At 38.8% G+C, this 288358-nt stretch overlaps 9 protein-coding genes and 1 pseudogene across 14 annotated transcripts; 5 read left to right on the top strand and 5 right to left on the bottom strand.

The window, feature by feature from the left end:
* Window positions 1–23400: 23400 nt before the first annotated feature.
* On the top strand, window positions 23401–49390 carry HYCC2 (hyccin PI4KA lipid kinase complex subunit 2; the record flags this gene model as incomplete). Of its 2 annotated transcripts, XM_082001639.1 has the most annotated exons (11): window positions 23401–23451; window positions 24517–24618; window positions 30440–30619; window positions 32617–32697; window positions 33351–33466; window positions 34265–34360; window positions 36059–36175; window positions 36852–36939; window positions 42386–42545; window positions 43737–43904; window positions 48786–49390. In XM_082001639.1, 11 exons carry the CDS (start codon window positions 23401–23403, stop codon window positions 49388–49390), a joined length of 1764 nt encoding a protein of 587 aa, XP_081857765.1. The 2 variants fall into 2 exon arrangements, with proteins under 2 accessions (XP_081857765.1, XP_081857766.1); XM_082001640.1 differs by lacking the exon at window positions 43737–43904.
* An 8177-nt stretch (window positions 49391–57567) lies between these two features.
* On the top strand, window positions 57568–73042 carry ORC2 (origin recognition complex subunit 2; the record flags this gene model as incomplete). Its single annotated transcript, XM_082001354.1, has 16 exons — window positions 57568–57658; window positions 58647–58790; window positions 59070–59156; window positions 60422–60511; window positions 61291–61322; window positions 62588–62645; window positions 63547–63728; window positions 64353–64451; window positions 66124–66233; window positions 67767–67899; window positions 68312–68408; window positions 70061–70207; window positions 70831–71002; window positions 71326–71387; window positions 72178–72296; window positions 72956–73042. The coding sequence occupies 16 exons, from the start codon at window positions 57568–57570 to the stop codon at window positions 73040–73042; spliced, it is 1710 nt and encodes a 569-aa protein (XP_081857480.1).
* Window positions 73043–75401: 2359 nt separating this feature from the next.
* NIF3L1 (NGG1 interacting factor 3 like 1) lies at window positions 75402–80582 on the bottom strand (the record flags this gene model as incomplete). Its single annotated transcript, XM_082001413.1, has 6 exons — window positions 75402–75720; window positions 76695–76778; window positions 78160–78298; window positions 78670–78796; window positions 79246–79411; window positions 80147–80582. 6 exons carry the CDS (start codon window positions 80580–80582, stop codon window positions 75536–75538), a joined length of 1137 nt encoding a protein of 378 aa, XP_081857539.1. The 3' UTR covers window positions 75402–75535.
* Window positions 80583–82018: 1436 nt separating this feature from the next.
* On the top strand, window positions 82019–87452 carry PPIL3 (peptidylprolyl isomerase like 3; the record flags this gene model as incomplete). Its single annotated transcript, XM_082001572.1, has 6 exons — window positions 82019–82024; window positions 83380–83454; window positions 84267–84360; window positions 85035–85102; window positions 85548–85666; window positions 87326–87452. The coding sequence occupies 6 exons, from the start codon at window positions 82019–82021 to the stop codon at window positions 87450–87452; spliced, it is 489 nt and encodes a 162-aa protein (XP_081857698.1).
* Window positions 87453–92706: 5254 nt separating this feature from the next.
* CLK1 (CDC like kinase 1) lies at window positions 92707–98195 on the top strand (the record flags this gene model as incomplete). The annotated part of the gene is made up of 12 exons (XM_082001641.1): window positions 92707–92864; window positions 93060–93255; window positions 94354–94444; window positions 94870–94936; window positions 95854–95970; window positions 96106–96272; window positions 96353–96447; window positions 96534–96663; window positions 96798–96880; window positions 97459–97538; window positions 97790–97880; window positions 97983–98195. 12 exons carry the CDS (start codon window positions 92707–92709, stop codon window positions 98193–98195), a joined length of 1488 nt encoding a protein of 495 aa, XP_081857767.1.
* Window positions 98196–99658: 1463 nt separating this feature from the next.
* Window positions 99659–108460, bottom strand: BZW1 (basic leucine zipper and W2 domains 1; the record flags this gene model as incomplete). 4 transcript variants are annotated; one of them, XM_082001788.1, is made up of 11 exons in its annotated part: window positions 99659–99690; window positions 99950–100072; window positions 100977–101115; window positions 101440–101586; window positions 101940–102110; window positions 102229–102338; window positions 102878–103013; window positions 103288–103353; window positions 103611–103705; window positions 106099–106275; window positions 108387–108460. In XM_082001788.1, the coding sequence occupies 11 exons, from the start codon at window positions 108448–108450 to the stop codon at window positions 99659–99661; spliced, it is 1260 nt and encodes a 419-aa protein (XP_081857914.1). The 4 variants fall into 4 exon arrangements, with proteins under 4 accessions (XP_081857914.1, XP_081857913.1, XP_081857911.1 ...); XM_082001787.1 differs by having other exon boundaries at window positions 100977–101028; window positions 101551–101586; window positions 108387–108450; XM_082001785.1 differs by having other exon boundaries at window positions 101079–101115; window positions 108387–108450.
* Window positions 108461–108560: 100 nt separating this feature from the next.
* On the bottom strand, window positions 108561–143969 carry LOC309406409 (aldehyde oxidase 2-like; annotated as a pseudogene). Its single transcript has 24 exons — window positions 143916–143969; window positions 141521–141647; window positions 140460–140521; window positions 139910–139996; window positions 137811–137891; window positions 135340–135484; window positions 133757–133836; window positions 132338–132486; window positions 132030–132167; window positions 127357–127540; window positions 126869–127095; window positions 125359–125527; window positions 124791–124903; window positions 121866–121979; window positions 120556–120689; window positions 119789–119870; window positions 116820–116923; window positions 115786–115903; window positions 114984–115103; window positions 114588–114640; window positions 113915–114029; window positions 112835–112900; window positions 111345–111501; window positions 108561–109754 (listed from the first exon to the last, which is right to left on the bottom strand). The product of its transcript is annotated as an aldehyde oxidase 2-like (transcript).
* Window positions 143970–148191: 4222 nt separating this feature from the next.
* On the bottom strand, window positions 148192–192091 carry LOC309406226 (aldehyde oxidase-like; the record flags this gene model as incomplete). The annotated part of the gene is made up of 35 exons (XM_082001325.1): window positions 191902–192091; window positions 190713–190770; window positions 187545–187641; window positions 186270–186378; window positions 185586–185712; window positions 184612–184673; window positions 183897–183977; window positions 182889–182969; window positions 181643–181787; window positions 181379–181471; window positions 179453–179604; window positions 179119–179212; window positions 176529–176638; window positions 175480–175664; window positions 174173–174335; window positions 173210–173302; window positions 170998–171167; window positions 169559–169685; window positions 168920–169042; window positions 167646–167742; window positions 166623–166747; window positions 165022–165155; window positions 163651–163738; window positions 162538–162624; window positions 160092–160283; window positions 159561–159788; window positions 158427–158522; window positions 157594–157722; window positions 157019–157093; window positions 154770–154822; window positions 152361–152475; window positions 151666–151731; window positions 150898–151086; window positions 149290–149457; window positions 148192–148242 (listed from the first exon to the last, which is right to left on the bottom strand). Exons 1-35 carry the CDS (start codon window positions 191959–191961, stop codon window positions 148192–148194), a joined length of 4023 nt encoding a protein of 1340 aa, XP_081857451.1. The 5' UTR covers window positions 191962–192091.
* Window positions 192092–214010: 21919 nt separating this feature from the next.
* On the top strand, window positions 214011–220334 carry KCTD18 (potassium channel tetramerization domain containing 18; the record flags this gene model as incomplete). Its single annotated transcript, XM_082001789.1, has 6 exons — window positions 214011–214167; window positions 215433–215644; window positions 216562–216755; window positions 217906–218000; window positions 218450–218552; window positions 219803–220334. 6 exons carry the CDS (start codon window positions 214011–214013, stop codon window positions 220332–220334), a joined length of 1293 nt encoding a protein of 430 aa, XP_081857915.1.
* A 7530-nt stretch (window positions 220335–227864) lies between these two features.
* Window positions 227865–272605, bottom strand: SPATS2L (spermatogenesis associated serine rich 2 like; the record flags this gene model as incomplete). The annotated part of the gene is made up of 11 exons (XM_082001819.1): window positions 272270–272605; window positions 260160–260272; window positions 256502–256547; window positions 255319–255559; window positions 250470–250670; window positions 249933–250068; window positions 237627–237685; window positions 234082–234191; window positions 233429–233531; window positions 229438–229658; window positions 227865–228263 (listed from the first exon to the last, which is right to left on the bottom strand). Exons 1-11 carry the CDS (start codon window positions 272306–272308, stop codon window positions 227865–227867), a joined length of 1668 nt encoding a protein of 555 aa, XP_081857945.1. The 5' UTR covers window positions 272309–272605.
* Between the last annotated feature and the right edge of the window lie 15753 nt (window positions 272606–288358).

Here is a 288358-nt window from a genome sequence, read left to right on the forward strand (position 1 = left end):
TTTCACTGTGAGATAAAGTCTGTAAGATTCAGAGCAGTCTCTTCTCTGTGGTGCAGTGTCAGGGGGAGCGGGGACTCAGTTGTTTTTCTGTAATGTATGTGGGGTGGAATTGCAGGAGGGCTCTTTATTTGTGAGATACTCGAATCTCTGTCTTATAGGGAATGAAGTTCTGTCAGATACCTGTGAAGTATTTATTGTTTCTTATTGTGGCTGAAAGTTAATGGGTATGTGTTCAAAGTCCAGCATTGCTGAGGAATGTTGATATCCTCAGAAAAAAATTTTCAGTGAACCGTAGACATGTTAGATACCAGACACCTTGGTTTTATTTGTTGAAGGAAAGTCCTGGTTTTATTTATGTTTTTGTGGGTTGTTTATTTTGTTACATTTTCTTCATGGTGCTTGGAAGTATGACTTGGTTATTTATGCATGAAACCATACTTTATCGGTATTGCCGAGTCTGTCAACATGAATGTTGAGTTCTGATCACAGAATATTGACTTCGCGTAACCTATTGGAGTCGAACAGAATCGTAGCAGAGGAGTGCACTCTGCAAGATTTGTTTTCAAATACACTATCATTTTCAAGTTTAACAAGGTTTTGGGTAGCTGTTTCCCCCCACCCAAGTACACAATTTTTCCTATGAAAAGTTTTTTGTGTGGTTGATACATTCTCTCTACCATAAGGTTGCTTAACGTTTTGCTTCCTAACTTTCCTTTTCTTTCAGCATGGACTGTACTCTTTCTTTTAAAAATAAGACTGCAAATATGAGGGATGTGATGTTTTGGGAATATAGGAAGCTTTTTGAAGCTGTATCTTCAGCAAATAAGTGAGTCTGTATAATTTCAAGGGGGCTTACAGTCTTGCTACAGCCTGTTTTTGAGAAGGATACTTCACTGTAATTACAGTGTCGGTCTGAAGATATGAATTGTATGTACAAGGAACTAACATAAAGAAAAGAGCTTTTCATCTTGTGTAAAAGAAAAAATACTGGATGACCTTAGGAAGGGAAGGTCGTTGGGACTCTGTGTACAAATGATCAGTACTTTTTGTGGTTTATTCAGTTGCGCTTTTTTTTTGTGCTAATCATGGTGGTGATAATTACTGAAAAGATTAAGTGTTCTAGGATAGTTATGTTAGCATGTATACAGCCGTGCTAGCTATGATTTGCTGTGATTCCTGCTTATGTTGCTAGGTTAGAGGAAGGTGGCAGGGTTTTCTTGAGTAGCTTTCAAAAGCCCATGTTTCCAGAAATTTGTCTTGGTATGCATTCTGGATTAACAGATTGTGAGATCTGTTGCAAGTACTGCTCTTCTATGCCTATGCATATAATACTCTCTAGCACTGAACTGTGTTTAGTGGTATGCTCTTCATGATTGTTTTCTGGAGTAGAGAGCTGTGTGACTGACAGTGACTGGAAGTATTTTCAGTTTTGAGATGACAAAAAGGAGTTGTGGGGTTGTTTTGGGTTTGGGGTTTTTTGGCTTGATATCGTAATACATATTTGAACTATTTAAAACTAAATACTGCATCTTTTTTTCCTGAAATTGCATGTTACTTTCTTTGTCTTTGGATTAGTAGTCATTTATAAGTCATTGGAAGCCTTTTGTCATTTGAATAAAATGGTCAATCTGGCTTTAATTACAAATAACGATGGAAAAGATCCTTCTTTAGTCCACATTGGTTTCTTTGGATGTTTTTAAAAGAAGGCTATGAAATGTGACGAAGGAAATTATTTTCTCAGGCAGCATTAGAGAGCTAAATGTTTTATGGATAGTATCACAATCTTGAACCATTGTTTCACCTTTCTATTCGAGAAGTGATGTGCTGTTTGTTTGTGTTGTCAACCCAAAGACCATTCTTTACAGGAATAGCCATACTGGGCTGATCTGCTGTTCTCTCTTGAAGCCTAAAGCTCTTAGGATCATGGTATGTGTCAGGACCATTGTTTCAAGTCCTGCCTGTTTCCCACAGCCAAGCACTATTTGGCAGCAGGTGCTTTATTATGCTCTTGTCTAGGCAAGTGTATAGGGTAACTCCTTAGGTCAGTGCTTCCAGTCGGGATGTTTTGTATGGATTTTTATTCCATGAATATACTTAATTTTTAAAAATTTTTGAGCCCGTGGATGGTTTTTGCATCTGCTGTATTTTCTGGCAATAAGCACCATACTTTGTGTGTTCTGTGAATAAGTGATTTCTCTGTTCTGTTTTGAGCCTGTTATCTGAGAAAATCATGTGATACTCTGTCTTGTGTATGAGGAGGGACAGAACTGTTTGATTCTTTCCCAAGCAGTTTGATATGAGTGTAGAATCTTTAAAGATCAGGGCAATGTGTTCACTCAAGCAGTTGTCTGGGCAGGAAAATAATTTTAGATTCCATTAATTTTCTTTGTGCTTGTTCCCTTGTATTAAGATACGAACTAGTATCAGGAAATGAACCTGGAGGCTTTCCCAGCTGACTCCTGGTGAAGGACATCTGTGCCATAGGAATGATCATTGAAGAAGTCCTGTGACTCTTTTGAGGAGAAATTGTCTGAGCAGAGACAGTCATCAATAGTATATTTTGACTTGCTACTCCAGTCATTTATTTTCATTTCCAAATAGAATAGTTATGAGAAGTAATTCTTGACTTACTTAATGCTGTTTTCCACAGTGTTTCCTTTGCAGTTATTTGCTTGTAGAAGATAAAATTTCATGCAGAGTGGTGTTCAAGGAAGCAGTAACTTCTGAGTTGTGTAAATTGTTCAGACATTTCATGTAAGCTGTAAAGGTAACTATAAAATAGAGATGATGACTGTAAGATTTGCAGGTGTTAGGTATTATATAAATGATCTGTTGTTTTTTCCCTGAACCTTTCTTTTGTTGTTGTCTTTGGCAGAAGTAGAGATTCTTAAAAAATGGAATTGCATGATGGTTGATGTTGAAAGAAACCTCTATTGATCATGTAGTTCAACGCCTTTGAAGCAGGGTGAACTAGAGCAGGTTCCTCAGGACATTGTCCAGTTGGATTTTGAGTATCTCCAAAGACAGAGAGTCCATGACCTCTCTGGGTAACTTGTTCCAATATTTAAACACCATCATGCTAAAGAGGTTTTTTTCTTATATTTAAGTGGAATTTCTTATATTTCAATATGTGTCCAGATAGGTGCAAAGGTTTTTTGAGAGTAAGAAAGAATTCTGAGTTTGTGCTTTAAACACTAACTGTATATAAAATAGCAAGCTGGTTGAATTTTTCTCTCTGCACCTTTGATTGGATAATTCATGCTTCTAATAACAAGACAAATAATTTAAAGTCTCTTTTTGGTGTGTGTGTGGTGTTTTGTGGGGTTTTTTTTTTTTTTTTTACTTTAATCATAGGACAGATTTATAGGAATGACTCAGTTGGTCTCCTTTTTCATATAGAATTCTGATGAAATAAAATAGAGTTATCTAGTAAAACCCTACTGTAGAACAAAATTCTCTATAACCAGAAGGACCATAGAGAAGAAAACATGTAAACCTTGATCAGGGGCTGGGTAAAATAATATGTAGTTTGCAAACTGTTCCAACACATGGTACAGGTTATCAATAATAGTAAAAGGTTTGTATTGTAAGGAAAATTGCTGCACGGCCATTAGTCATTTTTCTGTTAGCATTACATTTCTCTGTCAAATATAATGAATTTGGGCACAGGCTTTTTTATATTCTGTTTTCCTTAGAGCCAAAGAAAATAGAAATGGTGTGCTACAGATGTGTGACATTTATGTTCATTCATAGTGTTTTTAAGAATAATAAAGTATGTGTTCACGAAACATATTTGTCTAACAAATCACGTAGCTACTTTAAAACTAATTTGCATCTTTTAATTTAATGGCACTGTAGGGTAACTTGGATCTCATGTACCCTGATGAAAGATTAGGCTGAACTCCACAACAGTGTAACTCTGTCACCATGAGATATCCTTTTCTTCTGAAATCTTGTGTTTCTCTTACTATGGATCCTATTTGAAAATGTTCATAGGAATAAAAACTACTTACGGTTATCTACTTCAATAGATATTTTATTAGTAATCACAATTCAGGTGATTTGTAAAATGCAGAACAATCATTGGCAAGTCACATTTTCAGTCTTTCCTTGATTGTTTTCTGTTCTTCTGCAGGCAGTCCAGCTTGCCCCTGCTGCCCACTGCCTATGTCACATCTGCCACCTTGACCTTCTTGTGTGATTCTGTAGAGCAATGTGGATTTTATGGTTCAAATTTATTAACTCCCTTTTGTGTGAAAATACAGAGCCAGAGACATTTGGAAGGAGATCCCACTAGGGTAGTGAAATAAAATGTTGGGTGAATAACTATTGCAAAGTGGTAAACTATCTATTTCCTTACCTCTTAGTACTGAATATCATCACTGGGAAAATGCCAAGTTCCCTGGCTGCATGATACTGTTCAGCACTGGGCCTGATGGAGATGGTTGGAGCTCAAACCTGTTAAAACACTCTTCCTGGAATTCACTCTTTTTGCATATTCTGGGGTTTTCTTACAGGACAGAGTACTTAATGACATCTCATTTTATATTGTGTAAGTTACACATGTGTTTGACTAAGAGTGAATTTTGTAGTCCAGAAATACTAAGTCTATGTTTTTGTGTGTAATCTCCATAATTTAGCTAATCTTACTATTTTTTTGACTTTTTTACTGTGATTCTTCAGAAAACTGAACTGGTTGGGTCTTCTGTACTGGTGTCTGCATTGTGTATGGTTCATGAGTTCTTTAAATAGTTATACATTACTGTTCGTCTGAATTATATTTAAGTGAAATGTATGACATGGACTTTTGTGCAGGCTGCATGACTGTACTTTTCTGATTCATACAGGGAGATGTTGATACTTCTGGGTTTGGTTTTTTTTTTTCTATTTCCATTCCCTATGTTTAGTAGTTTATGAACTTTAAAATGTAATTGTATTTAGGGTCTGACTTCCCTCTTCTGCCCTGCCTTGGCCCATATTTGGGCCAGGGGAATTATTCTGGATCTATCTGTAAAGACAGTAACACAGTAAGGTTAGGGCTATACTTTTTTGAAAAAATATTTGATGCTTCTGCATCTCACTGCTGCCTCTCATGCATTATGGTTGGAAACAAATGTGCAATTAAAAATAGTAAGTAAAAAAAGCTCCCTACTTAGAACAGTTGTACTGGCATTTAGTATCTGCACGTAACTTATCAAGTGATTTGACATCTTCCGTTAACTGATTTGATTAGAATACTTGCTATCCAAATTTGCAGGTGAAAATTCTCCATGTTTCTGGCACAGTTGAAGTCAGTGCTAAGATTTGTATTTAGTTCTGCAGAATTAAGGTTAGGGTGTGAATTTCCAGGCTTCTGTTGTAATCATGTTGCTTTGCTAAAATATGTAAAACTGAACTTCAGTAGACAAAACTAATGCATGTGTTTGTAGTTAGAACCCAGTCTTGATAGTACAAGTCTTTCTTTGTACAACAGTCATAGTATAAGAGTAAGAGGGGGTGTTAATGTCTTTTCAAACTCTTAATATTTTAATAACAGCAGTGGGATAGACACATGACTGGTTAAAGTCCATTTGCTTTAGTGAAATTACACAAGAAGTGATTGAGGAGCTTGTTAAGTAATAATAATGTGCCCCTTTTACATAGAAATGTAAGGCATGTTGATGAAGGGTTTATCCTAGCAAAAGCTCATATTTCTCTGTGGGTAACAGTGGAGAACTTTCCATTGCTGCCTTTTTTTTTTTTTTTAATATTCAGTTGAGCCGGAACAGCATAGATACATGAGCTAAATATGGACACAGAGGAGAGCGAGAGGGGGGTTAGATGTGGAATGGAAAAATGACTAGTTCCTTATGTGCATGGATTTTTTTTTTTCTTTAAGCTGCTTGTTTCTTGTTCTTAGCATAGAACAGGCCTTAGGCAAAATTACTAAGCTTCCAAAGCTACTTCTAGATTGTTAATTGTGTGTCCATTCTATTTGATAATTATGTAATTGACAAACCGTGATACTTGATGGTCTCTCTTCCATGTTGCATCTGTGCAATAATTTCAAATAGTAACACCTTTAAGTTTGTGGAAGTTATTAAAGCGTATTTGTGGTAATTTTGGGGGAAGATCGCAGAATCAGGTGCTCTTTTTGTCAGGCTGCATGTGAGCCATTCTAATAGCTTAATTCATGTTAATGAACTGCAGCAAAATCTTGCCATGCTCAGAGTAGAAAGAGCTTCATGAAAATCTCTTCAACCATTAAGTGTTACCCATGGAAATACAAATAGAGATGGGAATCCTGGGCTGGAGGCTAAGTTGAATGAAAGTAGAAATGAAATACTAAAATACTGAACTAATTTAAGCTAAGCATTCATAAACTGTATTTCTGTGCTGTTTATTTTTATAGACATTCAGTGACAGCACCGCTTCCTTTAAATCATAGCTGTCACATGCATTTCATGATTCTCCAGTGAACAGGATGGCTAGTAGCAAGCTACAGTACCTTTTCTGTTTGCTTAGGTCTGTGTGCCTGCCAATGCTTGTTTATGTGCTCTTCAACTTTGTCTTCACCCAGGTTACTGTAAACACCTGGTGAGTTCGAGAAGCCTCTTTATCTGTGGAATAAGAAAACTTCCTAGCTTTCTTTTTGTTTTGGGGGAGAAGGAGAGAACAAGATTTTCTTTCTCCTCACCATAATCAGTACTAGAACTTGAGACAGTAAATAAAAAATTTAAAATAATTTACCCTGAATATTTGCCTAGTCTTTTCAGCTGATTGCTGGAATGTGAACAGTTTAGGCACAGCTGCTTGTTCTGTGAGCCTCCAAAAGGACCAATTGCAAAAATAACTGAGATACCCTTTTGCTTGTGCAGGCGTTGAGTGGACTTGGAATATGTAGTAGTCCTTTAAGATGCATAGTGAGAAATGGTGAAAATACGTATGCAGTCATTCTTTGTACATACAGAAATTAAAATTTGTAGGATTGTTACAGTCACTTCAGCCATGGAAAAGAGAAAATGTTTCTGAGGCATCTGGGTGTTTAAGTCATTCAAATGGCAGCTGCGTTATACATACATATCTTGTGTTCCAGGAGTCACTGCACTAAACTATTTGAGAGGGTGCATGCTTTGCTCTTTTCTTCTCTGCATAGGTTAAATTCTTTCAGTTAGCTACAGGTCTACTATGGTTTTTAGCAGTTAATTTTTACAGTTTACATGGCAAAACTGAAACTACTGTAATAATTTCACTTTTTCATTGAAATTAAAATGTTAGCATTTTATGTTGAGTTTTTAATTTGCCAAGTTAGCCCAAACTTAAACTCTGGAATTCTTAGGAAAATAGTTGGTGATGCTCTAATAAAATCCATAATAATGTTTATACATTAACTTTGTTTGTGATTGTGTCCTTTTTTTTTTTCCTAGCTACTTCAGTATGTAAATTGGGTAAAACTCATGGTGCTAAGGCAGAAAAATAAATGTGCAACTGTGGGCTTTCACATTTGTTGTGCAGAAAGTCCTAATCAAGTTAAGGTCTGTGGATGGATTCCAGAATGAGTTAGGGGGTCAGTGGCCAATACTAATTGGCATTGATGCTGCCGAAATTGTGTAATCAAGTATTGTGCTGATTGTCACAGGAAGTTTTGTGTGTCCCATCCCGCCCTCCCCTCCTGTTTACTTTATTTGGCAACGTATAATTAACCAAATGTTCAAAGGTTGGTTTCCTCTCTGTTTTCCTCTATTTCCTCTGTTGTTCTTTTTCTCAGACTAGCAGGTATTGGTCTGTGCTAAAGACAGAACGCTGGACTCGATGTAAGAAAAGTAGAAGGAAGTTCAAGGAGACTTGAGTCAAGATGAGGGTGCCTCTGGATATTAATTCTGTCTAATAAATTAAGATTTGGTGCGTGCTGCAGAAAGCTTTAAAGTGATATGTTGGTCAGTGGGGGTGCTATGGCTTTTTTTTTTTTTTTTTTTGCCAGCTGCTGGGAAAGAGCTTCAGCACTGCTGCTTGTCATTTTACTGAAACATTTTGTAGGATCGTTACCACATTTGGCTGGTGGTGGTGTGCATGGGTGTGATGGTCAACTGCTTTTCTCTACAGATGATACTTCCATGATTGTAACCTACCAGAGACCGTATTGATAGCTTATTTTGATAATAAATTCTTCATCTTGTGAGAGGATGGAACATGTATTAAATGGACATTATCGTGCTAATTGGGCAACCTTAATCGCCATTTAAAGAGTTAATCAGCTTTATCAAGTTTTGAGGTATTTCAAATTCATATTCCAAATGGTAGATTTTGGTAGAGTTTATTTCCTGCATGTACTGGCTTTATGCAAAATTCCAGTAATAGTTTCTTTATTGCTATTTCTATGAACTATTGTAGCATTCTCCTTTAGTAATGTGTGTTGACTTTGAATAGATTGTGATGATTATCTATTTGTCTCTGTGAATGCAGACTATATAGCTTTCTGAAATGTGTAATGTTGCTGTAAGTAAATTCTGCCTGTTTATGCATATGCGTCACATCTATGGAAAATGCAAAAGGTTTTTATTAGCACTTTTTTATTGCAGAAGAATGTTTGAAGTTACAATCTTATTTCTTGGTTTTAATTATTTAAATGAAACAGAACTGAATAGGAAACAAAATTGTTAAAATATGGTTAAAAAAGTCTTTTCAATGTGCCAAGTGGATAGCTGGCAGGTAAGGGAAAAAGCATGAGGGAATTCCCTCCACACACCCCCTGAGTGTGCTGCTCACTGATCAGAAATAATTATTGCATAATCATCTTAACTTGCAAATCTGTGCATAATTGCAAGTACCAGGGTGTTAGGTCTGGATTTGTATTTTGTTCAGAACAGTTTTCTCACCTACTGAAGTAGTCATGTGTGGACTGTCTGGGTTGGTTTTGGTTTGTTGTTTTTTTGTTGTTGCGGTGGATTTGATTGTTTGTTTATTTGATTTTATACCTGATCAACCCTACTTTTCAAGAAGTTACTCAATGCTCTGCAGGTCCACTGTCTGCATTCCAATAACCTCAGTATTCCTAAAGCTTCTAAGCTGCCCCTGAAAGACTGCATGTGTTTTGTGAAGCATGTTGTTGTATGAAGTGTGTTAGATGAGTATATTCCTTACACCAAAGCCATATAATTTTAAGAATTTCAGGTGCCTGATGCTTGAATTTTGGTAAATGCTGCTGATTCCTGTCAGCATAATTGCATAGGGAAGCAGGAGAGTGACGCTCTCAGCAGGCTGTTTAATTGAACCTGGGCTTTGATAAAAAAATTTTAGCAATGTGTTTGAAGAGAATGAACTGAATTTGCTGTATTGCCAATATCATTAATGAAAAAAGATCATAAATGTTACCTAGATGGGCAGTGTGACTTACCTGTGAAAGATTAAGGAAACTATTTATGTTTAGTATAGTTCATGTGGATGCATTTCTGTTTCAAGTAGATGTAATATATAGAAATCGCTGAAGGAGATTAATGTTGCAAAAAGCAGTAGTATAACTCTTGTGACATGCTTGCATATAAAGCCATCTCTAGTCTTTTTCCAAAGGTATATTTACTCAGGAGACTTGGGGGAAGGGAAAACACTCTTCTACCAACTGCTTTTGAAGTTTTTTTTTTAGCAGGAAAACCATTTAGTATTACAAACAAAACCCCAGAGTTTCTCTGTGTATGGATGAGGTTATGTAAAAATGGCTGAAGTTTAGAACATAGAGTCCTTGGTGAACATTTCTGCTGTTGTTGAGTGCAAGGAAAATACGTTTAAAACCTAGAACACTGTAGAATTGACCATGTATAAATAAATTCCATTCCTCCTTCCACACCAAACAAATTGGAGGAAGGGTACCCATGAAGCTAGCTGCATGGATTTGCAGTGCTGCCTGTTAAATCTGTAATTTTCATAATCTTGAAAGACTCCTGCTTTCTGAATGTGTATTAGGGCAGTATTTGACCCCCCCAAAAAAAAAGTCATTCAGGCTATGAGTAGAAAATATGCATGAAAATAGTACTATGCATCTAATATCTCACTCCTGCTCTTGTTTCCACAATGCCTGAGGGGGCGGGGGGGGCGGGGATAGGGCTGTGCATTTCAGTCCTCTAGGCTGTATCTGTGGAAGGCTGCTTTTTAAAAAATGTTTTACACTGATCTATAGCTTAGGTAAATGAAGAGTACTATGGAAAGTTTTGCCTAACAGGGTGCATAAGAGATCTGGTTCATTTAAGTTACTTGTGCTGGGTTTATATTACATTCCTAAAGAAACTGTATGCAAAGTTTTGTCCCAGAAAAAGAGACTTTAAATTTCAGACTAAAAAAAAAGAAAACACAAAAAACAACCTCCCTCCCCAAGAAAAACCCCCACATGTGTTAGTAACTCAGTGTTCTTCACTATTTAAAAAATATATAAAAAATTAACCACTTCACACTAAAATATTAACTAGTCCTTCCTTACAACTGGTTGGTCTCTATTCTGTTCTATTAGTTTAACAGTAGAAGAATAACGAATGTGTAAACAATATGCATTGTGTTTAACTATTCAACAGTGAAGATTAATTATTAAACTCATACAAAGACAAAAGGGGGAGCTGGTGTAGTTGTTGCACTAGTTTACATTTACTAATGTTTTAATTCTCAAACAGTTATTTAGCGGAGAAGTAGCCTATACTTCCATGGGATAGGCCACAGAATGCCAATTGCAGTAAGCCGAGTTTCAGAACTTCATGAGAGCTTCTAATAAGGTGATTAAAGAGAGTTGCACTTTCTTTAGAGGCACTGTTTCTTTGCCTGTTTTCTGTGCAGGAGTCCAACAAAGGCCATGTAATTTCTTGCTCCAGAGGAATCCTAGTAAAGTTAGTAGGGTGGGTCATGAGCATCAACTTTATAGCACAGTCACCTTAATGAATTGGGTCAACTATGTGCATAGTTGATGTTAAGGTAGCTCTTAATGGATTGTGTTGTACAGAATTAAGATGATCAGGAACATGTGCTACTTATGTGTGGAAATTCTGACTTGCATGGTTTGTCTAATTTCAGTGTAAAATAACTTTTTCTTCTCATTTTGTGAGATTCTTCTTTGCAGTTCTTGAAACTCCTTTCTAACTTTCAGAAAACAAGTGTGAGGTTGAAAATGATTGACACTGAAATAACGCTGTGATGTGTGACATGGAGAAGACAATTCGTTTCTTGTAAAGTAACAGTTGGAAGTAGTAAAGCTTGGTCTGAGCTATGGTCTGAGCAGCTTTGACTCTGAAAGTTGAAGCAGATCTTGTTTCTGGATTCTTGATGCTGCTCTGCTTTACCTGTGAATAGCAAGCAGCCTCTGTGTGTGCAGCCCTCTTCATGTTTTCTGTGCAGAGCTCAACTGCCTCATATATTCTGTTAGGTCAAGCAGAAGAGATCTGTACTGTTCAGAAGTTGTGTCGTCTTGATGAGTAGTGGTGAGATCAGTGATGTTTCATGAAACTGTATTTGTTGTTCAGTTTGCTTTTTAAAGTCTGGGAACTTGTATTGGAAAAGCAAGACCAGAATATCAATCAGAACTAATTTTATCCTTGAAAACCCCACATCTTAAATGTGAATGATGCATCTGAGAAATTTATGACGTCATGCAATAAAGGAATATATTCTAATGCTCATGGACCCTTAACTCTGGAATTTTGAAAGGTTATGTTGGAACCTTGTATTCTTACTGTATCATTTAAAAAAAACAGTAATATGACATATTGTAGCTAAAATTGAAGTAAAGTCAAATAAATTTGAAGATTCCACTCATTTAAGAATTTGTTGATGTGTAAATAAGTGTATGGAGGGAGGTGGAATCTGTCACCTCAGCTTCATTTACTTACACTGCTTCCTGGAGCTTTACAATCTGCAAGTTGGAAAGATTGGAATGAGGGATTTCATTACTTGCAGCAGAGGATCCTTTAGGTTAGATCTCTTTGGGAATACTTAGGATAGAAGAAAGGAGATTAGGTAAATTAATTAATGAATATGTAACCTAAATTCCAGTTCCTGTGAATTACAGTTGGTAGCAGACACTGCAGCGAGAAATATGTATTCATATTTTATTGGTCTGGAGTTGATAGAGGGCTTAATTTTTTTATGGCTATTTTCATAATATAACAGACATTTATTTGTATCAAGCGAGGATGTTACAGCCTAAAAATGGGAAGCTCCTTAGAATCTACAGTTCGTATTTCTAGAACTGTTTCTGCATGCATTTGTTTCCTTTGCAGGCAAGGTCATGATCTTTCTCAGCATAATGTTTGCAGTCCTATTCAAAAGTGTGTGTTTAGGGTCTTTGGTTGTGTGTGTTTTTGTTGATTGTTGTTGTTTTTGAATTTTGTTTTGGTTTTATTCCCATGGATATTCTGTTCCAAGATTTCTCCTAGCTCGTGCCTGTTCATTTTTACTACTTAGCTCTTAAGTGTCCCTTAGCTGTGGTTTTGCAAGTGTTGGTTTGCTATTAGAGAGAGAGAGAGATGTATTCAGGCTCCATTTTTACTATGCATTTTCTATCCTTAGTTAAGTCTTCTTAGAGTTAATTTGCTTCATGAACCAAGAAGGTGTTCGGGAGAGGTAGGGTTACACGGAAAGTAATTTGCATGGAAATGTTTTTGTAAGTGAAGAAATTAATGAGTTGCAGACAAATGAGCATAGGAAGAGTTATTGCATATGAACTGATGCAAAGGGAGGATGAGCCTGTATTATTTAGCGTAGGATGGGTTATCACACAGGATCCTGTCAAGAGAATGTTTTAGGTTAAGTGTAGGATGACTACATGAAGTTGTTTCTAAGGAAACTGGTGCTGAGAGAATAAGGTAACATTTCTACGGGTAACCTATGTTTGTCTGTGTGTGTGTGTGTATATATATATATTTCTAAATGTGTTGAGTTTTTATAATAGAATAATTAACATGTGTTTTGCTGTATTTAAGGCTGCAGGATAATTTCTTTATTATATTGCTGTTTCCCAATCCTGTAAGTAAAGTAGAGGAGTGCTTTCTTCATATACGGAAGATAAATGTCTCCTTCCACTTTCTTGATCATCTTAGTTGCATGAACTCTGAAGAGAGGCATTTAGCTACAAGTGTACGATTGTGTTTTATTCGGGTTCTTAGACTCTGTGAGGCAACTTTTTTTCTTGTCACCTGACTGACATAGCTTTCTACAACTACTCTGTGCAATACAATGAAAACATTAGCTTTAAAATAATTTTTAAAACTCTGTTGTAAAATGTTCTATAAATTTTTTACAGGGTAAACACTGTAAATTTTCAGTGTTGTATTTTCATTCACACTGCCCTAATTGCTTGTCTTCAGCAATTTTGTATCTGCAAAGCACAGTTTCACTGTAGTAATCGTAGAAAGATAGAAGGTTTGGCAGCTGAGCTTTCTGGTGCTTGAAAAGGCACAAAAGATAACTTAGGGCTTAAAATGACTTAGTGGAGCCTTTCTGGAACAGATGGGCTGTGCCTTTTCATTACCCTTTTTTGGCAGCAGCTGAAATTGATGCGACCTTTTTGATAAGAAATGGAGCTCACTGTGTGAGTATGGTACCATGAAAATTCACAGGAGTCTTGTCAATAGTCTTTGACTTCACTGTGGTAAGGCTTTCTCCTGTCATTTTCACATAACTAACTTTGTTGCTGGTATCCAAAAAGATTTTTAGCCTGGTTTTTCTAGTGAGTCAGAGTCGGCAGGGAAGAGGTGTCTTATCCAAGTTGTTCTGCATGACTAAGGCTTGTCTAATAAGGCTGGCAACCTAAATCCCACATATAGAATACGTCAGCATTCATATTTTAAATTTGGAATGCATGTCTATCTCCTTAAGCTTGCAATTAAATTACCTAAGAACTGGACTTGGAAGAGGGCTCTTTTTCTATTAAAGAGAGTGTTTGAGCTGATGATCTAAATTAATAACTGTCCAGAGAATGTTTTGTTTATTTCTGCCTTTGTCAGTGTTGTACCCTGTAGAAGTTTCTGTTCCTCTATGCTGTGGAGCTGTATGGCCAAGAGAGTTCTGGCAGAATGCTTGTACCTGCTTCTAATGACACATTGCAGTTGTTCTGATTTGTTGAGGACAACAATTTTTTTAAGTTTATTTTTTTATTTCCTTACCGAAATGGCAGCTTATATATATATATATGCATGTATATTTATAAAATATTATTGTGATAGAATAATATATCTATGTAGATGGGTCGAAGGGAATCACAATGGTATTTGTGATATGTTTAGTCTAAGAAACTTATAATATATGTACTTTTAAAGCAGTACAAGAAGTATTCTACCAAAATTGAACATTCCTAAGGCTGGTCTTATTTTCTCTTGGTATCAGATTAGCCTAAGAGTCAATCCCTTTTCCAGTGTGGAAATCAGACCATATCACGGCTGTTTAATGTAGTCTAGCATGTAACTTGACAGTAGCCAGATAAAGCTGTATACAACTATATAGTGAGCAATTAAGGAAGGATGTGCTCCTAGGATAAGGTTTTTGTAACGCATATCAATTAAGTGCTAGCTTACACCATTAAGTTTTCTCCTTTACTCTTTGTGTTCTACAAAAGAAGTAATTATGTAAAACAGGTGTTATAATATTTATCTAAAATATCTTCGTATTACCTTCATGGTATTTTATGAGAATGAGTCCTATACTGACAGTATGAGAAACAGTGTACTGTTAGGAGTCTAACATTTCTACCTTCTTACATGTTAATGTTTTATTTTGTATCACTCTGTTATAAAAAATCCATTCTACCTTCTCTACCACTTAATCCCATGTGCTTCTAAGACATTTTTCTTTGAATTTTTAAAATTATTCCCATATCCAGGTTAGAAGTTGTTTTTGACTATCTTTGTCATTAACTGTGTCTTAACCACTTTTCTGCCTTACACATACTTCTTTATAGGTTGCTTGAATCAAATTGTAGGCCAGTATTTCAAATAAGAGCATATTATCAATTTTGTATGCTCTACTTACATGTTTTCAGATTTACTTTGTACCACTTCTGTGTGGCCAAACATCTTGATTTCTTTTCTGGCTGCCGATACATTCCTGAGCAGATGTTTTCATTAGGTTCCTGAATGTATTACCCAGTCTTTTTCCATTTCATCTTTTAAACTTATGCATTCAGGGTTAACTTATCATTAGAAATTCAAATTGGTTTTTTGTTACTGCATTTGTCAGCATGTTGCCCAGTTTCTTCTATCCAGAGTTCACCAGTCTTCTAAAGTGTGTGTGTGTGTGGTGGGGAAGCATGTTTCCTGTGTAGTTCTGACCACCTTATTTCATGTTGTCTTTTATCTATTCGGCTTCCCAGAATATTAATTACATTAAATGAAGATGCTCTTGTTGCAGAGCTATGAGCATTCTGGATCAAACGAATTGGATGTAGATTTAGTTCCGAGTAAGGATGCATTCTTGATGATTTCCTTGCTACTTTTTTACAGAAGCAGCATGGAGAAATCTTTCTTTAAGTACACTTCTTTCCATGTTCAGTAATAAATTACAGGTATGAGAGGAGTGTATATGTAGCTTGGAAGAACAAGCTATATTGGTAATTGAGTTTTCTGTTCTTCTAGACATACTGTCAGCCAGTTAACATTCTCTTGCATGAGACTGTTATGAGTGCATGAGTAGCACTGGAGAGAGATCATGCAGCTTGAGGCTTGTTCGTTTTGTTGAGACAGTCCAGGTTTTAATTGCAAAATACCCTTGCCATAGTCTTTGAGGTAAAAATATAGGATATTGTTCTTCATCATGCAGCTAGGACACAATTACATTATATACATTGTGACATCTAGTATATAATGGCAAAAAAATTGATTAATTCTTGAAGTTCGTGTTCCTTTTATGTAAACTTCCCCATGTATTTTGAAGCCAGTATAAAATCCTGGCTTCTTTCAAACAAACAAACAAAAACCCCAAATAAAATACAAACCAACAACAAAAAAACCTCTGCATACTTGAATAGTCCTATTGTCTTAATTGTCAACAGTTATTAATACCTAATTGGGAACACTTTTTTTTCTTTTTAATCCTCACTGTAATAGTTGGTATATCTGTATAGCGAGTGGTGTTGGCTCTGATTATTTGGGTAATCATTTTGCTGTTGGAAATTGATCTTGGTTAGTGTTTTAAATGCAGAGTGGTTAATAATGTATTTAGTCAGGATGTTTTTACTCCAAATGTGAAAAACATACTCTCTGATGAGAGAAGTTGATTAACCCCTTTTTCATGTCTAGTAGTGTAGAAGTCAAAAGTTCTTGGGCAGTTATCAGAGTTTTGATACTGTATTACTGTAATAAGTTTTATTTCAAACTTTGATATTTTCAAAGACAATAACATAGAGAATGGTGAATTATATGAAAGATCCCTTTAAAATGGGAATCTATTTATGTTTAAATTATAAATTTAAATTAATCTCATGGTATTTCAGTCTGGTAACTTCATTTTGATTGTCTCTTGGTTTATACATATTTTATAACTAGTCTAATCCTCCCCAAACTGTCCTCATAAGTGCACCTGTAAAGTCAAACTTGTGAAGTGCTATCTCATATACCCCAATGAAAGTTAAATTCTTAAATGTTTAGGCAGCTCATGTGTTAACATCAGGAGTTAATCCATGGTTTTGTACTTTGTGTGCATACCATGAGCTAGAAGAGTGCTTTTGCTTGGTAAAATTCTGTTTAGATATCAACTGTAATTGGCAGATGCACAATGCAAGACAGACTTCTTTTGAGAACAGAATATTACAGCTTTAATATTAAGCATAAAGATTCCAGGTCTAATGATTTAACTGCCTTATGTCTCATATTCTGCCACTTTATGCCAAATGAATAAGTTTAGGAGAAAACTTTCTTCATTATTATTTCAAGTGTTTTTTCTTGGGAAGCTTTTCAGTAATTGATTTTTGTATTTGATTTTAACATTGAGTGACTGTGTTTTTAACTATAACTTTTCTGTTCCATGCTTCAGTGTGAATTTAAACTTCCTTGCTTCTTTGGTATTTAAGGAATCTTAATGATTAGTCCATATGTAAAAGTATTTCAGTATATTTAACTATTACTGTTACTGATGACTAAATTTCTGCTTAGTTATCTTTCCTGCATATTATAAGAACCTTGTAGCCATAGTAGGGGGGAAAAAAAATCTAGCCTTTTTAAAACAAACAGGAGAAATCTCTTGTATTCCCTGTACTTTGTTTGCTTTGGTAGACATATGAACACTCTTGAAATTCAATACTCTTAGTTCAGGCTGCTTCAACTTTGAATAATTATGCACAGGTTTTAATGCAGTTGAACCAGTTTATTTTAGAGACACGCCCACATGGTGCTGGATAATTTTTTTTTTTCCCCCCAAAGGTACAACAAACCAGGGAATGAACGTAAGCATGAGGTGTGTTTAACAGATGCTCATGTGAAAATCCCAGAGCATGGTCTGCATGTCAGGCTGAGGCAGCCACACAGCTGTTGTGCTTGTGTTCCTCTCTCGCAAAAGTGGCGAAGCGCGTCAGGCGCAGCCTGGCTGGTGCGGCGCAGCCTGGGGCAGCGGCAGTGCTCCCTGCTCCGGCGGGGCAGCTTGGCGGGTGGGCACTGCGCTAAGCAGCTCGCTGTGCTCTTGTTAAGTGTTTGTGTAGGGAGTCGGTACGGAGTTAGTGTACTGTAAATCCATGACCTTGTCTGTTTGTACAAGTTCTTAAAAATGTTTTTAATATCCAGGCAGATAATTTGAAAGGGAGAGATGATTTGTCATAAAACCAGACTAGCAGAGTAATCCTAGCTGGAATAGGTGTGGGCTACTTCTGTGTTGATATAGCAGAGCTGTATGTCTAACATCCTTTTTAAGCCACATGAACAATGCAAGCTTTAATGCCTGAAGAAGTCTTGCAGGAAGGATGCAAATGTAGCATTGGAGAAATGAATAGTTTGTGTTTATATTTTTCCATAAATGTGGTTCAAGACTGACATAGATTAGGTGCTTTTCCTCCTGGGGTATAATTCATGTCATTGGTCTTTACTGTACCACCCTGTCAAAAACATTCTGAAAGTATCAGAACAACTAGCTGTATTTATATAAAGAACCACACAAAGCTGCATGTGGAATTTTCATTAAGTGAAAATGGATGGATTGTACAGTAGAGGTGTCACAAAAAGATCTATTGTGTAAAGCTCTCTTCCCCCCATTCTCCTAACAAATACACAAAAAGCACTATACAGTGTCCTTTTCAGGGATGAATAAGCACAAGATTCCTGTGAAAGATGCTCCATTTTCTAATCCTTTGCATACTTTGGAGATTATCACATACAACCTTAAAAAAAATTCTTCTGCTTTTTCAAAGTAGAACTGTTAAAATCTTTCTGTATCACATGTAAGAAAGTACTGTGCACTGGATTTTGTTTCTGGCATTGTTCTTAAAGGGCATAGCATAAGCTTTGTGCTTCAGCAGTTGTTCTCAAGATAGCTGCTTTGCTAGGCAGCAGGTATGGCTTTGGTTCTCAAGCTGACTTACACTGGAAGGACTTCCTTGAAGGTCACTGTATGGCACAAGCATTGGGGGAGAAGTATGTGGGATGCTGGAGGGGACTTTCCCATTTTCATAGCAGCTAGCTGCTAGATGGGCTTAAATATAATATCAAACTGCACATAAATTTTGACACCAGCACAAGTTCAGTTTTTAATTTTATGTGAGTTGACTTACTTGACAAATAGCTATGTGTAGACTTTCTGTAAAGCTCAATAGACTTCTATAAGAGGAGTTAATTTCTTGGGTAATTTGGGTATTACACCATTATGATACTTGAGATTTTTGATTTACTGTAGTAGGAATCTGGGGATCTCGGTAGCGTTCACAGTAAGGCATTTGAATCATTCTTGCCACTCTTGGTGTTTTTGTAATTTCTTTAGATATGCCACATCCTGACACAGGAGAATTGCTAATTCTTCAGTTCATTGATCTCACTTATTTGTAGTATTCTTCTTTTACTCCAAACTACTACATTTCTACTGGCCTGATGCATGTGTTTCTTAATAGCCTTGTGTGTTTCCTTATTTCTGCAACAGTTAGCTTGTTAGGCAAAGAACACTTGTTGGCTGCTTAAAACATACAATCTTATTTGGTGCTCAGTGTAGCTTTATTGAATACACATTTTGCTTTCCTGTTGGAGCTGTACTGTAGTTTTATACATATTGCAGTTCACTGGAGTGTAAAGAGAAGGGGGATTTGCGTTTTGGCATGGGCTTTTTTGTTGTTGTTTCTGAGGTTTTTTGTTTGGTTGGTTTTAAGCATAATCTTACTTCTGCTTTGCAAGGTTTCTCCAAGGAAACAGTCAACTTCATACAGAGTCAATGTCAATACAGTGCTGGCGGATAGCAGCTACTTGCCTCCAGGTTTTAATAGGATCTTCCAAGCTGAAGTAATCATGTAGGGGAGAGGGGGATTTCTGGCCATGAGTTACAGATGATGTTTGCTTCTTGTTTAAGGACAGTTATTCAGTGTTTTCTATGTGTAAAACCCAAACCCTACTTGTGATGCTATGTTGTTGTTATTATTATTATCATCATCATCTTCTACTTAAATTTAGTTCTTTTTCTAGAACTGCAGATTTGGCTTGTAAGCAAACTGGCAAGTGAATGAAAAATTTTGAACTGTTACAGCCTGATTCTCTAACCAGGTCTGTGCACATCTGCTTGTGCTTAGTCCTTTTGTGGGGAAAACTACAGAAATAGAAGTTCCCTTGTCTGATTTGCTGGTATGTAACTGTGATTCTTGCTTTGAGGCTGAAATAACTCAAGTTCCTATCCAGGAAAAAATGATGTCTAACTTAATGCAGCTCTGGAAAGACCCGCCTGGTGAAATTCCATGATCTGTATCTTTGGTTTTGACACTAGGGATAGCAGGTTAGGTACAACTGAACCTCTAGGTAGCAAGCATAATGACTTAGAGCTAGTTGGGACCCCATGACATTTGTAGAGAGTAGTGTATATCGGATACCATGTCTGGATGTAAAGGTTGTTTCTAGCATGTTGTAAAACTTGGGGAGCTTCTAGAAGTCCTGAATCAACTCTTATAGATTTGATATTCTGTCTTGAAGATGCGTGCCTAATATTTAACAGCTGTTTCTTGTAATTACATACATACATTTGTCTTTCAGGTCTCCTGTGCATGTTTAAAAATTTCTATGTAATCAGCTACAGAGTGCCTGTAGGGTGGAAATTTTATTTTATCCCCCTCCCCCCCCCCCCCCCCATATCATCAGGGAAAGAAGAAGAGGATTTGAAGTTCATTCATTCAGAAGTCGTCTTATTTAAGATTTCTGCAAGGAATTGCATTTTTTAAAAAAACAGTTGATTTTCAAAATTCTTAGAGGACATTGGTTTGTGTATACCATCTTATAATAAAAGCTTTCACTTGCAGTGTAGCCTGAAGAGGACGGTACCTCCCGTTAGCCTATCTCTAGTTAGTGCAGTGAGGGGAGGACCTTTTAGTAATTCAGTAATTTGGAAAATTAATTAATTGAATGAGCAATACGGAATTGTTCATATACTTCACTTTCCTGTTAGAGGTCTCCAGATACTGAAATCCTCTAATTACTTACTGGGCTCAGTTCTGTGTTGTTTACCTCATACTTGGCATGAAGGGATCTGCAGTGAAAGGTGAACTTTGGTGTAATATATGATTTTTGCAATGACATTGAAATTTTTGGTTCTGTAAGTAGTGTGTATTAAGAACAGTGATAGTAAGGAAGAGTCTTTAATACATTCCACTTAAGAGGTATATGTTCTCCAAAGTCAGGATATTGATTCAGATCACATTTTATAAAAGTATTACTCTTTTCTTTCATCTTGCATCTTTCTTGCACTGTTCTTCATAAAAAATGGTCCTTCGGTTTTCCTTTCTAGTGTAGTACTGTGCACCACTAATGCGTGAGGGTTTTCCACGTAGGTGACAAAGCCTTCTTTTTAGATGAAGGCAGTCCCTCCCTTCTTCCCCCTGCTAAAACGCCGAGGGTTTTTTTGTTGGTGGTGGTTTGGTTTTTTTTAATGGCAAATTGCATCGCCAATTTGTCAGGACCCAGCTATGCATTAGTGGATTTGATAAACTTCAATTTGTGAGATCAAATTATACATACTTTACTGTTTGCTTTGCTTTACTATGTTTCTCCTTATTTTGTGATCATCAGAGTTTCTTTTCACCTTTCAGAAAACAGGGCAGTACTTGAAGGCTTGACAAATGTATCCCAGGTTGAAAAATTGCTGCATTCCTCCTCCTCTTCCTCCTTTAGAAAATTGACTTCTTTAAAGAGGTAACGTTGAATGTTGCACTTTCTGTAGAAAATGGGGTTTTTTTCCAAGCAAAGCGAACTAAATTTCAACTTCTTCTGTAGTGTGTCCTGTGCTGTTTTAAATTAATACCTATCTCCATGTCTCATTCTGATGACTGATACCTGTTCCCCTATCTATTGAAAAGGATGTCTTTGGAAACCTTTGTTTGCAGAGATCTATTTAGTTGTGTTGTGTTATTTTATAGAATTATTTGTCAGCGCTTCTGCTGAAGTAAGTCACTGAAGTGTTACCTGAATTTAAATTTATGTACTATTATTTATAAATCTGATATCTTTCAGAATATTTAAATATGCTTTAGAAATCCGAGGCAGTTCCTTACCCACAGGAGTTTGTGTTCTCTGAATGACTTGCTATAGGTAGCCCTGTTCATACAAAGTTGCTAACATTGAACTTACAGCTTCCCAACACAATTTTTATATCTTATTTCACTTCATTTTCCATTTAACAAATACTGATCTGTTCTTAAATAGAAACCTTCTTTCAGAAATCCAAACAATTATGCTCTGAGACCAGAATACATGGTTCCAGTCATGTAGTCTGGCTATTTAAAGGCCAGTTGTCATAGGACTTCCATGATGTAACTTGTGTATCAAACCTGTAATCTTTGGTTGAGCCTAAATAATTTTCAAAACACATCTGAAAGAAAATTGTAAAAAGTAAATAATTCACTTAATGTTTACCTGCCTTTTCCTTACAAATTTTACAACAAATTTTGCAAATAGCAGCACTTAATATGTTCTTGGCATTACTTGTATGAGGTTGATGAGCGTAACTGCAGTCTTCACCTTGTTATCATTTGGTTGTGGAAGTGTTTATCTTCGTTTCCCCCTGCCCAGTCCCAGGCTAAAAGAATTTCAGAAAAAGTTGACTGTATTGAAGGGCTTTGAAGCTGATAGGTAGTTGTGGACTTCAGGAAAAATGTGGTAAAGATATATGACAGTGTGACAACTTTGTTGCCTGTAATTGTTATATAACAATACCAACTTATTTAAGGGTGGGGGGGAAGACTGACCAAAGTACGTCTTAAAATACAGTGTCCCTTCACAGATTCTGTTTCTTGTTTCTGTTCAGGCAGCTGTTAACCTGCAGGTGCTGTCAAAAAACCACCAAACTTTTGGTGAAACCTTAACTTAAAATCACTGTCTTCATATGTCTAGTATGGCTTCAAACAGCTCATATTTTATTGTCTCCTCAATTTATCCCTTTTCAGGTCACTATTCTTAGGTTTTAGTCTCTAGTATTAGGCTACAGCTTCATTTCACTTCATAAGATTAAAATTTTCTGTGACTTAAGGACTTCTAAGTTTTGCCAACCTGTACTGAGATGACGCAGAAAGAGAAAATAACCCTTGTTGCTTAGACCTATTTAAACATCAAGCAAAGATGTCTAATGATGCCTTGTGTTTTAAGCACTCTTGCTATTGCCTTGAGAATTAAATTTATGAGAATTCAAAAGACTTTAGAATATGACTGTTGTATATAAAATGGAAACAGTTAAACAGTTATCCTTGAAAGGTTTTTTTTTTGTTTCTGAGAATTCCAACACACTCTTAGAAGAGCTAAATCTTGCCACTTGAACAAGAAGCCTCAAAATTCTTTAAGAACAAGCTTTAAGGAGTAAAGTTCTGCTATTAGGATTTACTTTGAGCTGTATCTAGAAGTGTGATTACAATGTCTCACATGATTTGTTCCATGATGCTCTTTACTTTGTTCCACTTGTCTTTTCCTTGTACTATATTTGGTAAGGGAGCAAGAATGGGATGATGTGTCTGTCTTAAATAATGTATATTGTGGCCTGAAGCACTTAATGCTTCTTTTTCCTCCTCCCCCGTTAATAGGCAGTACTTTTGACTAAAAGTCTGAAGAGAACAGTTTAATCATTGTTAGAAAACGGGATCAGTTGTCCAAAACTCAACTTTTCTATTTGATACTATGTCATTCTATTGGAAATATGTTAACATCTTTTCATTGGGGTAGGTTTTTACAAAACTAAGTTTTGCTGCCAGAATTTTTTTTTTTTCGTCTCTAAAGGTAAGAAAGAAGCAAAAGAAATAAGAAAATGCTGGGATCAGAACGGGGTGTTGTGGAAGAATGGCTGTCAGAATTCAAGGTAAGCCAAGAAGATGAATGATAGCTATACCATTGTCTTTATGCCACAGAATGTTGATTATTTTTTTTTCTTAAATATCCAATAATTAACATTTAAAATATCTATTACTTGATCTTTCAACTTCTTATAGTGCATAAAGCATACAACGGTCTATGTACGTGAGTCAGCAGTACATAATATACAATGCATAGTTCTAACAGTATTTTATTTTTATTGTTTATTATTGTAGAGCAGAACACTGCTATAGTAGTGTGGTTTTTAAAGCATGTATTTCTGTGTAGGTCGAGGTGATAGAATTTTAACTAACAGCTGGATAACGCTGCCCAGATATCTAATAGAGCAACCTTTTTATTTTTAAAAAAATTAGTAGACATGTTTGGAGTTTAAAAAAATATTAAAAATATTTTGCTGGTTTTTCTATGGTCTGCATGAAATGAATTGTTTTGTCATGCAGAATCTGAAGTATTTTTAAGCTATTTTACGTGTTGATAACTATGCTGAGTGAAATACAGGATAATGCATAAACAAGAAAACTGGATTTCGTGACCTATATGAAATTAATCTGTTATTTAAAGTAAGAATTAGTAACTCCTCATGTAATTGATGTTACACAGTAAGTCATTACATGCTGTTGTTGGAAATCTGTTGAGGAGCCAAGGTTGCAAAATCTACAGACATGGTTGCTCAATGGGACTCGAGACTGTCCATGTTCATTCTAGATTATCCACACCTCTTAAATAATTCAAGTTGATTTGATAAAAGCTTTAAAAAATGCCTGTTAAATACAGAATATCAAGAAAGACAGTTCTTATATCAAGCTGGAGCAAATGATTTTATGAAAGATAAATCTGAAACTGCTTTTGCATTTAACCCATAATGTTGGTATGTGCCCCCAAATGCTGTTCATATGGAAAAGAACTGGTACTGAATGAACTAGGTTACAAGTCTGCAAATTTACTGAACTTCGGGAATTTTTCTTGATGTTGGGATGAGACTGAATCCTTTTGTGGAGATATTTAATACTTGGAAGCACTGATTTATCAGGGTAACACTTTTTTTCCTTAGGCATTACCTGAAACTCAAATTTCCAGCTATGCAGCCACATTGCACCGAAAAAAAACGCTGGTACCAGCTCTTTATAAGGTCATTCAAGACCCAAATAACGAGGTAGGAGACTTCAAAAAAGATTTTTTTTCACATTTTATATCTTTCACCCTACAACTAAAACTAGAGTAATTGAGAAGTGGAAATAGAGACGAAGCATTCTTTGAGTCTTCGTTCTAATGTAGTCTAACTTGGGTATCATCCCTCTTTTTCCTCTCTTGTTTATGCTGACTGGTAGATTTTACTTGCCACAGCTGACTGTAACACTTGATTTGGCTTGAGAAGCTTTCCCCACGCTCCCATCGCCCCCTGCCCCAAAACCACCTTTCGGTCATCACAGAGACAAAACAGGCCTTACTCAGTGAAAATCAGTAAGACCAATGTGCTTCTCACCTGGTGGCTTACTACAATGGGAGATGGAATCAATTTATTAAAGCCTATTAAAATAACCAGCTCTTTTGCTTATAGTAGTATGATGTTTGTGTAATTTGGTTTACACTGCTGTAAACAAGAGCAGAACCAGGTCCCCAAAATACAAATATACACAATGAAAACATACCTTTTCTGTGTAAATAATTCATTTTGCAAATTATGTTAAACTGAGCTTTCTATTCCATTGGTTTCTGCTATAAGCATTTCTGGGAAAATGTGTGAAATAAAACTTTTGAATAAATTGTGCAAGCATACCATTCTCTGCTATGTAAACTACTTTAGATAAAATGCTTCAAAATATTTGATTTATCATCTGTGATCTCTTGTATATTTAGAAGTTAAATGGCAAGTGTACACAGCAAGGAAGTTCTTTATTTTCCTAAGTACAGCTCAGCTGCTTTTGGAAGCTGAATGCTTGATTTAGCTTAAAGGAGATTGCATAATGCTCATGCAATATAAAAAAAACACTTCGTAGCTGTCAGCTTCATTTCAGTGTTACAGACAGCTTTTATAGTGACCTTTTTCTTTGTACTGTTACTGTTACTTTGTACTGAAGCTACTGTTATTCTTTCTCCAACCTGAAGCCACCACAGCTGCTGTTGTCTTTTAGTATGTATGTATTTGTGTATAATTCTTAAAATGTAAAAGCTTTCCTTTGCTTTGAGAATAAGCATGGGATTGATTTTTTTTTTTTTAATGGTGCAAAGAACCAGATTTGCAAAAAGAGTATGTTCTTAAGGGTGTGATAGTAATCTTACGTTATTGCACACTGATGCTTGTCAAATATTGCTCTTTGGAACTGCTGTTGCTGTTTGGGCCTGATTCTGATACCAGGTATAAGATAAGCAATACCAGAATCAACAAGCAGAACTTGAAGTTAGTCATCTTTAAGGCAGTATGTATTTCCTTGCTGCAGTTATTCCAAACTTATTGAGGAGAATAACCATAGTGAATTCATTACTTTGCATAATTTTGTGGTAGTATTTGGCTCTGAGAGGTTTTTAAAATATGCTTTATAGGGCATTATTTGTTAAAAGGGTAACTGATTGCTTATGAAGATAAAGCTTATGTGGTAGACTGTTATAAAACTGTACTTGCTAGATTCTTAAACTTGATGGACAAGTAATTTTTTTTAGTACAACTTAATCATTAAGTTGACCTATTTTTAAAACTTCCTGAAAGGGGCAAACTGTTTATGGCAAATTTTTCTAGTATCACAAAATTCTATCTTGATAAGACCAGGATTATTAACTTAATGTGGAACCAGCTTGTTCAAGAACCAAAACAACCAACCAAGGCATTTCTTTCTTTTGACAGCTGTCTACCAATTTGAGAGCTATCAAATGAAGGCAAGCACACTGTCAAGTTAAATACAATTATTACTGTTTACCTTTTAGGAAATTCCCTGACTTTTTTAAGATGGAGAAGGTAATGACTGGAACAGGAAGTTACATGAAGAATAGGCAATGCTCTTGCTCATAAACAGCTCATTTAAATTAATAATGTATTGCTTTTTGCATAATACTTGAATTCTGAAGTAAAGTGCTTTCGTAGTACTGGTTTTTTAGATAGTTTTATAATTTTTAGAGTTGATTTATGGTTGTAGACAGAAATGCTCTATGGATTTTAAGTTAATGCAGTACTGAAATTTAAACATTGAATATTAATGTGGGGCTATTTAGGTTTAACTTGGAAAGCTCAGCCTTGAAACCAAATGAGATCGCCTTTGCAATGCCAAGTACTTCCCAGACCCAGTACTCTTCAAATAATAACTAATTTCAACCATTATGTTACAGTTAAGCCTAAAATAAGCACATTATTTTCTACCATGATTGAATTCTTCAAAAAGGCAAGCATTTCCAATCTTTGTCATGCATTTTATAATACATTATATTTAACTTCAAGTTATATAGCTCTTAGGATTTGTCAAACTTGTAAAATGAGCCAAACTAAAACTATTTGTCAGCTTCATTAAAGCATGACTAGGCTCCATCTCTCTGAGCTAATGAAATGAAGCCTGCTAATTGTCACTTACTGTATATTTAAGCCAGTAAAGATTCTATTTGTAATTGTTTGTTATGTTAATTGCAGTTTATGCCAATAGGAAAGCTCTTTTAATACAAGTTTTTAGTTTGTCAGGAGAGAGATACGGTTATAAGAGGCTTTTTACTTTTGGCTGTGCTACTCAGTTTCCTTTGACTTTGGACTGAAGATCTTTGGAATTAAAGTGTGTATCAGTTCATGTATACACACACTACTGGTGACAAAAGGTCCATTTCCTCTGTTTATCAACTGCCTTTTCAGTATTTATATTAAAAGAATTAACTGGAAGAGGCTGGTTCTCTGAAAAGCCAGATAACTAGGATGCAAGGAAAATATTTGTTCTTTCTTACAGTGTCAAGTTTTGTGTTTCCAGGTGGGAGACAATCATACTATACTTTGATAGGAAAAACTTGGATGTTCTTGCCTTTGAAAGTATTTGTGTTATACAGTCTTTGTGATGGCAGCTTTTTCTTGTGGACTTAGAGCTCTGAATATACCAAAAGCACTATAGTAGTTGCTACAAACAACTTGCAGGTTTTCACCCAAGTAATTTGCAGTTATTAAACCTTTTGCACAACTAATACGACAATTGCTAGAAATGAGGAGTATTTACATGCTTGCAGTACCAGTGACTGGATATTGCTTGTATCTTTCTAGGGAGCATGGTTTCACTTAGAAGACTTAATTTTATAAAATTTTCATTTGAAAGATGTAGAATAAACCCAGTAACTGCTCTGGTTGAGTCTCATCTGACTTTAGCTGAAGTCAATTATTCTTTTCCACTGTTTTTAAGGGGACCTGGATTAGACTGGCTAACTTCAAATAGGAAACAGCTTTGGGCTGCTGTCATCTCTAATCTAATAGAAGTACTAATTATAGCAATGCTGCTGTATATATCTGGTTTCTGATAATTTTTTTAGCTTTTCTTGCACCTGTTGTCTCGTTGCAGATATGCTTGTATTTATTATTTCTAGAGATTTCTTCTTTTTCTTCATGCTAGCTTCTTGCTCATACTTTCTTTTAATGAAAACCTACAAATTTATTTAGTGGTCTCTGAATTATTTATTAAGTGCTTTTTTTCATTTGAACATCTGAAATGGGCTAGGCCTTTCCTAAAACAAGGATACAGTTCTGTCTCTGAGGATGTGGACATTTACTGTAACAGACAGTTTTAATAATTAGCGTCACTTTTAGATAGGAGTTTCTACTAAGTAAATATTAATTAAGAAAGAATATAGTTATGCATCTTCTGAACGTAAAGTGCTATATATGTATATATGAAATACTGGAATAAATATACCAGATAAAATAATATATGCTCAACTTGATAAAGTTGACTTGAGAAAGCCCTAGCATTGTTTCATTAAAATGATTGCAATAGAAGCTTCATGGGCTCCTAATTTCATTTAGATCCCAAAACAAAAATTAAATAGTGAAGTATTTTATATATATGACTTGTAAAAATCTGTGTACTCCAAATTGCTGGTCTTCTCTCATTCTGTATTAACATTGTCAGTGTCAGCTTTTTTCCCTCCTTCCCTTATGGAGTCTTTCTTTTGCTTCGGTTATAAAAACAGGCTTTTAGCTTAGAGTAACTAGGCTGTCAATCAGAAGCCTTGTTACACAAGGTACTTATACCAGAGCCTTGTCTAAGAAGAAATCTGTCTGATAGCAAAGTTTTATTTTACATAAATGCCATGTTATGGTTTATGGAATAAGTGGTTTAAAAATTGTATGCTTCATTGACCAAAATACTGTGTGTTAGAAAGGAAACTAATGTGTTCACCCTTTCTTGGGTGATACTCTCTTAAGGCAGTTATCTTGATAGAAAATTCTGTCAAATTTATTTTTCCTATTTGTGATATACTAGAGTTAAAATGTCTAAGTCTGGATATGTGTACGTGAAGTTGTACAGTCACACAGATTTATGTCATTACACATTTATCAAAGATTCATATGAATCACTTGTAGAAATGTCTGTCCCTCTGCTGACAACAAGGGACTTCTTCAAAGTTTTTTAAGAGGATAGATGGTTCACAACAAACCACAGAAGTACATCTTTATACGGCATAGCAAAAGTGACAGTGAATTCTACAGGAGATTCTGGGTACTAAGATTTTGATGAGTAGACAAATTAATGAAAGAGGAATGCATCATAAATGCATCATGCTCTGAAAGGCCTGACCTGCATATCCCTGGGAGTGAGAGTATGTACTGAAATAGGAGTCATGTATCACTTAGGAGATACCCAGTGCAGAACAGAAGATCAGCTATTTATGCCTTTGTCTCACCAGTACAGCTGCTATTGTGTTGGTCAAATATAGGGTTTTTATTGCTTTAGAAAATTATATGTATAATTTAATGTTTAATATTATCATGAGTGTACATGAGAGCTGCATAAAGTGTACATGGTTAGAAAGAAGACTTATTTGACATTCTGGCCTCTATCTTCTGACTCTGTAACTCTTCTATATGAATATAGACACTTCAGGTTGCATGGATGCCTCTTGTCTTTTTGGATGTTGAATCCCATGAGTATTTTCCTTAAGTCAGATCATCCCATTTCTTAGAATGTAATACCAGGTACTGGTCACAGACCTTGTCAGAATTCCTCTTGGAATATTTTTTTTTTGTAGTTTTTGGCTTTGATATTAAAAACTTGACTAGTCATGGGAAGGGAGGAGATGGTTTGATGTGGTCCTTTTTTTTTCTTTTTTTTCTTTTTTTTTTTTTGCCCCCTGTTCTTTAACAGTTCTGTGGATGCATCTTAACTATCGGTTTGTCATTGTAAACTCTAAAAATGTCAGGGTTTTTCTCGTGCTTGCATCACACTGACTTGATAAGGGCCTCTTTTGATTCTTGTACTGAAACCCAAAGGGCACCTCAAGATGGAAAAATCAGTGTGCATTGTAATGAACAAATACATGCTTGTTGGGTTTGAGACTAAAAAGCTGTAGGTAAGAAATAAATTCATATTTCTGTCAATAGACTTGTCATTAGCAGCTAGTCTTTAACCTTTGTACTTTTATAAACCTTACAATCACACCATTAAAGTTTTATGGAGCACATAGTTCAAGCCACGTGTTTGTCACATGCCTTAAATTAGTACCTGTATATAAAATAAATCTCATACTGACAGCCCTAGGGAATAATGTTCTCAAAGCACAAGAGGTAGTGGCTGTAGTAAGGTCACATTTCCTAATAGTGCATACTGGTGCCCCTCAGGTCTGTCCTTACAGATCTTAAAAGGAATGCATGTATCAGTTTGGTTGGTTCACTTACCTGCCATCAGGGAATGTCATTTTCACTGGCTGTAGTGGCTATATGATACAGTGCCTATATTTGCTATTTCATTCTCCCTTATTAGAGAAACCTAACAGTAATTCATTAGCCTTTTTGCTTTCCACAGCTCCTGGAGCCTGTTTGCCACCAGCTCTTTGAACTTTATCGTAGTTCTGAAGTTCGTCTCAAGAGATTCACGCTGCAATTTTTGCCAGAGTTGATCTGGGTATATCTGCGTCTTACTGCCAGCAGGGATAGGCAGAGTAATGGTTGCATTGAAGCATTGCTGCTTGGCATTTACAACTTGGTAAGTGAGATGAGTGGGAATGTCTGAGGAAAGCTTTGGTCTGAGGTTTTGTGTTACTAACCACTAGGAATAAATATTGGAACAATGTATTCAAACTTATAATATGCTTTCATGTAAGCATATTATAGTTTTGAATACGTTGTTCCAATAATTTAATCTAGAGAAAAGCATAATGTAATGAAGGTTTAGTAAGAATGTGTTTGCAAAAATATTTTTTATAGTAATCTTTTTGGGACAAACATTTTAACTAAAAAAGATCATCTCATGGGCTTTCTTGAACTGTTAAATATTTGTGTTTGTAAGGAAATTAAGTAGCCCTCCTTAATGTTGAAAAACACAACTTTCTATGGAGGTGATTGTCAGGCCAGTATGCTTGGTCAATCTTCATGTGTCACTTTCCCACATCACCCTGCTTACTCTGAATATGTCTTTAATGGTAATGTGAAGCTGCAACCACTCTACATGCTAGCACTTAGATACACACATGTACATTTAAGGCAGAGAGCTTTCTTGAGTGGAACTGTGATTCTAAGAATAAGTAAAAGTAACCAGATGATTAAGTTTGGCTGTTGGATGTAAAAGTAGTTTTTTTATATCCTTACCTTAGCCTGGAAATGTTTACTCTTTGTAATGTTATGTGGCTCTTTGATAAATTTAGCAATGCTGCCAAGATAGGCATTCTCTAATAGGAATTTCTGTGTTACAGGACTTTAAAACATATTATACTGAAACATTGCCCTTCTCTCTACTATCGCAGTAAACTCCGCCTTTAAATTGTGTATTATGTTTCTACACATGATGAGACACAAAACAGTCTAACTGTGATTCTTATAACAAGAATTTACTTTTTTTTATGTCTGTAGATCAGCTCTAACAACTGGAAGATTTAGTTATTTTAGATTTATTCTGATAGAAAAAGCATTGGAAACTGCTTGCTGATTTTTGATACTGTTTGCTGGGTTGAACTAGCATGTGTATCTTTGTTGACAGTTTTCTCATAAAGGTCCTTTTGCAGTTCCTTTGAAAGTCATGTTGGTAATTCATATGTAATTCCTTCATTCACAGTAATTCCTTCATTCTCTCCAGATTGAGGAAGAAAGAGGCCTCAAAATGGACAGTGGCTCCCACTATTTTCTTTGCTTAAGTTGATGATATTTTTGCCACATATACTGAGCCTGAAGGAGTGAAGTTATTTTCTCAATGCTTAGAAAGTGAAAGACAAGGATAAACCTTTTGTATTCTGTTGTGATCCTTAAAGCCTACTACAAGTACTGTGCTACCTTGGACTAAGTTTTTGCATAAACTGGAATAACTAGAGCTCATTGTTTGGAAATTTGCTTTACAAAGTGAAAAGGCAGGATTTTAGACTCCTTTTTGGCGTAGTCTTATGTAATTGTTCTTCGTATATTTGCTTTAAAAACTGCTGAGTTTGCTTATGTAGTAGCCTAGCAACTGTAAAATCTGGCCAGTTTGAAAGCCTTTTGAGAACATTCTATGTGTGTATTTCTTACTGATAAAAGGCCTGAAGAAACCTTGCCAGTCCCCCTGATTTCACCTTTTCTCTGTGGTGCATCATGTGGTGCATGTGGTGCTTGCCCATTGTCAGCAAGTGACTCATCAGCCCTTGTGTGTCTATATCTTTTGGGCTTAAAGTTTAGCCTTGCTTCACTATGCAACTCTATTATAAATAAATATTATAATGTAAAGGTGGGCTAGAAAAGATTTTTATTCTTTTTTGGTTTTGATGAAGTCATACTGATCAAGGAGCCAATGCTGATTCTGCAAAACGGTCTATGATGAAGGTCTTTCCCACTTTTTAAATATGTATGTAAATTTACCGATATTCTGCAAAAACAGTGAGACCTTAGGGTGTTAATAGTCTTACCAGTTTAGATCATCTGACTACTTCTTTGTTAAATGCCTTCTAAGAGTTGAAAATTATTCCAATCCCTATCTCCTTACTTCTGTTTGCGTTTTGGTTTTGTTTTTTAATGCAGGAAATCGCTGACAAAGATGGAAACAACAAAGTTTTATCTTTCACCATCCCTTCATTATCTAAGCCCTCAATATATCATGAGGTAAGATAGCTGCTGTGGTAAATTAGAATTAGATCTATTAAAGGAATGAATACTGTATCCATTTGATGCAACAGGCCATTTTAGATGCATCTTGTTGCAGTAAGTTTTCAATATCAGTAGCTTGCAATTAGTGTAATTGAATTCAATAGCATTAGTAGAAGAAAAGGAATGTAAATGTTGAAAAATCTTTGCTGACAGTGCTCATTTTGAACGGAGGTTAGTTGTGTTGTAGTTGCAGCTGTGGGTTTTTGCCTCTTACGTGTTAGTATAAAAGTAGTTTTCCTTCTTCTAACTCCTCCTTAGTACAGTTTCAACTTGGAATCATGTTTTTCTTTCTCTACAGTTGCTGTACAACTGTATTGTCTATGCAATTAAGACAAACTTACTATAAATGGATATATAAGAATCAAAGTTGAAAATTGCTCTCACCTGTTCTCTTGCTTTTAAGTGTGGAAGATGTTTGTAATAATTAAAATTAGGTAATGTTTTTAGATTTACTGTATTCTGGAATAAGCTTCATTATAACAGATCACAAGACAAGTGTGTCTTTTGGCTTGGGTGGTTAGGAGTTTTTTAACGCTTTTGGGGACCTTTTATTTATGGTTTGATTTCTCCCCCCTCCTTCCTTCCTCCTTCCCACCACCTACTTCAAGCCATCTACTATTGGATCCATGGCTTTAACTGAAGGAGCTCTATGTCAGCATGATCTCATCAGGGTAGTTTACAGTGATCTTCATCCTCAAAGAGAAACCTTCACAGCACAGAACCGGTAGGTGGATGTATTCTAACATTAGAGGTGCTTCACTAGGCAGACAACGAGTCCTTAAACATTAAGACCAAATATATTATGTGTTCAGTCCTTTCTCAACATGAAGTGCTTGGAAATAAACCTAGAGGACAGTCTTGGTAATCTTGAGGTATAGTATTTTTGTTGTTTGATCCAACTTTGTATGTTCTTCTACTAGTTAATTTAGAAGAGAGTAACTTCTCTGTCATTTCTGTGTCCATCAGGAATGTCTTTGGGTTTATGTCTGTCAACTCAAGTTTTCCTGGAAGCGTAACAATATTCAGCTTTGTCTGTGAGGCTGTCCTGTTTTTTTCCACAGGAAAAGAGGAATAGAGCTGAGTGGCTAGACAGAACTAGGGATGAGAGAAATTGCCTTGCTATTGTAGTAACTGCCAGCTTTACCTGTGTCTAAAGACAGCTCTGGGGAAACTGATAAAATAATTTTGAATGCATTGCAGACTTTTCAAGTTCTATAACTTTGTCCAAATATTATACCATTTGTTCAAGAGACATCATTGTTCAAGCCAAGAACTTCATAGTTCCTGCATATGCGAGTGGTTTTCAGTAATAATAATTTTAAGTGTTTAATACTGAACCTTTAATATCCTGTTTCAAGTTAGTGAATTATAACGAAAGAGGACTTCAGGATTTGTGTGTTTACTTCTGACACTCTTTCTTGTGGGGTATTTTTCGAGACGGAGTTGTAGAATTCTTGTCTTAAATTCTGGTGAAATATTAAGAATTTAAAGCACGCAAGGTTTTGCTCTTTTCTCTTTTCAGGTTTGAGGTGCTGAGCTTTCTTATGCTGTGCTACAATTCTGCTATTGTCTATATGCCTGCCTCTTCTTACCAATCACTTTGTAGGATGGGTTCCAGGTGAGACACTTGCCTTTGAAATAGTCTTGCAGGGTGCATCTAGACTTCTAAATATTCTACCAGCAAAAAAGGGAATTTACTTATTGTGTTTAGTAACTTAAAATATGTAACTCTTGGTCAGTCCTGCAGTTTCATCGGAAATTTGAAACTGTGCTTGCATACAGATAAAACACATGGATTGTCTTACTAATGCATGGGGTTCTGTTCTAGTTATGTAACTGGATATTTGGAAGGAAAAAAAGGAGTTTTGGGGGGAAATTAGGTGAAGCTACTCACACTGATTTGCATTTTTTAGATTTACATATCTTTCAGACATTTTTCAGTATGGTCAGCTTAAAAATCCTGTGAGGAATACTGTCAGTTTCCTCTACTTCCAAATACTGACGTCTTGCTTCTGAGGATGGTTTATATGAAGTATTTGCACAGTGTTCTGGGTTTTTGTGGTTTGTTTGGGTTTTTATTTGGTTTGTGGTTCTTTTTTCCTTCCTTTATTTTTTCCCTGAATAATAACATCCCACTTTCTGGAGGATTCACTACCGTGGTTTCTCAAAGCCTTATACATACCCTTTATATAACCTTCTACTTGAATAGACTTAGGAGGATCTGGTTGGCAAAGATCCCTGCTTTTTGTTCTGAAAAATCTCAAGTGTATCTGATATTCCCATATGACTGTTTTTACCAACATTTTTGTCTAAAATGAGATATAGCAAACAGAGGAACCTCTTTAAATGTTTTTTGATTTAGCCTATTTGCTTCAGCACAGTATTACCACCAAAGAAAAGCATTATATGTAATTCAGTTAGCTAGTCTGATCCTTCTTTGCTATATTCTAACAACATATATTCTGTAGTAATACATGCATGCAGTTAAGATTATAACCTGTTTTCCCATGATTTCTGATGGGAATGGGTTAATTCTTGGTATGCTTCCATCATCTTCACTTGAGTTGTGGCTATGCTAAATTGGCCAAATCTGTTGAATTTTCCTGCATTTGAAAATTAGATCTGCCCTTTGGGTAGAGAAGAGAGACAACATTTTGTAGGTTAGAGATTTTTTTGTTGTTTTTGAAACAGTGCAGCAGTTGCTATGTATTAGTGGCCATGTGTTGCTTCCATGATGAAGATTCAGATATTAAAGTTGTGAATAAATTACTCTGTTCTTTTATGGAGACTTGATGCTATGTGGTATATGCAGGCCTTTTTCAAGAGTCAGAATTATTTTTTTTGGAAGGCAGCTGAGAGCAATTCTCCAGAATACAGTATCTCTGTTATCCAGCTTTAGGTAAAAGGTGATTGCATGCTGTCATCATATACATTAGATGGGAGATGACCTATTTCTCTTCTATACCACTGAAATATTTCTTTTAAAGAATTTTGCTTTTGGTCACTGAATTTTGAGGACAGTCTCCTACTTGGTGGCTGGCAGTAGAGAACATCTTGCCATCTTCATTCTTTAGAAGCAGGTTATGATTTGAAGAAAACAGATGGAGTTAATGGCTATATGGGAATAACACTGGATTATCAGCAAGCCACATCTCGAGGCACTGTTATAAAACTGCTTTAATGGTTGGAAGAGCCACATAAGAATGTTTTATGTTGTGTGCTTATATTTTGAAAACTAAACTAAAATCTCTGTGATGCAAAGACATTTGTAGTCTTTGTGGGGTTAACATTTTGTTACAGTGCTGTGTTTTTTCAGGCTGTGTGTGAGTGGATTTCCACGGCAGCATGAGAAATGCTGGAAAGAACACTGTGGTAGAGTGGTGTTAGACCCTGACTTCATGGTGCAGCTGCTTACAGGTGTCTATTACGCCATGTAAGTGGATTTTTTTAAATATAAATGTCTGGGTTTACATGAATTAAAATATAAAATCTAGTTGTTTTGTGATTGAAAAAGAAATAAACTCATAACTCAATTAGTCTATTTCCCCTTACTTGCTCACTCAGCCATAATAATTTGAAAATATCTGTCAGCATTAAACTGGGTGATGAAGGGCCAGTGTGCTCATGCTCTCTCCAGCACCAGCAGGGCCAGCAGGAGGTGCTGAAGAGATTTAGGCTTCTGGCTTCATCTTTTCCCAAGTTTCCACTAGCAGATATCTTCTGTTCACAAGCATACTGAGCTTGGATGCCAAGATAACCTGATGAAATGCAGACCTGTTGAATGTCAGTAGCTTCTGAGGTAGCAAAAATCCATTTCTGATGGAAATTCAGTTCTGCTAAGTAGAACCTTTACATCTTGATCCCCCTTTTTTTTTATTTTTTTAATTGTTTAAGTTTGTCCTGATTATGGCATCAACTTTGTCTTGCTTGGAGGTGACAGGGAGCAGCTTTTTTGTTATACCAGTAAGATTAATAACAAAATGCTTTGTCCATACTTCTAAAAGAAGTGAAGGGGTTGGGGTGTACGTGAAGAGCTGGATGTGGGCAGAGAAAAAGACAAGATTGAGTTTGTAAGATACAAAAGATAAATATCTGTCTTTACTTTTTAGATACAATGGTCAGTGGGATCTTGGCCAGGAGGTATTGGATGACATAATTTACAGAGCACAGCTTGAACTCTACTCACAGCCTCTGCTGGTAAGAAACAATCCATTGCAATTTATGGACCTGGTTAAGAGGAGTATGGATGTGTTCTGAAGTGGACTGATAATGAAAGCATTTGTGGAAATCTACTGCACTCCCAAATGCAAGTGGTTATAAACAGCTGGTGTTTTCAACATAGCTATGTATACCATGATTTTCCTGCTTGAATATTAAGCTATCATGTTGGGATCTCCTCATTGGTGATGAAAACTAGGATTTTTTAATATATTACGGTTGGATCAAAATGTTTACGCTGTTTTGGTATAAGCTACCAATGAGTGATTCGAAGAAGCTTAACTGAATGGTTGTATGTCATAAGACATTAGCTGCGAAGAAAGGTGTTTTCTTTGCTTCTAGACCTTCAGCGGGGCTTAGAATATGCTGTGTGGTTTAACTGATAACACAATAGAAAAAGCAACAACAAGATAGAGCTGAAAGTGAAAAGGGTCTCCATCTCCAGAATCAATGTCAGATTTTGATTGATCAAAGTCATGCAGGTCTTAATCTTTACCTTCTTTAGAGGAGTAGCAATAGAATGGAGTTCTGCTTGTTTGGCTTTTTCAGTTTCCACTGTACTTGCTGTTATGATCATAAAAAGAGAGAAATGAAATGGGGAAAGTGGTGAAACTGGGCTGGATGCACGTGATTGGGGAGAATGAGGACGTTGACAGAGAGGAAGGAGGAGTGGAAGGATGTTATTTTTTTGTCAGATATAGGAATGAGGATCAGCATAAGAGGGACAATTAAGAAGAATAAATTGAAGACTGTTCTCTCAGTTTCTGCATCAGAATTATGGCTAGAAGCCTTTAGTGCTCCTCTGAACTAACAGCAGTAAAATTTCACTGCTTTTTACATAACTGAGAAAGGAGTGGATTGGGAAAAATCTTTTAATGTGGTAATCTGAGATCCCTTGCTTCTGCAATAAATTACATAAAATTATTCTCTTGATGAATTAGTATTGTCTGTAAAATTTATCTACAGGCTTTCTGACACTGCTGCATTTTAAATGCTTGGTACCCATTGAATTATTATAATAGTTGGTTCCTTTTGGAAGTGACTCATTGCTCCATCAGATTAAAAGTTTAAAATTAAATATTGAACCTGCTGAATTGGGCCACGCTATCAAACTACTACATTTAAAAAGTGTGTAGGAGGTTCTGGAACTTAATTCAATTGATGATATGACAACTTTCAGTCCTGATTGTTCATTTTTAATGAGTTTGGCCTTAGAGATTACTTTTAATTGTAAGAATCTTCTAGAATGTCTTTGTTTTTTTCCAAAGTTACTTTTGCCTCTCCACTCCATTGTCTGGTGCTAGTGACATCATGACATCACGAATTTTTCCCCCTTCCCCAGTATTCAGGTTTTTAATGCATATGTGCACAGGCACATCTGTGGGGTTTTCTTCTTCATACTCTGGTCACTGCCTTGCTTCCTATCTTGTTTTACCGCAGTTTTTAAAAAGCAGCTTTAAGAAATTGCCAGTTTGTAGAAAGATGACCTGCATGTCCTTGGCCTCATGCTATATATTCAAGCGATTTGACTTTTTCAAAGGTTGGAGTCCTTCCACCTCTAATTTAGCAGCATTATAAAATTTTGTATTTTAAACTTAAAAACTACTGGCACCAAGTAAAATATCATCAAATGTCCCAGAGAAGTTTCAAGCTCAGCCTCTTGAATTCAGTTTCAAGTTAGGATTTCCTAAGAGCAGCAAATTTTTTGAAGTCCCTTTAATATTCAGGCAAGGCCCCCCCCCCCGTATTTTTAGATAGCTGTACTCAAGCTATTTGTATAATTATGGGAATGCCATCAGTCATCATTACAATTGGACACATCATGGTCCCTGTGTGTGGGTATGTCTCTGGGAGAAATATTTTTGACAATATAGTAGATCCATGCTCTTATTTTAATAGGTTTATATTGCCTGTGGACTTTAAAAAAAAAAAAAAAAAAAAAAAAAGGTGGGGGGAGCCGAAAGAGCAGCATCAGAAAGCTATGAAATATCTGTAATGTAGAAGCAGTCATCTTTCGCTGTTACCCAGAGGCTGCACTGGAAAGGACAGGAAGTAATGCAAGGGAAAGGCTTTTTCTGGGAAAAGTATCTCTCTTAACAAACACTGGGTATTGGTTTCATAGTCATGAAAACTGGGAGTTTCTACAGAGGGAAACTAATTGCCAAGACTCAATATTACTACCAAGCTAGCCTGGACCTGGGGAGCAGCTCAGTTCCAGTCAATCAGTCTCTTCCTCTGAACACAAGTTTTGTGCTTGTTTCAGATGGAAATCCGTGTCTTCAGTGCAGAGACGCACAGGCTTTCTTAGCCTGGTACACAGGAAGCATGGATCAGCAAGTCCCTATTGTGACAGCACCTTTATCCAGTGTATTTTATTGATGTACTTACTGCTTCTGTTGGATGTTCTATTCGTTAGAGCTCCTTTCTGATAGGTGAGAGCAGATGTTTGGTCTGAAACCAGCCCTTCTTTGTCTTTGATAGTTGCAGACGTGGGTTGCCAAGTCTGAATTGTGCTGTTTGTTTTCCTGCCTTTCAGTGCTGGGTTAGACATAGTGAGCAAGGGTTTTTTTGCATCCCAAAGGATTACAGTCTTGGGGGTTTTTTCTCTGTCAGAGAAGGACTGTGACTCATTCAAACCGGTTGTTTAGATTGTTTCAAAGTTTTACTGTTGCATTGATTTTTATCTCCATATGGTTCTTCTTAGTCCCCAGAAGTACAATTTGTGCTGTTAGAAAGCGCCAGCTGTTAAAAGGTTCAACAAGCAGAAGTGCTATATCACTTTTTCTGGTCCCGTTGCAGAAACTTTCTGCTACTAATTTTTAGATTTTAATGCTGTATACTTGAGAAGGGTACCTATTCAAAAGAGGGTGGTGCAATTCTAGTGAGTAGATGATGGGAAGGCAAACCGCTATATACTGTTGAACTTGATCTGCTTTGGTTCAGTAAAGCAGAAATGAATTTCTGAAGTCTTTAATGTGATCAAGGATAGGGTGAATGCAGTTTGTGCCATTTTGAGAGAATGGCATGGAAAAAGGCCTATGTGTGAATAGGAGAGCAATTCACAAACAAGTGCTGAGGCTGAGAGAATTGGCTAGCAAACAGCAAATCAGCACTGGACAAGTGGAAGGCAGACTGATAAGGAGCATTTCTGTGATGGTGACAATTATCTTTCGTGCTGGTTAGAAGTCAGACAGAAAGGCAGTGGAGAAGATGTTTAATGAGGAGTTACAAGATCACAACAGCAGCTGAAGATCAGGATCAGCTATACGACAGCCATTCCCACCCCCCCAGGAAGTGAAAAGTCTTTGAATTAGTTAATATCCTCTGATCTGTGGCTTTACTGAAATACTTTGATTTCTTCTCATGGTTGCTGGATGGTTTGCCTGTTATAACTTGTAGGGAAGTCACACTTACTTTTTATAATGTGAATAAACACCTTTGATTCATGGAGCTTTTATGGCCTACCATATGCATTGGTATAGTCTTTTTATCAAATGATATCTGAGATCTTCACAAGACAAATAGTACAAAATTCTGCCAATAAGAGTGTGTTCCAGTGGTTTAGTAGATTTCTCATAGTTTGTGTTTTTGCAAATGCTAACAAAAGATGACTTAATTAGAGCAAATTTGGTATATGTTGGCTTTGGGATTCAAGGAATTTGTTCAATGTCCCTTACATTTCCAAGGCCTCTGGCAACCTCGGAATATCAAGACAACATTGATGAGATTTAGAAGTGCATTAATTCTGTCACTAGGTTGAGGGGAACATGTGAAAAAGTTGCTTACAGCATAAAACTAGGAAAAGCTTGATTGTAGTAATGCACTAAACAGTTCATACTACTCCATCAGCTAGCCACCAGTCTTTATACAGTAAACAAAATGCCTGTTCTTAGAAAAAGAACATGGTCTAAAAGGAAGAAAAATATGTGTGTATGTGTTGTCAGAAAAGTGGAGTATCTCGCAAAGATGTGTATTCTAAAGCAGATATATATTTCATTTGAGTGGAAAGAACAGACAACCTTATAGTTTTATCTGTGTCTTAAAATACAGTTTACATGCCTTTGCCTTGAGCTAACAAGTAGACTACGTGTATTTAAGACATGCAGACCACATGTATTTAAATAAATATGTTTCTCTTGACATATATGAACTCTGTTCCCTCCAGTTGCAAAACAAAATGTTTTCGTGATACAAGAGAAAATCCGTTAGGAGACAAAATTGCTTTTCATAATGCTGCTTGTAAACTGTAGTGGAGAGAATAGCCTGCCCAGATTATGGTGGGAACTGTAGCTAGGTAGGATTTTAGAGAGATTAGCAAGTTACATTTTTTCATAGGTGTTTTATTTTAAGTCTAGATGTCTCTGACCATCTGTTATTTTATCTAGCTTCATTACAGGGGGAGTAAAGAGCATGTAGGAAGTCAGATGTCTGTGAAACATAACAGATCTATGAATGAAGTTGTGATGTTAAGTTCAAAATGTGTCTAATTTTTATCGTTGGTTGGCTGTATACATTCAGTAAGGTTTTGGAAAATCAAGATGTGTTCACTTTGAATTTTTTTTTTAAGTTCTAAATCACATTTTGTGTGCAGCAACTTTTGTTATTGTTGAATTCTGCACATTCCATAGAGACGCAGCTTGCATTTCAAGAGCTGGTATGCAAGTTCACTTTTTTGAACAATTTACTAAACTAGGAAGCATGAACTGAAAGTTGCTTTTCTTAATTTTTTTAAAGTAAACCTCTAATCCCACAAAGGCATTTTATGGGGAATTTAAAGAAACGGTTAAAACATCAAAGCCAAAAGAGGTCACTTGTTTTCCTCAAAGCTCCAAAACAAAACCTCTGACTTTATAATAGGCTAATACAATGAAAATCAGATCTAATAAAGATGAATGCATGTTAATGATTTGGTGCCCATTGCTTAGGCTGCAATTTTTTTTTTTTTTTTTTTTAAATCTTGCAAGTACCTGCAGTATAATCCTCTTGGTTAGGGTTTTTTTTTTGGGGGGGGGGGGGGGGGGGTGGTGGTGGAAACTGGCCCTGTCTCTGCCATGCACAAGGCCATATTCTGTTTGCATTGGTTTGGCCTGTGACTCAACATTTATATTTTATGACAGAATGTCATAAAATTATTTTCCTTGTCATTTTGCAGTCTCTTTTGGATGGAGATCTTACTGTGTAGGTTGTTACCTCTGTCAGTACAGGTGGCAAATGTGGAGCGAAATAAGTTACCTCAAAAAAAATGTAGAAAATTCAGTTATATTTATGGGGTAGGTTTTCAGCGTAGTTACCAATTGTGAATCTGGATGGGATCTGGCATAATTAACAGTTCTTGGTTGTTTCCCTTTCTGTATCTAGCAAGAGATCTAACGTGGCCATTAGTGCAATCAAGGAGTAGTAGTACAGCATTTTACTTTTATCTTAGGTTGCAAATGCCATGAAGAACTCACTGCCCTTTGATGCTCCTGATGCATCACAGGAAGGCCAGAAGGTACTGAAAGTAGAAGTTACTCCGACAGTGCCAAGGATTTCTCGGACTGCTATTACAACAGCTTCTATCCGTCGTCATCGCTGGAGGAGAGAAGGTAAGCTTTCTCTGCCAAGAGCAAACACTGTAGTGTACTGTATTCATCATCATCACTATAATCTGGCTTCTGAGTTTGAATGTTTGCAGAACAGTTGGTTGGGGGTTTTTTTTTTTGTTTGTTTGTTTTTTGAAAAGTGATACTCCATAACAATGTACAGTGTTTTACATCTTCAGAGCACTGCATGGACATGAACATTTGGGATGTTCGTTTTGTTTTTGATTTGGTGATAACCTGTGAGGTAGGTGAGAAAATGGAGAAGCTGGAAAATGTTCAATAAGACATCTTTTTTTTCCTCCATGTAACACAGCATAAAATTGTAGGGGTAGAGTTTGGCTTAGAATTTGAGTTCTTTCTTCAATCCACACTAAAACTCAACTGCCTCCCATCATAAATAGCTGAGGGGATGAATGGTGTTATCCAGACCTTGATAGGGTTCCAGCTACCTAAAGCTACTGAAGGCAGTGGGAGCAGGAAAAGCTGAACATCACACTCCTACCATCACGTGGCCCAATTTAGAGAGGGGCCACATCACAAAATACCTTTGGATAGCTTAGAATTAGTCCTTATTTTTCTTCAGTGAGTACTTAACGTTGTATGCAAGTGCGCTTGACTGTATGAAGGAAAAAAAAAAGTAGTAATATTTACCTTGATATGATGACATCTTCAGTGTAGGTGTAGCAAAAAGCTTACTTTGAAATCACTTTGTCATATTTATAAAGCTTTGTTGCTGCATGTATAAAAACGTTGATTAAAAAAACCTGCATAAATGCCTGGAGGTAGAAAGTAAATAACCTAAAAATAAACTGAGGGAAAAGGAGTCTGAAAACAAGGATTACATATTTTCCAGTGGTACTTTTAATTCTTTTTTCTGTATTGTGTGCAAAAGGATTTGATGCCCTCTGGTCTTCAGCTGAATCAGGATGACCAGGATAACAAGTAGCTGTCTTGTGTTTTCTGGACTCTGGGTCATGTTTGTTTTCACTGTAGTTGCCATTATATTCATTTGCTAGTCTCTGGTCTACGGTATAGCCTACCTGTCCCTTTCTATGGATGTTCTCACAGCTTTTAACTAAGCATGTGTAGTGTTTTGTGTTTGTTCCATGTCCGCATAAATCTATTTTCCCTGCCTGGGTTGGAATGCCAAGAAAGAAATAGAAAAGCACTAAAATGTTATATGTTGAATCCCAGATGGCTTTGACTTCTCAAACGAGGCTGACTCAAGCATACCTGGCTCACCGATCCAACACGGCTCCACAGACCTAGGGATCAAACGTGAGCAAGAGGGGGAGGTGCTGATGCGCAGGACCCCTGAGCATGGCTTCCCGGAGCCCACCTTGGCAGCAGCCACAACAGAGGGTAGGACAGAGATGAGGAGGCAGAAGTCAGTGAGGCAGTTGCTGGAGGAGGATCCTGGCTCCCTATCCCCAAGCAGAACTTCTTTCCATTCTAGTGTGTGTTTCCGCTATCCCAGGGTGTATTAGCTTCTCTTTGCAATACACGCATCCCCTATATACCTAACATCAGGTCAGGTACTACCTTTTGTTATCATGTGGGCTGGCCTGGGGTTTGCATCTGTGTGGTGAAAGACTGCTTGGCATGGCAAAAAAAAAAAAAAAAAAAAAAGACACAGAGGCAATAGCCAAGAGCTTTGGGATTGCTTGGAAACTTTCTATTACTGAGCATGTTTAATCTAATATTCAGAAGGGAGAAAATGCACCAGATGAACATGAAACTAATCCCAAAAAATAGGCAGTATAGAGTATAAATGGATTTGGCTACAACTTAGTTACAACACTGTCTTGTTAGTCTGCAAGTTTTAAATTTCCAAGAACAAAGTTTCCTGTTCCCATCAAAAGTCATGCCTAAGATATACAACTGCTGATGTTTTTGTTTGCCAGTCACCCTTTAATTGAAAATTCATACACATACAACTCATTTACATGAATGAGCTGGCTGATCTAAAGACAAGTACCAAAAAAAGCTTGTGTTTTCAAGAAGAAATCAGGTTGTCATGCTTCTAACGACTTTAGAAATAATTACTGCTTTCTTTCTCAGTTATGCTGTCCACAAAAATGCTGTAGGACTTCATATGTGTGCCCTGCAGCCAAGAATAGCAGATAGAGTAGCTGGTAGAAATTTATTTTGATTAAGTTCATCCGTTAATTTTCTCATCTTTACTCCATAAAAGTTGTGGTTTTGAGTACTGAATTTGAATCATGACTTCTCCTCGGAGATGAGAATTAATTTATTGTAAATTTAGCTAAACGTATTTTCAAGTGTTCTCCTATCTTAAGTCTTCTTTTCTATCTGAACAGTCCTTTATTATTTCCAGCCTCTATAAGCATATCAGTTGATCATAAATGAGATTTATTTGCACATTTGGATATGAGCTACATAGGTTTCAGATTTGTTCTTCTGGAAACAATCTGGAGATTTTGGAGATTTAATATAGTGTTATTGCAGAATCCTTACCCTTGATCAGAGTTGCTATCAAATAATAATTAAGACATCATACTTCTGTAGAAGATAGTTGCATTAAAATGTTTAGAGCAAGTTTATAACCTACTCCTTGGTGCATAGTGAGTTTGAGCATGCTCAGTAAATCAGTCCTGTCTTCTCCTAAATTCACTTGTTCAGTTGGTCTTACTCCATTTTACTAAACTTTGCATGTGCATGATCTAAAGGATATGGAGAAGTCCTCAGCTGCAGAGAACCTTCTGGGAGAGACAGGAAATGGGAAAGAAGTTAATAAAGATGTGGCCTTTTAGACTTAATTATTTTTTTTTAAGACATCTATATAATTTGGCACGTTCTTGGATTAAGATATCATTCCACATGCTTTACTTCAATAGGAGTGGGTTGAATACCATTTCCTTCTGTAACATTAGCAATGTATAATTACATGCTTGGGCAAACTGAATTCTGCCAGTTGATAGCACCTGGGAGAAGGCCAAGGAATGGAGTCTGGCTTGATTATCAGTATAGAATTACGTGTGTGTATATAGTGGTCTGTTATTTTACTGATGCTGATTTCACAAAGTTTTGGCTAGCAAATTCCCTCTTATAATTTTGATAGCGAACAATATAATGAGAAACTGATCAGTTCTAGTGATTTTTCAACCTTCAGGTACGGGAAAGATAAACAGAATAAAAGTCACTTTAAAAAGCTGTATAAAACCCCTTCAGATCAGTGTTTTGACCCAATAAGTAGAAAAAAACCAGAAGATTTCAAGAATGACTCAGTAGTGCCTTACAAGGTATTCCCTTTCCAGGTGGTAGCAGCTGTGGTTATATGCCCTATTTTGGGTCAGTGGAAAATGCTGTATCTACATCTACAGGATTGATTAGGTACAGGCATAATTCTTTGTGGACAGACTTATTCTGGTAAGGAACAGTGAGAGTCCTGAATACACACTGTAGTGCAATTTATGTGGTATCTGTCAGATTGCACTGTCTCTTTCTCTTCTGGCCTTAGAGTAGAAGAGTGCTTCGGAGGAGTAGGTTTTTAGTTTTTGTTTTCTTTGTTAATTGTCTTATTGCTTGGGGGTTGGGGAGAAAACTTTATGACTTCATCCAGTTTTTCCCCCCAAACAGAGTACGTAAGGACACACACACTTTTGATTCTTTTGGAGGGTAGTTTTTAGAGGAAAAATAATATGTATTGGGAAAAGAATGTGTTTGCTGCATTATTTCAGTCCCACTGAGAACTTCTGTAGGCATATGGATCTGACTAGACAGAAATTCTCTTGCACGTTGTCTTCTCTATCTTCTTCTTTTTTTGAGCACTGCTAAGCTGCTTTGGCCTCTGTATAGTTGCAGCATCCAAAAGCTTGCAACAACCCCTCTCAGTCTTGTCTTTAAATTCTGTGGATAAAATGCTACTTTTTCAGGGTGACTCTTGTGCTTCACTGTCCCTGAATAGGAATATCTGTTTTAGCATCCTGTTACTCAGCAGTGTTTTAACATAAACTTTGAAAGACAACTAATGTTTTTGTAATAATAAAAAGCCTAGCAGCATTGTCTGGAGATACCTTCTTGGACATTACACATCTCTTGTTTGAATAAGAAGGGCTTGAGAGGGGACTTCAGCTGCTGCTATTGCTGCTTGTAACCAAACACGCTTTCACCCAGCTTTGCATGATTATATAAAGAACCATAAGTGTTGCTTTATTAAAAAAGTGCTCTTGCTTTCGGTATGTTTCAGTTATGTCATATTTTTATTAGCATCTTTGATTATGTGTGGGAATGTTGGGGCAGGGGTGGGGAATGGAGATGTGGTAGATTGTGAATAAAATTTATCACTGTCTAATGTAAGGAAATACACTTATGTCTCAATGAGAAGATGAAGGCCTAGTTTGACTGAACAGGGGTGGGCAGGAAGGGGGGAAAGTATGTGTGTGTTAAATATGGTTACAGGAAGTTAAAGCAAATAATACATGCTTCATTTTAATAATAGCCCTTGAAACTTAAAAAGCTTCTTTTTCTAAGGTTAAAGGTTTTACCAAGGAAAGAAGACTGCAGTAATGTGAACTATATTACCTTTCTGCTTCTGGGAGGCTAATTAGTCAGAAACTTATAAAACTGCAGAAGAATCTCCGATTTCATTGTGCTTGAGAAAGGCCTGAGAATGGTCTGATTTGGACACGGTTAAACAGCTTTTGTAAGCCGGTACACAGTATTGGTAATTCCAAGGCAAAGTTTCCTGAAAAGAAGTAGTAAGTTTAAAACAGAATAATAAAACCTCCCTGTAAAGTTTTCTTTTTGCTTTACACTTAAGAAATTGGATCAGGCTATGTTCCTGCTACACCCCAGAGGCAGCAACAACACTGAAAACTTTGTGTCTGTTCTGCTTGCCATAATGTAAAATGTTCCTTAGTGCTCTGCTAACAATCAGCGTGAAAGGATGAGCTTCGATTCAAATGTTAGAATCTCTTGAACCTTGCCACCACCTTTTCTCCATTCCACAAAAGAGATTTAAACACATTTGCTTGGTGGCAGGCTGGGCTGAACAAACTGCCACTAGAGCAGTACAGTGGTTTTAGCTGAGACAGATCCACAGGCTTTGCGGATTTCTCGCAAATAATCAGGCTCCATAGCTTTCATAAAGAAAAACAAAATTCTTATAGCCTGAATATCTCCTTTTTTGCTAACATGGTTAAACTTTATGGTTTTTTCCTATTGAAACAAGATACATGGAGCAAAACCTCAAGCTCCATTTTCAGTTTTGAAATTTGAATGCTGTTCAGTTTTCAACTGAAACAGTAACTCTTATTTTGAGTACTTGGAGCTTAGAAAAAGGACTGGAATAAGTTTGGGGTTTTTTTTAATTTATTTATTTTAAAAAAAAAAAAGTCTTTGTGTGGAGCCCTAATCATATTACAGGCCTGAAAACAAGAATTTAAGAAAGAAGTTTGTCAGGCTTTTTTTTCTTTTTGAGTTTCCAGTCAAAAGCACAATCCCTCTTCTAGAACATGAAGTGTTTCAGAGGTTAAATTTCTCTTAATACAAAGGTAGCTGTTTTTCTCTGAAAAATCCAGATGCTGAGATAAAAGCAAATATGGTGGAAGCACCTAGATAAGATTGCTGGAAATGCAGAGAGGATTGAGCTCTGGAGGAGAGAGTACTAGGAATTAGGTTAATCTCCAACAGAAAGTATAGTCACATTGTTTGAAGTGCCAGCTACATACAACAGAAACCTTCTACTTCTGTTGGATCATTGTGATTGCTGGCCTAGGAAGCAGCCTAATTCTGAAGCTTACCAAGCACTCACCAGAACTTACTCTGACTGGAAGAGATCCTGAAGATGCTTAGATCTTGCCTCAAAATAGGATAAAAATAGTCTGAAAGGCTTTTTTGGTTTGGTTGGTTTGGTTTTTTACCACATGTAGGAGGAAGAATGGGCACCAGTATCTGCAGACAGAACTAAAACAAATTAACCAAATGGGGCCTAATTCTTCTTGTTTATAGACAAAGTTTGGGAGATATTCTGACTGATAAGTGATGTAGAGGAAAGACAAATCAAGCCAGGGAGTACTTACCATTAGATTCTCTTATTCTGCTAAATAAGAAAATTACTGTCTGAGAATCAGAAATTTTAAAGCAAGTGGAAGCCAGGCGGATTAGCAAATGAGGTTTGTTTTGACATTCTGTGCACATCTTTGTCTTCATGTAAGTTGAACGCTTATTGTGTGTTCTGATTGGTTTGGGGGTATTTTGGTTGTTCTTTTTTCTTAATAGATGCTGAAGGTGTAAATGGAAGAGAGGAATCTGTGAACCTTAATGATGCTGATGAAGGATTTTCATCAGGAGCTTCCCTCAGCAGCCAGCCAGCTGGGACCAAACCTCTGTCATCTGTATCCCAGAAGGGCAGCTTAAGGAAAACAGCAAGTGGGCGTTCTGCTAAGGATAAAGAAATCTCTTCTGCAGCAAAATCCAATGAGAGCCCTCGAGATTCAGTAGCTCGTAAGCAGTACATGCACCAATCCACTGACCTTGGTGCAGATATAATTGAGATGACACCTACTAAGAAACACCTCAGCCTGCCCGCTGGGCAGGTGGTGCCAAAAGCCAACAGTTTGAGCCTGATCAGGACCGCCAGTGCTTCCTCCAGTAAATCATTTGACTATGTGAATGGCAGTCAAGCAGGCTCCAGTGTTGGAGCTGGTACAGAGAGTGTGACCAATCTAGCAGCTGGCAACACTAATCGGTTTTCAACAATCAGCCTACAGGAGGACCGACTAGGCCAAGCTGGGGAAGGTAAAGATCTCCTGCCGCCAGGAGCTCCCCTAACCAAGCAGTCTCGATCTCCAAGTTTCAATATGCAGCTGATATCCCAGGTGTAACTTTGACTCCCTTAGGAGTCCCTCTTTCCCCCTAATCCCCAGGCAAGTTCATCCTTTGGCAAAACATGAACCATCATCCTGCAGTGTGAAAATACTGACTGTTGTGATCTTGTTTGATTTGGTTTAGCTATCATACTGTATTACTGAAACAGCAATAATTCTTCCCTCACTTTCATCTCCCCTCCCTCCCCCTTGTAAACATGGTTGTGAAGCAGTATATAATGTACTGTATGCCTTTTTCCATGCCTTCCTTTCTCCTTGGGTGATGTGCAATCCATCGTAGGCTGATCAGTCCCATTTCAACACTGTGAGACTGGAGACATCGGCAGAAATGGTGAATGTGATCCCTATGAGATGATGCTTTGGCTTTGTTAAGAAATAGAAACGGGTTTGTTTTCTCGGTCTACAGTACTGCAAAGACTACTGGATCATGACTTTTCTTTCTCAGAACCAGGAGTGCCTCAGAGATTCTAGTGTGACTTTGGACCTCTCTGAGTCTGTGCAATCAATTCTGGGGAGGGGATTGTTGTTGCTGCTCCTGGCTGCCTACAGCACTTTTTTCACTAAAATGAGGGTAGTTTTTCTTGCCTGCCCCTGGTCTCTCATCCCAGAAGCTTTTGATGTTCAGCAACTGAGACATGCATATTAACAAGTTGTTTTCCCTCCGAGAGAGGATTCTATAGTAGATAATGTAGGTTACAATGCACTTCTAATGGCGTTGTAGCCATATGTAATGTTACATGTCTTCCCCTCCAGGACACAGGGTCATTCTGCATACAGGCTAAAATTTAGACAACACCATGCTGTTACAGCAATTTGGTTTGTAAGTGGGAGGGAAACACTACTTTCCCAGGAACTAACGGCTAGCTCTGCTCCATTTTTCTTGTTGTTGTTCTTGTGAGGTGCTGATCATTGAATTGAAAAACGTATTTGGATGAAGAGTCTTTCTCAGGCTGCTTTCTATCATGTCATGGCTATTGGACACCCCCGCCCCTCTCAGCTGCTTTCTCAGTGTCCCTGAATTCAATCATGGAGTCATTTGAAGAATCCTGCAGTCCAGACAGACCATACTCTTAAGGGGCTGTCTCAGGGATAGAGATAATAGTTTGCTAGAAACACTGAAGCTTCAATGTGAAATGCTTTTCTAGAAACTGTTTGCGCAACGGGGTACTGACAGTCCTTTTTTCCCAGAAGGATCACACTTCATTGCCTTGGTATTTATAATCCATTGAGTTTTTTTAGCTCTTATTTTAGTGGATTGGCCCTACTCAAATTCAGAAAATTCAGAACTCATGCCATTGAGCCAAGCCTTGAATGTATATGACTGGTGTATGAGCACTGGCTGGTACTTATACTAGAGAACACTGCTTAGAAGCACACTTCTGGTTACACAGGAGAATGTTTGTCATTCTTTCTCCATCTCTCTCTTTCTCTTTTTGGATTGCTAGAGAGAAAAGGGGAAAGTTTATCCTCTATGCTGAAGTTATGTATGATATCCTGGAAGTTTACAAATTGTAAACCCACAGGAAAGAGTTATGATCTTTATGTGGGCACTTTGGTTTCACTGTCACTGTGAAGGATAAACATAAACAGTTATAAATAGCAAGCTATCTTTGAATGATAGTCTTTGAGAAATTCAGGACAATGACATGGTGTTGTATTGCTCGTAGTTGTTTTGGTTTGTGTTTTTTGCTTTTGAATCTCTCTACTTCAAATAGAACTTTTTTTTACAAATTTACATTAAAATTAATTTAAATATTTGAAGGTTTTTTGTGGTTTGACAAATCACTTTGGTAGTCTAGTCTTCATATCTTACATTCATAAAGTTAATTAAACAGCATCTTGACTGATGCAGAAATTCAGTTAAAGAGTACATAGAGCTATCAGAAAAAAAGAAAACCTTACAGTTTCTACATTGAAGTTGATCTTTAAGGACCACCAGTCACACAGAGATGGAACTAAGGCAAAGTTGAGATTAAGTTATGAGGCATTTTCTGTAAAAATGTCAAAAGCTGTATATGGTTAAACTCTTTGTTATTTTATAAAGTTTTGCTAGTGGAGACAATTGGTAAGTTGTGGCTGAAAGTACAAAGTTTATATTTTGTAGAGTCCATCACAAAGGAAATGTAAAAGAGCCATCACTGTAAATTGAAAAGAACCAAATAATTTGCTTAAACCTTTAGGAAAGAAAAGATCAGGAGTGTCAGCTACATTTTTAAGAATTACTTAATTTTAGTATTTTAAAAAGTAGAGTTGTTCATTAGCAAGGTTCTCTACTTTCTACATTTGCCATTATAAGCATTCCTCCAGAAGTTTTAGGACACTTAAATTGGCATCAGGCCAAATTTTACAACCCTTTTTAAAAAAAAAAAAAAAATTCTTATGTGTTGGGTCCCACACAATTAAACTATTTCAGGAAAGTGAGACAGTTCAGTGACTTCAGATAGAGAAGTCAAATGCACATGCATAAATTCAAATTGGTTAAAACTTCAGTGAAACTACCTTTTAAGATATTTTTACAGTTCTCATTTTGATGATGTGCCTTTTGTTTTCATTTCATCCGTTGTATGTTGGTTTGTTCTTGTGTATATGTACATAACCCATATAAGACTTTTCAAAGAGTTCAAATTTATCCCTGCTAAAAAAAAATGTTTTGCTATATGCTGATGTGGTACATCTATAACTTCTCAAAATTACCCTTTTAGTGCAGTGTTTCAGTTGTGGGAGCTTGTTTTGTCATTTTTCAGACAAGTACTGTTCAACATCTATCTTATAAAATGAGTCATCACCAACATCTACTAAACCAGCTGTAATAACAGGCTTTGTCAGTGGTATGTATCATGTTTATCATTAATGCTTCTAGATGTGTCTCAAACTATGCCAAGGTGCATTAAGATCGTAGTGAAACTATACACTGAAGTTGAGTACACTTCAAAGTACTGTGGCAGAAATAAAATTAGAAGTGTCTGGGATATGGGTTGAGGGAATAATCTGCTGGCTTTCTGATTATATATGCTAAGTACTAAACAAAGTACAAAATGTTCTTAAATTTTCTGACACCTGTGACAAATATTTTGACTTAAATCTCTTTATCCTGAATTCACTCTGCTGTGTCTCATTTTAGAACATTTGGTACTTGACGTGAGGCACTAGATTTAGATTTCTGCAGTATTTCAGTGCAACTGCAGCATTATAAAAGAAGGTCAAAAAGCAGAACACTTTGATTTTTTTCCCTGTGTATGTGCACATGTATGCACACACATGCAATTCTTAGGTGAGGAAATATGGGTACTATATTTTTATGTATAGATACATGTAGGTAGGGATAAATGAATTATTCCTTGATACAACTTTTACCACATCACAGTATGCTGCCATTTTGCAATTCATTTTTGTTGGCCTTTCTAATTTTAAGAAAATTTAAAATGTTGGGATTGCTAACTCCAGCTTGATTATCTTGTCAGGGTTTTATTGTGAGCAGCTTTTTGGTTAAATGATAAGCCATTTTTTCATCCTGCAGGCATCAAAGTGATGAAGTAAAAATACCTATTAAAATGGCTGTTGCAAGATGACAGTTTAAATTGCTATATTATCCTTTTAGTCTTTATTTGGAGACTTTGTATGTCACTGTCCATTTTTAGTGCAGATTCTTTGAACACCCTTTCTGATGTGAATTTGGAAAAGTTTTTTTAACAGCATACTTCATTCTGTAATGCTGGACATCATGTTGCAGCCAGTAAGCATTAGATCTAGTATTTGTAGTTTGCAAGTGTGTTGGTCTTAAATACAAGATTTCCAACGTACTCTTGCTAGCTTTAATGTAATTAAAATTATCTGCTTTAACATCAAAATAGTGGGGGAAAAAATTGTTTTCTGACAAAGTATTTATTTGCACTACTTATGAATACTGGAGTTTACTGGGACAGGGTTTTTTCTCACCATGTGAGGTTTACTTGTGTGTGGGTAGGTACATACATTTGTCACGTGTTGACAATCAATTGCCTCAACTGTGTGTATACTGTATGTAAATATGAACATATTTTTCAAGATTAAGGGGGAAACCTGTATCTTAATGGTGGTAAAGCTACTCTGTAGTAAGGTGACCTCAACTCTAACCCCTTTTTGTCTCCAGATACTATGTGGTTTGTTTTACTTCTTTAATGAAGTTTATTAGTGTTCTTGGAAAATTTTAACTCCAGGAAGATGTCATCAATATTTAATGTATAACATGTTCAGAGAATTAATTATATTTTGAAAAATTAATTTTGGAATAGATAATTCTATGCTATGGCTGTATTTTAACCGAAGAGTTTAAACTTGTCCTATTTAATAGGCCATCTCTTAAGTGTTCAGCATTTTAACTTCGGTCACAAACCAGAAATTTTTCTTTATCTTGGCTTACAAACTTAAATTCAAAGAATAACTTTTTGAGTTAAATCATAAAAATCAAGTAGTACAGGCTAGGTACTGTACTTATAATCCTGGAGGAGGTGTGGAAAATATAATGGAATGTGTTTTGAATGAAATGTATGTACTGCACACAAAACAAAAAGATGTTTCTGATGTTAGTAAATTTAATAATCTCATCCTTAAATTCCGCAATTCTCTCATTGCCAAAGATATTGCTACCTTGGCATGTTTAATGTATCATTAAAGCCATTTGCTAGGTCTCACTTGTAACAACCATTTACATAATAGGAATAGTTTGGTCAGAAGAGTAAATATGCCCCTTTTCTTATTAATTTAAATTTCTTGTTTAGGATAATTGCAGGACTAAAGTTGCAAAATATCACTCCTTTCCAAGCATGGTAAGCAAAGAAGCCAGATCCTCTGTACTTGCATTGTATTCTTGGTTTATATCAAATTGTTCGATATTTTTGTATTTTCTTCAGTATTTTAAATGCTGTGTATTTCTAACATACGAGCCTTAATCTCTCTTGATTTTTTTTTTTTAGTTTATTTTCCCACTGGCACTCAGATAAACTTTGCTGTTGAAAGCTTTTCTGTAGGTGATTCAGGGTAACATATGATGGCATGGGTGTTATGTTAGTGAATACATGTATCAGTCTGTCAAAATTTGCATGTCGTGACCAGCTGAAGAGCCAAAATACTCACCTGCCTCTTACACAGTGGGAAGACAATGGAATGCTGTGAGCAATTTGGTTTGTCAGTAGTTCCTGAAAAAAAGCAGTAAGTGGATTTTGTAAGACTGGTATGTGTGAGGATTTCCACAGTCACTTTGAAATTTTATTTAAAACAAAACAAATCCTGGAACAAGATGTCAAAACATAACAGCTAGCCATTTCAGATAAACTTGCCTAGTAAGTTTGGGAAGTGTCAAAGCCTGTGACATTAAAAGCTCAGAACCAAGCTGTAGAAGTCTAAGGGTACCTTACAGCTTCCAGAAGTGGATTTAATAGAAATCTGTCCTATGTTATTTGCCTGTATTTGAGACTTAATGAAAAAAATTACAATTTTTGCTTCTATTCTTTTATTTATTTTTCTCTAGGCTACCTCCCTTCCCTGATTTTTTTTTTTTTACTATGTTCATCAGATTTTAACAAAGGTAGTATCTGAGGGACCAAGTGAATTTAAAACGGGTCCATAAATTATCCCTGCTATCATAAAGGATTACTAAGCTATTCCTGTGAGGAATTGTTGATGGGAACAGATGTATAGTAAAACTTTGTGTCTGTACAGTAAAACCTTGCCCTACATTTTAGCTTGTGCATGATAAGCAAAGTGATGAGATCAAATTTTATTAATCAGTTACTTCGTCGTGAGCTCCCAGTATTTTACAGTTGATGAGATGAAGCAATTTCGAGTGAAGTATCTTTGCATTCTGATAGAAATCTAAAGCAATTTAAATTTTGACTCTTGAAAAGACTATTAAAATCACTCATTAAAATGTGGCATAGAGTTCACACAGGTTTTTGGTTTTGAAGGGTAAAATGGTCAGGGGAGACTTCTCTTCAGGAGTATTTCCTAGTAAAGTGACTTTATGGAGCATTGTCATGGAAACTTCCTTACAAATTGGTGGTGGATCCTGTGTGTTTGAGTCCTCATCCTCCCCGGAACTGATCACAAAATAGAAAAAAATAGTATGAATGAAGCAACTGTTTACCCTTTGTTCTAAAATAAGGAGGACTTGGGAGTGACAGAAATACTGGCTATTGACACTGTTCTTTCTGTTCAGGCAGTTATTGTTGTGCTAGACTTTCATGTTATTAGTTTATGAAAAATGCAAGTAGTAAAAACTTTGTGGCTTCAAGTATACAGTAGATGTGAGTTAACAATCGCTCAGGATAAACTAACTTGTCAAAGTGTTAATAGATTCCTAGTACTGGGGTGTGTCTGTGTGGTTTTGTGTGCCAGTGTTGAATGATTACTTTGAAACAAGACTTCTTACTATTTTCTTGCAGATAGCGAATACTTTTGGGATGGATATTACTAGCTGGTTATTTATGGGAAAATACCATATGATTAAATAAAATTGAGTCATTTAACATTTTTTTTCATTTCAAAGATTCCAGGGAAAAGCTAATAAAGATTTTTGATAATTAAATCAGATATCATTTTAGATTTAATATGATAGCTTTTATTTGCTATATAAAAAAAATCCCAACAACTAAATTGATGTACCCCATGCTGCATTTTTAAAATTTTTAATTCCTGTACTTAACAACGAATCTTTTGATCTGTTTTCATCCTTGTAAGACTACAGGATATACCGTCAATTTTACTAGCAAAAAGAAATGTTCTGCAAGGGTTGAAGGATTATTTTCTTACTTTTTTCTGTCATACCAGGTTTGTTTCTCTGAACTAAGGTTTCTGAGGATTTTTACTATTTTAGCATTACGTAATCTTATCTCTGTCATAGAAGGAGCATAAGCAGCAAGTAGCCCGCTTCTCGTGGACAAACAGGCTAGTCAAAAGGACATGGATTGGTGGTGTGAGCCCCTCTTCACCAGGATAGCCCTGCGTGCTGGTACGAACCCCAGGCGTTCAAGATTCGGTACTGGTGAAGGACTAAACCGGATGGGTTTTTAATAACCGTGACCTCTGCTGTATGATGTCCTTTAACCTGGGACCAGGGAAAATCTTCATTCTTAGACCTGAAGATGGTGCGTGTTGAAGATCATGTTATTGGTGCATGTAAGCCATTATCTTAACTGTCTTACTGAGCTGGTTAATGCTGTTGACTGTTGTTGAAATGTGAAATGTAGTTATTATTGACTTTGTAAATACCTGCCAGAGATGAAATATAATTATTTTAAATCATTGTAAATAGAGATGTATAAAACTCGACACAATCTGCAATGCAGAAAAAAAACTATATATATATAAATATATAAAGATGTTAAATAAATTGTGCTGTTTCTGAACAGAAATTAATACTTTGTGAATTGCTTTTTTTTTCCTATAACTTTGATTTACGTTGGTGGTGGTGTGCAATGCAGGGCACATCTGCAGGGTGTCGTAGCTCAGACACCCACAGACACGCCGGTGCGTGGGGGTGGCAGGCGGGGAGCAGCTGCCGGGGGCCGCGCGTGAGTGAACTTTGCCTCGGGGGGTTCATCGTGGCTGGTGCGGGCATAGCGGGGCCGGCCTGGCCGGGCGCGGCCGTGAGGAGAGCTCTGCCCCAAGAGCAGGGCGGGGCCCGCCGGTTTCAGCGCGGCGCTCACGGCTGCTTCGCGTCGCCACAGCAACCCCCGGCGCCCGCCCGGCGTGTGCATGCTTCGCTGGCAGCGGAAGTCCTGCCCTCTCGCCGCTCCCGACGGCGGGAGGCGGGACAGAAAAGAAGGTCGCGGATTAGTCAAGGCGTAGGTCAGTCAAGGGGCGAAGAGCGTCGTTCAGTGCCCGCCCCCCTCGCCTTCAGGGAGAGTGGTAGAGCCGTCTGTTCTCTGGCACGGGAACCTGCTTCCGCCTCCTGCTACGGGCGCAGGGGGCGGCCGGGAACCCGCGGCGAGCCGCTGTCGGCGTCGGCGGAGCGGGGAGGGGGCAGGAGCCCGAGGCTCGAGTCTCGGGCTGTCCGGGAGGGCGGTGCGGTGAGGCGGAGGACAGTTCCCGCTGTTGCTGCCGCGTGCCGCCGTGCGCACGTTGTGGCAGCGCCCCCTGGTGGTGGGGCTGGACGGGACCCACGTGGCTGACCCGGGGGTGCTTGCTGGGTGCCCGCCATGAGCCAGCCGGAGGGGAAGGTCAGCGGCGCCCTGGAGGTGAAGTTCGTGCCCGACGAGGACGTCCTGAAGCACATTGCTGACGACGCAGGTACAGCCGGCCCGTGGCAGCGTCTAGCCTAGCGCAGCCCGCTTTCCACAGGGCGCTGGGAGAGGAGTCCGAGCAGCAGCGGCTCCCTCCGGGAAGGTGGCCCTTCTCCAACAGCCGGGGGGCGGCTGAGCGCCTCTGCTGGGCCGCAGGCAGGACGAGGCCTTAAGCGTCATTCTCCTCCGACTGTTCTTCCGTGGTTTATTTCTGTTCCCGCCCCGGCACATGGAAAGGGGGGGCTGCAGCACAGTGGCAAGTGCGCTTAGCTGAAGGTGGTGTGGATAGTATAGTGCTCTTGATACTAGCTTCCCGAAGTGCAACGTGTGTGTAGTGGCCTGGGAGAGGAGGCAGAAATAGCCTGGCTAACTTCCCAGCCCCTGACGTGGTTAAACACACAGAATCAAATGGGAAGGAAGTTCGAGGTGATTGCTACAGGAGTATTTTGCTGTAATTTTGCCTACTTTTAAGGTTTGGAACCTCTGTGGAGATGCTTAAAACTTGCCTGTATTGGACATAGAGCACCCTGATTGGACTTTGCTGTTGGTCAGATAGATGGTTTCCAGAGGTCTCAGCCTAAATTCTCCTATGAGTGTACTGACAGCCTATAGGCCAGGTCTTTTCCACTTGCTCCGTTTTGCTAGGGAAGATAGGGGATGCCAAATACCACCCCCTTCGCATGCAATTTGATACTTCAACGTGTGAGCCACTGTCATTTCTCTTAAACTGTGGAAGCTGGTCTGTGCTGAAATGGGGATCTTGTCCTCACGGATTATAGGGGCCAGCTTTTGTGGTAAAGGAGGGACTAATGGCTGTAGGGTCCACTGACCACCAGGGCACAGATCAGCTATTCTTTTATCAGGACATCTTTTCATTGTTGTATTTGTTTAGCGATTTGCACGACAGGAACTTGGTCTCTAAATGGGGTAGCTGCATACTACTGCAATGGAAATAACAAAATAGCAGGAGGTTAAAGTTTTTATTGCGATCCTAGGTATTAAAGTACGGAAGGACAAGACTCAGCTGACAGTCAGTGTGAAGAGATTTGTGAAGAAGCTTGAGAATATTTCAGATGATGAAGCTCAGGAGATCCTGCAAGAAAAGAACTATGTTGCTGCTCTTGGAATATGTGCCCAAGGTATTAGCACAGCTGTGACTTCAGGAGGTTCTTGCATTGTCAAGGTTGTACAATGTTGATGAAATTGCTTTTGAGGGCTGACCAGCTCTGGCTGTGCTTGTGGTAACATGTAGAGGAGAGGATAATGATTCTAGGATTTTATTTTGAAATTTATTTTGTTAACACATACAATATAAAGAATCCTTTGAGCCAAATAATAAAACATTGCATTTCATCTTCCTTGGGTTGGGAATATACCAGTGCTTTTTAAATAGCTACAAGTAACATTTCTTTTCACAGATTCAATAGGAAATGGCTCAAGTGTAAGTGGTGGTGAAGTTTACTCATTCCAGACTCCCAAACGCTCCACCAAAATGGCAGAGCTGGGTATGTTTTCCTGTTTCTTCTTTCATTCTTGCTCTGGCTATGGTCTTTTTTGGAGTACTCTATTAATGTGATTTGTCATTTCTGTTTACTCAAAAGACGTTGGCAGTGTTTCTATAGCTTTTGACTGGCTCTGAATCAGTCTTTGTCAGAAACAAAAGCATAGGGCTAGGACAAAGCAAAGGCATAGTGAGGATAAGAAATACAGATAATAAATAAACACATAAGAAAAAGTAGAACTTTCTTAATGCTGGGAGAAAGTCTGTGTGTAAGAGCCAAAGGATGGCAGGTGTTTTATTTGTGTAACTTAGAAGGGTATGAGAGTAACTCATTATATAACAGAGTAAAAAAAAGGAAGTATGGCCATTGCTGTTATCAAAATGTTCCCAGGCACAGTAGAGTAAGGTAATCGGCAAAAGCAAAAAGCAGCCACTAATGAGCACTAGATTCTGATATACAATAAGGAAAGCAAGCCCCAGGGCAAGCACAGAAGCCTGCAGATTAATAGCTAAGCAGCAATAACAGCTATAAATTCGATCTAGCACATTCCAGTCAAATTTGTCATTATCTCAACCCTTCGAGTCCCGCAGTGGGCACCAAAAAGAACTGTTGTGGTTTAACCCTGGCTGGCAACTTCTCTGGGCTTCTGCTGTGTCTCGGGAAGTTGTGCGTTTCTTACACCTCCTTCTGCAGAAGGGTAGGTTTCACTGGTGCTCCCTTGTGGAGCCATGACTCAGTTTGAAAACTGAGGCAGGTCATACAATGGAAGTCTTGAGGGACTGTTAGCAGGATATGGGGGCCTTCCATATTCATATCAGTGATTCAACTTCAGCTTGTGCTGCTAAGTAGTACAAAGAGGTAAATGGGATACAAGAACCCACCTCCTTGGGAACTGATGTGTTTGCTATATCCACTGCTCTACTATGTCCAGTTGAGCAGTTTTAAAGGACTAAGTGAGCATGACCAAACATTGCTCTGATTGGAAGACATGTGGTCTCCCAGGTAGCAAAGCGTGCTCTGTAATTGCCTCAGCTATACTTGTAAAATGAACTAACTGAGGAGATCCATCTTTGAAAATCTTTGTTAAGGTTCTACATTTACCATTAGGGTTAGAAAAAACATGGAAGTATCTGGTGCACTTCCTAAAATAGCTAGGAAATCAATACTTAGAGAGTGTTTCAGGTTTATAGTTCCATGGCTGACTAGCCAGAGCTAGGAGTTTTGTACCTGACATGTGAAACTTCTTCCCTTCCCCCTATTTCCTATAGCCTCTGAATTAGCCCAGACACCAGGACAGAGCATTGCAACTGATAATTCTGAGTGCCCTGAGAAGACAGCCAAAACCCCTCAAAGCAGCAGTAAGTCATGTGTTGCTTTGGGGAACTGAAGCTGAGTTATGTTTCTGGGGGTTATGTTTCTATTTGGGTGGTGGAGTGGATGCTTGAATGCCAGCTTCTGTCATGCTTGAGTATTCTAGTCAGCTTAACGTTGTAGACTGAACTGCTTAGTATGCATGGCGTCTGGTTCACCTGGGTGTCAGATCTTTTATTCTGCCCTGCTGGTGTAGAGAAAACAGGAACTTCTCTCTCATCTTTTGCTGTGACACTGAATGATTTCCTCCGTGCTCAACAGAAATGCTTGCACTTGAGAGAGTTATGAGCTGGGCTGATTTGTTGAGCACCAAATGGGTAGGATTGTGTGGGTATTTCTGTGTAAATTCACACTTTATTATATAATATTCAAGCAGCCAGTGCGGTAGGTAGAAATACAGGTGGGGGAAGTCAGTGCAGGTCAACACTGGCAAGAGCATATTACTTTGTGTTCAGAAATCGAGTCTGATGTCCTCAGGGAGAGGACATTAGCTCATTTTTTAGCCTCTTCCTTCCCGCTGATGGCATCCCAAAGCCATGATCAGAATTAAAAGCTGCCTCTGTGGTAAATAACATTGACTGTCTTTGTTCTCTCCTTGCCTACCCGTGAGGAACTAGAGGCTTCCCTCATAGGATTAACCACCCAGAGAGATGATATTTTGGTGCAGTGTACCTTTGAATAGTGGATGCCTGTTTTCTAACGGGCCATCTTGTACCGCTGTTGAAAATATGCAGTACTCTGAACAATGCTGTTTCTTGCTTTGCAGAACGTTCAGGTTCAAACAAAGTGCAGCAGAGGGTGAGTGATGACTCTGCTTTGCTTGGGTTTTTTTGTTTGTTTTGGGGGTATTTTTTCCACTTCTAAAAATTGAACTGGCTAATTACTACAGTTCGGAAAGGAAGGACCTTGAAAAGCCTCATCCACAGTACAGATGTCTCTCTTAATCCAACCAGGCAGGAGTAACTCAAGTGAGAACCAGAGCTACCATCAATCAGGACTGTGGGATTTAGAGTCAGTGGACAAACAGTGGGTTTGACAGCTTCATTAGCATGGGTGGAGACTACTTCCTTGCATCGCACAAATGGGGATGTTAGACAATCCCTTAATATACAGTTAAACTCATAGCTTTCCAGTTTCTCATCAAAGGAAGAAACAGCCTTAATTGTAAGGAGTGCTGTTACAACAGGAATTCAAGAACTGTGGTGCTGTTCAGTTCTGTACTTTAGCATTGGTTTATAAAACATAAATTGTGGCAATGGAGGGAATATAAGTTGATGTCATCTTTTGTGATGCTACAGAGAGGCGCAGGCCAGAACTGCCAGTTGTGATGGTTATAAAGAGAGTGCTGTGACACTGTTGGCTTTCTAAAATGGTATATCATCGTACTAGAAATGTGTGCACAGCTTTTCCAGCATAAGGTTCCAGGATGAGATATGCCTGTAAGAGATGCTGTTTGGGGATGCCACATTCACTCATTGATGATTTCATATCAACTTTGAAAGGATTAACAAAAGGGTTTCCTAAGTACTGCAGTCTTGATCTGATGTCCAAATCAGATGTGTGCCTTACACATTTGTAAGGAAGATGTGTCACTACAACTTGGTGAGTTCAGGCAGCTTGGGTTCCCTTCTTCTGGGCTTAGTATTCTGAGTGGTTGTCTGTCATTCTGTTAGTTGTTTTCATAGTGGACTTCCGAATTACTTTGAGTAGACGGTGTAATGCGGCATGAGGAAGTGGGGACCCAAAGCATTTCCAGTTTGTCATTGCTTCAGTTTGACTCTTCCTGAGGGGTCAAGATTGGCATCTTGGAGATTTCACAGTTTTTTACCCTCCATCAGGACATTAGTTGAAAGAATTAAGTCCCTTTTGGAACCTGATCCTGCTCCCCTCTAGCTCTGAATGGCAAAAGAAGAACTCTCCATACTTACTGCCTCTGCTTTCCCAGTTTCTTGTGGGCTGAAATAGCTTGAAATGTAACCTGATTCTATTCTGCTTGGCAGAGGGATGTTTTGAGGAGGTATATGTTTATTCTCCTAATACATGTTTTTTCTTTGGTGTTACAGAGTAAAAGGAAAGAATTTGTTTCTACCACACCTTACAGACTCAGAAAGAGGCTAGCAGGTAAAGAACAACCTTTGCAGTCATCTTCCATAGTCAGTGGGGTACTGTGTTCAGAGGAGAGTGTTTCTTCTGGTGCGCTTTTGCCTGTAGTAGCAGTCTGACTGAAGCAATCTGATTCATCTTGCGGAGAATGTAGAAATGTCTTTAAGGAAGTCTGTGTAGACCTTTTCCCTACAATAGACTGCTACTTAGGAAGGGGGTGGACGGGTTAGAAGCACCAAGTTGCCGAACTTCAGTAACATGATCAAAAGAGACAAAACTTTCAGTAATTTAACCTCTGCTGACACTTAAGTCTGGCACAATTGCTTGAACCAAGGCATAAAACTTTTTGATGATGGCTGGGGCATTCATGGTAAAGTATTTCTAACAACTGGTTGGCTATATGTGCTCAGAATGAATGCAGAGGCGAGTGTAGTATGTGGTATTTCATGTTCTATTTCTTCTTTTGTGTTGAGAGACCAAGACTGAGCCAGATTCTGTCTGTGCTCTTCAATCAACATTGCTAACAGAGGTCTTTCACAAAATCTTTTTTGCAGAGTGTGACCCAGAAGATAATCAGCTTTCATGATTGGCATTTGGGAAAGCTGATGTAGAGATGCTAAGAGAAATAGGGAATTCCACTGTCCATTTTTAGTCATTTTTTATGGTAGGATTATGTTTCTTAGTTGGTATCTACAAGAAAGCTTTATTAAATGATAATTTGTGAGCCTAGAACTGGGAAAGAAATGGCTATGTGTGTTTGCAGTCCTCTTAAGCATTGATTTTACTTTTCTGTGAAATATATTTAGGAATCCTATGCTTGAAAAACATCTAGGGAATGTATGTGAGAGAGCAAGATGGTGCAGAATGTGTTCTGTGTAAGAAGTTGTTGCTAGCTTTTAACTTTAAATTTATCCTCTAGCTCCAGATCCTTATTTAGAAAGTGAGAGTGAATATTCGGCTTCCTGCTCAGGGGAGGAGGATGAGGAAGACCAGAAAGAAGTCAGCACTGTTTTATCAGGTCAAAAGACCCCAGCAAAAACTAAGGCTGCATCTACACCTCCTCCCAGAAACACTCTAACCAAAAAAATTAAGGACAAGATGGTGAGTGTGTAGAAAATGTACCCCTGAGCTAGTAAGCGTGAAGGGATGTTTAGTGACAATAAGCTGTCAGTGACCATACCTAACTACGGGAAAGAACAGCTAGACTCATTTCAAGTCAAACCAGCTGGGCTGGCTTTTGCTGTACTTCTGAGCAATCCCTGTTGGACAGGCATTATGTGAGCCTGTGGCTAATCCAGTCTGTATCCTCAGCAGCTCCAGAAGGAGAAGTTCTAAAGACATCCATTAAGCAGGAGATGTTTTACTGAGAAAGGATGAAAAAATTGACTGCTATAGCACCAAAAAAAGCTTACTTTCTGGCTTGGTGTTTAGCTTCATTGTCCGATTTCCTTGCAGCACCAGGGATCCCCACAGCCCCTTAGAATTTTTGCTATGTTCTGCTCTCTCAGAATCTCTTTTCTGTTTCTGTCTTCAGGAAAGAACCATCTGACTAGGTTAGCTTTGGAAGAATTATATTGTAGAAGACATTTTTGCAAATATCTTCTGGCTTTCTATTCATTCTCATTCTATCTTATTTGGCCATCTTCAGACATGTTTGTGCATGCAAAGGGAGAGGGGTAACTTGATAGCAGGAGGAGCGTGGCTGATCTTGCTGTCCCTTTTTAGAGCAACCTGGTGGAGGAATACTTTGAAGCTCACAGTAGTTCCAAAGTGCTCACTTCGGACCGAACGCTGCAGAAGTTGCAGAAAAGAAGATTGAATCAGGTACACTTCGTAATGAATCACACAACTCTTGGAGCTGTTGGTTTTTTTGATGAAGATTTCCCCCATCAAAATTTCCTGATATTGCAATTTTTATATCATTTCTGCTGATGACATTCTTCGTGGTAACGCTGATTTAGGTAACATATTAAGCAGTATGTCTCTTACTGCTGCTCGGAGCAGGGACAGTGCCCAGTTGTTTGAACCTGAGACAGTAGGGAAAATGCAGGGAGAAGGCACTATGAGGTGAGCAGGTAGTTGAAAGCTGCAGTTGCCAGAACAGGTGAAAGATTGCTTTTGGGGGAGGAGGAGAGAGAGAAGCAGAGTTATAGAGACCTGCCTTAAAAACTACCACAAAACCAGCATTTTTGTCAATGAAATGCTTAGAGGAATTACAAGCTGTCTTGACTGTTTATGTGTGGAGGAAATGGAGAGAGCCCTTTTCATCTGATCATTACTGGGTCAAGCCACATGCAGGATTGAGACAGCTCTAAATGTTGTTGCCTAATTTGTGAAATGCACTTTGTCCCCTTCCAGTTCCTAGGAGACAGGAATAGTCTAACTATGGTGACTGAATTACTGTATTTTTTCCGTATGCCACTTCTACAAGACAGTGCAAAGCAAGCAGTTGCACCCTACAGAGACAGGTACACAAGGACAGGTACCAGGAAAGCATGTAAAATACTTGGAGCTCTTGTGTCTATGACTGCTTTTTGCACCAATCTATGTTTTAAAAGATGGCATATATGCAGATTGCCTGTTGCCTGCTGTTGTCTGGAATTGCTACCCAAAGAAACATCTGGATTCTTAAACAAGTTCTTTCATGACAGCTCTGGAAGGAGGTCAAGGCTTTCGCTATTAAATCTGCTGCTGGCACCAAATTGAAGGCTTAGCAGTTCTGTCTCTCAATGCTTCATGTTTGTCTAATACATTGCAGCTGTCTTTGTGTTCTTTCCAGAGTAAACTGTCTTCTACTGCAAGGCAGTGGAAAGCAAGGCTGTGAAAATTGAAAAGAGAGGGAGGCCAGTGTAGATTTGATGCCATTTGTCATGCTACTGTGCTTGTTTAAACATCAACATCCCAGCATATATTTAAAGCTGAATTAATCCTTTGATTCTTGATGCTTTTGAAATAACACTTTTTCCACATTTAGCTGTCAGCTGCAAAAGATTTCCTTTCTACTGTATTTCTTTTTTAAAATGATGTTTGTGAGCATTCTCTCGCACTTGTTAGTGACAAACACCAGAACTAAGAAATATTGCGATGCTAAGCATGTTGACTGGAGCCCTTGCTCCTGTGAGCAGGGTTGTGATGTTGATATCTTCTCGGTACAATGCTTGGTCTTGTGTAAGCTCTAAGTGTGTCCATTATTTTGGTCGTGGTTTTCCCACACTCGGCAGGAAGAGATAAAACAGCGTGATATTGGTTGTAGTCCTAATCTGGCAGCCATTTCCCATAATAAGGTTAACTAATCTCTGCTTTGTTTCTCCAGTAGCAAAACTGTTCTTAGAGGGGTCTTCAAGGAAAAAAAACATAATTGAGTGTACCATCAGTGAAAACTATTCTGCTCCCTAGCTAGAGAGCATACTAGAGGGGTATTTGTAAGGACTCCAGATATATGTCTTGGTTTTGCTCAGTTTTGAAGGACTGTTGTCTTACCTCTTTCTCAACACAGCAAACACTGCATGACCTTTTGAAAAAAGCTCCCCTTGCCTATGCTGCTGAAATTAAAGAGCTAAACCAGCAACATGAATCCCTGTTTTCCAAGTGGATGCTGCAATTACAGTAAGTATCCAATGAGAATCACTGAAGAAGCCTAGTAAACCGGCACTGCCAGTAAACTTACCCTCATATCAACAACATCCTGTGGATGAGTTAAGGACCATTTTTTTTTTTCTTTGATTGATTGCTTAAATTTAAAATTAGGTGACATTAATTTAGTACAATGTTTCCTGTAGACCAAATCATATCTGACTAACTCCTTGAACTGAATGGCTGAAGTGAAATGAGGTTGCATTCTGCGTGGCTAGTTTGTCTGTGCCTCTGTAAACCAAGCTAGAGGGCATTCACAAACAAGGAAGATGAATAATGAGAAAACAGGGAACATAAATGATGAGAAAAGTATCCTTTGTGGGCAATCAGTTTTTCTTACAGCAGTGTAGTTGGCAGTAAGTAGCCCACCACAAATTTCTTCAGTATGTGGCTATCCCCAGTGGTGTAGCAGTTAACTTTGAATGCCTATGGTATCTAATGATCTATGCACAAAGAAACCTTAATGCTGTTGGAAATGTTAGCAGTATAAATTTTATCTTGGTTTGTGTGTATCTTCATGGGAAGGAGAAAAGAATGAACATCCAGGAATACAAATGGGGAACTATAGAGAGCTGTGAGGTTCTGAAGTGCCTTAGAGAAGGCAGGCCACGAGCTCTGAAGTTAATATGCTGAGGCAGGAGCGGATGTTGGTGAGGAGAAAGCCCCTTGGAAGCTTTGCAAGGGCGTGGAGTATAAAGAAATTTGTGGTGCGTGGGGAGTGACAGAGCATATGAAAAGCACATTAGCTTTGAAAGGTGGAGAGTTGCAAGGGGAAGAGTTCTCTTTGAGTCAGTGATCTGGGCAGATGGTTAGAGATGTATGTGGCAAGGTAGAAGGAAGAAATCTGTAGATGATACTGAAGTCAATGACAGTTGTTGAACACCTTACCTTTGCCCAATGCTATTTGAGTGACCCAATGCTCTGCTTTCTGGTCAAGATGATGTTTTTTCTGCTTCTCAAAAATAAACAAAGCTTTGTGATTCCCTGCCATGTTCTCTTTATGCATTCTTGCCTCTTCCTCTGTGGAACAATTAGGATAAACAAGAAATACAAGAATAGTTTAATTTTGCTTTGCAGTTGTGCCTGCAGATCAGAGTAGAAAACCACTATGAAGGCTTGCTTTGTTCTTATAATTGCTGTGACCCATGGTAAACATTTAATATAATTACTGGTGACAGGGTGAATGTGAATGATGATGCTCTTCAATATCTGAGATCTAGTCTCATATTCTTGGACAATGCCATTTTCTTCCATAGATGTTTTGCTATATTTGTGGGCATCTCCAAGATGCTAAAATGCTTCTTTTACTAGGATGCACATGCCACATTTCAGATTCATTGCAGCTAACCTTATTTGTCAGCTGTGAGCTGAAGGTAAACCTGGAGCTGATGAAAAATGAAATTTTTAGAGGCAAGATTGCAATGGTTCATTTTTCTCAATGAATGTATGAACCTAAAAGGGGACTTGTACTTTTTTGATTCAGTGTATTCGCTTGCTTTTCTGCAGCTTGGGTTTCAATATTGTGCTTTATGGACTGGGCTCAAAGCGTGATTTGCTAGAGAAGTTTCGTACCTCTGTGCTCCAGGATTCTGTTCACCTTGTGGTTAATGGATACTTCCCCAGCATCACAGTGAGATCTGTAAGTGTGGAAAAAGCTTATGGGTTTATCTAATCATCTTGTGCTACAGAGACCTGTAAAGTCTTTCAATGTAAAATGTTAAGGAAACCTGCTGCATCCTATAGCAGCAGACTCTTGAATGAAAAGCAGTTCCTATCTCCCTGTTAAGAGTTTAAAGAAATTAGCCCATGTGTTTTCCAAGGAATTGCAGTAATGCCCATCATTACTAGATATTCATCAGTCTAAAGCCTTATTTTATGTCACTGTTTTGAAAAGGGGTAGAATTTTTTGGTATATGTTAACTGTTTTGGGGATTTGATGGTAAAAATCAGATTACCTCCCTCATGACAGTCAAGGGCTCAGTTTCAGATTTTCTGCACTAGGTCCTTCAGTGCTGGAGCCCTTCAGAAGGGACTGCTGTTTACTTTTTCAGATTCTCAGCTCCATCACAGAGGAGGTACTGGACCATATAGGGACCTTCCGCAGCCCCCTTGATCAACTTGAATTCATCATTAAAAGGTTTAAAGAAGGTAAAATGACTAACTTTATGTATAAAAACAGAAGAGTTGACTTACTGTTAGGAGAGCCTGGACATTTTCTTTCCTTAGTTTTCATATGTGCAGTTACAGTTTCTTAGTTTATTGTAGGTAGTATACTTTCTTGTTTGTAATTTATGCCACTTATATGAAAACATATGCACCAGGAATATATGTGTACATGATCCCAAGCTGTTACCTCAGTCAGTGTTTCACACACTAAGTTCTCTAGAAAGGGTAGGAGGAAGGCACAAGTGTTCTAACAAGATAGAGGTAAACTGAAATGCTGGTCTCCTTTGCATTTAGCACAGTGCTTTTGTGCTTTATTTACATAGTGTTTCTGTAGCCACGTGTTTCCTGGTGGAAGACACGATAGGTAAACTCCAGCTACATGAGCAAAGATGGTTTTTAGTGGCTGCTTGAGGACCTGATATAAACCTCACTGAAATCAACAGAACAAAGTGCTCGTAAACAGTTTGAAATGACAGTTGCTGATAGATATCAAGTCCTTTGAGCTCCTCTGTAAAATCATGGCCTGAGGGTCTTTCCATAATTTCAGTGTAGGCTGGATTAAGGCTTAAATGTACATGGTTTAGTGGAATGGTCATTTAAATTCAATATATGCAAATACTGACATTAAGATGAACTAGAGGACAGCAGTGTCAAACAAGTGGGTTAGAATTGTGTTCAAAAGCAAAATTAAACAGGTATTGCCACACTGAATGCTTGCTGAATTATTTTTGAATGTTGGTTTTACTGCTTGTGTATACATACACAAATTGCCATGGAATCTTAATTGTGAATGGCATTGGTGTTTAAGTGTTTACATTGTTTTCCATCATCACCTTGTGAGTATTTCTGGTGGGACTAAGTGAAAAAGACTGATTGGCAGTACCCATCTGAATCTACATAAATTAGTCTTGTGTAGTACACTATAGCTGATCTGACTGGGCGTCTGAGGAACCTTTGGTTTCCATTGGCAGCCAAGTATGTATTCATTTGCACAAAAACTGGCTACTGTTCCAGAATTGTTTCTGGACTCAGGAAGTAGCTGTTTCAAGGGATAAGTACAGCAGCAACAAGCTAGCTAGAAATTTTAACATCTACCATTTGCATTATCTAAGTCTTTGTAACTTCCTTTGAGGACTCAGTGGGAAATATTTTCAATTAAGCTAGTATGCTTTGGATCCAACGCTGAATAGAAAATGCATTTTCCTTGTGCAAGGAGGAGCTTAAGGATCCTAGTCATCTAACTCAAAAGCAGCTGAACAAACTGTGCTTAGACTTCCATCCTAAAATACATTTGAATGACCTTGAATTGCAGGACTAAAAGTCATAACTAAAAGGGAAATTCCTGGTAAAGCCATGAGCAAGTGGAAAGTGGATAAGAGAAAAGCTGCAAAAAGAACAGTAGCTGTGATGAGAACTGTGATGCACTGAATTGAGAAAAAAGCCTTTTAGGTGCTCAGAAACACCAAATGTGGGATAGAGATCAAAGTAAGCTGTACAAGGAAAGAGATTTGATATTGGAGTGATGAAAATGGAGCCTGATGGAATAGACTTGTCCTAGGCTGCACTGGGAATGGGAAACCACTTTGTATGCAGTTTCTTTGATTGGTTCTCTGCTGTTTTTTCTGACCTTGCAGATTCATCTTTAGAGCTCTATGTCCTCATTCATAACCTGGACAGCCAGATGTTGAGAGGAGAAAGAAGTCAGCAGATCCTTGCACAGTTATCCTCTCTGCCTAGCATTTACCTCATTGCCTCTATCGACCACATCAATGCTCCTCTCAGTGAGTCCCCTTGGGCCTGATGTAGCAAAGAGAGAAGAATCTGCATTCTACTTTGTGGCTGCTGAGCATGTTTCATAAGCTCATGTATTACTGTTGATACAGTGCAAAATAGACCTGGTGATATATGTATGGCAGTAGCAGCTAGAAGCCCCAGTGGGGACTGTGGCTGTGTTGAACCAAAACTATATAAAGATACTGACAACTACCAGTCACTGATCATAATATACAAAGAGACTCCAAGCTTCTGGCACCCTTTGATTTAGGGACTTACTGAAATGGGGATTGGATGTTATGTCTGCACTGCATCTAAACAATTTTGTGTATCAGCCAGAAATTCTTTGCACGCTGCTGACTCTGGAAGGATTTACAGTATATCCATGAAGCTGGTATGAAAAAGGAATGTGTCCAAATGTTTTATTGCAGAGAATTTGTCTTGCTTGAACTGCAAGTATCTGGGTGTATGTACTGTGAATTTCACAGGCATACATTGTTTCCTCAGATCATGTAGTAGAACTAAGTACATTTTAATATTGCTTATTTAACTAAAATCTAAAATTTTAGATTTTAGATTTAGAAAAGGTAAATGTCCCAATTCTGTCTGCTCCTTCTTTCTCTCTGGCTAGTGTGGGATCAGGCAAAGCTAAGCCTCTACAACTGGCTTTGGTATGAAACAACCACATTTAGTCCTTATGTGGAAGAAACGTCTTATGAGAACTCGCTTTTAGTACAGCAATCCGGATCTTTGGCTTTGAGCTCCCTAACACACGTCCTGCGCAGTCTCACTCTCAATGCCAGGTAAGACTGTTATACTTCATTAGTAGCGCTTGCTGAGGATCCAATCCTTACTAGGTTACTCTGGTCTACACCTAGCAGGAGGCAATCCCTGTTTTCTGACAGTAATGTTCAAGATGAAGATGGTAGGACCTGGGTTCCAAGTGATTGGTTACTTTGAATGAACAGCATTTGGATAGCAAGCCTTGTCCAGTGATGAGATTCATGCAGAAAGTCCTGGTCATAAGGGAAAAATCAGTTAATATTTTCTAGTGGTGGGGTTTTTTGGGAGTTTGGGTTTGTTTTGTTTTTCCCTTTTGATTTTCCCCTCTTTCCCTTTAATTTAGGGGGATATTCAGGCTGCTTGCTCAGTACCAGCTGGAGAACAAGGGCAACCCATCTTATGCAGGTATGTGCACCAAAAGGGGTGTACGTATGTACTCACATGTTTGGGGTGTTGCCATTACCAGCCCAGTCATAGTGGCACTGGCTTTTGGTATGCAGGTTACATCACCAGTAACTGAAGTGCTGTAAGTTGGCTCAGTGAGACTCAATGGCGTAGACTGTCTTTCTAGTGGTACTGTGTCTGACTGACAGGAAGTCAATAGACTGGCTGGTTCTGAAGGACCTCCTCTTACTGTTGTCTGCTTTGATGTTTAGACATGACTGAGACCATCCATGGGAGACTGTGGAGTTAAAAAATTAAAATAAATGAAGTATATGAATTTACATAACTAGCACTTAAAGGACCAGGGAAAGACAGGAGATTCTGTTCCTGTGCTGCTCCTATCTAAGTGACTTCTGATATGTCCCTGCTTTCTAGGATACATGTGGAATATTCTGTCACTGTCTCTAACAGGTGCTGCAGGGTTATGAATAAGATGTTAATGGTAAAGTAAGTTGGAAGTAAGATAGAGGAGTTGGAAATTAAGTGAGATTAACCACATTGGGAAGTGCATTTAAAGTGCTATTAAAATTCTGTTAGGCAAACAGGGTGACTGGAACATTAATTCAGCTGTTTTCCATTAATTTACTGAAATGTCAGCTTGGCTGTGTACTTGAAAGAAGTGATGACTGTAGCCACTGTGGTCTAAGCCAAAGCAAGATTTGTAGGTGGAGGTAGTATGTGTTGTTAGACTTCGAAAAATCTGACCATCTTACCACTTCAATTTCTTGTTCTCGGCTTTTTCTGTTTCCAGGGCTGTCTTTCCAAGACTTCTACCAGCAGTGTCGAGAGGCTTTCCTTGTGAACAGTGACCTGACACTCAGGGCACAGCTGACAGAATTCAGGGACCACAAGCTCATCCGGACCAAGCGGGTGAGTTGGGGGAAGAAGATAATTCTGGGTATTCAGCCACCTTAAAAAAAAAAAATTAAAAATGCTTACTTGCTACTAAGTATCCCTAAGACACCACTTTAGAGCTCACAGTGAGGCTTTATTGTTTGAAGCACCTAGGAACTAGCAAAGGGCTTAAATTCTATAATATCAGCTCTTTCCATGCTTCCAGTTTGTCAATGCCCTTTACATGGATAGGGGGCTGTAAAAATGCAGTGTATTTTGGTTACTCAGGAACCTACAGGTCTCTTCCTGAAGACCTTAAGAAGTAATGGACTCTGGAGCCTGCCAGTCTGCTTCCAGTAGTTACCTGTATTTGCACAATGGAAGAATGCAGGCTAGTCCTAATAATGAGGCAGTATAGCAGTACTAGGTATGGGAACATAAGAGTTGAGGAGCTGTGTAGTGTCAGACTAGCATAGCCCACCAGAAGATTTCTCATATACTGACTTTTCTCAGTATTTGTGCATTTCTAGTGTTGCTCTAGTGAAATATTCCTGGTTTTTAGCAATGTCATCCTTCTGAATGCTGTCCAGCCCTCACCCAGCCTGCAAATAAACGTTAGTGTTGCAGTGCTAGAAGTGGCTTGCATTGCACTGTGCACTGGTGTTAACAGAATGTGTATGCATGTCTGTTCTCAGGGAGCTGATGGTGTGGAATACTTATTAATTCCTGTAGATGACTGTACCTTGACTGACTTCTTAGAGAAAGAGGATGAAGATGTGTAACGTCTCTCTGTTCCCAAGGTGTCTGCAGCCATTGTTCTCACAGGCTGCTGGAGAGGGGCCTATACTCAGCTCGCTCTCCCTCCAACCCCAAGGCTGCTGGACTACTTAGTGAAATGTAAGAATTGCAATGAACAAGGCTTATTGTTCAGCTACTTCAGGTAGTTTGGAATTATGGCTTCTGTAAGCAGGGCATCTCTTGCTCTGTAGTTAGATTTGACTGCTTTGTCTCTTAGCTCAGATGATGCCTTCTTCATATCTATGCAGCCAGCCTTACAGACAGAAAAACAAACTTGGTAAGACTGTGCCTTCTGCTTTCTACCTCACCAGACATGAGGGTTTGATTTGAGCTACTTTGGGAAGTGCAGATCACTAGATGGTCAGAGCTTTAATTTGTACTAGTGGTGCAACTTTTCTCAACTGAGTGCTTTCCAGCACCAGTTAGACAAGACTAGCTTCCAGTGTATGAAGAAGCAAGATTTATAATGCTAAGAGACCTGCCTTGACTGCATGAGGAAAGGAAGTAATACTAGTGGGCTTGGGACACAGTGGGTAACTTATTAAATTCTGGCAATAGAACTGAAGGACTTGCCCCAAACCCAAATCCTTCTAGAAGAAGATTTAAGATAATCAAAACTGTGATGGACTCAAGTCATTGCCTGTTGGTGAAGGTGAGAGGATCCAGCTTCTTTCATCTACTTTCCAAGTTGCAATCCAGGAATATGAAGAGGCTGTGAAGTTTTTTTGTTTATTTTTTTAAATCTTGATTGTATATATGTATTTTTTACATCAGGAGTGTTCACTGATCCTGGAGGAGGCCTTCATTGCTGCTTATAAGCTCTCCCTTTTTTTAAGCCCTTAGAGGTTGGGAGACCGCTGAAGTCTGACAGCTTTTCTTCACTTTTTTTCTCAGGTATGTGGGAGTAAGCCCTTTAGTTCCATCAACAGTAGTCTGCCAGCCAGACTTCAGGGACTCTGTATGTCTAATATTTGGTAGCTGTGTTACAGCTTAATGTTGTAATAATTCAAATCAATCAAATAAATTAATTAATTTTAATTGGCTTGTCTTGTTTTCCACAATCTTTTTATGTTATAGGAAGATACAAGATCCTTCTGGCAATTGTGTGAAAGGCTCATTTTCATTATTCTGTCAAATATCTGTGCAAATCCTCATGCAGTGTGCAGAAGATTTCAAACTAATCAGTAAAATATTTTACATTGCTTCTTATAAGGTATCAAAAATAGTTTGCCTGCCTTTTAATACCAGTATATAGCTTTTGGAGAGAACCAAAACGTCATACGGAGTAATATTGTTACCTGGTCTACCCTTCACTGACAGAAGCAACAGACACAGGTTTACAGTCAGCCTTCTGTTTGGATTGGAAACACGGGATATCTATTTACCCCACTGACAATTTGATTCTTCAAATATAGGACCTAATTAGCTTTGGAGAGTCTGATGGGAAAAACTGGCACATGCCAGCAGCTTCCTCCCCCAGAACATTTTCCAACTAACATTCTCTTTTGGTGGCACTTGCATCTGCATTTTACAGGTTGCAATCCCAAAACTTTGCAAGATGCATCAGATCCTGCCTATCATTATTTAGGCTACCATCAGAACCACTAAAACTGGGATGAAGGCATTGTGTCTTACGCAAGTTTTCTCTAAGTTAGGTGTAGAGTTCAAGAACAAGAACTCTGCCGCTTGAAGAGATGTGTTGTTGGAGAAACTTAAAAAAGTATTGTAGCTAAGCAGCAACCACATCCTATTTTTCAGTCCTTTGACTCTCTCCACAGTTCCTGTGAAACTCAAGATATAATTTATATTCTGAGTACATATGGAAGACACCACCTAATGTGTTTACAGATAGTGATACCATAGTGCATTTTTAGTGCAATTATATCTGATTTTCTAGATGTGAAATTTACTTTAATGAAGTGCTATCATCATCCTGACTTTAGAGTTACCTGCTAACAGTTTTGGTAGAGTACCAAATACCTGAATTGTGTTCTATATTTGTGTATGAGTGGTGTCTTAATAAAACTGCAACTGCAAACAGGTGGTCCACCCCCTTTCATTAACTATTATCAGATTTGTTAGCTAAAATATCAGTGACCTGTACTGACATCATTCAATGTAGAACTGCTGTGTAAGCTTAAAACAAGATTAAGTGGGGTTTCTATATTTTACCCAAACCAATCCTTGAGTATCATGGTCATCAAATATATCTAATAAGTATACGCAGTAATAGTAAATTTATTCAAGTGCAGCCCAGTAATTGAGTACATCAGCCTTCTGTAGCCCAAAACAAGCATTTATTTATCTGACAGATGACAAAGTATATCCCAGACTTTGAGGGAACGAATAATACAATCATTCTGTACTGAACAAATTCAGAGCATCTTCATTAAGCTTGCAGTTTGATAGGTCTGTACAAGATACCATGAAACTCTTGACTGAATTCTCTCACTACTGGTTTGTTTTTTTTTTTTCCCCTATGCCACCTGGAGGGGATCTCTGTCTTTCTCAGACACAATTATGTTGATTTTATTCTGTAGGTGGATAGTTAGCATGTCACACAGCTCTGACAAGAAGCCTCGCTCAGTGTTACTGTGCTCACACAGAATAACACTTATCCCATTGGCAACTGCATCCAGGACATCATGGTGGGACATCTCTCCTGCCATTTTGAGAAAGAAATGCCATGTAGATCATTAACAGTACAGTTCAGGTAACCAGTTCTTTGCAATGTATACAGAATCCTAGCTAGAAGCTGGGAAGACGTAAGGGGGGATATAGCCCGTAAGGGGGAATGCAACACCATCTGCTCCATATAAGAACGTGGCACACTTTTACTCTAGTGTCCCTTGAAGGATTTTCAGACAATATCCCCCATATACAACTGAGAGAAAACCACAGAAATTCCTTGCCCTCTTTCAAGAGAGGTAGATTCTGCCACTTTGGGCAGGAAATAAAGAGTGTGCAGAGTGGTTTTGAAGTGGACCATCTGGATGTCATGTGGGTTGCTGTGATGGAGGACAGCAATTGGGAAGCCTCGCAAAGAACCTGTCTAAGGGTCAGCTCTGTAGGGCTGTATTTAAGGGGGAGATGGGACACGCCTGGCCAAAGAACTTTCTCAAGTTAAGTACGACAGAATGCAAGGCAGTCGTCACATTGTTGAGCAAGCTGTAGATAGTAGCGGTCCCAGTTTCAGAAAAGAGGATAACGGACTAAGTGTCCCTTTGGTCAGACGCACTATGGGGTTCCTTTGGAAGATTCTGTACACTACATTATATTCCATTTTCTATTAGGGAATTCTGTAGGGAACTGAGGAAATACCTGCTATCTTGCCAAAGGAGAAACACATTGAAGGTTGCAATAGAATGCCATCAACACTGATTTTGCGTTGAAATAATGCATGTATAACAATGTTTTAATTCAAATAAGCTTTGCTGGGCCACATAGCCATCTGATCCATGTTATCTCTAAATGTTATTCTTCTATCATTCAAATAACTAACTTACTGTTTCCCAATTATAACAGGTAATTCTTTCTGGCCAAATCCTTCAATAGCCAGTCAACTCTTTTCTTTTTGCCTTTTTTTTCTAGTGACTATTTTTATAAAGATAACGAAACAGCAACATAATGTTTTACCTGTGAGATAGAGGTCAGCTTCCATTCCCTTCAGGATGCTGCTCCCAGAACCAGCACACAGAGCAGCCTTCTTCACTGGCGATTCTGCAGGATACAAGGTGTCACAGTTAAATTCCTTTCCCCCTGTTCAGCCCTCCTGACAGTATTTCTATTAATTGTTTCACAATAACTACTACCTTGATTTTAGGGTCATTGTAAATTTGTTGGAGGAAGAGACACATCTGTCAGTTTGAAAGAGTCATGGGCTCGTAACACCTCTGATGATACAGCAAAATCCTCTGTGTACCAAAGAGATGTATAGATTTTTTTCTTCAAGGGGTAGGAAAGTTTGCAGAAAACTACAGTACAGAGGCTGGCTGCTGGCTAGTTCTCTCCTAGTGAGTGAGGTGTTATTTACTTAGCTTTCCGAACCCTTTAATAGGCTGCTACTCTTTCCAGGACTCTCATGTTCCACCATCATTAGCTTTACAACTAATGATGCCACTAAGGCAGCATTTTGCCTCTGAGATATACTAAATCCTAGCTTTCAGCTCTCAGAATGCCAAATGCAAGCAGAGAGCTGCTCCATGCTGTTAAAAATTTGCCCATTTGCTATGGTTGCTGATTCCAAGCTATTAGATGTGTGACAGTTGACAGGAAATTTAATTCTCCATATATATTACATTCACTAGAGAGAGGGGACACATGACACACAGTTTTCAGATTCTATTAAGGTTTTACAGTATGTTGCCATGTAATTACTGTTGATTTAAGTGGAGTCACACCACTACAATCCCACACCATAATGAGGAGCTTCAAAATAGTTCGGGGTTTTTTTAGTGCAATTAGAAGCAATAAGAGGCTTCTAATATGACTTCCGTCTCATAAGTTACAAAGAGTTCTCAACAAATTTGTTCTCACAAATTCCAACAGTTATGCTCCTTAGAGATTAGGATAGTTAACTGGGATAAGAAAATGCTTGCTCCATGTTTTACTAGTGACGCACTGTTTTGAGCTAGGATAGTTCACCTTCCTTGCCCCTATTTCTCTTTCATCAAAAACATGGATGGTTACATGTTCATCAGGATACCATAAAGTGTCTTACTATTTTAAAGTGCTTTGGAATTTAACATTCAGTCACAAAAGGGACTGTACAATGAAATGATACACAGTTATGTCTGATACCCTGGGGGAAAAAGTCTTAGCCATTATACAAATTATCAAAAAGGAGGTCTCACATTCAACTTGTATTGTCCCTTCTTCACAGTGACAACCAGCATAATATAGAGCTTCCAATTAAAAATATAGATGATATTCTTTTTGCGTGATCATCTCATGTAAATTCTAAAATGTTGTTTCTTGTCTTTAACGGTGCTTCATACTACTTGGAAGTAAACCTATTCAAGTGTACTTCACACACACTCACATTCCTTGTCTTCCTGGAATACTAGTTCTAATGGACAGTCGTACTTGCAGGCCTGTTTACCTAGTGTCTTGCCCATTCCCACAGCTAAGCGGATGTGGGGTAATTTTAGGTGGCTTTTGATACGCTCAATTATGTCCGACAAGGAGACTGGCTCTCTCAGCGTGCACAGACGTCCCATTCCAGTATGGGGAAGAAGAGGCTGAAAAGAAATTAAAATTACTGTGAGAAAGCTGACTCCAGAAGTTCGCATTACTTTCCATACTGTAGAAAAATGAGTATATTGGGCACTCGGAAGGAATGCCTCTGAACTTTATGAAAAAATATGTATGTGATGTTCTTGAATGTAACATACTAACTACGCTAGCTATTGGAACTGATTGAAGAACTGACCACACAGCTGTTTTCATTGTTTTGGAAAATGTGTGTGGCTTCAAATACTCACAGGCCAGTATTTCAGAGCACTGACATAGCACAGGAAACCTGTGATGCTACTGACTACTGGCTCAGTGTTTAAGGCACTGAGCTCACACAATTAATACATGCACAGGAAGTAATACATTATTTTGTTACCTTTTGTAGTAAGAGAATCTCAGTCTTGTGATAAAGAAGGCTGTTCTGGGACAATAATGCCACCACCTCCAACAGTGCTTTCTGAGAGCAGTTCAAACTGACCCGTGTTTGCTCCTCACCTTCAACCCTGAGGAAAGATATGCTGGGTGCTTGCTAGGAAACTAGATAAAATTTCAGCATCATATTGATATAAAACAAAGCTATTCTATGACAGTGGCTATTCTATCACAGAGAAAGGAAAAAAGAAGGCATTGTAATAGCCTAGCCTAATCTAGTCTACTCTCTTGGAAGAAACAGATATGGGAATTTAACTCAACTGTCCTCATAAATTTCCTGTTAATACTCTTCTTTACCACCTCTAATCTATGTGATGCTACATGGAATTGCTGTTACCATTTAGTATAGCATACATTGATCAGAAAGGGATGATTATTCCTTAAGTTTCTCAATCTGTTGCTGCAAAAAATAGCAGCAATGCACAGAGGATCAAAGTGATTACAACAGTAAAATACAATTTCAGCAACTTATTGTTTCAAACAACAGGAAGAACACAACATTAGAGAGCAAAGCAGATACCTGGCAGGGAGAGTAGTGAGACAGGAGATCTCTTGGATGTCTTTGATTTTGGACAGCACCATGTCCAGATGCTTAGTGTTGTCTGTGCAAAATTCTACCCGATGAGTGCCCTCAGCTGGGTAGCTTGGCGCAGTTGATGGATGCAGTGGGATGGAAGTACAGGCACCTGAGAAAACAGTACAAGATTGCTGTTTCATAAAGGTGGATAAGTATCCTAATACCAATTTAGCACATATCCTAAAGAGATGTAACAAAAAGATGCAAACTTTGCACTTCAATCCATTTTCCCTGACCAGAACTGAGGACTCCTTGCCCTGTTACCTCCATAAGGCACAGTCTATTTTAAGTGCAAAGAATTTGATAGATATATATTATTTTGTCATTCTTAATGCTACCTGTTTTATCCTAAGAATTGTACAAAAACAAAATAGTTTCTGGTTTGTAAATCAGGCTGTAAAAGACAGCTGCTTTCATTTATGAGCCGCAATACAGGATAAAAATCTAAAAGAATTTCAGATACCTTAAGTCCTTTGCAAACAATGACATCTTGCACTTCATAAATCAAAGGTGGTGATTTAAAGTCAGTGGTTGAAACTTTGCAACAAAGAGGGACAATAAATATACTGCACCAGTTCTGACTACATCCAATAATACAGTCATGCATCTGAAAGTGTCTTTTAGTGTTTGTATCTGGTGTTCCTCACCAAGATAAATTCCCTAAAATATGTTTAGGATACTTAGTAATATTAGAAGAATATTGTGGGAAAAATAATTTTAAAAAGTACTCAAATAATACCTGTAAAAGCTGGAAGAAAGGAAAATGAGGTAAGGTCCCCACATAAAATAACATATACTGATGAATAATTTTAACCGGTTTTGTTTGTTTTTACCAGAATCTCACCGAGTCCCTTTGTTAGCCAGTTATTGACTCCATGAGGTATAGCATCGTATGCTGTATGGGGAGAGTAAATCCCGATTCTGTGCTCCAGGGCTCGGACCACTAGCCGTTCCTTCCAGGTCTTCCATGTTACTCGCTTGAGTGGTGTGAATATGGGAGGGTGGTAAGAAAGAATAAGGTCTGCTTTCTTCTGCACTGCCTCTTCCATCACCTCCTCAGTGAGATCGTTGGTGAGGAAAAGGGTGTTCACAGTGTGAGGAGGACTTGGTTCCACCAGCAACCCCACATTGTCCCAGCTTTCAGCCAGAGAGAGGGATGCAAAGTCATTCAGGGCAGAAACGAGCTCCCGGAGATTCATGAAGGAGCGTGAAGGAGGGCGGCCCAAAGCACGGATGCAGCGGAGAGGCCGGCGAGCCAGCTGCGTGCGTGGCAGCAGCATGCAGCTATCTGTAGGGAGGGCAAAAAAAGGGCAGGAATAAGCCTGGGTAATTCACTGGCTGAAATCGCAGAGTTGAGAGTGTTCAGGCCGCGAATACCGCGCCACTGACAGGGGAGGGCGGCAGGACACTCCAGCCCACGCCCCCCCCCGCCCCGCGCAGCCGCAGCCGCCGCCGCTGCTGCAACGGAGCGCCGGCCGCGCGTGCACCCTCCCCGCTTCCGGGGCTCTCCCGGTGAAACGTCACGGACGACCCAGTAAAGTCGTGCAAGAAACGTACGGAACTTAAACCCCATCCATCTTCCCGCATTAAAACCGACTCCCGGCATCCAACCGGAGAAGCCTTTGCCTCTCGGGGCGGGGAGCAAGCGGGACCGAGACACGTGGCGTTAGAGCACCGCCCAGGCCGCCGAGGAGGCCTCGCCGCCGCGGGACCCCGCACTCACCTCACGCCGGAGCAGGAGCTGAGACAGGGCCACGGGGCGGAGCCTGCGCTGAGCCCCGCCGCTTCCGCCGCGCTAGCGGGTCTGGGGGCGGCCCAGCCCCTTCCTGCCCGCCTGAGGGGAGTTGCTTCCCAGCGGCGGGTGCTGGGCTTGGGTTTAGCTTCGGCAGGTTTGTGCGAGGCCTCCATGTAATGGGTGAGGGTGAAGGCGCCGGGGCGGCGCGGGGAGGCCGAGCTGGCGGCCGCGGGGCGGCTTCGGCGGGAGCGTGGGTCAGCGGGAACGGCGGGCGCCCCGGGCGGGGCGGTGCCGCCTGACAGCGTCGCTGGCCGGGGGGGAGCCGGGCCGCGCCCCACAGCGATGGGGAGCGGTGGGCGAGCGGAGTCCACGCGTCTTGTGCGTGGGTTTTCGGTGGGAGTATCTCAAGCCGGCAGGAAAGGAGCTGTCGCTGGTCAGATAGGAGCCGCGGGCGGATTGCCGTGAGGCTGGCGGCCCTTGGGGTGCTTAACCGGGGCGTGCGCGGTGCCGGTTGCCGCCCAGGGGAGGCTGCAGCCCGGGGTGACGGGCCAGAACTGGCTGCTGGCGTGTTCCCCGGCCTCTGTGAGAGGCTTCGGCACGCCTGGGGGCTAACCAGGGAGGGCAGCATATAAAGAAGAAATTAGTGTGTAAAACTGTTGATTTCCGCACAACTGCGAATTTATTATCATCGTTCCAAATGCTTTATTTGAAAATATTGCTAAGATAAAAAAGGTTGATCCTGTGCTTGGATGTGGGTACCTGTCTGTGGCAGGCACTGACAGCCGTCAGAAGGTGGCTCCAAATCACACTTCTGTTCAGGTACTAGGTGGTTTTTATCTGTTAACTTCTGTCATTTATAAAACCATAATCTTTGGAAAAGCTGTGATTTCTTAGTATAAACTTCCATCTTAGGAAGGGATGTTTTTTCTAAGCTATTTTGTTCTACTCTTTCTAGTTCTTTATATGCTGTGTAGTTGCATAATGCAAGTAAAACGGTTATCTGCTGAGTCGCTTGAATGGCACTGCAAAACTGTGTGGTGTAAAAGCATATAACCAGACAAATATTTTTTGAATCAAAAATAATTGGGGATTGGTGGAAAAAACCCAACAAATGTCATATATTTTCTTTGCAGGAAATTGCTGCATACAAATCTACCTCAGCTTTTTGATAAGTAGACATGGTGAGAACAATAGCACTTTTTATATATTTTCATTCTTTCTGACGTGGTCATCTCTTGGAAAGTGAAAAGCTGCCCTGCATCTCAAAGGATTACACATTTTACTCTGATGCTGTGAAGAATTTGTAATCAAAAGCTTAGGTTTTCATTTCAGACTTCTAACAAGAGATATTGTGAAAAGGAACAGTCTAAAATATAATTAGACTTTCAGTTCTAAGATCCTAAATTTTAATCCTACTTTGGTTAATATTTAGTAATCTACTTTCTTTTACCACAGAAGCATTATTCAATTTGCAAGAACATAGCCCTGCTTGAGTGTATGTAACCTACACTTGCAGGCTTTTAAAAGTTTAGCAGATCGTGAAATAGAGATAAGACTGTATGTCTTAAACTGTATATACACTTTCTATAGCATCTTCATAGACATTGCAGGCAATTATCTTCTTTTTACTTGTATGCTTCTGGAACAGTGTGCTAGTATCAATGTGATGCTGATTTTTATTACTTTTTCTGTATGCTTATCCCTAGTATAGCCCCACAGTAATTGTTTTTTGCATAGTTCAGCACTTTCTGTGGGAGCACTGTGATATACTGGGCCTATAGAGGTACATTTCCTTAGGTGGCTGGATAACTGCCATTTTAAATTTTATGAAGGTTATTTATAAATTCTTAAGAAAAGCATGTTATTTTGTAGATTTTCTTGTTTATGAAGGCAGATTATATACAGTGCAATTCAGAACTAGCCTTATCACTCAAAAGGCTGCAGGCCTTTTGTTTCTCTGGTTGTAAACCAGTGGTGTATGTGCACCTCACTATGATCTCCTGAAATAGATATAAATTTGGTTCCTCAACTTTGCAGTTGAGTAAATGAGTAGGTCCAGTTTGCAAATGAGTAATCTATCTCTGGAGTGTAACAGCATGAAACGGAGCTTCTGCATTACCATGGCAAACTTGATTTGTCCTGAAATGAAATGAAACCAAGTGCTTTCTGGTGATTTCACTGGAGATCTGTAATGTTTGTGACAGTAGACTTGCCTACGGCCAAATATTGAAACAACATTTATATGTAGTGGGAACTTGCTTATGTTCTTAGTGGGACTAGGAAATAAAACTGAGTCTGCTAGTATTTCATTGCTGATTTATTATTTTCTGCCTCTTTCTCAGGCTGTCACACTGCATACTGATGTAGGAGATATTAAAATTGAGCTATTCTGTGAGCGCACACCAAAGACTTGCGAAGTAAGTCAAGTAAGAGGAGCAGGATTGCCTAGAGTTGAAACAAAGCAGTAGAAACAGTGAAGACTGTAGAGAAGGTGAAGTGGCTGTTGCAATTCATCTTTTCACATAATGGAATATTAACATTTTAAGCTGGTACAGTGCCTATTCCACTCATGGAACTTGTGTAGTGTGTCCTTGTGCATTTTTTCATATTGCCTAGAGCTTTGCTGCCTGTTACTTGCCAGCTAAGGTTTGGCTAAGGACCGCTTCTCTCCCAAGTGCTAGCATCTCACAAAATGTCCTTTGCCCTTAAGGAGAAATATGGCACATGGCTTGGGATTCCCAAATTTCCGTAGGTTTGCTCACACTCGCAAACTTTATTTTAATTTAAAAGAGTGAGAATCACTTCCAGTTTGTCAGAGGCCCCAGGTTTTCCTTTCTGCAATAAACTTAAGCTTAAATTGAAATAATTTGCTTTTTAACTAACAAAGCTGAGGCATGAAGTTATTGATTACAATATTACATTTACAAAATAAAAATGTTGAATGGAAGTGATACTTCAGGGCATGTCTTAGGCTTCTTGTTTGTTCCTCAAGTCAGACAACCTTGTGCTATAAACTTTATTTAAAATCCTTTCTATCTGTGACAGTGTCAAAGGAGCATATTAACTAATTCGTTTATGACTATTCCGTGGTAATACTCTGTGGAATTCACATGGTCACAATGCAGAGCAAAGGCAAAAGGGTTAGTTTTGGTCTTGCCCATGCTGTCATTGTAATAAGAGGATACTATTTCTGAGTTGTTTGTTAATATGGCTTGTTTCATTTCCTTAGAATTTCCTGGCTCTTTGTGCTAGTAACTACTACAATGGCTGTGTATTTCACCGGAATATAAAGGGCTTCATGGTTCAGACAGGCGATCCACAAGGTAAATTCTTCTGTCAGGGTCTCTGTATAGAAGAATGTACATAAAACATAAATATCAGGAAATTCAAATAAATTATATATATCAACATTAAAACAAAAATATTAATAAAGTAAAATAATGTAAGAATTATAGTATTTTTGGTGGGGTTTCTATGATGAAATTGGTGTTCTGTTGTGAAGTTACAGAAGAGCAGCCATTACCCTAGCTCTAAATAATCATGCACTAGTAAAACATTCTATAAACCTTAGTTTTTCCAGCTGTTTCCACTAAATATGATGGTTCTGCCTACTTGCCAGCTTTTGAATAGGTAGCAGTTGCTACTGTGTTTTCCTCTGGTTTCTGCCTGAAAGGCTACACTGCTTCTAAAGCATTCGGGGAAAATGTCCCAGACAGTGTCAACTGTTCGGGAGAAAGTCTGATTCAATTGTGTGTCTGTTTGCACTCATAGTGAATTTCGTTTGAGGATATGTTCAGTGTTTTGTTCTGCTCTTTAATAGGTGTTCCTTTATATCAAGTTATGTCTCTGCTCAGTATGAAGACATGAGAACCCGATCCCTGTCTCAAACAAATTACAGTGTATCTAGGGTCTTTGTCATAGAACGTTATAATGGTACATCTTTTGTGCAGTTTTCAGCCTGAAAATTGAGTAGTCTATTGTGGTGCTTCTTTGTCAGGCACTGGGAAAGGAGGTAACAGCATCTGGGGCAAGAAGTTTGAAGATGAATTCAGTGAATACCTAAAGGTATTTCTGTGCTCTCAATATGCAGTTATGTTTTCATATGAATTTTCTTTACAGGTTGGAGAACAGTCAGCATTGTGTTGTAGTGTATTAAATACTTCTTTTGTAATTGTGAAGCAAAGTATAATCCTGCAATAAAGGGATAGAAAACTTAAAATAGGAACAGGCATTTCTGTACTTGGCAAGTTAGGTTTGGGGGTTTTCATCACGGAGAACAGAAGTAGAAGGAATTTGTAACAACATACGCACTGAAGGCAAAGAAGTAATTTTTCATTGTAAGAGCAATTTTGAAGAGCTAATTATAGACTGTGATGGTATATATTAGCAACCAAGATTTGTTCTTAATAATGGAATTGAGGCAGAGTACCAAGTCACAGAGCACTTTGTACAGGTTAAAGTCCTGCCTTCACAGATGTGTATTCATGTTGAGGTTTTTCCCCTCTTTCAGCACAGTGTCCGTGGGGTAGTTTCAATGGCAAACAATGGTCCGAATACCAATGGGTCGCAGTTCTTCATCACTTACGGCAAGCAACCGCACCTAGACATGAAGTACACTGTGTTTGGAAAGTAAGTGATCCAACTGCATGCCTCCTTATCATAGTGCGTGAAGGACCTGAATACTTCAGGGCAGATGCAATGCAAATTTAGAAGCTTCTGATTGTAAAACTCTTGTTGTAAATGCATGTAAATGTATGCTCTTGCACTGTCACAAGAATTAGTTGCTCAGAAATGCTGCTCCATTTTTCTTAGTAGTAGGGAATTCAGGGGGAATATGCATATTAAAAATTACCTCAAGAATGGAGGTAATTTTCTTTCTCCCCACCCCTCCCCGCTAGTTATTCCAGCTTGCCTATTCATCCATGCCCAAACGGATGCAGCCTGATTTTAAGCAAACTCCAGAACAACTGGGCACATAGTTGTAGGGTTTACTGAGAAGCCAAGTATCTGATTTGGTATTGGATCTGGGGATGGATGTGGTACCAACAAGGTCCTGCTTCTGTTTAGGTGGTGTTGGTCAGACAAAATTCATGGAACTGGCAGTTTATAAAATCAGATGAGGTTGTTTAACATGCATCATTATTTTAAAACATTCTTCTGTTAATAGACACTACTGATGATATATCATCATTAAAGCAAATGTTTAATTTTTTAGTCTTCCAGACTGCTTTTTCTGTCTCAAAATAGTGGTCATGTCTTTTCTTTTGCTTGTTGTTAAAAAGTCTCTAGTGTACAAGTGAATCTGCTGAGGAAAAATTTGCCTTTATTAAATGGAGTTAAATATTCAAAGGAAGTTATTGAAATGTGAAAATACTGTTTTCTACCACTTGCATTGTTTATAGGCATCTAAGTATATGTGTCCTTTCATTTCTGAGTTTGTTTAGAAGTGTGATTGAAAGTAGGTCTTTTTAGACATCTTTCTTAGCAAAGAGCAGAAGCTCTGACAGATGAACTTTGCCAGATTTTCTGTGGCAGTTTAAGACACTCCTGCCCCAGTTGCAGAATCAGCAGAACAGCATATGCAGTCGCTGCTGGCCCAGAATCCAGCCTGCTAGATTCAAAAGAGTTGATGAATGTGACTGAATTGAACTGTGAGTAGCACAACATGTTTTCTGCCAAGTCCATTATTGGGGAATAAACTGCCAAGATTTATCAGAGCGTTATTTAAACAAAAAAGTAAGAAGTTTGTTAGAAAATTTCTCATGCCACTTCTTCAGTCTGAATAGGAAATCTGAAAGCGTAAACTTACTTGTGCCATTAGATTTACACAGTTGTTAATGATTCTGTCCAATCTTGTCTTTGAGTCGAAAGGTTAGAAATTACAATATCACATTTGGAAATTGATTTTCCAGCCATAGGATTTCAGTAATTCCCAGTGAAGTTTGGCCAGTATCTTGCTGCTACTTAAACCTATACTGTGACTGGTCAGTCCTGCCTACCAGGAGGTGCAGCCAGGGTCTTTATACAGCTGTGGTTGGTATAAAATATGATATTGTCAGTTTAGTGGGAATTATTTGAACTTTTTATCAGACACGTTCATGGATGCTTAGTATTTCCTTTCAAAATACATTATACGCCATATATAATGTTTTGGCTGTCTTATTTTACCATTTGCTTGCAAGATCCTTGCCCTATGATACTTGACTGTAAAGTGCTTTGAGATACCAAAATTGTGAAAATTAAATTGTTATTAGAAGGAGATTCCCAGCACTTCTGGTTTTCTTCCAGAGTTATTGATGGCTTGGAGACCCTGGATGAGCTGGAGAAGCTGCCTGTGAATGAGAAAACCTACCGACCTCTTAATGATGTTCGCATTAAAGATATTACAATTCATGCCAACCCTTTTGCTCTCTAGGCACAGAGTGCCTCTACACATTCTTTAGAGACTGGTCAGATCAACTGCTGGATTATAGGGTTTAAAATGTCATTAAAAGGGGTTACTTGATCTGGATCATACCTTTGCTCATTGAATGCAGGATTTTCGGGAGTTGTGACATTGTTTGGGTGTTGTCGCAGAGGTGTCTTGTGCTTTAGAAGCCGGTTTTTTCAGAGTATCTTCCAGGACTTTGATTTTTAAACATTGCTTTTTATACTTGTAAAATAAGAAAGGGCTTCTAAAAAAAAAATACATTTTTTTTTGCAAATCTTTGTTTTCTGCCTTATCTTTCTTAGTGATACTATGTTGAAAAAATGTCCTTTGCTACAATTTCATACTACCAGCTTCCTGAAGCTTTCTCATGTAAATTCTAATCTTCCTTCCTTTACTGTTTTTTTTAGAAAACTGAGTAAAATATGCAATTTTTTCCCCTAAGTGAGAGCAGTGTCACAGATAGATGAAACCTTCCTCTCCTAGAGGATTAAAGGCCGTGTTTAGAGGAGTGCTTGCTCTTGTACTGCTGTGTTGTAATGGTAACCTCTTCAGCTTCCCCAAAAGGTAGATCAGAAACAATCACTTCTGCTTCTGGCACAATGCTTTTGGTATGAAAGAGTAAGTGTTTGTGTCTTTACATAGCTATTGATTGAAACTAGATGATGATGAATTTACTGTAACTTGTTTTTGATCACTTTATTGCACAAACAATAGGGGATAAACACAACAAAGAGTAGTGACAAAAAGACTCTGGTCAGACTTCTAATCAGGAATATCCTGATACGCTCAAAATAATAAAAGATACCAGGGCAAGATGATGAACAAATAAAGAGAGAGCTGTTTGGTCCTATTAGAGCCCAAACGTTGTTGACTCAAATAAGAAAGTCTGCAAGAAGGTACAGAGATATCTGAATATTGACTGGTCAAGAGGAAAAAAAAAAATACATGCATGCATATATATGCGTATATGTGTGTGTGTATATATATTTTGCTGATCCTATGCTCAAGTCACTTAGTGTAGTAAGCGTAAAATAAACTGACTTAAGCAAAATGCAGTTCTCCACCTTGGTTGTACTCGGAAAAGCAGAATGTTCTACTCTTCCTTGTAGACGTAAAAAATATGTTTTGGCATCAGTTTGTTTTCATGAAGCAGGAAAAAATCAACTCATTTGTACAGAGGTTCACTTTCTGACTCTACGTAGAGGTGAGGGGGTATATTTCTAGTTCCAACTGTGCGTGAGAGTCCTGGACAGGAGAGAATATCCACAGTTCCTGCATCCAACTCCTATCATTCTGGACTTAGCAAAGTTCATTCTCATATATATGCCTTGTAATCCTTGTGAGGTCCAGGTCCAGCTGACTTTCAGTCTGCTTCAGACTAGTATTTCCCAATTTGAGACTTTCCTCTTAAAATAAAGAGGAATGCAAAGGTATGCCAGGTGCAGATTACTGAGGTGTTAATGAGCAGAGTTAATCAGTATCTTCTCTCTGGGACAAAGTTTCATTATTCTGTATGGAGTGCTGCTTAAAGCTCCTAGTCCTTGCTCCAGACTTAATACATTTTACCCTAATACTTCAGTCAGACAAGTAGAAGATTTAATTCTTCTAGCGCTCTGCTCTTTTTGTCTCTTCCATATACCCAGTGGTAATAGCAAGTAGACAGAAGCGTGCAGCTGCATGTTTGACTGCCACAGTGCCATTACTGTTGTGCAGAAGGAAGGACATACTGGAAACTTTCCTACAGTGCAAAGAAACAAATAATTTAAAATGCTGACATCCAGCACTGAACTGGAAACAATTTCAGATATTTTGGGTTTTTTTTCTCCACAAAAAGAAGGCTGTTATATAGAATGTGTGAAATACAGGGACAACAAGTAATTTGCTGCCTGGAGGATACATTAAATTTAGATCCTTTCTTTTTTTATCTAAAGCTGTGTATTGAAAGGAGAGTGATCTTACAGGACAGGATTACATCCTAACTTCTTAAAATTGTATTATGTCGGTTTTCCTGTTTGTGGCTCTGAACCTCCCCTAGGCTCTCCCTGAGAACCTGGAATACAACAGGAGAAATAATGGTGGGGTTAGCCCTGTGCACTTGTTGAGGAGAAAGCAAGACAGAGAGCAGGAAGTAGCCCAGCTGTGGAAGTGTGTGATTTTGCAGGTGGTTGCTGAGTATAGCATACGTGCAGTTTATTTCTTGCACACAGTCAGCTGTGGTGTCACCAGCCCTTTGGACTTTTGTGACATATATAATCCTTTAAATAGCAAATATGATGCAGACAGTACTGTTCTTATTGTTCTCAACTTGTGCTTTATAAACTCCTATGTTTACTTCCACCGGTCTGGTCCTTTGTCACAAACACTACAGCCACAAGGTGAGTTCTGTCAAAATAAATCTACCCATCCAGAGAAAAATCTGTACGTTAACACAACAATCTTGTGTTATGACTGTGATGGAGGGTCTCATTGTGAATATTCTAGATTGTCTATGACCTTTGCTGGTATTTTGGTGTTAGAGGTATGTCATGCTGGGAACAGTACTTAGTCTAAGCTGGAGAGCAAGGGACAAAAACATAATGGTGCATTATCTATGGACAGTGACCAACTTCCACATGTAATGTATATCTTGTATGTTGACCACACGGTCAGTTGGGGAAATAAGGAAAAAACAAAAACCAAAGAGTGAGGAGGGTCATTTATCAGGGTTGGAAGTGTTTTGGAAGGTTTAGTGCTTCCCAGAATTAAAAAAGCATTGGGTTTTAGGGAACTGATGCGTATAGGCTGTTGCAGTGTTTCAGGACTGTTTTATCCTTAGATGCTCCTTTTCCACATAAGTTAGACTGCACATGAGATGTGTGACTGCTTATTATGGGGTTTGGAGAACCAAATTTCAGGCATAATGCTTGGTTATCTCAGCTGAGGTGATGGCTGGTAGCTGGCTGGCAGGCTTGAAAGCTCCTTCTGAGAGCGGTGGTGGCTGAAGGGCTGCAGCAAGCTACAGGGCGGCGAGAGGGGTGTCTCAGACTTAACTGCCGTGTGTGCCGTAGTAGTGGGCAGCAGAGGAAGCAAGGGTTAGTTTTGTGAGAGGGTTGGGCTTGTTTTTTTCATTCTGTGGTTATAGAAGACTGATCTGTACACTGACCTGAAAAGTTGCATTTCGTTTTTGTTTTACAGTGGGTAAAAAGTGACGAAAAGCTAGTGAAAGATACAAGACAGCAAAAAAAAAAAAAGTTTTTAATGCCAGTGATTTACAAAGACCTCTTTAATTTGTTAGTCATACATGGTCCTTTAAACCTGTGTTGATTTAAAGCTGACTGGGTACATGCTTTGAGAGCCTCTAACAATTTGTCTGGGGAAGTAGAGAGACAAATAAGTAACAGGCTTTATCGCCAAGGGCGAAAAATTATGATGAGCAATTCCGAGTCTCACAAAAAAAAGTAATCTTCTGGCAGTCATTCTTAAATGAGGCTTAGAAATTTTTTTTTTTATATTGTAGTATTACGTGCCTTGTCTTCCAACGTTCTTGGCAGGAAAATGGCTGAAGGTTTTGCATAGTTGGTTTACTTAAGTAAAACTGCTTTAGCTGAATTACCGGATGCGGCGTACGGGGTAACCACAAAATGTCGTGACGGGGTGAAACGGCCCTGTATGGGTCCGAGCGGCAGAACTGGGGGAGGGAAGGGCTTCCTTGGCAGGCGCTCAGCGAGGGGACCGCGCCGCCCTCGGGGCCGGTACCAGCGGCCGGCGCGCTGTGTGGCAGCAGTGCCCGGCCCCGCTGAGGGCTGATGGCGGTACCGGCGTGGCTTTAAAAGCTCCCGGCAGGCGTCTGGGCCGCCGGACGCTCCCCACCCACTGTGGGGCGCGGGCGGGGGAGCGAGGTGTCGCGGGACGGCCCCGCCCTCCCTGTGACGCCCGAGGGTGTGCCTCAGTGACGCGCCGCCGCACTCCAGAAAGTTCCTGGCAACGCCATTTTGTAGCGGGCGGCGGAGGGGTAGTTGCAGCGTTGAGCCCAGCCGCGGCGGGAGATAGAGACAGCTGCCGCCGGGAGCGGTGGCATCCCTGGGCCGCGGAGGTGGGGACGATAAGACGGGCACCGCCTGCTCGTTGCGGCGGCGGGGGAGGGCGGGACGGCCGCTGTAGGCACAGGGCCGGGCCGCTGGCGAGCGGAAGGCGGGGCGGAGGGACGGGCACCGCTGAGGCGCGGGGGAGGGCGGCTGCCTCCTGCCGTGAGGGAGGGCGGCCGGTGGCTCGGCTCGGCCCCGCCGGGGCGGGCGGGTCGGGTGTCCGGGGTGCCCCTGTGCCCCCGCCTCGCGCGGCCGCCATGTTCTCTGCCCGCGCTTGGTTCCGTGGAGAGAGAAAATGGCTTCAGTGGCTGTAGAGGGGGGGGCCGGAGCCTTTTCCTGTGCCTCTGCTCGAGGTCGAGAACGAAGCCTTTTGCCGAGCGGGCAGTTGGTGGGACGCGGAATCCCTGCCGCCCGGAGAGGGGGGGCCCGACCCAGCGCCCCGTGTCTTCGCGTTGGGGCGCTGGGCGTGCGTGGGCGGCGCCGGGCGCCTCGCTCCCTCCCCGGGGGAGGGAAGCGGCCACGCAGAGCTCTACCGCGGTGTCTCGGCGGCAGCGCCGGTTCTGCAGTGCCCGGACATGTCGGCGTGAGGCGCAGCTCGTGAGCTGGAAATCGGTTTCCGGTTGGAAAGTGAAGTAAAAGACGTGTGTAGTGAGTTACTGATCTCCTCTTCGAGCTAAGTAACGAGGAGATAACTTAAGTTTTATTGTCCGTTTGACTTAGCATTAGGAATGCTCCGGGAATCTATAGAAGGAAGCATGGTAAAAGATGATGACACGAGTTCCTTCAGTCTTTAAAAGCACGCTGGGCAGTATTTGTGTGCCCCTTTTTAAGTACAGGGAAGCTTTCCTTTTTTCTAGCGTATGCACCACTGGGTGCCTGAGGAGCTTTGCAGAAATAACATGCAGAGGATGTGTTCAGTGTCTGATCCACAGTACTACTTTTAAAAAAATCTTTTCTAAGAAGTAGGTTATTGGTGTATGTTCCTCTATCAAAAGTGGTTACATTGAAAAAGCTCTTGAATTAAAAAATAAAGTGGAAGAAAGTAGAGGAAAAATGAAAATTGGGTAGTTGAGGAAAAATACAACCTTTGTTATAGCGTTAATTTGATAATTAATGGCTTTGAAAAAGAACTGTCTGTGGAATGTAATTCAAAGAGCAAAATATCTTTGTTACAGATGCGGCATTCCAGGCGAACTAATTATCCCGACTGGGATAAAAAAGAAAGTCCGGATCACAGAAGATGTGAAAGTGCCAATAAGAGAAAGAGGAGATCATTAAGTGGTGCACAGGAGAACAAACACTGCAAGCATGATCTTTCTAAACTTCCTGACAGGTAAATAACTTTTTGACTTCCGATACCAGAAAGCATATGTCTTAAGATTTTATTATTCTCATCAGGTCATCTGACAATATGTTCATTTTTGAGTTGGAGATTTTTCAAGAGCGTTACCTTACAGCTTAAAACAAGGTGTCTTGATAGAGGTACTAGAATTATTTTAATTGAGTTTATTTGATCCTTTGTTTGTAGTACCTGTTCAGAAACCAAATCTGTAAATGAGAGAGACCATCATGAACGACGCTATGTTGAAGAATACAGAAACGAGTACAATCAAGGATGTGATACTGGGCATCATAGTAGCAAATCATCGGGTCATAGTGGGACGAGTAGTTACAAAAGGAAATACAAGACACATCACACTACCTGTCATCATCATCATTCACAGGTGGTGTGACCAATTTTAATTTAGGATTTTTTATTTTAAGAAGATAGATTCTCAGCTGGGCAGTAGTAGTTGAGTGTGGGGGGTTGGGGAATTCTGCTGATAATATAAATAGTTTATTCCTTTAGCTACTATTAGTGGAGTATTATTTTTGCTAGGATTTTATTTCCTTCAGTGAAAATGCATAGTTTGTAGGTATGCTTGTGATACCACAGAACATAGTCTTGCTATTTGTTCATTGGATATATTTGAGCAGATTAATGAATAAGAGCCATCAATTGGAGTACTTGAAATACAGGCATCACTTTTATGCCTTCAGAATTTTTATCATGACAAGCCCGACTCGAAAATCCAAGAACAAGCTTTTAAACTTGTTTTTGACTAAGTATCACTGAAGTAGCAAGGAGATGTCAGTGTTTTACTTTTTAAAAAAATTTATTTCGTGAGATGTTTTAAGTATCACTGAAAAGTCTGTAGAATCAGATATGTATGATGTCTGCCCACTAGCAGGGTGGTTTTTCCGATCTTTGTTAATATATTTAACTCTTAAAAAAGCTGAAGATAGGATTTATAATTTAGGATCTTTAGCTGAAACAGCCTAAAGTAAATGTATATGCTATCTATGATTAAAAAAAAAAAATCTTGTCAAATATTCAGACCAGTGATTTAATCTTGATTACTTAAGATGGGTATTTTAATTTGGCCACAAGGCTATTTTTTTTTTTATATATATATATATATATATATATGATAGTTATTAAATCCTTTTGCTTTAAAAAAAAAATGCGTGCACTGAAATCCTAAAGTAAAATTCAGTGAACCAATCTTTTAAAAGAAAAACAGTTGTGTTGTAATTCTTTGTTGCCTTGCCACTTTGAGTATCTCATCTGAAAATCTGTTCCTTGCCATGTTTTTCTCCTGTAACATAAACTATGTGCCCTGTGAATTTCCGGGGACTGAATTTGAAATTGCTCCTGCCAACTGTGTGTGGCCTGGCGTGTATCTGAATGCCTGAATATCTCCCTGCTGAATGAATTTCGTATTCTGACCTGAATTCACTCGGGTTTATTGATTGGCTGGACGATCTTGGTGCCGTTCCAGAAGAGTCATCGAAGGAAAAGATCCAGGAGTGTAGAGGATGATGAGGAGGGTCACCTGATCTGTCAGAGTGGAGACGTACTAAGTGCAAGATGTATAGAATATTTTTCAAAATTTATTAACTTTTCAGATAGAATAAGTTCTTTTAGCGTAAGATGTGAGGGGGCTTTGGAAGTCTTTTCTTTCTGTCTTGACTTTTTTTGTTTGGGGGTGGGGATTGTTATTCTTTTTTGTAGAACTTAAATCTATTTCTTATTTCTTTTTCCCCTTTTTTTCTCCCCCCAAAATAGTAAATGAAGTTAATGAACCTACTAGAATGAGATCCCTGTAAATGTGCCTTGATGAGAGTTGTCCAATAACATCTCTCAAACTAGCTATTTACAATTTAAAGAAGCAGAGTCTAGAATAGCTTCAGTGATAGTAGTCTTTTTGTTTGTTTTATTTTTGTTTGTTTGCTTGTTTTTTTTAATAGCTGAGTAACTTCACAACTTCTGTGACTGAGAGTTCTTTTCTTTATAGATGAGATCGTCTCTACTTTGGGTGAAGGTGCTTTTGGAAAAGTAGTGGAATGCATCGATCACAAAGCGTAAGTCTTTTGTTACATACTTGTAATTTTTCTTACCGATACTATCACTGTGTGGTTCGTGAAGGGCTTCCGCATTGTATCAGGTTTTATCTTTACTTCCTCGTATGCTGCCCTGTGTTCTTCTTTCGAGCTGCCACAGTTCCCATACACAGACATAGGTTAGTATGTTGTGCTGAAAACAGCACCTAGACATGAGGGTTGTGCAGGGCTGGTGGATGAGGCGTTGGGCGCACCCCAGCCAGGCAGCGGTTGGGGGCTGATGGCGGGAAGTGGCCTAGACGATGTGGAGTGAAGCTGCACTCCCCCGCAACTGGGCAGTCCTGGGGCCTGGACCACCCCACCTCTGTGTGATGAGCAACCTCTCTGACGACTAGCTTACCTTGAAGTACTGTCTGTGATGATGCAATGCCATTTGGGTTCTAGCAGTGAGCATGTTCTAAATCGAAAACACATTTTGTGTCGGACGGCAGTTTTGCTGCATGCAAAAGGGTATGAAACAAGACTGGTCACTGCGGAAGGCATGTGACACCTCGGTTAGATACATGTTTACTACTTAAACAACTGAAGACAACTTGTCATTTTTGACTGACAGTTGTGTTAGACTGCGAGATTGTGGATGTTTCTAGAATATTAGCCCAGCATACTTAAATACAAAGGTGAGGTAAATGGGGCTTTTAACCCTTAAGAATAATACCGATGTACAAGGTATTGAGTAGGTTTTCAAAATTTGAAGATTAAATTTTAGTTGTGTTTGTGCATAGATGAACCTTGGTTATATTAGGTCTTTATGTACTTAAAAAAGACCTTTCCTGGTAAGGTTCCCATTGTTATAAACAATGTATGTGGTGATAATTACTGAATAGTTGTGGTTAAAACTCCTTGTTGTTCTAATTGCTGTTAAAACCCGTCTTTTTCAGGGAAGACAGACATGTAGCTGTGAAAATAGTAAAAAATGTTGATAGGTACTCCGAAGCAGCTCGTGCAGAAATACAAGTACTGGAACATTTAAATGCATCAGACCCCAGCAGTACATAGTAAGTATACAAAGCCGACTGTGTTTTGCGTTGGCTTCAAGATTTCTGTGATGTTGCGTTCTGTAACATATGACATACGTACCTTAGGGTTATACAGCTCCCTGTTGCAATTCATGTATTCTCCTGCTTTTGCAGTCGCTGTGTCCAGATGTTAGAGTGGTTTGAGTACCATGGACATGTCTGCATTGTTTTTGAGCTCCTGGGGCTCAGCACCTATGACTTTATTAAAGAGAATGGCTTTCTGCCATTTCGGCTGGACCACATTAGACAGATGGCATATCAGATCTGTAAATCTGTGAACTGTAAGTATGTTTCTTTTTTGCTTTATTTGTTACACTTCCTCTGGGGGATTTGCCAACTCTGTTTGTTTGTTACCTTGCAGTTTTGCATTTGAACAAGTTGACACATACAGATCTGAAACCGGAAAATATTTTATTTGTGACCTCTGACTATGTAGAAGAGTATAACCCCAGGCTGGTAAGCTGCTGCCCTCTTCCCCACCTGCCCCATAGCAATCATCTGGGTTTATTTGCCAACTTGCATCTCATTGTGTTTGATTTCAGAAATGCGATGAACGCACGCTAAAAAATCCAGACATCAAAGTTGTGGACTTCGGGAGCGCAACATATGATGATGAGTATCATAGCACTTTGGTGTCTACCAGACATTACAGAGCACCTGAAGTTATCCTAGGTCAGTAGAAGCCAGCAAGGCTGATCTTTTGGTGCGCTATTGAATGGTGCTGCTGGAGTGTGGCAGTTCTTGCTTGGGCTGTTGAACTGTTTGCAGTCTGGTATAAACGTGAACCTTCTGAACTCTGTTCACAGCACTGGGATGGTCACAACCATGCGATGTTTGGAGCATAGGCTGTATTCTCATAGAATACTACCTTGGATTCACAGTATTTCCGGTAGGTGACTATGGACCTCAAAAAGATGCAGCATGTATAATGCTCCTCAATGTGGTGAAAATATGCTACAGAGAGGTGGGGGCCAAGGGGAGGGGTCTGTGCAGGAAATGGGGCTGCAGTTCTCTTGTAATGCCCAGTTGAAGAGAACAGAAGAGGTAGGCACAAAGGAACCTTCACAGCAGATTTCTGCGAGTTGCTTTCATAAACACTGTGGCAGCAGCTTGATAGGAGGGATGCCCCTGTTAACACTGGCATTTTACAAGCCACATTATTAACAGATGTAGCTTCATCTATCCCTAGCAGCAGCTACTACTCATACCTGAATTCTCTCATCTTGACAGTATTGCTGAAACTTGAAATTTATGAACAAAGGGAAAAACAAACAAGGCAGGGTCAAGGGAAAAAACACTCAGTACATTGTAACTTACTTCAGGAAACAGATGAGTGCACCCTCTCCCTTAATCTGAAATTAATTATTGGTTGCAGGGTACAGTCAAAAATGAAGTAAGGTTCCTGTGTGGTTCTTGGTAACTTCCTGTAACAATGAACAAAAATGTCCTATCTTGATTTCCCTCCAGACCCACGACAGCAAAGAACACCTGGCAATGATGGAAAGAATACTGGGGCCTTTGCCAAGTCATATGATAAAGAAAACCAGGTAATTATACTTTCCCATAGCTGGACTGCTACAGAGTAATTTAAGTATTTTCAGATTTGGTTTACTGGCAAGTTTTTAAAATTATTAAACTCAGATTTATCCTTCTGATCTGCTTTAACAAGCTGGCCATTCTTGTGGAATACCCCCAGATCAGTTCCCAAGTTCCCAGTTTGTTCCCAGATGGTGATAAACTTCTAGTGAAGGGACAAAACGGAACCTTTGAATAACAAACTCTGGCCTCTTTGTTTAAGGAAACGCAAGTATTTCCGTCATGACCGGCTGGATTGGGATGAAAACAGTTCTGCTGGTAGATACGTCTCAAGGCGCTGTAAGCCACTGAAGGTAAGAGGGCAGAAAGAAAACACTTTTGGGGAGAGGAGTTGTTTTTTGGTTTTTCTTTTACAAAATAAATAAACCCCATGTTTTGTTGTTTTCTTCATGAAGGAATTCATGACCTGCCACAATTCTGACCACGAGAACCTCTTTGACCTCATTCAAAAGATGCTGGAGTATGACCCAGCCAAGCGCATTACTCTTGAAGAAGCACTGAAACATCCTTTCTTCTTCCCACTGAAACAGGAAGAAAGGGCACTGTCTCCGATAGCTGAGCAGGCTGACACAGATGTCAGTCCACCAAAGAAACATAAAAAATGTTAAATATTTATTGTGTACAGTTATTTTGTAAATGCCCTATTTTGTATTATGACTTTTTGGATACAAGCTTAATCCAGCTGCTGGCATAAAACTTATTTAAGAAAAAGAGACTACTGAACCTGGCTGCGTTTCCTCAGTAAGTAAAAATCTCAGGACTTTAAGCATGTGGAAAACAGCACCCTCTGCTCTCCAAAACAGGCCTCCTAGCTGCAAGAAAGTATTATTATTATTATTAATTATGTTTTATTCAGCTGTTACTGGAATAGCAAAAGTGTCACTGATGCTTCCTTTTTGGATAAAAGAAAGAACAGCAACAGCCCTTGATGTTAAGTGTAAGGACGGCCTTTATTTGTTTAAGGAAAAAGTTAACGAAGTAAGAAAAATTACTGTAGTATTTAGTGCATTGTGATCACCAAATTTTATTTTTCAATTTTAGTAGGTAGACTGTGGTTACCAGTATTTTAGTTAATGCTCATTATTAGCTTACAACAGTCTAGACTTCACCCTTTTTCTTGGTTTATGAGCTGTCCTGAGAATTTCCATTAAGAATTCAAAGTTTCAGGGAGCAGTTGAGCATGTCAACTGCCAGCTTAAAATAATCTCTCAATTTCAAGGGGAGGGAGAGTGTCTGCAGCCATACAGTTACCGAGCAGCACAGGCCTGGGCTCTGGGAGGCTGTTGGGCAGCAGGGGGTGGAACAGCACCGTGTGTACCTCCTGAGAGAGGAAGGGGCTGCAGAGGAGCCTGGCAGCCCCTTGGACACACAGGCCACCCGCTGCAGCAGCCCACAAGGTGCCACTCCATACCCTGCCATGGTGACCAGGCTGTGCTGCCAGAAGAGTTGCTTTCCAGTAGGACACCGAGCTCCCAGGAGCAGGGCAGCTGCTTCACCCAGTGCTTGGGACAGAGGATTGCTTTATGCTGGAAGTTTAGTAAAGAGATGACAAGGTCCTTGGGGAGGGAGACAGGCACCTGTGAAAGGGGTTTATTTGGTGCCACCAGTATGGACTGAAGTGTCACACCGAGTTACCACACAATCCATGGCCTCTTCCCTTTGGAGGCTTCTTACAGTTTAATTTGCAAACAGAACTACCATAAATCTCATTCATCATATCATGTCTACTCAAATAGAGAGAGAAAACCCAAGGGGTAAAATGGATTTCATTGTGGAAGGCCTTAAATTACATTATTACAGTAGAAAATACAGGAGGTAGAGTATAACTGAAAAGGACAAATGCAGGTTAAGAGTCAAATCTACACTAGCTCCTGTAAGCTACTTAAAACATGGTTTTAAAAACTAAACCCAGTATTTCAATAACTATAGAAAACAGTTAAAATAAATTGCCATGAGAGCCCTTATATCATGCTTGATATAGGGAGGTAGGATGTAAGAATTGGAAGGACACATGAGACATGACACTTATCTACAGCTCCTGTTTGCTTTACTGAGGACAGAGTTTCACAGGTCAGTCACCCTCTTCAGCTTCAGACTCCGACTCTGCAACAGAGACACCTTGTCAGCAGGCTGCCAGCAGGTCAGCCCCCCGCAGCCCTGGTCCAGCCCCTGCCCTGCAGTCCGCACAATGGCTGCCGTTAGATCTGCATGGGTTTCACCAGCAAGCATTTCTAGCCAGTATGGGGGGTACACGTATTCTCAGGGGGGCAACCAACAGCCCCACCGCCTCCCACCACAAGGCATGATTGCATTAAGGTTCCCAAACGAACAAGCTAACGTTCTGAGCTAGGCTGATCGTTACCTTCTTCAGCATTCTTGAGCCATTCAACAAACTTTTTCATTTGCTCCAGAAAAACGCTCTTCCCTTTTGCAAGATGCGCATCTTTATACCACTTCAGGATGGGTTCTTCACTCAGAACTTCAGCTGTAAGATGTGCAAGAGCAGTATTAACACAGCAAACCACTGAATATCACTTACTGAGTACCCCTGGCTGGCAGCCTTTACTCCTTCCCTGGGTATGGCTGGACAGCCCAAAGCTAGCGTTCCAAAATTCAGAGCACCACGCATGGGGGTTTGGCTGCTGGGGGTTTCCCAAGCACCCAACTAGGAGCTGTGCTTTCCCTCCCACTATTTCAATATATATTTCAATATATATATGGAAATACTTGAGTATTTCATAGGTATTTGAGATGACATCCTCTAAGTAAAGCTTTAGTCAACTGCTAAGAACAGATGCACATTCTTTAAAGCCTAAAGTACACCACAGGAAGCATTTAATCGGTTTTTTAGATTTTACAAGTGCAATATAATCTTCAGTTTAACAAGTTTCCTTATGTTCCTGTGGTGTTTCCACAGGTGCACAGCATGCTTTTTAGTAAGACCATTTAACAGCCTACCACATCCCAGGACACCTTGATGTCTCCAGCTCTGGCTGTTCAGAGTCAGTGTTCAGAGAGAGAACTAAGAAGAATACAACCATGTATCTTTCCCTAACTTAAAAGGGCCAAAGAAAGAGCCTTAAAATGTAAATTTAGCTTTTGATCTACCACAACTCTTAACATCTAGTAGACAGGCAGCATCCTTGTCTAGAGGAGTACTTCCCCATTTGCCAAGGACAGCCACATTCACCTTGGCATTTTACTGCTCCATCTTCGCAAACAGAAGGTAGAAAATTTTTCAGCTCATTAAATGCAAAGTATCAGTAGCACTGATCTCCCAAAAGGACTTACCAGGAGTGAAGCATTCTGCAAATAATAGGCTTTAAAAAAATCTCACAGCTAACAACCAACCTCACAAACCCCCAAAACTACAAACCCACAGGAGTTACCTTTATAGAAGAGCACCACTATTTTCTGGAAGGCCTTCATGAAGTGAATGTTGTCATAACAATACTCCTGAATCTTCAACAGAAGAGTCAGCTCTGACTGACCTTGGGTAGTAAAGGCAGCGAGTAGAGGGCTGTATTGCTGTAACAGGAACAACCAGTTGGCACACGCAGGGCACGTCACACTTACTGCCCGACTAGACTGGTTTCATGCAGTTTCCATCAGCCACTGCCGAAACATTTCCACTCCCTGCCCCAGCCCAAGTGCTTCTACAGAAGCCATGCTGCTTTTGCCTCAGTAACTGGGACTCTTAACACCACAGTTACAAGGGGAGGAATTCCCCGTCTAATGCTGTCTCAGCATTAGGGGGTTTGTAGGTTTAACTCATTTAAAAGGGAGCTGGAGACAAAGAGAAGCCCAAGCCCTACCCAACAGGTACAGAAGTCCGTACTTAAGTTACAGTACCTTCAAGTGCTTAATGGCTTGCTCGGCTACCAGCTCCTCCTTTTTGTTCCATTCAACTGTGCTCATTACGCTTGACCAGATTATGGCTACCACAGTCTGTTCCGAGATGTTGTTTTTCTTCATCTCCTCCTTCACGTACAGGATTATCTGCCAGTCAGAATAAAAGACTCAGCATACAGGCCACATATGACACTAAGCTAAATTAAAATCTTCCATTCTAAAGACAATCCAGAAGATTTCAGAAGCACAGACAACCCCCTTAATCATACAGCAGGATTCAGGACATGAAAGAAAGACTACAAAGCTAATAACAAAACACGCTGGTCCTAACTTTAATTCTTAGTGAGGGCTAGGTGTTTAAATTCAGTATTTAATTAGGCATATATCTTCGTATTAGTATTAGATGCTATTTTATTTCAGGTAATTTGAGCTAAGTTCCTACAGAAAAAAGAAAGAAAAAACCCAAAGCACCTACACCTTGTCCGCAGACAAATACCTACATCCTTGAACGGATCTCCCCGTGACATCTGCTCCTGAAGTTCTTTCTGCAGCTCCTTCCGAGCTCCTATGGTTTGCTGGTTCCGAACATACTCAGAAAGTTCTTTTAGTCCTGCTTCAGTGAAGTACTTGGAGAAGTGTTCAACACTTTGTTTGTTGGCTGGGAAGAGTTCCTGAAAACAAAGTTTAAAACAACACTTTCACAAAAGAAATGCGTGTTGAGTACTTTGCTGGTAAATGCTATTACAAAACTGGCTTAAGTAGTAAATCAGTAATTTCAGTGGTACTCACCATCAGCCTGTTATCCATGTTTACTTTACGAAGACTGACAGCCACTGCATTAATATCTTTCTCATTTATCCATGATTTGAACAGCTTGACTGCAAAAGCTGCAGAAACACCTGTGCAATAGGAATAGCAATATTATTACTGGAATTCAAAACAAAGGCTCCTAGTTTGTCAGAGACCTGCTCAAAGCAGCAGCAGCTGTGCTCAGAGGCAGCCCCTCTGCCTGCGGACACTGTAGCCTCCGGCACATGGGACTTTTCTCACCGCTCAGCATTGTGAAGGCTTCCCTGTACTAAATTCAACTCTCCTTGCTGTGATTTAAGAAGCCACCTAAAGACACAGCTTCTGCATCCTGAAAGGTCCCCCTCCAAAATACAGTACCGCCTTGCTGGGCAACACTAGTGACAGCAGCCCCCAGTGCCATGCAGGAAGTCCTACGCACAACTTTCCTGAAAAGACTAGTTTTCTAAAGTCTTTAGCAAGACCTTGCAGGTTGTGAGGCAGCATGTTTACCTTTGCTAATCCCATAGTAAATCTATCACCAGATGAAACTATTGACCTACAAGGGTGTACTGGCATCACAATTTCCACCTACTTGTCATGGTTCTGTCCACACCACCCTTCCCTAAAGGAGGAGTTGGGCAACACTTACCTTCTTTAACCAAGTTCTCATTGTAAAGACTGTTGAGAATGGATGCATTAAGTGTGCCATTGGCTAGCAGAATACCCGTCAACATGGCCAGTTTGTTCCGCTCAGATTCTGAGAACCCCTTCAGGAACAGCAGCAACTGCAAGAGGAAGTAAGACGAATTGCTATAAAACTACTATCTCTCACTAAAGTTTGGCTACTGCTTCCATGTTAGGAAACTTTTGTCTCAATCAAGCTCTTCAACTAGCAGAAGCACTAGATCACTGGTAGTCTTCTCCAGTAGTCATACAAGCTAGCTGTTCTTCTATTAACAACTTAAGCTTTCCATTTTAATAATCCATTGTATGATATAACTCCACTGTATAGCAGAATTTGAAGGTTTATTTTCAGCTTGATAAGGACCGACTCCATACCTTTTTGACTTCATCTTCAAAGCCTTTCTCCAGGTACTTGTAACGCCTGATTAGCTTGTTAAAAACCTAAAAAGATACAGTGTGTATTATCTTTTTGCTTTGAACTATCATTTAATTACAAATAAAAAAAAAAAAAATCTAACTCAGTAAAGTTTGTCCGAACTCTTTAGAGCACTTTCAGCTTAAGACAGTGCTACTTTACCTCTCTTCTAGTAAGCTTTTTAAAACCAAGCATTATTTTTACCTAAACTTTCAACTACACAAACATTTCATTTTCAACCACTAAACAGTTTCAGTTAAATTGTACTCATTTCAGAACTAACCTGAGCAAATGCTTGCATGGTTTCTAGGTCCTCCTGTGCTGCAAATACACAGACGTTTGTGCGTGTCATGTCATCTGCCAGGGTACCACCTGGGGCTAAAGAAGAGTTTCAGTATTAGTGGTATTACTCCCCAGTGAGAGTACCTAGTAGTCTCCACCACAAGAATTCCAATACCCATAACACAGAATCATAGAATCATTAAGGTTGGAAAAGACCTTTAGGATCAACATGCAACATATTGTCCTTTCATGATGAACTGAGTGACTGAATCACTGAAGACACTCCTACATTTCTGTCTGCTCCACTGCTGCAGTGCAACTTTTAAAATCAGTAGCTTAGGTATGAACATTGAAATATTCTGACCTCCCACTGCTGAACGGATTGGCAACATGTTTTATTTACATATGGATAAGTTAACATGACCATATGAGCTCCTCTTCCCTTAAAGGAAGCTGCTTAATCCTAGCAAGTATATTTTTAGTGTCTGCTGTGATAGTGCTGCTTTGTAAGTGTCTTTTAAGTAACAGAGTAAGTCACAACAGGAGGCGTATCATGTAGAGACACATGTTCAAAATTCAGTGCCCCAGAGATGAGCTTGAGACTTTAGTCTTGAAAGGCACTTCAGCTTTTTAGCTGCTAATTAGAAGATGCTTCTTCACCATTCCTCTTCAGTTTAATACAGGCGTTTGACTGATAGCCAGGCTGCTTCACTGACTAGGGCGAATTCAAGTCACCAACTCCAGTGCCAGAATACCTCATCACCGATTTCTATACCATCCTACATATAAGGGAAATCCTTTTGTTATATATTAGTCAGAAACATGACTTGAAGATGGAGATAAGCATTAGTGGTAAGAATATTAAAATGTGGTAAGGGAACAAGGTACCACTTTTTATTTTGGCCTTGTCTCACTGAAGAGCAAAGCTAGTCTACCTAGCTACTTGTTACAGAGAGGGAGTTGAGTAAAGGACGCCTATAGCACCATTAATGCAGCAATACATTTTTCCCTTCCCCCTCAGCCTTGTTCCTAGAAGGAACACTTCCTAACACAGTATGCAGTGGTTAAGACTTGCATGTAAACCCACAGATTGTAACAATTTGTACGTTAACCATTTTAAGCAGCAATGCTCCATGTGACAGACAGGTTTACTTACTCATGCTACTAGCTCTTTTAACATCAGCAAAAGACCCTCTTGCCAGAAGGAACATGACAGTAACTTCAGTCATACAAAGACTGTTCCAATACACAGCTTTGAGATAAGTGGGCACACTTCATAAAGTCAAACCATTTTGAAAGCCTTGCCTTTCAGCGTCTGAGCAAGTCACCTGCCATTTCTACAGTATCAGTGTGAAGACCACCTGAACACACAACAGATGCATCCTCCCAAACCAGCCACCCCCACTGCAGAACTGCTGTCCACAGTCTGACTGTGGCCCAGAATCAGCTGTTTCTTGCTCTTCCTACTATGCATTTAGGTCATTTGAATTCTGCTTTTGTTACATGACAGAAAATCTTCTGCAACTGTCAAATTTCTCATTTAAGTTCCCCCCCCCAACTACTGCATAACAAACACTAAAACCTAAGACAGACCTTTTCCAGTCTAGGCAGACAAACACAAAGGGTCCTCTTCACAGCCTGTATTTTAAATGGGTCCCTGCCATCTGAACCCCTTCTCATTAAACAGTATTTAGTCAAGCAGGAAATGTAAAGTCTAAACCTAGAAGTATCACTTTTTTTTTTTTTTAATTACTTTTCAACCTCATTTAGCATCATCTGTTTCTTACGTGGTTGGTGAGCATCTGTTCCAATCTTTGCTCTCTACACACAGTGTGCAGATGAGTTTACAAGACTTTTCGTCATCACACTGCACTTCCTCAGTTCCTTGTGTTTTCCACTGATTCGACCACCCTATCATTTCTCACTCCCTGATATCTGCTAAAACCCATGACCTCACCATTGCCAAGAACAAACAATTTGTAACAGCATTTCCAAGATCAAGCACATCAGATTCTTCTGTAAACAACATTACTTTCCAAAATAACAGGGTGGAGTGCACAAAGCACAGGATCGTATCAGAATCTCCCAGGGCACCTCCATTGGCCTTGCGACCACAGACAACACACCTGAAACAAGCATTCATCCATCTCACATCAGCAGAAGAGAACATGACTACAGAGTCAAGATCCACTCCTAGTCAAAAAATAAAATAATCCAATATATTTTCCTGTAAGTCAAATTTTGTACAGTCTACACTTTGAAGAATGCAAACTGACTCAAGCAAAAGTGCAGCAGGGTACACAGAGTATTTCTACAGAAATTGATTGCTCGGTCACTAAGATGGTCAGATAGTTTACCACAGGTAACTTAAACCCTGTTCTACACACTCAATCGGATCTTTAGCAGAGTTTTTACACTGAAAGAAAACAGTGAGCTTTCATTGAGTCAAGCGAATAAAGGCTGAGAGCAGCCCCATCAAAGGGACTTACCCAGCATTCCACCAGCCACCAGGATGTCAAACAGCGTTTCTGCATAGCGGCGATAGTCAAGTTTTGCGCCAGAAGCATCAAGAAACTTTGCTACTGCCTCCAAGTCAGTGCCAGTTTCAGTTAAACCTTGAATAATACAGTCCTGGAACTGAGTAGGGTCAAACCTCTCTTTTTCATCTGTAAAGACAAAGCATTGAAATAAAGTTGCCACACGCAGCTGTTTGGTTTGTAAAGTCTGACAAGTTATTTAAAAAAACAAAACAAAACAAAACTTGCACCAGCAAGCCTGAAGTTAAACACAACTGAGATCATTCCAGTCTTCCAAGACAACTGGAATTAATTAGCACAAATAGCAATTTAACAGTGTAGCCTAAAATGAATTTCAATGGCCAATATAGCAGTATGAAATTTTACTGCTTTCACTCCCCTATTAAGTCAAGGGCAGGGGAAAGGCTATCGAAAGCTAAAACATTCCTTAGTTACCTCTAACTGAATTCTTACAGTACTTCAACTGCAAAGAACCGTTGTTTGTTATGATAAGTTGGCTCTAATAAAGCTTATCTGAGTTCTTAGTTTGATTCTTATACCCCTGTTCACATGTTAGATCACTCTTTCCCTCCACAAAGAGGCATAGCTACATGCTGGAAGGCAATTCTTAATATGCACCCCTACAGTTTTGCACATTTGACTCCATTACTCATGTTATATTTCAGCCCTCTGGGCCTCTCACCATTTTGGATGAAATATTCTGAATGAAATGCTGCACACCATTGTCATGTTAGGGCCAACTGACAGTACTTGCTTTTTGTCTGTAAAGACCATCTCCTCCTCTTAATATGGAGTTAAATGAGTCTGAAGCAACTGCTTTTCCTCAAGTGCCTGGGGAAAATGTAGAAATCTTAAGTAACTTCTTAGTCTTAAATAAATACTAAATGATGGACTATAATTGAAGATCTATTTAGCATCCTTTGATGTTGTTAAAGCAGAACACGTGCGTCTTCACATCTGAGATACATCAGCTGATCATAGCCTTGTCTTCGCTATAGTTAATACACAACAAATCCACCCCTGTAACTAATAGAAAGCTTTAAGTGGAACAGGTCTTCAGCTTTAGTCATGTCAATTGACCCCCAGATTATGCAAACCATGACAGGGAAAGCTTCCAAAGAAGCAGAACTCAGCTACAAAGCTTATTTTGAGTGCTGTCTACAACAGCTTAGCCAGTTTTCTTAGCATCTGTTAGTAACCCTTCTGCAAGGGGCATGCTAGTGTCTTTACATTCAATGCAAGTATCAACGTGTTGGTAACAGTTGGGTGGAAGCCTGGAAATACTGGATCAGTTATTTTCCAGGACAGATCCATGAAGGTCACTGTTACCACAGAGCTGCCTGGAAGCCAAATGAGACTAAAACCCAGGATACCAGTATTTCATCTGCTGGACAGACTAAATCCAACTCTCTCACTGCAACAATTTCTCAAGGTACTTTTACTTTAACATGAAAATAGGTTCAGTAAGTGAACATGTACTTCTGTACAAGTTTATTACTATTTCTGTATGTACAGCATGCTTAGTGTTGTCAGTTTGAGCTGCAACACTGCTAGCATATTAATAAAACAGTATTAAACAGAAACTCTAAGAGCTGTCCCCACTTCCTCCTTAAGTTTGAGAAAACATCACCAAAATACTAAATTACTCATCACACCTCTTCAGTCATCAACTCTTCTTATGGCAGTAACTATGCAGAGAGAGATATGCACTTCCACATCCCACACTTTGGGGTTTTTTGTTTGGTTGGGGAGGGTAGTGGTGTTTAGGGTTTGTTTTTTTAATTTAAATCAGGTATTCTTATAGCATTACAGGGGCAATGCAACTTTGATCCACCAGCTAACACTGAAATTCCTACTAGGTTAGATGCTCCTTTGATGTATGTATTAACCTGCAACAAGCCTGTGCTAGAGTTCCACTGTAACTCAGGAGTACTAGAGATTTCTGCTTTCAGGCTAAACACATGTACTACAGTTCTAGAGTAACTTTCTCTTCAGCCAAGGTTATCATAGTAAATTCACCTGCAATTCTTACTGCCAAATATTTTTATTACTACAGAGAACATTCTAGCACACAGAGTTAGCCTCAAGACTTTGTATTGCACATGGTCTCATTTAAAAAATTTACAAGAAGAGCATACAGGCATTAGCCTGTTTATTGACAGAAACCGACTTTGCACTGGGGGCCACGCACACAGCACCGACAGCAGGTACCAGCAGCATACGCACTGCGGCTAGCTTACCTCTTTTTCTAGTTTTAAAACGCTGGCCTGATAGCGTCGGCTTCTGCGGCTTTTGATTATTCATAAAAGACACCCTGCAAGGAAGCAGAAACACTCCTCAGGACGCTGACGATGGCGCCTGCCCGCCCCGCCGGCCCCGCCAGCTCCACCGCCGCTCCCAGCCCGGCCTCCCCCTCACGGCGGCCGCTCCCAGCCCGCCCTGCGCCGCGTTGAGGCGGCGCCGCCCGACCCCGCGCCGCGGCCGCACGCGACCGCGCCGCTCCTCCTTCCCTTCCCCGGCCTCCATTTTCCCCGCGGCACAGGGCCGCTAGCGGGGAGGCGCCGGCCCCCGCCCCGGCTACCCGGCACGCACCGGGCCTCCCCAGGCGGAGGCGGCGGCAGGGCGTTGGCGAGACCTGCGCGGAGCCGGGGCCTGCGCGGTGCCCGGTGCGGCGGCGGCGCCCCTCTGCACAGCGCGGAGGGGGCGGCTTTGTTACCGCCGTGCTGCGGGGCCCGTCCGGGGCAAGATGGAGAGCGAGCCTCCCCACCGAGTGTGCCGTGGCCATTACGGCCTGGCCTGGCGGCATCCGGCCACGCCGCCAACCGCCTCCCATCGGCGGCGCACGGCGGCCGCCCCCTGCCCAGGCCCCTCTCCTCACCGACTTTAAGGCAGAGAGAAAACGCCCGAGCGGCCCGGAGCGGAGACGGGCGCGAGCAGCAGCGGGAAACAGCGACGGCGGCGAAAGCTCTCCGAGCGGAACCAACGCGAGAGGAAGAGGGGACGGCCGCTCTCCGCTCCGCCCCGCCCGGGGCAGACCATCCCGCTCCGCCGGAGAGGACGGACGGAGAGAGAACGGCTGGGGAAGCGGGCCGGGCTTCCCCGGGGCCGCCTCCTCTCAGCCGCCCAGCAGCCGACCCTGCGCCGCGGACCCACCGGCGCCTCACGATCCCCTGCCCGAGGCGCTCCCGCCTCCCCGCCAGCGGGGCTGCTCGTCTGATCTCCCTCCCCGGCAGTGAGCGCGTCCTCGTCCCCACGCCCTCGTGATTTACCGTCAGGCGCAAGTAAGACGCCTGGTGCCCCCCCCCCCGCCGGCGGTGTGCGTGGGTCAGTCCATCGGGTGGAGCGCAAAACCGTCGCGCAGCAGGTGGCGGGACCAGCGCCGCGCGGGCGGCGCGCTGCCCGGGGCGGGGGGCGGTGGCGGGCAGCTGCCGGCGCAGTGCGCGCTCCCCATGTCTGCCATCGGAGATGAAGCTGTTCGACAATAAGCTGATTTCCAGTAAAAGGACTGTTTCTTTGCCTGCAAAATGCGCAAAGGCTGATGCTTGCCAGCACTGTGACAGTTGTATTTCATAAATTTGACTGCAGTAACACGCAGTCCATTTCCCAAGCTGCTCAAAAAAATATGTAATTTGTTTTTTCCGAGGTAGTAATTAAATATTCAATGACATATTGATCGGATGTGCAAAAACGGGAAGCCTGTGTGATCAGGCAAACAGCAGTAGGTGGATGAACTAGTAGGATATCAGCATATTAATTACGATGCTAAGGAAGACAACCTCAGAAGTACCCAGGGTGAAAACTGGGCCCCATCAACATCAAAAGGTGTTTTGCTATTAAATTCAATATTTTAAGATTTCATTCCTAATCTTAGAATTATTTGTTCAGCAGAAACATGGCTTTTGAAGAGGAAAAGGCCATAAGAATATGGAGTGGATTTTCTCCTGGAAATCCCTATTCTTTTGCATACTGGTTTTGGCTGGGATGGAGTTACATTTCTTCATAATAGCTAGTATGGGGTTGTTTTTTTTTATTTCTGCTGAAAACAGTGTTGGTAACACAGGGATGTTTTCGTTATTGCTGAGCAGGGCTTGCACAGAGTCAAGGCCTTTTCTGCTCCTGCTCCTCACACCGCCCCACCAGCAACTAGGCTGGGGGTGCACAAGAGGCTGGGAGGGGACACAGCTGGGACAGCTGACCTCAACTGACCAAAGGGATATTCCATACCATATGATGTCATACTCAGCATATAAAGCTGGAGGAAGAAGAAGGAAAGGGGGTACGTTCAAAGTGGTGCCATTTTGTCTTTCCAAGTAACTGTTACGTGTGATGGAACCCTGCTTTTCCTGGAGATGGCTGAACACCTGCCTGCCGATGGCAAGTGGTGAATGAATTCCACCCCTTATTTTGCTTTGCTTGTGCACACGGCTTTTGCTTTACCTATTACACTGTCTTTATCTCAACCTGTGAGTTTTCTTACTTTTACCCTTCCGGTTCTCTCCCCTGTCCCACTGGGGCCCAGTGAGCTGGGGCTGAGCTGCCTACTGGGGTTGAACCGGGACACTCTGTCATACCTGCTTTAGATTTGAGGTTGGAACAGTGGGCAGTCCTGTCTTTTAGTAGCCAGAGGCCTACACGTCACTTTAATTCCCCTTATATTTTTGCTTTTATTTTAAGTCTATGAACAGTGCTTAATTCTAGTAGTGGGTGCCTCTTCAGAAGACGATGTACCCTTAAAACAGAAAGAATGGTGCTCTGCCATGGTTAATGGAAGAACTGGACTCTATTCCCATACCTATCATAGGTTTCCTGTGAGATTCCAGAAGGTAACTTAATCTCTTGTTGCATGACTTTTCTGCCTTTAAAAAGGATCATAGTATTTCCTTGTTCCATCTTTTCTCCTGTCTAGGCAGTTTAACCTCAAGATAGACTCTTTTGCTTTTGATGCATAGCACAACACGTAGGTACAAAAAAGTTCAGTTTTGATTAGTGTTTCTAAGTGCTACTATAATACCAATAAATCATAGGAAGAAAATTAGTCCAAAAAGTTAGAACATCAGTGTTTCACCTTTTAAGTACAATTTGTTCCATAGCTAAAACTGGAATTATTTGTGGGGGGGTAAGTCTACTATGCACTACAGTCACTTTTTTGCAGCAGAATCAGCTGGTGTGCTTGTAAATAGTAAGTTTGGCGTGTTTACCTTGGAAGAATAAATAGCAATTGATTTGCATGAATTTGGCAGTAAATAGACATGGAACTGCTCAGGAATGTCACAGATGGCAGGGACCTCATATGTATCTGGGCCAAGAGTGGTCTGCTCTTCTGAGGAAAAGTAGATGAATGAAGGACCCTTCAATCTAAGCAAAGAAAAAAAAGTAAACTTTTACATATAATTCAGTCATTTTCAAAGATAAAAACATATAGACAATTAGACTTTCTTTCTAAGAGTACACATGAACTGGCATCTTTCCTTCCAAAACTGGAAATTAGCCAACATAGACCAAAATAGGACCAAGCTGTCCTCATCTGACCTGTACAAATATTTTAATTGGCTCAAGTTCTACTCTTCCTTATTCCTCACTAAACTCACTGTAACTAGTACAGTTACCTTTGATTCACTTTGGCAAAATTGAGAGCTGAGTCAAATCCACTGACTTCAAGATTATTGCTCACAGGAACTCCAGTGAGGAGATACTTGTCCAGGTACTATGACATAAATAGCCTGCTCAATCTGATATTTGCTTAAAAACATTTGCAGGTAGCTAAAGAAATTTCTTGTAGAGAAAAACATCTCAGACCCAAATAGCTGATAGGTTATAACAGGCCAGTCTGAAGTAGGAAGGAACAACTGCTGAGTAGATACCTGGGCTATGACAGTGGTGATGTAAACACTGGTGCAAGTGCATAGAACTGAGCTGCTAAGAAAGAATGATTTGACAAATTTGGTAATTCTTGAATGTGCAAAATGAACATAACCTTTTAGGCAAAAGGCAAGTATATGAAGATGAGCCTGTAATAGGATAAATATGCAGGATAAGAAAGGCTCTTAAATTTAGGTCATATTTTAGGAGCATTTCCTTTGACTCTGCTAAGAAATTACAAATATTTTTTACACTATGAGTTAACCACCACTTTCTTATTTACAAACTATTAGTGAGTGACACCACTTTTGTCACTATTCAATTTGTCTGTAGGTATAGGTAGTTGAATTCATAATACAAAGCTGTGGCTATAACAGAACTTTAAAGAAAGGTCTGTTTCATGTCAATAGCTTTTCCAATTACATTTTAATTTCCTATCAGAGCTGAAATCAACAGTGCTCTGCAGCTGGTTAAGATTTAGCCCTCAGTCTTACTGACTAAGTCTAGGGTAGAGTAAATGGATCAGGAAAAAGTCATGAGGAGATTCAGGGTGCTAATCCTGCAAGACATTTCCAAAGTCTGTTGGATCTGCTTTTCTCATCACTCCTCAGAAGATGAACAAGAAGTAGAAAACTTAATCTAGTATCATTTATAGCTGCAGATAAAACCAAATACTAGTACATCTGTCAGTCGAACATCCTTGAGTGTTAATGAATAGTGTTTCATAGACTTTGGTGGCTATTAAGTTGACCAATAACAGCAGTCATTTAGACACACAGAGGAATGTTTGCTAACATCTAATATAAAGAAAAACTATGGAAGTTCATACCTGTCCTATATTTAGAGCTGGATTTATGCTAAAACAGGCATTCATGACAATGTCTGTTCTGATATTCTGTTAAACAATAAAAGGTGTTATAAAGTTATATTTAAAATACACAACAACGAAGAGGTCCTAAACAGTATATAGTCTCACCCATGAAAGATGTGTCATCACAAGTATTATAAATTTATTCTGAAACATGAAAGCTACTCAGGACAGGCTGTGTTGATGGAGAGTTCATCTAGATAGTGCATTTTTGGTGGTTGTCTGAAACTTGGAATATCATGTGCACATCCCATGAGTAACAGGATGATCATTAATTCAAGAATGGCTTTGTTGCTTGTTCTCCTATAGAATCTGAATTGCCTTAAGTGATATTTAGCCACTTCCTATGCTTTGCTGTGATGGCGGAAGCACAGTCACCTGAACAGAAGTTCCTTATGTAGAGGAGGGGACAGGGAAGAATGTCTATTGGGCTGTTCTTATATAAGGTCCAGTGGCTTCTCCTCATAAATCTGAGCCTGGTGTAGTTTGAAGAGGTTCACAGACTCCAGTGATTTTGGAGTCTAGCTCCACATGGGCTACTAGACATGTGGCAGTCACTGCAGCCGAATGTAGCCAGAAGACATGGGACTGGTCTCCATACAATGCTGCTGAGAGCTGTCTCTGCACTAAATCCCCTTTGCAACAGGTCATGTTAAGTGACTGTGGCTTCCTTTGTTTTAAATGTAACTCTATTAAAAAGGGGACTGTAACTAATGATATGGTCTTGTTCAGAAGGTCTAACTGAATTTCAAAGCCATCATATATGGTAGAAACATTAGACCTTTATTTTCTGCTGTTCTCATAGTGTTTCTTATTCTTCTGGTTACCAGAAGACTTCTATCACAAGAACAGGGTGAACAAATTATATTGTGAAGGGCACTATAGCCATTTATTGTTCTGCTGGCGTTTTGTTGAGTACGTCTAACAGACTACGTCTCTCTTCTTAGCCAAAAGAAGCAAAAGAAAAAAAAAAAAAGAAAGTAATGATGGTGGGAAATTCACCCAACTCTACTTCAAGTTCATTGTATTTTTTGACATTACCTTGTGGGCTCCTGTCAAACAGTCGATTTCTACTTCAGAACATGCAACTCCAAACAGAAAATGTGGGAACACATAGCCTTTCTTTGTGTCCCAGTTCATGTTTGTAACATAACCTCTGGAGGAAGAAAGAACATCCATCAGATTAGATTAATTTGGTCAAGATACCCCCCTCCATCTATCCTTGTCCTCACTGTTGAGACTACTACAGGGATCATACAACATGATATATCATAAGCTCTCTAAGCTAACTATTTCCGTAAGATCTCTGTAGTCAAAGACAATCTAGGGTGTAGCACCACTGATAAATATATGTTGTGTGGGATAGTTTGGGAGGATAGGAGAGTTGCAAACTATGATGGCCATGGAACAAAATTCCTTGTAGGCTTCCTGTGTCCTACTGTAGTTGACCTTGGAGAAGACTTTGTGCATCAGCTATCAAACTAGCCAGCCAAGAATATCAAGTGCTTCTGATATCAATATGGGTTGAAGAGAAGAATGCCTCTTGTCTAAACACTGCAGTCTCTGTTCCAGGCAACTTCTTAACGATTTGTGTGCTGCACCTGATATGGCCTTGAGAAGGTTGAATGTGGACATTTTTATCCTTCCTGCAACTTATTGACAAAGTAGCATCTCCGATGTCGAGAAATTAAAAAAGACTAATGGTTTTCCTTACTTGAAATAGCCAGTAGCTGAAAGACTGATTCTTTGCCTGTGAGCCTCTCTGATCTGCAAAATTTCTACTCATTATTACAGAGAGAAAATTAAAAATTGTTTATCTCATATTTAAAGTGAAACTTTAAGAAATAATTTTAAAGAAAAAGGAGCCCTGAGTAAGAGCTTTACATTCCCTTGTGCCCTGGACAAGTCTTTAAGGAGGGACACATTGCAAAATCTCTAAAGTTGGCCAGATTTATCAGTTGCACCACTTGCTTTTACACTGTTTCTTCCCCTTCTCTTCTCCAGTTTACTTCACACAGGGAGGTACCTACCTTTCTTTAGAACAATGGCAGCTTCCACTCTACATTCATGGGTTCATCATAATTTAATAGTAAGAAACAGAGACATTTACCCAGTCTTTCTATTTGCCATTAGGATTGTCCCTCTGTATAGGGCCCAGACGCTTCCAAAAGATCCTAGGAAAGAAGAAGGTTGGGGACCATCGACCAACCCACAAAACTGAATCTATCTGCTGTTTTCAAAGCAATACAAGCTCTTTCTTGGTGAAGTTAGTCTGTTAAATTCATTCTAAGGGCCCTAACTCTGTTCATTTACCTACAGTTTCTTTACTCTGCTAACTGCCAGCTAGAAACCAGCACTTTGCAAAGAGTGGCATTGCCATCTGCTCTAATGTAACTGAAGTCTTCACATACCAGATTATCACTGAAACCATCAACAAAAAGAAGATAAAGGACCTGACTCTCCTCCTGTTTTCGTTTACTAGATAGAAAACCACTGGCTTGAATGATTTATTACAAACTAAATGAAAGCAGAATTGGTCCCAAAGCAGTTAAGTGGATAAGGATGTTTCAATCTGATTATTAAAAAAAGGACCTGAAATATACCTTATGCTAAATTTTCCTTTAAGCTGTGTTTAAATACAGAATAAAGTGAAGATCCATAAATTTATCTAGTGGCAAAAACCACCTCATTTTTAAATCTTACACAGTAAAGCCAAAAAAGTGACCCTTTTAAACAGTGTTCTGTAATTTGCCTTGCTTTAAACTATGCCTATAAAATAAACTAGCAAGAGAGATTTTGAGATAAATGAACTGAAAGCTGCTCAAAACCAAAACAAAATTATGAATCCTCAGAGGGATATTCATTATTCAGCAGAACCACTGACTATGTGAAAAAATGTTAATAAGTCTAACCTGGACTGCTCTTGCATTGATTTCCATTTTGGCTCATCCTGCTGTGTATTTGCCATTAGGAACAGGTCTGCTTGTTTCACAGAAGTGTGTATATAACAGCGGTATCTTCAGTTCATGACTGGCAATCTGTGATAAAAGTAAACAAAAAGATATTCAGTCCCACTTGAAGATGCAATCTCAAGAATTCATCATGCCATTAATCTCTCTTTATATATACACACACACAGATAAATGACCTAATTAAACAGTAATACTATGACTAGGACAAATGCAGAAGTCTTCCTTTAGCAATTATTCTGTAAAACAAATACTTTATAAATAAATAATAGAAGAAAAGATAAAACAATACAATGCAATACTGTATGTTTTGCCTTTAATTAATTGCTCTCTCTTATCAGGTTTTGGTTACATACAGAATACTTTTAATCAACTTTAAAAAACAATGAATCATTCTCCCTTATGGAGTTTCAAATCTTATCTGTATGTTTTATTTTCTGTCTCATTTGAAGTGGCTTTGTAGTTTTTGTTCACACTTTATTGTTTTTCACAGTGTTCTAATATTTAGATGTTCATTCAGCTCATTTTGAAGGAGTGGTCTCATTTTAGCTCCAAAACGACCTATTTGGCACGTAGTTTTGTTTATCACTGTTTACACCAGAAGTGCATAAAAACTAACTGATGTTATCATTGGTGTTGGATATATTACAAAGTTAAATTTTCAGCACTCTAACTCCCTCTGCAAAAAAACATTGGGTCATTTTTGCATGTGCTTTCTGTGCCTTAGCTACCTTGATAACAGTGATGTTACCACAAAGATGTTCATCTCCTTTACAGGTCTTGAAAGATCATTTTGATTATAGCTTATATTTTTCCTAAGTTTTGTCTTCATCAGTAACTCAGAAGCAACAACCCAATATTAAACTTACTTAGTTTTCTTATGTCTATAGAATTTGTCTATTGCACTTCTTAGTGCCATTCATCCTTTTGGCTCAGTTATCTTTCTTGTTGTATTTTGTTTACCCTCAGATGCTAACTCACTCAAGTGTAACATCTTAGTATGAATTCCTTGTTGCAGTTCAATTCCACCATGAGTGACTAGCACAGACCCATCCATATAGTGATGGATGAGAGCTCCAGCCTAAAGAAACGCCACAGAAACTTGGTAATTTTCTTACTGCACTGAACAGTGGTGCGTAAGAAAAAGAACAAGGCAAAGACAGATTTAATTCACAAGAATCAGTGTATTATTAAAAGGGAGTGGAAATTCTCCAGCAGTCTGACAATAACAGACAATAAACAACAATAACAACAATAAACTTCACTGCTCTAAGATAGGCTAGACTCTAAATGAGCTAGTAGTTATTCACAGGAGTTCTTCAGGGATCATGGTAATCAGTTCAAATAACAGAAAAGCATATTTTTCTTCTCTTGAAATTGGGCGAATTAAGAAAGAACATGCTGGCTCTAGTTATAATGTGCATGTAGCCCCAGATACTATTCCCTCCTCATCCACAATAAGAGGAGGACAGAACTGTATTTGAACCTGGAATCAAAGGCATTTTGGGTAGGTGGCAAGGTATCTCCTACTACAAACTTCTACAGAATCTTTCTTTTAGAACAAATAATAGCAGAGTTGTACTCCTGTTTTTCTGAAGATGAGCTATTAGTGCTAGTCCTTTTTGTTTGCATGTATCCATACAGGATAATAACAAACTGATGTTCATGGTATATAATTCTGATGGAGCGATGACACAACTGCTCTTCCATTCTGTCTCATAGGCTGTCAAGAGAATGGCTTAGAATGTGATTCACTTTCTGTTCATATTTTGGAGCAGCCTTGTGTCAATAAATAGCTATCTTAAACAGGGGAAATGCAAGAAGCTGATGGGAATGGAAGTACTGAACTTTCATTCATGGTAAAATCAGGAACAAATAATTTCCCAAGGAATGATGATGAAAGAAATGAATCCCATACAAGCCATCCACTCCTATGAAGGAAGAAGTGAATATGAAAGAGAACTAGAAATTCTGTAAAGAGACATTTTGCTGTAGCCATGCAATCAGCTATCAACATTCAGAGAGCAAACAGTAGAGTCCAAGTGTTGTGAAATACAGTGCCTCTGGGACATCTTTTTATTTGTTATTAATTCTACATTGAGAAATAATGGTAATGTGATCTCTTTGGTGCCAACTTGTGACGTCTGCCATCAGATAACATTTTGCTGATGTCAGAGTCTTAGCTGCCAGATACAAGATTAAACAATAAATCTATTCTGTAAGACTTAGTTCTAGATTTTTGGAAATTCAATGCAATGCCTGAGCTTTATTTTGAAGGTTTTGGTGGAATGTAACTATTATTTATGTCTTTTTTTGACCTTTTGTATCAGAAGAATTGTGATCCCTAGATTCAATGTTTCTTTACCACGAGAAAATTGTTGGGTGAAATATAGTAATGTCTCTCTGAGCTCTTAATCTACAAACTTGTGCAGAAACAGTCAAGAGATGGAATGAACAACTAACATATGAGTCACATGGATTTACTTCTTCATGCATTGTACGCTCATAAACAAATAACAATGTTTGTTCATTTAACCTGAAACTCATTTGAAAGAATTTTTGGTTCAAGGCATGAATTTAAAAAAAAAAAAAAAAAATCAGAACTGGAAAACAGAGTGGGTTTTGCTTAATGTAGTTAAGCAACTCATGCAGTTTTTGCAGTTATTGCATTTAAGTGAAGGGAAGGTTAGAGCTGGGGTTAGATTCAGGATGTGCGAGATCAAGATCAACATTCCTTCTCCTTCAAAATTGTAACCATTTTCCAAATTTTAGGAAAAAAATAGTTAAGTTGTAACTACATCAAAACAAAACAGGAACCATAAGTCTACGGGGGCCTACTGAAAATTCAGAGAAGGATAAAGTCTCCTTTTTTTTTTTTTCTCCAAAAGCATAACCTTAGTCATAATTCATAATCTTTATCCTAGTTTCAGGATAGCTAATTAATGAAGGGCACCAGAATTAATATGATTAATTAATTGTTTCTTCTGCTCTAAATCCATACCTAAATATTTAGCTCTATGTAAGATTGGGCAGCAGGAAAATAAACTCTTTATTGTTTCATTCCTCCAAGCTTAGTCCTACTTCCAACACCATCATAAGACATTCAGATAGCCAATAGCTGAAACCAAAGGAAACATAAACTTTTGCCACTATCAGTAGCTTTAGGACTAATTCAGTGAGAAAACAAAATCTTGACATCTATTTTTACCTTCCCTAGCAGTAGCCATAATCTCAGATATCCCTGATTAAGAGGGATCTCCACTGAAGTGGACCATGAGCCATACGCCCCTTTCAATACCACCCAATAAAGCTTGGGGCCTCTGCAGTATTTTGTAAGAAGTAACACTCCTTATCAGGTCCTTTGAGAATCCCAACCCTCACAATTATAAAAATAGCCTTAAAAACTCTTGAGTAAAAATTGTTTGCTCCAAAATTATACATAAGGCATATATCTCATTCAATATAAATACTTCTTTTAGCTCAGGGGCTCATGAAAGAGCAGTGCTGGCATTGTTTACCCAGTTATTTTTAAGGTAAGGATTTAGAAGTCAAAAGGAAGAGTTTTGCTACCAGCTGAATCTTGCATTACCTTGCAGGGCTGGTTTCGTATCTGAGAAGTGGCTTGTATTCAATTCTGATTTATGTACTTGTCATCCGAGGATGGGGTAGGCCTGATGTTAACAGTATTTCAGACTAAGAAAAGGGATGGATAGCTCTGCTTTTTCTGGATGTTGCATGGACTGTAGGAATAGGATGATAGCTGTTGTTTTGATTCATAGTATTTGTCAGGGTACTCTTAGGACTGGGGCATGGTTGGTGCTGGGTTAGCATTTCAGGAGAGGAGTTTGGTTTCTTGCTGCGTGTTGCTCATCAATGAAATGATGCTGATTTGCCCCAGAAGAAACTGTTACCCAGTAATTGAGCAAAATACCTTCTCCTCTTTTTATTTTCCAAAGAAAGGGTGCCATCCACCAGTGATTAACATATCTGTATTTCTTTCAAGGGCAAAACGGACTGGATGCCCGGTCCTAAAGTGAACATAAAAAAATACACTTTTTTTTTTTACAATCTGCCTATTCATGCAGATTGTAAAGACATTACATGTACATGGCCAAACTCCTAATCGTGGCAATAAATCAGTCCAATTCTATCTTTTAGTTTCTTATTAACCTAACATGCCTGAGTTTAGTCTGATTCAGCAGATTTTTTTTTTTTCCCTACAGAAACAAAGTAGAAGAAATGATCTTTTCAGTGGTTTCCCTTTCGCGTCTCAACAGGGAGATGAAAGTTGCTTGAAGCGCGCACAAGACATGGCAAGGAAGCCAGAGTAAAGGAGAGCTGTGGCACAAAGGCTTCATGTGAACACACCTAAGTATTAAGATAAAAAACACTTTCACTGAAGATCTACAATGAAATTCAAGCCACTGTGCCTGGGAAAGGCTTGAATGGTTGGGATTTATACAGATCAGCCCTGAGAGAAACTACATGGGGCCTTTGTTTTGGCTTTCAGATAGTAAATAAACTCCATTGTCAAAAGCCCAGAGAATTTTCAAGCCTCTATCCAAGATTTACTGCCAAAGAGGTAAGAAAGATGATGTCATTAAGATAACCCCCCAAGTAGAGTTCAGGACTTAGTTCCTTTTTCATTCAGTCTTGTCATCTTTTAATTTGTTTTAGTTAAATCAGTCATTTGATTTAGTTAAACCAACTTAATTGTTGGCTGCCACTGCTACAATTACAGCAAAGAGTGAAGGTTTAGTAACCTTCTTACCGAATGCTTCATCCACACGTTTCACATGGCATATGATTTTATTGGACTGGAGGTTTTAAACAGGAGCCGCTAATTCCTGCAAAGGTGAACATCCAGGATTTTACTGAGATATGTTAACTACCAAAGTACTTAAAAAATGCCTATTTTCCATGTCTAACCATATATTAAAAGCTAACAGGTTTAAGAATCCTGTGCAAAAAACTAGAGTTGCTATAGAAACAACAGCAAAAAAGATTTCAAACAGTAAAGATGCTAATGAAAACACAATCTAGTCCTTAAAGAGTAGTGTAGAAATGTAAAAATAGTTCCATAAACTAGTTTGATTATCTGATGCCAGATATGATAATCTCTATATGGAACTGCAAGTTTCACCTGCAGCCAGAGATAAAGCATCCGCTAAAATACCAAGCTGAATGGAACAGGGCGATTATTTACAGCACACTAGGCAGTGTACCTAAAATACTGACAAACCATTGCATTCTGAAAATATCTCATCTGAGAGTGCTTGCAGAGATGCAAGTAGAGGTTTAACTTGCCAGGCTGACAGAGAAAGCTTAAAAAATGCAAGCCAGTGATGAACTTTAAAAGCTAATCCTAAACATGTAGAAATTAACATATATTCTTTGAAACTGTTGTTTTCTACAGGCCTACAGTCCAGTTCTGAAGTTGTATAGAACCTGTTAACCTTTTTTTCACATAATTTCATATGATTTGTGGGTTGCTATTATTTACATATCCATTTATCATGATTTACACATGATTATAACCCCATCATCATCAATGCAAACTCATACAAGCAATGCAACTTGTCTGGATATTCTTTCTAAAGCTGCAGACACTCATTGCTGCAAAAAAGTGATTGTCCAGGATTGTACTGAGGATTCTCACTGATTTTAGGAGGGTTCGGCCAATATATTTAAGACAGAATTAGTCTTTTCTCAACAAGAAAATTACATCCGTATTATTTATCCAAGGTACCCTTTGTTCATCCCATAGTAATAGTGCTCATTTGTGTCTGCACTGCATTGGATAATACAAATAGCACAAGATCTACTGTTAGATTCAGCTTCATAATTAGTAGTTAGGCCTTTTATTTTCATAAAAAGATTCAAATCAATTAATCTGAATTGGGAACACCACTAGGGAATTTCAAGAGAAGCACAAAAGACTGAAAGCAACTCTTCGCCATGTAGTTCAGCTTTAACGTTATATAGGAAGGTAAGAAACAAGTATCACTAATACTTCATTTTACCTGTACATCTGTTGCATGCTGAGTTGACACATACACATCCATTTCTTTATCCTCCACTCTTGGAAAAACAAGCACAGTATTTGTTTCCGGGTAAAAATATTCCTGTCCTCCCATTCACCTGCTACATATATAATTGTAGGAAAATCTAAGCTGGGTTTCAAATGAACTGCAAGGAAATGTATATTTGTATATATATGTATGTATATATGGCATGGAAAAAGAGTTTTGTCACAGAAGAAAAACAGTTTCATTTATTTTTTATTTCTTTGTATCTCAGGTTTACACCTTCTGGGACCTGTGTTTGTTGAGAAGAAATTATTTAATCACTTAATCCTTGTATAGCTTTTTTTTTTCCTCTCCCCAGGATAAGATCAGTATCAATATCTCATGCTTTTTCTTTAGGAGGTTACATCCCTTCTGCTATAACAGGATTATAATGTCTTCTTCTGAATCATTCTTTGAGGGAAAATACAGTTTTCCTCTTCCTTTCTTACCGTCTTTCCATTACTATGTCCTTCTCCTAGTACACTTTTTCTACACATTTCTACCCAAAACTTTACTTTCATGCTGTTTTCATTACAGAGATGGAAATCTGTCAGCACAGCATAAAAGCTAAGTCTGTAAATTCTCTATGTAACCTTAATTTGGGTCTGACGGTATTTCCCTAGGAGTTATTCCCGAAACACATGTTCATGCAGAAGTAGTAGGAATCATAACTGAGGCCACTAGAGGGTGACATGACATTTTATGGGGAACAGTTGGAAAAAGTTCAAAGGAGAGCAGAAAAAAATCATCAGAGGTCATGAACCCACATGGATAGACTGACAGAATTGAGGGGGCTCAGCCCAAAAAAGTGAAGGAAGATGTGAATCTTGGAATCCATGGGAGGCTGCTGCAAAGAGGAAGAGAATAGTTTGTGCTATGTGCTCACAGTACAGAGAACAAGCAGCACAGTAGTACTTAAATTGCAGCAAACTGTTAGCAATGAGGATAATTGTTCTAATGATAGGAATGGTGAAACACTTGCAAAAATTGCCTGGGGAGACTGCAGAATCTTCATGCTTGGAGGTCTCCAAGAACAACTTAGATAAATCTGATCATTCTTTCAAACATGATACAGATAGAATTGATGTTGGAAAAAGGAAAAAGGGATGATGGTCTGCTACCTTCCCTCTTGTGATTAAGCAGGTGTCAGTTCATGTGCAGGTAGTATTCAGTGAAGAAAAAAACTCAGCTGCAGAAATTTGGGGAGCAATAACAGCAGAAGGTAGGTGTGATAATATATGTTATGAAAGGACAATCAGAAAACCAAGCATGAGTTGTCTAAGAATTTGTAAGGTGCTCACTAATAGATTTCAGAGCTACATTCAAGTGTTAGAAACACAGAATTAGGGCAAGTATTAAAACTGGTGAAGCCAATGTTAAGAGAAATATATCTTGATATCATGTACCTTAATTTTAATAAATCTTTTTACACTGTCCCACAGACTACTCTCATAAGCAAGATGAGAAGTACAATCCAGATAAAATCAGGGATACAACTGATTGAAAACTGCACTCAAAGTAGTTTACAGGGTTGGTTGTCAAGTTGCAAAGATGATGCATGTAGAATCATAGAAGAGTCTCTTCTGAGTCTAATGTTACCCCATGGTTGCTTTAATAACTGATGAGTAAACTACAAATAATACCAAACTGGAAAGGACTGCAAGCCCTTTAACGGACAGGTTTAGATTTGAAAGTGATTTTTCTGTATTGCAGAAATGGCCTAAAATCAATGGCTTGAAGTTCAATGTGGGTAAATGCCAGTACTTTATACAGCACTATTGAACAAGATCTAAGCAGGTATTACAGAGGAGCGTAACTTGACTGTATATCCACAACTGATAACACCACAACCCTAATCTAATTCAGTGATACTAATGTTATATAGAATTTCTGGGAGACTCCACTTGGTATTGGTGAAACCTAATCTGAAATGCTACCATACTTAAGTTGAATGTAGTGAAATTAGAGATAATGGAGAAGGGAGCAGTGGCAATGATAAAGACTAGCAGACATGACTTATGGGGAGAAGATGAGAGGACTCTGTTTAGAGGGTGGACCTTTAAAGTTTGCAGGAAGGGATATTTAGATGAAGTATTAGAAAAAAAGTATGCTACTTATAAAGACAGTTAAACTTTAGAACTAACTGCAATAGGAGTTTGTGGAATATTCTTCATTGATACTTCTTAAACACAGATACTTATGCACAGAGTATGCTCTGAGCACAGGTATGCTCTGGATCATGTTTACTATTTGAAGACAGTAAACGTGGTGACTGTAGGAGTGATATTCCAAACCAGTGTACTCCGATCCCCTTGTTTCTGGGATTAGGCTTAAGTCAAGCAGTCAGTTTAAAATGGGATAAATTAAGTTAGTTAACACCCATAAACAAATCCTTATTTAGCTGTACTGTTTGTCCTAGGATTAGGGTGCTTCATTTTAGTTAGCTGAGTTGTAAAACAAGGAAATGGTAGAGTTTAGTCAACATGAACTAGCAGGTGTTAACTAAGCCAGTGACCATTTCATCTCCATCCCCAGTGAAGGGGAAGAAACCAACAGAGTAATTACTTGTCTCATCTTTGAATATCTCTAATGCTATGGCTATTTCATTCTTTCTCAGAATTCATGACAATCAGTCATTTATCAGCCCTTAAGGAATCATAGCTGGTTCATTTAAACACCAAGTTATTTAAGGGAGCTTTTCCTTCCTCTGTCACTGGGGAGTGGTAATTCTGTTCAGCCCAGCCTGCCTGGCACTGCATTAATAGCTCTTGCATTTATTTTCATTTCCTTGCAATAAGATGATACTTGCAAACTCACTTTCCTTTTTTTTGTAAATAGCTGAAGCAAAAGGTCCAGACACTTCTCCAGAGCAAGAAATACCTTATCTCCTGCATATGCTTGCTTATCCTTGACATTTTCCCCTGGAACATCTCTTGCTGTCAGTACGTCAACCACCTGAAGGCACCCGAAGGGCTTCTGATGCATCAGTTAATCTGGAAAGTAGAGCATGCACATAAATGAGTACAGTACATGGTACAACTATCTCTAGTACAAGTAATTCAGTGAACTTCAGGACAGAAACATAATCCACTTGGTATTCTTACCACAGATCTCTACATAAAGAAGAAAGTGAAAAAGTTTTGATTAGCATATTGAGAAAAAATAAAGGAAAGGCATGATCATCTGTGTGTGCATGGCATAGAACAGCTCTTTAAATTCTAGTTCCAGTACATACAAAATCTAAGAATATATTTTCTTTCTATATTTTTTGTACTAAAATTGGTGAATTCATTAATATGGACTCTTGTGTCTATATCTGACACTATTTAAAGTGCACAGTAAAGAAATTCTTACTTCGGTTGCAATGCATAATATGGCCAAATCAGACAGGAAGAATAGAAAATGCACGTTAACATACTTAACGTGCATACAGATTTTTCTTACCTACATAATCTTTGCATGCGCTTTAATACTGGTGACCACGGCCAGTGAAAGTTCTCCATCCACTGGACAAATGTCATCAGTGTAAATTCCTTCACCAGTAGCATGCTTAATGCCAGACTGGTGCATGATGGGACAGCCCACAGGATCTTGTGGAGACTGTGCTGAGTCAACATCTTGCAGAATAGGAACATGTTATCCTCAAGCCAGAAGAGTAATTATAGAAAGCTTTACTTAAAAACACTTTCTGAGATATTTTGTGATCATAAAATCCATGTGGAAGCCATCTGGACTTTATGACAGTATTTTTGGGACACATTATAAAAGGCTAATTCCATTTTTAGAATTTGTGCTATAACTGGCACTAAGGTGCCCTGGCAGAGGACTGAGAAATATACTACATTAGATACCATTGACATCTCTAGTAAATGTAAGTCTCTTCTGCAGAAAGACTGCACTAAATAAATATTTTTAAAAAAAATCAAGAAAGAGAGAGGTAAAAAGGACAAAATGACACAGTGGAACCACAGCAGAAAAAGGAGAGCTAAAGTCTTCTGGATCTTATAGCTTGTCTGTCTGCTGGGTCCATGCTGCTTCTGATAGCATCCTTGTGCAAGCCACGCTTTTACAGACTTCAGCATCACCACTGCTTCAAACAATCATATTTCACATTGTTTACTTCAGAGAAAACATACCTGAAATCAGAAATGCATTCAGGGATCACTCTTAATTGCTTCTTGCCCAACTTCCTAAAGAGATAGGCAAATTAATATGCTGGTCAGTGTTGAGTAGACTAAAAAATGGTTTCATCCAAGTTTTTGCTAATTAAATTCCCATCAACAATCCCCTCTATAACTTCAAAGACAGCCTGGAATAGAAAGCATTTCTATTAATGAAAAATAGAGCTTTGGTGCTCTCTATTGTTGAATTGCCGATAAGTCACATTAACTTGAAACAGACTATTATCAGGGACAGTGAAAATCTTCTAATATTTGTGTTTTGGTTGGGCTTTTACTCAGTAAAGAGTTCTCTGTAAAACATATCTTCTCAGTCTTTTAAAGGAGAACAAAACAAATTCTTGGCTGATGCTGAAGGCTTTGATGGAAAACTGATAAGCAGCAAAAGTTTGATTTTAAAAGTTTTTCAATTTTGCAACAAAACAAAAATATGAGTGAAAATTCTTGATGAAATTTGAATATTTTTAAAATTGAAATCTTCTACTGAGCAAACTTTTTCACATGTCAACCACCTCTCCCTTTCGTACTGTAGCTTTGCAAATAAATCTTTAAGGTTTGAACAATCAGAGAGATGCTGCAGTAGATTATTCCATTTATTTGTATTGAGGTCCATTGGACAGTGTAACTAAATTCATCTGAGTTCTTGCATAGCTGAAAGCTGTGCCTGTTTCAGCTGTGTTAGGACAGCCTGATGCTGCACACCACCTTGTTACTGCACAATGTATTTTGAAGTAAAGCCTAGCACCTTTACCCTTTCTTCTCACAACCCCAAATCTTTACGAAAGCAGAGTTTTCCTGCAGCCTGTTTGCTGATGTGGGTATGCAATTCTTGTCCAGTCCTTACCATCTGATGTAAACCATGTAACACTTCCAGGTAAAATCTGAAAGGGAAGCTGACAAGCAGAGTTCTTCTGTATTCTACTTTTCTACCCAGAGCTGATGGAGGGAGAAAAATTTCCTCCAGCATCAGTCTGCAAGCTTCGTTCAGCATCTGATCATTCCGTTGCCTGGTAGAAAAATAGACTAACGTGAACACAACACCTCTTCATAAATAACAGGCAGCTAAAGCTATTGTGAAGTATGTGGAAAGTAATAAGTGAATAAATTGGCATAAGTTATATTAAGAAATAACCTATTGTTGGGGAGGACAGGTCAAATACTGACTGTGAGAGGTTGATGATGGGATCTCCACTGGCAGAATCAAGCAGGCCCCATGCATCGTGCCATGACTCCTGCATTTGGCTTAAAAACTTGAAGATATCCAATACTTTCCTATGAGCTTCACACAGCACTTTGTGCACTGAGTGTGACTGAGACAATGCCTGTATATAAAATACTCAGATCTACAATGGTGTCTGCGCCTGGACTGAAAAGGTCTGGCATTCCAGAATATACTATGGACAAAGCATTTTTCTGAGTTTCAGCCTGTCTGAAAGCTGAAATAAAGTCATCCTAATGGGGGAAAAAAAGGAAGGAAAAACTCCATCAATGTCAGAAATTGATTGAAAGAAAACAAATCTATTATTCCTTGTATTTTAGGTGTTACCATTGTCCAAAGAAAACAACATTTCTAAAGAACATATGCTAGAATTACTGTTTCAGTAAACAGTAGTTTCTTGAAGTACTAAGCTAGTCGTAGACAGGCATACTAAGAGGGGACATTACTTGAGGTTATCTGCATGTAAGAAAACATGCCGAATTTTAAATTTTATGAGCAGTTTAATGACTTCAGAGTGCTGGAAAAGCAGCCCTGGTATAAGGCACTTCTGTCGCAAATGGACAATTCAGGCCGCTTAAAGAAGTGCCACCAAAGATACCAGAAAATGAATGATTTTAATACAAATTTGTAGAAAGTGCAACTTTAACAGTGTTTGATGGCAAGGTTCACTCTATTACTTACTCAACATGGAAAGGTATATAGAGAGAAACCAAATAACAGTTAAATTTGAATGATTTACTCGTGTATTGAATCGAGTTGATGTGTATGTTTTTTGAGGAGAGAAAGTAGGGGAGACCCTCCCGTTGAGTCATGAGGTTCAGAGTGGACAGAAATACACCCCTAGTCCCAGACTTGGTCAACAGTTTACGACTAAGGTTAGGTAAGGGAAGTAAAGGAATGCCCTCCCATTGAGTCATGAGGTTCAGAGTGGACCCCCTTGCTTTCTAAACTCCTTCTCAGAGAAGAGTCTAGGTGCGGCTGAATCCACTCCTAGTCCCAGAATTGGTCAACGGTTTATGACTAAAGGGATAGGGTATCAGGGATTCTGGTGTAGTGATATATGTTGTGCTTGGTGTAACTTTAGGACGGCAACAATCTTATACAAAATAACAGTGATCAAATTCACTAATGATATTGAGATAAATCACAGTATCACATCATATAAAACTTAGCAGCATAATCAGCTTAAAATTACTAGAATTCCTTAATCATACACGCATATAGGTGTAGAGACAGATAAAGAGATATAAGGAAAAGAGATAGATATGTACAAAGGCACCTATTAAATATCCCCCTTGAATTTGGTCAAATACTCACATCGAATGCTTTACGTCACTCAACAGGTGTACAGTTGAGCCTCTGAGTTGATTGCGAACTTGAGGGTTCACAGACTCTGAGGGGCGTCCCACTCAGAGGGAGGTGCTGGTTGCAGCCCGCTGTGATCCAGGAGAGCTCGAAGGGTCTCACTTGGCACCACTATTTATAGAACTAGGAGATGATTGACTTTAGGCATCAGTGAGTTTCCACAATCCAGGCAGGTCATTTCTCAAGTTTTTGCGGTAAGGCTGCCAGGATTGTCTGGAGATAATTGATTAGTTCTGTTCTTGTTCTATACCTTGTTTAGGCAATCAGTTCCTGATACACTCAGTGCCATTCTCCTCCTTGGCTACACAAGAGTGCTTGGTACGGTTGAGGGACTCTCAATTGCCAAACCCTTTGTTCAGAGGCCAAGGCTTGTCAGGCAACTTAGAGCGGCCAAGGTACAAGGCGAAGTTAGGGCAGGGAGAGGAGTGCACCACCACAACTTCATATATGGCTGGTATGTTCTTCAAATTGAATTCTAGTTTAGACAATAGTGATTTCTTCTCCAGGACATGGAGGCCCCACTGTGCTAAGGAGCCTGATTTTGTGAAGATTTAACACTCACAGATTCTACATTTTATGCTACAGTAATGGCATTTACAGAGGGATGCACTAGAAACAGCTGGGCTTTCTATTGTCAGAAATATTTTGTTCTGGGGACAAATCCACATACTGTAAAAGAAAACATAATACCAATTTAATTCATGATCAGGCACAGAATCACAGAATCATTAAGGTTGGAAAAGACCTTTAAGATCATCAGGTCCAACCATCAATCCAACACCACCATGCCCACTAAACCATGTCCTGAACTGCCACGTCTACATGTTTTTTGAACGCTTCCAGTGAGGTTGACTCCACCACCTCCCTGGGCAACCTGTTCCAATGCTTGACCACTCTTTCAGTAAAGAAATTTTTCCTAAAATCTAGTCTAAACCTCCCCTGATGCAACTTGAGGCCATTTCTTCTCATCCTATTGCTAGTTACTTGGGAGAAGAGACCAACATCCACCTCACCACAAACCCCTTTCAGGTAGTTGAAGAGAGTGGTAAGGTCTCCCCTCAGCCTCCTCTTCTCCAGACTGAACAACCTCAGTTTCTTCAGCTGCTCCTCATAAGATTTGTGCTCCAGATCCCTCACCAGCTTTGTTGCCCTTCTCTGGACACGCTCCAGCAACTCAGTGTCTTTCTTGTGGGGAGGGGCCCAAAACTGAACACAGTATTTGAGGTGCAGCCTCACTAGTGCTGAGTACAGGGGGGCAATCACTTCCCTATTCCTGCTGGCCACACTATTTCTGATACAGGCCAGGACGCTGTTGGCTGCCTTGGCCACCTGGGCACACTGCCATCTCATATTCAGCCGGCTGTCAACCAGCACCCCCAGGTCCTTTTCCTCCGGGCAGCTCTCCAGCCACTCTTCCCGGAGCCTGTAGTGTTGCATGGGGTTGTTGTGATCCAAGTGGAGGACCCAACACTTGGCCTTATTAAACCTCATACAACTGACCTCAGCCCATCAATCCTGTCTGTCCAGATCCCTCTGCAGAGCCCTTCTACCATCCAGCAGATCAACACTCCCACCCAATGTCCAGTGTAGACAACACCCCAACTTGGTGTCATCTGCAAACTTACTGAGGGATAACTCGATTCCCTCATCCAGATCATCAACAAAGATATTAAACAGAACTGGCCCCAAAACAGAGCCCTGGGGAACACCGCCTGTAACCAGCTGCTAACTGGATTTAACTCCGTTCACCACAACTGTCTGGGCTCAGCCATCCAGCCAGTGCTTTACCCAGCGAAGAGTAAACCTGTCTAAGCCATGAGCCGCCAGTTTCTCCAGGAGAATGCTGTGGGAGATGGTGTCGAAGGCTTTACTAAAGTCCAGGTAGACAACATCCACAGCCTTTCCCTCATCCACTAGGCGGGTCACCTGGTCATAGAAGGAGATCAGATTGGTCAAGGCACAGATGAGTCTTTTGAAGAAAGTGTATCAAGTGCCCTTTCTGTAGCCCTAGAAAGAAACTTCAGACTCAGACAGCCACAGAACAAGGGGAAAACTGACAGCCAGCTTTCCATCTGCACTTTCTGTTGACAAGTCTTGCAAAAAAATGTGTGCATGTGCCTTTCTGTTGTGTCAGCAAAAAGGCAATTCAGCATAAAAGCAAATGGCAGAAGCAGCCTCCTCCAAAAATGGTGTTAATTTCCTGTGGTGTGGCTGCTTAATCTTACATGTTATTCATGTGATGGCTGACAGATAATTTTCCTGCTCTTTGAAGTGACCTTTTGAGTTTGCCAACAGTGCTGTTGTATTCGGTTCATTTTGTTGTCTCCACCTCTGTTATTCTTAGGCGCAACTGTCTCGCTCTGAAAGGCAAGACTCTGAAATACCCTCTGTGATAGTTTTAGTTCTGTGGCACAACTTGTCACGGGACAAAGCAGGTTGGGATTTCTTTTTTCTTTTCCTTTGTGGAGGGAACTAACCCATTCCTCCTTAATTTCCTCTCTCAAGCTGTTTGTCTCTCAAATGACCACTAGGGCTTAAAGTTTCTGGGCAGCAGAAGCACTGTTGCTGCTGCCAACACAGATTATGCTTTTGCAGGCTTTGAGCTCATGGGAGTCTTGTTGTTTTTCATGGGAAACCTGCCATGCCAAACCAGTCTCCTGTGGGTAGAAGCACTCCTCCAGCATGAGGCCACACACGCTTAGCATGCTATATTGCAGTGGGCAGCGACTCTGAGGACTGACCCTCTGATGTCAAGGTTGGCAGAGACTCCTGTGGTCACTCCCTCATTGACTTCAAGCACAACATACTAGCTTGTAGTTGGGTCTTCCTCTACTTGCCCTGTACTTTTCCTCACATCCTCTAGAGGGATATCTAAGAACACAGTAACATTGACACCATTTTCTCTGCCCCATACCCCCTAAATCCACATGCTGCCACGTTTGCTTACTGTAGTTAGGACCTTATTTTATGAGTAGTAACAATGACAGCTCAAGACTGTTCAGTGTAAATCGCTAATTAGTTGGTGAGAAGAAGCCAGAAATGAGCTTTATTGCTGACGACTGTGTGACAATATGGCATTTTTCCTGGAATATTCAGGCAGCCCAAATTTCTCTGTCTGGAAGGGGCACAAATGCACCTTTAAGTGTGGGGAAAAAACAGTAAGAGAGGCCCAAAGAAGTAGAAGATGATGACTAGCTGAGAAGAAGTGGGAGAAGCAATAGAGGGATGCCAGAGCTTTTGTAGCTACTTCCAAAGCAGTAGTAACCTGCATGTTTCAATGTCTACTGAAGATAATGGAAGTATTCCTAAAAACTATACTGGAACCTGAATGAAACCTCTATAACATTGGGGTCTTGCCCTCATAGAGTATGAGATGAGAACAGAAACAAGGACCTCCTTGGGCTTTATGCCTGCATGCTCACAACCAGCAAGAAACTGAGCAGGGATATCAGGATTTTCTCTGATGACAGTTCTCTGGATATTTGCCCCTGCTAACTAGCATAGCATTCCCAGTTATTTCATACAACTTTTGTGATGGTATTAACTACTTAGCCTTATGAGGCATGATCCCAGCCTCACCCAGCTTTTCTCCATGTATTTGTAAGTGACATTCACACAGATATGTCTGTAGTGTTGGCTTTTTACTACTACTGCTGAATACATACCGTCATCCTGATCTGTTCTCCAGCTAGAGTTCTCAAGTGCTGAAAGAGAGCTTGGTAGATTTTTGTTTTCTCCTCTGGAAGTTTTGGGACTGCCTCCGTCAGGATGTCTCTGAGCTGGGCCAAGCAGCAGGCAGCTCCTATTACTAGCCCTGAAATCAAATGAGTTTAAACACTGAAATCATAGCACCACAATATAAATGCAATATATAGCTGATAAGGTCTCTAAAGATTTGCTTTTGTACATAGCTCTTGTCAGAGAAATGATAGTAAGGTGTGTTTTATATTACATGCAATAAGAAGTGCAAGTACTATTTGCTTATTCAGCAATAGTTCCCAGTATACACACACACCTGAAAAATATACATTGCATATTTGCATACACCAATGTACATCCCTTTTTTGTGATGTGTATTCCCAAAAACATGAACAACAGTTGGCTCATTAGGATGAAGGGTGGCCAAACTGCTGGAATCTTCCAAGACCGAGCCACAAAGACTCAATCACACTTCCAGTAGTATCTGAGAAGCCTCTACCATGGACTTCAGTGAACCCTGGAGTAAGCCTGCAAAGAAGTCTTCAAGTGTTGTGTAGCATTTTTTCTGAACAAAGGGGCCATGTTCAAAAGTAATCTTTTATTGATGTATCTGCTTAAAGGCAGAGTTGCACTGATATTAGCATAATAATTTGAAAATATTTATAATACAGTAGCTGCTGTAAATCATGGAGCTAGGAGAACATAAGGAGAGAAAGAAGCAACTGTAACAAAATGTTAATTTCTCTATTTTCCTTAATAGCTTGATTTCCCATGGGGAAGATGCTGCATTTCATTCTTTTGCTACAGGTGTAATGCTTCCACTCATGGAGGTGATGTGTCTACCAGATTGGATTCTTGACTGATGGAATTAGCACAGCCCTTGTAATGTCAGTGCATCTGTGATAATTGCTATTAGCCAAGAATCCAGCCCAGCCCACTCCAAAGAAAATCTTGTGATATTTTGGATTGTAAATTTATATCTGAATATTTAGTCTTGAAAATCTAGCACTATGTTCTGTGGACTTTGTTAGATCAATGGTTGTGATAGAAAGGCTCATGTCTGGTGAAAACATAAAAAAAAATAAGGCTGGCTTAGGGCTTTCCCCTATGTTTACTGTCTGCAGAAATTTGAGATTTGAACAAATATATTTTGGCAGAACAGTTTCATAAGTTGTCTGTCACCATCCATCATCTCCAGACCATAGGTGAGCTGACATATTGGTTAAAAGGCTTAGTGAAACAACTGCTACAGGGAGAAAAAATTCAAAACGTTCCACACCAATGAGAGTCAACAGTTCTTACTGCTTTTGGTGTCAAAATACAAACCCCAAGTTAATTCAGTCACCACTGTTTGTACCATCAGTGGACTTAACTTGGAGACTTACCATCACTTGTGCTACTCACACCACGCATTTCTGGAATCCTAACAGATGGAGAATGATTGGATGATAGGCATCGTGGATTTTTTATGAGCCTTGCAAGGCAAAGCACGATAGTATGATTAGGGATCTGTTTAAAGAATTAACAATATTCCTTGACACGGAGACTGAAAAGTTCAAAACTACTGTAACTAAGTAGTTTCAAAGTCTTATGTTTTTTTGTTGTGCGGTATCTTGAATATCACATTTTACTGCTTTTACCAGGCCCACTTCATCTGCTTCATTCTATACTCCAAAGGCTGATCTGAAGTCCAAAGTCCAATATTCTGTTTCCTGACTCTTGCTCACTGTTCCTCTGGACTGGTTTCTTGTCCTTTCCTGTATCGCATTCAGACTTTACCTCTCAGAGCTATACACAATTCCACTCTTGCTTCGTCCTATTTCTAGCTACTCATTCCATCTTTCTATATGAGCTACATAATTTTTGCACTTCCCTTGTTCTCTTCTTGTGCAATGTCTTTAAAAAAAGCTATTCCCAAACTAGTTTATACATATAGTAAGTAGACCATCTCATGACCTCTCCCTGCTGTAAACCTCAGGCTTTCTATGGTAGTCCTCTTTACTGTGCAGTAGCTGTTTTAGAGCCTGATCCAACGACAACAGAGAGCTTTCCCTTGATGTGAAGGGACTTGAAGATTTTAGACTTGAGTATTTGCCGTTTTGGCACTTTGCCAAGTACCACATCACGGGCATATATTACTAAACAAATGCCATGCCCTTTGCTGGGCAATGTACAGATAACTAGAAGACCCAATGGATTCTCTTTTAATCTGTGCCTTTATTGTCCTGACAGTGAAGGGAAATATTCTTACCAAATTCCTCCTGACTGATTACTCCCTTAAGAAAAAGTATACTGACAATTTATAAAAATAAACAAAACCCCATCCATAATACGCAGAATCTAGCCAGTGCCTGGATATCATGGCATATGGGGTTACTGTGCCTTTTTCATGGGTATTATTTATGTTGTGATGCTCAGGCTAATGTGGGTGTGACATGTTTGGCTCTCATAAGCATGAGTGACTCCTTCCCTATTCCCTATGTCTTTTTTCTGCTGAGGTCTCTTGTGAGGCTATGCATCTTCTAAGCTTTCAGGAGCTTACATGAAAGGAAACTCTGGATATGCCACGTTACTAGCAGTGGTTAGTTTTTTTCTGTTTCACTGATTTATTTTCAGAATCAAAAATCTTAACAGACCAAATAGCAACAGGTCTGAAATATATTGAATAGGAAAAGAGATTGATATATCTTAGTCTGAAGTATTTTATCCTTTTCCCAATTAACTGTCTGAGGTTACTGGGAGAAGTTTGGCAGCACAAATCCCAGGCTCAGGTGATGGTGTTACTAGTCCTAATCTAGTTATTGATATACTACAAAAAAAATCACAGGAAATTACATTGGCCTAAATATTGAAGCACAATCATTGCAGTGAGAGAATGCATTTGGGATCCCAAGAAGATAAAATGCAAGATTATGTGCCTACTGCATAATGTAATCCCTGTGTCAAAAGATCTCTTGTCTTTCCATACCCACACCGGTGTTCCCCACAACGAGGCGTGCCTTTGGATACTTGGCTTTCAGCTCCAGAAGCTCCTTCAGCTGAGTGGGAGAAATCCATGCTGTTCTCTTGCCACAGAAAATCAGAGGGGTTTTTTGCTGCTCTTGAACCATTCTCTGGGGTGGAAATGACAAAGATTTGTTAATTTTTACTAATGTCAATATAAGCAACCATAGTGCTAACTAGGACACTGTGTCATGATAGACAGTGAGATATTAATGTGGCTTTTCATTAGAGGTTCCTGTAGTGCTGTAAAATGCTGAGCTTTTATCATAACTGTATTATTGCTCAAAAAACTGTGACGAGAACCAACTAAATGACTTGGTAAAAGACACATAAATGAGTGGTAGGAGAAGATGTGTTATGTTTTCCTTTATCCTGCTCTGATGATTCTGAAAGACTGTCTTTGTATATGATGTAAACAATAAAGCAATGTGATTGGACTTTGTGGGAAATCAGGATGCCAAAATCTCACTGCATATGTGACAGAAGTGTATTCTCTTAGTCAGGGAGGATCATCGCATCCCCATTTGCTGAGCGTCTTGTATCTACTGTCCAGACCCAGACTAGTTTCTACAATATGTAAAACGTTTTTTAAAATTAAAGTACCTACTTTCCCATTTGTCTGCAAGGACTAATCTTTTCAGAAATATTGTCTCCTTGGGATGGTTGATTAGTATCTACATTTTTGTTTAATCAAAATGTTTTTCAGGCACCTCCTGTGTTACAAGATTAAATATGTCCTTTTTTCCCCTGAGAATACTATATATGTTCTTTTTATATTTGACAAGTGCCATGTGGAATCATGGTGTCAAAATATGCAAAAGCAATCACTGAGAAACACCTGTCTTTGCAGACAATGCAATGAACAGACCAGTGGACAAGCCAGACAACTGTTGCAATTATGGGCTGGCCCTCTAGGTAAAAGACACACCTGAAACATGAAAAAGGAGCTATGGGTCTGTGGAACCAGTCATAATCTTAGTGGTGTCAGCACCCCTCCTGCCACAGAAGAATCTGTCACTAAGTATTACTGCCTTAGATATCTTCCCAGCTGCATTTCACATGCTTTTTCCAGTATCCAGACATTTAAAGCATGTTCACCAAGCAGGTTTAATTTCTAAACATGGCGCTTAATGCCCAACCTGTTTAAATCTGATAGCTTGAAACAGACTTCAATGGGATTTGAATAAGCTCAGCCTAATCAATCAAGGTCATCTTGAAGACCTTGTGTAGCCTGAAGTAGCAGTTCACTCCTTCTGGTAGCTCAATCTGAACACATAGAACAGATGACAGCACCTCATTTCTGGCTCAACAGCTTTTTAAGCCAGCAACAGTTTAGCCAAGATCTTTCATCCAAGTATAAAAGTTGCAAAATGTCCATTTAATATTTGCATTCTTAAAACATGAATCTCTCATGGGCAGGTCAAGTAGCGGAAAGGCAAATCTGCCTTCCACTTCATGATCTCATAAAGGAGCTTATGCCTTACTATGCATGATCTGCACTGAGAGGCAATCATTAAACAAGGAAGTTGTACTCTATGACAAATGTTTACAGATCCAACTGCCTTGCAGCAAATAACATTCTGTAATGCAGTAACAAATCAGAGAACCATGCCATGCTTTCCCAGAACTCAAATGAACATTTGAGCCTCTGAGTTGGTTGTGTAATAGCAGCAAGAAGTGCCCATCAGTATTTGCAAAAGAAGTGCAAACGAGGAATTTCACAACAAGCTGTTGAAACATGAGTGAGGATTAAAACAACAGCCTGGACCTGCCTCCTTGGATTCTACTCAGTCTGGTCTGGGTAAATCCTGCACTATCATTTTCACTGCTCTCTTCTTTTGCCTTTCTCTGCAGATCATGTGGACTTTACACCTCCTCCTTTCAAGTATCCATCTGCCCTTCTGTAACTCTCCAATAACTACTGCAATAAACCCTCTTCTTTCCTGAAGTCCTTTGCCTTTCCTGTGGACCTGAAGCATTTCCCATGTGTAAGTCCAGCCTCAGGTTGCCAGGGTCTATGTACCAGTTGCAAGGAAATAATGGGTCCTGTGGTCACTTGAATCCAACAGAGAATCACAAGACAGAAAAGGATGGAGAAGCTCATTTGGGAGCTTCCCAAGAAAATACTATATTCCACAAAAAATGCCAACTGCTCTGAAATGAAATGGTTCTGAATAAGGAGTTCTTTTGGGAAAAGTCTGGAAACACAGTTTTGGTTCTGGAAAGGCAAACAATTTCTTTTTTGAAAATATGAGCTAATTGTAATAATGACAACATGTAGATTATCTGCACTGAAATGCCTCGTTATGTTGGACTAAAACTGGTCTTTTCTGTTTATGTGAGGACAGATGTTTCAGCTTAACAAAAATATCATGTTTTCAACGTCTGCAGGAACTCAGTCATGCTTGCATGATAACAAAAGTCAATAAGGCATGCCATTAGTTCAGGAGGAAATATAAATTCCTGTGTTGGTTCCACAGGTGGGAATTCTTTTGGATTGCAAAGACTTATATGAATCTGCAAAGAAATTGGGGGAAAAAAAGGAGAATGCATATTTTCAGAGTAAGTTGCAAGTCTTTGTGAACAGATGAGATTCTTTCCTGATGTGACATTGAGTTTTCACACTTTTTAGGTTGAGTTGCATTCAAAAATTCAAGATGCCCAAGTTGATTTTTAATGTTTAGTTCTGTTACACCTATTCACAAAGTACTCTAAAGACAGGAGACTATCTAATCACTCTCAAGCCTTTGCTTGAAATACATCAAGCCTCAAGGAAGATCTTGCACGATTTCCTGAAACTGGTCATAGTAGATGTGTAGCAGGCACATTGGGTGAAATGTCTACTGTGGGCAAGTGCAGTGCTAGATGGTATAGTTATGTTATTTTCATATACTGTGCTGGCTAAGGAGTTTTCTAACAGAGAGAGTTTGAGATGACAATGTATTAGTCCATCTGATCAGACAGACTCCTGCTTATGGAGAGCCTCTCCACCCTTGCATAAACTGCAAGAAGTGAATGCTGACAGCACATCGTAAAAATTAGCTTTTTCTACTTGTTTACAGATGTTTTTTTTCTGCTGAGGTCTCTTGTGAGGCTATGCATCTTCTAAGCTTTCAGGAGCTTACATGAAAGGAAACTCTGGATATGCCACGTTACTAGCAGTGGTTAATTTTTTTCTGTTTCACTGATTCATTTTCAGAATCAAAAATCTTATCAGACCAAATAGCAACAGGTCTCAAATATATTGAATAGGAAAAGAGATTGATATATCTTAGTCTGAAGTATTTTATCCTTTTCCCAAACAGTCATTATCTCTGGGCATTCTGAACAGATCGTGGCCATGGTAACTGTAAGATCTGGCTCTGGATGACCTAGTCTACTGACTGACTCCATTGATGAAATGGCAAAAAATTCTAGCTCTCCCTTGATCTTCATAACAATTAGGCACCAGCTATTGGATGAAAGCAGCTATAAGGAATGCAAATCAGTGAAAGCCAAGTAAGAGAACATCCAAAGTAAGTGCCGTTTTGTTATTAGCAACTGCTACATTGCCAGATTAATGCTTCAAACAACACTGACAGTAGTCGGCCAACAATTTTCAGTTCTTAAACAGGCGGAGACAATAGACACGTGCACAGATGTACACACGCATCCAGTTACACTCCTTGGGGTTCTAACGTTTTTCACTGTCAAAACAAGCTTTCCTCCACTCACCAAAGACATTTTACTTTACAGAAGCACGCTTCAGAGGCTCTGAAGGGCACTATGGCCTCTTCTTGCAGGTGGATGAAGACAACAATTTCTGTGATGCACTCAGGAAATGGAGGACTCTTCTGAAGGCCTTATGTGTACAGGGGTTCCTATGCATACCCTTATACATGATAATTGTAGGACTTTTGCCAAATACATGTAAATGATGTCACATGATCTAGAATGTGCATATGTAGAGTCAGAATAAAGCAATGTGTACTTTGAAGCAGTGCCAATATATCAATTACTATAGAATTCAGAAGAATGAGGCACTTCTTCCCTGAACATCTTGGAGCCACTCCATAGTAGTGCTTATGAAAAGCTTTACAAGCACAAACTGACATTGCACAGGAATAGCTTTGCTTCACCTTCAGAAATACAGAGTTGGTGTCTCAAGCACACAGAAACAAGCCATGCTGACAGCTGCAGAACTTCTGTTAAGGGAGTTCAACTGCACATCAAGACCAGCATTTTTAAGGAAGGTGTCTTCAATCAACAGTTTTCTTCCTCACAAAACGAAGTAGACTTAAATGTATAATATTGAGATCCACATTCTCACTGGAAAATGTCAAAAAAGGTCAAACCTGTCTGCATTCTGACTGCACAGCAATGCAGATATGCTTGTGCTACCTTTCTGCAGCACTGAGAGCACAAAGCATGGAGTTCAGTCTGGGCTAAATGCCCAAGAACAGAAAAGTAGCTGCTGCCATAGTCCAAGATGGACTTTTACTACAAATTTGATAATGCAAACAGAAGATAATGAAAACAAATCTAATGTAACTTACCTGACCTCCTGTAGAAGATGAGCATACAGATTCTTCCTGATCCAGGCAACATTGTCTAGTTCCTCTGAGTTGGCAACATGTTGACTCCTAAAGAAATCATATCCTACTCTATAAAAGCAATGAGGCGGCTTTGTGATTTACTTGTGAATTAATGTTTCGATTCTTCCTGTTTCAAAGCAGATTGTTTCAGTCACTTGAACTTGCTCCAGGAGACCTCTTAAACCTTAGGGCCCCTAGGAGTGAGTTCCATTTGGGTACCCAAGTATCCATAAAGTAAATGGAAAAACTCAAAATTACTTCAGTGGTGCATGGATCAAGTAATTGGAACTGACACAAAGGATTCTTAAGTGCATTGCAAGAGTACATGTTGGTGGCAGATGTAAGCATCCAGCACATTAAAAAACAAAAAGAGCCAGATTTTCCAAAGGCTCAACCAAAAATAATTTCCAAATGAAGCTATATTCCAGGTAGGTACTTCAGGGATTCTCAGCCTTTTCAGATACTACCAACTGTCCCAAGATAAGAAACACATTTGAAAATAATGACCTACCCTAGCAAAAGATGTGTAGCTGTCTATAATTGGTCTGTGTCCTGTGCAATGGAGCAAATTACCTGAAATAAACCACATGATAAATAATTATAAGAAACCAGAATAATGTTTGGGAGCTCCAGCATAAATAGGAATGGTCTGGCATCAAACCTGTAGATATGAAATGTTGAAATTTATGTCTCTACTTTCCAATGGGCAAAATCACATCTATAAAAATATTACTTTAATAATGATCATGATGTATGCTTAAATTATTATTTTAAAGGCCATTTCTAATAATAATATGAATTATTTTTATGAATGCATGTAAAAAATCAAATGATGAAAAGCATCCAAGAGTAAATACTATGATTACTACTACCACTACAGTCCTTGTCTTTTATAATCCAATCAAAAATCTACTGCCACCCATCACTATCATGGTTTTCATGTACTATTAATAGCAGCAGTGAAATCTCTACTGGAATTTCTGGCACTTTCCTCATGTAGTCTAAGTTTTCTGGTGGAAGGGGTCAATTATTTTGGGACCTATAGGAGTGCTAGCAAACTTGGGACTAGAAAGTGAGTTGAAGTTGCTTCACCTATTGTAGTAAATCTTGCTTGAAGAGCAGTCAATGTTTCAATGGGCTAAAATGTCATGTCATTTATTTCCCCTGCAACTGCAGAAACCTATATTAGGCACTTCATATTATTGGTAGGTGAATACTTACACTGTAGACAAAATAGAACCTACTTTTTCACTGTATTCATTGTAACAGTGTACTTATATTGCACTATATTGAGGCTGCTGCTGTAGGAGGGCTATAAAAACAGGCTGTTCTAAATGCAGGGACTTTCAGAAATATTTAGCCAGTGCTAAATGTCACTGTATATCCCATCTGAAGTCTCCAGTGTGAACCTCCTTTTTATGATTTTGAGATGTTCTTATACCACCATGGCTATGACAGAATACCTCTTTGAAACATCATCTACTGCTCTTTGAGTCAAAACATACTTATGACCTTGGCAACCAAACATTTATCCCTTTATTACACTTTTTACAATTACTCTCTGAAACCTACCATCCAGAACAGAAATTATCTGCTCCGTGGAAGGTTCCACATAGTTTCTCAGTAAAGAATATATGGACATCACCATTCCAGCGGTGCAGAAGCCACACCGGGAGCCGTGGCACTTGGCCAGCTTTTTCTAGAACAAAACAGAACAGCACGCCCTGAATCCAGGATATGGCTTCCCTGGCTTTCTGAATAGCCATCCACAGGCTGTAGGCCAGTAGCAGCATTTTGACTGTCCTGCTATGACCATTCATGAGGGAAATGCTCAGAGCAATCACCTAGTTAAAGGATAATACTTGCTCCAGTTTAGACCCCCATGATCCTAATTCCTTGATATGAGAACAGAATAAGGCCCAAGAATTTCGGTTTAGACATCAATCATATGTTAAATATTTCTAACCATGAAGGCCAGAACACAGAACATGTCCTCAACCACAGCTTCAGCACAGACCAGTCCCAGAGTCAAGACCCTTGGAAAAGAGTATTGAGAAAAAAGAGGATGTTTAGAAAACATTCTTAAATCTATGTGGTCAGATTGTGCGTTTCATGGACAAGCCAGAGTGGAGGAAGTGAAGAGCTGACCTAGCCCAAGAGAAATCTCTGGAATACAGGGAAAATGTGTCTAATGTAATATCTATCAAGATAGTTACCCATGTAACTAACACACACAATGCACATACAGCACTGGATTGCTCTGCCAAGAACAAATACAAGGTCAGTTGTGTTATTTCTATTTATTGTTCTGTTTACATCGGTTCACAAAGAAAAGTGAAGCAAATCATCTTAATCCCCAATTGCAGTAATTTAGAGAATTATTTAATGCAAAGGCAAAGCTCAAAAAAAGGATATGCTTCTTTCTTAGATAATACAGCAGCAGTTCTTTGCGATCTGCCTGCCTGTCTATTGCCTACATTATGAAATAAAAAGAGATATTATGGGCTAGAAAGGGATATAATATAATTGTCTCACAAGGATTAACTCTGATGTTGAAATGCAGTGATTGTGGATTAATGTGGTGTGTTTGTTCAGCAACAGGATCCTGTCACTTGTTCACAACCTGCAGATAAATAAACGAATGGGTCAGGCAGTATGGGTTAAATATGTCCTTTTAGAGTAATAGAAATAATAGTTTATTCAGAGAACTGGCAGGGAAAAGAGGCTGAATAGGCACTACATGGACAAGAGTAGAAAGAAAAGTGTCTTTGGACTAGATCCTTTGTTGATTCTTATCAGCATGAATCAGAAATCCCTTCATTTTAAAGCCGTGGACTTGTGTATGTGAAAATTCTGTGTATATTTGCCCCCTTGAAGTTGATATTAACCCTTTCATTTGCAGAGACCCATCAGCATAAAAGCAGAGGAAAATCTTAGTATAAAAAGAGCAGGGAGGATATATAACTAAGTATATTTTCAATGTAATGAAGTTTAATGTGTATGAGTGGGGCTTATGTAGGCCTTGCTTTAGCCTTGTCTCAAAAATGTTGCTGTACTATCGGCATGCTTCAACTTGTTGGAGACAAGATAATACAAACAACTTCAAAAAAAATTTTTAGGACCCATCACTGCAGAATGAAGAGACCGAGCCTCAGGCTTCTCTCAATTCTCCTATACAGCATGCTTCAAATTATCAGGTGTAAGACAACATGAACTAGTTAAGGAATCATCTGGAACTGCAGAGTGAAATAAGGTCTCAGAGTATGCCTTTAAGCACAGTTGGCATGTAATGGTAGATAAAGCATAATAGACAGAAAAAAAATGGAATTACTTTTCCTTAATTCATCTGGTAAAAAAAAAAAGCCAGTACCTTCTCTCTAGAGTATAAAAATGTTGACCAAACTACTGAAAAATATCTTTACAAAAATACATAGCAAGGTTTGTTTGTTTGTTTTTCAACAAAGAAATAAAATTCCTTCATTTCAGCTTGTAATACATTTTGGGTGATGTGTTTGTTAATAAGAATTCTTATTCACTTGACCTGCCAAGTAAGAAAAGGTGACAAAATGTCTGAGAAAATGAAACGTGGGCTTTTGGCATCAAGAACAGAAAAAAATTAACAATTCTTTTCTTTTGATGATTTACTGAAAATATTAGCAAGCAGAATATTCTTTTACTAGTGATGTATATACTCCAACTACATCAACTTTAGGAGTATATTAGTTCAAAGATTTAGTAAACAGCTAACTAATTATAAATCTAAAATTCTGTGTTATGAGGGGTGGTACAAAGTCATTCAGGCTATGTATAAACTGTGGTAAAAAGCAGGATGCTATAAGTAAGATCAAAGTCAAGAGATGATTACCCATGAATAAACTGTTACTCCAGAATAACAGCTTTCCTGAATACCAACAGTAAACATTAAAGCATTCTGTTAAAAAAAAAAAAAAGGCATTAAAAAACTTACCTTCCCACCATTTACAAAAAAGACAAGCTCCTCTGATTGTTGGGGGCAAGCCATGCTGTTGCATTAAAGTCTGAAAAATAAAGCTTTACACATCAAGAGAAAGTAATGAAATGCGATATGCTCCTAAAGGTCAACTGAGTTTGCTTTGTCCTGCAGAATTTATTTTCAGACTAAGCATCAAATTAAGCAGATGGGGAGAAGCCAGTGTAATGTATGCCATTTCTCAGCAATTAATGCATGTTCAGATGCTAATACACCAAACTTTTCTACTCCTTCCCCCCACCCCAACTTTTCTCTGGTGAGCTGAAAGAATTTGAGCCCCTCTAATTCTAACGCTGTAACCTAAGAGACAAGGCACTTAACTGTGAGAGGGCACTTCGGGATTTGAGCTACAACTGCCATGCCTATTTTTTATATTACCCAGCAACTGATGAACTTGGAATATGTATGAATGCCTGAAGCTAGAACCCAAGACATGCAACATTACCCACTTCTGTGGAGTGTCAAATGCTAAGCTGTGGAGCCATGCTTCTCATTTTAGCTTGTCACTGACCTGAACTATCTATATTTTTTTTCTGCAGAGTAACCAAGTTCTAACAAAATCAGGATTACTACCACACACACATTTAAAATTTCCTTCTGGTTATGTCTATGCCATGCCAGCTCTATACCCTGACTGCTGTGGGTGCCAATATAAGATGACCATGCTCTAGCTATACCATGTTCTCAGAGAGAGAAATCCCAAATCCTGGTTTGGGATTCTAGATTCTTACCCATTTCTATGGATGCATGTACAGGAAACAAAGTCATTAATCTTTAAATGTTGTATTATAGCTGGCCTTTTTTTTTTTTTTTTAAAGGGGACTTGTGTGTGTGTCTTTCAGAAGTCTCCATTTGTGTATGTACATGTCTTTGTTTCATTTATCATTTCTACATTTTACAGCAAAGGTCTCTATTGCATTTAGAGTCAGGGTAGGCTTACAAGACAAAGTAGTCAGTCCCACATCTTTTATTACTTCCCATTAGAAGGAAAGAAAATTATTCTCAGCAGAGATATGCTGCTGCTTTTGTGTTTTAGCCCCTAATGTATGCCTGAGAGCTACCACAATACAAGCACTGAAGCAATGTCAGTCACTAGGTCCTGCAGGAAAAAGCCCTAATGGGTCCTGCCAACTGCAGCACTGCTGTAGTTTTCCACATGTGTTATAGGTACAATGATGCTGGTTCAAAGGTCTGAGAAAGGACCAGACTCAATACTAGATTTTGGCAGTCCAATATCTAATTTTCAGAGTACCAGGGCCTCCAAACCAAACCTAGTATTTATGTTAGGTGTTTAAGCTTCCATACACCCCAAATAGAGTGCAAGGGTGGATAGGTATAGAAACACTTCTTTCATGATGAAAACAAATAGAAAGAGTTCTCAACCATCTCCAGTTTGGGTGTTTCTGTACAGTGTACATTAATGTGTCAATAACCATCCAATGCATCAGTGCCTTTGGAGCCCTAACCGTTCTGCTTATCTAGACCCCTGAGTCTGCACATTCTAAACAATGTTAAAAATGTAATAATCCCCACCTGTTTAACACCTGTATAGTCTAAGAAAATTTATTCCATAATATCCCATGTAGTCATAATGTCTTCTGTTAGGATGTTTCATTGCTGATATTTCTATCTTCCATGCAGTTTTTCAAACACCTACAAACCAGGACACAGCTTAATATGTTTAAGACCCTCAAAAAACCCAACAACCCATGTTTGGTACATGTACAGACTTTACTAAGACAACTAGACAACAGTCCCCTTTGTAAAGAGGCAGGGAGGAATCTTTGTTAATAATAACTGAGAAATACTGACAAGCAGACATGTGATCTGCACTGCAGAAAACAAAGTGCAGGTCTAGAACATGATGAATCCCTGGAGTGCAAACACCTCAGCACTGCAGGTGGGGAGACGTCATTGCCTGTAAGAGTTGGGCCATGATTTTTACAACATTTGACTTGTCTGGAACTAACCAGCACCTGAGCTGATGCATAGGCACATAGGAGAACCACAGACACTGCACCTTCCCCCAGTTCAATAGACCTATATGCTCCTTGCTTCAGTATATCCCAGGATTTATCCACATTTGGGGGCTGTTATTGACATGTCAGCTGTCATTAACAGACACATGCAGTGAAACTAAGATGACATTTCAAATCAGAGAAACTAATTATGGAAGCAGCATTAACATTGAATTCAATTTATTTACTTTCTTAAAATATATAAAAGCCAAAGTAATACAAAGAAAGTGAAGAAAAAGAAGTAAAAACCAACTGGGCTTCAGCCGCCTAAATCACACTTCTAGTGCCACTTCTGACAATTGCTATAACCTGCTTGGCCTTCAGTTGCTGTGTCATATCTTCCAGTCCTGTGTTCTCCTATGTTTCTGCTGTCTTATGGCATCTAAAATGGTACTAGACGTCTATGTTTAAGCAGCTGAATTTCACCTACTGATAGCAGTTACAGAGATTCAAACAAACTGATACAAAGATTTCGTATCTTAATAGCCAATGCAAAACCAGTTTAACCTACTAACCTGATTTCTGTCACAGATACAGTATCAACTCATGAAAGGGATGGAAGGCGAGAAGAGAAAATAGTCTGTGGAAAACTGAGGAGCATTGAAATAATAAGAGCCTGCAGGCTGACATGTCAAACAAATTAAAGACATTTATTTTCATTACAAATTAAAGTCTTCATGGCTCTGGGGCAATCTGACCTACGAGAACCATCACCATGCTCAGCAAGGAATAACTGATGTAGAGGTCCACTGAAACTACACATCGAACATACAAACTACCAATTTTCCCAGTTCTACTTTCTTATCAGGGAACCTGCTGCAGTTTTTCAGGTGCTACTTTGGGAAACTTCTGTGGACTCACTAAAAAAGTGAAGTATTTTCTCTGTGTTACGATTTATCACAGATAAAATGCCGAAATCCAAATACCATGGAGCTTTGTGTATTTGTGTGTGACTGTGTGTGTGTGTGCATTCAGAACTGAAATCTCAGCTTTAAGAGGAGGAAAAATTCTCAGTCAGATCAATATTGTGGATTCTGATGCTGATATCTGAATGTTGTGGCTGGAGCTTTCATAATATATTAACTTTTATATATTCTATGTAATTTTTTGGTCTTGTCTTAGGTTACAAATATATACATACTTCAAATTTAATAACAGTAGAATTTCTGTTACCATTTAAATCAGTGCTGCTATATATTTTTTTGTTTTCTCCAGCTGCTGCTATTTCACTGTGGTCTAATCCCACTGCACCCTAGGCAGCATTAGATGACTGATCTTTGCAGATCATCTTTTGATCTCATTGTTTTTTCTATCTTTGTCACCGGAGTGGCCAAGAGTGAGAGAAATCTCTTAACTTTCCTGGCTCAATATAATTACAAGCACAGGATTAAGCACTGCTTAAGAATCCTTTACAGAGACAGGCTCATCCAGTCTTCTAATCAAAGTACACTGAAATCCATGTGAGTTTTCCCATTAAGTTCAGATGATTTTGGCTTCCTCCATGAGAAAAAGAAAGCTTCCAGGGGAAATGCCAACTAAGTGACTCTTCCAACTTTTGGGATAAAATTCATCTCCTATATATGTATGTCAGCCATAGAAATTCGCCTGGCATAGCAAAAGGAAACCATAACTCTTTTTTCTTGCATGTTTTTAACACAAAGATGTCTGTGCCAAAAGAATCTGAAACAACTTTACTACAAATCAGAGCATCATTTCCGATCAAAAAGGGTCTGAATCCAACAAAGGTGGCTCTGATTCTTCAACAAAGATCTCTGCACTCACACTCCACTTCAAGATTCAAATCTAAATTAGAAAATTAGCTAAAGCCATTAAAAAAATAATTTATCATATGAAGTTAAGTGTAATAAGCTGCAGTAATTTATCTAACATAGCTTTATACTTCATCCTAACTTGCTTCTCCTGCAGCATGTGAGCTGTGCTGTTCTGCAGATCTTTCTTGTTGAATATATATGTTTCAAATGCAGGAGATGTATTTCTAGCAATTAAATGCAGTAATTTAAGTGAAGTACTGTAATGGATATACTGGATGGAGAATGAAGATAAGGATAGAAGATGTAATGTGCCTATTTTTGGTAACTGATTCTATTCTGAAAATGAGAAAATATATTTATCTGTGTGTTGATTAGTGTGTATTGGGGCAGTAAATCAGTTTTTCATTCCATTCCATTCAGGTCTTGTGCACGCTGGTTTGTCATTCACACAGATATGGCCCAAGGAGTGGAGGAAGCCGATTCATCATTTGTCATCTAAGAGAACAAACAAGAAATGAAAAGAGTGGCTTGTTAATGTTGTTTGACTGTCAGGCTCCCAATATTGTCCTTATTAGTTGCCTCCAAGTCACTCAGCAGGTGTTCTACAGGAGATACGTACAGAAGATGGCTGGAAGGAAGGTCAGTGATAACTGGGGTCAGGGCCAAACATGGATGGAGAAGCATAGTCTCTGCACTGGTGGACCTCACTTCCCGCAAGCTCCTGCGATGAGAGTAAGCCCATGAACTTAGTGATCTGGGGGCCGATGATGCCCCACCATGGCCACAGAAATACTATGGGAGTAATCTGTGAGAGCTCAAGAGTTTCAATGGCAGAGCCTCAGAGGTTCAGGGATTTTATGGATTTATATGCTGGCAAGGACCTTGCTTCACAGATGTTGTATGCTGAATAAAAACTTAGAAAGAAAAAGAATTGTAATAGCAGTGGGAACATGACTACAGTGAACAGTTGCAGAAAACATGGAATATAAAGGATCAGCATTATAAGAAGTGTATTGCCTCATTTTTTTTCTTCTGTATCCTTTTGTTAGCTCTGAGTCAATTATTTTTCTCCCAAAGAGTACTGAGCATAGCAAGAAGTACCGGAACAAGGTGACAGTGCCAGAGTGCAAGTCACTGGGGGAAAACACCTGGAAGGAGACTGAAGATGCTTGGAGGCTGATCTAGTATTCATTGCATGTTGATAAGAGAGGCTATTTAATCCTCTATGGGATTTGACATACAGAAGAAAGAGAGAGGCTTCAGGGAAAGAGGAGATTGTAAAAATTATGTAAGTAAAAAAAAGATTATACAAACCCAGGGAAATTCCAATGCAATGCTTGAGTGGCATTTGTTGGAATAACTTGTGTGAGTGAGACCCATTACCAGACATTTCAATTACAAGGAGCCATATGATACTGCTGTATACAAAGCATGACCAATTTGAGACATCATTAGGCACTCCACCATTCAAGGATGCCAAAAGCAGTACGCACTTCTACCCAGAGATACTCAAACAGACCCTTCCCCCACCTTCCTATTTACCATCTCAGTAAAGTCATCTGCACAGCCTGCTCGTATTTGTTCAGCAGTCAGAGGACTGTTCAGTGCAAAGGTCTTGTTCATTCCTCTTTCATTCCTCACACTAGTTACTGCATCTCTCAAAGCGAAGAACACAGAGCATCCCAAGAAAAGTCCTGCCTCACCTATCCCCTGAAAAAGAAAAAACCAGTCAAATAGTTGTAGGTTTTGAGCAAATAAGAAGAGTATATGCCATATCAATATCAGCTAGAAAGCTTAAAAATCAGTGATTCAATAGTCCTTCAGTAAGGAAGTTTCTCTTGGATATAATGGAAGCAAGCTTAGATAACACCAAGTCTTCTGATGGTAGCTTCCAGGAAGCTAGAAATGTTGATTTCAAATATTGGCTATTGATTTTAGAATATTTTGGCTCATTGCTAAACTGAAATGTAGAATAACTGGCAGATAAAATTAAAGCAATCCAAACCTAGGTACAGATACAACTAAGAAACAAAGCCTGAATTCATGATAATTCCCTGCAGACAAACACTGAACTCAGTGGGCTTGACATCCTCTCACTGGTTCTGATATAAGATTCACATTTTTTCCTTATCTCAAAGATAGGTCAAATTCACCCTTATTCTGTAGTCCTCTCAGTGCTGTGATATTGAATATTTTAATCTGGATTGGATTGGGACATTGCCACTGAATCTTACTTATGTCCTTGCTAAAATCTGAGAACCAAACGTCTTCCTCAAACATGCTGCATGAAGACAGAATCATGCCTTATTAGAGTGAATTTGAAGGGTAATTATAGGAGATAAGTTCACAGAAAAGGATAAAAGCTCTGTTTGAAGAGAGATATTATCAGCTCTCTAGATCAGCTCAGCTCCAAATTGACTATGTAACTACTTCACCTAGATGATATTTTTTTCAAACAAATACTTTTCTAATTAGGTATCACTGAGAGAGCTTTAAATAGTTTTTAAGGACCTATTTGTTCTTTAATAACTTTTGCCTTAAAATATGCTTTTTCCTCCTGTTGTGCTGTGTTATTTTACTGTATTCTAAAAGCATACCTAATAGTTGAAAAAGCTGAAAATTTGCAGAATTACCTTCATCTTGATTTACCATTTCTACTTATATGCAACTGGCCAGAATATTTGCTGGTGTAAACTGAAGCAATGCTTATACCAGCTGAATACTTGAGTCAATCTCTCATATAAATACACACATACCATCCTATTTCTTACTGCATAACACACATAAGTAAGCTGCACACTCTCATTGCCATTATGATTTCTCCATCAATTTCTTTGTTATTTTTATTCTAACACTTTGGTTTATCACCACATTTTAAAAGCATGGTTTTAAATTCATCTTGCAGCTTCTGTGTATGATCTGTTAACAAAACCATAAAATTACTACTTGCCAGCCATGAAAGATATGCAGCAATATCTCACATTATATCTTTCATATTAGTTTCCCTGATAGCATAAATAAAACAATTTTATGGACACTTGTTTGAAATGCTAAAGAAGGGGAACTGAAAACATATATATATTTTATATCACAGTAATGTCTCTGATTGTCTTGAGATCTAAGAATCAGGCCCTGGGATGGTTTGCTTACCTTGGATGCATAGATGGCATAAGGATTTTGGGAAGATGACAGCAGGGAAACACTAAATCGTTCTGGAATATCACAAACAGCAGGGATCTTATACTGATCTGGACCCCGAGTATAGAGGACTCCTTCTGGAGAGTACTTTAATTCCTCCATTGTGTACAGTCCAATGCCTTGAACAAAGGCACCTTCGATCTTTAAATAAGAAAAGAAATAGCATTTATATTCTCATGTTTGGTAAAATGGGTAAAACTTTGTCAAGTATCACTAGCTGTTAGAAGACTCTTTTCTTTCCAGTTTGCCTAATGGAATTCTTCAACATTTTGGGGCTACCGTGATCGGAAAAACTTGCACACTCCTCTCTGATACCAGGCAGAGACAAATGCTTTCATGATGAAGTGATGCGATCTGTAGACCAGCCTGCAATGAAGAAAGGTGTTTCCCAGCTATCAAGTGGGGAAGGCAGGTCAAGCAACAGGAGACTATAGATCACAAACAGTATTTAAGTCCAGCGGATAGTGGGCATATGTACATACAGGAAGTACTACAGGTTGACACCATGGGTAAAATTCAAGCTTCATTGACATCTACAGGATCTCTGACATTGACTCAGATGGGGCAAGGTTACAACTAAAGGACCTTCTAATATGATCTATGACTTACAACGTTATCTAGTAAGAAATTAATGTTTTCTGAATTAATGAGGTAATCTTCACTTCACATAAGACTATCAATGTAACAGAAATAAGACAGCATGAAATTCTTGGCACATACCTGTCCTATATCCACAGCTGGATTTATGCTGCATCCAATGTCCATAACAATGTCTGTTCTGAGGTTCTGTCAATAAAATTCAAAAGTGTATTACTGAGAGAGATGCATGGAGTGGAGGCATTAGAACATAATGTGGGTTAGAGTTGGTATTCAGTGGAATAACAATGCTAAGATAGAGGCCCTTCCATGAACACAATTTCCAATACTTCATTACAAGCAAAATGGACTTGTCTCAACTTTAACAGAATTTTGGCCAGAGACAGCCCTGCCAGACTTTTTGCCATTGCACAAGGAAATCCTCACACAAATAAGTACAGATAGAGGGCATATGATCAGCAGTCTATGACATTTAGCTGTCTAGATGTTCAAAAGCCTGGAAATAGAATATTTAGCTCTGCTGTAATTTGTTTGCTGGCAAACAGGGAGAGAACAAGCAAAGAGCATGTCAGATGTCTGCCATAAACCAAAGGGTGAATCCATATAACATTAATACAGATGTGCCAAAAGCTGGTTAACACTGTGCAGCTTTCATTATGCTCCACCTGTAATGTGCATTTACATTGTTGATATATTTACTATCATGTCAAGACAGGTGACTTCTTAATGCAAAACCTGAATGGTTGTTGGAGCATCCAGTGATACAAACAAACCTCATTCATATTATTTACAAAACTTCCATGACACTCAGTTATCACCTTGTGATCTCCTGTTAGACAGTTAATTTCAACCTCTGAACAAGCAGCTCCAAAAAGAAAATATGTGAATGGCTGTCCTTCCCCTTTCTCCCAATCCATGTTTTCATTGTAACCTCTGACGGAAGAAACAAAGTCCACAAGAAGAAAATTAATGAATACTTGCATCATAACAAAGCAGATGAACACATGAAATTTTGAAACTACTTTAAGTGAAATCTTAAATAACAGGTCAGAACCCAGCAGTTGAGTTCCATGAAATCCTACAGAGCACTAGCAGTTTAGGTTTGATGGAGCTGGTATTTATATAAAATTTAGCAGAGAAGCAAGCTATTTCAGTTCAGGAGAGTCCATAACCAGGACAATCTTAGAAATATACTAATAAAGACACAGAATACAAATTTAAGGTAATGGTTGCTGAGATAATAGCACATAAGGGAATTCAGAAAAAAGGAGGAAGACTGGTCAGGACCTATGAAAGGGATAAATGAAAGAGTTAAAATTACAGAAATTGGCTACAGAATGACAGGGTTAAAACAGGCATATTGAAATAAAGGTGTAATTACTTAGAAGGGAGTGAGACTGAGGAGGGTAAATTCAACAGACACAAGGGGACAGTGAAATGTGGTATCTCCCAACCATGTAAGCTATGTGACCAAAGCATATTTTCTGACTATATATGACTGAAATATCTTTGTTGAGCATATTTAAACTTATGCGCCATATAACAATTATAGTATAATTCAAAGTATTGAACTGCGCATTGAAAAAAGGATACACAAAATCCACATATTCAACTTCTCACATCCCATCTACCTCAGCTGGCTTTGAGATTCTTGGGTGTGAAGAATATGACTGGATAAGAACTAGATCAATACAGGATTTGAGGCTGAGGGATCTGCAGATGGTTTTGGACACTATTAAATGTCAACAGCAAAGTATGACTGTTGTTCATTGCTTTGGAGCTATCAACATTCCTAAAGGCCTACGTAAGCAGAAAGCGTATTTGAACAGCCCTAACAGCAGGAAGAGACATTTCGTTTGGGCTTTGTGTGTTTTAAATAAGTATAGGTTTGCAAAGTGCCTCTTCAACTTACTCCAGACTGCCTGAATACCTGAAAAGTTGCTATTGATAAGTAGGTAAATACAGGTGGATGGAGAGCACAGCAGGCTAAGAGAGAAGTTTTGCTTTGAATCCCACCTCAGTTATAACATAGGAAATTTTCCTTTCTGGTTCTTTATAAACACTGTGAAAGAATTCAGGCTGCACTGAGAGAAAGCAATAGGAATTGTGTTTAAGATTACCGTGTCCTACAATAGCATGCTGTTATGAACAAATCCATCTAAGAATATATATCTGGTGAGAATTTTCTGAGGCTCCAGAACCAGAGAGGTCAAAATAATGACTCCAAAACTAGGGTCAGGGAGCAACCCCACTTCTCATGTGAGCACTAAGTCCTCCCATAGCTTTCAATTAGTGCTGAATCATGGCATCTGATTCATGAGTTAAGTTTTAAAAGAAAAATTTACCATAAGCTTTCTCTTAAACACTACCAGATGTTTTAAATTCTCCTTCTTCTAAAGATAAATATCCTTAAGGTACAGACCTATACTTAAATGTGCCTAATTTTCCACAAATGCATCTGGTTGCTAATTACACATGTGTGCTGGATAAATATTCTAATGCTGCCACTCATTCTTCCTGTCATGCAACTCGGTGTGATCATGTTTGTGGGTAAAAGTGTAAATAATTTGTAGTCCAACAATATTTATAGCTTATAGCAATACAGCCTCCAGTAAATAAACTATACCCCACTTTGCACACCTGCTGTTATGGGCAGCAGTCGCTTTCTTAGAATCATAAAAACATTAAGGTTGGAAAAGACCTTTAAGATCATCAAGTCCAAACATCAACCCAACACCACCATGCCCATTAAACCATGTCCTGAAGTGCCAGGTCTACACGTTTTCTGAACATATCCAGTGATGGTGACTCCACCGCTTCCCTGGGCAGCCTGTTCCAATGTTTGACCACTCTTTCAGTGAAGAAATTTTTCCTAATATCCAATCTAAACCTCCCCTGGCACAACTTGAGGGCATTTCCTCTCATCCTTCTTGATGCCTCCTGGTTTGCTAATGGCTGAATCATGGAGCAAAGATGGGACAAAATATTATTTTCATACTTTCTAGAGAGTCCACATAGGGCTAGGCATAGACATAACACTTAAACTTTATATTCCAACCCACCATATATCAAACAATTACATAAAACCCCAAACAATTACCATAAAAGCCATAAGCTGAGCCATTAGACAAAACTATTGGACAGGATCTTCTATTCACAGAATTGGTTATGTTCAGAAATCAGTCCTGGTCTAACCTGTGCATTTTTAAGGAACAAAAATATATTACCTAAAGTAGCCAGTAGCTGAAAGACTCACACTCTGTTCAAAAGCTTCTTTAATCTGTAAAATATAGCAGTGTTTGTGGTAAACCAAGGAAGGAGTCAAGAAGGAACACAGCATACATATATTTACTTTATTTACATATATTTACACATATTTAGTTAAAAAACAAACTGTAACAAATTGTAAAGAAAGGAAGACCAGCCGAGTTAAGCATGTTTAGCTGCACATGGTGCCTAATACCACAGAACTAAACCCACTTTGGACAAGCAATCTGAATTGGCAATTCTTGTCTTTTGGCAATAAGGAATAGACCTGTCAACAGTAGCGCTCTTGCAGAATCTTTATTACTGGTAATGTCATAGTCAGAAAGGGCCCTGCTCAATATCCTGCTCAAGTTCAATAGAAATGGGTCCCTCTTTGTCAATTGAGCAGATCTGGTTGATAAGTCACTGAGATAAAAGATTTGTATGCCCTATTGGCACAAAAGTGACAGTTGACAAGAGAAATGCTCTTGACTGTGTTCTTCTGCTAGTAGTAAAAATGACAGTGTGAGGTCCCAAATCTATTCCCTTTCAGTTAGATTTACTCAGTTTACAAGTCTAGAATTTTTTTTTTTAATTTTTAATTAATAGTAAATACAGAATCACAGAATCACTAGGTTGGAAAGGACCTTCAAGGTCATCAAGTCCAACCATTAATCCAGCACCACCATGTCCCCTAAACCATGTCCTGAAGCACCACATCCACACGTTTTTTGAACACTTCCAGAGATGGCGACTCCACCACCTCCCTGGGCAGCCTGTTCCAATGCCTGACCACTCTCTCAGTGAAGAAATTTTTCCTAATATCCAATCTAAACCTCCCCTGGCACAACTTGAGGCCATTTCCTCTTGTCCTATCACTAGTTACTTGGGAGAAGAGACCAACACCCTCGTCACCACAACTCCCTTTCAGGTAGTTGTAGAGAGCGATAAGGTCTCCTCTAAGCCTCCTCTTCTCCAGACTGAACAACCCCAGTTCCCTCAGCCGCTCCTCATAAGACTTGTGCTCCAGACCCCTCACCAGCTTTGTGAGGTATCACCCTCTTGTAGTGAGGGGCCCAAAACTGAACACAGTATTCAAGGTGCGGCCTCACCAGTGCCGAGTACAGGGGCACAATCACTTCCCTACTCTGACTTTGCAAGAATTACTGACTTTGCAAGATGTAAAATTACTTCTTTGCATATATTAACATTCTTTCTTAGGTCAGCCATTTCTGCTAATATTTTGGGTGTGTCTGAATTATCCAAATCAATTTGGCACCTATTAGAGGAGATTATCTTTGCATACATAGCTGTCAGTTATCAAGCTACCACATGTATTCCAATATTATTTGCTATTGCTAGGAATTACTACTGCCAAGAAAGTGTTTACATTTTTGCAGTTATTATAGTATTTAATCACTTGAGAAGAAACACCCTACTGTACTGGATCAGTAAATGTCTCAAGATAGGGATTGTCCTTTTCATTAGGCCATAGATAACAAGTAATACTGGATAAGAAGACATAACAAACAGGTTTTCTTTTAACATCTCAAAACTAAATTCTCAGCCATATCTTCATAAAAATAGTTAATATTATAGCAGAAAGCTCTTAGTTAGGAAAATTCAGTTTCTAGCCCAGTTTCAAGTGGGCACCAGGCAGGGGCCATTTCTATAAATAGCTTTAGCACTACTTCTGTACTACTCTACTGCAAATGTAACTAATATTATAACTAATTGCATATTAGAGCAACGGCAGCAAGGATTCCTGCTACATTTTTGCAGTTCTGTAATACACTGCACCTGGAAGAGAGATGGAAGGAAGAGGTTGAGAAGGCTTCTCTTTATTGATTTGGTAAAAATAAAGAACAGTCATGTAGGAAAACTGACATTGTACACATATACCCTGACAATGTTCTGGCAACAGCTTGTCTGAAGGTAAGCTGGGTGGGTCATGTTATTGCACAAGTGGATACGTTTTGTATATTAAAAACTTCTGTGCCCCCAAATGTGACTTCACAGATAGCTTCCCTCCTTTCCAACTTATGAACTGGGGATTGTTTCCCACATATCTAAACCAAGCACCTACACTCCATCTTTCTGTGAAATAACCTGTTTCTGCAGTTTTTAACTTTAGGATTATTAGGCTGAGAAGACAGATAGAGACTACACTCCATATACCACAGTTTCTGCAAGCACACAAAACACATTTAGTAGGATTCACATGTCTTACCCAATCATTCCAGGTCCCTTTTGGGTTCCTGTTGATGATAGATTGCAGGCGTTTTAGAAGAGTTTGGCAAGCATCCTGGTGAGAAGTCAGGAGAATATAACACAAAATTAACACAGATACATTTGGCACTATTCAAGATATGTTCTAGTTAGTACTTAATTAGTATATGCTTTACTGTCATCTTGGTTTGAAAAAGTATGGTAGGAATTGTCATTCTAATTGCATAGACACAAGCCTTATTAAGGGTTAAGTTACAAGGACTAGAATCTGCATGAATCAGTAGATTTAGAACAGGAACAGGATACAAGATTTATATGGGACTAGTTAGTTTGTTAGATGAAACAGGATTCTGTCAAACATAAGCCTTTTGGGGAGAGCTCAGGTCATATTCTGAAAACTCATAAGCACCATTACTGAGAAACTGTCAACAACTCATATTTCTTCTTGGCAATCTCCAGCGGTATTATTGGTAATCTCAAACTTGATTTCTATGGGATCACCAATGCTTAAAGTTTGGCAGGCATTAAATACCACAAAGAATAGGGTGTTTTATTAAACTAAATACTACTTTTTACCTTCACAGCCATGCCATTGACATCTGTCCCTGCAGATCCTGCTGAGGCACATGCATTAGGAACAGTTGTTGTGCTTGTTTCACAAAAGTGAATACATGACATGGGGATGTTCAATTCCCGACTAGCAACCTGTTTCAGGGAGAACAACATATTCTTCTCTGTCTTAGAAACATTCTAAACACTCCAACAGTTACCTAGTACTTGCTAGAAGTCAGCAATACCAGGAAAGATAAAGTTTTAGCACGTCCTCTTCCAACCTCCAGCTGCAATTATTGTGCCCAGTTTGTCAGCACAAAGAAATAGAAAAGGGCAGCAATGTTTTAGCTGTACTCAAACTCTGGATTGAGACTCTGGAGTCCTACATTCAATTACCAATTTTGCTGCTTATATCCTGTATGACTTAGGGCAATTTATACAGGCCCAGATCCCAAGCGTTCATTGACTTGATAAATATCTTTACAGTTCTGTCTCTCAATTATCTATTAAACCAATATGATCATAATAATACCATCTGGACTGTATACTAATCTGAATACTGACTGTGTTTTTTACCATGGGTTTTATGGGATCAGCCCCCAAAAAATCTTATTTCTAACAAGCCTCTTCACATACCATTGGAAGAATAAAAACCAATCTCTTTTTTCTTCCTACTGTCTCTATAACTCTTAATGAAGGCATCTTTGCTTTCTAACTCATCAATGCAAAGAAGCAGTGGCTATGCTGATAAAGAAACTGTCCTACTACTACACTAACTAACCAAAAGAAAACCTTCATGCTGTTTATCTGCATGACAGATAAAGCACAAGGTAATATTTGTTTGGATCATTTGTTACCTGGATCATTTTTGTATGAATACCCTGCCCCATTTCAATTCCACCATGTGTCAGAAGCACAGACCCATCAGTATAAATATGAACCAGAGCAGCAGCCTAAAAAAGAAAAACAAAATCAAGATTAGACTAGTGAGAAATGTGTTCTATATGGTGATGAATTGATGAATCACTCAGACACGGTTTTGAAGTGTATTTCAATATATCTGTTTAATGCTTTTGAATAGAAGGCAAAATTTAGAATGCTCTTCCTCTACAATGAGCTTCAAAAGAAAAAGATACAAATGCTTGGAGGTCTGCTTTTTCTGTTGCTAGATCCTGAAATAAATCTACACCTGGCAACAGTATCTCAATGGTTCCAAAAGAAGCTGGAGGACCTCCCTCACCAGTGGCTGTACATGCAAATTGCTGCAAGTTCCATTTTCTCTCTCACTGATGTTTGAGAGCCTTTGGACACAGGTTTTTCAACAGCATAAACTGGGCAGGCTGTCAGCATTAGACACAGAAGAAAGGTTCTGAACGACATTTTCCTCCTAGATTCAACTGGAAGTAGCACTGTAAAGTCTTGATCAGAGACAGCCAGTTTGATATGATACAAGTCAGTCAATTTTCAATTGATAAAATGCTGTCTATTCCAGAAGCACTGGACACCTATATTAAACAAAATACAAAGACCCAAAATACTACTGTCCTCTTTTCTTCCATAAACTTAGTCTTTGATAGCATCAAAGGGTTAAGTCTTTAAGAACAGCATCCCAACACACACCCCTGGTCAGAAGGAGTAAGCTCAGAGCTATTCCTAGAATGGATAACTTATCCAATGAACACTTTGCCATTAGTCCTCAAAAACTTTTCATAAAAGTGTTCAACTCATCTATACCAATACCACATCACAAGAGATGGGACTGGCATTTAAGTAGGCAGGGTCCAAGCTGCCTTGGTCCTGAAATGCAAACAACTTTGGTCTCAGTTTAAAGAGAGCTAGAAGCTAATGTAGCCTTTAGGTTATAACCATTAGGAGGACAATAGTTTTGCAGAAGTTGAAAGGTAACGCATTTTTTTTGTATCCTAGGGTAGAGTAACTGGAAAATTCTATGGACAAAAAGCTTAGCTCACCTGTTCTTTAAAGAAACTCACCTGGGAAAGATAACGTGTGCCTAGTCCAAATGGAAACTTCATTGGTACAATGGCAATCCCTTTTTTCTTCCAGTAATTTTGTTTGTTAAATTCATTGATAGCTGTTTTCCTACTGTAATATGCAGATTTCTCCATACATTCATTCCAACACCGTATTAAGTTTCGTGGATCAAACTTTTGTTTGAAGTGTGTCTGGTCATTCTCCTTATACATATTTATTTCCCTAATCTGAAATAATAAAATTAACAGTTATTACACAATCCTGTTAAAGGCAGACTGAGCATTTGGGGGGATTAGTAAACAACAAGAAGATTACCATATGTTTTTTGAACAATTACCAGTTTGGTTCAGTTTGTAAGAGCATGCTATTCATTCAACAACCAGATATTGATTTAAAAAAATAGGAATTTTAGCACAAATTATGTTTGACTTAGAAAAGATTTGCTCAAACAATTGAGCTAATCTAAAAGGTTTTAACTTTCTAACTGCATAGACTTCATTTCAGGAGAGAAGATGCCTTCATTTCGTCACCTTTTCTGGTGATAAACCGGTTTTATCTGCAACTCCTGTTATCCAAGTTTCCGTCACCAGTGCTGACTGGGGAAAGCCAAACCCTCGGAATGCTGTGTTTGATGGCAAGTTTGTTTTGCAGGCATAAGCCCAGCATCTCAAGTTGGGAATCTTGTATGCATTGTCCATTTTTAATATGGCTACTTCTGCTACCTGAGGTAGAGGACAAACATATAGTTAAATGTCAGAACAGTGCTTCTTTCAAATTTACATTTAAATCTTCCTCATCTCATATAAAGGCCTTAACTTGAGACAGTTGGCTTTAAAATTGTGTTTTTGTCAGTCATTGGTAGTAAGAATACTCTTACGCACACATACAGACTTTATTCATATATTTCTCATGCAGCATGTTAGTTTCCAGTTCTTTTTTGATATTCACAGAACACAGCTGATGTTACTAGTAGTTGAGTGCTGGTCAGTAGTTAAGCATGTAACAAATACTTCATTTTACAATTGATTTTGCTCCTGTTTCAATATCAAAAGCCACACAGAACTAAAAATAGGCAGATTAGGTTTAAAGCAATAGGAGCTATGAAAGGAACTGAGGAAAGCATTATGAATTATCATTGTGTGAATGAGTTATCATTCCATCATGTCCTATGGAAATGCACAGTTAAGGTTTAGTTCCACCAGAAAGCATATGTACTGCAGTTTACAGTGTCTTCTGGTTTTTATGTTTTTCTTTTAGAGATTTCACATGACAAACCCAAAAACAGAAAAAAAGGAAAATCTCTTATTAGATACCTCAAATTAGGCTCTAGGAGTCAGTATCAAGACAAATAAATAAACTGTCTCTCTTCAATACTAAGTAGATTTCTCAGAATGGCAAATTTAACCCTGTATTCCTACTGTTCCCGTTGAGCTTTAAACAATAAACTTCAAAACATTTCTGCATAGAAACAGCTGAAGACAGTTTTGCTGTAATAGCTGTGCATATGAATAACGTCATCTAATGCTACCTTTTCACATAGGAAATAGAAGTTGAAATGTTATTTGCATAATGAAAAAAGACAGTCTTTTTTTTCATTATTATTATGACCACAACTTTTATGGACTTCAGAGAAAGTATGTATATGAAGCTGATCAGTCTTAAGAAGGTTATTGATGAATCAGAGTGAATACAATGTATTGTTATAACTCTTAGCTATGCCGAAGTTTCTTCCCAGAAATGTCTGTTCTAATCTTACAAAGTCACAGAAAGTTAAAACATATTATTAATTGTTGACGGAACAATAACTAAGTTAATGGTATTCAACTCCCATGCTGGAAGACCAGTCTGTATTACGATGAGCATCAAGTATCTTGGCTCTCTCTAGGGCTAAGCTCCCATAGAATAAGGTCCTCTCTAAAGAATCAATCCCAAAATACTGTCTTGGGAACACACAGATAAGTCACACTGGTCCAGAAAAAACCCTGGACTGTAAGTTTGGTAAAGCTTATGATTTTATTTCCAATAAGCCTATGTCTCCTTTAAAAGTATTGAATTATTATTACTATACTAATAGAATCAAATGGAATCACACAGCTAGACCACTGGTTATTGATCTAATTAATTAGGGAATGATGTTAGAGAGTTAGGCTGTTATCACCTGTGCTATTCCAGCTGCAGCTGAGTTGGGTGGAAAGGTTACTCGGTTATCACTGCCTCCAATTCTAGGTCCACCAGCTTCATTGTATCATTGTAGAACTTCATCTTAAGATGGTTCTGACATGTGATCTGCATTAATGTACATGTTTTTAATCATGGTTTTTTTTTTATCCCAGGTTATTTTTCAGAACCAGGTTAGGCACCAATAGCATGGGCAGTTACACTGACAGATTTTAGAGTGCAGAAAATACCCATAGGTGGGGCAGTAGATGAGGAGTAGTAACCTCAACGAACAATTCAGTTACAGCTAGAATAGCCCAGGCAAACACAAATGGCTAGTGACTTATACGAAAGCAAGCAACTTTTTATACTTTTCAGACCTGTAAGTGAGGAACTGAGGTAATTCATTTCCTCACTTCCTAGAAATAGTAACAGGACAACTATTACTATGAATTTTCTGAAGTCTAAGAAAGGTCTTCCCAGCCTTGTAGACATAAAACTTTAGACAGGCCACAAATGCAGGTACTATGTATTTTAAAAGGAATACATTGTTAGTTGACATGTTTGTTATGGGAAAATAAACTTGAGAAATCATTCATTAAGCAAATGTGTAAGAAAATATCAAAAAGTAGTATAGTGCTTCACTGAACTGAATATGGAAATGTTAAACTACTAAGTGTAGATTTACCAACAACTCACAGTACCTACATCAAAAGGCTATATGATTAACAATAAATGTGCAAGGGAATTTGGCCTTCATCATTTTCCAGCTAATGATTCCTCCCTGTTATAAGATTTGTCAGCTTATAAAGTCTTTACCAGGACAGATTCATCAGGGGTGCATCCTCCATTAATGTAATATTTGGCATCCACAGCTCTGATCCTACCATCATTCATGAAGCCAACCTAGAAGGATCAACAACAACTTATTTAGATTTTGGCATTCATTCATTTCTTCAGTGCTCGTATATTTTGAAAATTTATATAACCTACACAGTTAGGGTCATATTGCACTATTAATTTCTGGGCAGCATTCACTGAAACTATAGAAGGGCAAGAGAGAAAGAAGTATGCTCCTAAGATATTGGTTTTCCCACCTGGCATCTGTGATCTGTATAGGTACAGCATACAAGCAACATCAGCCTATTGGGAAAGGAAGCAGCAGGGAAGCCCGGTGGCTTCCTGTATATTGCCTGAGATGGCTGATAAGCGCGTCCCCTAGAAATGTTCACTGTAGACAAAGCCAAATCCCACTCCAACTGTAAGAATAGTGTCTGGCAGATGGAGTATGACATTTGTTTTTCTTAATGAATAAATGGTATCTTTATCTCACATCTCTCTTTTCACTTGTTGCGACTAATAGTTCCCGAATTCTCAACTTGAGCTAGATCTCATTTTCAAGTTTAGGGAAACATCTTATAAAACATTTACTTTACCTATGTAGTAGAGATGGAAAAGAAGGCTGAAATTGTCCTAATGAATAGTTATGACTTATGACAGTCCATGAGCAGGGAAAAGATTAATTTCCTCCACAGGGTGAGTTTTCCTGTATGACACTGTTTCTGTGAAAAACTAGCTGCTCCTTTGTGTGAACCTAACCATACGGACAGCTTAAAATAAACCTCTGCAGAAGAATTTTAAGCTAGTTTGGCTTCCTGTTCCCAGAAGGAAAAACAGAAAGAGCTACAAAAGGAAAAGGACACAAAGGGACTAGGAAAAAATCAAAACAAAACCCTGCAGAGACAGAGGCAGAAGCAGAGAAAGGGCTGTACAGCAACTTTATCTCTCAGTTTGCTGGCTAGTAGTTTTGTTTTAAAATTGAATTGATTATACTCCTTTTCATTTCTAGAAGAAATACTAACCAGTAACACTGAAAGACTTATTCACAGAATATGGGGAGGTATTTTTTCACTGAATTCTTGTGGAACTCACTTTATATTTACCAATAAAAGGATGTCGGCCACCAGTGATTAACATATCATCCCCTCGGCTCAGAATAAGACGGACTGCTCTGCTGGTTCTAAATCAACAAAAGAAAATTCAGATTTCAGCCAGAATGTTGTTAACAAGATAGCTATTCATCACATATCCAGATCTAGCCATGCATATAAACATGCATTTAGATTAAACTTAACTTTAATAGGTTTAAATATATGCTTGAAACTATATCCAGAGTTCATTTTTTTTTGCATTTACAATCACGTCTGAATTTTCATGTCTTGAAAGCCAATGAGATAACTCAGTGCAAACTTTTTTTGAAGAAAAAGTTATTTCAGTGTTAAGACTGAACTGTGTTAAGTGAGCTAACAGCAGTTAGCATTCAACCTTAAGCATGAAATAGTTGCCTCTTAGCTATTCAGAATAGTACTGAAATAGGGTGCTTTGGAATAAAACCAAAACATGGATAAAAATAAAAATATGAAAATTAGTCTACAAATGCATATACCATTTAAAATAGTTACTTTTGAAAAAATGGACATAAGATGTAAAATAAGGTCCTAACAAGGAAAAAGATTGTTTAAACTATAAAAAAAGATTATTTTAGCATGGCCTGGTTAATCCAAAACACAGATAAGGTAGCCAAAAATAATCAAGAGCACTTTGTACAACAATGATGGTAGTAACAAGAGAAATGTATTGAGCTAACCACTCAGATTACAAGATCATTTTGGCTAAGACAGGATGTAGCCTGATTTGCATTCCACAGCAAATCAGTTACACTTATAAAAAAGGTTACTATCCCCTGACAGCTAATTGCCAATATTGTCCTGCCAAATTTGGAGGGTGGGGGATAGAGCTTTATGTGTTAAATTTCCTAAACTAATTCAAGCAGTATTAGCAAAAACATAATACCTAATAGATTTAAGCTAATTTTGACTGAAAGATATTGGGGACTGAACTAGAAGTACTTGTTCTTAAAAGCAGTTCCATTCATGAACTCTTCCTTCTGTGTCAGTTCACATCTGGACAGTTAATGTCATGTTTTGAATGTACATACAAAGCATCAGTAGTTAGGGACTGGTCCTTTTGAAATGCTCAATCATTTCAAGAATATTTCTAGCTTATACTAATACCAATTTCTTCAAGTCTCATTAATTTAGTTGAGGCTAGAGCTGCTTATGTTAAGCAGTCTAACAAAACAAAACAAAGAAATGCACTAAACAGTTTTACAAAATGTGAACAGTCAGGATTTTATGACTTTTTGCTATCAACTTTGGGAAAGGAGAAAGCATTTTAGCCAAAATGCAAAACTTGTTCACCTCATTTTCTCTTCATATCCCAATACACACATACTGCACTTACTTGTTTGCTGCCACTGCAGCAACTGATGCCAGTAAGCCAGCTTTCAGGAGTTTCCCACCAAAAGCTCCACCAACTCGTTTAACATGGCACATGATCCTATTGGCTGGAATGCCTAAACTTGCAGCTACCATCTCCTGTATAAAACCAGTTTTAATCTTTTATTCCATCTCAAACTAAGCATAAAGGTTAGGTTCAGAAATAAAAGCCTTTTCTAGAAAACTGTTCCATAGATGTTTCTAGGGTTTTATTTTTTTAATCAGATGAAAATAATTTTTCCTTCAGCCTAGGTTAAATAGCAAGAAAAAGATAAGAACAAACACTCCGCAGTGTTCACATTTAAAATCTCCACCATGGAGGCCATGAAAGGGCCATGGACAGAAGTGAAGAATAATACTCTTGGATTTCATTATCTAAACAGTAAGAAGCTTCAGATATAAGAAAAAGGGATACGAATATTTTTTTATTATTTTTATTACTAAGGTCATAAATTTGATTTTAATTTTTAACTCAAACAAACTCATTCTTTTTTAATAATCTAAGGTCTTGCTAGTATCAGGAATATTCTTGCTTCACTTCATTTTTTTCAAGCACGAAGTTCTTCATGTTTCTTGGCTATTGGCAACGTAATAATACTGGAAATGAAAAAAGGAGCCAAACTGGGCTTTGAACACAAAATGCCAGTGTTCAGTCTGAAATACTATCAATTTCATGCACCATAGCTATTGCTATGCAGACCATATGTTATGTCAGCATTTGCTTTACCATTTACCATCATGAAAATGATCAGAGGGCTGGAACACCTCCTGTGAAGAAAGACTGAGAGAGTTGGTGTTTTTCAGCCTGGAGAAGAGAAGGCCCCAGGGAGACCTTATTGTGGTTTTTCAATATATAAAGGAGGCTTATAAGAAACAGAGAAAGACTCTTACCAGTGCCTGTACTGACAGGACAAAGGGCAATGGTTTTAAATTGAAAGATGGTAGGTTTAGATTGGACATAAGAAAGAAATTTTTTACAATGAGGGTGGCAAGACACTGGAACAGGTTAAGGTTGCCCCATCATTGGAAGTGTTCAAGGTCAGGTTGGACAGGGCTTTGAGAAACTTGATCTGGTGAAAGATAACCCTGTCCATGGCAGGGGGGTTGGATTAGATGACCTTTAAAAGTTCCTTCAAACTCAAACCATTCTATGGTCATGATTTTGGCATGGAGCAGCAGTCTCACCTACAGCTATTAGAGTTGATCAAACCCTCAGCAGACTCTTACTCTGCAGGGTGCTGATTGCTCCTCACCTCAATGGAAAGCTAAGGGGGATGGAGGAGACCCAGCACTCCACAGGGAGTTTTTCACATCTACACTAGTGGGGCATGCAGTACTTTGTTCAAAGGGAAATAAGAGGCTTTTCCTTCCTCCTTATCCTCACAGTCTAGTGGTCAGTGTTTAGAAGGATACAGCAGTACTACAAAGCAGCTGTTGTTGGATAATCCAGATGTGCAATTTCATGTTCCTACTGCTTCTAAACTGTTAAGATAGATTTGTAAACCAAACTTAAAAAGTTCTATTGTCACAGGTTCAAACACTTTCTCTGAGAATGCTCTGTATTACCTGAATAATTGCTGGATGCTGTGTTGACACATACACATCCATTTCTTTATCCTCTCCTTTTGGAACAGCAAGCACACTCTGAGTCTCCATGTAAAAGTGTTCCTGTCCCCCAATGTGAATCTCTCCTAATCCAAAGAGAAAAACACAAGTGTTTCTGAGGGAAAAGGACAGAAGAAACAAACCAGGAAAGAACTAACTGTCCATCATCATATAAATTATGGTAATCAGTATCAAATCTTCCGATGCTTCTTGTATGAAGGAGCAACATCTGAAATAAAAACACAGATGAAATTCCTTGCAGGATTAAATTGGTCTTGTTCCAGTGGCATCAACAGAACTTGATTAACAATAGAACAATATTGCCTACAAGCGGTGACAATATTAAATAAAACATAGATAAATTAAAGCATGAACATACTGGACCAGGTCAAAAAGGCAGCCACCAAGATGGTCAGGACCCCAGGAAGTATGAAGCTGAGAGAACTGGACTTACTCATGCATAAGAAGAAAAGGGTTAAGAGGAGACCTTATTGCTATCTACAACTACCTAATGGGAGGGTGTAGAGAAGAGTGAGCCAGACTGTTCTGAGAGATGCACAGTGGAAAGATAAGAGGCAATGAACACAAGAAATTCCAACTTGATATAAGAAAAAAAAAATTCACCATGAAAGTGGTCAAACATTGGAATAGATGCCTATAGATTTTGTAGAATCTCCATCTTTGGAGATATTAAAAACCTGACTGGATATGGCCCTTAGTAACCTGCTCTAACTGGACCTGCTTTAAGCAGGAGGTTGGACTAGATGACCCCCTTCCAACCTAATTATTCTGTTTCAAGGACAGAGGATGCAGAATGCTTGCATGCAGTAGTTTGACCACAAGACCACTAGGTTTAACCTCCAGGTGACCAAGAGTTTTCTCAGGCCTAGCGGCTATATGGAAAAAAGGTAGAACTGAGACTTGAAGAACAGACAAACCCAAATACTGACAACAACTTCTCACCAAATGTCTTCTGTGGTTTACCTTCAATTATGTTATCAACAGTTTCAAATGCCTGATCAACATTTCCTTGTTCTAATTTTCTTTTTGGCTCAAAGAATGAGTTGTGCTTTATAGCTTCCTGCAGTGGAGAAAAAGAGAAATTTTTTTTTTTTAAATATTTCAAAGGTTCTCAGCTTGTTGTGGCATTTTACTCTCAGGAGAAAAACCATTCTCTTCAGAGAACTGAACCACCAGCTACCAAAGCCAATGAACAACTGTATTTTATCACTTTACTGTCATTGTTCATGAGTTTGTGTATTCTGTTCCAGCAATTCTTTGCTGATGTATCTTGTGTTGTTGACGATAGCCATTTCTGAAGGAAAAGCATTCATTTTATTCAACCTGCTCTTCCCTCTCAGACATCTAGCAAGTGACCAAGATAGCACAGAATAAGAATGCAACCACATCATCTAAGGATTGATGCCATTAAGAGAGGAAGAAATTGCAAGGACTAAGTAAAAGTGGAATCTGTTTAAGTATGATTTGCTTTATTTCTAGTAAGACTTCATTGGAGTTTCAGCTGTAATGAAATATTAGTAGAATTTGCCAGTCTTTAAAAAGAGACTACTTCTATTTTTATACTAGAAAGACTGTTCTGTTACATCCCACATGCATTATGGAAACAAGCTGTAAAGTGACTACCAGAACTAATGCTGGTTCCCTGCAAATGCGTCCTTTGTTCCTTACTGCCACTCATCTCATTAACCCAGCGTAAGTCCATTTCCCCTATGACTCCCACCTCACATTCCTAAAACGTTCTATATCACTAATATCTTTCCCCTCGCATTCCCCCAAAACTTCCTATGTCTCTAGCTTAACTTTGGTGGCTTGTTAGCTGGACAACAGGTACAAAATGCTACAGATAATCAGGAGCTGGTCATTCAGCCAATATACATGTGCTGATTGCCCCGCTGGTAGCTACCAAAAGAATTATAAACAACCAGCGTGTTCATTTAATGTTCCCAGTGAGGAAAAGGCAAAGAGATCTTCTTTTGTACTCTTATGTCTATTATTATGAAACTTGCAGGACCTTAATACCTTTGAGACTGTTGCCTATCTATCACATGTGGTCAAAATTATTCAAAAAGTTTAAAATTTTTTTACAGGGAGACTCAGACTGGTTAATTGCATATTCATGTTCACCTTGTTTCCTTAGAAAATCATGTTTAAAAAGCAAGTGAATAGTGTGAACTGCTGATTCTATTAACTAAATAGATAAAATAATAAAAAAGCAACAGAAAATAAATGATTAGTACCTCAATTGTTAAGATCACTGGTTCCAGCACTTCATACTCTATCTTCACTTTTGCAGCTGCTTGTTTGGCATGAACATCTGAATCCGCAACCACAGCACAGACAATCTGACCCACACAAATTACCTGTAAAATACACATCACTTAATAGAACAGTGGATTGAAATTATTTCCATACGTGCTGCTGATATTCTTCTTTCATGTAACTACTATTCATGTTTCCTTTTTAGAATTTTGTTTTGAGTTAGGACTTTTTTTTTTAGATCACCCATGAAGCTAACAAATTATTAGAAATACCAGTATAACTGGGGAATCAAGGAAAATACAGTATTCAAAAATGGATAAGTGATTTGGGAGGCTAACTTTCAATGAAATATACTCACCCAACAACTCACATGGTTTTGTGAGGTTTAATCTGTATTCTTCTAATTGATATATTTCTCTAGGCAGAATATAATGCATATCAGCTATTTTGAAGTTGAAAAGGGAACAGGAAAATAATTTACTGTAGTACACCTAAAGTGGTTCCCTGACGTAAGCCCAATACAGAAATTCAAGAGTTGGCAAGTAAAATTTCATTACAAAAGGCTGAAGAAAAGCAGTGAAAATGAAGAAAATCTGTTAAAAAGATTGTAGTTATACCTTGTTTCTTGCAAATATAATCTCTGGATCATCAGAGTAGTAAAACTCATTTGTAGCTGGTACATCATGAGCTGTTATGATATCAAACACACCTGGTCCTTTTAGAGCCTCTGAGGTATCTATAGATCTGATGGGTTATGGGAAGAGAGAAGTGTAATTCATTAGTTTTACAAAGCATTGCACAGAGGAAGGGAACACAATACAGAGGTATGTTTCTTGTACTGCCAGGATCTGCTCATAGGTTCAGAGATGTCTTTTCCTTCTATCTCTGGCATGCAAAGAACTGCAAGTCAAAAGCAATTTAAAATTCTAGTAACCTGCTTCGTTTCTAGGAAATACTCTAGATGCAAGAGGGAAATCATTGGCCCATTAGACTGCCTGAACTGCATTGATTTAATAAAAATCACTGCACAATTATGATGCTACAACTGCAACTTGCTAAGACCGCACAGCCTACACAGATATCAAACTGATACAAATAAGTATCTACAAACAGAGTTTATGTAGAGAATTATAATAGAAATGGCACAAACAGTATAAATGAAGAACGTACAGAAATGTATGGGTGTTGAAGTATCAGAAAGAACGGCAGAAGGTCTATAAGAACGGCATGTTTTGATAGCACCTAGTTTAGCAGCTTATCAAGATCCCAGCACATCTACATGCATCTTCTCTGGACACCCAAATCAGAAGACAAAGGAGAGTGAATAAATCCTACTAACAGAGGTGGGGGGATGTCAGCTCCTTGATGGTACCAAAAAGAGCACATCCAAACCCAGCATACTATCACCAACCTAAAAATAAATCAGGAAATATGACAAGGACTCTATAGCTAGCAGCCCCACTCCACTCTGTCATCACAAGGAATCCTAACCAGACCACTTGGATACATGTCTTGGTGCCTGAATGCTGGGCAGACAACTTGGATGTGTGCATTTTGGTGCCTGAATCTTGAACAAACTGCTAGAATAGGCGTACCTTGGCAGTACAAAAACGTAAGTGAAAACAGTTTTCCTTCAAAATAAAATCCTCTTCCCATCATTCCCCCCTATAAGGCTTCATATGAGCTTTGCTACTTTGTTGCTGCAACATTGTAACACTATTTCTTACATTTTGAACAATTTTCTCATAATAGTTAAAATTTCAAAGCTATGTTGGTAAAGGTGAGTTTCGGTGCCTGCTTGCACTGCACAGCTCAGCACTTTGTCTCGTACCTAGGCTAGCTCTAGGATGGCTCATGGACCAGAAACAGTTCAACCTTATTAGTACAGTAATATGGAGTGAGATGTAAATCCAAACAGAGCCTTCTAGTAGAGTGATAATATTGCTTCCAGCACCCGAGCCAGCACGGGCATCAGGCATACTGTTCTGCATACACACAAGTCCTTAGACAGCAATTTCATAATAGCACTTTCTTCAGATACAGTTTGAACACTTACACAATCTTAGCATGAGCTCTGGAACTAGTGACAACAGCCAGGAAGAGCTCCCCATCCACAGAAGGAAGGTCATCAATGTAAACTGCTTCACCAGTGGCATGCTTAATTCCAGACTGGTGCATAATGGGCCGTCCTACAGGATCCTGGGGAGACTGACTCGGCTCTATGTCCTGTACAGTCAAAAATACACATACACACAACCCCAAACAGTTAAAAAAAATAGTCATGTTATAGCAACCAGGAAATCAGATGAAGGAACAACTGTTCATATTATTAACTTCCGGTTCAATATTGAAAATGGATGTGGATGCAGGATGTGACTGCTGCTCCTGAGGATTTCTTAAATTTCGTCTCTTAAGGAGCCTTCCAAGAGCCTTGCATAGGTTTGTCTACTTGGATTTTTTTCCTTAATCCTTAATTTTTTTCCTTCACTTTACATCAAAGTGATACAAACAGCACTTCTTTATGAGGACAGTTTCCTCCCTTACTGTTTGATGTCATGAAGCTCTAATACTTCTGAACTATTCTCAGAAGATTCTGCTCTGTATTTTACCAGCGTCTGGTGTTGTATTTTAAGCTATTTGCAGTGATTTCTAGGATTTGTCTTCCTTGCTGGAAGATTGCAACTGATCAATGTAAATCAGTGAGAAAATATTGTTTAAATGTTTCCTTCCCAATTTTACTTCCTTGCACCTGTTTATGAATTTAGTGCCTTATTAACCTTATTTTCCTAAGTCTCTCCTGAAAGTTAATTCAGTGTTGCCAGTTAATTCTGCCACACCAACTAATTGTTGCCAACTTCCAGAACACTTTTCCAATGTCTGGGTCAGTGTTCACACTAACTTTTTCCTCTTCTACATTTAGAACTAGGTAATTGCTCACATCTCAAAACCTTTTTTCTTCTATAGCTTCCAGTACACAAGTGTTCTGACTACACACTTCTACCTTCTGCACTTTCTGGCACACTGCCTGCTATTAGCCCAAGGCCAAGAACAGACATTTTTCACTTGACTGCCTGAAGTTCCTCAAATGGCTGTCTCAGCCAAATTATCTCAACTTTTTTTACTAACAGAATGACCAGGTATTTATCTTTCAGGATATGCATTCTTTTTTTCCCCCTTAATTTTAAAAACTTAATAATGTTCAGATTAAGAACTCCAGACAAAAGATAGAGACTTTAGTGGGCATGGTGGTTGGGTTGATGGTTGGACTTGATGATCTTAAAGGTCTTTTCCAACCTTAACGATCCTGTGATTCTATGACTTGCAAAAGTTAGATAGAAATTTAAAGTGAAAGAACAGATTTTCTGGGTTTCTAAATTATTTCTGTTGGTCAATTCCAGATGATTGAATAACATAGTTTCAATTTCTGTTGTTTAGTTACTTTCTTGCATGAAATTGCTGAAAGTCATAAAAAACCTAGTCCCTTTTATAAGTTTGTACTGTCTTTTTTTAATGATAACTCTGAAAGAAGCTGAAGATAACTACTTCAAACAAATTTTAAGTATTTAAAGCTAAAATTCTAAAGAATATTTGAAAAAGAAAAAAATGTTTCCCTAGATTTCTTTTGAATTTTCTTTAGGTTTTCAAAAACTTGAGATTTTTACTTGTGTATTGATGGTATAAAAATATGAAAAATCCTTGCAGGAGTTCCCACCATCATCTAGTCACAAGGGAGATCTCAAAAAAATCCAAAAGTTCTTTGCTGCCCTCTACTGCTGACTTCTCCTTGAATACTCTTGTTAATTTGATCAGATAGCCATCACAAACTCCATCTCGACTTTTAAGTCTACAATAAGACCTAAGAGACCTCTGAGATCTTAAGAAAAGTCTATCTTGAGACCAGAATACTATAGTGATAGCTATAGACTTGGACTTCTCAATCTTTTTTATTTCTTCTATTTTTTTCCAGTTGGTTTGCATACTGCAATATACCAAATTTAAGCAGTGTGACAATGGAGTTTGTTCAGCATATTTGTCTTTTGAGAACTGTTTAGAAGAAGTGAAAGAATAAACTCATACACCCATATAAGTCTATTTTCACAGACAAGGTTTTTCTAATTGAGATACAGTTAAAACCAACCATTAAGAGCCTGTTGCCTTCAATCCTTTGGAAAATTTGTACCTGAGCTTCAAAGCAAGCGTCATGCTTGAACAGTGACTTCTTACCAAGTCTTAAAAGCACAGAACAATCTTAGAATAAAATCACTTGCCTGATATATTTGGATACTCTGGGGCATTTTGGTTTGGAAATCTTGTAGGACATTCCTATATTCCATAGGTATGCCAGGATAGTGGCAAGGATCCTGAAAAGGAAGTGAATTAGTACTAAAAACCGTATTTTGAACATTCCAATTAAAAAAGTTAACAACCAAAATCACCAAATACAAACTTTTTATACAGGAAATTCCTTCAAGACTCTCACAAACTAGAAAGGCTCTAAAATAAGAATTTGAAAACACTGTAAGAGTTTTGAGATTTCACTAAATAATATTTAAAAATACATTGGATTCAACAAATACACTTGTTTAAAGTAAGCAACATAGAGCAGGCATACTCAGAAGAGCTTTGTTCTGAGGTCTGATCAAAACTGGCACAGAATTACTCCTGGTAATAGGGAATTACCTAGCGATGGTAATTCAGAGGAAAGAGCTCAAGGTAAGACAGAAGAAAAAGGCAAAAGGAATATTTTTCCTCATAAGAACAGATTTAAGGCAAAAATAAGTAAGTTACACCTAGAATGTATTGGGAAGTGAAATTTTAGACTCCTCTTTTCCCAGTCAACAACTCATACAAGAAGGAGGGTTGATTTAACAGCTACAGTTGCTTTCCAAAGCCCTTATTTCTATTCTGTCTATTTATGTTTTGAACTACAGACAGATTGAGTAAGATCTCATGTATGTTTTCTTTGGGCCTGGGAGCTCAACATTCACATATTGTTGCATTAACATTGTGCAAGTTTTTTAAAAGCGTAATGTCTAAGGTAAAGGTATCGGTGCACCTAAAGTTAAATGGCCATCTCTCCATCAGTCTCTTTGGGAGTTAAGCACTTATGTTCTTCTGTAGATCTGAACCCCAAAGACAATATTTAACACATTTTACAAAGTGCAAGGGTCAACAGATAGAAAAAAACTTTCATTTGCTTGCACAAAAGCAGACATGGAGAACTAATTTACCATGGCGTTCAATGACTGCAATACTTCCAGGAAAAATCTGTAGAAGAAACTGACTATCAAAGTTTTCTTATAGTCTACTTTTTCACCACTGGCTGAGCCTGGAAGAGCAATTTCTTTAAGAACTAGTCTGTAAGCTTCATCCAACATCTGTTCATTCCAGTGTCTGTCAGGAAGAATAATAGATACAATCAGACCAGGACTTGAAAAAGTAAATACAAATTACAGTAATACCTTTGTATCATGGACCACAGGTCCTGCTCACAGTGAAGTCAAAATACTGATTCTAATGATGGTCTGCAGTTTTGAAAACAGTGTAGGTCAATGTTGCTCACAGAAGTGAGGTCTCTTAAGTCAATGGAATTGAGTGCTATGCCAGCCTTTTAAAAATAAATAAATAAAAACTATTACAGCTTTAAAGCTGATTTAACAGTCTTACAGATTATCACTATTCTGCAAGTACTGTCCTATACTTAAAGAAAAGTGATTAACAATATTGACACAAACTGTAGACGCTTTCATGGGATCTGATCAGTGCTGAACAGTTGTTACATTTTCTAAAAAGGCTGTCTCCTTGAAGTAGCTCAACACAGTTAACTGTCCGTAGTATACACAACCCTAGATATCAAAATACAAATATGTTAGAACAAATTTAATTATGTAAAGCAGGAAAAAATAATGAGTACTTCAAGTAGTGAAACAGTTGCATATTAAATGGTAGAACAGTCCAGTGGGACTCCATTTAGATAAATGGTTTTATACTGCTTGAATTACTTGTAAATTTTTTCCTCCAAACCTTGGAAAGATGCTGCAAAGTAGGGAAGAAGTGTCAGGGATTAATTTCAGAGATTATTAGGATCTTGTAGATGAAGAGATATTGAAAAAGTTAAGGCTTGACTTGAGCTCCTAAATTTATTGGGCACATCTGAAATTCTCGCTCCTTGTATCTATTAGAGCCGAACTGAAGGACTCAAGAACACTGATATTATGGGATTATCAAACCTATGGGGTACAGCATCATTTACTAATGCTTGGGTTCAGGTGCACAACTGACTATGTATACCTCATCCACCTAACTCACAGATCATATCTCTCTGCACACTTTACACCGGAGTTGCACCCATGTGCAGAATCCAAGATGTAAGAATCCTGAAAAGTCATCATTAAGGCTTGATCACATCATTCATTTGAACATATGTGGCATCAGCTGGGCAAGTGAAATCTTGCTGTACTCTCATGCTCCAAGCAAGTACACCTAATCTCTCAAAGACCCTTTATTAGGAGATGTAGAGAAGGCAGAGAAATTGTACCTCCCGTTAAGTGTCCAACAGGCTTGTTTTGCACAGATTGTAGTCGAGACAGCACCTCCATAGAAAATGCTTAAATCCTTTATTATGTCTGTACCTTCTTCAAAAAGGACTCTCATCCCAGCATTGGTTATTGGGAGAGCATTTTCCCGTCGTGGTGCTTGTCGAAATGCAGAGACGTACTCCCCCTGAGGAAAATCAGACAGAAATCGGTAACCTGCAGACATGTAAGTATCTGGAAGCAGAACTTGTTATTTCACTACATAAAGCAAGAGAATAAAAAACGAAGAGCACAAATTCAACTTCGTGAGCATTCAAGATCATACACTTTCTTTTCTTGACCTTTCAGTAGCTTTAGCTTCTTTGATTTTCTAGCAGCCCGTACCCAACCCTCCATCATCTATGCAGTTCAGATGACCTAGATTTATTCAGGGTAGATAGCTGGAAGACAAGGATCTTGTGGAGTGGAGGAGGATAATAGGGTGGCATTTATAACATGACCAAAAACTTAGAGTGTTCAAAGTATTGCCAAACTTCAGTACTCAGATAACATGACCCATAATTCTCTTGCAAGTTCCCATATCCAGTATTGCAAAACACAGTATCACTTAAAGACTATTATTCAGTTCAGCAGCATTTATGGAAGCACCATGCACATGTCCAATCTTATTTCATTTTAAGAAAAATACTCAAGAGATGACAATGCTTTACCTACTTGATGCCAACCATGTAACAGGTGAGCAGCCTGCTTTGGTGAAGACTATGGCAGCTTGTCCAAGATCCCTTTCTGTATGGGCAATTGCTATTGCCCTAATCATTTTAGCATAAACTTTTGTCTGGATATCAGTCTTTATATATTACCGACTACCTGTTGAGTTGTGGTTTTGGCTGAAACTGAGAGATAGTAAGGCACTGAAAGGATGAAATGTAAGGAATTCAGAAAGTGAGCACTAATAGTGTTAATTCGAACATAGGAATTATGCCCCCTCCTGCTCTTTATTTAATAGCCTTTAACGCTGCATAAAGCAAATCTAAACAAACTGGTAACTTACCTTCCTGGAATGGGGAACATGGACAGAGACTAAGATCTCTTCTGGCATAATGGTATTGTTACCAACTCCATCTGCAAAAATATCACTCAAAGGAATCTGTCGCTTTCTTCCTAAAAAAACAACCCAAATCCAGAAACTTCTGTACAATTGTGCAATTAACATACATCAATCATATTTTAATTAGCAAGAAATATCTGCAGTCTTAAATAATAAGTGCAGAGTTTACATAACAAATTATTAGTGGTATACAAATGACTGCTCCATCTTCCATAGTATCATAACACCAGAGTCCTAAGAAAGTGCCCAGAGATCAATCCGCATTCTGTAATCCTCCCTTCTGATATTGCCACAATGATCCTATCCCCACTCCTGTCAATCTGTTCCAAATCTCTGCAGCTGCTGTCATCACTATCTTTCCTTCTAAAACATAAAGAATGGGGAAGAAAACTAAATGGGAGAGAACTGATGCAAAAGTAAAAAAAAATTATGATTGTTTTGGTTTTGTATTGTTTTGTTTCATTCTGAAATTCTGAACACTTCTAGGAGTCTAGAAGGGAATAAATGCTATGGCTTTTTCCTTTTTTTTTTTTGGTAGATTATTCTAAAAGTGACTATGTTTATCATTCTATGATCTATTAAAGATGGAATTTTCAAAAGGGAAGAGGACAAAATTCTGCAAGGAACCTAAATCTGTAACAGCCCTTTCAACACCTGAACTTCATCTATGTTACATGGGGTTTGCCAAAGTCACTACACAGTTAAGCTAGCAAGCCTTCTGGAAATGCAACATTATAACACATATAATTGATTCTCTTGATTAAACAAGCTCCATTGGTTCAAGGAGTTTTGCTGGTAGGACTGCAACTGTACCAGTAACACAACTGTCAAGTAGCATTGTGGTTCTGCAAGAACACAGAGGCATAAATACTGTACAGATGGAAATCCCTAGTGATTCACCAGTGTGGAACTTAACCATGTGTATTTGACAGATGAAGTCAAAGTGTATGTTTTAATAGTCTTCTGTGTCCTTTGTACTTTGCCCATGGGGCAAAGGGGTCTGATGAATTTTTAAATAAATGATTTCTTATTAGTAGACAATATTTATCTTGCAGTAGCCCTAACCTATCCCAAGACTTTCTATAACCAGATAATCTTCTGTGCCATTTTTAAAAGGTTCATATATTAAAATACTCCCCTCACATTCAAAGAACATTATACTTCAAGACTGGCGGCTTTACAGCAAGATTATTTTCTTCATGTTACAAGTGATGATGACACTGTAACCTGCTGTTCATCCTAGAATATCACTTAGCATTAAAATTGCATTCCTCAAATATAACTAGTGTGACAGCAGAACTTTAGTAAATTAATTTTATTTTGCTGAAGTGTGAATCTGAAGAATAACACTGTTAAGAATAGCAGCACTGCTATTTCTGGATTTTTGCCTTTGCAATTCCATCCAGAATACACTTGGTTTACATATATATATATTGTCCAGTCCCACCTGTGAGTCTGCCAGGACCTAATAAGGTGCGTTTTCTCTTACACCATGATCTAAGATAAATACTAAAAACTAATAGTGTTTCTGCAACCTCCTTTGCTTGAACAATCCACTTTTCCTATGTTTTACTGACCACTGTTTGGTAAAGAAATATGTTAAAAACCTGTGAAAATGCCTAAAACCCTTTCCCAGCAGTAAAGTTCTGCTAGGCTAACAGAAAGAGGTATCAAACAGTGATCCTGTTCATCACGCAAATAAGCAGGCACATCATTAGAATTGTTGAGTAAGAAGCTGCAAATGTTTGTACTTTCACTTATCAGTGAAAGTATTTATCCTCGCAATGACAAACTATGCAGGAAGAAGTCACAGAAACCACACAGCATAAGTTTTTGTGTATCTGTTTTAAGTAATCCTGGCTCAGAAACAATCCCTTAAAGAACATGTATTTCAGGGTGTTGAATGGAGTATTACATGGTTGGAAATGGCAACATGCACTCACTCTGAATCAAGGGCAAAAAGGACATAAGCCAGCTAGAAGATAAAACATGCAATTCCAGGCCACCAGACAGCTCATGTTTACCAATAATTTCATCAACCTTCCAATGGTAAGGTAATGCACAAGAAAAGCAGCAGGTAGAGGGGAGTATATATACAGTGATGGAAGGAAACTACGGAAACAGGTATGGAAAAAGGTGCTGGACTAGTGGCTCCTCTATCAGAAGTAAGTATGTGTGAGGAGTGAGAAACCAGAGTTCTTGTCAGGGCCAGAGGGTGATTATAAAACCAGGGCAAAGCATCAATAAAAGAAAAAACTACCAGAAGTCAGGGAGGTAGTACACAGCTACTCAAATTGTGAGGTTTTATGAGCACTTATAGTAATTTTCTTCCCACAGAAGTACACATGATCTGGTTGGTCTAAATGCTTACATGTTCTTCATTTGCAAATTGCTTCTCTTGCAGATGTGGTCTTGTATGAGAGTGGGAAAAGGGTTCCTTAACAAATGCTCACCTGTTGTTATTTCCCCTCTCCCCATAAAACAGGATTCTGTACCTCTGGCACTACTACAGAGGCAGGCTGTCTCTTCTTACCTTTTGAAGCCAGATTGAGCATACAGTTGCTGGCTGCCAGAATAGGATTCAAGTCTGAGGTTGATTTTCTACTCATGATGTTACCACCTAATGACTTGAAAAAAAGAAATTTATGTCACCTTTTGCCACCATCTTCACATTTTTATGTTAAGTGACAATATAACATGCAGACTATACATAAATTTATACATATCGAAAGCTCAAAAAAGATGTATTGACGGAAAATTCATGGCTAAAAACAGAACTTAAAATGCAAGTTTTACATGTGGTCCGGAGCAATTTCACATTTGTTACACTTTGTTACAATTGTTATTGCAAGCAACACACAACATACAGCAACGTTTCTTATCTGTTCTCCACCAAGAGTTCTTAGCTGCTGCAAGACAGCACGGAACACCTTTGTCTTCTCTTCAGGGAACTCTGAGATTAGATTTGTCAAGATGTCTTTCACTAGAGAGAGGCTGCAGGCAGCTCCCAGGGTTAATCCTGTAACCAAAGGACAATGAAACTGTAATGTGTGCATTGCTTTATTGCCTGGTTTTTAAACTATATTCAGACTGTAGAGGTAGGACTGCTCATACGGAACAACAGGCAGATATAAGGAGATGGGCCTTTGCATATTAAAGGGACCATGACCTTTCATTTCAGGAAACTGAGGGTAAAATTTCATGAAATGTTGAAATTGAGCTAATAGCTCACCACTTCTACTAAAAGGTAAATCCCTTCTCTGCTTCCAGCTGCCCATTCCAACTGTTGCACTTGCACGAACTTTGACGGAGCAAATATTTAGGTGATGTTTCACCCAAAGGTAAGTCAGCTTCAAAATGCTTTCAACAGGCTCCTCCTATATTTAAACATGATTTTCATCATAATTTGATCTTGGTTTGCATACGTACATTCTAGTTATTCTTCTAGGGAGGGACAGATGGTATTTGCAAAAAAACCTAAACAGTCCTGACACTGAATATGGTATCCTTTTTCCCACTAGAAAGACAACCTATAAGCACATGCATTTATTTGAGTTGTTATACATTTCAAATTTTTTAAGAGATTATATTTTTTTAAAATGTCAATATTATAAAATGGTAAATAGTGTCTTTCTATTCAAAAGTATTAATAGACTTTATTTATGTAATGGATGAATGTTTTTAAAGAATAATAAAAATATACATCAATATATATAATTTTTAAATTATTTTTATTAATCAAGTAAAGCACTACTAAATTTTGTGGTTTTTAAAAAAAAATAAAACATGTTTTGCATTTAAATCTGTTTAAAGAGAGGAAATACTACTTCTGGATGGCAAGCTAAACTGCATATCTCTTGTTTTAGAACTAGTAAGTCTCACCTTCTCATAACTAGACTTTATTTATAGACTAAAAGAAGCAATAAACATTTTCCCTGCTTCTTTTCAATTCCCAACCACTTTTCAGCTAAGAACAAACTAGTCATTGACCAGAACTGAATGACTGATCTCCAATGAAAAAGATACTCTAAATGCAATGACAGAACTGTCAAATACAGTTTATCACTTCAAAGAAGAGTCTTCAGGCATACAGCAAATAACTTTCACCAGATATAGGGTTTGACTTTTCTTAAAACTTTGGCAGTAAACTTGCACAACATAATTTATATTTAATTAATTTAGGTTATTATAGTAAGTTTAAATCTGTTTCTAGTTGTTATTTCTAATTTCAATAGAACTTAGTTAAAAACTAAAACCTAGTCCAACTTTAACAAAAAAAAAAATCTCCAGGCTTATCTTAAATATATAAATTGAGATACAAAATTTTTAATCTACAATAATTTATGCTGACATGATTGAGAACAAGATTACTTAATGCATATTAGCTATGCCAGCACAATCACAGCCTTTTTTCTAATATAGACAAGCATGCAATGTTGCTAAGTCTCTCTGTGGTTCTGTATGGGTCTCTGCTATACAGCATAGCATGGTACAGAGATCACAAAGCAAATATTGCACGACTTAACACCAGTACTACCAGAATAATTACCCTTGCACTATTATGACTAGTGGGGCCCAGGATAATATCGCTGGTCAGCACTGCACTGTGTCATGAAGACAAAACTCGGTATCATGCATTGGGACAATAGCCACAGCCGCCTTCACCTGGGAAAGAACCAAGCATGCTTAGGAATGAGCTGCACAGCACTTCACACCTTCAACACTATGGAAAGGCGCAGCATCCCTTATTGCAGAGGAATTCCCTATGTCTAAACAAAGTAAAGTCTACTGACCATCATCCGTGCATTTCACCACATTCAGCTCCGGGATCCTTGCAGGAGCAATAACAATTGGATGGAACACGCCTTTAAATTTCATCTCAGGTCCTACCAGATAGGAATAGACTTAGACAAAAGATATCTTCCGTAATGACAACTCCAACATAGTGGAGAGTAAGCTTAGGGATGAAAATGCAAAAAGAATGATAAACATAGCCCCACTCCTCCCCATGCACACTGGAACGATGGCAACAGGAGCCATTCTGATTGTATACATACCCACAGCAGTGTTCCCAACCACAAGAGGTGCTTTAGGGTGGGCAGCTTTCAGATCCAGTAATTCATCTAAGCGTACAGGAGAAATCCATGTCATTCGCTCCCCATGAAAAACCAGAGTTCTTTTTGGTTGATTTTCAGCCATTCTCTGATGGGGAAATATGGCAGATTTAAATATTACAGACAGGTGGAAGGTCTAACAGACACCAGACAAAGTCAAAAGAAGTTCTTCAACAACGGCAGTTCCTTCAAAATTGGACAGAAATGGGACTGTTATGCTGTCTCTTTGCACAGTGGTGGATTTCTAGACTGTATGGGTGAAACATCTTTGATTAATTCCAATGGGCTAATAAACAAGATTGATAATAAATAGCCTCTAAGAAAAATGTAGCAATAGATTGATAAAATTATTAGAAAAGTTATAAAAAATATTTAGGGAGGTGTTTGCACACTTATCATGCTTGGAGGTCACTAATGACACCGGCAGCAGTATCCCTTCCTAGATCAAGCATGCATGTGGATGTCTCTGGCTCTTCTATCACCGTTCACTGATCACTTGGAAATAGCTTGTGAACTAGTGGTAGTACAAACACACGGACAAGAACCTTTGTCCCACAGTTATCAACCTTTCTCCGTAAGCAGACAGCTAGTTATAGAGAATTTGACTTTGAATTTATATTGACAATAATATAAAGCAAACAGCTTTCAGTTTTTCTAGGGCAAATACTGCTGTCAATAATCAAGGATGCCTGACACTTTCCATTCCAGTGCCCTTATCTCAGCTGCTTATATCTTTGTCATGCTTTAAATCACTGGGGCTAAACACTCTCCAGTCTGGGTGGCTATCTGAGGCTGACATTTTAACAGAAGAGACCAACAAAACTATTGAGGCACAAAATGGGGAAAAAGCATTGTTTTGCCAATGTTAAAAAGCATTTGCCATTGAGTTTGCTGACAAGCGTTTGTATCTTCAGGTGCTGCACTGAAAACCCAGTTCAAGTTACTTCTTTGTTTTCTCACCTAATACGTAACTCTGCAACTTCATTTTCCCAATATGATTATTTTTGATATGTAAATATTCCATAAGCTCACTGGGAAAAAGAAGGAATATAATTTTGGATTTATATTATAATGTTATGACATTTGTCTGACGAATTACTGATAAAGAGAACACCAAAATGAGTTAAGAACTATGGACTACTAAGGCAAGGACAGAGCTAAATAATAGTCTATAAACAGCAAAAATTACCATTAGTTCTGGAGGAAATATAAGCTCCTGAGTGGAATCCAAGGGCTGGAATTCATCTGTTGAAAATAGTCTGGTGGAAACCTTAAAAAGAAAGAAGATAAGCAAAGACCAAGAATTTTCTCTCATCATTAATTCCATTTAAACAAAAAAGGCAAACCCAAAAACAAACCATGAGGGTCCCTGAAGTCCCACTGAAGTCAGCAGAAAATTAGCAATTCCATTATCATTTGGATTTCATATATATTACCATGCATCATTTGCAGCTGCTGAGGTGAAGGAAGTGTTCATAACAGTTTCTCAAAGTTCACTGCTAGCAGAGATGACAGTGTAGAACTGAAAGCAACTGAAAGACTAACTACAGGCTTCCTGTAGTCCTGCTACAAGAAAGTTGCTGGTTTCATGTCAACCTACAGTACTCAAAAAGCAAAGTAGTAAATCAGATATTGTTGAAAGAAAATTGAGAACAAAGTCAAATATTCATATGGATAAGAAGTTTCATATAAAATTACAATCATAACTCTGATTTTTAAGAGTGTATCAGTTCTTCAGACTCAAGCCAGCAGTTAGATTCCTAAGAGATCAGTGATTACATTCAGATCATCACTGATCATTGATTTAAGATAGTTCCATATATGCCTTGATTTCTTGCACAATATGACTATCACTGTACGAATAGAGCTGAGACTATTAATATTCCTGAACTTGAAGAACTGCTCAAATCTCAGTTCTGGAAAGCCAAACTGCCTTATACAAACTATCTGCCACATCATCACCTCCTCATACAAACATATACAAAGAACCCTTAATTTTTAGAAATACCTCCAAATTTCTTGTGAAGAATAATAAAATAACTTATTTTACAAATAAGATTATGTAAAGTGAATAAGGTGGAGCATAAAAATGGCTGAGTATACTGCATTTACTTTCATTACAAAAAAAAAAGCCATGCAATATTCTTTCTGTAAATTTTATATCTAAATAGGACAGGTAAAATACTTAAAACCCTACCTTCTCTTCCTTGTCAAACAAATCATCTTCCTCATCCAAGCAACACTTTCCACTGGCTTTCCTTTGACAACAATTGGATTCCTAAAGCAGGAATATCCCATTAGTGAAATATTGCCCAGAATGGTGATGCGGTAAAGCCTGCTTAAGCCAAGAAGAGTATCTCTTTATATGTCAATTAAATTCTAGATTAAGATTAATAATAAACTAAATTGGAAGGATTATGTATTAAAGAAGTGATGTTAGAAAACAGCTTAAAATCATCGGATGTTGAAGTCCTTAATATAAAATAATTCATACTATGTGAAATTCAGCTGACCTTGTGAGACCACACATAGATGGTCTGCATTATTTCTTTTACCCACTGTTCACTCTCCCATTTCTTTCACTGTAGGTTTCTGACATGTTGCATTACATGATTAATTACTGAGAACATCGATCCAAATTCTGCTTTTATTTATGCCAGTACTGACCCACAGTGAGACAGATGGGAGTTACTTCAGATTACTCTTCATAATCCAGGCTAGACCCCAAGTTAGTTTGTGTTAACCAATTTTTGTAATGGGTTAGGCCATTAAACACCTTACTCGGACCTACATCTCTTAACAGAGGAAAAGTATGATCTTAATGAAAATCTTGATTGTTTGTGTGTGTGTGTGCATGTGTATATAAAAACCAATAAGCACAATCTAGTATTCCTATCATCACTACTTCTTACCTTACAGAAGGTTTTACAGGCATCTAGGATCGGCCTATATCCAGTACAGCGGCACAAATTTCCTGAAAAAAGGATATCAGTGAGAAAAAGCTTTGTTCTAAAGCATGTGGCTTTAAAATGTCATGTCTTTATATGAAGTTTGCATTTTTGATGCTTAAGAAGTGTTAGCTCTCCAAAAGACAAAAAAGATAAGTATCACAAGACTTAGGACCCTGCAGCTCCTGAGAAAAAAGGCTATCGTTTCAAGGGGAGTATGAAATACTTGGGAGCTGCACTAGAGGGAACGCTGACCACAGTTTAGTATGCATGAGAATAAGAGATTGTACAATATTCTTCACCCATTCAAAATGTTTTTCTCCTTCCCTCTGACTTATTTCTAATAGTGAAGGAGGTTAACATTACACCTCCAAGTCCACCTCACAGTAACAGGAAATGACTTTGCCTCCACTATGACTCTAGGGCACAACAGATGATAGAAGGCTATTTCACCTGCAATAAATGCTCACACTTTCCCTTAGTGAAGATGGTCTGCATCTCTCTACCTTATTTGACTGTTTTATTCCTATGACAAATGTGAGGCTTGTGAGATTCTCAACTCCAGATGTAATGGGATCCCAGAGACCTTCAGATGCAGCTACTTCTCCAGTATGACATAATTTTTGCACATCTGGTTTAAAGCACTTCAAAAGACACCTATGGGGATAATTTGAACACCTGTCCCTGAAACAATCCACAGCTCCATGCTTAATTTTTCAGGAGAAAAGAATGACAGGGAATACAAGGTCTGTATTGGGTAGCAACTCTGCTGGGAAGCACAATTTGTATAGAGTACATACATACATGCATTCATGTGTACTCACACAGACGTGTACTCACATAGACGTGCACTCACACAGACGTGCACTCACATACACAAAGCATCTGAAGCAAAGGGTTCAAGGACACACCTACAAATTAAAAAGTGGTAATATTACCAGCCAGAGCTGCAATCATCTGCTCTGAAGATGGTTCTGGGTGGTTTCTTAGCAAAGTGTATATGGACATCACCATTCCAGGGGTGCAGAAACCACACTGGGAGCCATGGCACTTGGCAAGCCTTTCCTGAAATGAAACACCACAAATAGCACTCCTGCCAGTGTACATCACCATTCTAATGAACTCTCTCTTAAATGGGAAATGCCATACTTAATGTTATCTTCATAGCAAATCAGACCTTTTAAGTAAAATAATTTAAGCAATCTCAAATAAGAATCATTATCTTGGGTGTGATGCCCAGGCACACCTTACTAAGGAAGCTAATTAACCCTCAGCGGACTTCTGTCTTTTTTGCATTCATACTAAAACATCAGTTAAAAGGGCATTGTCCAGGATGCACTGTTAGCCAAATAGAGCACAAGCCTGATCTACTCCAACAGTTCTTACACAGCAACTATTTGATTAGGCCATCAGTATTGACAAGATGCAAGATCCATCATGAGCCATATCTCATCAGCCTTGATCAACCAACCATCAGAAACTTGTGTTGTCTTCTGTTATCATTTAGCAAGGAGAATAATCATCATGGCAAATTCCCATGCCCTGAAAGCACTGCCACTGAAGCCAGCCCATACAAAGGAAGAAATCGGTAATCCTCTTACACAGTGATACTGTACTCTCACCTGAACTGGATGAACCCTGGTTTTTGTACTTCCAACACCTTCCACCGTGGTGACAGCCACACCATACAAGGAGCAAATGGGAAGCAAACATGCATTTGCTGAATAATGTCTTTGGAACATAAAGGAGAATAAAAACCATGAATATTATTTTATTGTGATAAAGGTACATGAGTATTATTTTGCGGTCAATCAAGACATAGTTTATACTCACAAAGCAGTCATTATCATCATTTGGAATGAGAAGAGAATAAGCTTTATATAAGGGATCACTTACTAGCTGTATCTTTTGTCCCCAGTATAAAAACTGCATATATGAGGACAGTTCTGTAGAATTTATATCTTCCTTAACATTTCAGTCTTTTCTAATTGCCTTCTTGTGTCTCTTGCCCCCAAGCAACCTGTCAAGTGTGTTTTGGAGAAGGAAGATGGGGAATGTAGTAGTTTGCAGGAAGTAAAGTATTACTGCTGAAAATGTGCAATCAAATTTCTGACCCAAAGGAAATTCTGATGTAAAATAAAAATCCTTCTAAATAGGAACAACATACCAAAATGAAAATTCTTTAAAGCTTTTCATCATTAGCAATAAAATGTTTTGTTTTACTATAGTTGAAACGTTTCTTTTCAAGTGACATTCTGACTGCTGTAATTTCAACTCTTATAATAACTTTTAAAGATTTTAATTTGCATTGCATTCCAATGTCATGCAATTGTCAATGGAATATTTTTACTTTTTGCCCACCTAAAAAATACTCAATTGACAATGACATGTCATTGGTTAGCAATTTGTCTGGAGTTTTCTCCGTTTAAAAGTAGTTTATTCCAGTTTTTAGCTTAATGGAATTCTGGTCTTGAGTTTCAAAGTCCTTCTTTTTGTGGGTGGGGTATAGGGACGGAGTTCCATATTAAAGGGCTGCTAAGACTCAGACTTCTGCCTGCCCTATCTTCCCATCAGTCATATGACAGAGCTGCAGGTAGGAGCCACATTCCAGTGGTCAATACAAAGGGTGTTAAATATATGAGAAAACTCCTTGCAGGAGCTGTCAGCATATATGAGCAAATTAAGCATCTGAGCATGATATTTCAGCAAATTTACAACATCGCTGAATGAACAGTACTTTTTACAGCAGTCTGTTTTGGATTAAAGTGAGACTTGTTTTGGATTCTTTTACTATTAAGTACAGACTTTATGACTTTGTTTTTACAGTTTCATATCTGGACATGGTATCTACAGTTATATAATTCTGTGTGGTTTTCAAAATTTTCTGTAAAGGTTACCGTATCTTCTTTGAAGCTGGCTCGTAAGTTGATATCATCACCGTGCAGGCACCACAGCCACCTCCTCCACAGCCATACTTAGTTCCTGTAAGACGAACTGAAAAGCTATCATTAGGGAAAAAAAATTATCAGGTTTTATTTGGTCTTTATTCTACTCAAAAGTTTGAGGCCACCTTTTTTCCTGAACTGCTACAGAACATAGAATTGGTTTGGTATGATAGCACACGTATCAGACTCCTTTCTATGTTGGATTAAAATTTTCCATGAAAAGAAGATTGAAGCTAAGGAATGACATGACCAAAATCCTGTTCCCAAGAAAACAGAAAACTTGGCTCTGACTTCTTTTGGAAGAGGAGTAAGTTGGGACAGAAAGAGGAAATGAAAAACAGTTTTCCAAGTGAAAGAATGAAAGGAAAAAATGTGTAATGGGCAAAATAGTTATATATCTGAAGTTCCAGTGGAACACTAAAACCAAAATCCCAGTTTTCCCAGAAGGCCTATTTATAGTCAGGATATTGACCTCGCATCTCATCTGAAAGATCACACTTATAAAAGAAGTGCTTGTTTCTATGAATCGGGAATAGTGGCCAATCTGAAGCTGTGAATCGACAAACAGCTAATTTAATGTTCTAATGCCACCAAAAGGAAGAAGTCTTACTCCCCATTTCTTTCTCCTCTTCTGTCCTTCCCCTTCCCAACAACTACCTGCTCCAAAACCCAAGAGCTCTTGTACCAAGTCTCTTCCTCACCAGTCTCTTCCATGAACTGATTAATGACAAGCTGACTAATTAGCGACCAAGTCCCTAATCCAGCTGAAAGCCTCTGTTTTTCCTGGGTTAGTTTCCTGCTGGCCTAATGAGTCAAATTAGTACACAGAGAGGTCTGAGGAATTTGTGACAGCTGGCACAAGGTGCAGGAAGAGAACTGTCTACCAGGAGCCAGGAATGATGGAGGGGAAACAGGCATTCTTTTCACATCACATTGTCAAAAGAAAAAAATGTTTGTCAATGTGAGCGTTAGCATTCTTCACCTGCAGTAAAGCTTTGAGATGCATGTATTGCTTTAAGGTCTTATCTAATTAAGCTCTACTACTTTTTCCACTGTGAAAAAACAGCTTTCTTTTCCACAGAAAGCATTTTACTGAGCCCTTTCGCAGATATCCCGACCTGTTAGATAAAGCAAACCCATGTTAAGATACAGTTTCTTCCCTTCTTGCACTTCTACTTACTTGTTAATTTACAATGGGCCTTCCAGATGCTAAAGTTCCTCACGCTCACTCAGACAATCATTTCACATTATAATGAATTTGGCAACATCAGCATAAGATATTCCTGTCCTGTATTTTTGTTCCCTGGCATTAATTTTTGTCTCTTTACCAAAGTCAGATGTCCCCTTAGCTATGTTAACTGAAGTTTATGTGGAGGCTTGCTGTGAAAAGGATAAGTTCCTCTATCTGGCTAACAAAGTGGTCTCTCCTGCTGGACAGGGGCATCTCAGGGAGTGGCACACCATCATACAGACCTAAGCAACAGAGGGCAGGAATACTACAAGTTGACATCTAAACTGTATGGTGAAACAAACTAGCTCCTCAAAACAAGTTAATATTATCCTCATTTTATAAGCCAAGTGCAATGATACAGAAAGGTTAAATGATTTTTCAAGTTGTCAAAGCAAGTCAGTGCAGAATTACATTATCTCACACACCAATGCACTTTAACCAATGAAGTACAACTCTTGTGATAGGGCTAGTACTGAGCTACTTGGTGGGTGTCAGTCTCTTCTCCCAGGTAACAAGCCATAGGACAAGAAGAAATGGCCCCAAGTTTTGCCAGGGGACATTTAGATTGGATATTAGGAAAAAATTCTTCACTGAAAGGGTTATCAAGCAGTGGAACAGGCTGCCCAGGGAAGTGGTTGAGTCACCATCCCTGTAGGTATTTAAAAGATGTGCAGACATGGCACTTAGCGACATGGCTTAGTGGTAGACGTGGCAGTGTTAGGTTAATAGTTGGATTTGATGATCTTAAGGGTCTTTTCCAGCCTAAATGATTCTATGATTCTACTTTTTATAGTCCGATGGAGTCTGAAGCTGTTCAAATTACTGAAGAATAATTTCATAAGCACCATAACTACAGCAACCTATTCTGCTCCAGACTCCTTATGACTGACCAGTAACAAACATATTTTGACTTAAGTTTTTCTTTTAAGACAAATATAAAAATTCTCTCCTGTGTGAATTCTGTAGTATACAGTACATCACTTGCCCTGTGGGGGTATGTTTCATGAGACAGTCTAGGAAGCTGCAAAAAGGAGAGATTCTGCTCTTTTCCACATTTACTCCCTGCTCCTGGCTCTAAGTCCCTGCACATGTGTTCAGACTATTACACAACAGCGTCATGAACACTGGGAATAAACTTGTGGTGCAGCAGATTTTGGAAAACTCCTAAGAATAGTTGAGAGCAGATGCACTGTCAGGCCTCTGAAATGGTGAAAAGAAAAAGAGGAAAAGATCAGAGAAAGTGCTGCATAATTTGTAGCAACCCAGAAAGCCACTGAGTTGTGGACTGAAACCAAGACATGAGGAAAGAACCTTGTCTGCAAAGACAAAACTGGCAAGGTGAGATCTCTAGCTCTCCCAACTTCTGTCTAACTAATTTTTTTTCTGTTTTAAAAACATACTTGTTCATATTTTCTTACTATTAAACCTGGTTTTTGAGTTTAGAAATCTGTTTGGAGTTCTTAGAAGAAGAAAAAATAGATTACCCCAAATTCCAGCAGACTCAGGGTGTCACCACAAGATCTCCCCTTTTCTAGCAGAGAGACTTTTACAAAACTTGGAGACCCCTAGTCTGTCAAGCTTTACCTATACTGGCCAAAAGGTTCTTAGGTTTCTTTTATGGGGAGAGAAGGGAGGAACATGGATACACACATACACATCACGCCTGATGGTGTAACTCTGCTTGTTTAGGAAACTAGGATAAAAATACAGCAGCTCACTGAAGAGTATTTGGCTTAAGAAAGACACATCATTTAATATGGTGGTTTTATCTTAAGGGAGTCACAACTTCCTTAACCTGGTAAATCGCCTTTTAATTCTTGTTTATGAGAATTTTGCTCAAATAAGGCTTTCAAATGAGTGACTTAAGGGAACAGACAAGAAAAGGATACGTCTCTTTCGCAGGTAAGACAACAGCATTTGTTCAGGATCAGCATTTTTCTCTATTATCTGCAGGAAGAAATGAAAAACAAGGTTTAACTAAGGAACCAATGTTTTTCAAAACTCAGAGCACAGACTACATTCCCACAAAGCCAGAAGAGAATCCTTCTCTGATTCCCTCTCATAGAACTAGACTAATTGCCAAAGACCACAGGAGAATTTGGGCTCCTTCTGGAAATGCCTTCTCAGACAGATAGGTTTTCAGGGAAGAAGTGCCAGGGTACTTACAACTACTAAAAATAACTGCTGCTCAGTGAAGGGTCACACCAAGGGAATTTACCTTCAGCCACACTAGAAATAAAAATGCAGCAGAACTTTGCTACAATAGAGGCACCAGAGCATAAAGAATTAATGATTTGCAGAATTCAGAGTCTCCCTGGCACTTTAGCCTGCTGGGACGAACACCAGAGGAAGCCTGTAAGGCTGTCGGCAGCAACCACTTTTCTTCTAGCTTTATTTATATAAACTTTCACTTGCTGTAATAGACTAACAACAGAGAGCGGTAAAAAGGCCTACATTCTTGATCGATTACAGTATTTCTTAATCAGTTGCTTAGAATTGGCTAGTTCCTTCCAGCTGCATTGAATCAACGAGTTTAATTTTGTTCTTGCAATATTATCTTTATGTTGGCTAATAGTACATATTTTGGCACCTGAGTCTTGCTGACTTTCTATTGTGCCTCTGAAAATCTGATACCATTTGATGCCTCTTCTCTGATACCGTCAAAGATGAGAAGCCAGGCACGTACAAATGAAAAACTAGTTCGCTCACCAGCCAGACTTGACACCCAGCTGAAAGTCCATTTCACTGTGACGCATTTTTTCCCCCCAAATGCAGCAGAACTAGCTAAAATGGGATATTGTAATCACATTTGTCCACCTCTGCTGCTTCTCCTCTTTTAACAGCACTTGTTGTATGCAGAAGAGCGTTAGCTAACTAAAGTAATATTTGGAGGCTGATTCACTTCTTAATCAGCAAGGAGGAGATGGGAAGGAGTGCTTCTGGAGGCTTGTGTGAGGATTTGGTTATACTCCCATGAGGGAGAAGTCAGACGAAACCAAATCTTATGCCCGCACCCTTGGGGGTTACTTCTGGAACAGCAGGCCCCTGTTCTCCACACTCCTTCCAGGCAACACTTACCTTCCTCCCATTCACATAGAAAATCAGCTCTTCAGCGCCCGCCGCCCCTTGCCGAGCCATTGTACCCCAGCCCCGGAACCAAGAGCGGCAGGAAACCCGAGTCACTCCAGCGGCCGCGGCTGGGCAGCCCGCGGCCGGCGGGGGCGGGGCGGCGCCGCAGCGGGGCGGGCACGGCGGCCGCGGACGGGACGACGGGGCAGCCGGCCGGGGGGCGCGGCAGGCCCTGCGCTGCCCGGCCGCGGCGCGTCGGCTGTCCCCTACCTGTCAGCGCTCACCCGCCGTTTCTTTACCGGGTTCTTTTAAGAAGACATGCCTCGCGCTTTCTGAAAGGACGTATGTGTTCCTCCAGAGCAAAATGGCAACATTAGCAACGTGAAGTGTTGTTACGTTGGAAAATGACATCTCCAAAAGTAATTCTAAATTGTGATAAAATCCAGCAATGTAGTAACCATGAGCCCAAGGGAATTTTCCTCTTCCTGTTTAATCTAAATATATACAATTAATTTTAAAACAATCAAAATATAGATGAGTAAAATATTAAATGTAAAAAATATTAGGTTGAATAAACATGAGAAAAAACAACTTTGAAGCCATAAAAAGAAGTTCAAATTACCTTATCCTCAGAAAAATAATCCCTGTGACAGCTACAGATTAATTTTTATCTGGAACATCATGAGCTGTTTTCACATCTTTTTCCTTGCAAGAGCTTCTAATGAAGCTTCTAATACCAACTGATCTGGTAAAAGAAGCACATTTAGTGAATATTCAATAGGCAATGTAACATTATTTATGCAGTACCTAGAGTAAGCAACGGTTTTGCAGAACAATTAAAAGAACTGCATCCAAGAAAATAACAAAATAAATTCTCTCCGTGTATAGAACATCAATTTGAGCAACAAAAACAGTAAGGATGGAGTAAACAAGGGAAGAAGGGCAGTAGCAACAATAATGTGATTTCAGAGTTAAGATAACTTCTACACATCTTCATTTTCTTTATCCTCTGTTACTTTGAAAGATATCTATACTAAAACAAATGGGAGAAAGTAAGGCATAAAGCCCTAGGCCTTACACTTTTGAAAATTACATGCTTTTATTTGGAACACTGTAGTGGTCTAGGTGGTAACACCTGAGGCTGTGTGGAACAACAGGACCTTCACTGAAAAAAATAATTAAGACCATCTCCAAATTTTTTTTTTTTTTTCCTGAGAAAATGAAGCATGTCCTTCTATTTCTAGTTTTCAAACCACAGGCAACAGAGAAAAAAACATTTAACCCACTCCCTGTGTTTGGCTGCTGCAGTGCCAGCACAGAAACACAAGTTGTAACAGATACTTCTTTTGGATTTCTAATGACACAGCTAGTGATGTTGATAAACAGTGAAAGCTAGTAAGAACATTTCAATTAAAAAAAAACCAATTAATTACAAACTTGGTAAAAAAATACAAGAAAGAATGTATAAAAATATTCTACATGTAATTCTTTTAAAAATAACATTGAATCAGTATAGAGTCTATCTTCCCAGCTATTTCTACACCTCTTCATAATGGTCTTCAGAAGGACATGGTTTCACAAAGAAAAAGTCTGTTTGCTGAAACTTCTCAGATAGTAATTTTAACAGCTCTGTTTTGCAACACAGATCACATTGACTGGGTGATAAGGTATGTTTCATATTGGAAGAATTTTCATACTGATGGAATACTTTTTTTTCCCCAGTGAGGTTCTGTATGAAAACCTCTTGCTGTCCGTATTGCTGTACATTTACAGTCTTTGCATGATCTCTGGAACTGGTGACCACAGCTAGACAAGCTCTCTGTTTAGAGAATAAAGGTCCCCTATGTAAACCACGTCGCTGGTGGCATATTTGACTCCAAATTCATACATGGAATGTTCTACAGGATCTTGAGGAAGTTGCCTTTGGGCTACAGGCTGTCGGGGAAAAAAAACCACAAACCAAACCAAACAAAACCAAAACCCAGAAAACAGTTGTGGTATTACTTAAATATTTGTAAGTAATGATTTTGTGCCTCTTACTGTTCATGGTTATAGTTCAAGACTTACATGTAGAATGGACACATCTGAAAGCTATATGCAGGAGTACATTTTGATATGTATGACTCATTTTTCTGTCAAAATATGCAGCTAAAATTCTGGCAACTCACAGGAGGATGTAGGTTCCCCTTGTTGAACTTCATCAGATTCCTTTTGGACCATTTTTCCAGCTTGTCCAGGTCCCTCTGAATGGCAGCATAACCATCCAGTGTTTCAGCCACTCCTCCCAGTTTCATATCAACTGCAAATTTTTGGAGGCTGCACTCTGTCCCATCATACAGGTCATTAATGAAGATGTTAAACAGTACTGGCCCCAGTACAACACCCTAAGAAGCTCTACTGTTTTGTCTCCAACTGGACTGTACGCTGCTGATCACAACCCGCTGGGACTGGCTGTTCAGCCAGTTTTCATCCCACCTCATGTGCACTTAATTAACACATACTTTGTCAGCTTGTCTGTGGGATGTTATCAGACATGTCAAAAGCCTTACTAAAGTTGAGATAAGCAACATCTACTGCTCTCCCCTCACCCACCAAGCTAGTTGTCTCATTGTAAAAGGCTGCCAGGTTAATAAAGCATGATTTCCCCTTTGCAAATCAATGCCGACTACTTCCAATCACCTTCTTGACTTTAACATGTATGGAAACAGTTTCCAGGACTATTTTCTCTGTCACCTTCCCAGGTTACAATGGAAGCTATAATGAAGTACAAAGAGTACAGTTTGCTTTCAAATTTTTAAGAATATAGTATAAATTTAAGAGTATCCATTACATCTCTTAAAACCAGTATCAGACCAAAGGTCCAGCTAACCAAAGAACTGGTCTCTGAAGGTTTCAATAGTGAATGCCCTTGGGAAAAGTATAAAAATTGGTCAAATGCATACTAAGGCTTCTTCAGAACACTCTTCCAGCCTTTAACAATTTGCAATTCAGGGACATCCTGTGCCAGAAATGGTGTTTCTGGTAATTCCTCATAGACTTTTCTTCCATTAATTTGTCTGACCAATTTTTAAGCCCATGTGAACTAATAACATCTACTCCTGGAGTAAGGAATTCCTCAGCGTAACTGCATAGTGTGTGAAGAACCACCTTCTATAACCAAAAGTTAACTTACTTGTATCTCATTAAAAATGAGCTATGACTATCTTGGTTGCAAAACAAACCTGAACCTTAGACGATGTAATCTGTAAAACTTGTGTGAGCTGTGAGCTACAGCCTGCAACTGGCAGCATCTACAATTTCACATAATGCCAGGAAAGAGTTTGTCAGCTGACAGTGCATTACGGAATGCAGAAGTGATTCATGAGAGTCCAGAGGGGAAGCAGTACAAAAAACTGATAGCTGAATGGTATGATGCAGTTGTGTTAGTCGTCATACTAGCACCCTCTCGGTTGGAAACTCAAGGTGTTGCTTTGTCTGGATCCTATTTACTATTGAATTTCTATCGCAGTGCAATTTTCTTTCTGGCTGTCTCTGGCACATACTCTGGACATTAGATTTCTCTCTACTATTCCTCAAAATGAGAATTCCTCATTCCAATTTCAGTACCATTCTGTCAAACCCAAAAGTCAACTATAAAAAAGGGGGCTGTCTCCACATTTTTCAGTAGATTTATCAAAATTTCAGATGCCTGTGTCTGTTCGAACCAGCACTGAGAAATGGTTCTACTCATGGTAAATATGAAAAACTCACAATAAAATTCCCAAAGGTGATTTATTTTTAATTCATATTAAAACGTACACTTTTCTTACAAATTAAGAAGTGCTGCAAACCCTTTGAACAGATTGTACGTTACTGACCAGAAATGCAAAACACAAAAATGGAGCCTAACCTGTATTTGCCTTCCTTGGTAAAGTATTCTGTGTTGCTTGTATAGGGGCTGCTTTCCAGGAAATTCCACTTTAGAAGACCTTTACTAATCAAAGAACAATAAGCACTCTATACTGCTAAACATAAATATATATATATTAAAAATTGTACCCATTTTGGAAGTATTGTTCGTAAAGGCAATTCTCTTGTCTTCTTCAAATAAATTTTGCTTTACTTTTAAAAGTTCTTTTATTTTTTACTTTATAGACTGGGGAATCCAGAAATTGTGTATCTGTAAACTGATCCCCACGCCTTAATTTGCTGTAAATAAAAGAAATAAAAGACATCATGTACTAATATCACCAAGCACCTATGTAACCATAATTGCAATAATTATGTAATTATAATAACAATTCCAAATGGTAAACACTCTCAATGAAAGCTTGATACACTAAAGAATATAAATATGTATGAAATAGCAAGGCATAGATAACTACTGTTTTCCAAAATAATGCTAACAATACTAGTCTTTCTATGTGGCCTGTATCATATTAATATGTGAGTAACCGTAACTTATTCCTATAAGACAAAACTAAAAAATTATTTAAATCAAAAGCTTAACAGCGTCCATTCAGGACAGTATATTTAAAATATAAATAGGAAAAAGTAATCTAAAGTCTTGAGTGACATCCACTTTTTTTTTTAATTAGTTACTGTCTCTCTCCAGAAATACAGAACCTTATTGTGGTGTAAAAGAGGAGAATGTGTCAATATCATAATATTACAGCATTTTAGCATCCAATTCAATTCATAAAAGAAAAATGTAACTCTAATCCCTTTGCAATTCTTTTACAAGCTATCTGGCATAATTATTTCTGAAGAGCCAGTGGTAAAGTGAAAAGGCACTTCCTACATTACTTTTAGCTCCTATTTGTCCCCAGTCTCATTGCTTCAATTCATTGTTTGCTTACTTACAGAGGTAAACAAAAATACTTTTATTTTTGTGCTAATTTTTTCAGTTTGTGGATTTATTTTCTTCTACCACAGTTTTACCAGAAGACATACTCGTTTTACATCTTTGTCATAAAGTAAGTTGCTATAATCCCTTCACTCTCAGCACTATTACAGGGAAATCTTGATACTATCTTTCTCTCATGAACATGCATGTTACTAATACACACACAACACAGCGTAATTTTTTCTTAAATTAATATCCTACTTAAAAAAAACCCAAACAAACCAAACAAAAAAACCCCAACAACTTTGTGGCAAAAAACTCTCAGAATATCTTCAGAAATAATCAACTTAAAGGTCCATTGGGATTTAGATCTATTTACATAAGTGCAAATAGACTAGTTTTCTTAATGGAAGTTTGGCTTTAAAATCCTCTTTTAAATTTCAATAGTTACTACACAATTTATGTCTTGCCTTTTAACAACCTCAGAAGTCCTGTGCCACTAAAGTTGCCAAGAACACTGAGAGGTAATTAACTATCAAATTACCATATCTTAAACTCAAATAACTTCTTATGTTTGATACAGCTAGTTAAAGCAAAATGACTGAATTATATAATATTAATGCATAAATTATCTTTCCACTTGACAATATTACAAGGACGTTATTATGGTATAAGTTTACATTTAAATATAACATTTACAATTATCCACCTCTAAGGGGTTTATATCATGACAAACATTAAGGATCCACCATTATTCACTACTAGTATAAAATGTTATATGCTATATTTAAATTTTGAGACTTGAATACTGTTGGTGTCTCACTTTGGCACTTGGAAATCCTGCCACACGAACAGGAAATGTTTTATATCAACACTGAAGTATTGATTTGTGAAAGACATAGGTCAACTGTTTATTTGGGGGGTTTAATAGTCGATCTTTACTGGGGATAGTTACATACTTCAAAAACCAAACAAAACCCCTAATTTAAGTATACCTACCGGTTTAGATTGGGTTCTTTGTAGCAAATAGTAGCTCTTCCTCGTCTAGCTGGTACTGCTGAGTTTTCTTCTAAAGTTTTGGGGGATTTAAGTACAGAAGTGTGAGATTGTATACTAGTATTTGTCAGATCTTCCAAAGCCTTTCTCCCTGTAAACACAGTAGTTTATATGCCTCATTTTAAATATTTTCTGAATCATTAGTAAACTTTCAATTCATAATTATTTTTAATTAGCATTTCTTAATTCAGGTATTTTGGTTACTGCTCCTACTCTAAAGATGCTCAGCAAAAAATGGGATAGATGATCAAAGAAAATGCCACTACAGCAGCTTTCAGCCTACCCAAATTTGGAGCTGTTTGAGGTCTGCCATGGTTCTTGGGACATTTTAAGAAAGGCCTGTAAGCACTGCAGTTTGCAGGTAGCTGTTTAAGGCTTCTGAGAGTTATTGCATTTAAAAAAGTAAAACTGCACACAGCTCATGGCATTGAGTACAGCAGGAGGGCATACATGTATAATCTGAAGATTCAACCTGTACAAGAGTTCTCTAGTACTTCATTTTCCAACTTTATGACTGCTCTTTGGGCATAGGTGCATAAAATGAGCATAGCAAGCTGACTAAGTGAGCCTCCTTATCTTCAAAACTGTACACTACCAAATTATTTACAATGTCTCATATTTCGGACCACTGACTATGTTCAAGAGGAATACTCCATAAAAAAAATAACCAGCTTTGGAAGAAGAAGAACTATTTGTGTCAGCTTTCTGTAATCCTTTAAGATCAATTCAGAATGCCAGACTGAACAATCAATATTTAATTGGGAGATGAATATTTTGATAACTTGGGAGAAATATTGAAATTATTATTTAGCCCACATTTCAAAATATTCAAAACCATTTATAGATCACAGTTTCTGAAAAGCACCAAGATTTAATGCAGACAGCAATCCAAGATGAAATAAATAATCTTAATCTGTAAGAGTGTACATTCCTCACCAATACAGGTCAAGTTTTAGATTTACTGCATGCAGATGAGAACATTTGGAACATAGCTTTCCAAGGAACTGAATTTAAAACTCTATCTTCACTTCTTGAGTTTGAACACTTTACCTTAAATCCTCTGTAGCAGCAAATGGATGCTACTGATCTCACAGAGGAAATTCATACCTTGATGATTTTTTTGTTGTGCCTATCTTGAGACTAATAAATTATATCAGGGTACATTTACATAGCTGTCAAAAAAGTGAAGATTTTCTTTATTATAGCACCTGAACGCCTTGTATAGTCTAGCATACACACTATTGACTGATGGTCAGACTGATAGTGCTGAATTACTATTGCCCTGTAGTAGAATTCTGTGCTGAGATCAAGTAAAATATCTCAGTGGGTAAGTGATAATTTCATCAATAGTCTTCTGAAATGTGTTAAGCGGAGACATAAAGTCAGAGGTTCTTCACTGGATTTCTGCTAACTTTACTTCTAAGTATGCTTGCAGGAAGTCCCTCCTGATTTATGAAAGCAAAAGAAAAAGCACTGTTTTTTGAAGGAGTTCATTAGGGAAGAGCAATGCCCATTTGGTTTAAACGAGAGGGCGCTCAGACCATGAAAAACCTCCCAAGTCTGTCTGCCTCACAAATCAATCTTGATTTGTACTAGTTTTAAAGTGAAAGTAAACTGTTATTCTGAGCTTTTCCTAAAGCTTAAGGTTAGTCATTACAGGAGACTTTCAAGGTACATTTCTAAGTACAACTCAAGGTAGTGATCAGAAGAGCTGGCATCACCAGAAAGAATGGCATTTCCTTGCTTTCTTTTAATTCAAGATACAGAGTTGGATGTAGGATGAAAAATGAACTGGGTTTTTATACTATGCTTAAATGGATGAAGATCAAATTATTAGCTTGCTTTTTAAGTCAGTAGTCTATGATACTGCTGATCACAACGGTTGTGATTTTATTATTCTATTAATATAATTTTATTAGCTTTAATTTATCATTAATGCTAATAAAATTATGGGATCCTTTTTCTACCTTCCAAAGAAGGAATTAAAGATGAGAAGATGCAACTGCAAATTACCAGGACTAATACCTTGCATGATGGTCTAATTCTGCCAGATTCTGTAGTCATGTAAAATAGGAGATTTTTTTGGCCAATGTGTCCTAGCATGCAAATGAAGCCAAGACAGTATTTGCTTGATAGTTTGGGATTCAAACTATTAAATTGACCTAAGAAACTGTCTAAGTGGTACATTCTCAGAGACAATGTAAGTAAACAGAAACCTGTTGAGAATAAATATGTTTACAAAACAGGCCCCTCATGGTAGGATACTTCAAAGCTACATTTTAAAGCATATTTACACTCTAGCATAGACATTGTTAGTCATATATTCCTTTACAGTAATTTCATTGTATGATAGAAGAATCAAATCCTATCTTCCAGACTACACTAAAGTTTGATTATTTTCTTAACTTAATGTATCTTACTTAAAAAAGAGGTTGTCACATGAAAGTTTGCTCATGAGTAGGTTCTAGAGAAAACCTGCCCAAAGTACTTTTTTTAGATCTCTGAATTCCTGTTGAATCGCAGTGTTTCTAAAGAAATAAAAATGAAATCTTTAAGTCCAGCTATGTTCTCCATTTATGAAGGGAACAGTGTAGTTTACTCTTATTTCCCTTGCATAAAAGCTCAAGCCATTGTACCTTTCCTATCCCAAACTTTCTGAATTCCATCATATTCTTTGAAAACTGAATACATGCTCCAACTATAATTGCTCCTCAAGAATGTAGACTACTTATATCTGCCCAACTAGATCTCATCTTGGAAAATATTGAAAAGTAACAAGGATATTAGTTATCGTGATTAAAAAAGATATTGTGACTGATACATGTTATTGAATATGAACAATGTTAGTGATTTTCAGTCTTACCTCTTTCCACTCCTCTTTTATCCACTCTAAGCAAGCAGTAGGAGTGGGATAGTGTTAAGAAAAGATACCTTAGCACTATTTCAGGCACTACCTAATTCAAAATGCCATTTTTAACTTCACCCATACACTTACCATGACAAGGTGCCAGAGTCTTTTTGAAGGTCTCTTCTGAAATATGATCCAGTTTTTCCTCCACTTTTCCAGCATCCAGTGCTTTATTATGATAATTTTCCCCACAGATATCAGAGTTTTTCAGTACAGACAAGTTCATGGAAGCATTGTGGTTATCAACAGCTGGGAGCTCCACATTGGAAAGACTTTCCTGGAAAAAGCTACTTACATTTGATGGCATATTCTTAGAATATTCGACAGGTAAGAATTTTAAATTTTCTGATTTTTGAACTGTAGTCTTCAACTTGCTCATAAAGGAATCCATCTCATGAGGGACTTCCTGGTCACACAAAATATTCTGCCTGCCCTGATCAATATTTCTGAAGTAATTTTTTTCTGGTCTGGTCTCAGTAATATCAGAACAAAACCTCTGTTTGCACTTTACCTGATTATCAGAATTACTAATGTGAGGGGTTTTATGTGCCACTGATGAGGAATCTACTTTCTTTAACATATTAGCATCATCATCAATTTGTTCTTCATCTTGTGGGGTATTCATAGCTACACCACTCTGAGTAACTAAAGCTACTTTCATTTGCTGAGTTTCAGTTACTTTATTTCCACGAACAGCCTCTGCATCCTTATTTTTTAATTCTTCATTTTTACAAAGTGAGAACTGCGTAAGATTTTCTTTTGGTATTATATATGCTTTCTGGCTAGCCTTTCCCAATGTATGTTTTAATCTCCCTGGTGAAAAATGGCTACTCTTTTGGTCTACTTTCTGAGTAATTTTATGAATGCTGTCACTTTCAGTTTCTCCACTTTGTCTGTAACTACTTTTTTTGTTGTATTTTCTCTTTGTAATATTCTTCTCTTCTTGTTTTCTCTTGTCATGTTGGTGTACCTCTGTTTGAGACTTTTTTGAAATATATTCTCCACACTGCCCATTTTCCTCTTTACAGTATTTTGATGTGTTCATTTTAGAAGGGTTTTGAAATTTTTTCCTGTTTATTTTGGGTCTGCTGTGTTTCTCATTTGTATGCAGAAAGTCCCACTGCAAAGGCAATATATTAGAAGTGTTATCTTGGAATGGTAATTTTTCAGCACAACAGACTTCTGGTGGGATCTTGTTAACCGATGAGTTGGAGCCTGCTTTCTGTATTTTGCTTTCCATGTCTTCATGCATTTCTGAGAAAGTTTCTTTATTTGTCTCCTGTTTTCTCAGACTCATTAAGTTAACCTGGTATGTCCTCCTAGTATCTCTAGCTTTACTTGGACAATTTTGTGCTTGATAATATTTGCTGGTATTTAGCAAACTCTGTTTCCCCACAGAATTTCCTGTAGGTAGCTGTTCTGTCTCACTTTGGAATAGTTGAGCTGGTGAGTCAGTAGTGTTTGAAACTTCACTATTGTCAGCCCTAGAGTGCCTTTCTTCTGCACACAAATTTGAACTGCCTTCAGTCTTGGTTTTAATTTTCTCTTTATCCTTCTTAGAATATTTTACTTTCCTGAAATTTCCTAATACTTTATCAGAATTGGCATTACTATTTTTATTTTGGTGTAATTTCTCTTTGTCTTTTGCTGTAACTGTGAGTAGTTCACCTGCGTCACTGGAGGTCAACTCCATATCAGTATCATAAACAGTTTCTTCAGGCTTCGTCTTGTCAGTAAAAAGCAGCGTCCTAAAATCTATCTTACTTTCATTGCTATATTTAAGAGGTGAAGGAATATTGCAAGACGAGTCACTTGAACTTCCCTGCAAATTCACGTCATTGGCATTGCTGCTGCTGCTGATACTTTGACGAGGCAGCTTATTTGACCTACATATTTTATGAAAATCCTTTATATTAGGTTGAGTTTTTGATTTGTGAAGTACTGCATGTTTCTTTCTTTCAGCCACATTTCCACAGAATGGCAATGAATTATCATTATATTGTTTTGTAAGCTCCTCAGATTGTCTTAAAGATTCTGTATTTTTGACATGAGTCAGGAAGGCACTATTGCAAGTTAGTTCTGTGCATAATTGATTTTCTGCAAAGAGAAAAGTTTCAGCAGCTTGGGGAAAGAAAGAATAGAGCATAGTTATCAGAATAAGACAGATTACTGAAAGTTGGACCAGAAGCATGGAAAATTACAAACTGCTTTTTTTTTTTTTAACTGAGTACACACATTCTGTGGTTGGTCCTTAAAAATTTAGTTAACTAGAACTAATTTGATATTTTACCAAAGTTGAACTTCTGAAATTGGGTATAGATAAAAATGTATTTTTCTATAACTACTTCAGTTATTATTTGGTTATCTTATCAAAGTTTTATTCTGATCACATTAATTTTGTTACATTTCATCTGTGCTATTTCAATGAACATTATTCTACAAGTGACCTACACTTACAGATAAGTATTCTATTTTTTAATAGTTTATTACAGCTTAGGAATCTTACTATACCTTCCATATTGCACATCAAGTAATGAATTATTAAATACTAATTCTCAGGTGGCTCTGAAAAATAAATCACCTGTACAGAAATACATCATACCTTTTAAAACTATGTTTTTGTCAATGGTTGTTTCCACTGGGTCTATTTCAATTAATTTTTGATTACGTGTACCAGAAGGCAATGATAATGCAAACCTGACTTGATCTGAATGCATTTCCTTTGACAAAATAGTGGTACACTTATAAGAATTTGGTATTTCACACACAGAACGTCTATCTTGCTGTTTTGTGTTAGCTGTTGCAATTAAAGGAAGCTTCACTGGCAATTCTACAGACCTGAAAAGAGGAAATTTTACTGTGAATATTTTTATTACATTTTATGCCATAACATTCAGTTGTTTAAAACAGTCCCTTAATAATGTATAAAAGCAGAAAACAAGAACTCGGGTATGAAATCTGGTTCTATCTTAGGGGCAAATGTATTTTTCATGACAGAATCCTGCTTCATGTTGGTGAGATCCCATGAGGAAAGAAGCAAGTTATTCAAACACAAGTTCTCTCTCTCTCCCTCTCTCTCTTCCCCCCCCCCCCCGCCCCCAAGATTAGTTGTAAAAATGATCCACAGACACTTACCAACTTCCACATTTCATATAAGCACCTACCTAGCTGACTGACTTTTGAACTGGTCATCAGTAGGGCTACTTGGAGCAGCTGACAGAGGAACAGAACTCTGAAGATTCTTTCAAAAGAACAGGGGGGAAGTAGAAACAGTTGAATATCATCTTATGTTTTAAGTATCAGAAATATCCCCAGGAAAAAAAATAATTAATTGGAAAAAATAGAAGTACAGATGAAAGGTGCATGATATTCAAAGACACACAATAATTTTAAAGAAAAATATTTCGTAGCAAAACTTACCAAAATCTGTAACCTACTTGCATCCCAAAGCAATGTATCCACTTTCTAAATGTAGATATAACTAATGCAAAGTGCATTATACATATAGAAGCACAGAGCAACACTAAGCAACTGTTCAGAACAGACAATAAAAATAGTATTTTATTAAATTAACTGTAATTTTGCCATGACACAAGGACTAACATGAACTATGTTTTCTGGTAAAGTTTCCACATGCAAGATATTTACTGGAACACTAAGCAGAGAAGCCAAGTAGCTCGCTCATTGGTGAAGAATACCACAGACTGAAGTACTATGCTTCTTCATTTTTTTAACCACATGACTTCATCAAGGCTAACTGATATTTAAGTTTCAGATACTTTGTAAACAAATTAAATCCTAAATTTTTAGTGCAAGCAACAGCAAAATTTAATTGATTTCACTAGACTAGGGTTTCAAGGTTTAAGGAATTGGGGTAAATGTTTTAAAATGCATATATGATTTCAACATTGCACTCATTTAGATGCTTTGAAAATATTATCCTGGAAAATTAGTTCAATATCGTAATAGATCAAAAAACATCTTACCTCAGAAAGACTGCTTATTTCTATTGCAGTTAAGAGGTTATAATTCAAAAATGCTTCTATTTCTATAAGAGTTTTATTCTGCATGTAAAAGAAAAAGTAATTTAAAAAATAAATTTTAAATGACTGCTGGCTTAAGAAAAGATAGGATATGAAGGTGAATCTACATTTGGGGTACGTTTTTTTTTGTTTTGGTTTGTTTTTTTCCACTCAATTGAGCAGAAACTGATTTTTAATTCCATCTCAATACCTATAAATAAAGGTGAAGCTGATGTTAAAATAGCTATGGCTAGACATATACACTGATGGACAAACTAGTAAGTAAAAAAAAAATCCCATGAAAGAAAAATCAAACCTGAGTACTATGCTATCAGATGATATAACTTCACAAATCTGAGATGTATATTTTAAATCACCATTTTAAGAAGCAATATTAAGTTTCCAAAAAAGATAAAAGCTTGGTTTAGCTTATCTAAGTTTAAATTATATTATTTGCAGCATACCAAACAGTTTAGTTTTTGACGAAGCAAGATATTATGAAGCTGCAACTTTTCTACTTCCTTCTGAAGAAAAATCTTCTCATTCTTTAGCTTCCGAGAATTTTCTTTTTCCACACTCAAAGCCACAGCTAATGCTTTATTATTTTGTTTTAAAGATACTTTAAACATAGATGAGTTACCTAAAGGAGACAAAATCATATTATTTTCAACAGCTTCAATTCTAGGCCCTCTTTGCATGAACTATCACTATGTAACAACATTTTTATCTGTAGGTTTTGTTGGAACAATAGCAAAGCCTAACACTTTCTAATATGAAGTTGTTTCTGTGGGTTGTCATTCTGATGACTACTCTGTCAGCTTCATGTTCAAGTTTATTTCATGCATGGATTCTGCTCTAGGCTGGATTTTATATAGATGGTTTCACAGGTATAAAAATGTTTCCAAATTTCTAAAAAAAAAAAAAAAAAAATTACAAATTAAAAAGTTCAAACATTTTGAGCATGAATGTGAGTTTTGACAACAGAAAGAAAAAAGCTTTAGATTAGAAATATGGCTTCCACTGGCCTAATGAAAACCTGCCTACTCACATCTGTTACAGAATGTTTTAGGAACTCCTTTTCTTTCCCCAGTGACACTGCATATTACCAAGATGATTTTTTTTGGCCTCACATTCATAGTATACACAGAACTAACTTGAACTCAAGGCAGAGACAAGTCTGACCATACTCTTTTATAGTACAAAAAGGAGGAAGGTTATCTTGAAATCTGCTCCAGCTACGTCTCTTCATGGTCTTATGTTGTTACTTCTGTGATCGGTAATCCAAAATTTGCAAGGCCTTATTTCTTTGCTTTGGGAAACAGGCAAAAACAATGGAACCTTGTTAATCCAAATATTATACTTTGAAATTACTATTCAGCTTAGGGAATTATTTGTATTACTGCAATGTGGAGATTTCTAAAGGACATGTAATATTATTAATCTGTACTGTTTCTTTTTCACAAATTAGCATTTTTGACATAAAGCTACAGTAAGTTCAAATATATATACAAACAACAACAAAAAAGCATAAATATACACACATATAAACAACAAAAATTCTTGCTGCACCGATCACAGAAAGAGAAGCAGGAGTCAACATTCACTTAACCATGCTGATGGAATTACAGCGCTTTGAAACAGCGATATTTCACTACATGTATAGGTTCCCTACCTTTTGCAGATCTGAGATGTTCCATAGTGTTGTTTTTGTCAGAGCCAGCAACAAAACCCAACCATCTGCCATGACAAATCTATGTTTGAATTTAATCCTGACTTACTGGCAAAACAAAGTACCTTCCGGCAAGTGATTAAATCAGCAGATTAATATTTGTAGTTTTCCTTGATTCAGTAAATGACTCAATGAAGATTTTTATATAAATCCTATTTTGCAAATGGGAATACTAGGTATATTACTATAGCAACTATATTTTCAAAGGTCATTGATTTTACTCATTTTGGTACCTCAGTTTTTAGATGCCCCAAATGGACGCAGACACGGATGTTAGAAATGCACTTGAGTACACTCTTAAAAAACACTGACATGCCAAAAAACAAGCACTGGAAATACTCAGAGGGTTAAATAAACAACTTACAATCACGTGTTTTAACTTTCAGACTCTCCTAAAATTCTCAACATACAGCATTAATCTTTCTAACAGGCAGCAATTCAGCAAATCACATTAAATATAAGTATTTATATGATGACTTGTATAAAAATATGATGACTTCAATATATGAAGTCATATATTATATGACTTCCTTTTGAAGTAATACATTCTAAGTACAGCAGATGGCTTCAGTTTTATTATAACAGGACTTACTGATTAATTTAGTTTTGATTTTAGATGCTAACGAAGCATTCCATTTTGCAACTAGTAATGTTCCATTCCTCCTCTTCATATGTCCTTTAACAGCCTCCGAGGTGAAAATGGTAGGTGATTTAGCACTTGCTTGTTTATTCTTCATCAAAATGTACCTGTACATTGTCAAGGGGAATGCCTGAATACTACATGATCTTTCTCACACTTTTAAAAATCAAGTTGCTCTATCTCTTATCGGGACTTGTTATGTCTGAAGTTGAGAAAGTTGCTTCAGGCTTTACCCTTGTTCAGTTAATTCAAAGAGGTTAACAAATCGTTCCTTGGGACTTATGTCCCTATCAGAGAGCGGCAAAATATTTAACTAAAAACATGAAAACTAAAAGGATCACAGGTTTTTGATCTTGTGCACTCCCTCAGGTTATCTACCCAAGTTTACACTTAAAAAGGAAAAAACCCAAGGTTCTATCACTTCACAATATGGCCTTTTGCTTTGTCAGGACAAATTTTAAATTGGAGAATTTAAATAAACCGCATTATAAATGCGACGAATTTAAATAAAGAACGAGAGAGACCGGCCCGCAAGCACAGGTAGAACAGGGAGTGGTGTCCCAGCAAACCGCTTCCAGGAGGCAAGTCCCGCCGCCGCCCGGCCCTCGGGTCTCCCGTCCTCACAGGAGAGAGGCAGCGCGCGCTCGCTGCCGCCTCGCCCGAGGGGCCGCCAACGGCCGCTGGGCCGAGCCGCTCGCGCGCCCCCATCGGCACGCCTCGCGGCTGGCGGGCGCGCGGCGGCGCTGGGAGGGCAGGCCCGGGCAGGGCTGCCGGCAAGCAGCCCCGCGCCCGGGGCCAGGCGCGCGCCACCTTACGCCGCCAAACTGAGCCGCGCCCGCCTTTGGTACTGTTAGGAGTTGTTCACAATTAAGTCACTGGATGACATCGGAATAAAACGAGACACGGCAGCAAGAAAAGAGGACAAACTTACTGGAGAATCAACAACGCTTTGTGCTTCGTAATTCAAAGGTAAAACGCATAGCCAAGGCCCTAACCGTTGGGTGCAAACCGTATCTGCTGCTGGATTTATACCATGACCAACATCCATACTGCTGCATCTTTTTTGATGCTCAGTTGATAAGGAACGGCATTACGGCAGTTTTGTCATGTACATGCAAAAGCAACCACGTTAAAATAGTTCACACGTGTGCTTACATACGGCCACAGACGTTTCTTTTCAGAAATGGGATATGCACAAGTCGTTAACCTTTAATCCAGGGTTCCAGCTCTTTAGTGACATTCCTGGGTGTCAGGAAGGGAAGGAGGAGGGGGTAATGAAGGAGTAAAGGAGTTAAAAAAAAAAAAAAAAAAGTAAAAGGTAAAACGAAAGAGTGGGATGCGTGTAACCTTTCAACTATGTGTCTTTGCAAAACCATTTTAAATACCAACCATTAATAATGCTAAAATTAAAAAAAAAATGTATAACCACTTAGCATCAATCCTAATACACTGTGAGAAACTGTAGATGTTCCACCTGGCTGTCAGAGATTTTTAGGAAGAGTTTGAGGTACTCTGCTTTCTGTTTAAGGAGTTCCTTTAGGTTAAAAGGAGAAATCCATTTAATTCCTTCTCAGTGGAAAGTTAAATTTCTTTTTGGCTGATCTTTAGCTATTAGTAATAGATAAAATAACAAATAATTAATAGACAGTCATCAAGACTGTTATGAAAACAAAAATGATAAATTTAAAAAACCATAGATTATAGCAAGCATGCATGCTGCCTGCATACTTACTGACTTGTAAGGGTAGGAGTCTCTGATGTCCAAATTTGAGCAAGCTCACTTTTAGTTTGGTTTTGGTAATATTAAGATTGGGAATTGCAAGGAATTATTTTAGTCTAATAAAATGCTTTTCCCCAAAATTTGTTCTGAGCCCAATAGCCCTTGTTCTTTAACGCTACCTTCACATACATTCGCTTTCACTGGCGACATATGCCCAGTCCTACCATTAGTTCAGGTGGACATTTGTTCCTAAATTTGATCCAGGAATCAGTAAATTTATAGCAATCAGTTTTGTGAAAATCTTGAGAGCGCTAATGTTTTAATTTATTTGAAGATTTACAGAGGTGTGGAAAGTTGAAATAAAAACCACCACTAGGTTCCGTAATGCAGTAATCATCATGAAAATATTACCTTTCTGTGTGCTAACATCACAATATGCTAAAAAGTAAATAAAAGGAATCGCACAGTAAAGTATCAGTGGCATTATTTAGAAATGTATCTTTATGAACTTACTATTTTCATAATCTGCTGCAAACAGCATCTGCAGAGTCTCTCTTTTCTACCTTTTCTTCACTTGTGTGTGATATATGGCACAATTTCTCAATGTGGCCCTGAAGCTGCAAAACCATAAACTTCTACGCAATCCTCTTAAAATACAGATTTGATCCAGCACGGCTATATGTCTTTTGTACATTTCCCCTTACAAGGCAATGTGGAAGTGACTGTAGCCACTGTAAAACTCTGGCCAAATAAGAGAGCAAATAACCTTATGTAATTTAAAAAATAGAAAACCAATCAAATAAAACTTACGTCCTTATCCTTTCCAGAAGGCAGTGTTTTCCTCCAGATCCAATCATGAGTTTTAATTTCCTCCAGTTTTACAACAGTTCCAAGTCCTGAAGGGGTAATCAGCAGTTTGCTTCCATTTAATGTTTATGTCACTACTGCAGGCAATAAATTTAAAACAAAACATCAAGTATTGCATTTCCACCTGTGGTCATACTTTCCTTTACACTCCACTGAGGAACTCCCACACTGTAACATTTCACACGTAAAAATCCCCAGTTAATTGCCAGCTGCTCAAAGTGGGCAAGAGCTTAAAGCACTGCCAAGTTTCACAGCCTATATATCTTATATATATATTAAGAACAAAATTCTGGTTTTCAACTATTTGGGATCCTATGACTGGTCTTTAAACTGAATAAAAATGAGAGGGAGTGAGGGAAATACAAACAGACATGTTGTAAAAGCCCTAACCATGTGGAAAGTGTTGTGAAATTGAATTTGTGTCTTAATAGGTACTTGCAAATCCATCTCTCAGAAAAATCTTGGTTGAGAAATTAATCCCATAGGGTCTAGTAAAGTGTGAGCTATGGCTAAAGCACTTCTGGTGGGTAGATGATGTAAAGCAGATTCTCCTGTGGATTCTCTGATGTCCAACAAGATTTGAGCTCATGCTATATTTTTTTCTGAAATTACAGTATTAAGAACATGTCTTCCTCTAATCACACCCTTTCTTGCACCAGCTTAATGAAAATTCATTTCTTAATGCCTCGTCTCCTCTGTCAAATTTGACTGAAATTAGTAAATTGAAACACAAATACAGAGGATGAGTGTGAAGCCTGGCTTCCTTTGGAAACTAGTGAGAAACAAACCAACGCCCTGTGTTCATTTCCCAGGAACATGTGTCTCAAAAGGCAGTTTGCTTGTGCAGGTTGGTTACGCTGCATGCTTCTATACCAAGTACATGTGTATGAAGCTTGAATAGTAATGATATTTCACATGGTTAAATCAGAGCTCCAAAACTTACCTATTGCACTGTTTGCGTGTGGGTGTGCATATACATATACATATATTGACTGAAACCATGTATGTTGTTCTGGTCTCCCAGTGCAGAAATACATGAAGGAACATTGTTCAGACTTCTGAGGCAAAACCAAGGCAGCTTAAAGGAGAAAACAAGCATGGAAAGCTGCAGCTTCATTAAGTGAACGTTTTAGAGTGAGAAAGACTGGAAGTTAAACTTAAGGTATATTGTAATATTTGACAATGACCACATTGCTATGTATGAAATATTCCCGGTGAGTAAGGGACAACACACATTATATCCTTACTAAAGATACAGTTAAAGCAGACACCATTATTTCACAAAAAATAATCTATTATACTTATTTTATAGGAAGTCCAACATCCATGAGTTATCAGTCTCTACTGCATTCAGTAATGTAATACTTGGTACTTATGTGCTTATTTAATAAATTAGATATCAAGCATCAAATACCTGGCTTCTGGGTACGTTCTTAGCCAAGAAATGTTCAGAGAGCAGGAAAGCCATGGTGCTTGGCATGCCATTTCCTCTCTTTGCTGCAACTGTAGCATGCTTAGTTGCTAACAAAAATGAAACATGTGAAGTATTTACTGTAGCCTTAACTGCCATTCTAAATGCAAATTGGCATTAAATAAAAAGCAGTGAGTTCTAAGCTGTAAGTAAGCGCTCAGAGTTACACAATTTCAAAGAGAATTTATTAGCTCTTTACTAGGACCAGATGCAAGATGATTTAGGTTGCTCTTTCCTTTAATGTCCTTCACTTGACTGAAGGGAAGTACAAATTACATGTCTATGGTCCTAAACAGTAACTGACAGTAACACAGCAGCCTATGAATATTTAGGTATTCTCAAAATCAAAATGGAGTAACAGACCAGAATACAGCAAGCCATGCAGTTAGAACTGTGGCTTGCTCTGTGGTTGTTACATATCCTTTGATTTGACCTTTTAGCAAGTGAACTTGGGACTGACATTTTGAAGACATCAAATATGGTAAATAAAGGGAAATGGTGAGTAAAAAAGTCAGTATGGTACCAGATGAAAATCAATAGAAACTGTAGATATAACTGAGTTAAATTGCTAAGGTAAATACAGAGAAACTATTTAGATACAATATAGGCACATTTCTTATACGTGTGGTGTACAGTTAAATAACTAGATTTTTACTGGACTTCAGAGAGCAATTAAAATATATTGTTGACATTTGGGATTTAGATATCTCTTAGCATATTTTCTAAGCATATAATCAGCTTATTACCTGAGAAAGTTTGCAAAAATGTGGAGTTTGGCCCTGTTAACTCTTGCACACAACTACTAGTTATTTGGCAGTTGTATCCATAGGGATAGATTCTTACTGTATGTTATGGCAAAGAAGAAATTCTTCCATATTTGTTTACAAAGTTAAATGGGAACTAGACATGCCATTTTTTTTTTAATATGGCTGCATCTTAGAACCATTTTTCATGTGTATGGAAATTTTTCATAATGATACGGAGACAAAAGCATAATGAGAATATTTTTTTTTCGCCTTTCCATTGTTTATACATGTGTTTTGGTGAGCACGTGACTCTACGTCAGACATAAGCAATTCCTTTTAATAGGACAGCTTCTGCATCTTGCCTGCATTCATCCATGCATTAATGCATTAATAGTTTGCTCTAAAAAAATGCATGCAAGTCTGGAGCAGAAACCCCATGTATTTCACAGGCAAGCAACAGGCAGGCAAATTAAAAGCTATGATGCCTGCCTTCATGTGTACTAGCTAGAGCTAAACAGACTGCTGCTGGCACACAAGCTAGCAAGCTGGCCTGCTCAAAAGGACAAGCAGTCATGTCGAAGTAGGCCAGAGAACACTGCTAATTTTTTCTGCGCTTGCCCCCCACTTCAACTGAAGCAGACCAGTCCATCTTAAGGCTCAGAGCATGTACCACCAGCACGCTTGTGAAAGCACCTGCCTCAGTGCCGCAGCTCGGGACACGCAGCCCATCTTGGGCTAGCCAGAAAGGCTCCAAGGCCAGTGCGAAGCACAAGAGGAGCACTGCGGGTTAGAAGAATAGCTCAAGCTGCCATAGTATTGAGCCTACAGAAAAAGCAACTGAATCAAACCCACTTTGAGTAAACGCTTGTAGTCAAAAAAAAGGAAAAAGAGAAATTATTAGGAAAGGTTTCTGCCTTACAGAGTAGCCGAGATTACCGTGGGTCAGCCTCATTTCTGAGGACGCAGATACCAAAGCCGCGCCCGAGGGACCCCCTCCGGGCAAAGCGGGGGAGGCAGGGCCAGCAGAGCCATGGGGGTCCCCACAGCCGGCTGACCCCCATACCCGCAGGTAGGGCAGCCCGGGTGGCCGGCGGTGCCCCCAGGGAGGGAGACGGGCACGCGAGCTGCCCCTCTCCTGTCCCCGCTCGGCTCCGGCCCGGCCCTTCCTGCCGCCCGGCCGCCATTTTGCGGAGCCGAGACGGCCCCTCACAGGCCCTGCCCGCTCCACGCCCGGCGAGCGGCCTTGCCGCAGGAGGCGGCGGCGCAGGTAACGCGGGATGGCGGCGGGACCCCCTGCCCGCGGGCGGGGAGCTGAGCCGTTCTCCCCGGGTGGCTCCCGGAGGGATGAGGTGGGCTTCCCCCTCTTTTGACGGAGCAGCGCCCCACGAACGGGAGGGAGCGCCCGGCCCACCGTGGGGGTGGCTGCCCCGCGGGCTGCGAGTTGATGGGTTAAGTCTGGGGAAACAATAGCAGGTGCCCGGGCGAAGGGCGCATGCTGGAGTTGGGAACCCCTCAAAGGGCGTGCTCTAAACCCCCCCCACCCCCCCTAACGTTCTGAAGATTTTCTTCTGCTTCTTGTGCCAATTTTTTCTGCCCAGACGTGTGCCCCCTCCTGCAGGGAGCTCAAGGCAGGTGCAAGTAGGAGTACTTATTGGCAATGGGGCATTAATGATGTGACAGCTTCAACAACTAGTTAAAGCAGCCCTAATTAAAGATCACATTTTAAAGAAGCCAAGCTGTTATTAGTACAAAATTACTGCATTTTTAGTGTTGTGAGCTATAATCAAAGCAAGATTTCCCCGAACGTCGTTCCAGTGCTCTGCTCACAGATGCTGATCACAGAATTCTGCTTACCTGTTTGTCTCAAAAAAGTAACCTCTGTATTTCCTAGCAAAGTAAAATGCCATCGTTTTTAAGAGTAAAGTTGTATAATATTTGGCTGTTTGCACTAATGTGTCTCCAGAGCTGTTTTCAAAGCAGATTTACAGTATCATGTAACAAACAGGTAAGACCTGAGCTAACGCTTAGGTCTTGAATATAACATAGTCAGTCTTAACTGGCATTAGATTTACTTTTATTTGTATCTACTACAGGTTTGAATAGCTCGTAAATAACATCATCATTTGCAAATGCAATGGAAGAGGGCAAAACTGAAGATGCCCAGGGTATTCTCCGACTTAATGTGCGAGGATGTTTATACACAGCCAGGCGCGAGTCTTTGTGCCGCTTTAAGGATTCAATGCTAGCTTCGATGTTTAGCGGACGCTTTCCTCTAAAAGTGGATGAATCAGGTAAGTATGTTCAAGCTGTAAATACAATGTTCTGATCAGGGAGCTCTATGGCAAATATATACTTTTATATATATTTATGCATTTTATAGTATATCTCATTTCCCAATCTGCTGAGCATCAGTTGGCTTCTGTAAAGCATCTGTTGGCTTCTTTAATTCCAGGCAGTAAAACAGTTATGCATGCATGAATTTATACTTAGGAGTAATTAATCTGAATCCCACAAGACTACTCATGTTTGAAAACATACCTGTTCATACAGTGCTTAGCCCTGCCTTTTCGCAGTCCAAACTGTGGCTTTGGAATGTACTTCTTCAGTATGAATAATAAAATAGATAAAATTGAAGTTGGCAGAGTATTTGGCATTTAGCTTGGATCCTGTTTATGACCCCTGATATTCTCCAGAGGTGTCTCGCTCTCTTTGTTCATTACATAAGGAGATTTGTGTCTAATCGTTGTTTCAGAATACTTCATTCTCGGTAAAGACTGCATTTTCACCACCATGGCTAGGTATGAAAGTTTGAATAAAACTATTCATGGGTCAAATTTCACACCTGTTTGTGACTTTGAAATCCTGCCAAAGTATGTCCAGTTTAAAGATATGATGGATGGAGAATAGTAACTCCTTGTTGTACACTTTTGACTGTTTAAAATATCTGAAATGTTTAACATTTTTATGGGCAGGGCTTTGCTACCATCTTTCAGTTGCAGTAAACAGGCGTTTAGTTAGTTTCCGTAGCGGTCCTTGAGCCTAGCAGGCAAAGGAGAGAAAAAGAAACAAAAATATACTCTAAAACTTGAGCAATATTCAGGGAAGGTTAGACTAGATGTGTACTGGAGCTGATGCTACTTCTAACTCTTTTAAATTACCTAGATGCAAAATTGAAAAAAATCTCTGCAATAAGTGAAAAGATATGTATCTGCAGTTAGAATTGGAAATGCATCTAGAATTAGATTTTAGCATTTTAAGTGGAGTCCAGTACAGCTGAGGTTGTATGTTGGCATTGTCCTGTGCAGATGAGGAATTTCACTCAAATTGCAAAGAATTGTTTACTGCACTAAGAATTTTATCTTCAAATAACAAATATTCCAGGGAAACAAAATAGTAGTTTTGAAAGAATAGAGACAGTATACTTACTCCTCCTAAGTAAGTAAAACTAGTACTGAAGTTCTATATAAAGGCTTTACTTGATGATTTGGTAGAATGTGACAAGTCTGTCTTCGCTTGCTGGAAGCAGTATTTTAAATCATTTTATTTATGTTTTCAGGAGCATGTCTAATTGATCGAGATGGAAACCTGTTTAAATATCTTTTGGATTATCTTCATGGTGAAGTTCGGATTCCTGAAGATGAAAAACTTCGAACTGCACTGCAGGAGGAAGCAGATTATTTTGGCATCCCGTATCCATATAGTCTGTCTGACCATTTGGCCAATGAAATGGAGACATATTCTTTAAGGTCAAATATAGAGCTTAAAAAGGTCTTGACATTTCTCACATTTTTAAAGATGTACTCTCTAATCCACACCATTCGTTAGCATCAGGTACTAAAAGTACAGTATATGCAAGTTAGTACTTTTTAGTCACCATGTTAAATCACCAGTAAATTCAGAGCTTTAGGTTAAGAAATCCTAGAGTTGATAATGCAGCCATAGAGTTAAGGACATCAGCTTTTCCCATCAGTGCAATACAGCAGCAGTTTAAATTTGACTCCATTTTACATGCAAGTCTGCTGTAAAACTTGCATGGTAGGAATGACATTGTTTAGTTCCCTATACGGCTTCAAATTTTACTTGAGATAAGATTTGATCCCTTCAGGATGTTTGGGTGGGTTTTTTTTCAGTTTTACAAATTCATCCTAAAACTCGAAAGATAAAATGTACTTTGCCATTTTTTTTAGAACAAGAAAAGAGAAAAGAAAATTAATATATTACTTAAAATCCTAAGGTTTGTCTATTTTAGAATATTGTAACTTAAAAGCTAATTCTAATTGACCAACTGGAAATTAACTCATATTACCAGGTATGGCTGTGTTAGTCCTGACAGTCATCTATGTTCTCTTGGTATGCTCTTGTTCCATATATTTCACATTCTCCCATATTAATTTCCTTTTCAAAAGCACAAAAGATTTCCAGGCCTTTCAGTTTTTCTTCATATTAGGGATTTGCCATGCCTTCAAGTATTTCTGTTGCCTTTCTGTGAATTTCTCCTAGTTTTACAAGATTCTCTGTTAACATCAGATAAGAAATACTGCACACATTATTCTAGATAAACTACATCCTTGATTTACTTAGAGCTCCCTAGTACAGTTAAGAAAACTGAAATATTAAAACATATTCAACTAAAAAGATTCTATTCTTATTAATATTCTGTATTTTGTGTTTTATGTTTTTTCCAGGCTTTGTTAGATTTCTGCGATTCTTATGATTTAGTTTGTACCAAGCCTACAGTTTGGGTCCTGCACTATCTCAATACTTCTGGAGCAAGCTGTGAAAGTAAAATTATTGGTGTGTATGCCACAAGAGCTGATGGCACAGATGCAATTAATAAGGAGCTAGGAACGAAAATTCATAGTAGAAGCATTTACAAAAGGTAAGATGACTGTCAAACACATGAACGCACGATGAAGTGAGAATCAATGCTCACATATCATAATAATACCTGAGTAGTATTATATGTAGCATAATCTAGCCTTATTGTACTATAAATCTGTGGAAGGAATTGGATTCTTTCTAGCTTTGAAAACAGCTGGCTAATACAATGGTCACATTAAACAACAACAATAACAAGATAAAAATTGAGCATGGAGTACAAGAATTTGAGAGTCCACAAAAGGTGTCTAGCATGCAATTGCTGTACGTTCTCATTATAATGTTTTACTTGCTATTTTTAAAATGTCTCAAGCATTTAAAATTACTTTCTAATTTAGGACGATATTTACACCAAATACAGTGAATGAATCCCTGCCCAGAAAAAGTTCCAGAAATATCCACAGAGTTGGTTGTGATTCATGCAATTCTATTTTGCGGTGTTCCAAGACAGCTGAAAGAAATATTTAACATTGCAAAGAACTGAAGATTAAAGGAAATGGTTTTAATTCTTTAAAGGACATGTACATCTCTACTACACTATTAATGTATTTTTATGACAGTAATTATAAGTTATTGGTAGACCTGTACTTCTGAGTGTCTGGAAGCAATTTATCTTCCTCTTGGTCCTACAGTGCAGTGTCGGAAGTGTACTTCACTGTGTAGCTTTTGAAACGTGATTAAGATAGAGCTTTTGATGTTTCATCATCTTTATAATTAAGATGCTTATTTTCCTAAATTTAGGCTGGGAACATTAATATTTATTCCAAGAGTATTTGGACACACAGTATCAAGTACCTGTCCTCTTACTGTGTTTTCCCTTTCAATAAACAACAGATTTAGAAGAATAGATTTCACACCATTAATTGTGTAATTATTCTTTTATGAACATCTGTTCTTTCATGAATGCCCATTTTTAGCAATAGGTGCCAGTAGGTGCACAGGCATGCAGATCATAGGAGGATGGGTATTTAGAACCTCCTAAACAAATGAAAATGAAATTTAAGTAACATTTTGTACTTTACAAAATATTTACTATTAAGTCCCTACAGTTAGGATTTGATAAAAAGAATGACACGTTTCATCAGTGTTACATTTTTAAGGACTTAGCTAGATTTATCACATAACTGTTACCTTTAAAACAATATTTCTAGAGAAGCTGGAAATAACGTCCAATACATCTGGAGCTATTACTCAGTAGCTGAGTTGAAAAAGATGATGGATGCTTTCGATTCCTGGGAAGGGAGAGGTAGAGTATTACTTTTTTTCTTTTATTTCAGTAGTACTATTTTTTTAACAGAAAAATAAGAAAAATATTTGCCAATTAACTATAATAAAAACTCTGCATACATTTTCACTCATTCAGTAAGTATCATGTTCTAACATACCCCATAGTAGTGGCTATTTGAGAAAAAAAAAAAAAAAGAATATTAAGGGGTGTTCCAACAAGGTGAGATGAGTTGGCATAAATAGATGTAGCGAGAGCCACCACATGCAAGGGGTGATATCCTGCTAGCATTGGGCATTCTGGTGGAAGCCCTAGAAGCATGTTGGCTGTAAGCAACCTTCATGTCAGCATCGTTTCAAAGCTGAAATTCTACATAATAAAATACGTGCATTCATTTAGTCAGGTGTGTATACACATAATACTCACTATGTTCTCTCAGCTCATCAATACAATGTCCATTTGAAATGCAGGTGTCAGCTACTGGAGAGTTCCTCAGGAACTGATTGAATGTTGGACTCTTGAAGAACGCCCTTTGAATGGGAGTTTGCATCATATGGATCCAGTTCATAAAAGGTATGCTGATTTGCATAGGTGGCTTAAAGCAAAATTACAGCGCAGTCTTTTTTTAAAAAATAATTTCAGATTCTTTGAATAGCTGTGAATGTTGAATTTTCTGGGTTTTCTATTTACATTTTTATAAAATGTCTTATAATCAGGGAGCTTCATTGTAGAACTGAACTTGCTAGAAACAAATTACCTTTTTAGGTTGCTGGAACTGTTTTATTCTACTTCTTTAGCCTTTAAAACATCACTTTAAATTGGGAAGGAGTAACTTAAAAAAGTAGAGAGCAATATTAGTTAAATGGACTGTTAAAAAGAAATTTAACTTAAGTTTTTAAAAAGTTAACTTGTTTTCACATATGTGACATGCCTTCTTTTTAGAAGGAAGTTCTATAGGATTTCTTCTTTGCAGTTTCACAGTGATACTTTTAACTACACCTCCATTCTCAGTACACTACCTAAAAGCAGCCTTTGCAGGTGCAGCTACACAGCTGATCTGAGCCACCTTACAGCCACTTTGCTGCTAGACAGGAGAGGAGGAAGCTGTTTTAGTTTGACCTGGATTTCTGTGGCATCATTTGTTATTTCCTTGAGGAATTAAATTCTTCTAGGTATCTGTCCATTTTTCCTTGCCAGCACTACAAAACAGCATTTGCATAGTACTTTAAAACAGACTTTGGTGTCTACTTGTACCAATTAGAGTTGCCATGAGACTCCATAGGCTTTCTTACATAGGTTCTTTTTTTTTTTTTTAACATTTTGTCTTGAAAGAGTATCCATAATCATTTGTATTGAAAAGAAATGAGGGAGGGAGAAATAAGGAATATCTTTCTTCTTCTTTTCTCGGTTACATAGTGTGGAACTCTACATTTTGTGTTTATGTGCAGTTGGGTCTTACATTTTTGTAGATAACAAACCACATCAGATTAGTACTGAGTGATTTTGTATGTGATGGAATCTGTAGTATTTTAATATTTTCTTTCTGTAATTCCTCCAGCCTTCTTTCTCACTGATTTTCACTTAGGAGTTCGTGCACCACATCTCTTACAATTTTTAATGTGTAATACTACTTACACAGGTAGGCGAGATTGATGTTACTATTCATATAAAGGCAAGCCTGATTGCAGTTGAGAACCGCAAAAATTAAAAGAATTTCAGATTTGTGCATGGCTGTTGCAGATTATCTATTTTGTAATTATGTTATAAAAAGAACAATTTATGTACATAGCTTGTTTCTTTAATTGAAGTTCTTTGTTTTACAGACGATTAATCGACTTTACTGAAGAGGATACTTTACTGCGTAAAGCAGGTCCCAAGCCAATTAGATTCTCAGGTCCCTCAACAAGTACACATATCAAAGTCAAGAATTCAGCATCATTAAAGGTACCTCCTTGCAATGCTTCGTGTTCGGCAGTGACCCTGAAACGACCCAATCCTGAAAGTTTGATGCTGCACAAAGTAGCTCCTGAAACTGTATCCACAACATGCATTCCAGTGCCCAGCAATTCCCAGGCACCCTGGGGAAGGCAGAGTGCTGACAATGGGACACCATGTCAAATGACGTTCAAGATCGCAGTGTCTAGGAAGCCCATGAGCAACCGTGTAGTAAAGTTGAAGCGAACTCCACTTTTTCTTGTGACACCATCTCAGCCATCTTCTTCTGTGTCCAGTAAAACAAGTGAACAGGACTGTGCTGCTGTTGAATTTCCTACTACTTCCATGGTACTAAATAAGAAAGAACCAGCTGCATTAGCAGAGAGTACTAAGCTTAAGAATGACAAAGTGGATGGATAATGTTTGACTCAGCGTGATAGACTGGATAGCTTTGCATAATCTGGTCAATGAATAGATCATCACCTCGTGGTAATTTATTCAAAGATTTGAGAGAAAATCATAATGAAAAAGTTAAAACAATTTCTCCCTATGCTTTTTATTAAGTAAGTACTAAAGCGTGTTTTCTGCTTTATTTCTAAATATTTTTTATATGTTGGGGAGGAAGAAAAATGGATTAAAAAAACCCCTCAAACACAGAGTATGAGCAGTCTAATGTTCTAGTATCTCTCATTTGTATTTGTCAGACTGTACTAGTACAACTGACCTTTTTAAATGGCATGCTTGCACAGCTTAAAAGACGACCTCTTTATCAACTTTAACTACAGTTAACGTTAACTAGAGTTAATTTCCTTAATTTGTATCTTTAAAGTGGGGAAGAATAGATAACAAGAAGTAGCTTTTATTAGATACAAGTTTCCCACAAGTGTGCAACATACCGAGTACCATGAGGATTCCAGAAGTTGAATGCACTTACTGGTACTTCTGGTACTTACGGTACTTACCCTCACCAGAAGTACCAGTAGGCGCATTCAACTTCTGGAATTGTCACAGTAGGTCACCGTTTTGTTATTAAGAGCAATGAAAGGGACTGCCTCTGCTTGGGCATAGGGAGAAAATTCAGAAGTACAGGAAGGGAAGAAGTATGCCTAGGGAGTAACAAGGCGATTTTCTCCACAGACCTGAGACATACATGTACTACTTTCCTAACGTGGTGTGACCTGCTGCTGGGGTGAGGCTGCTGCAGGCAGCTGGTGCAGCCTTATGGGGTGTGTTTTCTGCAGCGGCAGGAACCTCACAGGTCTGAGTTACAGCTGGCCTTCCCATGTCCTTCTGCAGGTCCTTTCAAATGAGGAGGGCACAAGCGCAACTGTGCAGCAAAGCAGTGTTAACAGAGGTACCCTGGTTTGAAGATAAAAGAACCCCTCCTTCCCCCAGAGCAGGATAGAGGAGACCTTCTTGTACCAGGGTAAATTCTGAGTAATGATACTGAAGAGAAGAGCTGCTGTGTGTTTCTATCAGCAGAGGAAAGCAGAATTTGACTCACTGATTTTAAAAAGCCCTTTCAGTTGTTTAAATCAGTCAACAAAATGTGGCTTTGTTTTGTGCCCTTGCTTGCTTACAGGTAGGTGCTGGGTTTTTTTGATGGTTTTGCTACTGCTTTTGCTTTTCCAGCACAGTAAATACAGATGTCACAAAATGTTGAGAAGTCCTGTCACATTGACAGAATGCAACATTCTTAAAATTCCTGAGGCTATTAAAATTACAGAAGGATTCTTCAAATGTTTTATTTTCTAGATCATTTAGAAGTGATCACATTTTTAGGCTTTCCTCCTAACCACAAGGACTTGAAACACCATTTACCCAAGTGAAACCCCCAAATTTTCATGTACTAACATATTTTTAAGGAGACACTGCCATGAACAGTAGTCACTGTAAAGGTATGCAGTACTGTAATTTTCTGCTATTGGTGTGTATACTGAAGACCAGCTTAGCTTACCTTTAGAATCTTTAAGCTAGTGGTTTGTCTTAAAAAATAAACCTAAAGAGCAACAATCCCAAGGCTCTTCCTATCCCAACAAAAAAAGTTTCACTGAAGAAAGGACAAGGCAAAAATGATGGAAAGATACTAACATAATGTAATTTCCTATTCTTTTGAGCATGCAATTCATCATTGACACTAAGTCTGTGAAATTTGCTTATTCATAATAATCTGAAAAGCAGGTTTTAATACTTATCTTCTGTGTGATGTCTACTTCACTATTTGTTGAATAGCTGAGCACTTTATCATGCACCTTTAAATCTTTTTACAGTGCTTCCTAAAGCAGATTTCCTTCCTCTTCAACTTTTGATGAATTTAGAAGGCTTCTCTAAACATAGAATCACAGAATCATTTAGATTGGAAAAGACCCTAAAGATCATTGAGTCCAGCCAGCACTAAAGCTCACAGAGATCGTTGAGTCCAACATCACACTAAAGCCTCCAAAAAGTTTGGAATTTTGCGTATGTACAAGAAAAAAGCTTTGAGAATAATCCTACAGGACTTTCTGAGTTTGCACTAGCTCAGTGTTTATTTAATTAATCTGGTAGCACAGTATTTTTTGAGTAACATTCATGTCATTTGCATTACAGTGGCTTTAATGAGTCTTCTCTTTGCCCTAGACATGACTGGATTCTGGTTAAAAGGAAAAAAAAACCAAACCCACAAAACAAACAAAAAAAAACCCAAAAAAGAACTCCCTTGAATTTCAATAGATGAAACAGGAAAGTGGCTGTGGCGGGGAGGTAGAGCAAGATTATTTTTTTGAATGACTTGATTTCATTTCTTTTGAATTGGATGAGGTGCAAACATGGCCTTTTAACTTACATGAGCAGGCACTTTTGGCATGTTTTTTTTTTAATACCTGTGAATCTTGCTAAGTTTCTCTAAATTGATGGACTGATATTAAACAGTTTTATGATAGCTGAATAGCATTAGCCTTCATGGTGACTTTCACTATAAAAATACTTTTGTCCTTATCTACCCAAAGCCTTTTAAAATGTGGAAGTAAAACAAAATAGCTGAGAACAAATGAAACTTGCCAGTCCAAGGACGAGTCATCCCTTAACCTGGCTAACTGACTGTTTTTTCTGAGGCTTGGAACAAGAAGCAGAAATTCTGCAAGTCTGAGTGTCCTGCAGGCTGAAACTTCCTCAACCCTGTATGTTCCCAAGTTTCTTGAAAGTCTGCAGTTTTCTTAACTTGTCTAACTCAACTAGCGAAGTACCAGCTGGTACTGCATTTGCACTGATAAACTGTGATACACCATACGTACATACCAGAGCGCTTGACTGGGGAAAACTACTAAAGGTGAGCTACAGTTTTATAGCTGGGATTGAATGCATTGTCAAGTGGTGTGACAATGGTTTACTTTGACTCTTTGTAAAATTATCATTCATTATAGAAGAAATCATGTTCAGAAAAGACCATGTTCAGAAAGTTTCTCCAATTTAGAACTCTAATGATCCTAGTATCTAATAGCTGCACTTGATAAAGGCTGATGTATGTATCACCAGTGTAGTCTGTTGCATTAATTTTTTTTCCTCACAAATGCTCTAAGTTTTCCAGTTGTTTATTTCTCACTTTCACACTACTGTCTTTCCAAACCATCAATGATATGGCATCACATGGGTTAAGGGGACAAGAAAAATACGATTCCAAGTTAAATTTCTAGAAAATTACTCCTCTGTGAGTACACATGAGCTTGTGATGCAGAGGGCCTATTATCACCAAGAGGCGATTCAAATAGATCTAATTCTATTTGTATGCTTCGGAGTATGGAGAACTCATTTGTACTTGAAGTAAGCAAGCAGACATTATTTCATGTGATAGGCACATGCTACCACTGATACTCAGGGAGAGTTTTCATCAGGCTTGTTTTTAGCTAAGAGCCATGGAAATACCCAAGCTACCTCTTTTTTTCTTTCAGACTGTTTCAGTTATCTTGCTACCAGCTCTTCCAGAGCAGAAAAGTACTCTTAAACCAGCTTACATTAAATTGCTTAGGTAATAAACGTTACGTAGTTCAAATCTTACTATGACTAAAAAGAAATACTAACATTATCCAGGAGTAAGCAGATTTCATCTACTTAGTTCTTCCCAATCCATGAAGAACAAATTCTCACCTGATATAAACAGGAGGCCAGTCATGCCATCAAAAACTTGGGAGTGAAGCTGTCTGTCCCTTAGCTGCAGTTACAGAGTCAGTGTAGTTAGAAGTAAAACTCTGTAAATACCCTGTGGTAACAAAGCCCTACAAAAATCTAGAATCATTTTGGGCAACAGCTTTTGATAAAAGATGTTAAGCAGTAGAAACAGGTAAGGCCTGTTACAGACCTTTGCTGGTTTCTGAGCTTTTTGGGTATCTCTTCTTACAGAATTTTCCTCTTACCAAAAAAATCTGGCTGTTAATAACAGAATTGATCACTCTTGGCTAAAAATTACATTGCAAATTCATGGGGTCACATGATCAGCTATGTAGTGTGCCCAGAGTTTGCCTCAAGGATTCGGCCTTTTTCAAAGTTGGCCCTTTCCTATCTATATATCTCTATGTCTATGTGTCTCTATATATATCTTTTCACTCATTCTAGTCTGTGATAAAACATACATGAACATTTTAGTACAGTTTGTTTTAGTAGTTTTCCATAATAAAGTAGCTGTATTGTCTCAAATTTCTGGCAAATTTCTATTCTATCCTCACATGGGTAACTGATAGTTGTACTGGAACTTGAGACCTCTGGATCCCATGGTACCTCTGCTGTAGTCACAAGTACATGCACAGGAAGGACGTAGCCAATTTATAAAATCTTGATGCAGCCCAGTCACCACATGGGGAAACAGACTCACAGTAAGAACTGCCATTCATACAAGCTCAGACCAGGTGTGGCCCTACAACAACAAGGTCCAGGAAAGCGCTATAGATCAATGTTTCCCCTCCAGAATTATTAGTTTCTCTTTCAGGATGACATTTTCAAACACATTAAGTGATTTATTTATTTTTTATCTTTTTTCCCAAACATGTCTAAATAATGTAAGTTTTCCAAATAGCTTGGCTGTGTTAAGTTACCTTCTCTTTTTATTTTTCCAGCTGCATATTTGGTCCTTTATTTTGCTGAGTTATGCCCTTACTCTGAGTTTAATCTTATACAGAAGATAAAAAGATCCAACCTGCTTTAAGATACTGCCCTTTAAGGTGTGTTTCCACTTTCAAAAGAGTGTGCAAAGTGTAGTGGGAATTCCATGTTTGTGTTTGAGTGATGCCAAACAGCTGTATTTGCTTTACAAATTGAGGGCACTTTTTAAAAAAAGGCAGCTGGTCTGAAAGTTAAGCTTTGACCTGCCCTTAATTCCTTCACTGACCCCTGTACAAATCCCTTACATTAAAAGGAGTATCACACGTAGCTAGCTCTGTAATTAGAAGATAAAGAGTTCTGTTGAAGATGGGCCCATGAGCATTCAATTACTTACAAGTATTGTGATGAGTAAAATAATCCTAGAAATTGGCAGATATAATTCCAAGCATACACAGATACAAGAAATGAAAGATGAAGATACCATTCTGACACAGCTACACTTCAGAGCACAGCCACACAATGTAGTTAAAACGCCTACTGCAATACTAAACCACACTTGGTGTACTAAGACGGCAGCATTCCCAGAACCAGCCCACTCCCCAGCCCAAGTAAGTCCACGCCTGCATTTCTCATCAAAGAAAATGTGATTGCATCACAGTCTGAAAAGAAATGATGTCTCTCACCTGTTAGTCCTGGGTCTGTCACATACTGAGCCTCCAGCACATCAAAGGTTAGCTGGTACTGAAGTTACCTTCTTTGCAAAGTGGTCCTGTTGTGCTGACTTATGACTTATGTTCCAGATTTTATTTATTTGCAGAAGCCTGCTTGTGAGGAAGCTGACTTATGGAATAAAATAACTTTCAATAATCCTCTCAAGTGGAGAAGCTATCAGGAAGGAGTAAAAGTCCTTTTTTTAGGAGGGGTTACAAGAAGGTATGTAAGTTTGTTTCACAAATTATTTAAGGACAATATAAGATTCCTGTATAATATCTGCATGGAAATTGTAATTACGTATCTTACAGTGAGGTTACAGGTCAAACTGTACAGCAGTGGACACATTTTGAAAAGCTACCTAGCTGATGGGTGTGTACAACACACAGATTCTGGAATTTCAGTTCCATTTACCCAAAACATTCAGCTTAAAAGCATGATAAGTAATTAACTAGGATAGAAGCAGTGCTTGCAACGCTAAGAAAGCCGGTGTTTACCTATGCATGTTTTTTTCTTTTACCACTCTTCCAGATAAAGACGAGTTATTTGCCTAAAAGGCAAATAATTGGTTTTACCAATATTCACACGTGGAAAACTGTACACAAGTATCAAGAGAAACAAAAATAATCAAAAGCACCCAAAATGCATCTCGCTTTACACTTTGAGATTATATTTCAAGGTCCACACAGGAGAAGCAGAACAGTCAGTACTAAGGAAGTGTGTAGTTAGATAACAGAAGTTAAGCAAGGGAAATTGGTAAAAAGCAATTGCAAACAATAACCTAGGATAAAGTTTTAAACATACTCAAGTGTCCTGCTCTTTCTGACCTCAGTAGAAAATGAGCCCTTTCTGATTCTGATCCTTAGGCAGCTAGTTCACTTGATGCCAGACCTGGATTCCGACACCATGCTATGTTAAATAATAAGTTATATTAAAAGTATGTCCAGGATGGAGGCGGCTGTCATGGGCAGCTTCTGTTTCATGCACTTGTGGCATTAGAATCTAGCTAAAAGCAAAAGTCTAGTCCAATCCAAACTCAGCTGAAAGCCTCCCACTGATACCATTTGAATTAAGCAAATAGAATTTGAATAAGATCACAAAGGTTAGGCACTGCAAAGCAGAAAACACCAGAATATTTTAGAAAGATGATTTTAATTTTTCAGAAGAAACAGGTTTTCTGAAATACAGAATCAGAACATTAAGACTAAGTAAGATTTTTACTTTCATAGAAAACTCGGAAAGATGTAGTATCTGCTCAAATATGTACCTCCAAATTCCGCTGCATGTTGCTGTAACAAATTTATTAGTCATAGCTCTTGTTATGGACAGATGGTTCCTACAGAAAAAATATAGAAAAATAATTTGGATTCAACTCTCGAACACCTGCAACTTTACATATGCAAAAAAATAAATCCAACTAGTCATAGAAAAGTGGCTGGTAAGGATGGAGAATAGGGCTGTGCATCTCAATAGCCATGACTCTATACATTCCAAACTTAAGAAATGAGCATTTTTCCTCAGCCTCATAAAAATAGTTTGTCAATGAAAAATACCAATATGTAATACATCTAATACAATTTATACTTGAATTTAAAGATCTCAGATTATGGAATAATAAGCTAAAATCAAATGTACTGCTTTTTCAAATGATCTTGCATATAACAATACTCTCTGTGTATACAGTGTGCATGCATGTACATGTATACACGCACAGAAAGAGGTGTATAGAGATTTGCAGAAAAATCCTACAGGATTATCTGATTTCATTGCAGACCACAGCATACAGACTTCCTGGGATCCTTCTAACACAGGCTGCTCTAAAAAACAATAATGTTGACTGGTATAACCACATATCTACAACAGATCTTTTGCTATTATGAATTTAATAAATTTATTTTTCCAATCTAGATTTCATTTTTCTAAGAAGTAAGTGCTGCTTTGGTAAGATTCTGTACTGTCATGACCAAATAACTGTGAACATATTGGGCAAACCCTTGAAAGTATGAATTAATTTTGATGATTAGTAAGTAATAAAGATATGAACAAGTTTTAAGCAGCAACAGATTTAAAATTACTATGTTCTGACTTATTTTCTTCACCAACAAGCATCTCGAGCAAGAAACTAAAATGAAGAGATTAAATTTTTCTGCCTGCCATCACTGTGACATTTTAAGCCACCAAAGTCACAGCTGGCACTGAAAGAACAGTGGCATCAGCAGAGACCTCCATCCTTGCAGGGCATAAATTGCATTGTGACACCCTGCCAACACTGCCTTGGAAAGGCCTGTGATCTGCGGTGTCTGGTGTATGATGCTTTCGTCGGGTCTTTTCTGAATGTGTCAGATTCTCTGTGGTCCTTGTAGTTGTGGACTGCTCTTGATTTTTCATAGCTCCTTTATTTTTAGATCTGAAGCTGTTGTGCTGCTGTCTTCTGTGTTCAGACCTGGAACCACTCTTTATATTATTTTGATCTGCCTCGTTACTGGCACCTTGTGACTTAAGAGATCCATTAAGCCGGATGTTTTGGTGCTGTGGATTGAATCTTCGTCTCTGGCTAGAAGGTCCATTCTACTCAGAAAGAAATTGGATAACTGTTAGGTTATCTGAATCCTTCCAACAGGACATGAAATACAGCAATCAGAATTAACAAAAATTGCAGAATAAAATTTTCAGTGTAACTAGGAGAGGGAAAACACTATACGGGTTTGATTGTTGCAGGAGCTCTCTATTTATAACACTTAAAAACTGAACTATGAGTAACATGCTACATCTGAGTAGCCTGGAAATAGAGATGGCAGGTTCACCACTGATGCCAAATTAAAATCTGCCATGATTCAAGAGAATACAGAAGAGAGGATGAAATACTAGACATCTCAACAGCAGCAGTTAAGAAGCACTGAAGAATGTGATACTGACCGATTTTTTCCAAAATCATGAAAATACTTTTCCTAGTAAAGTATTATGTAAATACTACAGTGAGACTGCGGGAAGAACAGAAATTCACACATAAGTTAAAAGTTAAGAATCCACATGGCAGGAGAGATGTCCATTGTGATATCTTGCTCAGAGGAAGTTTTGATCCTTAGTGGGAAGAGGCTGAATTGCTTTATTTGCATGACTGCCACGGCAGGTGATTCCATACATGCACTGACATTACGTAAATGCTCCTATGTTTTCCTTCAGGCACATACTTGAGCCTAAAAGGCCCTACTGGGACAAAACTCAGACCAACTTCAGTGGCAACTTTAAGCACAACAGTACAAGGACATTCTAAGGTGCTCTTATAATGAAATAGCTAGCAATATAGCACAAGCTATATTATACAGCTTCTGAAATAATATGCTTTTAAACCTGTCAGGATACCATTTTCAAAGTCTATCTAATAATCATGCTTCAACTGATCATTTGTTAAGGATCAGGAATAAATGTTTCTCCATGATCGCATATAGGGCAATTAACTATTATGGAGGTTTTTCTTTTTCAGCCTATTAACTGCCACTAGTCACTTTTGAACATCAGACAGCGGTCTTTGCTGGTATGGCATTTCTGGTATTTCCACCTTGGGTGTTCACATTTCCTTGAAAATGAAGCTAGAAAAAATATATTTGAATATTTTCAAAAATTACTGATTAAATATATGGACTGCAAACCAGTATTTCATTTTGTATTAACAACTTGCAATGCTGCATATTTTTCTGAAATTTTTGAAATAATTCAGTTCAGTTCATAACTGGTTTCTTACCTGCTTATTTGTCGGGATTCCTTGGGAAAAAGATTCTGTAGGATTGGAAGAAAGATGACTTTGTACTTTAGTGCTGGCTGTTTTGTTATCAGAGTTCTTGGCATTACTAGAGGACTTCCGGGTATGCGTATTTTGCTTGCCAGTTGTTGCATGCGAGGTCATTGAAGACAGCACTGAACTACATGGTGTTCTTGAGGAATAGTTGTTCTTTGGGTGAGAAACTATAAAAAGAAGTATTCTGTGTTATCAGTTAAATGATCAACATCTAAACATAAGGCTGTATTCTTACCCTGCTTACAGTTAATTTTGGTAGCATCATTCTAGCCTTACTTTAGATAATGAAGTAAGGTAGATAACGAGGGTTGGAATTAGGCCATAGCATTTTAATTCTCTGAAACTGCCTCATCATGAAGCAGTTCTGGAAACAAAAGAGCCAATGTGGTGGAACTGTGTTAAAGCTAGAAGGAGCCTGTCAGAAGGCTAGGGTTTGGTCATGCAAGAACACTTTTCAAAATTCCTGGCACCTCTTGGTTTGCTTGTGAACTTTTAACCAGTTGAGCTGAACGCATGTGCTGCCAGGACTGCCCCACACACTGCTCTCCTATCCATATTGCTCCTAACAAGAGTCTTCAGGCAACAAAGGAAGAAACACAGGAAGGAAGGAAGCAGTCTGCCAGTAACCCTCTCGACTGCTTGAGGTCAAAGGAAGTTGTGCCTGCAGACAGCACACACTAAATTAGATTCCAAATTATTCTTTGATCATGGAAGCCTGAAGAGGCTGACGTTTGCTGTCTATTGTATGTATTAGCTACAATACAGGTAATAGCCATGAAAGCTTGCTTAGTACCTCTAAATATTTTTTAAGAAGGAAAAAAAAAAAAAGTCTAGTGCCTATTGCTCATTCCTCTCAAAGGAGATGATTAACAAAGGTTCTTCTGTACTGTGGATACCTATAAACACTGAAACTTAATGCAATGCACTAATCCACTTCATGTAGATCACGGCAGTCAGCACCATCAGGAACCACTGTTGCTCCTCATTCCTGCTCCCTACTTCTTAGTATTTTGAGACTGGCTGATTTCTTAACCACTTCCATGTCCAGATGTGAAGTGCACCAAACAAAGTCTTGATTCCTACCTCTTTGCATTTCCACAAGCTCTTCAAGCAGCCTGCTTCTGTGCAATGGCCCCTAAGCAGTCTTAAAGAGCACTCTGAGGCTATTGAAGTAAAGTTCTTGATCTTAAGTTGCTGTTCTGATTTTCCTGATTATGGAATTTTCCTGTTTCCTTCTGCTACAGATGATAAACCAGAGGCTCACTTCAGTGAGACACCTAAGAGGTGTCTTCTAAGAGGTACTTCTATTTTTCCACTTGTAGTACAGAGAAAGAAAATGTGGAATAATTTTAGCAACTGAGCATCATCTGTTAGGTTTTTTTGAGGCTCTTATTCACTTACGCCAACATCAGCTATTTCTCCCACTAGGTGTCCTCTTCAGAAAAACAATACAATGATCTGCACAATGAACTTAATTTTCTGTTCTAAGTTCAGTGAATTCCAAATTCTACTGCTGTCACGGGCTGAATTTGGCTGTCACTGAATTCTGCTGTGCTCTCTTGCCTAAAACAGACTGCTGCACATGGAAGCCTATATAAAAATTCAGGTGCTTGTCATAAAAGTGTATTTTTAACAAAAGAGATGTACAAGGAAGTGGTACAACCCACCATCGGGCATTCTGGATATATGTCAGTCCAATTATTTTTTTTTCTTCCTGTCCTTCATTATGAGTGTATGCTACCCACCCTCTTCTCATGCTAGAACATGCCTTCCTTCACACAGGCTTTGTGGTTTTGGTTATTGCTTTGTTAAAGCCCTCAACAGTGGCTGTTCTCAGCTATAGGCCTTGTATAATCTGTTAGAGGGGTAGTCACAGCTCCTAGCAGAGTATGGGCCTCATTGTGAGATGCTCCAAACAGAAACATCTTTTGCACTGAAAAGCTCTTATCAAAGACATGCCAACAGCATAAGTTGCTTATCTAAGGTTGCTGAGGGCAGATCAGAGCTAAATTCTTCAGACAGCCAATGCACGATCAGTCAATTGTAAGATGGCATTGCTTCCTCGCTAGTAGGTGTTCTTTTGACTTTACTGACCTGATTTCAACAGGTCTGCATCAAACTATGCTTAAGCAATGCTTTACTGAAATGAGGTATAAATAACTTGCAGAATTAACTGTAGCTGGAAGTTATTTAGGAAAGTAGTTCAATGAGTTTAAAAAAGTAGTCTATGGTTGTATCAATAGCAGCTGTAGTTATATTAGTCAGGATAATCTTTACAGAATTTTCAACTCAAGCTTCTGGGTATGAGATAGGGTCTATGAGGTGACTGTGAACAATTAGATGCATTACTGGGAAGCTTATGCCTTTCTTTGAAACATCCTGGGTTGGTTTCAACAAGAGACAGGATATGGGGTTAGATGGATCTTTAAAGTGTTCTGCAAAAGCAATTCCTACAGTCTAATGAATTAAACTGGTTATGCCTCAAAGGAGTCAGTTCTTTAGCTGTGTCAGAAGATTGTATTGGCAGACTGTGTGACATTTTTGCTATTTCTAGTAACTCCTTGAAAACACTCATTATTTTTCTTCCTGAAATTGTTTTTATTCTACCAAGATGCACTAGTTCAGTATTGTTTTAACAGTTTTTCTCCTGAGTGATGGTACTGATGGGATATCATGGGACAGGGTAACATCTGGGAGACAGCATTATAGCATTTACTTTTTTTTTTCTTTTTTAAAAAAAAGGCATGACAGAGAAAATAGGCTATCTCATGTTTTGCAACAGGGACATGATATTTGGAGCAGAAAATTATTCTGAATTTCTGTGCTGGTTTTGTCTGGGATAGAGTTAGGTTTTTTTCAGAGCAGATAGTATGAGGCTATATTTTGGATTTGTGCTGAAAACACTGTTGATAATACAGGGATGTTTTCATTATTGCTGAGCAGGGCTTACACAGAGTCAAGGCCTCTTCTGCTCCTCACACCACCCCACCAGTGAGTAGGCTGGGGGTGCACAAGAAGCTGGGAGGGGACACAGCTGGGGCAGCTGACCTCAACTGACCAAAGGGATATCCCACACCAAATAATGTCATGCTCAGCATATAAAGCTGGGGGAAGAAGGGAGGTGAACACATTCGGAGTGATGGTGTTTTGTCTTTCCAAGTAACTTCTACGCGTGATGGAGCCCTGCTTTCCTGGAGATGGCTGAACACCTGTCAATGGGAAGTGGTGAATGAATTCTTTGTTTTGCTTCACTTGCATGTGCAACTTTTGCTTTACCTGTTAAACTGTCTTTATCTCAACCCGAGTTTTCTCACTTTTACTCTTCTGATTCTCTCCCCCATCCCAGTGTGGTGGGAGTGAGTGAGCAGCTGTGTGATGCTCAGTTTCCAGCTGGGGTTAAACCATGACAATTTCTAAGCAGAAGGGCAGCATCCCCTTCAGCTGAAGATTTGGAAACACGAACATTTGGGACTATCTTCAGCTCTTGAAAAAAACAGTGAACACTGTTATAAAGCTGGGGAGTTACTTCCTAGCAGGAGAGATCTGAATTGGTCACATAACATTACAGTCACACAGAGAAGCTTCTGATTTACTAGTTATTCATAAATTACTGAATTTGAGTGTTCCTTAGAGCTGACTTTTATTTCCATCCTGTTTAGATGGAAGACTTCAACTGATCTGAGTAATACCTGAAAATCTATGACAAAGAGGGCACTGTGCACATGCAGATGGACTGTGCAGCACATGTACAGCAATTCTAATGTGTTGCATGCTATAAAGTTGACTTGTGCATTTTCAGCAAGCCTGCTGCATCCAGATATATCATTCATGTCAGCCTTTCTGTGCACACACACACACTGGCAGTACACATGTCATTATTTCTGCCAGCATTTCCTGAACAGGTATAACTTTGGTATGAGAAATCACCAGTACTTACTTTCTCCACAGAGCTGAATTTGGGTCTTCAGCTGTTCTGTATCACAAGAAAATCGGGCAGACCTGCCCAGCTCTTCATCGTATTTCCGTTCACTCACAAAGTGCTGCAAAAATACAGAGAAGTTAACAGTGATTTGCATTCTGAGCAAAAGACTATATATGGATGGTACAGAAACCAATCAATACTTAAGTTCACTTTAAGGCTCAGCAAACTCTTGACCCTGCCCTATACACAGGATCTCTATACAGAACCAACTATTTTCCCATCCTTACCAAATTACATATCTCTCAGCCCAGCGATGGGTGGATAACTCCCGCACTTGGGAAGTGTGTCATTTCTTTGGAGTATATGCATTTGATCACTGAACCGGAAGCTATTGGATCTACTTGTTAGCCGAGTCTGATAAATGATACACAAACAGCAAAACTCCCCACTACTCCATATATGAGTATATGGAGTATACGCTTCTCTGATGGTGACTGTACACTGCTCAGAGGTGCTATAATGCTTTAAGAAGGTATGCTTTTCTCATGGAAAGCTAGTTACCCTTTGGCCCATAGAAGAAATGAACAGCCTGGGCCTGTTAACATGATAGCTCTTTCTTAGCACTTATGCAGACAGCTAAAATACCCAAGCAGAAGCAAATGCCTGACCTTAATTTCAGCCCTGAGTTCAGACAGTTGTGCTTCAGCCATCTGACTGGCTAGGTCCGTCAGTCTCTTCAGCTCCTCAGCTTTCTTCTGCCGAGCAGTCAGGATTTCCACTGCCAAATACCAATAGTCCATAATTAATGCTAGGAAGATAAATTGCTCTGTAATTCATTACTCTTTGGGCATTAACACGGTACATCACATGTGAGACAAACACACACATCTCAGACCCCCGACTTCAAATGGACTTCCAATATGCTGCTTGCACTGATTAAGTCAATCAGTGTATTTAACTGAACTGCCCGATGTTGAAAAAGATCTGGAAATGGTATAGCTGTCATAAAATCAAAGTTAAACCAATCCTTCAACATTTAGACAAACAGGGGCATACACACGTTGTTTTGAGTGGTCCAGTCCTTTAAGCACAAAATCAGGGAGCCTTCCATGAAGACATGGAAAGAAGCATTACATTGAGTCACCAGCCTGTTTCTGAAGACATGCTATATTTTATTTACGCAGGGGCATTTCAGTTTCTCTGAAAAAAATCTTTTCACATATAGTTTATGTTAAAATCACTGGCATTGCAATTTTACTTTTAAGTACAGAATATACACAATTACTAGTTCTACAGCAAAGCAGTATTACAAAGGCCAACAGTCTTTATGAAAAAAATACTAAATATTCACTACTTCCCATCTTGTATATTTTATATAAGGAAGGGGTGAATAGTTATGTTCTTATAGGAAAAGATTAACCATGAACCACAAAGCCACGGTCCACTTACATGCAAGATAGTATGACATTACAATTTTGGTGGAAAATTAAATATATGCAAACTCTATTACCTACATGGTGACTCAATGTAAAAGCAACAACTGACTAATTGGCTGGTGGGATCAGCACTTATGGCAGAGAGGAAAGATAGTATCTCAATGTAAAATAGTAACAATCATAGTCCTTTGTCTAGAGCTTATAGCTACAGTCAGGGTGAGTGGTAGTTGTTGTAAACTATCCTAAGGCCACAGATTCCATTACAGCTGTGGAGAGTTTGGCTGCTTTGCCTTCTTTTGCAACAAATTTCCAGAGCAGACTTGTCAAGTCACCTAACCAGCTCCTACTTTGTAATGCCATTTTTCAGGTGAGAATTAATGATATTTCACAGAGAGTTTGTTTCTCAACCCATTATCATTTATTTAATCAGATGCCACCTTCTTTTGAAAGTATCATAGAATTGTTTGCATTGGAAGGGACGTTTAAAGGTTGTCTAGTCCAATGCAATGAGCAGAGACATCTTCAACTAGAGCAGGTTGCTCAGAGCCCCGTCCAACCTGACCTTGAATACTTTCAGGGATGGGGCATCTACCACCTCTCTGGGCAACCTGTGCCAGGGTTTCACCAAGTACACCATGGTCCAGCAGGGGCAGGGAGACAGAGCTGTGACCATACAGCTGTGTGGGAGCAACCAAACCATACGATAAAGGAGTGGGTGTCACACAGGGCAGGGAAGGCAAACGGTGGCTACAGTTCCTTTAGCCCTGTTGGTACATCTGTGCCTACATTATTACTTGTGCTAAGAACAGGTGTGTATCTATCTAGTTGACCTGTTAATTTCATTTTTCATATGGTCTGCAAGTCTGAGAAACTTTTATCAGATTAAATAAACAGTTTACTAGCTGTTTTTCTTTGTCCAATAGTTCTGTTTTATTGCTTATTCTAGGTAATGCTAACATTGTTTCTCCCCAAGGTCAGCATCCCCTATAGCTGAAGTGACTGCCCAGACCACAAGATTTCATCTCATACTGGCACTTATCTCCACATGACATGCCAGCCAAATACCCGTTTTTACAAAAACCTTATTTGGAAATTTTCCCAGTATTGACAGTAAGAGTAAGATTACCCACTGTAAAATAGTCCTCCAGTGCAGCAGAGAGATGTGAAAATAAATAATAATGTAAATCTTGGTTAGCATGTTACAGTCCTATAACAACTTTCTGCCTAAAGTTCTGAAGGCACTTTACAAGCCTACAACAGCCTTGAGAGACAGCAGAAATTACACTGTTAAAAGACAGCTACAGGGGCCATCCGGTGTCATATGTGGACATGGCATGGAAGCAGGGAAATAGAACCTGCCATGTGCAAATGCAGCACTTTGCATGCCTGTACATAAGAATCAGGCTTACTTTCCACAAAAATTACTACTATACCTGCCAAAGATTAACGAAGGGGCTCTATGATAACCGTCAGCCTGCGGTGGTGGATTTCCAAAATGTGTTTTTGTTTGTGCAGTTAGGGCTTAGATCCATGTCTGCTGATATCAATGGGAATTTTACCATTGGTTTTCCTGGGAGTGAGTGCATGCCCTGTAGCTGATTATGGCTACCAGTCAATGCCAGTAACCAAAAAGCTGCTGATATGTTTCCATCCACAGTTCCTCCCCAGAATAACACAGAACTCCATATTCACATCTATTTCATATTAGTACTAGAAAAGTTAGCATACAAAGTTCCAAACACAACTAATGCAAATCTTTGGTGTAACAACTTATACCTTTTAGTTTCCACATATATACAACTGCAATGTTGTTGTTGCTGCAATATAGCAACGGAGGATTTAATTTTTTTTTTTCAATAAACATTTAACAAGTCTACATTTGTGAACCAAGTGAGAGCTCTAAATGCAAATGAAGCATTCAAAAATATTACATATATTTGTGACCCTCCTTGGAAGGTCCTTAAATTCACAAATCAAGAAAAGCATTGTATCCATACACAGCAGTGATATTTTCACCTGCCAGCCAAAGTATCATTCTAACACCACTTTGGTTATTCTTCAGTTTCTTGCTTAGCACTCTCTATTGAAGCACATCCCCTTGATTACTGGGACATAAATACCATATCTCAGATGGGGTACAAGACAGATATTGTGGTATCCTAATACATGGTTCATCTTGCCTTTTTATCCCAAACCAGAATATATATACTTTACCTATGCAAAAAACAGAGACAACATGAAAGTCTGGAATCAGATCAATTCCCACAGATTATTAAGAAAACAGATTCCAGTAAACAGCTGGTTTTTAATTTTTTTTATTGTTCTAATTCATAAGCTTGATTGCTATCCCTTAAAGCTATGCAAGGCCACAGAATAACCTATGCCCCTAGTAATTTCCAGTATTTTAAGTCATATATTTAATATAAGCAAGCAAACAGTGATTAAAAAATGGAAATCAAGTAATCAACACACCACAGAAATTTAAAAAAAAAAAAAAAAGACCAGTCAAAAAGCTCGGATAAGTAAGCAGAAGGAATAAATAATTTAAATCTAACTTCATAAGAACTTTTGATTTACCTTATTTTGATGCACAATCCTTATAGATAGAAAATATACAGAAACTATCCTGGAACAAAGAGTTATTTGATTGTATAGATATACAATGAAAGATGCTGGAATGCTGCTAACCAAATTTATGTACTGCATAATTTTCTGCCAAACAAAACAAATGTTTCCATGACTATTCCAAAAGTTCTCTGCATATTTTTCTTACTTACTGGCTTCTTCTTTAACTTTATCAATTTCTGCCATTAATGACACTTCTTTGTCTACAATGCTAAAAAAGGAAAAAAAGAAAGAAAAAATACACAATTTAATCCATGCTAGAACTCCATCAAAACCAAAAGTTATAAATATACAAAGACTTCAGACCTTAGGTATGGGCAGTTTTGAAATTAGTAAGACTTAAAAAATGGAAGCTGAAGAAACAGCCAGGCAAACCAACTTTAAAAAAATAGTGATAATCAGTGTATGCTGATTTACACAAACATCTCACTGGCCTGTCCATGTGTCTGCACAGATGTGGAAGTCACAGTGATTTACCTCTTTCAGCACTGCCTGAACAACAGTTCTCAAATGACTAAACAGTCTCTTTCCTAATTAAGCCAGATACACCATTGCTGCTACCCAGGTTAATACAGCTTAGCTGTCAGTGCAATATTAAGAACAAAACAGAATTAAAGCTGTGTGGAAAGAGGTCCTTCTCTTCCTTAAGTAAAGATATTTCTGCAAAATATGTCAAAGTAAACAAGAAAATGGTTTATGACATAAATAAGCATTAATGTATCTCCATAATAGAGGTCAGCTTCCTTTCTCCCCATTCTCTCCAGGACTGGGAAGGTGTGGTTCCACTTCTACCTGGCTTCCCAAAGGTCTTGTGAGCCTCTCCCTTCACAAATCTCCAGGCGCAATCCCTGACAGTTCTTTTAAGCTGTCAAAGTGCAAACTGATCAGGTGAGTCTACTGAGAGCTGACAGTGGGTCTGTTAAATCGTTCACATCATCTACTCAGCAACATTGCTCAGTGAAATAACACCACTGCAGAATACTCTGCAGTGGATAGTGCTCTGGTGTGCCACTCCATTAGTGTGTCACTGAATTATTCTTAGTCACATTTAATAAAGATCCCCAATGTTTATGTTTGCATAAGTAAGTAAACTCAAGCAGCTGGGGAGAAATCACAAAAAGTAGGTCAAACACCAGGAGTAAATCCAGGCATGCACTCAAGAGAAGAGTGGAGTTCTCAACCCTTTCAGTAAAATCATCCTTAAATGTAGGCCTTTGTACCTAGTAAAGACACCGAGTTATATGTGAACTAGCTTCCATCAGTAGGAAGACATTATAGAAAACTCAGGAACAACACATTTGTCTAGAATGCCCTTAGCAAGAAAGGAAAGATCCCACAGAGTTCAGTGGGCAGCAAAGACAGAAGAGTTACAGAAGAGAGAAGGACTGGCGGGTTGTCAACTAGAACAGGGAAAAATGAGGGAGTGGGCAGCGTGGGGAACACGTGGCAGATATACAGCTGACTCAACCAGGAATTTACCAGCTAGAATGTGTTCAAGTGCCATGCAGCCTTCCTTGAAATCATGCCATGAATTAACCGAGCTCATACAGGAGGTTTGCAGAGTCCGACCCTCAGGTTTTACCAATCAACCATGCCACCTTCAGAGGAAGAGAGGCTACTACCTCCACACTGCCTCCCTATAGCCAAGAGGGACCAAGGCAGGTTGGCTGATGGCAAAGGATGCAGCAAGACAATAAAATTGCAGCGTAACACATTTTTCTGTTTCACACAAATAAACAAGACTAAAAATATTGTTTTGGCCTGCCAGATCAATTTAGTGTGACCTACACACCAGAGGAAATAGAACGGCAGGGTTTTTTACGGTAGAGCAAATTAGCTAAGAGGCATCTCTTACAATGAAAGGACACACTTGTTCCAGTTGGCCCTCAATATTCTCCAGGCATAAGCATTAAGCTTGGACTCCAAATAGGCAGGTGATGATTCCAGCTTGCTAATCTAAATAGTGATAGTTTTTCAGAATTAATCTATTTTCAATTAGCTTTTGTATCTACATGGTATAATAAACTTCCTTGGCTTTCACAGCAGGTCGGTGAAATAGGTCTTGTAAGTTCTCATTTGTTCCTACCCTCCACAAAAAAAGATATTTTAACGGCCTTTAGTATTGTTGCCTAAATTTAAAACGTCTGCACATTTTTGCTTTTCTGTCTCTGTTACAAAAGTGCCTCGCTAGTGTACTACACAGGTTATATAAACATAAACTTTTGGCTGGAAAAAACGTTCAAGCAAGAAGCTCACAACAGCAGAGCTCATCAGAACTGTGTTTTGGCCCGGTTCATTCCATGACTGTCCTCTCATTGCTCCAACAACAGATCCTTGCTAAACTGCTTGGCCCCTAACATTTTACTTTGATGCCAAATAAAAACACTTTTAATACCAGAATGAGAACAAGGCCAGAGCAGCCTTATATTTTGTCGTATTTTATAGTCAGATCTCATCTGTTACTAGACAGTTTTCTACTCCTAATATTTTAGGGTGGTCTCTGATGAACATTTCAGGAAAGCATTTGGATGTTGTAGTAGTAGAGGCCAGGACTCTGATTAATTTGATGGAGAACAACCACCTGAGTACTTCCCTTGTAGCTACAAACTAACATTAGGAAAACAAAAGAATAAAACAGGAGAAAAAGTGTTTGGTGCCTTTGTCAATATGAGACTAGTTAATGTGACAAACTAAGTTTCTTTAACAGACAGATCTTCACAGGGTTGCCCTTCCCTGAAGACAATGCAGCTGTACTAACTTATACCAGCTGAGGACACGGACGCTCTCTCCCAACAAAAGTAAAGGAACATACTAATTCTCATCTGAAAGCGTACAGCCACATTTCTCAGCTTGGAAATCATGAACTACCATATGTCATGGAGTAATGGGGGAAGATAATGTTTCTTTAGAAATGTTATATGCCAACCAGTGATAGGAAATGCTACATTTCTTTAGTTCGTATTAGGGTCAATTATTAAGGAAATGGAATAGGAATCAGTTTGATTCCTTTAGAGCACTTCAGTGCAAAACTGACCAACTCCTCCTCCATCAAGAACTTGGCAAAGTTATAAACAAATTAAAATGACAAGAGAGAAAGCTTGAAACCTGGACTGGAAAAAAAAAAAGATGAAGGACAAAACAAACAAAAAGAAAACTAAATGCTAACATATATAGAAGGAGAAAGGACAAGGGCACCATGCAAAAAATCAATGGATCAAATCTTGTCTCTTGTTCCTGCTAAGATCCCACTGTTTTTATAAGAAGCTCACAGTGCCACTTAAGCTGAACAGCTGCTTAAATCCTGAGAAGTTTAATTGGTTTTAATTATTTTCTGGAATAATGCCCTCCTCAGACTCAGGAGGATGACCATGATCAGATCACAGGGCTAGCATTACTGAGAACTGCTCAAAGCTCAACTCAGCAATGCCTCCTGGGAATGCATTTTCTTTCAATGCTTCTTAGTGTCCACTTGTTAGCAAAAGGTGTATCAAGCTGGTACACTCTAGTGCACAGACTGCAGCCACTGGTGTGCTGTGGAGAACTGGATACTGGGTGCCATAGGAACCTTCCACACACTCATCTATCACCAGATTTGGGCTCTAGCAGAGCAAGGAACAGAACGCATTTCAGGTCTAAAGACACCTCAGGGAAAACATTCTGGTAATTCCTTCCCCTCTAGTTATGCTATTTCTCTTGGGTCTTCTATACATGTTAGGAACCATGGTTAAAATCATGAACATGCTTCTTTAGATGAGGTTCTGGAGAGGTCAATTTTTTCCAATTACTCCCAGCACTAACATTCAACCAGGCTTCAGCCATCCCTCCTCTCTCCCTCCAACATCAGCACTTGAGTACATTCCATATACCATTTGAAACTCCTGTGACAAACACACAACTCGACACCACCACTTCCCCCTCTGAATGTTCCTGAACCTATGCCCTAACCATCAGGTGTTCAGTTTTTTATGATGCATTTATAATACTCACTTGAGCAAATAGTGGGACTCAAATCCCCTCTCCCATTGACCAGGCTCAAGGACAGATCTGAATCAAGTGTCTTATACTCCATAACTGATGCTGGAGCCAAAACACACTAACACTACTACCTTTTTCTTTTCTGCCTCCCTTGCCACAGCTCTTTTCTGAGAGGACCAATTCTGTTCTTCTCTTACCCCTCACTTTTTCAGGATCAGTGCCTGGGTACCAAACTCTAGCTATCAGCATCATATCGTTGTTCATCACAGGTGAATATCTGTAGTTTGGAGCACAGGATTCAGCACTGTTTGATTTTAATATCCAGATGAAATTTTGAGATGGAGTTCAGGAAGGAGACAATTTTGTTGAAGGAACAGAGCAAAGCAGACGCTTAATGTAGAGGACATGCAAATGGAGCCAGGACGCATCCATCGCTCATGCTGTAGGGATATGAGATGCAGCAGGAGAGATAGCAGCTCTCTAGTATTCATTTTGCTGAACCAATTCTGAAGGCAAGAGCCCAAGTGTCCTATTCCTGGTTAAATGGACAGTACTCATGCCTTGGACTTACACAGGCTCGCAGAATTCACGCTAGTATACAATGGCAACAGAGCTACAGACGCCAAAGTGCAATGAGTTGCTGGCACGGCAACGATAAGAGTAAATTATTCTGACAGCTGCCTCATGTCACAGTTTCATACTCAGAACAAATTCTGAATTTGTTCTGACATTAGTGGAAACAAATTAATCTTCCTCTAGTTTACTGCATGAAATTTAGTGCTTGCACAGTGAAAAAGATATTTTCAGTCAGCTGCAATACCTCAAAATCCCACTAAAATGATCAGTTATTAGTGCATCTTCAGAAAAGCTGCTTCAAAATGCCAGGATGGCTGATTTACAGCTTTACTGATGAGAATGAGAAGGGTTCAAGATGACCAGAATCTTCTCTTTCCTTCTGCCTCTCCTAGGCATTATGATAAATCTATTGTGCCTGGAGAGATGGTGAAATAAAAAGACCAGGCTGACATGGAGGCAAACATGCTGACACAACTCACAAAGGTAAGCCACAGCTGCATGGCACAGAGGTTACTGTTAAAAGTGTAATTCAAATGAGTCCTTTCAAAACCCTGTTAAACCCCCTAAAATGCCAATTTTCTCCTTGAGATGTTTAATAAGCTTCACTCTTTCCTGAACCAGCTTTGTGCATAGTTTGAGAATGAATGTTGTTTAGGAGACTGAGGAAGACAGAGTCAGCTGTGGCATTCTGAATGACTGCAGCAGGGCTCTTCATCTGCAAGGGGGAAAGTGCTATTTTTTCATGGGTATCCTCCAGGGTCCGGTTCAGCAGGTGAGACACTGGAACACTAAGGTACAATTTGAGTCCTTCCTTTCATGAGGAAGGGAGTTAATTGTGGGACGCTGACGGAGTTTGACAGCTTAGGCTTCAAAAAATACAACATGCCGTTCTCCAGTGACTTTGCTCTGCCAGCGGACTTTGGAACAGACCCCAGTAGCTCCTTAAAGTTGTACTGGTTAACAATTTGCTGCCAACTCAAGCAAGTTTGAGGGACATTAGTACTGTCACTGTCTCTGTTATATCTGAGCTGAGATTACAAGCAAATTCATGGAATAGTCCCGATAAGCTCAGTGCTGGTCTTTAAGCATTATGCCTTATTTCATGTACACATTTCCCTTCTAGCATGAACATATTTGACCCACAGGTGGGATGAAAAGGCAACTGATAACCTCTAAGCCAACTGTGGTTTTCACAAAAGAATCCCCCACCTCAATCCAAAACCCAGAACTGTCCCTGTCAAACTTTCAGCACAAGGAACTAGAATGATGTGATGAGAATGTAAATATAAAGCCCAATTGCCTGTAATGGGTGATTACAAGCTTTATAGGATTACTGAATAGCCATGTTATTTTGTAATTGGAGAAATGATACTTCCAAGTTTTCTTTATATTAATAAACAAGTAGGAAAAGCTGTTGTTACATTATATACTTTGCAATGTCTCAGTAAATTATATTCATCCAGTATTAGCTCAATAGTATTTAAATGTCCATGGTGCTTGAAGGTTGTTATTTGATCACTGTATTAGCGCATGCACAATGTTTACACAAACCAGATTACATGAATTTTCATTCTGACCAGAAATACAGTCTGACAATAAGCATAGAATCATAGAATAGTTTGGGTTGGAAGGGACCTTTAAAGGCCATCTAGTCCAACCTCCCTGCAATGATCAGGGACATCTTCAACTAGATCAGGTAGCTCAGAGCCCCACTCAGCCTGACCTTGAATGTTTCCAGGGATGGGGCATCTACCACCTCTCTGGGCAACCTGTTCTAGTGTTTCACCACCCCCATTGTGGAACATTTTTTCCTTATATCTAGTCTAAATCTACCCTCTTTTAGTTTAAAACTATTATCCCTTGTCCTATTACTACAGACCCTGCAGTCTGTAGTCTGCCTGTCCCCAAATCAGAAAAACAAAACACAAAAGAAATTAAAGTTACTGAAATCCTTCCTCTGCAGTGTACCATCTGGTAGAAGTAAAAATGCCCAAAGGCTTTTAGTTATTCAGGTTTATTTTGTGTTGCTCTTTATCTGCCTTCACTAATATTGTTCTCTCTGGCAGCCAGCTAGCACAGTGGGGTCTGGTAAAGCCATCATAATTAAAAATCTATTTGCATTTTTCATCTAAAAATCTCTTTACAAATAATTAGATATTTACTGCCTGATCATAAAAATTTGTTTAAGCTGAAAACTGACATAGAAAACCTTCTCCTGAGAGAACACTTCTAAATTTTATTGATTTAGAAATGAAGGCATCACCTCAAGATTAGGCAGAATTTTAGCAATTGTGAGTATGAGATGCACCATGGCTTGTTAGCATCCTGCACATTTTTACAGAAATTTGTAAAGTATTTCTTTCCTATTTGAGTGTCAGTTCTGATCCGACTACTGAGGCATCCGAGTATCTTACTGGTTTTATATATTTTAGCATAAACACACTCTGGCATGGCAGAAGACTGTGGTCCCTGTTGTTGGGCTCCTGCTACAGAGGAGAGGTAACTTTCCCAAAAGCACCCTAGAAAGTGGCCACAAAGAAAGGAGAAGAATCTGGCTCTTTGGTCTAACACCCATTGAAATTTTTTGAGATAATTATTTCTTATACATGTTTAATAAGTTAAAATTTCTCCTTAGTCTGATATCAATGAGATGAGAAAGCATATATTTACTTTTCATCCACAACAACATGCACAAAAGCAACAACCTATCCACTCGGCTGCAAAAAGCACATGTGCTTGTGTTTTACTGAGGATCACAAATGCACCTATGTAAGGGAAGAGGGGAGACACAAGGCCATGAAGTATGAACAACAGGCTAAGAGGCAGTGTAATCCACCTTTGGATTCCACCTCTAATCTGTTTTCACAAGCTTAGTAAAAAAATACGTGGATGAAACAAGTATCTGTAAGAGACAAAGGAGCCAGAAGGGGGATATTATGTATCTCATTGAAACCTAATGCCCCCTCTCCCCACTCCCCATTTCATGAGCTCCATCTGTTCTCTACTAATACACAACAAGGATAATCCCAAACTGCTGGAGGTCACGAGAAGAGAGCAAGCACAAGCCCCTCTCCCAGTGCTGCAGCTCTGCCGGCAAGCAGCCAGTCTAAGACCAGAGCTGTTAGATCAGGTCCTCCCAGACCCCCCAGGCAGCAGGGACAGGGCCCAGGGACCTCAGTATAAGCACTGGTCTTTGAAGGTACCCGAAAACCCAGGTGGACCTGAGGAAACCTAAATGCTTGGGAGACCATTTTTCCCTTCTCTGCACTGACAAGGTTATGGACTGGATCATGTGACGAATGGGCAAACAAATATCAGAACAAATTGCAAGAGGATTTGAAAATCTGTACTTTAGAGGCATAAGATCAGCTGGCAGACAGACACAGACAGAAAGCTAATGAGGACTGCCTGGAAATGAAGAGCGAAACAGCACAGGAACTCTGTTTAGTGTAAAGCAATACCAGTCCTGGCCTTTCCAGCCATCTGCCCATGCTCTAAACTGCCACATCACTAACACAGACAGGCAGCTCTTCATATGCTGCCACCAATTCTGGGCGTTGGGAAACAGAAAACCATCATCTTTGCAGTTTACCAAGTAGGTGTCCCAGAAAGGCGATGACTGTGTTCACTTCACTGCTCTTCAACTATGAGCACTGGCAGTGTTGCTCATCACCCAGCACTGAGTTAGTACGGACACAATTATGTTCTGTTAAATGGCTTATTACTCCATTCAACCACTCCTCTGCTTTGTTTTTAACTTATAAAACAACAGAAAAACTGCTTTATCTTCCCCAAATATAGAGTACATGATTCCTAGTTGTTCCCTAAATGTATTTTAATATATTTTTTAAATTGTTAGTATTGCCAAACTCAATTTTTCCAGCATTATGTCAGAGTCATTTTTTTATCCAGCCTATGGTGGAGCTTTCAAGTGCTTTTTCTTCACTCAAAAAAATCAACCGTGCTGGTTTTCATGCTCTTTATAAAGCACTGGACATACCAATGTGTTTGAGATGCAAAGAGTAGAGGAGGCTTGTCTGTCTTTGGTCCAGTTTTGCATGCAGTGTAATTAGACCTGGCCCTTACTATTTTCTACAGACTATCATCCATCCCAGACTGTATGGGCAAGCAGCAGGTGTCTCCTTTTAGTTCTCCATTGGACTGTGCGGATGCACAGTATGTGAAAGTGATTTTCTGGCAAGAAGAGTTATGAGGAACTGTGGCTCCTTTTGTACTCTATACATTTCACTCAGATTTCCTGGGGCTCCAGGATCTTTTTATCCCCAGGATCATTATTTAGTCTCTTGGTAGAAAGGTGAGAACACAATTATAGCATACGGGTTTTAACCTTGGCAACAAATGTCTCGAGCACACTCTAGTGAGTGGGGCGTTCATCTAGCTTTTCTGACCTTCCCCTGCAACTTAAGCACTATTTGGTATTCTTCTTTTCCTTGCCCTACACTACCGTAAGACACGGCTATGCTCTGACATGTTTTACATCCAAGCAATAAGTGGAGCAGCTTATGTTCTCACTCGCACAAAGGTATTCCTGACAACCATACACCAAAGCTGGATGCAATGAGAAGAAATACTGGCTCAGGGAGTACTGTTGGATCTTCCTCATAACTCTCAGTTGCACATGTAAGTCTGAGAAACTGTGCCCTTCAGCTTGCTCTGCCCAGCGGTCTCAACCTTGAGGAAAGCAATGTCATAGAAAGCCCGGCAAGAGCAGAGGTGACGAGAGTACTAGGTCACAGCAGAAGCACAATCCACATGAGACTGCAAAAGACTTCTCAGAGTGGGGCAAAGTGCCCTGCCTGGTCCAGCCCATGGTCTGTAAAATGCTTTGGTGTCTTCTGGCATGGAAAGCACTGTATAAGAACATGTCATTATCACTTGTTCTGAGCATACAGAGAACTACTCCAGTTGGCCGAAACTCCTGCAAGGCTCTTTAGGAAAGTAAGCCCACTGCAGTGTTTTTAAATAAACATCTTTCTGGGATTGTTTTTTGGCCCCATTTCATTGAAGAGTTAGATCTGGAAGCAAGTACTGTGTTTTTTTTTCCCCACACATTTACAGGTGTTCAAAGCACACCTGCTCCATAAGACTCCTTTTTTAGTTTGTTGGAGGGTGCTATGCACTGTTTTTGCTATTCATTGGTTACGTCAAGCTGTGAAATACTGAGTCAGACAGACATGGACTTCCACTGGCCACTATCACTCAACAGTTTCTACTGCTGAAAGGAAAAGCTCTTGCAAATCTTTCTGCTGAAGCTTTCAGGACATCTTAGGCCACATGTGCTATTCATTTATCTCCAAAATAATGGTTTCATATGCTCTCTGGAGGTAGGAGGAAGATACATGACATTATCTTTACCATTCTTCACTCTTTCTTGTGATTGGTAAAATTATGCAATATTAAATGAGAGAATATTATTAGAAAGTCCAAAAGATTACTGACTCTTGAAATGCACTTTTGATTTTGACCTTGATAATACATGCAAAAAGAAGGACACAAAAGGGGTCTTATATCCTATTACCAAAGGGAGAAAAGAAAACCAAACCCACAAGAGACAACAGGAAGTAGTATGTGTTTTAGCATTCAGCTGCAAGGCAAGGTTAAAGCTCCTGACTTCATTGAGCTTCCCTAAAACCCCTTAGGTGGTGACAGCTGCGTGTAACAGGAACCGGTTAAGCTCCCATCTAGGTTACGGTGTTGAGCCCATTCAAGTATTCCCTGCAGTTCTGACTACAGACAGCACTTGGTTGCTGTTGTATGTTTATCTGTTGTACATCTCAACCAGTCCACACTCCAGCAGCAAGTGGGAAAAGAACTTGCAAAAAGCTTTGTAATCACTATCACAAAGGAGACCAGATACTGTCATGCCCTTGCTTTTGGTTACTCCATAACCAATTCTGGGAGCAACATTTCAGCTGAATTGCTTCATTTCCCTTGATAGGCAAGTTGACGGTGCCACAGAAAAATTCCCATGCCCAAGGAGGGTGGCAAATATGCAAGAGACTGGGTGCTCACTTAATTACCTATCCTCCTGCTACTACTAGTGATGCTTTGTTCAACTTGGAGGCAAGGAAAATGCCATGTAAATAACACCAACTAAACCAGCCCAGGAATACGATGTGTTGATTGTATGAGGTCTGAAGCTGTATGTATCATTGGTTCTGGCGATTTCTACTCAAATCCAGTGAATCTACTGCAGTTGGCAGCAATTTTTGTAAATGAGGCACTAAAGACAGCTCTTCTTGTCCTTTTCAGAGTTTAAGCCACAAAGTCATAAGAAATATCCACAAACTGTTTTTAATTTTAGCAAAGAAGGTGTTAAGCATGCATTTTACCGTTTAAACCAAATTTTCCCATCATTCGAGGAAAAACTTAAATATTAGGCTTATGAGCTGCCAAAAGCAATGTAGCCTGCATTGAGTTTTCCAGAAACATGACCTGACATTATACTGTCCTTGTTGCAATGTTATGCTACATGCATGAAATTGCTTTGTAAAGCCTGAATACTCAAGAGGACAGATCTGTTATATTCTAGAGCTTCTGGCAGACTCCACTCCAATAAGTTAGGCACTGAAGCTGGTAGAAGGTAAAATGAAATGAAGTTTATTCAAAAGTTTTCCAGGCCATTTTTTCATCATTTTAAGTCTACTTGGATTTACATACTCTTTTGGGGTCATTTTGCCTTTTCCCCTATTAAGCTCACCTATTAAGTAACACATTTTAGCATTGGGCAATACACGTCGTTTTTCAAGCTAAAACATCAATACAGGAAAAATGAAAAATTTCAGTTCTGAATTTATTAATATAGCACCTCCCCCAACATTCTAGATGATGATAGAGTTGAAGCCCCATCATGAAGCCCCAGCAGCACTGAAGTCACTTTAGTGCATCACTGCAGACAATTAATACATCACCGAAGTCCAGAGTTAACAAACTTCTGCCAATACTACAGCACTTTCATAAGATATGCTCATAAAAATACTGACAAATATTGTGAACTAATTAAGGGTGAACAGTTTTTATACTCTTCTGAGATTTGTAACCAAATCTTGTACATTTTAATATGACTTTGTTTACTGCAACGCTGTATAATACACAGGTTTTATATGGCATCTATGCTTAACAAAAGGCTGAGTAAAACTCAAACCAGAAAATATTTTTCTATGACAAGCAAATACAAAATATGCAACTTGCTACTGCAGCAACTATTTCTGCTACACATTTTCAAAGGGCATAGACATATATGCTGAAGATCAGGAATAGCCAAAATTATAATGGAAAAATTTAGAAAAAAGGAAGAGATAAAAGAATGAAGAAAAGGAATGAACTGGAGATAACTAGAAACTAAGTGATGGATGGGAAAGTTAGAAAAAACTATGAGGGAAAGAAAAAAAATGGTGGGCTAAGAAGCAAAAGATGATGGGAAATGAACAGACAGTCAAGGACGGGCTGCCGAAGAAGATAAATCTCTTCTTTCTATACTTCTTAGATTTTAAAGAAGGTAAAAGAGACTTCAGAAAACCCCATAGACAGGATTTTTGGAAAAGCTTTCATTTGCTCAGATATGCTGCCACTGAACTTGATACAAAAGAATTAAGTCAAGATAGATCACTTACGGGGAAAAAGAACCCCAAACATAGTGAGATCTTTTTCAAGTTTTGTCCCCCTTTAGATTTATGTATGTATGTATGTATGTATGTAAACATACACTTATGCATATATTACTTCCTGGTTGGTGAGGAGTTACTCAATGGCCCTATGTATTTTTTTGATGAAACCAAATGCTGCAAACAGGGTGTACATGACCCCTCCCCACCAATGCCAGTGGCCTAGTTAGCCCCTCTTTTTTCCAGGTTGTGCTGATGGATGTCTCAAACTGATCTACCTACCAGCTGTGTAATTCTGCAAAAGCAGCTTTGATCTTCTTAACTGAATTATCCACTTCCTCTTTGATCATCATACGGTATCTGGTTAGAGAAACAGTGCAACGCTGCAAGTCTTTTACTGATTTTTCAATGTTTGGCCCTAAAATAGAAAACAAAATTGCACAAAAGTCAGAAAGGTTTTCTGAATGAGGGAGCAGGAATAGTTCAACATGTTATTTGCCCAGATTAGGATGAAGGGGTTATCCTACTGAAATCTATAAATCCAAGTTTTCCATAGTCCTTCCGTGGTGCTCTTCAATTTTTAAATGTTTGCTCAAATTCATTCCCCAAATCAATGTTAAAACAGCACTAATAAAACTATTTTAAATTTCATTTAATATGTTAAATAGACCATAAATTGTTTTATTCCTTTTTGTTACGCTGAACATGATTCTGATTTCACTTTCCAACACATCTCTTCTTCACATATGTGCTTTTATTCCCCTAGAGGCCTCAGCTGTCTGATCACCTCAGCACACAGCAACCAGGGATCCAACTTACCTCTTTTTTTGACTGAATCATCTGTCTTTGTTTCAAGTTGGGTTGTAGCACTGGGTGATTTAACTGAGGAAGATTTTGACTTTGGCCTGCCTAGGTTACACTGGAGTTGAACTGATGACTGAAGAGACTTATGCTGTTCTACTCCATTCATAGTCTTTGGGTTTAATTCCACAGATACTCTCTGGTGTTCTTGTTCTTTGTCTGCAAGAAAACATTAGGTAGAAAACAGAGAGTTATAAGATTAAGAAAGATATGAAGCTTATTGTTGAGTCTGAATGACTTTATGTTTATACACTGGAAAAAAAAAATCAAGGTTTTTTTCCACTGGCAGGCATTCTACAGAACCTCCGAAAGCAATGACAGAACAGAAACAAAATAGTTTTGGTTATTAAACACTAATCTGAACAAATCTATGTTTCACCAGTCTAAAAAGAAAAAAAAAAATTAAAAAAATTAGCTCTCCCATGCCTATATGAAAAAATACCTCATAACATAGAAAGCATACTACCAATTGTAATCTTTGCCCAAATATTAGAGAACAGAACTAGAGAGGAAGTCTGCTATGGAAAGCAATTAATGTTGAGATAGATATATCTCACACACAAAAAACGTTCATCTTTTAATCAGCATTTTAAAAGCACTGATTAGACGTTCCTACCTGAAATACTTACCTTGTCTGACTACAGATTTCTATCAAGGGCAGCTGCTAAGGAGGACCAAGCAGGAAATGAAACAATGTCAAAGATTAGGCTCCTGGGTTCAACAGCTTCAGAAGGATAAGATAACAATGCCTGAGCCTGTTTGGCTGCCACAAGACGACCTGGTTTACTCTTTCCAAGACTCCAAAGGGATTCAACATATCAGCATCATGACAGAGAGACAATCAGCCTAAGAACATAGCCAGGAACTCTGTTCTGAGACAACTGCCATTAACCTTGTGCAACCTCGGCTGCATCTCACACTAATGCAGATAGCTTTGATTTATAACAAATGTCCTTTCTACTGGCAGTTGAGGCTGGCCTTGCTAAATAACTCCAACAGATAGTGAAAAACAAGCAGTCCATCAGCTAAACCATAGAGAAAGGCCAGGGCTATTGGGTTCTGCCCCCAAGATTAACAACAAATTTAAAAAGATCTGAAGTGCAAAATTGTTATTTACTGCATTTAATTAGCAGCTTTGTTATACTTGTCAAGACAGATGACGAACTGACAGCTTTTTGCCTAAAGAAAGCAATCTAGAACAATGGTTATGCTCAAAAAACTTTTTAATCATCTTTTGTCTGCAATATACTTTGACACTGTTTCCTCCTAAATGACATGAGCTACTTTGAAATCCAGCAGCAAGATGACCAACATAGCCTAGCAAACAATACCTTATTATGCTGCAACTGAACTTTCAAATTTGATTGAGGACAATCTACAAAAGTAGATTGAGAAAGTCTGCATCAAATCTCTGAAGACTTGGGCCAACTAAGAAACAGGTATAACAAAATCTAGGGACAAAGTCTCTCTCAAATACTTGAAAGAGAAGTCAAAGGTCTGGGTAATAGTAGCTACAAGTAAACAGTTTCAGGTTTCAGTACATGATGGCTTGGAACTTCAGCATGAGTCTAATGTGTGACCTCCGCTGTATTAACCGTCAAGTACTACCAGACCTGCCAGTAATGGCAACAGAACAAACAAACTTGCTTTGAAATCTGCTGAGCTGCCATCTTCAAAATGAGTGGTTTATCTTTTTATAACAGCTTGCCATTCAAAACCTTTCAGATAAAGTGAACCTCAATGGATTCTTTGGCTGAAAGAGGTAAAAAAAAAATCCCTTGAGATATAAACAGGAAGTTTGAAGGATTCACTAAAAATCATCCTACATGAAAAACAATTTAAAAAAGTAGGAAAGAAATCAATATCTGATTTATATCTGGTTTCATTGAAGTCCCTGCAAAAGCAAGAGCATGGCAAGGCAGCATTAAATATCCTTTCAGTGCATTCATGCCCCTTCTTTACAAGGGTATGCACAGAAAGGGTAGCTGTAAGTCCTTCAGATCCTATGTTGCCACGGACTCTAAGGAGGAGGGTTGGAGGGGTTTGTTCTGGTCATCATTTTGAAGTAATCTGGTTTATTGGGGGCCTTTTCCCCTTCAAGATATTGAGAGGGACAGCCCCTGAACTCACTCATAATTAAGTGAAACACCCCCTAAGGTCCTCCATGATGAAGCAATTTGGCTTTCCATGGCCTTGAATTCTGGGCTTCATTTTCTCTAGCAGGTTTTGACTGCCTGTGGGAAACCATCACACAAAAAAACAACAACTAAAGACTTACCAGAAAAAGAAAGATGGAATAATGGGAAGAAATAAGCAGACGTGAACTAAAGGTAGTAGCCACATGTTCTCCCCTATAATTTTCTAGCATGGGACACATTATAGAGAAACACCAGCTACACTGTATCCTCCCTTCTGGTCCCTGAAATCCCTTCCAGGCAACCAGGATTTTATAGCTCTGAAGGACCTAATCTCACAGACTGTGAGTTGGTATAAGCAAAGCTTCAACCTCATGATCCTCGTGGGGAGGAAAGCAGAAGGAACAGTCAGCAGACACCTGACTATGATCATTCTAAGCTGTGAGCTCTCAGAAGGGAACAGTGAAATGACTACAGTAACATTAATTTGATAGGGAAAGAACCAAAACAAACAAGCCAGACAAGAACAAAACAAGGGAGATCACAACACAAGAGGGAGCAATATGAAACGGGTGCACTTTGGACTCACTTCAGCATTTCAAACTGCTTTAGAACAGTCTGTGTGACTTGCTCAGAAAGCACAAGGGTGCAGCTGCTGGCCCCTGAGGGTGCCTGATCACCCTTCTCTTCAATTTAGTTCCATGCACTTCAGTGCAAATTTAACAATATGTACATAGGTGGCTTTTGACCTTAAAGTAGTTATTATACTGGCTGCAAAAGACAAGAATTCTTGTGCAATTGAAAATGAAGAAGAAATTCATTCCTCTCTGTATTAAACAAATGGCAAGGAACTTATTTTACTATGCAAGGGAAACTTGAATATTAAAGTTGCAGGTTTTCCTTTCTCTCCATTTCCTTTCCTTTCTTTTCCACCTTTTTCTTTTATGTTCTCCCTCTCTCCCCGTTTTTGAAACAGGGTATACGTGTAAAAGTTTATAAAAAATTGTAAAGCTATGGTAATATCTCATTTGTCACTTGTAAAAGCAATGAAAAATTCCGAGCCCTTGATATGTACAACTCTACACTGTATCATGTCAAAAAGAAAAGGACTCAATCCCAATGCCACAGAAGAAGATCACTAAGCATGTGGGTACTCTCCTTGCATTCAGGTCTATTACCCCCTAGAGAACACTCCCCATGCATGGGCAATTCATTCTATGTGTCTGTATTCATGTATGTATTGTTTCAAAAAAAAAAAAAAAACCCAAAAAACAAAAAATGCAACTCTAAGAAGTTTGACATGGGAGCTTGACATTATTTATATCACAAACGTTTACATCTTGCAGAATAAGTGGCAAGAATACTTTTAGTATTATGGAAATGCATAATTTTCTGTCTTATGGCATATTCTATCTAAAGTAAGCTGGAGTCTTTAGCAAGGGCAGGAAGAGTATCTCTGATCCTTTGCGAGGCATCAAATTCTTAGGACAAAGTAGTTTGTCTATGTGGCTGCTATAGGTTGCAGAGTTTTCATTTAATTGACCAGAGTTTGGCACCACCAAAGTCATCTGGAAACAACAGAGAATTTGTTTCAGGACAATTATCCATTTGTCACACTCCTGCAAAATGCAGTTTGAGAACTGTACTTGCAACCATGGAAAAAAGGATTTCAAGGAAAGTTCTTTTAATGAAGTCTTACATATTTCTTAAGACACAGGAAGAAAATACTAACAGCAGCAATAATCTAGAGCTGTTATAAGTTTGAAATACGAAGAGCTGAAAAACCATTACCAGTACTGACAGCAATTAAATATGAGCTTTGTGAAGTGATACTTGAAGGCAAAAGCTTTCACAGAGCTTCTCCCCCAGAACAACAGCAATTGTTCTCATTGCTGTTGCTATAATCATAACTTTGTATCTACTATAACCCAGTGGGGAAGAGCTTTGTGTTACTGTCCCCCAGAGTTTCAGAATCAGTATCTAGACCTTAGCAGAAATGTGTGTGTACTAAGAGGCTGTCAGACTGCATTCCCTCAACACAAAGGCCCTCCCTTCCCTGTTAGGGAATCCCCCTGAGTTGAAAGGGACCACCATCTAGTCCACCCCCCCTGCAATGAGCAGGGACATCTTCAACTAGAGCAGGTTGCTCAGAGCCCTGTCCAACCTGTATTGTTGGTTGAAAGCCAGTAGAGAACTACTCTGACTAGCCTATTCAGAGGAGAGAAGAAAAAGAAAAAATGGACTAGTCTGGACTAGGCAATGCAGAAATCCTATAATATACCACAAGCTAGCACTGCTCAGATGACTTTGCTCCAGATGAGGGACTTTATTGCTTGCCACCATTTTACACTTAAGCCATTTTTCTAGCCCTGCATTCCTCTGTATTTATATCTGCAATATTCTGTATCAGTTGGGCCTCTAATTATAGTTTGATCCTTTTGTCTCCAGAAAAAAAAATACATTTTGCAAGGAAACATATTTCAGTGAATTGGGTCCAGATATAGATCTACTTGTGTGACTTAATATCTACGTGCATTATTCTGCACAAGCACTTCTCCCCAACTTCTTTTTATTATATTCTACTTCATGAAAATAAAAATACCACAGTCTTTATGTAAATGGGGGCTTGGCTATTGCCAGTTAAAAAGGTGTCTTGTGCCAGATGAACTGACCTGTGATTTCTGGACAGACCAGCGCTGACTCTACAAATCCTGAGCCTTTGTTCTCAAGAGAAGCAGCTTTCAGTTTCTGATTGGCAGAACCACTGCAAGAGTTGTCCTTAAAGCATCCATTGAGCTGGCAGTCATATATTCCCTGGGGCTCTTGAGATGACTTCTCAGGTCCACCATTCTTGGTTTTAGGATCTTTATTGCCTTGGTGTTGCTTAGATTTGCTCCTTTTTCTCCTATTGTTCTAAAAGAAGAAATATTGCAAGAACAGAGATATCATATAAACTCAAAGTTAATCAGTAAATGGTCCATGCTCTTAAAATGTCATACAAGTGACAGCAGTGGAATGCAATTTACAGGCCATACTGTGCTATACAACACATTGCATCTGGTCAGCTTAATATATAAACTGTTTCAAATAAAAACTGAAGCCCCCAAATAGTTTTCCCCTTCCTTCCACACAAAATACTTGCATTGCAAAATGGTAGAGCCTCTGCTAAGATGCTGCTCAAAATGTTTGCAGTCACATAGGACAAGCAGTTCCTAACCATGCAGGGGACATCCATGCAGTAACATGGACAAAGCCTTAAGGCATCACTCTGATCAGGTCGAAAGTGATCACAGGACATAGGTTAGCCACTGCTACTGTAGCTCTCCCAACCATAACGAGGAGCCTCCATGACAGTGACTTACAGGGCAGCCTCCTGGTACAGCTCTGGCTTGGAGATACATAAGCATGAAGATCATATCCCAAATGCATACTTGAATCTGACTTGATAGTGTCACTAATGTACGATTCCTAATGGAAGACTCCTATGCATAAGTTATTTTTACATCTGGCAGCAAAAACTCTAGCACTGTAAGTGGCTGTGACTATCCAGGATACAATTGCTTATTAAAAGTGTTTCTGCACGCGGGCTATTTTGGGATTTGTTCTGTACTTGTCCAGGGTCTAGCTCCCACCCACATGTACACACACGTGCCGTCCCAGTAATACTCTCAGAACACTGGGCTAAAGACACAGCAACAGATGAACAGTGTTAAAAATAATGCACACATTTACTTTCAAGTATTCTGACTACAAGCGTGAGCAAAGTCACCAGTGTTAGCAGACAAAGTACTACATTCAACTACAGACAGCTGATAAATGGTCTGAATGCTTTGATTCTCAAGAGCAAGTTCTCACCTTCTTTTTCCCTGTCATATTCCATTCCTTTAGAACCTGACTTGCACTGCCTAGAGAAAGGAGAGATAAAACATTTCAACAAAAGTTCAGCTATGAAAAAGAACAAGTGTGTTCAACAACTGTTTCTAGTCTCCTAGCTGGGCAGCATTTCCATTTGTTGTTGTGGATTCTCTTACATGTGCAGAACAAAATGGGTACTGCCATCTTTCTCTTTTTAGTCACCTGTTTTATTTACTACATATAAAACACTACCCATTTTATTTACTACATACAGTGGATGGGCTCCTTGGCATAACTGCTTTTTATGGCCTTCATTCCACAAAGTGATTAAGTAGGTGCCTAACTTGAAGTGCTAGCATAAGCCCCAGAAAAAGCAACACTCAAATCTCTTGCCTGAAGAGGGAAGCATCTCAGCACCGTAGTATAAACACCAGGTAAACTAGATAGTCCACTCTGACTCTAGAGCTTCCGAAAGTTTTAAAATCTTTTGGCATTTTTATCATATACTTCCTATGTGTTTTCTGTCATATTCAGAAGACATAAGAGCATAAAAATGAAGACTTAATTAGCATTCAAAAGAGTAATTTTGTGGACTCCTGCAGAAATTTTGCGTCACACAAACACAGCAAACTTCAGCCTGGCAGAAAAAAGTGGTTAAAATTTATATTGAAAAATGATTACAGTTTCGTATGTTTGAAATTCTGTCTGCCAGCCCTAATGAATCGGTTAGATAAATTTATGGAATAAAGCAAGTACAGCCTTGGTCAGACCAGTGCCAGCTGCCATTTTAAAAAAAAAAAAAAAACTCTTCTGCATCTAGTTAACATCATTATTTTATTCTTCTGGACCCTAAAGCTGAAAACAGATGCTCATGGTGAGCACGCAGTCTGAATCGCCATCCAAACTACTATGTCAGTATCTGCCACAATAATCCTTTTAATCGCAACCAAGTTAAAGGTCTTTGGCTTGAATTTAAGAATCACTTTACCAACACTGCATAATTCTAGTAAATATTCATTTATTATCCTTTCCAAATGGGTTTCATACCCAGCCATTCTTCTCACTCATTTCAGTGAACTCTTGATGATATTAGTGTAAAGAAGTAATGCTGTTTTCAGACCACTGTAAGTTGCCAACTTGTATTCAGCCAAAGACATGTGAGGTTTTCAATGTACCAAAATTATTTTTCTACCACAATAATCCAGATCCAAAATAATCTGGTGAGTCTATCACACACACTAGAAGAGATTATGTGTCTTGCTAGCAGTGCTTAGCCTAATTTGTCAAATTATGAAAAAATGTGTATGGAATCCAAAGCCATGTTTTGTTTCCTAGATGACATGACAATGCAGACAGAAGGCTAAGAAAACTTCTATTATGTGTATAACTATACATATATGTGTATTTATACATATACATACTTATGTACATATAAATACAATCCCCTCTCCTAAAGGTATGCTATCTTTTGACAGACACCACATTTCAGCATGAAGAAATAAACCCAGACATTTGTTGCCCATTTTATTCCATGCTGCTGAAAATATGCGATTTCACTTGACAGCTTTGTTAACTGTTTTCACAGTATCGTCCAACACTCTTTTTGTGTTGGCTGGTGTTGTCTTAGCTTTGCTTCCCTCAGCTTCCCTGTGAATACTGTGAACAGTGAATGTTAAATTGGGGATTCACCCAACTAACCCCAGTTTCCTCCTGTTGGAAATGCACTAACTGTGCAAGTCCCAAAGCCCTCATGTGAACCCACCAGTATATTTTCTTGAATACATCGACAAAGCAACTGAATGGACCTTCTGATTACGCTTAATTAGGTAAATGCTAACATAGCAACAAAACATGCGAACCACTATTTTATTTAACTCAAATTTCACATACAGAAGTAAATTCATAGCAGAGACATCACCTATATGCCACACCAGATACAAAGCAAGACAGGAACTGATCTCAGGAGACTAAATTTGATCATTTATTGATTCAGCATGCAGCACCTCTGAGAGAAGCATTAAAACAGAGGTGCTCAGCTTTTCACTCAAGCATGGCCGTCCCCATGTTTTTCACTGCATGTGGCAATTCGTTCTCTGCAATTGTGATATTTCAATCTTAGCAATTTTTGTCACTCATGAAAAGATACTCAAAGTGCTAGATTCATTCTATCCACAGTGGCAGCTCAATAGACACATGTCTTTTCCCACGCTGTTTCCAGATAGTAACAAATATGGGCTGTTTTCAAATGCTCACTTGTAAAGATTTCTGAACTCAAGGCACAATGATCATAAACTGGTGAAGTTCAAAGAAAGATCATTTGAACTCAGGGTACAACAGCTTGCTTTTCTTCCAAGACTTTGTTGCACTCTTGCAAGGCTTGCTTTTGCCCTGTTTCTTCCTCATAGTAGATGATGACATATGGCTATGAAAGCACTTCCCCTTTTGAAGGGCCATTGGAAACAACTCATAGACTACAAGTGAGCAATGGTAACTTAGGACAAAATAAATTTAATGAAAGAAACTTACTGAATAATCATGGAGCAACCCTCCACTACTTTCCCCAGGACATATATTACAAGAAAACAAAATTATTGTTAATTAGATGCATCACATTTTCCTTTCTCTGTGTGTATGTGTGTGTGCACAAACAAACTCTGATTTCCGTACATCTATCAGTATCTGACTGTCTATGCAGATGCCTGAATCAAGAGGCACCATATAGATCTGATGGAAGAATTCTGATGCATTTATAAATAGTCCAGTTTGCTTGCATCTGCTTTTTGCATATTGGTAAGTAATTCCTAGTACATCATGATGCTTTTTGGCTGATACGTTTTACTAAATCAATCCAAATCAAACCCAAAACTATTCTGAAGTAAAATAGATATGAAATAAGCAACTTGATGAGATGGCAAATCAACACCATGAGGCACTTTAAAGATATACAGGACTTTTGAGACCACTGAACTTCTGTATCTTTTAAGCAGCCCCAAGCTACAAAGATTTTTGAGAGGATTTGCCCATAGCATGGGCATTATTCCTGCAAAGGGTTTCTTACAGACTTTAGTGAAAGTCCAAAATACTTGCCATTATGTATTTATCAGAAAGGTGTTATTTAAATACAAGTGACCTTTCATTAGAGATGGTCTCATGATGCAAAATATAAACTCAGATCCAGCTTTAGAATGGCTTGAACTTTTAATGGAGTCTTGGTTGAGCCATTATAAATGTCAAGGCTATTTGCAAAATTCAGACCGAGGTTTGAATGTCAATGTATGCATCAGGTTTAGGGGCCTGGTTATCTGCTTCAGAACTATCCCAAACTCTTATTAGTTACTGTATCTTCAATAGTAAATCATATCCTGACATATTTACTTTAAAGAGCGTTAACTTTCATGCAGAATAAAGAAGTTCTGCAACAAGAATGGCACCAAAACGTGGCAAAGTCAGGTAGGACAGATTAACAGCCATGTCATACTGTGAAGATGCAAAGACACAGACAGAAGGATCAATTATATATTAAAAAAAAAATTTTTTAAGTGTCACAATCATCTGAATTTCAGCAGAACAGCAGAATATATTTTGAGCCACTAGAGACAATGAATACTTTAGCATGCAATTGAACCCTTCATGCCTTAGTAAAAAAGGTACACTGTACTCACCATCCATGAAAGCTTGAACAGCCTTGTCTACATTGTTATCAAACTGCTGCAACACCAGAACTATCTCATTATTGCTTTTGTTCGGAACAATTGATCGGATTGCATTGATCTAGAAGGAAAAAAAAAAAGGAAGACAGTAACATATGGGTTTATCATACTCCTTTAGACAATGAATGTTTATATAAATGCATGTTATACATGACATGCTTACAAGTATATGGCAATGTATCCATATGAAGCAATACCCATCCTCTCCTCACCTGGCTCATGCCGTGCAAATACTGAAAACAATTTCTTCAAGAGATCAAATCACAGAAATGGTAGCCAGTAAGCCTGGAACCAAATCCTTCCTTCAGTCACCACAGGAGAACTAGTTTAACTAAACGTGACAGAATTTGGCCTTATGCTTCTTTGCTAAATGTTCCATTTGCTGCCATGAGACTTGACAAGACACATTACCTTTACAAACTTACAGAGTACACAACTACTTCAACAAGGCTGTTGCATAGCCTTGCTACATCAAACTTAGAATCAGTGGGTTTTTTACATCTCGACAAGAGTAATATGCATGAAAATAGTCACAAGCTGAAAGAAAACTATCATTTTTAACAGCTCTGGTGGCTGCTCAGTATAATTTCAATTTGCTGTTCCATATATATGTGACCAGGAAGTTTGTCTAACAAAACCCTGAACAAAGGACACGGGAAGCCAAATGCTTCCTTCAGGAAACTGTGCTGATGGATGAGGTGTTACACCCACACATTCAGTTTCACAGCATTTGCTACTGCTGTATTATCTTCAGTATCCATTTACACCAAATGGTAATTCAGCCCACTACGTTTTAAATAAAATATTCTTACTGGAATCCTGTTGGTGATTTATGTTCTCATGCCCATGTAATTTAGCTGCAAGTAAACAGTTACATGAAACTTAATTACTATATTGTTTTAATGCTAGACAAGCTTTAATTGGTTAAACTTAATTAGCAAAACTAACAAAAGCCTATGGTAGTACTCTGAAAAAAACAAGAGAATTGGTGCCAAAACCAGTCTAATTGTTCCAAATCAGCTTTTTGAGCTTCTGTGTCAAGTTATTCAGCATGTATTTACTATTAGAAACTTGTTATTGCACTGCAAATGTTTATCCAGCACCCTTCTTTGCTGCCGTCTTTCTGGGATGTGCGAATACATCCTTGATTAGGTTGTACTTTATTTACTGCATCACGATGTCATCATGCCAATTTCTTGTTGCAAAGCACTGGTGGCCTTTTTATTGTACTGTGAAATACAATTGTGAAAAAATAATACGTGAAGATAAATCTGTTTCAGGGAGCTAGGCTGGCTTAGATGGTGAGAACAATCACACTACCTTGTCTTAACTGTCCATTTAGATGCTGAAGAACAATCTTTTCACGTTCCTTTAATGGAGTCTCCATCCATAAAGAGACACCAGAAGGTGATTCGGAACACTTAAGTGCTCAGATTTATGACCAAAAATCTTATTTTGCTGTAGTATGTTCACCCCACTCCTCAACCACTGTATTTTCCTGTCCCATATACTAACATAAGCCATGACTCATTTCAAGTTCTGTTAATGAACAGTGACTGGGTGTCCTGATTCATGATGCCCGCTGGACTTAGCTTCAGCACTGCAAAAGGTTGATACTTGTTTCAGCTAAATCCATACAGGATCAGACTTTCTGGAGGATGTTTCTAGATGAGCTCATCTCTCTCACTGTGTAAGGCAGGCCACTTTCTGACTTCAGCACACAACTTTAGTACATTTAATTAATATGATTTACTCTGCTCCTTTCCATCACCCTATCATACATCTCTTTGCAGCTTCACATTTGCCTACAACACATTTCAAGTAGCAAGTCTAGCCTTGTACAACACAGGCCACAACCATAATTTAGAGGGCAGTAGAGTTAAATTGCTTGTCTACTTCCCAAAGACCCATCAAATAATTTGTCTAATGTTTCCACCCTATGACTGATCAAGGCTTGCCCACAAGCTAGGTCCCAACCTAAAAGCTAGCTACTTTGGCATCTCTAATAAAGACAGGCAACTTTATGTTAGAAGTTCAGACAGGCTAGGCTGTCAACTGGACAGCTTGAACCAGAGGCTCTTGTTGCCAGAAACTATCCAGAAAATCTCTGTCTACTCAAGCTTATCTCTCCAGCTGATATGTATCCATGGGGAGGGAAGTAGCGAGTATAGCTCTCTATGCACTGCAGGCATTCAAATGAAAACCACCCCAAATCAACAGGATGTGCAGAGAAAGCCCTAGAAAAGTAGTTTTATTCATCTTCTGATTGTGGGCACAGGCATGCTATCCACTGATAAAGCCACAACAAGTATGAACTGAGCTGGCTCCATAATAACAAAAGTTGGCAAAGACACTAGGGTTGAGTAGGCCACAAGCTGCAGTCCATTTTATGTTCAAGCTGGTAGTTGCCAAACATTTCCACCATGTGGATTACATCTTCATATTCTCACAAAAACCTCCCCTCTTCTTTCACAATCATGTGGACCATCTCCCTGCCTACTCAGAATTGCATAATCTTGTGGCAACTGTTTATAGGAAAAATAGTAAAAGGAAATATCTAGTGTATTCTAATCATCTTTAAATATAAGCCTGGGAATTTCATATGGCTTCTAGGTCCTTCTTTGCTATGAAAGGTCTGGAAGCCTCAAGAAGCATCTGGAAACAGCAAAGTGAGGCCAAGACCACAGGATAGATCAGGCAAATCGCCACACACTGCAGTTGGGGAACTTCTTAAAGACATTAAGAACAACATCTGTGGGGTGGAGAACACTGACACACAAGAACTCGACCAGGCAGACAACGTTTTCTGTGGACTACAGAATCTACTGAAGACTTTGTTTGCACTGTGTGGTCTTTGTTAAGAAATTTTTGATTAATAGAAAAAACAGAATTAAAAGCTAAACTGTGATTCATCTGACTAGTACTATGACTAAATACAAAAAGGCTATGGAAACATTCTACTTGTAGAGATAACCCAAAAAACCCAAAATGATGATCTTAGGAATAATACTCGCCAATACAGAGAAAAGAAATTAAGCATATGATCACCACTGTGGACACAGTCCCATTTGAGTTGGACTAGATAAAAATTCAATTTAAGGAATATTAATGTACTGCAGAGCTCAACAGTTCTACTGTCAAACTCCAACAATATGCTTTGTTGACTGCTGTACAAAATATATATTTGTTTATCTTTCCATTTAGAAAATAAAATGTTTAAAAGTTTTATGAAAAAATTCCTAAGGAAAAGAACATCAGATTGCAAAGTAAAGCATCCAGGACTTCGGAAATTCTAGATCAGAAGTTGCTTATGCTTTCTTAATCTGCTTCCCTTGTGTACATATGCTATGATACCTACAAGGTCTTAGTGTTTCTGCTTTCCAGATTTCTGCAGTGACCTATGTGGGATAAGATAGATGAAAACTAAAATTTGCAACCAGTAGAATATGTCAATATTAAGAAAAACAAAATACATATACTGCTCTGTGCAGAAACAACAGAAGCAGATACAAACCCAGAATTCCAACAGAGGGGAAATCCCAGAAGGTTTTGTTCTGAAATAAAATATTTTATCTTACAAATTTTTAATGAACAAAATGGAATAATGTTACCATATTTTTTTCTGGAATTTCAAAGACAGACCTGTCTCCCCAACATCAGGTCTCCAACATATGCACTGTTTGATGGATGTTTTCATCCAGAATACACTGGAACTATCGTACACAGGCATTTCTGGACATCCAGAAATCATTGACAAATGGCTACAAGTCTCAAACTGTGACCTGACAGTGTATCTGGGAGGAGGACAAGGCATGATTCTATGATTCTATGTTGAGGGAGACTAGCCCATATGACAAGGCTTACACTAGACATGTAAATTGTAAGGTCTCTGATATTCTGCCTCTTAGTCCTTTCACCCTGGTTTCAAAAATATGTGCAGATTTCTACGTTTGAAGCTCAGGTCTGTCCCCACATGCAAAACATGTCCCATATATTTCTGGAAAGGGACATAGCAATACAAAAGAAGCTGCCAAAGGGAGGGGTAGACAACCTTCGTGAGAGTGTAAGCCTAAAACAAATACACCTCTACAGCTGAAGGTCATAAGAGACATATCACAGACTGTGATAAATGGAGGTACAGCAAAGCTCCAGGAATGCTTGACAAATACAACATGACAGCTGGGAGATATATTAAAGGGCTGGATGTGACCTGGATCTAGGCAGCCCAGGTATGCTGGCTCCTCTCTGGTTCACCTGCCAGTTCAGGTGATAAACCCACCCTGTTGCTAGTACAGCTCTACACCTCAACTGCTTACAAGTCTCCAGCTGCTTGAGAGAAGTCAGTCACTTCCCAATCCAGAAAACTACACAGAGCTCATTTTTATTAAAGGTGTGATAGGATGATTCCAGGACAGGAGATAATTCTCAGCTTTATCTCTCTAAACTTATCGTCCTCAAACTTACCAAGAACGTCCATCTTCTCAACATATAAGCAACAGATTATGAGATTATGGAACAATAATCCGATATTGTATGACTTCCCATCAACACATTCCTTTTTAAAAAATATTTAACATCCTAAAGGATCAAAAAAAAGTACAAGAGCCAAAGAACCTCCTAACTTGCAGCCTTACTGCATTAATACCTAACAGTCTGCAAGAACAAACTCACAGCCATCTACTTTATTAGATTTATTTCCATGTATGTGGGAGAAAACAGTTTTTTCCTGCTGGCTGACACCTGACCATAGGAAGAACAACATTACCAGACAGACTACAGGGAAGTCAACTATTTTAATGATTCTGTGATTCATCCTGTCTTTATCCAGTGTAGATTCCCAGTGAACTTCTGTCATCATCTGGATGCTAGACGAGCATTCCGGGACACGAAGAGAATTCAATAACATACCTTCTGAACCACAAATAATTGTGCTGTTAATGTCAGCATTAGTTGAGAAGCTGTCACTGACAGTAGTTAAATTCCTGGGCTTTCCCTCCTGTAGCCTGACCGACAAGCACATTTCTTTGTTTACTACTAAGATGACTTGCTCAGAATTTCAGCTTACAAAAGCTACTTTAAAGCAATCATAGATCTAAAATATAAAGCTGTGATCTTGAAAACAACTGTGTATGCTCAAGAACACAAAGGCAGAACCCACGTTCACCTCCATTTAAACCCATGATCCAGAGACGTACCTTGCAAGAATGCATTTAATTCCTGTGGACCTAGCTACTCTTCTGGATAAGGCTAAAGCTAGTTCAAAGTTTAGAAGACTTTTAACCACTTTTCTGAGCTGAAATCTTAAGCACACACATCGCTTGAAATGCTTGCTCAAGCCCTGTTAAAGTTGCTGCAATTTGAGCCAGGTTGTGTCTCATCATGACCAGAATTCCACAGTCATGAGGTTGTTTTTATCAGTGTCTCACACAATTTTCTGAGGACTGCTCAGAAGTGATATCAAAATTGAAAAAGGTTCCAAGTCCCCTCACATAAGCTGTTTCTACCTCAAAATAAAATCCCCAGGGTCTGATCAGATATACTTGACTATTTTTCTGAGGATTACTGTTAAACTACAGGCAATCTCAACTGGGGCAAATTTTTGGCTCGCTGAAAAAAAAAAAAAAAATTCAGTAACTGGTTAATTCTGAGGACCATGGCGCACAGGAGAGGAGGACACTGAAATTCTAACCTCTCATGATATCTTACTCGAAGTCCTCACAAACACCCATCTCGTGAGACTTTCCTGGTAAGTCAAGCTCAAAAAGAAATACAGGCTGCCTGAAAGTTGTGACAGCAGGTTACCAACTCTGCACCCAGAATCAAGCTGACATTGCTGTGTATTCATCTGAGTCCTTTAGGTTCTCTGTAAAGTTTCAAATGGTTCCCAGGCAACTGTAACAACACGGAATCAATTGCTGCCTGTTTGCTGCTCTACTCCATCTGCTCCCCCTTGGCATTACCTCAAAGAGGATGTTTCTGGTGAATAAGTAACATATCCGGGGTTCAGAGAATTTGTTTATATATTTCTGACACAGCGACAAATTAAACTTCTTTGCTGAAAGCTCACGGCTGTTCTGAAACCCCTGAACACAGCTGTTCTAATCCCCTTGAATTAAGTTACTATTATGCTCACTTATTCTTTTAGAAATACTCTTACTTACGCTTGGTTAGGAACACTAACGCGGATCCACCTTCACTTAGTACTAAACATTAAGATCAACAGATTTTCTCCAAATTGGGACCTAAATTCATTTAGAAGTATGGTTATCAATGAATACATAGACATTCTCCTACTTTATTTTTACTGCATGTCAGAAACATATCTTTATATACACCATATATGCCCACTGCAACTGAGGACAGGTAGCGGTGTAGGCCACATCCAGCTAGATTACTCCTCCAATTGGGGTTGACCCAAATCCTGCAAGAGGAGCAGGGAAGGAGAGCTGTCTTCAGAACTCTGCTGGTTTCTATAATCTAGGAATTTAGCATTAGGAAATGTCCTGGCTACATTAAGAAGGAAAATGCATTTTAAAAACACTTTAGGGCAGAATTTTTTAAGGTTTGGAAAACTCCTACACAAACATATGTCATAAATACAATTTGACATTACTACATTAAGAGCCCATTTCCTATGTTGGAGACATTTTTCCAGAAGCTTTACTGAGTTCATCATGACACACTGAACAAGTGTTGTTAACAAAATAACAGCTTTGATCAGGTCTGCACCTCTTTCCACTACATGACCTGTTTATCATGCTGATATCTTCAGATCATTTACCCCCAATAAGCACAAAATAAATTCTACTTGCTGCAGTAAACTACTTTAGGCAGCCATCATGGATTTATTATGTCACCCCGTCCCCCAAATTTTTAAACTAATGAAGTGGAAAAAACCGACATTTCAGGAATCCTGAATGAACATATTAAAAAGTTTGGCTCAGTAAGAACTATTCTGCTTGAATAATGACAGAACTGTTTAGAGACCTGAATCTGTAACATCTTAACTCAAGTTAAAGGGCTCATCAAGTGACACAAGTACATTTTCATCAACTTTGCTGGTCTTTGGACTGAGTTCATCTACTTCAACACATGGACAAGGAACAGCTGTAAAGGTCAGCTTTAAGAAGACCTAGTGAATCATAGATTGGAAACTACCTTATTTTGTAATGTATGATCTTAAATTTATATACTACTTCTATTCCTTCCACAATGAATCCTATTCTTTCCTTGCATGCTATCACTTATGAAAACCACAGTTATGATGTAATGTAAACAAAACTGTGAAATCCCCCAAAACATATCTGAATAAAATTTCCTAGCGGTTGGGCCCAAACCTGCCCATCTGCTCCTACAGCTCTGACACTTGAAATGACAAACGAAAAAGCAAGCCTTTCAGGACAACTTCAGCAAAACTTCACTCCTAACAGAATCCCAAGAAGAAGATTTTCATCTGAATATTTTGCTAATTGCAGCTGACACCAGATCTCACTTGTTCAAACATGTTTAGATACACAATTGAAAAAAAAAAGATAGGCCCAACAGCAAGTCTTGAAGTTTGAACAATTCCCAATATTTCTTTGGATCAAAAATCAAAATCACATGCCAGAGTTGAATGGCTATCCTGGGGAGAGCCTGATATTCACTCTCCTCTTGTTAAACTAAGAGGGTCTAATTGTGGCAGGAGACAATGCATCACTTGTATTCCTCATTCCAACTGCTGCTTGTTTGAAGGCCTTGTCATTCAGAATCTCAGCACCTCTTCTGGTGATGTACTAGGTTTAATGCCCAAATATCTTCACTAATTTTTATGGAATTATGTTGGATTTAAGCCAAGGAGTTTGGCCCATTTTATCCCTTAATCCAGTGAACTTGTGTGCATATGATCTGAACTATGTATAACTCTGTCTCTGAAAAACCTGATACTAGAAAACAAGTCCTCAGTTATACTATATTTTCAGGCACAGAGATGAGTATAATCAGAGGCAAGAGGGAGGGTGGCATAGTGAAGGAAGACTATAGCAAGGGTGATGGCAGAAGGAATTATTCTGAGAGAGATCCTGATGGTAAACTTCTCCTCTTACTAGTTATGCAGGCAAGTAATGACACTTGTGGCTGCTGAAGTGCAGAACTTGTGTTATTCCAGACAATCTGTGGGTTATATGCATGAAAATATGGTAATGAGAAAAGTCCTGGCTCCCCACAAGAGTATCACAGCTGCAGGAGCCTCTGCCAACTATGGAAACTTCCATTAGCCTTCCTGAGATCGCACGCCAACACTTATGTAAATCTCTCAGGGTGGGGGGAGGAAGAAAAGTTATAAAATAAAATGTTTAACCTATTGACTTTATGAACCATTTCAGCTGAAATGCCAAGAATGAATTATATAAATACTATAGTACAATTCCTTATGACTTAAATTAGGGGTCGAGTCTTACAGAGCCTGTGTGTGAGCATAATGCCCAAAATGTCTGCCTCAGCCTCACATCACCTTTAAAACAGAGGTCTTATTTCCTTGGAAAACTAGAATCTGATGATGGAGTGAACATGGGGAAAGGCCACCATTTAAAAAAACAAAACAAAACAAAATAAACAAAAAAAACCCCAAACAAAACAAATGTTATGCCTAAACTTCATGGGCTCTGTACTACATTTCTTTCACGGAGAAACAATGTTCAATTTAAGGAGAAACCTGTGTTCTACTGTTGCAGAAACTTACACAAGCAAGTATTTGCGTACAGATGTACGGCTCTTTTGGCTTCATTCAAGTCTTAGCAGGATCAAAGTCTTAAATATATTATGATCTGCAACCACTGAGGTAGAAGGGAGAACTGGGAAGGAACTGTATTCCATTCTGTTCTTTTTAACAAGGCCTACTTATATTTGTGTGGATGGTAATGGATTTGTGTAACTCAGCAAAAATAATAAAATTTATCAATCTTGGTTTTGTTTCCCAGAAATACTCTACCACACAAGGTAGATAAAAGTAAACATTACACTCACTGCTTCAATGTTGTGTAGCATGATCATGTCTTGCTCTAAGTTTTCTAAATGAAAAAGTGATCTGATTTGGACTCTTACCAAGTAACAGTAAATATGCCCGCTTTTCAAATGTGAAAATGAAGTCCTTAGGTTTAGCAGTCTATGTGTAAACATAAGTAAAGCCAACTCAGCAGGCCATATCTGTTGAACCCCTTCCTTCTATTTCTAGTGTATTACTCAGGGGATTCTAAAGCTACAGTTGCTTTAGAATTACTCTGTTGCTGACAGAAAAAGCCACCATACTGTAAAACAAATATGAGGTGTCAAATGGAGGTGCCATGACAATCTCATTTTAAAACAAGACAGACTTGTCCAGGTGAAGTAGCAAACTGAGCATGCTAGCTCCTCAGCTGATGTATGTAGAGTTCATGAGGTTTGTGCTGTTCAGTCACTGAGCCATCATTTATCAGACTATTAGTCTACGTTTTCCAGAATAAAAACCACTGATTTTGCAATAAAAATGTTAATTGATGTTAACCTATGTTTTCACTTTGGCATAGGGATTTAGTGGCACTAAATATTGATGGAAGATGCAGGAATAAAGACACGAGCTATTTATAACAGAGTGTATTGATCCAATTATTTTCCTGCCTTAAAATGCATATGCTCATAAACATTTGATTTTAGATACTCCCAGCAGATATTAGACTTGGAATAGCAGATATCTAGTGTGAATAAAAGTCTTGTTGCAGTTCTTCGTTCTTAAGCTAGTAAAAGACAAAACAGATGATTTGTAAAATCCCGCACTTGTAAAACTGACTCTATTAATAAAAATCTCCACGTTACACAGTGAATAGGCAGAACTTCAATGGATTTTCTGAGTTGCATTTTAAGAGCTACTGTAATTTACCTTCTAGCACTCTGGCTCTAGGGGATAGGATTTGATAACATTACTTTCTATTGCTAAATCCATCATGCTACTCAATATTTAAACCACTGCTGTTATTAAGGACTACGGAAGATACTCATCACCCAGATTCATGTTGACACACAAATCCTCAAGCACAGTGAGTGATTGAGGTGACAACAAATATGAGGAAAAACTACTCAGAAAGTAGGCACCTGCACAGTACATCAGGTAAGGAACAGTTTCTCATCAGGGGGTATAAAGCAAAAAGGTTCTACATCCTTTTGAAAGCAGAAGTAGTGAGTGAGCAGCCAAAGATGGACCAAACAGTCTGAAGGGGAATTCATTCCTGCCAGAGCTACTTAGTATAAATCACCATTTGCTATAGTGTTTCCTCAATAGTTTCATTCCCTTGTTGGTGAGCAGGTAACAGTTTGTAACTGTTCTTTCCGGAAAGAACATTAGCAATCTGAAACTCGCGGAAACTTAGTTTCTGGCTCAGTAGTTGTCATGGTTCATCAAGCTTTATAAGCCAAACACTATGTCTAAGCCATTACCTACTAAGTCACAATCAGTTCTGAGAAATACATTACCTGACTGAAAAGTTCATGATTTGTCAATTCAGAAGCAAAACAGCAAGTTAACTACAAATCTGACTACTGACATCTAGTTCAAGATTATTTCTTCTCTCTGTCATCCTGTGGTGTGTTACATTACATCTTAAATCTCTATCATTTCTTGGGACTTTTCTGGATTGGAAAGCCACATTTACAGTATCTTGCACAGATTCCTCATGCCAAATGATTTTTTCCTTGTTAACAGTCCACCTAATTGCAAAACTGAAGTTCTGAATTGCAAAACTGAACTTAGGCAAATCTTTTTCTGCTGAATAATTTTTTCCATCAGATCAGGAAATGAGTTAATCCAAGGAATCATACACAATTTTTGTTCTTTTCCTTTCCATTGATAGGCTTAGCAAGAAGAGAGTATTTCATATGCTTGCTCCCCTGCAGGACACACAATGTGCGACAGGCAGGTCTTATATAGTGAAAGATGACTACATTTCTCAGTTTCACATTGCCCTTGCTGTTATGTATTTCCTTGATATTTAATCAGTTTTGATCCTTTCTCCTTGTGCATCTTTGATGAAATGAATGGGCCTAATAAACTTTTCACTGGTAACCTGGGACAAACTTGGGCTCACTGACAGAATTGGATTCTGGCCTTTAACATTTATCACGCTGCCTTAAAATCTGTATCAGAGCACCACATTGGGCTTAATAAAACTGTAAATCAAGGAACCCATTATCCTTTTCTGAACTTCCTAAATGCAAAGCTCCATCTCTCTTCCCAATCATGAAATAGAACAAAACCTGATTTAATGAAAGAGGATAATTAAAGATAATTCTCAAAATCTTGGCTTCTTTTAAAATACAACCTTATCACGTTATACCTCTACAGTCTTCCCACTTCTCTATTTCCATTCTCTGACCAATATCCTGGTTTCCTATTTATGTTGGTGGGGAGTATCTATGGGTTAGATTGTCTCTTCACAATCTGCCTGCTGGGAGTCACAAAAGATCTCCTGACCTACCTCACATGTGTATACTAATTAGCTTTAGATCCTTTACTGCTCCTGAAAAGGTGGTGAGGCTGTAGCACTAACCAGGATATGGAGAGGACATACTTGAGCACATGGAAGGCAGCTAAAAGCAGAGCTACTTACATAGGAAAAAAAAAAATTCTACTCTTTTTGGGCCCTGTACTTTTAGGAATTGCCTTTAAGTATTACAGGTATGACATTTTTGGTCAGAAAAATTATTTTCTAAAGGGTGTATTTCTTCAAAGGTTGTATTTCGTACAGCAGCAACCATCGCAAAGTGCTATTCTCCACAGCATCAAACATGCACAGGAATCACAAAGGAGTAAGAGAAGTCTATCTGACAAAACATTATCTCTTTGCAGAAAAGCAAAAATGTTTCTCACCAAGCAAGATTAACAATTAGTTATGTTAGTTATATACATATCAGTATCTGCCTGTGTTCTTAACTTTATGTGCAGAGTCAATGTATATTAAAGTTAAGTATATGAACAGTGTTTGAAGAAGCAGGGATGAAATATGTATGCAAATATCATTCTGGTTTGGGCTGTACTGTTACTTGAACCTACCTTTTCCTTGATATTTACAGGAGAATTGATTTCGGCCATCTCTCTTCAGGTGAGAATATTTTCTGTGAAAGAAGAAAAAAAAAAATCACTTGGAGGTTTTAATCCCTACCTGTCAAAGCTACACCTATAAAGACTAATTGCATGTGCTTACCTATAAGCATTAGAGAAACATGAGAACACAATATCCTGCACAGCAGTGCTCAATCTTGCCAAAAAGCAAAGCTAGTCCAAATCTCATACTTTCCCCAGATTAGTTCTGCAAAAACATTTTAAAAATGCCTCACAGTTACAAATTTGGGTAGAACGGGTATCATGCTTCTCCCTGCCATGTCTCTTGGACCCTATTCACTGTTACTTGACACCTTTGAGGCTTTAAAGAATAGGAATACCTTAGACAAACTCAACAGTTCCTGTTTTCTCATTCACCAGCAACCTCAATTTTTGCCAGAAAATTTGTCTGAAGATCCCATCTTAGAAAGCAGCTAAATGTGGCAGGAGGCCAGGAAGTTAGGCTGACAAGAGCTGCATGGCTGGGTTTTTTTCAGAACTAATTCAGAGGATTTAGCCACACAGGTCTTATTGAAACTAACAGAGTCTGTATAGTTAAAACTCCAAGTCTGCTGTGAAAACTTGGGCACATGAATGGAATTTGCATGTGATTAAGAACCCCTGCAATATGCTTTGTATTTCCAGTTATGTGGCTGGGTGAGAGACACCGTACCACATGATGAAGAGTTAATACAGGGAAGGGAGTCCAGTTGCCTAATCCTGCTTCCATCGAAACCAACTGCCTTAGACTTCAATAAGGAACAGGTTTGAATCTTCATGCTTTAAAATTAAGTGACACACAAAGATTAAGTCAAAAAGGAATAAAAGCTCGGTTTGTCACCAAATTTAACTCTATTGTACACTGATAGGAAGGTACAGATATACATAAATGATAATGAAATCTTAGTTCTTTCCAAGTTTTTAAGTTGACACACTTCCCCCTTTTCCCCATTTGAGCCCTTTGCTATGTGGACTATTATAAGAGTTCCCATAATTCTTCTAAATCTCTTTTAAGGCACTTAAACAATCCTCCTTTAACTCCTGCTTTGAAACATAGCACTTCAGTGGAGTTCAAACTCCAGAAACTAAGCACTTCCATTACAGTATCCACTGATAGCATTTAAATCTTGTGTCCTGGTTTCAGCTAGGGTAGAGTTAATTTTCTTCATAGAAGCTAGCATGAGGCTATGTTTTGGATTTGGGATGAGAAAATGTTGATAAGGTGCTGATGTTTTGAGTTGTTGCTAAGTAGTCAAGGACAGTCCAGCTTCTCATGCTGGCCTGCAGCGAGCAGGCTGGGGGTGCACGGGAAGCTGGGAGGGGACACAGCTGGGACAGCTGACCCAGGCTGGCCAAAGAGATATTCCATACCATATAGCGTCATGCTCAGTATATAAAGCTGGGACAAAGAAGAAGGAAGGGGTGGAGGGACGTTCGGAGTTATGGCGTCTGTCTTCCCAAGAAACCATTACGCGTGACGGAGCCCTGCTTCCCTGGAGATGGCTGAACACCTGCCTGCCCATGGGGAGTGGTGAACAAATTCCTTGGTTTGCTTTGCTTGCGTGCACGGCTTTTGCTTTACTTATTAAACTGTCTTTATCTCAAACCATGAGTTTCCTCACTTTTACTCTTCCGATTCTCTCCCCCGTGCCACCGTGGGGGAGTGAGCGAGCGGCTGCGTGGTGCGTAGTTGCTGGCTGGGGCTAAACCACGACAGTCCTTTTTGGCGCCCAACGTGGGGCTCGAAGGGTTTGAGATAATGACAAGTTTGATTGGAATGTGCTAGATGATAGAATTTATCGCTGTTATTGCTGCTTAGCCATTAATTGTCAGGCCCCTGTGCTTGCCATGGGTTTGCCTTCCCTGCATATATTAGAGTCCAGTGCTCGTTAGTGGCTGCTTTTTGCTTTCGCTGCTGCTGTACTGCTGATCGTCTGACTCTGCTGTGCCTGGGAAGATTCTGATAACAGCAATGGCCTTGCACCTGGGCTGGCAGATGGCCGGGGTATTGCTGGGTTTTCTCCTGTGCTGCTGTACTGAATAGGCTGGAACTCCACTGTGAACTCGAGTCGAAGGGACTGTGACCTGTGGGTGAGTCCATGTGGGAGCAGGACACCCCGAAGCGTCTGTGGCTGTGCATAAGCCCATGACAGAAGCAGGTATATCTCGAAGCATCTGTGGCCATGGTTATGTCTGTGCCGCAGCAGGTATACCTCTGATGGGATTGTGGCACAAGGATAAGTCCACGCTGGAGAAGGTACATCTCGAAGCGTCTGTGGCTGTGGATAAGTCTATGTTGCAGCAGGTGCACCTTGAAGCATTATTGGTTGTGCATGAGGTCATGCTTGGAGCACCTCAAAGTGTGTGGCCATGGAGAAGCCCTGGAGGAACTGGAACTATGGGTAAGGCCACGTTGGAGCAGATTTATCTCTGGAGGTAGTGTGGCCTGTGGAGACGGCCGTTTTGGAGCAGGTGCACCTCGAAGTGACTGCAACTGTGGATAAGTCTATGCCACAGCAGATATACCCCTGGAGAGACTGTGGCTCACGGAAGGGACTGCAGTCTGTGGATAAGTCCAAGCTGGAGCAGGGGCAAGGGGAGGAGTTCATTGCAATGTTACACCCTATGGTCCAGTACAAAGGGCCCAGGGGTGGAGATTGTAATGGAAGTACCTTTAAACTGTTGTAACCTATGATTTGAGTTGCATGTTATAGGAACTACTATAGCAGGAACCACCTGAATGAATGGAGGACAAGCCTTACAAGAAGCAGTGCCAGTGCAGCGGTGACCTGACCTGAGCTGGTACCCAGTAACTCCACGCAACACCCCACCTCGCCTGTCCTGAGTGACCACCATAAGGGATGGAGCCCAAAGTCATGGACTAAATGAACTCAGCAGACTTTTCAGGGACATTTTGGAGGGAAGTCTATAGACTAAGGGGATGATAATCTGTGTATTATATTAAAGGATGGGAAGGGGGGGGGTGGTTAATGAGGTTATATTGGATAGTGTGGTACCTGAGCATAACGTAAATGGTATGGAATAAGGGGTGGATAATGTCCTGGTTTCAGCTAGGGTAGAGTTAATTTTCTTCATAGAAGCTAGCATGAGGCTATGTTTTGGATTTGGGATGAGAAAATGTTGATAAGGTGCTGATGTTTTGAGTTGTTGCTAAGTAGTCAAGGACAGTCCAGCTTCTCATGCTGGCCTGCAGCGAGCAGGCTGGGGGTGCACGGGAAGCTGGGAGGGGACACAGCTGGGACAGCTGACCCAGGCTGGCCAAAGAGATATTCCATACCATATAGCGTCATGCTCAGTATATAAAGCTGGGACAAAGAAGAAGGAAGGGGTGGAGGGACGTTCGGAGTTATGGCGTCTGTCTTCCCAAGAAACCATTACGCGTGACGGAGCCCTGCTTCCCTGGAGATGGCTGAACACCTGCCTGCCCATGGGGAGTGGTGAACAAATTCCTTGGTTTGCTTTGCTTGCGTGCACGGCTTTTGCTTTACTTATTAAACTGTCTTTATCTCAAACCATGAGTTTCCTCACTTTTACTCTTCCGATTCTCTCCCCCGTGCCACCGTGGGGGAGTGAGCGAGCGGCTGCGTGGTGCGTAGTTGCTGGCTGGGGCTAAACCACGACATCTTGTTATTAATTTTTGTATGCATCCATTTTCAATTAAAGAGATGAGATTCAAGGAAGCACATTTTCAAAAAATAACGTGACTTTGTGGTAAATGAGGAAAAGATGATAGGAGGAAGAAAAAGGATTGAATTTTTCGGTTTTGGTCTGATGAAGAACAGACATTGAATCATGGAAACCCTCAAAAATAAGGTACCAGAAGAAGAAAGTAACCCTTTCCATTGCCTGTTATTAAAAAAAAGAGAAATGCTTAAAATGAGTAAGATTCCTGCTGCCATCTCTATTTTACTATACCAGGAACAGATGCTCTCTATTAAAACTCACATACCTTGTATCTCTCTTTAGTCAGTGGCTCAACCACTTTGCCAAGACACCGAGCTGGAGTCTCACTATATCTGATAAGATTTCTTCCTGGCAACTAGGCCACTGTCACTCTGAATGCCTTACTGTCTGCTGGTATCTCAGATCTCAGAAGGTTCCCCCTGCCCCTCCTTAAATCAAGGATGAAAGAGCTCAAATTAGTTTCTTTGTCAAATCCACCCAATGGCTGGCTACAAAATGTCTGGACAGAGCAGGTAGGAAGATCACACAGAATATGAGCTTGGGGCAACTCCATTTCCAATATTTAGTGTGTTCCAACAACTAAAGGGAAGTGTTGAGAAATGATTGCAGCCTGTAGTCCCTATATAACTTTTTTTTTTTTATGTACTACTTGTCTTTTGCAGTCAGCTATTTCTCATGCCAAATGGGCATACAGCATGAGATATAGGTCATCAAATTTCCCATGCAGACTGGAAAACTTAGCTCTAAAATTACTCTAAGTCTTCAGCTCCCTTGCTGCTTTTCAGAAAAGCATGCCTTCTACCTAGTGACATCAAAACCATGCAGGACTGATACACTCTGCTTAATAGATAATCGTATGTTAAGGAATAGTTATTTGACTAGTTCACCCTTATATCTACTATCTAGCAGCTTTTGTAATGTTACAGACAACTGATGGAAGCCTGCACTCTTGCATACCAATTTAAATACACTTAATCTCATCCAACACCTTATAACAACATTAACAAAAAATAGGAAAAAAAAAAAAATCTGTTCTTGAGGAGCCAACACACAGCACAGAAACAAATACAATAAGGATTATAGCTAACAAACCCTTCTGGCCTTAAAAGTCTATTAATCTATAAAAAACAGTAAATAATGGGAAAAATCTCAGTCACCTGAAATTGTCAGATTCTGCTTTTTCAGCATATATTTTACTAATTTTGTACCAAAACTGTACATTTTAAAATTGCATCTTGTATGAAGCAAATTAACCCCAATAATTGTACTTTGTGAAAGTCCCACACATCTCACTTTACATTGCTTCGAAGATACTAGTTAAATAATTCTTCAAATTGAAATCCAAATTGCTGATTAAACCCTACTACAGCACTTAGCCAAATTTATTCTTTGTAGCAATGCTCTGACTCAGTTTAAAACGAGACATAAAAACTTCATACAACACCTTGCCAGATTTGACTTGTCTCCTCTTTGCTGTGCGCTCCAGGTATTACTATGATTATAGCCTTCCACCAACGAACGTGGTGCTGATTCAGCTAGCTTGCAACTACGAGCTGTTTCAAGAAGACTTGGCAAGCCACACAAAACATACGCTTAGTTTCTCTCTTTCTTCCTCTCATTTTTTTTTTCCCCTTTCAAGATCAAGAACTAAGAGGATACCAGCTTTACAAATGGACTCATTCCTCTACACTTCAGACTCTTCATTAATATGCATATTATAGCTATCAAAATGAAGATGCTAAAATTGAGCTGAAGCTATTTTTCATTCACCTTCTCCAAGGACAGATAATTGAAGTAACCTGCATAAAACACTTGCTCATTTATATAACTCAGGCTAGCACTGCTTGTTACATAAAATACAAATGATACATTAAAAGGAAAAAGTCAGTGTGGCACTAATTTCAAAAAGTATCCTTTATGGCTACACTTAATAGCTAATCAATTTGATTTTCTCATTGTAGCACAAACTGATTTATTGAATTAACTTATATTTTTCCTCTGATGATCTTTTAATCTCTGTATTGAACAATTACTGCATTTCTAATCCTGTGACGAAAGATTATAGCACATGAGTAATTTTATGAACAAAATAGTCCCACTAAAGTTTAGAAGCTTTAGCTCCAGGCTTGGATCTAAATTTGAGCTGCTACATTCTCATCCTGAACTCTTCAGAGAGGCTTCTTTCTGCCCGATCTGTGGAACATCAGAATACAGCCCCCAACTGAGCCCTAAAACCCCCTAAAGCCAGGGGAGAACAGTGCTTTGCACATCACTAACGGCGTACACACAAAAAAACGCTTAGAGAGAGATCTTTTACAGAAGATTTTCTGCAGAGGTTAAGATTAATTTAACACAAGCACTAAATTTATAATGCACAAAACATACTGCATATGAGAGGTTCTCAGCTTGAATGTCAGCTTACATGCTTTGTCTTTCTCCACATCTCTTGCTTGTACTCGTGCTCCTGAAATGTCACAGCATGTTATACTAACAGGACTTCTATTAAAAAGGAATTATAGAAAAAAATACTACAGAATCCCTTACATAAATGGGTAATTAATTTCCTATACCAATTTCCAAATGTGTTACCTGGAATAGGAGACTGCTTTATTTCTTGTTACATCCTGACCTCAAATACTGATGGAAGGACGTTATTTCTATACCTATTACACACCACCCAATAAGGTATTTTAGTTGCCTTGTAAAATGAAACATTTCAATACAACAGAGAGAGAAAATACAGTAGAGGCACATCAAGGGAATGCTGCAGAGAAGATTGGATTAAGTTTGGCAGAGCCTTACTTCTCCCTCCTACTAAATGAAGCAATTCATATTACTCTACAGAGGTTCAAGCTAACATGAGACTGAACTGGGGCAGCTAAGGTGCTAGTGCATGCTCTGCCCGGCTCACCTTACTGCAAGCAGCAATGTCCAGTGAGGCAGACAGTTAGGAACAGCTTTTAACCACTGCAGCAAAAAAAGTCAGAGCTCACCTGTCACAGCCTTAAGTATGTGTCTGCTCACCCAGCCTTTACAGAAATTTCCTTTCTGTCTTCAAACAGCTTTGAAATCCCACTGCTGCTGTGTTCAACCTCCAAAGGACACCTGCCACCTTTCCACTAGTACCACCTTTGGAGGTGTTCAGCTCACAGACACCTTCCAGCTAGACAGCTTTACTTGGGGTAAAGCTGACAAACACTCCATTTTCTACAACACTTTGCATGGGTGGGATTGCCTGCATCTCAAGCATCACAGAATCATGAGACCAAGTCTGTGCCCTGCCCTTACTGCAAAACCTGGCAATTACCACCCAGCACATTTAAATTTCGGACTTAGAAACAATGATAAAAACATGCTCCCCTCCAAAAAAGGATTTCCTTGCAACTACACAAAGGGGGAAAGGAGTTTATGAAAGTGTATATGTTGCCAGAAAGAGGATTTGGGAAAATACCCCAGCAGTAAGCTCTATGAGAGAGGAGGAGATTGTGTGTGACACCTGTTCCACCATCTCTGACATCTAAAGATACAACTTATCTTTGGCAATAGGGAACAGAAAATTCCCCACAAAACAGCATAGAATAATCCAGTGTCAGAAGGGTTTCCCATCTCTAGTTTTCTCCTACACCCCAAAAGTGACATGTTTCCTCATCTGCCCACTGCAACTGTTTCCTTTTACAATGCTGCCCTCCATCCCAGCACAACAGGAATCCCAGGTCTGACTGACTTGACCCTTGCCAACGCCTCTGCAATCCGCATCTGCTTCTGCAATCCATATCTGCTTCTGCACCTTGTGCCAGCCCAGTCCTTCCTTTCACTGTGCTAATTTCTTTCAAATGTCCCATGACTAACCTTTTCCAAGTTTCACACAGCACCCCCAAAACCCCCTCTACCAGGTTCTTTTGCGCTGCTCTTCTCTTCCCTTTTACCGGTCAGGCTACCCCATGACTACAGACACTTTGGGTGACAGTACAGCAACACAAGGCAGGAGACAGATACATGGCCCTACCACTGACAAACTTATTATCAGCCCTACTAAGCAAGACTATACACAGTCATTGAGTAAGCTTCAACTGTTAACAGAGCAACTGAAGTCTGCAATTTTATCACTCAAACATGTTCATAAAGTAGATCAATGCTAGAATGTGGATTCTTTTATTTTTTATTTTTATTTTTTTAATTAAAGATCATTTATTAACTTCCAAATAGTTCAGTCAAAATCCCCCAGCTCCAAAACACTAACACTGCAAGGTACAGACAGAACAAAGCAATCACAGTTTTAGAACCAACTTCAAAAAAAAAAGATGTAAATGCTATGTATCTAATGAGATTGTAGCAGCCTGCACTATGCTTTCATCTTCTGCACTTCTACTTCCTCTACAGAATTGCATCTCATTTTTAAATGGGATTCCTATCTATCCATGTGTATTATATTACACTGTCTTGCCTGCAGACTTCCACATGCCCCAGGTAAAGACAAAACCAGCAGAATCAGATACACATGGCCTCCATTCCACATTTGACTTTGACTTTCACTATAAAGAGATGCTACCAGAGAATTGCAGATGAAGGCTGGTATGAACACACCTTTTCTGATGTGATTTTAAGTTAGCATTTTTGAATCAGAGAGACTGACAAAATTGCAAGGGTGTGATTCCAAAATTCAAGCATTTCGGAAAATAATTCTTCTGGTCTCCAGTCAAATTTTATCTAAATAGCAGAAGAAAAAATTACCTATTAGGTCAAAGGCCAAACGTTAGCATGCATATGATTGTTAGTTACAAAAATTAGTGTCCTTAGTCATGCACAAAGCCCTGCCACCATGGTTGCAAAACTACTAGAAATAGTGAAGGTAAGTGTCTAAATCTCATGCTATCTTGAGATTAGCAACAGGTATGATTTTCTATTTGCTGTAGTCTAGTATCTAAAGATAAATATAATAATTTAAAAATACATAAACCTAACCAGTGTCAAGAGCATCTAGGACATATTAACAAGTGTCCTCCCAGCTGTCCTTTTAGGCTTTTATGTCATTATAAATGAACACATTTAGTAAAAACAATGTAAAGTGTAATGAATACAGAATTGCTATTTTTCAAGTACTGTTTTATGCCTTTCTAAAGATTATATCCAGAAATGGTACACACCATCATTCTGTATTTCTAGGTTTTCAGAAGTTTGAGATTAGCCACTTCAGGCTGGTTAAGTGCCTCTGGGTAAGTCTGATGATATCTGAGGCCTTTAGTATCCTTTTCTTTAAATGCATGCATAAACATATGTACGTTAGTGCACACACATTCCAGAATATTCTCCACTTCCAGAGCCCAGTCCCACTACCATCCCCTGGTCATGCTCATCACAACCACAGAACGCAGCGGTTGCCCCTGCATTCTCCCTTCTGCTCAGCTAACGCAGTCCGATTCCCTGATGGTCACCACACTCTGCCTGAAACCTACGGGCTGCAGAGACAGAAACAGGATGCAGGAAATAAAATGTCTCACTGATTCCACATGTAGGTCTGGATTTCTACAGAAAAAAGGCTTATGTGGCTCCCCCATTGTTTATCACCTCCTCCCTGAGGATTTCTGAAATTACTGACATTACAATCTGAGAAAGAAGCAGATGTCTCTGAGATCTACAGCCTTGCAGACTGCTTGCTTGAAAACAGGTATAAAAATTAGGAAAATATGCAATAATGCATCAGGAACTCCGTTATGTTGTTTAACATTATAAAATCTGTACCTAAGAGACCATGGACCTATCTGCTATAAAGAGAAAAGGGACAGAGGTGAGAGTGGGATACGAGAGGAAGGACAGTCCTTCACACCTGGGTCAGCATCCTTTGAAGCCTGTCTCCTATCCTCCTTAGGTTTCTGCCAAGGGCAGGAATGGTTCTAAGCAGGTATCACAGCAACATGGTGATGTCCAACCAGTGTCACAACAAAATGCTTAGGCACAAGTAAGTCCTGTACCTCATTCTGATATAACACATTGCTCTTTGATCTTGTTCTGCTCTCCTCTTCCTAAGCAGAGATGATGCTATCAATATAAACAAGGGAGAACCTGTGCTTCCCCTCTCCTATCAGCTAGCTCACTTCCCTCTCCCAGTTCCAGTGCATGAGCAAAGCCAGGCCACCACTTACATACGTGGGCTCCACAAGCATCTGTACTTTCACACTGGAAAGAGCACAACGTGGTGTGTGACGGATCCTCGGGTCCTCCACAGGAGGAGGACCTGCTGCAGCGCCCCCATAATAGAGTCCTGCAGAGGAATGTTCCAGCCCTTATCAAGGTCAGTTTGAGAGAAGGTCAGAAGAAAGCTACCTGACTGGCATCTTCCCCAAACTTCTGTTTGGATGAAATATTAATATTTACAAGTATTCAGTGATATGACTGTATCTTTTGATAGGGACATCACAAAAGATTGTGGATATATTTCCTATCATTGGTCTGTAGACAACAACACACCCTTGTTACTACAGCAAAGGCTGCTTGCAAACCCGCTTGCTGTACAGTCTTTGAACACTGGGTCTATCCTATCCAAGCCAAGCTCTTCTGTAACACAAGTTTGAGTATGACATCCCCAGAAGATCAGTGTCACTGTACTAGCTGATGTTCATTTGTGCCAAGTGACTGACACCATGTGACAGTTACCACCAGAGTTACCATCCCAGAGACGTGCAAGTATAAGAATCTGCTAACTTTGTAGAATACACATTGGGCCAAGGAGGATCCAAAACAGTTGCTTATATTTAGGTCATTAACACCATCCTGCACCTGAGCAATGGAGATCAATTTAAAAAAAGAACCTAAGAAAATACAGACTTTGGTACCTTCAGAATCAGCCGTTACACAGCAAATACTGTTCAAGCTTAAACACAGTGTAAGCGGCATTACGCTGCTGTGAAATAAATCAAAGTGATTCTCATAGCCTCTGGCTTACAAGGGCAGAAAATTCAGGAGAACAGTCGAACCCAGACAGCTGCAAAATACATGCCTGCATTCGCAATAATGATAAAAAAGGTAGTAAGTGGTAACATTTTGCCAATCTTTTCTTGCACTTCTGAGCAATCAGTTCAGGAAGTTTAACCCAATGTGCTCAAGAATACCAAATGTTAGAAGTGAAATGTGTCCTGGTTTCGGTTGGGATAGAGTTAATTTTCTTCCCAGTAGCTGGTATAGTGCTGTGTTTTCGATTTGGGATGAAAAAATGTTGATAACATACTGATGTTTTCAGTTGTTGCTAAGCAGTCAAGGACTGTTCAGCTTCTCATGCTGCCCTGCCAGCAAGCAGGCGGGGGTGCACGGGAAGCTGGGAGGGGACACAGCCAGGACAGCTGACGCAGGCTGGCCAAAGGGGTATTCCATACCATACGATGTCATGCTCAGTATAACAAACTGGGGGGCTGGCTGGGGGAGGGCCGCTGCTCAGGAGGTAGCTGGGCATCGGTTGGCACATGGTGAGCAACTGCATTGTACATCACTTGTTTTGTACATCCTTTTATCATTTTTTCCCTTCTTTTTCTGTTCTATTAAACTGGCTGTATCTCAATCCATGAATTTTACTTTTTTTTTTTCCCCTCCTTTCTCTCCCCCATCCCACTCGAGGTAGAGTGAGTGAACGACTGTGTGGTGTTTAGCTGCCTGTCACATTAAACCACAACCTAATGCTTCAGGCTGAATTCTAAAGAAATCTCTGCTACCTCCTTGCATTTTCCCACTGCAAAATGTGGTCCCTGCTCTTACCACATTTGTAATGAAACAACAAAGAACTCTGCCATATGAGACACCTGAATCACAGTATTGATAAAAGGCCAGCTCTGCATTAATTACAGCAAATTACTGGAATGAAGAATTGGGCCACAGAAGGGGACACATGAAAGTCTTTTGCAACAGATGGGTACCAGTACAAAGTGGATATTCTGTAACTGCTGAGAAAGGGAGAAAAAGAGAGAGAGACAAGCACATTACACATACCCAGAAATGCTACTTCCACTAAATTGTTCTGTGACAACCCATGAGCCAAGGTGCATATAAGAGAGAGAGGCACCCATTTTTTTACTGCCAAAGAGTCATCACAGCATCATTAAGTTTTACTAGAAAACACATTAACTTCCCCTGTCCACCAACCCTCTTACTGGAATAAAGTTGTTTTTCTTCTAATGATACATATATATATGTACATCCATCCATCCAAACAGACTAATTTTGTGTGGCCTATTATGATCCATTTACTGAGTCCAGAGGATGGCAGTCAACTATTCTAGGGTGGCAATAGGCTTTAGTTGCTCAAACGTGGACTGCTCTAAGAGTATGGCATGGGAATGCTAACAGCAAAGTATGTAATATAGTAAATTACCTTGCCTCAATCACAGTGGTTTCTCTAAACAGTACAAACAAAGGGACAAAAGTGAATGTCAGGAAGTGTTCAAATCCACACTTGTTTTAGATGTTAAGAAATAAAATTATCACAATGAATCGAACTTCTACCAGCAGACTTTTACAGTGTAATTGTTATAGTACATTCTCATAATCTTGGAATAAATCTCAAGTTCAAAGAAAGTCCTGGAGCTATTCACATTTCAGCCTTCTTTCTATTAAGTGTTCTAAGTCCACACCGTCTTTCCTTCTTGCTCAGACATCTTTGGAAGGCCAGTTTACCATTGCTAGATGTGCAGGGCTGATTCTCAGCAAATACAGGTTGGAGCAACCCCAAGGACCTACGTGGACTTCAACCAGCTGCTTGCTGGTCTCACAGGACAGGACAGCAGAGCCATCCCGCCCCAGCTGCAGAAGGAGCCTCTGGGCAGCAGCATTTTGAACACAGTCTCCAGAGCTGCCCTGCCTGAGCACACAGGGAAGCGCCACACTCATGATGATGAATTGGCAAATTTATGGTGAGCTTGGGGAAGGGAAGAACTTTACCAGAGCTCTGAAAGGGCTCCCTGAAGTAAAGTGCTTTTGATGAAAACTGATAAAACCAGATAAAGCCAGATACTTAACTGAAGGCAAGACAGACCTAAAGAAGCCTTAATGCAGCTAGGCGTCAGGTGACTAACGTATATTCAAAGCATATCTAAGCATACTTTATGAGGCAGTGAGGTTATGCATATGCTTGAAGGTCAATACTTGATTTAAATGTGCCAGAGCAGTCTGAACCTTCCAAAACTGAACACTGAAATGAAATGTAGCCTTTCATTTTCTAAGACCAAGTCACCCTATATAGGTCCTTTGAAGAAGATGTAAGTTTTTCCTTCAACGGTATTTTAAATTATTTTATTTATATATTTATATGTACACACACACACAAAACGTATGTACATAAAACTCTAAAAATGCTTACAAGTTCCTCTATTAAAATGACCTGATGTATACCCATGATAAACAGACACGAGCCCAGCAGTATTCCCATCTTAACAGTACCCATAGAGTCACACACTACACTGGAAGCAATATATACCACAAATACTGCTGACATTTTAGTATTCCCAGATTTACAACAAATGCTAGCCTTCCTCTCCTCCCCCACCTTCCTACATCCAAGGAAAACGTTGATTTCCTATGTTAACAAAAGGTATTCCTGAAAACAACAGCAGCAGCATGTAAATAAGTTAACCTATAATTACTTATTGTTCATACAGTCCTTCAACATAATTGCTATTACATATTAAAATAAGTGGTTATTACAGTATTTACTGGACCTTGAACCGCACTTTTTTTTTCAGAACCTCCCCCCCCAAGAAACCAATTATTCTTTTCAGCTGAAACCCATACTACCCAGGCACCTAAAAATTAATTGTAAAAGTACAATCAATCAATGCAGACTGTGTACTGCCAAAACATGCAAAGGCACCTTAACCACTCTCCCCTCCCATGCTCACCCCAATAGTCAAATGACAATACCAGAAAACTTTTCTGCTTCTGAAGGTCAATAGCATATGAAGTCTTGCCTGACATGCATAAATTGAGGCCCTTGTTTAGCCAGGCATATAAGGGGCTTTTGAAAAAAATTACAGATTTCTTAACTTGGCAAGGGCAATCCTGATACAGAAAGCTGTTTGACTAGCCATTGAAATGAATGTGGCATGTGGACAGCAAATGGAGTAATTTAATCAACAGAATAAAAAGAAGGTATTTTGTTCATCTGTTGAGGAAAATTTTAAAGAAAATAAATGTATTTTTTATTTGAGGGTACCTTTCTCAAAGACAGGTAAGATCAGTTAAACTGTACAGCACAGATAGATGCTCTAGAGCATTTCTCAGCTCATCTGTTTTTGCCCATTCACTGCAGGCAATCTTTGGCATGCCACAGTCCACGAATTGATAAAATCTCTGGCACATTATTAGACCTTTACTTTGCATCTGTCCAGAATTTTTGCAAAGAAATATTTAGCATAGCTTTGTAGGATAAAGTAACATACTATTTGCTCCACAGAATCTAGTGTTCAAAAGCATAAAATTAAGCTCTCATTTGCAGTTACCAGCAATGCCCTACCTGTTGAAACTGTCAGTGTGCTAAAGGATGCCATATCCACATTTCTTGGGCAAACATCGATACCAACACATTTCAGGTAAGTGCACAGCAAAGCATGTTTTTTAATGGGAACTTCAAAATTTCCCTAAATGCTATATCTCTTTTCCCACTGCTGTTAATTAGCAACATTACAACAGCACTTACAAGTTCCTATATATTGCATCTAGATACTATCAAAAAACACAGTGCCAGTTAACAGAGTTACCACACTAAGCCAAATTCTCAGTATCTCAACTTGCTCTAACCATTCTGTAAGTAGTAAGAACTGGCAGACAATAAGCTGGGCTGGCTAGGAATTTTCCAATCAAACAGGGGTTTTGTTTGGGTGGGTGGAGTTACTTCATCATAACTGAAACATTTCTCAAACATCTGCTGAACAAGGCTTCTCCAAAAAACTAATCGAATTCCCTGTGAGCCAGTTATCCTTCCCCAGAGAATCCAAATCACAGCAAAACTTGGGATAAGCAAAGTCCAGCTTATCAAAACAGGAAGTTACTGTGGTTCGTGCAGTCACAGAAGAGCTGACCACAGCATTTATTGTCAAGTAAGGCCCTGTATCAGTCATGCCTTCCCTTCACTCTTCTACAGCCACCTCAAGTAAAGGTAAATGTGCTTCTTGAACTGCTCATCTTTTTTTTCACCTCACCTGACTATATTTTCATGAAGCCATGCATAAAGTTATCATCTTCATTCACAAAGAGCAGTTCTGGCAGTCATTCATACAGATTTCTTACTGTAGACAAAACCACGCAGTGATAACTGCCACAAATTCACATCTCCAATTTAGCCACACACCAAAACGTGCAGGGCTGGCTCTGCAGGCAGCAGATGTGAGCTGCAACTAGATTCTGTGGTTAACAGAGCTCTATCGCTGGCATCCACAGAACCAAGGATTTTGGCTGAAGAGAGCTGGCTCTATAGTTGCTCAATATTTGGACTCTCCTCTCCAACAATGAATTTAAAAAAAAAAAAAAGGTCCTATGTATGAGAAGCAATTTACACAGGATGAGATTCAGCTCCACTGGCTGTCTTCCTTAAACATACGGAGTTCCCAATAATATTGACACAGGTAGAGCTGTTCCAAGAGCTGAAATTTATCCATTATTATTTTTCCAGGGGTTCTGCTCATTAACTGAGACCAGACAGTCTAGCCACCTTGCTCCCAATCAGAGCACAGGGAATGCTTTGGCTCTTTTTAAACTGCCTAAAGTGTGCAGTTGGGAGGAAAAATACAAGAACTCTTTCACCGCTTTATCCCCACATACACCCTGCTTTTGGACAGGGCACAAATTACTGCCTGGGTCCTCCATTCTAGAACACACACTCCATCCTACTGCCCTCAGAGAAGGTGCTTGTTCCTCTGGTGCTGAGGATAAAGATATCCACAATTCTTCCAACCTAGTCCAACTGCATGCTCCACAGGGAGAACAAAAATGCAAGCTATCACTTATGAATAAAAACTACTTGCTCTGATCATGAAGCTGTACAGCGTGAACCATTTCAGAACACACTGGAGGGGACCAATTCTGTCCTGCCTTCACTGTAAGCTGCTTTTTTATGAATATGTTCACTCTTCCCCACTGGTCAAGGAAACCCTCATTCGAATTAGTGCTTCAGTACTGAAAAGCCATGAGAAATTGCATAACAACTTTTATGAAGACATTGAAGTTTCACTTTCACTGTGCTTATCACATGACCAACCAAGTCCCATAATGTCATCTCTCTCCTGGAACTGGATAGCATTGACTGACAAATAGTAAGAGACTTGAAGATGGTCACCTCAAACTCTTATGTCCAGATTGGTC

The sequence above is a fragment of the Phaethon aethereus genome, assembly GCF_964289735.1.
Source record: "Phaethon aethereus genome assembly, chromosome: 6".
In the NCBI taxonomy this organism is placed as follows: domain Eukaryota; kingdom Metazoa; phylum Chordata; class Aves; order Phaethontiformes; family Phaethontidae; genus Phaethon; species Phaethon aethereus.